Here is a 263,991-nt window from a genome sequence, read left to right as displayed (position 1 = left end):
AAATTAACACAGAGGAAATCATACATATATGCCAGAGTAGCACAGTCAAGGGTCAGTAGATCTCATTTCAGTTTCAGCAGTACAGCTGATGGAGCTAGTAGCAGCCTCACACATATACACACACAGAGACACAGGTCAGTGAGTAATCAATAAACCTTTCCCGCCTCGAGATGAGATGGGGATGGATGCATCCAAGTTCCAACAATGGATCGGACTGAGTATGTAGCATGAATCAGGCTATATATAGTATGGAGAAATGTAGCTGTGCAGGAGCTAGGATCAATCTGTGTCTGACGACTCTGATCGATCGATCGAGCAAAAGTCCGATGCACATATACATTACCAATTAGGCAATCACCTATATATGTGCTACATATTCATAGCTAGCTATGCGTAGGTTAGGTCCTTGCGTGGTTCAATAAACGGCGTACGTCGCGTATCTTGGATTCATGTATGTGCAGTAGATCGTTCTATATGACATTTTTGTCTAATGAAAAATGTTTCTTATTAAAATTTTAAGATTAATACACCGAGTTGATCGATTTTCAGAGGACAGGAAGCAACCAGTCAAGGGTGCAAGCACAAGAATGTCTTCGTCTTAGTTATGCTTGGCGTGAAGAGAAGAAATACTTCCCTAGAATTGCTTGAGCTCTGTGCTCTGAGCTCTGGACATCTTGTTTTCGTTCTGTTCTTTTGTTTAATAAATTTTCAATAGGGGCGCAAGCCCCTCCTATTTCTTAAGAGTGTGTTTGGTTCATTTCCTGAACAAGTGTGGCTAGCAAAACTAAGCCAGGCTAGTCTTAGCCTGCTCCAAACTGAGCCAATTCATAGTTGTTTGGTTGTCTGCATTGTGTTAGCCTGGCTAAACATATGTTTGTTTGGTTGGTTGGTTTGCTTTGTATAGAGTCGTCTCTTTCTTTAGGATGGTGAGTTCACCCCTCTGTGACATTGTGTCGAACGCTACTGGGCGGGAGGGGAAGGGGGAACCGGAGGAGGCAGAGCCGGGGCGGGCACAGGCGGGGGCGTCAGGGATGGCATAGCAGCATGTGGACTTGGCCGGCTCGCCGCCGTCGGCCTTGGCGCACTTATTGTCTGTGACGAGGCAGCGGCATCGGACCCACGCTAATTCGTGGTTGCAAGTATGCGATGACGACACGTGCCCAGGCACCGCGGCCATACGCGCCTAGTGGACGGCGCGCTCCTTGGCGGGGGCATTTCTCGACCTCACGCTCGCCTAGGCCTGCCTCATCCTCGCTGCGCTCACCGCCGCCGCCGCCTGCTTCCTCGTGTTGCTTGGCCTCCCGCTCCCCTGCATCTGCGCGCGCCCGCACCTGCTTGTATCCTCACTTTTCTGGCATGCTACCCGTCCCACGCCGTTGGGTCCCTCCACGCCCGCTTCCTCTTCGCCGGCCCCATCATGACGAGAACCGCCGTCAGGAGGGTTCGACGTGCGTGAGGAAGAAGCGGATCTTCATCGCCGCGAGAAGGCGCGTGCCGAGCTGCAAGAGTGCGAGGTCCGGGAGCTCCGGGACATCGTGCCCGCGCGGGAGCACCTCCTTGATGACGGCGCGGGGGTCGGCGAGGACGGTGAGGATGAAGGCAGCGGGGAGGACAGAGTGAAACCGGGGGTGGCGAGAAGGGGGAATCGGAGCTAGCTCTGGTCTGGCTCTAGAAGAAACACCAACCCTGTGTTTCTTTCTGGGCCTGGCTCTGGACGTACGGATGGCTATATTGGAGCCTGGCTCAGGAGCTGGCCTGGGACCAAACAGTACAAATCTAGCCCAATCAAGCCAAAAGCTAGTTTGAGAGCCCAACCAAACACACCCTAAAAAATATACATCGGGTTGATACAAAGTCTGAAATTATATATAGAAGTCGACATACTACTAGTTAGATCTGGTCATGGGTCATCCAACCCAACATGACCTGCCAATGCTCGGGTCAAACTCGGGTCAGGCATGGTTTTCGATCCATGATCTGATTCAATCTAAAAAAACCTAACCCAAAGTACAAGAATCTGAACCTAAGAAATAGCTTGACTCGGTAGTGTGTAATGTTGATCTTCGATCAAAGATTTTAATCTAACATTTTTTTATCTAACCCTTTTTTTCCTTGCAGACGTTTGATTAGGGTCTTGTTTAGTTCACCCAAAAACAAAATTTTTTTTGAGATTTCCCGTCATATTGAATCTTTCGACACATGCATGGAGCATTAAATATAGATGAAAAATAAAAATTAATTTCACAGTTTGTCTGTAAATCACGAGATGAATCTTTTAAACCTAATTACTCCATAATTAGATAATGTTTGTCAAATAAAAACGAAAGTGTTATGGTGTCAAAATTCAAAAACTTTTTGGATCTAAACAAGGCGGGTCTACTACTAGTACTACCACTGCAGTATTGAAGATCAGATCTAATGTACCTCTGCATGCATGGCTGGCATGGCTTGGCTAGTTTACGCGAAAGGCCTTTAACCCCACGAGTTAAAGGCATGCGCGTGCAGGCGTGCGCTAGCGGTACGTGCTAGCTAGCGTATTGTGCATGCTGGGTGAGAGAAGAAAAATAAACGTTTGTACCATGTGTGTGCTGCTACGCTTTGTATGCCCTTCCGTCCAATCCAAAAGAGGATATAATTCCAGCTTTGAATCAAATCAACTTGTTTAGCTTTTCTCTAATAAATTTATAGCAAATAGTATTGAACATTTGTCTCTATAGGTAGGTTTATTATGAAAATATTTACTCCCTTTGTTCCAAATTATAAGTCATTTCAGTTTTTTTTTAAAAAAATCAAAGCATCTCAAGAATGGCCATTATATAATAAAATAATAACATTTATGACATCAAATCAAAAAACTATCATCGATTTGTCATTAATTATATTTACATAGTATATGTATTTGTTATCATAAATCTTTATAATTCTCTATAATTTTGATCAAATTTTAGATGCTTTGATTCTATAATAAATTTGAAATAACTTATAATTTAAGATAGAGAGAGTACCTCTCCATCCGAAAAAAGATGCCATTTTAGGTTTGGATCGAGTCCTCAAACTTCCTTAAGTTTTAAGTTTATAGAAAAATATTATTAACATTTATGAATCTAAGTATTTATACTAAAAAATATATCCCATGATTAATTATAATGATCCATAGTCAATATCATAAATGCTAATGATTTTTTGTATAGACTTAAAACTTACAACTGTTCGACTTTTTGAAAAAAAAAGAATTGCATTCTTTTTTTTTTGCATGGATAGAGCAATTTAACGATTAATCTAATCTAATGATAGTTATTTGGCGCCATAAATGCTAACATTGTATTGATTTGGTCAAACTTAATATTATTTGACTTATCAAAAAATAAAAATTGGGCTTTTTTAGGATGGGGAAGTACATACACAACACCACAATGAGGTGATAACTGATAAGTAAACTTTCCATCCAGACTATCTTAGGTTTGTCTTATCAACATATATAAAACAAAATACTCCATCCGTCTATTTATCGGAGTCATCTTACTAGAAAAAAATTCTCCAAGAATCGAAGTCATCTAAGCTAGTGAAAGGTCCAAATGGCTAGAGAGGGGGTGAATAGCCTCATTAAAAAATCTACAAACTTCACTAAGCAAGTGAGTTAGTAAAACAAATGGCGAAGCAAATCTAGCACTAGCTCAACTAAGCTATGCAAGCCACCTATACAAACTAGTACAAGGCTAAACACTAAAGCACAAAAACAAGAGAAGGCTAGTTACACTCCTAAACAAGAAGACTAAACTAAACAAGCTAAACAACTAGCAAGGTATACAAGTAAGTAAAGGAGTGGAGAGTGATTGTTATACCAACGTTGTAGAGTAGAGATATAACCAACCAATCACTCACAATCACAAGAGAATCCTCGGCAAGAGATGACACAAGATTTTTTACCGAGGTTCACTTGCTTCCCGGCAAGCTACTCCTCGTTGTGGCGATACACCCACTTGATGGATCACGAGCTAATTAGCAATCCAAAGCCAAACCCTCAGCGGGTGCCGCACATCCACTCACAAGATGGGGATCCTCCAAGCCACGAGCAATCCACTAGAGTAGCCAATTGCGATCTCCCGCAGGGAAGGCTCAAGAACCCCTCACAAATCACTTTGCGAGGCTCGAAACAATCTCCAATCACGAGCTCACACCACCGCTGCTCCAAGCCGTCTAGGGCGTCGGAAAACACCCAAGAGTAACAAGAAATCCGCAGCAAACTCAAGAATCAAGTGCCACTAAATGCAACTCTCAAAGCAATGCACTTAAATCTCACTCAATCTCACTAGGATTAGCAATCAAGCAAGGAGATGAGAGGGGGGAGTGTTCTCTAGCTCAAAGTATGCCTCAAGTATTCAAAAGTGCAAGAGAGAACGCTCCAAAGCCGACCACCAACTATTTATAAGCACCCACAAAAAAACTAGCCGTTAGCTGTTTTTAGTGTGCTGCAGTCGACCACACCGGACGCGTCCTAGTTCACACCGGACGCGTTCGGTATTGACCAGACCAGCGTCCGGTGCTTTTGACAGTTAGAAGACTAGTCGTTGCCCTTAACGCTGACAAGGCACCGGACTCTCACTTTTGAACATACCGGACGCGTCTGGTGTCACACCGGACGCGAACTTAGGGAGCGTCGCAAAAACGTCACACCACCGGACGCACACACCGGACGTGTCTGGTGTGCACCGGACCCAAACTCAGAGAGCTCTAAAAACTGAGTTTGCACCGGACGCTCAACTCGGACGCGTCCGGTGTGCACCGGACGAAAACTCACAGAGTTTCACCGAGAAAGCGACCTCACCGGTCGAAGCACACCGGACTCTACGCGAAAACTGTTTCCGCGTCCGGTGCCTCAACTCGGACGCGTCCGACCTCGTACCGGACGCGTCCGGCTTGTACGCGCTGCACGAAACGAACTCCAACTTCTTCCCTTGCTTCCATGTGCCAACACTTAAGTGTCACAACACTTGTGCAAGTGTGTTAGCATTTTCACAAATATTTTTATCAAGGATTCAAGTTAGCACTTTACTAGATCCTAATGCATATGGACCTAGTAGCACTTGATTCGAGAGATGACCGTGATTTCCCCCCTTGATAGTCGGCTATTTATCCTAAACCCGGTCAATCACTTCTCTACTCATCTTAGACTGGCAAAAGTAAAGCCATATGTTTATACCTTTGCCTTGTTCACTTTCTCCCTTGTCTGTCATCATGATCTCCACATCATGCTTCATCTCTTTGTAATCATGTGGCCACCTTTCCATGCCACCATGCACCTTCATCACATGTATTGCTATGCCTAACTCAAATCACTTAAACACAAGGCATTAGCAACTTGGTGTCATTAATTACCAAAACCAAACTTGGGCTTTCAGCTAGGGACCACTATTTTCACCTTTTCTTAAGCACATACAGTTCCTCTCATTGGTCTATTAATTCAATCGTCCGCATGCAGTTCCTTTCACTGGTCAAATTAATTTCTCCTTAGTCACTACGCATGACCCTAAAATGACTTCGATAAATGGACGGAGAGAGTATAAATATAAACATATTTTATGATGAATTTAATGACACAATACTTATTCGGTTTTTATAAATATTCATATCTAGTAAACTTTATCAAACTTAAGAAGATTTGACTTAGGATAAAGTTATAGAATGGTATTCTTTTTTGGAACAGAGTTATAAATAATTGGATAACTCTTCATACCTATTCTTCGGGAGCTCTAATCAATTCTAGGTTAGGTCTAAACTAAGGTTCTGTTTGGCATGGCTCACCGTTTTTTCTAGCTTCACCTGAAAGAACAACTCTTTCAATGGACCTAGAACTATTTTTAGTGAACCGTTTGGCAAAATAGCTCCTAATATTAGATGAAAATCCTAAAATGTTTATAGTACCCTTACTCCTCTCTTCATTCTTTCTCCCAACACCTCCCATCCTCACCCCTCCCCACGCCTCTCCGTGGGCAACCACGCTCCTCCCTAACTAGCCTCACGCTCTCATGACTAGGGGCAAATCTGACATCCTCACAAGTTGGGCCCATGGCATGGGTTGGAGCCGGGTAAAGCTACTATTTTTGGCTCCATCCACCCCAAACCTCTATGTGAGAATGACTTGAGAGGCTCCTTGAGTGGAGTATTTTGGTTTACCCTGCTTGACACAATTAGAACAGGTACAAACAACTTTAGGAGCCATTGGTAGAGCTATGCCAAGCGGGGCCCAAACTAATTTAAATTGGACTAAGATTATAGAATATGACTCTAGATTGGTCACTACCCCTAAATAGGTAATCACTGACCCCTCATCACTGCTAGGATTTGAACTCAAAAGTCAAAATCCTCGATGTTCATGTTCCCTTGACCACACAACCAAATGAGTTATGCAACATATGTGACTATATAGCTGATGCTATTCTTTCAACTACGCAATTTCAAATTTATATTCTATATTTGATACTCCAAATGATCTCAAATGAAAAAGGTTATTAACTACAAAAAGTTGTAGGTCTCATCAAATACAACTTTGATGCTGACTTTGTCTCCATTAGTTATTGTTAATTATCTCAAATCTGATCTGAGAATTAATTGAATATTAGATTTGTAAACCTTTTTAAGTTAGAAAGCTATCAACTATATATAAAGTTTTATATATCTTAAAACTCTATAATTTTTATACAAAGCTTACCTTGATTCGATCTTATATGAAAAAGTTATGAATCTTTTCATGCAAAGTCTCACTGGCGGTTCAAGCCACAACCGATTGAAGCTACGAACTACCGTGATAGGGGTAACCTATGACTGCCTCTTGTCCTATTATTGTCAGTTGAAACCATAAAGCGACAGTGATGCTCCTCTATCATTGTTAGTTTCAAAATAGCCGCAGTGAAGTGATAGTCCGACAGTATATGTCTTTTTTTTGGCGTAGTGGGTATTAACATAAAAATGTTTTATGGTTAATCTAATAAAGTACTATAAATATCAGTGTTTAGCAAATTTGGTCAAACATGACTTGCGACAAAAGCTTCAAAGAAGCCTAAAATTGTAGCTTTTGGGATGGATCGAAGGAAGGTAGTGGGTATTAGTTTTCGCCGCCCTTTAACCCTTATATGGCTGTGGTGGCCGTTTTCTTGGTCTAAGCTTCGGCGTCGACACAAGCTAGCCGGCAGGTGTTGGCCGGCGACGTACGCTGTTTAAGTGATATGAAAATGCATGCTTGCGTGGACGCCATCAGTGTGAGGTCGTGTCGTCGTACGTGTGTTTGGCTGCTATATATCGACGTACTACGTACGACGCAGCAATGGCAGGCCTTTTCCGGCGTCTTTCTAGCTGCCTGCGGGCTGCAGCGCTAGCTAGCTTCTGCTTCCCGCCAAGATCGAGCTACATGCATGCACACCATGCACGCCCACACACAGTGACACAGAGGTAGCTGTTCATCAGCTGCTACTCATATATAGCTACCTATACAGTGTCCAGGCCAGTCAACAGACACCACCGTGTGTATACTTCGGCTATGCATCCTCTGCACTCGGACTTGTTTACTTTCCGAAATATTTTGCAAAAATATTTAAAATTCTCAGTCACATCAAATCTTACAGCATATGCATGGAGCATTAAATATAGATAAAAAATAACTAACTATATAATTAGCATGTAATTTATGAGACAAATTTGTTTTGAGCCTAGTTAGTCTATAGTTACACAATAATTATCAAATACAAACGAAAATACTAGTAGCATTTTGCAAAATCTTTCAGGAGTGTTCGCTCTTTCTCTCTCCTCTCTTCTGTTGCAGAGCCAGTAGAGCAAGGGGAGAAAAAAACACTGATTCCAACGGCTCCATGAGAGGAGATATATCAGAGAGGAAAAAAAAACTCCTGTAAACATGCATGTAAACAGTGTGTGCGTTCTCTAGCAAAGGGGGCCTAAATATACTACTACACAGCATGTATCCATGTAAAGGTGGTGGCCAAGCAAGCTGCAAATTAAAAATAAACACTACTTACGTACACTATATATATGCATGACTGCTGCATGCATGGTAGCTTGCTCTCGTAGCACATGCATGCAGCGTACGTGTGTAAACTGTAAAGTATGGTGCCATAGAAGAGTTTAGCAGATCGATCGATCTACGTACCTATCCATGCAGGATATGTCTCAGCCAGAGGGAGGCAAGCATGCAGGCATGTGCATGGCCGGCCGAGCTAGAAGGATGTATGCATGCATGGATCGGTCGATGTCGATGTGTGCTGTGTGCAGTGCAGCTAGGGTTTGTTCAAAGCAAAGGACGAACTACGCTCCCCGCTATGCTATATGCAAGTAGACACTAGACAGGTAGGTGTGCAGTGCAGCTAGGCTTAACTAGCATGCATGATGTTTTTTTATTTATAAGGACCAGTTATTGGAATGGTAACACGCAGTGCAAGTTTGCATGTGACCTGCTACTATGGGCGAAACCACTGTATTATTATGTGGCACACAACGTCATGACGGACGGCTCTCTCTAAAACTGTCTCTAATATGTTTGCATGGATATATCTTATCATGGACGATAAATGATCCTGGCTGGGAGCTTAATTAATTACTCCTAACCTTAATTATGACCCTGCTTGATGCTGAAATATTAAGAAATCGTGGTTAAAGATATACTCACTGTATTGTTATCTATTACATTCTGAGAAAACATATAAATTAAATACTCTCACAATGATTTTTTTTAGAAAAAATGATAACAAAGCCTTTTTAATAGTATGGTGCAACTAAGGATTAATCTTGCTCACATATATAGGAAATTATATCAACTCAACCTAAATATGTGACTATTCTGTGCACCAGTCGTGGGGTTAAGAAATGTGCGTGGAACACCAGCCACATGCTTGCAAGTGCGCGGAAGTGGAGCGCTGCACCATGAGTCGTGACACGCACGAGTATAGGTTAATAGGTATGTCATGCATCATTTTCTTTGGCCTTGATTATAAAAGTGTAATATATGCTCATAGCTTGACTAGTTATGCAGAAATGCGCTGTAAAAAAAGGCGGTGCACATATTTAGTATTGCCTCCGTCCCAAATTATAAGTCATTCTGACTTTGTTGGAGAGTCAAGCATTTCAACTTTGACCAAGTTTATATACATATAATAAATAATAAAATTTATGATACCAAATAAGTATCATTAGATTGTTTACTAATTAAATTTTTATAGCATATATATTTGATATCATAAATATTTGTAATTATCTCTATAGTTTTGGTCAAACTTGTGATACTTTAACTCTTAAATAAAGTTAAAATGACTTATAATTTAGTACGGAATGATTAATAAATTGCCGTAGTTATTTTTCTTACAGTGACAGAGTACTGACGGGGTACTATACCTACACAGCTAGACTCATTTTGATCTAGTATGCATGTATACGTACGACGTACAATCAAATATGACATTGGAGGCTTAGCTAGCTAGCTAGGCTTTTGTGCAGCATGCATATGCAATTATGCATGGATGTCCCTGTGATCGGGCATAGAGAGAGCGAGCGAGCGAGCGAGATACGTGTACAGAAGCAGCTCTGCATGCATGCACGCGTTGCAGCTACAAGTATAGTATAGGTAGTGTACGTAGAAAAAAGGTTCAATAATCGACAGATCAGGGTCGTCGAGCTTCTTGTTGCTTTCTCCATGATGTGTGCCGCTGTGGCGAGCACCATTATTTGTGTTTATGGCGTCGCAGAGACAAAGATTGTACGTACAAGGACAAGTACACTGGTCGATCAGACGATCACTGTTGTAAGTCACCCGCGATAGATCTCGATCGAGGCAGGAGCTGCAGGATGCATGCATGCAGAGAAAAAGTAGCGGCCGGCGCGGCACGATCGATGCAACCAATACAAAAGGCCAACTGGCCAAGCACTAAATGTAACAAGTATGGTCTTGTTTAGTTCACCCCAAAAACCAAAAAGTTTTCAAGATTCCCTATCACATCAAATTTTGCGGCACATATATGAAACATTAAATTTAGATGAAATTAAAACTAATTACACAGTTTATCTGTAAATTACGAGACGAATCTTTTGATACTAGTTAGTCCATAATTGGATAATATTTAACACAAACAAACGAAAGTGCTACAGTAGCGAAATCCAAAAAGATTTCGCATCTAAACAAGGCCATAGTAGTATAGTAGCATACAAGTGTCAATGGAGCTTTGCCTTGTCATTTGCTCATGTAGCTAGGAGTACACTTATTTAGGCCTTGTTTAGTCCCAAAAATTTTGCAAAGTTTTTCAAGATTTCCCGTCACATCGAATCTTTAGACGCATGCATGGAGTATTAAATATAGATAAAAACAAAAACTAATTGCACAGTTTGGTCGAAATTTACTAGACGAATCTTTTGAGTCTAGTTAGTCTATGATTGGACAATATTTGTCAAATAACAACAAAACACTTACTGTAGCAATTTTGCAAAATATTTGGTAACTAAACACGGCCTTAATACTCGGATCCTACATGTATGCAGGCAGATAGAGTGTCACGTAGAGAGAGAGATAGCGCGAGGCCTTCTACGTGTGTCGATCCAATACTGGAGGAGTTCGCTGTCCTGTGCTCTCGTCATATCCCGGTTTGCTAGGGCACAGGGGCGGTTCTAGAGTAGTAGCATGGGGGACAGCTGTCCCCCCAATTTTTTTTTGAAAAACATCTAATATGTATATTTTTTTAATAATATATATATGTATAATACATTGTTATACATAATTGCTAGTCTACTTAGCTTATATAACAACCTTAACACTCTATATTCATAACTATTTTATTACCGTTTAGTGATCTAATTATGTTATGTTCATATCGATGAACTATATCGTTTTTGTTCATACTCCCATGATTAAAATCCTAGATCCGCCACTGCTACGGCGGCCGTCTCTCAGGAAGATGAAGTATATTGTTGGTGGACAAACCATTCGCCGACGAATGGGGAGATGTGCTAGTAATGAAAAAGCGCGAATGGGGATGCTCACGAACAGATGACCGTGATCGACAGCCAAAAATGGTTATGATAGTATCTTCGTCGACCAGCTGAATTTGTCGCATGCTGAGACAATGTGATAGCTCTTTCCTAACTCGCAAGGAGAGCGGGTGAGACGTCGTGCAAGCAAGCGTGTGTGACCGCCGATGCTAGCTAGGTAGCATGATTAGCGAGTGATAGCACATGATTTCCTTCTGCTAAGGAGTGCAAAACTAATTGTATAACACTATCCCACTGGTATTGCCATGTCTGTGGTGTGTTTTGTAACTTTTACTATTTGTCAATCTTAATGCAAAAGATTGTAAACCTTTTGTGTATCGTAGGAGAGAGAAGGGGGGAGCAAGCGAGCTCTCACAGCTCAAATAATAGGTGCGTATCAGCGTGATGCACGTGTTTAGCGGTGGAGGTCTCAATATGGTAAATTATGCCAGCTCACCGTATCTTAATTTTTCAGCTATTCTCACCGCTAAATCACTCTCTGCCATGAACATATAAGACCGGTCTTAATAGAGGATTTCATGTCCCAGTTTTCAACATATTTAATTTTTGAAACAGTGTAGAAGAATTTCATCCTCATGAAACTCTTTCTGTTCTTATGAAAAATCTTATTATCTATCTTTTCATTAATATGGTGCCACATCAACATATTTATTGGCAATGAAGCTCTAATAAAATTCCATTAAGACTGTTCTAAGAGAAGATAAAGTTTCATTGCAACAAAAAAAAAACTCCCTCCATCCTAAATTATAAGACGTTTGATTTTTTATTTTAAGTTTAACCATTCATCTTATTTAAAAAATTTGTGCAAATATAGTTAGATTTAAATCATTCTTAAAGAAAATTTGTTATTAATAAACTAATCCAGATAAAAAAATATTTTATATAAATTTTTAAATAAAACAAATGGTAAAACTTGATATAAAAAAGTTAAACGTCTTGTAGTTTTGAATGGATGAGTAGTTATCATCAACCCAGGGCCAGAGGAAGAGAAAAAGCAGGCAGCCGTTACCTGGACCTTGCCCCTGAGCTGCTATATATGCTACGTGCTTTTGGGCTGCTACAGTGCTACTGTATATAGTGTTTTCGGCCGCCATTGCCTAGGCCTGCCATCCGCCACGCACAAGAGCTCGGCACCATGCGGCGCACCGCCAGAAGGCCGCTCCGCTCGTGGGCTGAGATCGATGTTGGACCGCGTGAGCGTTGTTACCTGATCACTGGGGCGTACTACGTAATTTCAGGACCAAAAATAACCCTGCTGACATCATCATTTGCACTAAGTATTTTGAAACTAAAAAAAGGTCGTGGTTGACAAATTAAACCTAGCATCCAAAATAAATTCCGAATCGTCGTTGCATTTATTAGAATTATTAATCTTTCAGAACAAGATCTCACTTTTGCTATATTCAAATAAATATTCATTGAATAACATTTTTCACTTGAAGATAAACAATTTTTTTTGTCTTGCAAGACAATGTATTATGACCAGGAATAATGTTCCTCCCTAGGCCACGTTCTCGATTGATTCGGAATCAATCCGTGTCGGAGGATTCCTTCGATAATTTGTATTCCCCTTTCTTCATGAAAGAATCAATTTCTAAAATCCGTGTCAGTCAAATTTTTTTAAGTTTGATTAATTTTATAGAAAAAAGTAATAACATCTATAACATAAAATGCACATTATATAAAAACATATTCTATGATGAATCTAATGATACTAATTTGATATCATAAATCTTAGCATTTTTTTGTAGAAATTTGGTTAAAGATTAAAAATTTTGACTTAGGACAACTCTAGAAGTTAGACTCTTTCGTGGACGCAGAGAGTATAACGATGGAACCATGCCTAGCCTGGTATGGCTTAGAACATGCTAACCGAATGAGGCCTTAAGAAGAAACATGTTCTAGATTCAAGAGTGCGACGACAAGGTTGATATGTGTCCTTGTGATTTGTTTTTATGATAAGTGATTGTCAATGTGATCCACGACCTAGGTTGAGTTTATGACTAATCATGGCGTGAGTTTGGTCGGGCAACATGTCTCTTGACTTGTGGTGTGTAGGTGTGGAACTCGGAGGCGGTGGTCGACGGTGAGGTGAAGGCCAAGTAAAGATGTGTCGTGCCGATGGACCCAGAGCGGTGAAAGACGAACTTGAGGCTTGGACTGACGGACTAGGAGGTCAGATGACCAGCCGCGGTGACTAACATCTGGGACATCGATACACGCTTAGACTAATTTCAATAATTCCCAATGCACGCTGAAAGAGAACAGAGGTGTTATCAGGAGATCGTGGATGAAGGATTTCTGAATAATCACAAATAGAGAGTGTTATCAGGTGATCGTGCATCATGGATTCATGAACCGCAAACAGATTAAAGACGACGACTAATCTTGTGCAGGTCTCAACAATCTTACCAAACCATCGTTTCAAATGGAGACGGTAGTTACAAATTATGAAATTCTTGATGTAAAATGCAAGAACCACGTACATATAAGATGATGCTAAAAACTTAAGACACTGCAATCTTTTTGCTTAACTGTGCCGTATTTTTGCTTGTCCATGACTAAATCAAAACGTCACGTAAAGCCAAATTTCTTGTAGCGCGTACAAGCTCTCTTACGACATACGCGTATCCTGCTCCGGCCGCCCACCTCTGCCCTGCGTATTCGCCGGCCGTGTACTACCACTACCAGACTAGCGATCATTCCTGTCGGCCGAAAACCGTCAGGAATATACACAAAACCGTTAGGAATTTAGTTCCTGACGGGCAGCCGTCAGGAACACACCGTCAGGAACGACACGACAGGAAAAAAGCGAACTCCTGACGGTCGCCCGTCAGGAAATAATTCCTGACGGCGGTTCTTGACGGCTCCCGGTTCTCCGCCGAATCCAATTTACTGTCAGCCTGACCAACAGGAATTCCCGTCAGGAATCGCAAACCGACAGGAATCTTTGCAAATCCCTGTCGTAGCAGCCATCAGGAGACACATGGTAACAGTATAAAAAAATCTTATTTCCTATCACCCTGCCGTCAGGAAAATAATGACAGGAATCAAGATCATGCTCACAACCATCCATTTTGATTCCAAAAAAATAAAAAATATTACCACTTGCATTTGGCATCACAGGCACAAATTTACACACACATTCTAAATTCAAATTACCATTACATTTGAAACTGGTTCATAAGTCCAAATTCACCATATTGCTCGAGAGTCTAGACTTAAGTAGTATTACATGCCAGCTAAGTTCAAGAGGCAAGACTTCAGCAAGTCTAGCTGCTAACATGCCAACTAAATAACAGAGAGGCCTTTTCACTCTCTGAAATCTACATACTAGATATATGACTGCACAAAAGAGGTCAGCTTACTTCAACATAAGCAATTCAACATGGAGCTTCACCATATATACTCCAACTGCATAAAAGAAGTCGACTTTACTACAAAAGAAGCAAGTCAACTTGGAGCAGAACCAGCGTTGTCTTCATTCTCTTCAATGCCATTGCTCTCTTGATCACCAGAACCAGCACCTCCAGCATGTGATGACTCTGTGCCCTACAAAGTGATGGAACAGTAAAGACACCACATGTCAACTCAAGTCCAGGTGATATAATTTGAATAAGCTAAACAATTTTAGCATCAGCGAGACCTTAAGCTAAACATTTTTGAATAAGTGAATGAAATGAGATATTTTCTCCAATTCCTCTTGTAGAACAAAGAAAAACTACAACAAGACAGACATGATTATAGATCTGTTCAATTGGTGGCATAGAAACATTTGCATTTGCATTTGCATTGACTGATTGCAGGATGTCTGTAATTTCTGCTAGTAATTCCATGTTCAGCTTGTCAAAAATTTCCTAAAACACACAAGATGATTAGAGAACATTTTGAAGCAACTGATAATGTACATATAATATGTCAATTAGCTCAAATACCTTCATATGTTTGGTTAGTACAAGTCCAATATTGTTGTTCCGAGCGTTCTGCTCCAACTGTGCATTCCTTCTCAGAAGATATTGATAAGACATTGAATTTGCTTGGCTTGCTGTGTTTGTCCTTCTAGTAGATCCTTTCATCTCAGCTTTCCTTATAGCACCATTTGCTATTGGCACACGACCATGAGCTAAGCCACGGCCACTATTTTTGTATAGCACAATAGGATCAAGCTGTGCATCACTTCTGCGCTGCTCAGAATCATCTGGATGTTCAACCTCAAGAGCAGCAAAGTAATCATCCTATAAAACAAACAAGTTCATGTTACCCTTCATATCATGCTACAGAACCTTAGATATTTAAAAATGAAGTGGAACATACAACACGCTGCTCTTGAGGTTTTGTGTTTCGTTTTTATATGTATCTCAGTTTGCTAGTGGGCCCCGGAAAATGAGCGCGGGATATCTCCGCGCCAACTTCGTTTTCTCCCGCGTCTGCTCCAATTTGCACCTGGGAATAATTCCTGTGGGCATGGAAGCCGACGGGAATTTAAGTTCCTGTCGGTTTAGACAGCCCGACAGAAATCTATATGAGCCCCTGACGGTTATATTTATTTCCTGACGGCTCTTCGAAACCGATAGGAAATATCTGTATGATTTCCGTCGGTTTTTAGGTGCCGACAGGATTTATTCCTTATTTCCGTCGGTTTTTACGAAACCGTTAGTATTTAATTCGACCAACAGCAATTATTGCTGGTCTGGTAGCGTACGTACCACTACTTCCACGGACGTCGCCTTGATATTTCGACGGCCAGCATGCATCACACTCGATCGTGATAGGCAATTAAGGTAGTCACTAGTTCTCCAGAAGGCAACTTGCTGGCATGAGTCGTCCTCCTCAGTCTCCACTCTACTAGTACTGTTACACAAATTATAAATTGCTTTGACTTTTTTTTAATATATCCATTTTCGTACATATCTAGCTAGATATTATATGTTTAGATACAGCAAGATGGATGAATCGAAAAGATTAAAGTGACTTATAATTTCAAACATATGAAGTACCTAGCGAGCAGATTCAGACTTTATGCATGCATACGTCTCGTCGATGTCGCGTGCGTGTTTTTCGCGAATAGGGCTAACAACCTGTATTTCATTAAGGCTCTATTTAGATTGAAGATGAAAAATTTTTTAAGTGTCACATCGGATGTGTCGGAAGGATGTCAGGAGGGGTTTTTAGAAACTAATAAAAAAAATAAATTATATAGCTCGTCAGGAAACTACAAGACAAATCTATTAAGCATAATTAATCTGTCATTAGCATGTTTGGGTTACTATAGCACTTAAGGCTAATCAAAGAGTAACTAGGCTTAAAAGATTCGTCTCGCGATTTTCAACCAAACTGTGTAATTAGTTTATTTTTTTATGTACATTTAATGTTCTATACATGTGTCCAAAGATTCGATATGATGGTTGAAAAAAATTTTGGGCGAGAAACTAAACAGGGCCTAAGAGGAGGAAAAATTTTACAAAGCAACAACAAGGCAAACCTCTGACGGTGTCGAGAGGCCATCCCCAGCAGCTTGGCAAACGTCTACGAAGAATAGGAACACAACCCTGCAGTGGCGGATCCAGAATGAACTAAGAGGAAGGCTAAATAATATAAGTTAATTTTTTTTCTCGCTCAATCCAGTACACTAAGGTTTTGTTTAGTTCTAAATATTTTTACAAAATAGATATATTAGTATTTTCATTTGTATTTGACAAATATTGTCCGATCATGGACTAACTAGAGTTAAAAGATTCGTCTCGCAAATTACAGGTAAACTGTGTAATTAGTTATTTCTTTTATTTATATTTAGTGCTTCATGCATGTGCTGCAAGATTTGATGTGATGAGAAATCTGAGAAATTTTGCAAAAGATTTTGGGAACTAAACAAGGCCTAATAGATATAGCTAAGATTGATAATGTAATATTGATTCAAAGTGTTCAAAGACAAAGATTCATAAAATAAACATAGAAAAATACCAAAGACATAGAGTTTTTTTACTAAAAAAGAAAACATGTTAAAAAAATTTGAGTCCAAGAGGGGTGCTACAGCCACCCCATCCTCCCCTCGTGCGTCCGCCAATGCAACCCTACACTGAAGTATTACATATCAGTATATAGGAACTTGAACAAGCGACAAGGATCGACGCCCACAACAGACTGACCGAGCCCAGGCTGGAGAAGCAATTTATAATAAATAATACTCCTCCTAAATAAAGCCATGCAATACGATGGATTTGTACTTTTGGGCGTGGCCTCATGCTCGCGTCACGGCCTGCCAGGGATGACGTGACGACGAGCAGGAGCAGGGCAGTGCTCGGTGGGCACGAAGCCACGACCACGAACGCCAGGACTGGGAGACGCCGACGCCGACGCCGACGCCGGGTGTTTGTTTATTTTTCTTTCTTTCTTATCTTTATTTATCTAGCTACTATGTCTACATATATGAATAGAGATATAAAAAAATGTGATAGGTGGATAAAGAGAGAGAATACAGGTAATTGGATAAAAATCTATTTCGAAGAAACAGTCTATTGGAAATATATATTATTTCCTTGTTTAGTATATCCTGGCAAGTGTGGAAATTAACTATCTCATAGTTTGGGTTAAAAGTGCCCTACTGTTCCTATATGGCTTGTATTCAAACCGTTCTCTTTCCAGGTAAGAGAAACACATTTTTTTTGCGTGTTTGAGAAAAAAATAATGGTAATGTTGTTCTCAAGATGAAAACATAAATAGTTGGGTTCCACAAACATACAAGCAGGGGCTTTGTTATGACCTATCAGTAGCTAATACTAGAAAAAAAAATAGGTAGAAATACTTTATTTGATCAAACTTTACTTACAAATTTGAGTAAATTTATTTGGCCAGGAAAAATATTTCAAATTTTATCAACATTTCTTTGAAACACTTATCATTATCAAATATAAATTCAGTTACACTTACAGGTCACTAATAAAACTGACAGTTGTTAGTAATAACCGATACCAACAGATGTAATCATATGCTAGTATACATATTGGAAATTAGATTGTCTTGGCCTTGTTTACTTCCCAAAAAATTTTGCAAAATTTTTCAGATTCCCCGTCACATCAAATCTTTAGACCCATGCATGAAGTATTAAATATATACGAAAATAAAAACTAATTGCACGGTTTGGTCGGAATTGACGAGACGAATCTTTTGAGTCTACTACATGATTGGATAATATTTGTCAAATACAAACGAAAGTGTTACTATTCCTATTTTGTAAAAAATTTTGGAACTAAACAAGGCTCGTCCACCAAATTTACACATATGAAAACTGGATGGTATATACAGTGGCTCGTCCACCAAATTTACACATATGACATATATATGGATGTATATATACAATTATATATAATTTTCTGATGGGAAAAACATTTATTTTGTAATCACACTTGTTCGTTTGAGCTTTTCAATCGAATCTAACAGCCATTCAGTAATATTTTTTTTTTACAAAAAATCAGCTAACAGTACTTTCTGCCATGACTTATCATGCAAACCAAGTATCACGTTCGGTATTTGGGAGTAGGTTCCATGTCGCGGGTGTACGGCTGAGCTGGGATGCCCGGGCATCCCATTCCAGACAAGAACCCACAGAAGAGCGCCCCGGCCAAATGCCCAACACAGTGCACGGCTGCAGGGTCGACGTCGCAGCACGGCAAGCAGCAGCAGCACCTCACGGTGTCATCGCCGTTGCCGAGCACGCACGCGAGACAGTACTCCACGCCGGCGCACTTGGTGCACTGGTACGACCACGGTGCGGCCTTCCGCCCCGCGGTCGTGGCCGTCTTCCCGCACTTGAGACATGTTCGCCGCGGCCGCGCCTCGCTGCTGTTGCCGCCATTCTTCCCTCCCGGCGCCGACGACGGACGGCGCAGGACAAGCTTGGTGTGCTCGTGCAGGTCCGGCGGCGTGGTGATGCTCCTCGGGAGGTTGTTGCAGCAGCGCGGGTGAGCGCTGAAACCGGCGCACTTGCTGTCAGCGCAGCTGTAGGCGACGGTTGGCGTGCCGAGCGGCTGCGCGCAGAGGCTGCACGAGAGGCCGGCGCGGGTGTCGGCGCCCAGGGTGAGGCGGTGCTGCGGGTGCCCGAAGTGACGCTTGAGCGTCCATGGGCGTCGGTAGCAGGCTTCGTGGAGGACGACGGCGCATCCGTCGGGATCCGAGCAGCGATAGGCCGCCGCGCCGGTCTCCACGTTCAGCTTGCACATCCTGCACGGCGACGGCGGGGATTTGTTGCGGTCGACGCGATTAAAGCGTGCGCAGTGCTCGGGGTGGGAGGGGTGGCCATGGCCGTATACTGACAGAAAAGCCCCCATGCGAACAACCGGCTGATGAGCAACGACGCTGGTTAATTGTGTGTGGTACTATGCAGCGATCGAACTAGAGCTGGGCACGAGCACGACTGCACAAACAATCCACGATATATATATATATATATATATACATACGTGTATGTGAAGTGTTGCCATGCAGGACGTATATGATGACTTGGCACTGCACCGATCGAGATGCCTCTCTGCGAATCGACGCGTATATCGTACATATGTTTACCAAGACCTGCTCCACATATACGAAGCTGGGACAGTAAGGCTGAGGCAGGCGCAGAGCAAGCAGTACGTGTGCCCACGAGACAGAAGTTTCTTCCTCGATCTCCTTCACCCAACTTGATGCAGAGTCTAAGACGCGTCGCCTGACCAAAGCGTATAGCTCTCTTACCCCATGAGTGTATAGGTTATGTATCTGTCGGTCATAAATTTAGATCTTTGGACATCAATCATTCTCTCTAATACATTGGCAATATAGAAAGCTAGGATTTTTTGAGGGTTGTGAATTGAATCTCAACTGGCATGGTTAGGTCTTTGGTGGTAGAAACTACTCCTATATATACCAGTGTTGAAGTCCCAACATAGCTCATCAGATCATGCAGGCCCAGATTTCAAGAGCCACTACTACTGTGCAGGTTAGGCGTTGTTTAGATGCACCTAAAAACCCAAAACTTTACAAGATTCTCCATCACATCAAATCTTGCAGCAATTGCATGAAATATTAAATATAGATAAAAAAGATAATTAATTGCACAGTTTACCTGTAAATCACGATACGAATCTTTTAAACCTAGTTACTCTATGATTGGACAATGTTTGTCAAATAAAAACGAAAATGCTACAATATCAAAATTCAAAAAAAAATTAGATGTAAACAAGGGAGAGCGGTCAAATTGGGTTTATATATGGAGGCGGACAGGATGTCTCCATCTCCAATTTAGTGCATGCAATGGCACTTTACGGATTGGACCCAAAAATAGCGAAATTTATTTTAAGTTCGGGGATGCCTGTGAAATCCTTCCAACAGGTAAAGAAAAATTCCTTGCTACTTGGTTTCTTTGAGTTTTTACCGACTAATGCACTTGCTGTGTTAAAATAAGTCCCTCATTCCTTCCAAAAAAAAGGCCCTCAATTCAATCTTTTGTTCAAATTTAAATTCATTTGTTGTAAAGTTTGCTTCTTTTTTTTTTGCTAAAAAGACCCCTTTTTTTGCAAATTTGGTTGTTGAAAGATCGAAAACCCTGCGAAAAAGAACCGGTAAAACCTCCAGTCTGCACTGAAGTCTGAAGCCCTGACCATGTAACACCGTGTTGACCACTGAGCCATCGATCCGTCGATGTCTCGGATGATTGGGAAAAAGCAGTCTTAAAATATACGCGGTCACTTGGCAGCATCTCTTATTTCGGGGTAGCTTCGATGATCCGCTGATCCAGTCCTCTGCCTAGCGATATATGTAGCGGTAGGACAAAGTATATACTCCCTCCCTCCGTGCTCGGAAAACTAGACGTTCTGCAGTCCATCGCTGATTTCGCAAAAGCAGACGTTGTGAGCTTGCAGCGTCCCGCACGGACGAATTTATGCATGACTGATGCAAGAAGAAGATAGTACATACGTAACATACATACACAACGAGAATCTAATATTCTTGTTAGCTTGTTTCTCATCCAAAAACTTTCTATCTATCTCATCAAATCTTTCACATATATATGGAGCATTAAATGTAAATAAAAAAATTAAATACACATCTCAGTTGTGAATCGCGAGACGAATCTTTTAAGCCTAATTAGTCTATGAGTAGTCATAATTCATATAGTAACTCATATATGCTAATAACGGATTAATTAGGTTTAATAATTCCTATTATAAAGGAAGCTTACAAGGAGCTATTCTCGTGATTGCACAGCACGAGCGTCACTAGGGTCGTGCCATCCCACCACCGTGCAAGAGGCGTGCAGGTCTCGGACGTGCCTTCTTCACATGAACTAATGGCAAGCGTCAGGCTCATAAGAACACGACTGAACAAACTGAAACTCTGAAACTGAAAGGTTAAGACTGACAGACTCTGAAACGAAAACGAAAATCAGAGTGATGGTGAACAGCTGGAGTAGATCAACAAGCAATTCCTGCTCAATGTCCAACATTTTTTACACACGGAGTAATAGTCACTAACAAATTTATCTAAAAAAATGCAAGTATACTGCAATATGCACCTCGCTCCAGAAAATCAAAACAAAACAAATCTGTTTAATACGATTTTCCTTCTTTGGTGATAAATACAATCGTCAGCTACTCGAGGCCGAGGTTCACCGTCATGGACAGATAATATGCTAAAAAAAAAGAGGACAGATAAGAGCTAGGAAGCTACACCTGCTGTTTTGCATGCACCGCGGAGGTGTGCCTGTATGGGTATTTTGGCGCATACAGCACCCGGTGCCATCAGAGATTCAGAGTCGGCGTGCTTGCTGTGAACAACGGCCAAGGACAGCCTGTTATCTGCAGGTCTGAGCTTAGAATGCCGGGTGCAAATCAATGCAGTAGTTGAGTCGACCGCACTGGAAGTGGTAGGGAGACTTTGTTTTACTGAAGGTGCGATTGCAGTGATATCTTTGCCGCTTGTTCTGTCATCGAAATCCTGGTTGCATGCAAATCAGTACACCTGCACTGGAAACAAGAAACAAAACAACAGTGGACTCTGCCTTAGAAACTATATGTAGGAATATAACAAGATAGTTGGAGAGAGGTGATAGATGGAGGAGCACACGCACCTCAATTACTCTGAGAACCACCACCGCACAAGGGAAGGAACCGCTTCACGTAATTCTTCATTTGGGGTTCTGTTGCTGCGGGTATCCTTTTCTCTGGAATTGGAGAGACAAAGTCGAAGTACTCCCCACCTTCCCCGCAACATCTCTGCAGGTCGGGGCAGCCCCTTATGTCCAGGGATCTGAGGGCCGGGAGCCGCTGGAGGAGAACCTGCGGAAATTTATCTATCCCAGGACAAAAACTGATCTTCAATCGCTCAAGAGAAGTGAGGCCATCCATCCCGCCAGGCAGCGCTTTCAGTTCATTGCAGCACCCCAGGCTGAGATGGCTCAACTTTGGCAGACCTCCAAGGTTTGAAGGCAGCGCCACCAAACTTCCGCACAAATCAATCCTTAGTTTCCCAAGTGAAGTGGGCAGTTTCGGAATCTCCAGCAAACTAGCACATTCATTTATTACTAACCTTTCCAACTGGGGCAGAGGAAGGATTTCCTCGGATGATGAGCCCTTCCCCTCCAGTTTGTTGCAGAATGCAATATCCAGAGATCGAAGGCTAACCAAGCATCTGAACTCCTCTACTGGCCAGTGCAAAATATTGTTGCATGACCAGATTTTCAAATCTTCCACGAAGGCCAGGCAATCCCCAAGCCCAAGTTGCAATTTGGATGAGTTGAACACTGATATGAAGCCATTGTCATTCCATACACACAAACTTCTCAGGGAGTCTAGCAGAGGTCTTTGGCTTTGGTTTTCATGATCCTTTGCAGGTAGCACCATGTCTACCTGCATCCCAATGTACAAGCGGACAAGAGATGGAGAAGATCCCAAAGGGATGCTCATAGGAACAAGACCTTCTACAGGCTTACTGACACAATGTAGAGAAGTGAGAGCAGGGCTTTCTGGAAGAGTTGCAATTTTGTTACAGTCATAGATGTTCAGCTCTTCCAGCTGGGGAAACACCACCAAGCTATTTGGCTCTCCTGCACTATTTTCTGCCCATCTCTCCAACTCCGGCAATCCCACCAACCACATCGTCTTTAACTTTGGAAAAATTGCTAGAGAGGAATTATGCCGTGTAGCTTCCATGTCAATGTTCTTACATAATGCAGACAGGCTGTCCATGCGGCGTAAACACAATTTCTCAAGAGAGGACGACAACCACACTAATGGCAGATCCTTACATCTTGGGCAGTTAGAAATATATAGTTCTCTTAAACACTGGAACATTTGTGGATTTCTCATCCATTGCGAGATGGATAGGCCAGGATACTCTTGTAGACCCAATGTTTTGAGCTCAGCATGAGGAACAAGAGATTCAAGTACTTCTTCCTCATTATTATTGATGACCTCATCATGCAATGGATTGGGAATGTATATTCTGTTAGGGCCCCAATTCAAAACCAGTTCAGTTAGGTTCTTTTTCTCATGGAGATTGACCTTTGACCCACTCTTTACTTTCCTTAAGTTGAACAGTTCCAACCTATATCCAAGCTGTCTCAGGTCTTTGAGCTCCTCAATACCAAAGCCATCTCTATAGTCCACAATAAATTTCGTAAGTGTGCAGAGGTTGTGTAGCAGACTAAGTTTTGGAGGCATCCGCTTCAATCTATCACATCCCATTAGACAAATGTGGGTGAGCTTGCTCATAGTTTGCATGCCTTCCGGTAAAATCTCTAGCTCCCGACAATGATTGAGAATCAATGATTGCAAATTATACAACATACAAACTGAAGTCGGCAATCTAACAACTCCTGACCTAGAAAGATCAAGATATCTTAAATGTGCTGTATCTATGAGTTTTATATGGATAACAGATCGGTTTCCCCAACATAGTGCTCTTAATGATGTTAGTTTTAACTTCTTAAGTGCCTTCAAATCTGATTTACTCAGGGGTTCTGACTGAGTTAATAAAGTGCGGATAGGAGATGAGTTTTCCATCAATCTGGTGATATTTTGTTTCGGATTAGACCATGGCAACTGGATGTGACGTACATTGTTTATAAAAGTTTTCTGCGGAATCAACTCTGCTTCAACAGCACACTCATCTGTTGTCTCTTGTGCTAAGTCATGCATTAAATCATGCATTTTACATATAATTTTCTTGGGTGGAGCGAAATTATATTCATCAAATATCTCCACATTCACATCTTGAATAAATGACCTCCACACCAACTCGTTGAATATAAATTCACCTTTCTGCACCAAATGTGTTGTTCCCTCTGCATGAATAAAATTGTTTGCCATCCATAGTTGGATTAACTTATCCTTATCCATCCCATAGTCCTTAGGGAATACTGCACAAAAGGCAAAGCATTGCTTCATTTCGGATGACAAGTGCATGTAGCTCAATTTTAGAATGGACAGTACTTCATCTTTGCCAACCCTTTCATCCTTTGCGATGGCCTCCCATTCCTTGGTTTGATGTTTGGAACTCATCAAGCCACCCATTGTCTTCAAAGCAAGAGGTAGTCCCTTGCATCTGTTAACAATAAATTTACCGATCTGAATAAACTCTGCTTGCTTTTGCACACCTTTACTAAATGCTCTCTTTGAGAACAACTCCCATGAATCATCATCATTAAGGCACGATAATTCATGGGGCGAGAGGGTGCCCATTATAGAGGCAACCTTTTGGCTCCGACTTGTGACAACTATCATGCTTCCCAATCCAGCATTAGAAGAACATAACAGTGGCTTCAGGTGGTCCTCCCACTTCTGTTGCTCTTCATTCCACACATCGTCAAGAACAAGTAGGAACCTTTTCCGGCCAACAACTTCCTGCAGCTTCCCTCTCAACAGTTCTATGGTGTCAGGCAGGTCACATCTTGCATTTGTAGCCAGTTCTATGATGGATCTCACAACAGCAGTAGTTTCAATGTTGTCTGAGACACAGTGCCACATCTTCAACTCAAAGTGCTTCTGAACTTTGTGGTCATTGAACACCATCTTAGCCAGTGTGGTCTTGCCCAAACTTCCCATTCCAATGATGGGCAGAACCTGCACATTCCTCTGATCTTGCTGGTCCAGTAACAGCTTCACCACGACTTCCTTGTCGTTGTCTCTTCCAAATATATCTGCAGACTCATCAAGTGCAGAGTGTGTCTGCCGATACAGAGCTTGCTGTGTCGCCACTGGCTCCCTCTGCAGCAGACCAAATTTCTTCATATCCTCCACCAGCTTGTGGATCTTGTCCAGGACGTTCTTGAGGTCCCTGCTCGCTTTATGACGGAACACCAGTGGATTCCTGGAGGTGAAGTAGTCAAGTACCTTGCTCGTTGCCGACCGAAGGCTCAGGGCCTCGCGGCGCAGCGCCTCGTACTGGAAGTCGTCGAGGACGTCGTCAGCCTGGTACGCGGCGGCCCTGAGCTCCTTCATCCACACCTTGACGGCGCGGCCGGCCTCGGTCTCCGCCTCGGCCTTCACCTCGGCGTCGGCCAGCAGGGACTGCACGTACAGCAGCTTGAGCTCCAGGTCTCGGCGGTCGCCGTCGACGCCCCACATGCGGGTGACCTTCTGAACGAGCGCGTCGGCGGCCTTGCCGACAACGCCGCGCACCACAGGGAGGAGCAGCGACTCAGCCATGGGCGTTGCCCTTGCCGGGATGGCTCTCAGCCTCTCACTTGTCTGCAAGCTGTGCGCGCGATGTGGACTGCGAGATTGCGAGAGACAGTGACACAGTGGGGAGTGCTGGTGGCGCAAGCTGGAAGGAAGACGAAGGGGAGTGGGTTTGTGAGAGAAGAAGGAATCAGTCCCTTTGTCGTCAACGTCAACGAGCGCGTACTCCTAGCTTACGCCCTAAAAATTTTTTTGTTGTCATATCAAATGTGACGAAAGAATGCCGGAATGGATTTTTAAAAACTAATAAAAAACAAATTACATAGCTCGTCTGAAAACTACAAGACAAATCTATTAAGCATTATTAATTTGCATTAGCACATATGGGTTAGTGTAGCACTTAAGGCTAATCATAGACTAACTAGGCTTAAAAGATTCGTCTCGTGATTTTTAACCAAACTGTATAATTAGTTTATTTTTTATCTACATTTAATGTTCTATACATGTGTTCAAAGGTTCGATGGGATAGATAAAAATTTTTTAGGTGAGAAACTAAACAGAGCCTTAGCTAGTGTGCCTTTTAAATAAAATAATACAAAAACTAAAATAAAATCGCTAGTGCGCATGCCACCTGCAACTTTGTACAGGCCTTGTTCTAGAAGTAGCCAAAAATTTTTAAGATTCTCGATCACATCAAATCATACAACATATATATATATATAATATTAAATAAAGAAAAAATAAAAATTAATTACACAGTTTATCTATAAATTGCGAGATGAGTCTTTTAAGCCTAGTTAGTCTATAATTGGATAATATTTGTCAAATAAAAACGAAAATGCTACAGTGTCCCAACACAAAAAATTTTGGGAACTAAACAAGGCCTTAAAATGTTTGCAGCCAAAAGGTTATCAACTACAACATTGCTCCATATCTAATTTTCAGATCTAGTTTAGTTCTCATATCTTATTTTCATATCTGCTCTCAACTTTTTTGGCCACCAGAATAACTTTAAATTGAAAGGATTTTCATATATAAGTTGTCCCTAAAATTTCTTCATTTCTTGGGTTATTTGCGTATTTCCTGTATTAATTCATATATAGAAAAGGAAAAGCAAAGAAAGCCCTGTCGGTGACTATTTAGGCAGGCCAGCTGCAGCTAAGTCAAGGTAGAACAGAGCACGCGAACAATAGAGTAGACCCTAAGAGCTGGCAGTATCATGTGTAAAGAACGTTACAAAAAATAAAACGTCTACCTTCTACTGGGATGATGCAGTTTTTTTCTGCCAATCTTGCGCTATCTGCAACTTATTCTGGTTGAGCATCAAAATACCTTATGAAAAGACCCCTGCAATAATGCAATCTATTTTGAGTAAGCAAGGCACAACTTTCGTATAAACCATCCACACCATGCTCATATTTCATATACCACAACAGCACATCTCGATATGTACAATCATCTTTCATCAGAATGGCACATCTACTTCAATGATGAAAGATGACTAGAAAATAAAGAGAAGCAACTCCATTTACAAGCTTACTATGCATCACCTGCAGCAAACAAAACCAAACCGTTTGCCAGATGACTAAATAAGGACCACTGATGCTAAACAAGCAAAAGGTGGGGAAAGAAACAACAGGCGCATCATGATACTGAAGCCCTACAACGACATGTACATAGGTTGCTTTCCTGCCATAAATTTGGATTGTCTGCACGACAAGCTGGGACCGGGCGGGGCAGGGCGGGGCTGGAGCCCTGTTAGTTGAGTCGACCACACCAAGAGGACCTCAATTTACCGCAGGTGTGGTTGCAAGATTATCTACTATGGTCCTCTAACAACGCAAGAATGTCTTCATCGCTTGTTCCACTGTCGATTGCATACTGTAATGCTGTCCTACCATCTCGATCCATGGCTTGTGAATCAGCCCCTCTGCATACAAACGAAAAAAGAAAATGAGACTTAGTGTTTGCATTTGTGCCGCTATGCTGGATCATTTCAGTCTTCCTGCCCATAAAGAAAAGTAGAAAGCACATTTCGCTAAACAAAACAGAGTTCCGATAATGATTATATAGTATTATACTAGTAGTGATTCGAATAAACCTTGTAGACAAATCAAACATGTAGTCCAAGATCAAATTCCAGAGTAATCAGGTTCTTTGCATACCTGGAGAGGAGAAGCTTTGCATGCTGATGTCTTCCTTTCAAAATGCAGTGATGAAGGGGTGTCCGACCCCTAGAATCATTCATATTTACACTAGCACCATACTGCAAAAGTAATTCAACCATCCCAACATCTGCAACACGGCATGCAAGATGGAACAAGGAGAGACCTTCACAAGTGTCCTCCATGTCATCTGTGCGTGAACTCGTGCTTGCAGGGGAAAGGGGCTCTCGAGGAGAAATCTTGTCATGTGAATTGCAATCGAAAAATCTGGGACTTCCATCATGTGGTGAAGCCGGTTGCTCTTGCTGAAGTGCTTTTCCAAGAGTCAAAAATGGGCTAGAAGGCATCTCTCCATAAACTAAATTTACATTGGGACGCGATCTCACAATGAGACTGTATGCTGCTTTCTTGTCATTTGCAGCTACACTATTCCACATCTGCTGAGCTAGCTGATTCTCATCCATGCTATGGTTCCGTATGAATTCTTTGTTTACATACTGCAATATTTACACCAAAAAGATTAAAGAAAAATCAGCAACCAAATTAGGATATATGACACTAAATATATGTTCAAACTGAAGATCTTCAAATAGGCCAATAAATACACGCATTGAACCATGTTTAACGTTATACATATTCTAGTTCATGAAGTGTTGTTTTCAGATGGATTCATGGGCATGTGATCATGGATGAGCATTGGGTAGTGCCTAAAGTAATTTCTTATGAAACTTCAAGAATCTTGCCAAGAATGCTCCTCCAGTCACTGCTAAATGTCAGAATGCATCATGTCCAGACACATATTTTGCCACCAATTTCTACTGTAATATATTTTTTAAAACCAAAAGAAACATTATAAAAAGCTAGTTTTGAGACAAGCTTATTTGTACTATTTCTGCATGGTCTATTTAATATAATTAAATATATGAGTAAAATTCACAGTGACCTTTAAACTTGTCATGTGCCATCGACGTCCAGCAACTTATAAATTGCCTTTTTTTGGAGCCCTAATCTTGAAGGTACTTAAAAAGGTTATGTGCCTAAAACTGCAATTTGTAAGTTGGTGGAGCTGACAAGGGTCGACCGTATATTTCACTCTAAATATATATTTGGACAAAGTTCGAATGGTTTGAGTGAACACATTCTTGGATGGAATTTTTTTTCTTGATTGGCGAGAGTATTGATCAAAATACCAAGAAAAATACTACCATGAGTACATCATCAGTGTTAGTAGTTTGCAGGACGAACTATTATTTTTTCTTTTCCTTTTGATAATTACTCCCTCCGTTCTAAACTATAAGTCATTTTGGTTTTTTTAGGTACGTAGCTTTTGTTACATATCTATATGGATGTGATGTCTAGATACATAGTAAAAACTATGTATCTAGAAAAGCTGTAACAAATTACAATTTGAAACGGAGGGAGTAGTTTCAACTCAATAACATCATGAAGAGTAAATTATCTAGTTCACATATACCATATATAAGTGCAGATCTGGTGCCCAGGGGGGTTGGCGCCCTCATTAGCTAAATACTATGTTGCAGTGTTTTAAAAATCATCACAAAAATCATGTAGTACACATGAAGTTAAGTATAGCTGCAAAAAAAAATCAGTTTGAAATTCATCCTAGATGCCAAGAAACAAAATAGACAAGCAATCAACCTGGCACCGTTCATCATGTGCTGGCAGTGACACTTCTGTGTTTTTAATCTCAGCATCAAAGATGCCGGGGTGGCAAAGCTAGGTTGTCTTTTGCGCGAGAGTCGCCTTGTACTAAGTCCGCTAGGCGGGGATAAGCTAATTGTAAGATCATTTGCCCCCCTAGGGCGCCACCTCGTGGCGTGTCGTTGAAAATAATCTATTTCTGGATCTTAATACAATGATGCGCAAACCTTTTGCGTATTCGAGAAAAAAACTCAGCATCAAAGACGAATTTCAATATGAATTGTTGCAGCTACACTTAAACTTTAGGTGTACTGCATATATGATTGTTGTGATGATTTTTGAAACATTGTAACATGATATTTTAGCTAACAAGGGTGCCATATGATTTTCCACATATATAATGTAAAAGGAATCCATACAGTGGGTCTCAATTTATGAGGAAAAAAGGTGGTGAGCATATTGGCTGATAAAACAAAATAAAACCATTCAATCAACTCTCAGCTACAAGAGCATGTTGTCTCTACAAAAGTCTATGCAGGGCTTGACATTAACATTCTTGATTCATTTGAGGTCTGGGTTCTATGATCATGGAGTAGGGTTCATGTGTGAAACACTACATAGCATTGGGTGAGATTTTCTTAGCAAGGTATGCAGAGAGTTTCCTTGCTTGATAATCTTTACGCAATGAGATAGGCATGCTAATTGTGTGATCTGGGAGCAACAGAGCCTTTAAAAAACCGTTTACTAACTAGAGAACTCCAGTCCAAACATGGGTAGTGCCAATTAGGATGTGCTGCCAGCTCTGGACATTCCTTCTGTTGATCCAATTCTTTACTCTTGCATATAATAAGAGGAGTCATATTTGTGCAACCATTCTTCGCCATGGAGACTCTTCGAGACAATTTGGTTTAGCACCCCATCCATTGCTAAAGAACAAAGGAATACAAGCAGTTGTGAATGTAGTGAATACCTTGGCATGAATAAACTTCTCCTTGGCAGAGAATACATCTTTGTGTTTAGGCTTGCTAACAGAGAGGTATTGTGATGTGTCTGATCCATCAGCACTGCAAAAGAAACAATGTTGCGAGTTTGTTACCTGGAGAGCAATAGAGAAGACATTGAATTACTGCATAAAGACAATCAAAACAGATATAATATATATACATTACCTTGAATTATCATCTGGCAACATCTCTTCCCAAATATTGTTGACAAACATGTTGCCTAATGACTGAAAGAGATTGATTACAGATGGCTCCCAAACTCTGACATCAAGTGTCAGAGATCTTACCTGAAATAAGATGCGTGTGTTTAGGCTACTATTCTATCAAAACAGACATACAATTATCCTAAGTTAGCAATACAAAAATGATATCAGCTATAAGAAACCCTATTTACAGAATTTGAAAAAATAATTGTTTTGGCGACGGGTTTATATTTTAGATTCTTTAGCAAATTAAGTTTTGACACTCTTTTTTTGGGCAAAAGTAATCATGTTTCATTTCCTTCTCTATGCAAAACATGTTTTGTAGCTTTAGGTGTAGCTGTCATTGTGATAGCACCACTGCACCAAAGCCTAATTTATTTGATATCATGCACACACTGAAACAACCTCTAGACTTTAAAGAATAAACGAATGCAGAAATCAATCTATGTGCATGAACATCAAGAGAAACAAGCGTCTATCAAAAAGAATTAACAGTTAAAAGTTTTGTGGTTACCTTTGATATATGAACTCCGAGATTTCTGTGCACCCCAGAACACTCTATGCATAGAAGTGCACCAAGGTTTAATGATGCCCAATCAGGTTCTGAAGCACCACAGTCAGCACACATATTATTGCCATCAACTTTCCTAAGCAAGTCAATTGGTTTTTCAGGTTTCACGCTGGTTCTGTGATGATGTGTGCCTCTGACATCATGCTGCCCATTTCCAGAGTACTTCTCCAGTACTAAATCATCGATTGTGGAAGGTTCAAATTCCACTGAACTTGTAAAGGAGCTTCCATCACTGGTACTCCTATCATGTCCACTGCCCTTAGGGCTTGACAGAAAACACTGAAACAGAATAGCCAAGTATTGTAAACTGAATATTCCAGAATACATGCAATTCAAACAGAGGCCATCCATTACTAACCTGTTCTGGGGATTGTGAGCTCAGTAAAGAGGCAATAACACCAGTTATCTTTTCAATCCAATCCATCTGATCTACTGCACTCTCTGCCTGCATAAATAACAGATGTGTTCGTGAAGTATGAAAGTCTTAGCCATATTCAATAAGACAGACTGCTCCATAAACTTGTGCTATACCTGCAATGTGTAGATCTTTGTGGGTGAAATAATTCTGAAACAGAACCTCAGATCTGATTGCTCAGCATCAACTTTAATGGTTGATGTCAACAAATTTACAGTATGCCGTGCAACAGACTTTTCATCATGTATAATACCATGGTAATGAGAAGAGAACAATCTGCTCAACAACCCAGAACCATGTTCAGGGGGGTTAACGCTTCTCTGCATGGAGCAACCAGCCTATATGATCAAAGGCAAATAGTTGAGAAAGTATCTGAACTAAAATATATCATGCATCATGGAACAAAATATTATGCCAACTCAATGAGCATTTCAACACTGAATGTTACAATGGAGACCTACAGGTGGCCTAGTAATTTGTTTTCGATAGTAGTACAACATTCCTCGACTATCAAGTACGAAGAACCTTCTTTTCCAGTCGGCTCTCAAGTTTGAAGATCTTTTCGAAAGATAACCTTGACGAATGGTCTGAACCTGGAAGTAGTACAACACCAATTTAACTCTTTTTCAAACTGTAAACCTGCTTTGTATCTCCAGTGTATTAGTATCATACCTTGCCTTTTGAAGTTGACTGCATAACTGCCTCGATCTGTTTATGTGAACTTCTGCCAATTGTCTGTATTCCATCACCATTATAAGAATCATTCAAACCATTTATAGAAGACCGACTTTCCCGGTCTATCTGCCTTTTGTACTCATGCATCCTCTCTACAAGAGAAGCTTGTTCCTTGTTTGCTCTTTCTCTTGATTGCTGTGCATAAGCAAGAACCTGAAGAAGAATTTAAAAACAGGTCGAAGGAAAACTTTATTGTCAATATTTATGAGTAGTTTAAGTAGAAGAAAAGAAACATTGAAGAAACAAGCAAAACTGTGCTGCATCTTAATGAAGCAAATGCAGAAACAAACAAATCTCAGTAAGCATGGCTGGTTGACATAACAAAATTTTTGGCTATAATGCCAGTAACAAAACAAGAAAATGCAAAATAGAGCAACAGAGTTGATTAATGAGGTAAATACTAGCCGATAAGCCATCTAGATAATATTATCGCAAGCCAAAATGAACAGAGCCTTTTGTTATAGAACTGATCCATATAATAGAATTCCATTCTAATTCAAAAAAAAGTGGCAATTCATAGTTAATTGGAGATAACTCAGTCCAATTATTTTCTCGTAATAATCAAGATCATCATCAGTATATATAAAAGTTACTGCAAAGTTGCACTGAGAACTGGACTCATGCGAAGATCACCTGTCCCAACTAGTGAATTGAAAGCAGAAATGCAGGGTGCTACTAGTTACATGTTAAGATATGTAACTACTAGAGCAAAGCATTAACACCATAATACACAGGGAAATGGTTTAAGAGTTACCTGATTAATATATGGCTCCATTTGATGCAATAGTTCATATCCCTGACAAACAGCAATTGATAGGATTAATCTCACTCATGCATAACATAGCTACACCACAAGGTAAAATATGTAAGGAGGTACTTGTTTAAAATATCGAAGATGTGAGTCCATTGTCGCACTAACAGCCTCCAAAAATTCAAATCTCTTCTTTGCCTCAACATGAGAAAGTGAAGTGACCTGAAAAATTAACATGGATATGACAAACAATGCCATGCTAAGCATATAAGCTTAGAAACCAAGGAGCAAAGAAAGGACAATGCAAACTGTACCAGGTTGAAACGAGCTTGCTCAAATGAAGATCTAGCACTGTGAAGCTCCTGGTTATTACCAAATGCTATTTAGTTAAGGGGGAGGGAGAGATGTCTTAATTTGTATTAACACTGTAAAATGTTGAATAAGAATGGTTTTTACATCTTCAATTGCCGTTGTTATGTCTGGTCGGGTACCTTTCTTCAATGATAGGTACTTCTCACGAATCTATAATAAAACCAATCAGTTCACAAGTTAAGAGCATACTCTCTCTTAGAAATTTAGCAAGCAATAATATTACAATTATGCAGCAAAGCAAGTATGGCAGAAAAATATGAAAGAATACAAACTATCAGAAAAATAACAGAAACATAGCGAAAACATCGAGTAATGAACAGTTCTAAATTTTGATCAGGTGTCTCGTTATCAATCACTAAACAGACGGCATAGAAATCACATGTACATGTTATGCCCAGGCAGAAACTTGTCGAATTCCACAAATTTGATGGGTGAGGAAAGAGGAAGCTTTTGCTGTTATCTATGAAACGACACAAACAGAAAATAAATCACACACAAGGAACAACATATAATAAGATAGCTTACCTGGTCATATAAGAGGCTAGCCTTGTCAAAGCGCTTATGAGCATCCTGAAAATGTGTTGAACAGAGCACTATATCATTCAATTATTCTCAATGTGGATTTTCACGATTTTGTATTAATGGGAAATAATACTAGTACCTTCACATCATGCAAATCAATGTCAACAAAATTTAGTAATCTGTCATTTAACATGTGCTCGACCTGTCAGGAAACCAAATCAGAAATTAGAGCAGGTAAATTACTAAAAATTAGATGTGTCATGGCATGATAAAAATTAGACTTTCAATAAGGGAACATCAAATATCACATTCCACCCTAATCTTATGACTTTGTAGTTTCAACATGAAATGATTCTTGGGAGACCAAATTCTTACATAAGGTGCATGTTCAGAAGAAAAGAGAAAAAGGTATAAGAAACGTAAAGTATAATGATATTCCTCGCCATAAAATACCATCTGGTAACTCACATTGACATGTTGATATTTCAGTAACAGACTACAAAGGGATGTTTCAAGGTGCAATCACTTTCAGGCCTTCCTTGTATAAGTGTCTCATAATGAGGAAAAACAAGAATTTGGCCTAAGTAATGCATATAATCACATTCTAAATAAGAAATGCACTACCTGGGAGCGAAGGACTTCCTTGTATGTTCCAATTTCTCTTAAGGCAATTGTAAATTTGGTCATTACAGGCCCTGGATAGGAGATGAAAATTCAATATGCTCAATAGAGGAACTAACCACAATGAGCTCAGCTCTACTCTTATGTGTGGAAAGAGTAATAAAGAAATGAGAAACAAGTAATATAAGTACGTTGAAATATGAAAGCAATTAAAAGAAACAGTAAAATACTAAAGAATTGAACATTTTTTTTTCATGGACGAAGATATGGTGGCAAGAACGATTAAGCAAAACAAAAAAAAAGTCTTGCCGCATACTTGCATGATAAGTTTATAAGTGCTGCTAGGAAAAGAAGACAAAGAAAATAACATGACTAACCACCAAAAGCAACACTAATTGGATCATTGTGGCCTCCTCCAAATGTTTCAAGTGAGCTGGCAAATGCAATATCTCCATCGTATGCTTCCCCTAGCCCTTCACTGAAACAAGAGGGCACATGGCGCAGGGGAGTGAATTGCAGCTCAACCATACTCTGTGTAAGAAAATAAATGCATGGGCAATGAATGGTCACTTACGTATACTTACGGCAACCTTTATGGAACTTCAAACATCTCTCTCTCAGCAATTCAGCACTCTCCTCAAGTGATTGTATCTGTTTTCAGGAGAACAGAAAGGTGCATACAATTAGTCATCAATCAAAGGAAGCAAAGCTTCATTCATGAAAGCAACCAGTAAGAAAATATGTTTCTTCCATATTAATAAGTTACGCTTGAATGTAAGACATATAAGTTATCCAAATGCCTTCTAGATTGGACAGCTCATAAAATATCTCCTTGAAGAAGCACTTTTTACACTATGTTCAGAATTGAAAAGTTTAAACGTGCTGTGCAAGTTCATTAACACACTCAAGAAAAATGGGCGATCTCTGATTTCATTTTAAAGGCATCAAAACGAACAATCAGGAATATACAAAGCAGGGCTTACCTACTTAGCGAATTTTATGAAATGAAGAGAGAAGAGAGCAAATTATTTACGGAAAATAATGCATGAACAGAAAACAGAAGATTCACCAACAAAACCATTGTGTTAGTTCCATGAATATTGAAAAGCTAAATAGTTGTGCAGTAAGCATGAACTTGGACTGATATGGACAAGTCAGGTGATGTACATTATAACTTATACCAAGAAGCACATTTGTTTTAGTAGCAAATTGAAAACCAACTCCAGAAAACAAAACTAAACTGGTTCAAAGCTGATAGTGTTAACCGGTAACGAGAATCCACATTGTACACCAAACTAGTGCCAGACTGCCAGTGTAAGACAAAAGATACGCAGCAGACAGAGATGTGCCTACAGCCACAGCACTATGCAGCATTAGTTCGTGATGCCCCTTCATCATTAAAAAAGAAGCTAATTTTGAAAAGAAATCGAGCTAATTCCGGACCACTCGTTGTGGTGCCATGGAAGAATCTCAAAATAACGTCAAGGAAGAAAAAACAACCGACTAATTGACAATTCAACAACACGCTGCAATGCAGATGCAGCGCATAAACATACGCGCGCACGGGCACACGTAGTAAAACAAGTAGATGCGACAATACAGAGCGGTCATAAAATAAAATGGAACCACATGCTGCAATGCAGACCTGGCGATCCGCGGAAGGGCAAAATCAGGGGGGACGGAATTACGCTTTCCACGTGCATTCGCAAAACAAATAAACAAACAGATGAGGAGATTCCCGAGCACGCGCGGCGCATCAGCCGTCCAGAGAAGAGAAGCAGCGGCGAGCTAGCTAGCATTAGCAACGCTTTTGCCTTCCCGCAGTCCGCCACGGACCATGTGCAACAGCGCCGCCAAGGATGTAATGAAGAGACAATAAAATTTTGGGAAAGGCGGAGACACGCACGCACGCACTCTCCACGGCACCACGCACGGATCAAACCTGCACCTGCCCAGTGCCCACCGGCCACCGCGGCAGAATCCAGGAGCCGGTACGAATCCAGACAAAGGTGGGCACACGAGACACGCACGCACGGGAAGGCTAGGGGACGGAGATCCGCCGGGATCAGGACGAAGTGCGGCTTCTCACCTGCGTCCGGAACATGGGCGAGTCATCGAGCTTGGAGAAATACATGGCTGCCGCCCGCTGGCACAGTCACCGTCCCCGCAGTCTCGCCACCTCCTCCTACCAGCCCATCCGCCGGCACGCTGCGGGCGCTCCGCCTCGCGCCTGTTCGCCGCCGGCCGCCGGGACCCGCGCCCCCACCCACCGCCGCGCGAAGGTAGGCAGCTTGGGGATCGGTGGAGAAGGTGGTGCGGTGCCCGCGGCCTCCTCGTCGCGGCAGGGCGGGGAAGGGAATGGCGGCGATCTGGGCGCGTGAGGGGGCGGGGGAATTGGTCGGGTGGCTCGGCGAGAAGCGAGGCGAGGAGGCAGGGAGGGAGGGAAAGGGGGGCAGGGCGGGGTGGTGGAATGCGCAAGAGGGGAGGGGAGCCCCAGGAGGGAATAACGGTGCGCTCTCTTTCTCTCTCCTCGTTCCGGGAGGGAAGAAGAAGGGGGGAGGGTGGCAACCGGTAACTTTTTTTTTTTTTTTTGAGTAAGGGTGGCAACCGGTAACTGGTGAGGAAGTTAATTAATCTCGGTCCAAATTGTAACGATTAATTAGTCAAGTTAATAAGACTAGTAATTTGGGTCAGGATTGGTGGTGAGGCCGTGACGCAGACACTGTTCAGGAAAATTGTTTTCTGAAAGGAGCAGGCAGGCAGGAAATGCGGAATTTTTTAAAAGAAAATTGAAATGCGCATTTTAAATTCCGTCGTCATCAGAAATGCCATTCTGTTTAATGATGCCGTTCTGTCACCGTTAATTAAAGCGTGGCGGGTCAGGGTCAGTGGCAGCCTGAGAAATGGACCGGTTGGTGATCTGCCAATTCGTCGCTGCTGCGTTAGGAGTTGACGATTGCTGTTTCCCTGCGGGCCTTGTTTGGATTTTTATATTATAATATTTTTATTTTTATTAATAAATATTATTTAATTATGAAGTAATTAGATTTAAAAGATTCGTATCGTGATTTACAGGTAAACTATGTAATTATTTTTTGTTTTTATCTATATTTAATATTCCATACATGTGTTAAAAGATTTGATGTGACGAGAAATCTTAAAAAGTTTAGTTTTTAGGTGAAGTAAACAAGGTCTTACCGTGTGTTTGGTTGGAGAGCGGGGCGAGCTGGGTCGGAGTGAACCCGTTCCCGTGGCTGTTTGGTTGGAGGATGAGAGGGTTGGGTTGGCTCCAGAGTGGAATATTTTTCTTAGATGCGGGTTGGACTCGTCCGTCAAAATCTGGCGGACGGAGCCGCTCCAGCCGGGTTGATGTTGACCAAACACTGAATTCCTTTAACCAAACACTGAACGGAGCCGCTCCGTCCCCAATCCTTCAACCAAACACTAAAACGGGTTGGGTCTGTCTCCAAAATCGAACTGCAACCAAACACTCTTTTAGATTGGCTCCGTCCCCAAAAACTGAGTTGGATCCAATCCAAACGACCCGACCCCCAACCAAACACACGGTTAGTTTATCCCAAAATCTAAAAAGTTTTTAAAATTCTCTATCACACCAAATCTTACGTCATATATATATAACACTAAATATAAATAAAAAATAATTTATTACATAGTTTTTTATAATTTGTAAAATAAATCTTTTAAATTTAATTAATCTAAGATAATTATTACTAAATAAAAATAAAAAGTGATACAATACCAACAAAATTTTTAACTCCTCGAGACCTCGGGATAGAAAGATAGTGCGTCACTGTCGCGTCAACTGGTCGCTGGGCCCGACCATGACGGACCGGAAACACACGACTGTTGCAGTGCTCCTAACGATGGTGAATATACATGAAACATTAAATATGACAGAGAATTTTAAAAAGTTTTGGTCTTTGGCGTGAACTAAACAAGATCTTAGTTCCAAACATTTTTGCACAATAGACATTGTACCACTTTTGTTTGCATTTGACAAATATTGTCCGATTATGAACTAACTAGACTAAAAAAACCGTCTCGTAAATTACAGACAAACTGTATAATTAGTTATTATTTTTATTTATATATAATGCTCCATGCATACGCCGCAAGACTCGACTTGTTATGAAATCTGAACATTTTTGGAAATTTTTTTGGGAACTAAACTAGGCCTAAAACACCGTAGGCCTTGTTTAGGTCCTATTTAAATCTGAAAAGTTTTTAAATTTTGACACTGTAGCACTTTCGTTTGTATTTTTAATACTATGGACTAACTAAGCTCAAAAGATTTGTATTGCAAATTACAGGTGAACTATGCAATTAGTTAATTTTTTGTACATATTTAATGTTCCACACATGTGTCGCAAGATTTGATATGATGGAGAGTCTTGAAAAGTTTTTGGATTTTGGGATGAGTTTGTTACCGTAGCACTTTCGTTTGTATTGACAATTATTGTCCAATCATGAACTAATAGGCTTAAAAGATTTATGAAACTATACAATTAGTTATTTTTTTTATATATTTAATGCTCCATGCATGAGGCCTTGTTTAGTTGGCAAAATTTTGGGTTTTTGGCTACTGTAGCACTTTTGTTTTTATTTGACAAACATTGTTCAATCATAGAGTAACTAGACTCAAAAGATTCATCTCACAAATTACAGGTAAACTGTGCAATTAGTTTTTATTTTCGTCTATATTTAAAGCTCCATGCATGCGACCAAAGATTCGATGTGACGGGGAATCTTGAAATTTTTTGCGAACTAAACAAGGCCTGAGTCCAAAGATTTGATGTCATGGAGAATCTTGAAAAATTTTAGAAATTTTTTAAAACTAAAAGGCCATAGTATATACTCCCGTTGTCCTAAAAAAGAGTATCATTTTTTTTACTTTTAAACATTTTATTTAACCATTTTATTTAACCATTCATCTTATTTAAATTTTTTGTCTAAATATCATCTATTTAGGCCTTGTTTAGTTCCAATTTTTTTTGGAAAATGACCACTATAGCACTTTCATTTGTATATGATAAATATTGTTTAATTATAGACTAATTAGATTTAAAAGTTTTGTCTCGCAAATTACAAGCAAACTGTGTAATTAGTTTTGTTTTCGTTTATATTTAATGTTCTATGCATATGTCTAAAGATTTAATGTGATAGGGAATCTTGACAAACTTTAGGTTTTTGGGAGGAACTAAACAAGGCCTTAGTTATGACTTATATTATTGTTAAATATACTTTAGTAATTTTTATTTATTTTATTATTTATAGAAAATTTTTAAATAAGACGAATGCTCTGATGCCTGAAAAGTAAAAAAAGTTATTTTTTTGGAACGAAAGGAGTACAGTGTTAAACTGTTAATCATATTTCCTGTTCACTTAAATTTATCAGTATAACTTTTCAGCTATGAAATATAGTGTTTTTTTTTCTTATTAGTATAACTTTTCAGCTATGAAATATAGTGTTTTTTCTCGTAATAAATGAGTTTTTTTAGCCAACCCCCAATTATCTGCAGATGATGGGTCACAGCACAGCCGCAGTACGCACGAGATTACCACCTGCTACGGAAAAAAAAGCTACTCATCCCTCTGGGTTGCCGCTGGGGCAGGATTGGGTTGCCGCTGGCTGCCATCACATCATGCGTTGGTTGCCGCCACTCGTCTCGTCTGGTTAGGCCTGTTTAGTTCATAAAATTTTTAAAAATTTTCTGTTATATCAAATATTTGATCGTATGTATAGAGTATTAAATATAGACGAAAATAAAAATTAATTGTATAATTTATCTGTAATTTGTGAGATGAATTTTTTGAGGCTAGTTACTCCATAATTAGACAATGTTTGTCAAATAAAAACAAAAATGCTATAGTAGCTAAAAACCAAAATTTTTACGAACAAAACAAGGCCTTATTACAAGATTACGAGTGGTTGCGCCCACTAATGCGACAGTGATTATGACACAGCCACTCAGTCAGTCTACTCTAATCCCCATGCTGCTACGGCTACTGCTACTCTAGCTAATCCTGAGAGTCCTGACGTTAACACTAGAGAAGACTAGAGGCGCACTCAGCGAGTGTGTGTTTTTAAATACGCAGCATTTTCGTGTACCTCCAACCTGCCCTTGAATTGTGTTGATCTTCCAAGGAAGGACAGACAAATGGGCTACTAGATGGAGATCGGTTAAAAAAAATAATCCAAATTTGTTTTTTAGTTGTGTCTTTTAAATTTGGCGCGTGGGTGGGCCCCGGAAATGCTGGCCTTTTTTCTCGGGCTGCCGCCACGCGGGGCCCCCGCGGACCCGTTCGGAGATTCCGCGGCCCGCTGTGCGCATGATGGCCCGGAACTCCCTCTCGTTCGGTCGTTCCCGCCACCGTCTGCCCAAAAAAATCATCCATCCACACTGCCACTCCTCACATCAAAGATTTTGTCTGGACTCGTCAAATGATGTCCATGATTGCTTGGCCTGGCCTCCCCTAAAACTAAACTAAAAGAATTGCTACTAATCAGCAACACGATTTCGCCAGTTGCCCGTCACTCACTGCTTCATCATCCTCTAATAACCTCTAACAAAAAATGCGCGCGTAAGACTCCTTTTTCCCCGGAGAAGGATTACTTCATGTATAATTATAATTTAATTATCTTGATTTTTTTTGTTGCTTGTGAGAACTGCGTTATCTAGCTGATCCAAGATTGGATTGGATGCCCTCTTTTCTCCTTGCTAAGGCCTTGTTTAGATGCATCCAAAAACCCAAAACTTTACAAGATTCCCCATCACATCGAATCTTGCGGCACATGCATGGAGTATTAAATATAGATAAAAATTAAAACTAATTACACAGTTTGTCTGTAAATCGTGAGACGAATCTTTTAAGCCTAGTTACTCCATGATTGGACAATGTTTGTCAAATAAAAACGAAAATACTACAGTGTCAAAAACCAAAAAGTTTTTGCATCTAAACAAGCCCTAATATATCGCGTCTTCCTAAGACACGAAACATGATCGCTGTCTCCTTGCAAGTTAGATCACGTTTGACGAGACACGGGAAGCTGGCAGCTAAAGAAACAAGAGCAGCAGTACTGCAGTAGCACGCCAGCAGCCAACGAACCAACCACCAGGACCGGAGTGTGGGAACAGAAACATAGACCACCAAACGGAGGAAAATGTCCCTTCTTTTTTCAGCTGTGAGTAAGCCAGTTTCCAGTGTAGTACTCCTACCTTCTTTTTTCAGCCGTCGGTAAGCCAGTTTCAGTGTAGTACTCCTACTTGGCACTCGGCAGTTGAGACCCATCCTTGTCAGGGATTGCGACGCTCAGATCACGGCGTAACGTCGTCCCTGTCACTTGCCCTGTTCGGCTGACCGTAAAAGCAGTTATGTTAATTTGTTGTAAGAGAAAAACACTAATAGCTACTCCGTAGAATTCTGGCCCATAAGTTAAGCAAGAGGAGAGCCGCAGTGCAGAATCCAAGTACAGGTGCTCATAAACCCAAGACCACCTTCGATTCTCATTATCCACTGTTTTTATACGCAGATGAATTTAAGCTGTGCTCTGAACAAAACGAAACAAGAAAGAAAAAAGTTTGCTTTCGTACGCGGAGTAGGCATGTTCATACAGAATTGCTAGCAGTGCCTTTGGCAATGCATAGGGTCAGCTCTCCAGGCTTTGTCGACCTCCCTTTCTTCCTCTCCAATCGCAAGGACATGTCTTCGTCAACTGATTGGTTGCCATGTCTCCGCCGAGACGCAAATCACCCCCCACATTTGCTCCGTCTCTTTTTCTATCACAAAAGGTCTTCAGTTTTTGACATAGATAGGCCTTTGCCTGTGACTTTGTGTCACTTCATGCCCAACCTCAGTAACTCTTGCCCAACCTCAGCAACTCAGCACTTCCAGTGTACAGCATAATCGCCAACTTCTCAACAAATATTTGCCAAATGCTGCGCGTCCTTCCGTTCCCTTCTTCGCAACTTCATAACAATCACAACTGCCTATCTGTCAACCATAGTTCCTGGCACAAGTAGTCCCTACCTGGACTGCACCCACCCAGGATAAGTATAATACAATAGACGAACAGGCTGCACACCTGATGCAATAAAATAGAAATGATGAATCTGCAGTGCCATTTGGAAAGTGAATGGCTGCTAGCCAGCTACTACTACAAGACAAACACCCACTAAGAACACTGATGTTCTATACTCCATCTATTTCAATAGTTTTATACTCCAAAACATTATGAGCTTGATTTCCTACGATGAGTGAAGGTAAAAAACAAAAAAAAAAACTTGAACGAAAAATTGTTTAGTAGCAATATCAACAGAACTTCTCCGCAGTCAACACAATGTCAAGTCGTTGTACCAGAGCAAGACTTACAGCAGGTAGAAAACAACTAATTTGAACGAGGGCATCAGCACACAAAAGCAAGTTTGCCACCTTTGGCAGCACACAGGCGAAAAATGACTACAGATTTCTAGAGTGTGTGCTTCCTCAACCAAGTCATGAAACTAGCCATGAGCAAAATTCACTTTGGGTAGAGAATATCATAGTGACCAGGACGGTAGAGCAAAGTGATGTAAGGTTTCTCAGCGTCAGGAGTAGATGTCATCGCAGCATCACCCTCAGAAGCATTGGACGAAGGGATGAAATCATGGTGATTCACACTCAGATTGCCAGTATCACACGAGCTTCGGTCTAGGTACATAACACGGATAGGTACACCTAGTGCATCCGATAGGGCAATTATGTGAACATGGTCACTTTCCTCACCCATAGGTTCCACAGAAGCCTTGCAGAACTGCAAACCAAAATTATAAATCAGGGTCATTCTTGCATCTGTATATTTATCAAAATGTTTACTGAAATAGGGTACAGATTCAGTGCTGGAAATAACAGTGTGACTTCAACAATTATTTAAGACCAAGAAGTAGCTTATTTGCCCACGTGGGCAGCAGCATAAAATCTTTCCCTATCATAACATTTGTTACCGAGTACAGACGTATGATAAACTACCATTGGGGAAAAAACAATTGCTCAAAGAGTTGCTACATCATGATATCTAATTGTCTATATCTGATCTTTAGGTAAGGGAAACCCCCTCTGGAAATAATGGCTACATGTGCTCCAGAACAGTTTAAGGCAACACTGAAAGAACATACTGTGATTGCCAATCACCACAGATACTATTCACCAGGGAGCAACAAATAGGATTACAGGTTAATGTTATTTGATGCACATAAATGACCATGAATATAATTTATGTAGTCCATATACAACATGTGACAACGACATATGGGACTGACCTGAACCACAGTTGAATTTGTCAAGCCAGATATGAATGGTTCAAAGAAGTCAGACCTCCTTTGAATTTCACCAGAAGTGACAAACCTAAAGAACATGACAACTGAAGACACCAGTCTTAGATAGCAATACCAAGATAGTGTAGAACTACAATGTTTGAACACTTAGATGTATACAAACCACAATCAGAAACTTGTGGATCCCTGGTTCTCTCTAGAAGCTCTTCAGGCCTAAAGAAGTCAGAAAACAAAGAGATTTACTAAAGATACAGAAACATGATGATAGGTATTGTCATATTTTGTGGAGGGTTCAATGAAAAATGTGTCTTTGATACCAACAACTCAACACTTCTTCATTATGTATTCAGGGTACAAAATACAACTCTATGATATTTACCCTATAGGAGTTTCATGTCCCTGCAGAACACTTTCCAGCATATCAATGAATATCTGAGCAAAATCAGAGAGCATAATTCAGTATGGGGAGAGATTACAAAATCTATGAGGTGTAGTGCAAAAGAGGACTCCCTCCAATCACAAATATAAACAGTTTAGGACATCGACATAGTCTACTAGGTGAACTGAAAATCTGACTATCAATTTCTGTAAAAATACATATTTCAAATAGTAAAGTTAGATATAATGAAATTATTTTTCATGATGAATCTAGTACCATGAATTTTATGTTAAAATACTCTTTAAGGTTTTCAGCTTTTAACTATTGATTGATGGTCAAAGCTAAAAGATTTCACATAGGACAAACCTAAAACAACATATAATGTGATTAGAGGGAATAAATTGATACTCCCTCCATTCCAAATTATAGACGTTTTGGCTTTTTCTATATACGTAGCTTTTGCTACGCACTTAGATATACACTATGTCTAGATACATAGTAAAAATAATGTATTTAGAAATTATAATTTGGAATGGAGTACTTTGTTTTCAAGGAAGATATATTTCTTACAATTCCAGGCATATATTAATCAGCTAGGTTCTACTCTGCAATTTTCAACTATCTTTATTTTAACTAAACTACACCAGCATATTTCCAGACAACTAACCACTAAAACATGAGTCACAGTGATCCAGCTGCATTCTATACTAGTACAGTAGAAAACTTTGTGTGACATACTTTGTCTCTACTGATAGCTTATGTCATTTGGAAGACAGGCCAGTTAGTATTCGTGACTAAACTAAAACAAGTTGCGTCTTAGTTAATTATCCACGTTAAAATCAGCATACACAAGAAGCATGCACTACAATAACCCAAACCAGCCCTGTTCTACAGATACAGACATCAGACAGCTTATAAGCCAATTCGCCTATAAATCATCTGGAAACAATCGTGGCACATAAGTAGACAAACCCACAAACAGTAGATGATGTAGAGCAAATAAACTGGGAAACCACCCTAACAGAAAACGCATGACTGAGGGAAATATGTGAAAATAACCGTTGAATAAACTTACCGCAAAGAAATCCTCAAAAGTGAACTCAATATATCCAAGAGACAGGAGCGTCTTCTTGCAATCCTCAATTTTTACCATGATGCGATCAGCCTCAGCTTTGTCTTGTGTCTCTAGGATGTGTTCCTGGCAGAAAATATAAGATAGAATCATTGCCACGATTATGAATGATAATACATGTAAAAAAAGTACACTGCAGATACTACCAAGTAGGAGAACATAAAGCTTCGATAAAAGCAGTTTCCATCTCCACGTGTCCGTCTTAAAGCACCATATTGTTCGCCAAGCAACTACAGACAAAGTAGGACACTAATCGAACAAACTAGACAATGGCATGTTACATATCCACATAAAATGCAGTAATTTTCTGACACACAAGAACCTTAATTTTCTCTTGTAAAATGGGGCTGCCAGACTGAAACTCGGCTGCTAAAGAGGAGAGAGGTTCCTGCAACAATTACAAGATGCATAATGATTAGCATAGAAACTAACATGATAATCAGAACATGTTGGCCTTCATAACAGCTCAGAAATGTTTCTAAGATGCATAATGATTAGCATGGACCACCATAATAACCAGAGCATGTTAGCCTTCATAACATAACAGCTCAGAAATGTTTCTCATCATTCAGGAAAGGTGATTAAACATCATCACAATATGCTCTTTTTAGAACCAGAAACAAGGCACTGTTCCATTTTATTGAAATGGGACATGAGGACAGCAGTTTTCGCCAAGTTCAAACAGACAACCTACCGTGGTGCAGCCTACACATAACACCAACCAATAGGTGACCATAAACAGTGTAAGCAAAACACAACCCAACAGTTCCTGGTATGGACTATGAACTTTTGCAGAAGCCCTGAAACTTCAGGACATCAGCAAGACAAGCTAAAATCAGAGATCATAACCAACTGGTTGACTTAAATAACTTAACGATCTCAATATACTATTTCATATGCTAAAAGAAACGTGTGGCAGTTTTTTTTCCTAGACAATGAATCCGTGTACAGTAGCTTGAGTATCGAGAATAAGCAGAGCAACTAAAATGATGTGGAAATAAACAAAACAGTAGGCATACAAAGGGGTAGGCAAAAGACTCCAAAATTATCCACCTCCTCTATTTGACACATTCTGAACTTAAAAAAGGATAGCATAACCCTGTTGTGATCGGACAATTTAAGAGACAAAATTTTCACTTCACTTGATCATACAAGTAAATGGTGTACCAGTTTCTCTGTTGAGCAGTCACCTATCAACAAATATGTGAGTCTAAAGGAGAAGTAAACGCAATACTCCTTTCCAAATCACACCTTTTGAGCCATAACCTTCTTTTTGTCCTAGACTAACAAAAGACCCCCATCATCTCCAAATCCCCATCACTCATGCTTACCAGCAAAACTCTAACACCAAGTAACCAACATTCAACTGCACTAGAGCAATCTGATCCCACCAACACCGTAGAGATGGCCACGACTAGCATTTCCACTAGATCACCGCAACTCTGTATATACAACACTAATAAAGCGTGATGGAGACCCATCCCACTACACGGGCGGGCCAACCAATGACCGATCGCGGAGAAGCGAGGATGGTGGGGGACAGAGGGGCTCTCTCTCCCCCCCTCTCTCACCTTTTCCCCAACGCACGGCAGCTTGGGCCCCTCGGGGATGTCGGGGTCGGGGTCGCCGCAGCAGGCGCGGTAGTAGTCCCCGCCCATGGAGAGCTCCAGCGACACGGGGTCCGAGCAGCCGCCGAGGCTCAGGCTCGGGCTAGGGTTAGGGTCGGGCACCGCCCCCTCCTCCAGTCCTCCTCCTCCTCCTTCCGCGGCGTGCGGCGCCTGGGGCACGTCGCCCATGGCCGCGTCCTCCCCGGGGGCCGGCGCCGCCGCAACCTCTGCAGCGGTGGTGCCGTCGGGGACCTCGCCGCCGTCCGCCGCCTTGCGCTTCCGGGCGCTCGCGTCGGCCGCCTCGCGCGCCAGCTTCGCGAGTTGGGGTTCGGGTGGGCGTGGGCGTGGGGGGTCGGGGTGGGGGCGTGGCGGCTTGGATTCGGGTGGGGAAGCAGCAGCGGAACCGAACGGAAGCCTGCTTCTTCTGATCCTGCGGTGCGTCGTCTCTTCCGAGATCTCGGCGCAGGTGGAAACGGGAAGCGGGGCAAATACGTCCGTGTCGTTTTGCGGATAAGCCCTTGTTGTTCACCGTTTACTAACGTCTAACCCCTCTCCAACTGGATACACTCCCGTGAGACTGACATGTGGGGGTAGCTCAAGCATGGTCCCACCTGTTTCCTATCCTATTGGCTATAGGCTACCAGCTCTACGCCCCCAACAGGCCAACACCATTTCGACGTGTCACTGTTTGTGGATGACGTGTGGGACCCGCATGTGGCCTGGGACCCATTTTTCATCTGCTGAGAGGAAACGCCCGGGCCTTGTTTACTTAAAAAAAATTTGTAAAATTTTTCAGATTCTCCGTCACATCAAATCTTTAGACGCATACATGAAGTATTAAATATAAACGAAAATAAAAACTAATTATACAGTTTAGTCGGAATTAACGAGACGAATCTTTTAAGCCTAGTTAGTTCATGATTGAACAATATTTGTCAAATACAAACGAATGTGCTACTAATTCTATTTTGAAAAAAAAAATTGGAACTAAACAAGGCCCTGGTGCGGCTCCGGTGTGCGCAGTGTGCTAGTGGGATTCGATTTCTTTCTCCTCCTCATCACACGCCGCCACCGGCCGATCAGATCCAGGCGCCTCACCCGGCGGCTCCGGCGACGGTGAGTCGCCGCCGGCCATGTCACCGGCGGCGGCGTGGTGCGCGCAGCACCGCCTCCGGTTCCTCCTACCGTCCCTCTTCCTCGCGCCCGTCCTCTTCTTCCTCCTGTCGCCGCCGTCGCCGCCGCCCTTCGTCAGCCTCCCCGCCCCCGGGTACGCGCCTCGCCCCCTCGTGTACTCCCAGACCCTCTCAGAATGTTCTAGCGCAATTCCTTAACCCCGCATTCGGTTTGTAGCAGAGAGCTGCCTCCTTCGGGCTCGCGGCTCATATGGGCGCAGCGGCGGTTGGTGGAGTGGCGCCCGTGCGGGTGGTGGCGGACGGCACCAGTGCAAGGTAAGGCCTCGCTGTTTGGGGGTGGAATTTGGATACTGGACTTGGACGTACTGATGATTGACGCCTGCGCTGTGTGTGCAGCTCCGTCCAGGAGGAACGGGTACATCCGAATAGACTGCTACGGTGGTCTCAACCAGCTGCGACGTGATGTACGTTAAGAGACCTCGGTTAGAGTTTCCTCCTTCCTGTAGAGATCAAATGATTGATTTTAGCCGAAACATGCTCTGGTTGTCAGTATCGTAGCAGCACTGCATGGAGTAGTGACTCTCTGAGCCTGAGACTGAGAGTGCTGAACTTTCAGTCAGAAGATCTTGATGTTCCATAAAGCAATTGTGCTTTCTTTTGTTCATAACTTCATATCTTGTGCTTATGAGTTCTGGAGGGGCCACTAAATGATACTATTGTGATGGTTCTGCAGCTATGTGACGGAATTGGGGTTGCACGTCTTCTGAACGCAACGATGATTCTGCCCAAGTTTGAGGTTGCCGCCTATTGGAATGAGTCTAGGTATGATGATTGAAGTTCTATAGTTCAGTTCTGTTTGAAATATGCTTACAGTAGTTCTTATTGGATTGTTCTGTCAGTGGCTTTGCAGATGTTTTCGATGTTGATTACTTCATTGAGCAGACTAGAGGATATGTGGAAGTTATGAAGGACTTGCCTGTGGAGATAGCATCCAAAGAGCCGTTTAAGGTTGACTGCAGTAAACGGAAAGGACATTTTGATTATGTTGAAAGTGTACTTCCAGCTCTCTTGGAGCATCAATACATCTCACTGACACCTGCCATGAATCAAAGAAGAGATAGGTACTGCTTGTATATCTCATAGATCCTTTGCATTTTCCATCCATTTCCATAATATACTAATGCTCTTACTCATGCTTACAAGTGATTCGTTTCACAAGTTACAGTGGGTTTTGCATGACATCTAATAGAATATGTTATTCTATATTCATTGACTCATTGTATTAGTATGTTGGAAGGGGTGATAATAAATCAGTTAGCAATAAAATATTGTACGACTACAAGATTGGCATCTTGGTTGTACTATATTATAGTTTATAAGAAGTTCATATTTCCTATTCCTACCGAAGGGAAAATAGTTTATGAAGTATAATAGTTTTATCATTACTGTTCCTGACTAAGTGACTAGTATATGTGAAAGTACTACAACTAAGCCGTGATGAAGTATAAATCAGTATTTATTTAGTCATTTATGCTTTAGATGTTAGCATCTGATGTGACCAAGCAGTTGGTAATTGCTACTTTACATGGATAAGGTGTTTTTGTTGATTTCATTGTTTGAAATATAACCTTCCTACTTCTAACAACTATTAGTGTAGCATATTTTTGTAAACCTTTAAAATTTTAGTTTGCTGGATTTCCTTTATTTACAACTTAGAACTTACTGTGAAAAGCTGTAGTGATCTGCATTTATCAATTCTTTTTGTCCCTTTGCAGTAAACGAACCTGACCTTAATTGGTTAGAGCGTACACACTATGAATTTTGATGGTGAAGATGCCTGTCTATATATTATGAGAATTTGGGTATCCTTTATTTGTTGGTTATATGACTTTTTTGCGAACCAGCAACCACTTTAATTTACCTAATCTTTTAGTTTCCTACTATCTTCTAAAGATGTAGGTTGAGTGAAATAAGATAATAAGGTAACGAGTAGTTTAGTCCTTCCAGCTTATGTATGTACCTACAGATTTGCGTGGTTAGCTATTCTATGATTCACGATTGTGGCAATGACAATGTATATCCTAGAAATTATTTTATTAACCCTTCTGTTCTTCAATTTCTATCAGCAGTCCTATTAGGCTCTTTGGTATGATAATTTTTTTAATGTAATGTTAGTTGTTCATCTTGAGGTTGATTCTGCGCCAAATTGATATATGTTTGTGTGTTTTCAGAAACCCCTCATATGCAAAAGCTTCATACTGTCAAGGCTGCTACAGTGCTCTCAGGTTGAATAAGAAAGTGCATTCTAAAGCTGTTGAGCTTCTCCAAGCCATACCAAAACCCTTCTTATCCCTTCACCTGAGATTTGAACCAGATATGGTTGCCTACAGTCGGTGTGCATACACTGGTCTTTCTTCCAAATCAATGGACTCCATTGAAGCTGCACGTGGGGAGGGTAGGAAGGTATTGACAGGTGATGCTGCCCGCTTGTGGAGGAACCGTGGCAAGTGCCCTCTAACACCAAGTGAAACAGCATTTATCCTCCAAGCGTTGGACATTCCTACAAATACAAACATTTATTTAGCCGCTGGTGATGGGCTAATGGAACTTGAGGGTTTCACATCTGTTTACAAAAATATATACACTAAATCATCTCTCCTGGCCCATGAAGATTTTGAGAATATGCATGGCAACACAAAAGCTGCTCTTGACTACTATGTTTCAGTCAACAGTGATGCCTACATTGCCACATTCTTTGGAAATATGGATAAGATGGTAACTGCAATGCGAACAATGCAAGGTCTCCAGAAGACACTGGTCTTGAGCAGGAGGGATTTTGCAAACTACACTGCCGCTGGACTAGCAGGAGAGCAACTGGCTAAGGCTATGTGGGATGTTCATCGAGAGGAATATATCAGGGGCAGGGGATCGGCTCTGCCTGAGTACTGCTTTTGTGAGTTCAAATTGTAGCACTTGTGGGCTAGTGGCATGAGGTTTACCTAGACTGACACCTGTTAGCTTATAATGCAACTCGTCGATCACTGTGATTGTGTAAATATGAATATGCTGTTACTGCAATAGTGCAATGAGATTTTGATCAGATGACCTTCAACTGGGTACTGCCGAGATAGATGTTTTATGACCTGGCCTTCTGCATGAGTCAGCTGCGTTGTAGTTTCCAGACCAAGATAAATGCTCTGGTTGGGCTTCACTGGGTGCCACATGCCAGGACGCCCGTCCTTCGTTCATGTACTACCTGCTTCCAGTGCTCGTTATCATCACTGCCTTTGGGACATGTTCCGCTGGACGAGCTGCCCCTAACAGGGCTAACACTGTTTCTGACTGCTTACTGGATTTTAGGAAGGTTTCATGAAATTTCAGCACATGATTAACTCATATGCACCATAGCTGCAACTAATATAGTAATACGTCAGGATGGATGGTTTCTTTACGTTCCTAACCACTTTCTTTGTGATATGTAACCGGCACTACACTATGGGATCTCAGATAGTTGTATTGTGTACACCGTTCATTCGGCGCTCTATGTTCTTGATGAAATACGTGTGAAGTTGTTTTTTCTAAAAAAAAATGTATATACGTTATTTTACACATGATACTTGCAGCTCTCAGGGCTATTGTTTGCGTGCTTTGTTCTACCTAGTAACTTAGGTCTTGTTTAGTTTCAAAAAAGTTTTAAGATTCTTTATCACATCGAATTTTATGGGGCATGCATAGAGCATTAAATATAGATTAAAAAATAACTAATTGCACAGTTTGTCTGTAATTTGCGAGATGAATTTTTTGAGTCTAGTTAGTCTATAGTTGAACAATAATTACTAAATACAAACGAAAGTGTTACCCTAAATAGTCACCGACTGTGCTTTCTTTGCTTTTCTTTTTCTATATCCAGATTAATAAAGGAATTACTAGAATAACACAAGAAATGAAGAAATTATAGGAACAACTTTATAGAAGATCTTAGTGCTCAGTGTGATTTGCAATGTTCTAGTTGATAATTTTTCAATTTAATGTTGTTTTGGTGGCCAAAAAAGTTGAGAGATGTGTGGTGGCGCCGACTGACACTGGTTCTATGCATGTGTCCAAGGTGTGCTCCATGAGTAGAAAGCGGCTAGACCCCCACGAGATCCATCTGGGTGCGCCTCCACTTCCACCTCCGGCATTGGGGTGCTCTGCGGTGCCTCCACTTTCTCCATTGGCACTGAGGGGCTCACGCGGTGCTCGTGTGGTGGGCGGGGTTCCACCGGAGGAGAAGCTCTTTAGCGCCAGAGAAGTGAGGGGAACGAGCAGAGGAGGTGAGGAGGACGAGGAGCGAACAGAGGAGGAGCGATGACGTGAGCGAGGAGCGGCGGTGCGTGACGCGAGTCACTGAGATGGAGTGGTTGCACAAGGAGGGGAGGTGAACAGCCGCAAGGGAGGTGTCGCGAACAGATCGGGGGCTGGCCATGGCCTGGCCAGGAATAAACGGCCGAATGGGGCGTTCAACCTAAGCCAGACTCTGGTTGTACGGATGGCCAGCACTAGTCTAGCCCCAGCCCCTTTACAGGGAACCAAAAAACAGACTCCAGGAAGCCATGATCAGGGTTGGCCACCTAATCAAACACGTCCGTAGCAGCCAGCCATCTCCACATGCCCGCGCGCATAACTCCATTAGCTTGGAACTACCGGGCCAAGGATCCGGCGTCGCTCCTCCTCTTCTTGGTGTCGACCTTCTCCCTCTCCCTCTTCCCTCACTGGATTCACGCGCCATGGGGAAAGGTTGACGACGGCGGGAACTCTCCGCAAAAAGAAGACTGGACTAGAGATAGGGGAGATCAATAGAGAAAGCAAAAGGAGAAGAGGAACTTGAGGCTGTTTGCGCTGCTCCGCTCGCGGCTCTTCCTCCCGTGAGCCTAGGTAGATTCTCTCGTGACCTGCACCAACTGGATGGGACCGAGAGACAGGAAGAGGGAAAACGCGAATGAGAGGGATGATAGCGGTGGATGCCGCCACCGTTAGCCTGGGCGACTTGTAAAGGATGGAGTGAGGGGGCAAAAACGACATTTTGCATGCACTCATGGACACATGACGCTTAATAAGGTCTTGTTTAGTTCGCAAAAAATTTTGGTTCGACGTACTGTAACACTTTCGTTTTTATTTGACAAATATTGTTCAATCATAGAGTAACTAGGCTACTGTATAATTAGTTTTTATTTTCGTCTATATTTAGTGCTCCATGTGCCACAAGATTCGATGTGACGGAGAATCTTAAAAAGTTTTTGGTTTTTGGATGAACTAAACAAGGCCTAATAAATAGAGATGAAGGAGATTGATCCGCAAATGGATTGTTTAGGGAACAGTTTAGGGATAATTTAAAGACGAAAATGGCTATTTCGCCTTTATTATTTTATATCTATACAACTAAAAAGACCCGGATGTTATCGTCGTACCATCCATCGGCCTGCCTCGCTCCCGCAACGCCCTTCCTCTCCCGTCACCACGAAGATCTCCACTTGCTAACCGCCGCGCAGCTCCCCCACGCAGCTCCCCTACCCTTCTCCTCTCCGCGCTTGCTGCCGTCGAGGCCGGCGGACGCACGCCACCCTAAACCCCAGCACACCGCCGGACGCACGCCAGGCCAACCGCCGCCGCGCAGCTCCCCCACGCAGATCCCCTAAACCTTCTCCTCTCCGCGCTTGCTGCCGTCGCGGCCGGCGGACGCAGGCCAGGCTGCCCCAGCACTCCGCCGGACGCACGCCAGGCTGCCGCCGTCCAGCTCCGCCACGCAGATCCCCCACCGAGGAGGCCGCACCCACCACCCGCAGGTGAGGCAGGGCGGCTTCGATTGGGCTGCGGTGATTCGGGGGGCCGGATCTGGCTGGGGCTTCGTCGGATCTCGGGCTATTTCGGCGTGGTTGCATTCCAAATCTCACGATCCCTAATCTTGGCTGCCACCACAATCTCGCCGCGAGCCCCTGGAACATCTACACCCGCTTCTCCGCCGTTGGCGTCGAGATCGCACGCCGCGGGGAAGGCGCTCGGCGCTCGCGTCGGCGGTTCGAGGCCACCCGCCGTAGCCGCTCCCATCGCTGCCGTAGGCGGTGGCTTTGCCTAGGAAGAGAGCCTTCCCTGCCAGTTCAACGGCGCATCTCCATCTGGGCAGGCACCTTTCCAAGGTCACACGACGCGTCTCCGTCTTCCCCGACGGGCGAGCTCAGCCTCTGCAACGAGTGAGCTCCCCGGCGGCGGCCGTATCAGGCTCCTCTCCAAGGTCACGCGTGGGCTCCGTCTTCCCCAGCGAACCACACCCAGGCGAGGCTGCGATGGCCCTGGCGGGTGCTCGTCCAAGGATCCGCGCGGTGGTGAGTCAGGATGGATGAGGGGCCCTCGCACCACCAGGTACGTTTGCCCCTTGGTCTACCTTCCTCCTATGCCAAACCACGCACCCAAACCTGAACTTAGTATTTGTGCTCAAATCTGATCTGGTAACAAGTGTATATGCATGTATTATGCCTACTAACTTCAGTTTTGTACAAATATGTACAAGTACCATGAGAAGTCCATTGTCTGCACATCAGTGCATTGCAATGTTCTTTTTGTCTATACCAATGTTGCTCTTTTTATTTTTCTAATGATGAGCCACTGATGGCATTGTTTTCTCGATCCCTTTTGTTCTTGCTGACAATGGACAATTTTACACAGTTATTGTGCAGAAAGGATTTGATCCACAATGGTTGGCAAATGCACTGCGGACGACGAACTTATCCGGCGTCCTCATCAGCAAACTTGTCTGTATAAAAGGATCAGATGCCCTTTCAAAACACTTGAATAATTATAGATTATTAATGGCTAAGCAAAATCGTTTCTGCTAGAGTGCACACTTTATGCTGCAAATGCCAGGATGCGAGACATTGTCACATCTTGTACTGCTGGCTAACTATCTGTGTTCTCTCATAAGAATCAAAATCGGTCATAAAACCAGATGGTGAGTTTTGTTATTTTTATGTGTATGTTTGATCATTTTATATGAGAAGAGCCATTTCACCTAGGTGTCTGGTTCTAAATAGCATATGTATGACTTTCTTATGGTCATTGTTTGTTATCTAAAAATAATCATCTCTGCCCCTACATAAACCAATGTTTCTAGAATAATATATAGACTGACTGTGGACTGTGCTATATGTTTGCTTTTGTTACAATGATGATATTCTTGACTAACATGTCTGCCCCTGCATAACCCAAGTTTGTTGATGAGGACAATCTCTTGTTCCTCGCTGAGAACTGAAATTTCTTCTCCCTATCCCTTTGATCTTGTCTGGCTATTTCCTTCTTATTTTCCAAACAATTTTTTGACCCATTATTAAACAACAATGTTAATTGTATGAACTTTGTCTATTTGATTAAATGTCACTTTACCGTTCATATTTAATTTTGTAATATTATTATCTTATCGTGTGATCTGTGTGTTTTTAGTACATATAAAAGTTTTGTTGTCCCGTAGCAACGCACGGGCACGAACCTAGTTTATTTAAAAGGCGCAGATGTTGACAGCTCGTCCCCTTCGTCTTCCTTCCAGATCGCGCTCTCGCAATCCACATCGGCACATCGCGCGCACAGCTTGCAGACCAGTGAGGGCCTGAGAGGCTGAGAGCCATCCCAGCAAGGGCGCCGCCCATGGCTGAGTCGCTCCTCCTCCCCGTGGTGCGCGGCGTGCTTGGCAAGGCCACCGATGCGCTCGTCAAGAATGTCAGCCGCATGTGGGGCATCGACGGCAACCGCCGCGACCTGGAGCTCAAGTTTCTGTACGTGCAGTCCCTACTGGCCGACGCCGAGGCGAAGGCCGAGGCGGACACCGAGGCCGGCCGCGCCGTCAAGGCGTGGATGAAGGAGCTCAGGGCCGCCGCGTACCAGGCCGACGACGTTCTCGACGACTTCCAGTACGAGGCGCTGCGCCGCGAGGCCCACAGCCTTCGTTCTACCTCCAGCAAGGTACTTGACTACATCACCTTCAGAAATCCACTGGTGTTCCGTCTTAAAGCGAGCAGGGACCTCAAGAATGTGCTGGACAAGATCCACAAGCTGGTGGAGGATATGAAGAAATTTGATCTGCTGCAGCGCGAGCCAGTGGCGCCACAAGCTCTGTATAGGCACACGCATCGGCACTGGACGAGTCTGCAGACTTCATTGGAAGAGACAACGACAAGGATTTCGTGGTGAAGCTTTTGCTGGACCAGCAAGATCAGCGGAATGTGCAGGTTCTGCCCATCATAGGAATGGGAGGTCTGGGCAAGACCACACTAGCCAAGATGGTGTACAATGACAGCAATATTCAGAAGCACTTTGAGTTGAAGATGTGGCACTGTGTCTCAGACAACTTCGAAGCCATTTCTGTTGTGAGATCCATCATAGAGTTGGCTACAAATGCAAGATGTGACCTGCCTGACACCATAGAGCTGTTGCAAGGGAAGCTGCATGAAGTTGTTGACCGGAAAAGGTTCCTACTAGTTCTTGATGATGTGTGGAATGAAGATCAGCAGAAGTGGGAGGATGATCTTAAGCCGCTGCTATGTTTTTCTAATATTGGATTGGGAAGCATGATTGTTGTCACAAGTCGAAGCCAAAAAGTTGCCTCTATAATGGGCACTCTTCCACACCATGAACTAGCATGCTTGAGTGATGGTGATTCATGGGAATTGTTCTCAAAGAAAGCATTTAGTAAAGGGGTGCAAAAGCAAGAAGAGTTGATAACGATCGGTAAACTGATTGTTAGCAAGTGCAAGGGACTACCTCTTGCTTTAAAGACAATGGGTGGCTTGATGAGTTCCAAACATCAAATTAAGGAATGGGAGGCCATTGCAGAGGATGATAGGGTTGGCAAAGATGAAGTATTGTCCATTTTAAAATTGAGCTACATGCACTTGTCATCCGAAATGAAGCAATGCTTTGCCTTCTGTGCGGTATTCCCTAAGGATTATGAGATGGATAAGGATAAGTTAATCCAACTATGGATGGCAAACAATTTTATTCATGCAGATGGAACTACAGATTTTGTGCAGAAAGGTGAATTTATTTTCAGCGAGTTGGTGTGGAGGTCATTTATTCAAGATGTGGATGTCAAGATATTTGATGAATATCATTTCGCTGCACCTGCACACAAGAAAATTGGGTGTAAAATGCATGATTTAATGCATGACTTAGCACAAGAAACTACAGATGAGTGTGTTGTTGAAGCAGAGCTAATTCAGCGGAAAACATTGATAAACAATGTACGTCACATCCAGTTGTCATGGTCTAAACCAAAAGAACAAATCACTAGATTGATGGAAAACTCATCTCCTATCCGCACTTTATTAACTCAGTCAGCACACGTGTCTTTTAGTAAATCAGATCTCAAGGCACTCAAGAAGTTAAAACTAACATCATTAAGAGCACTACGTTGGGGAAACCGATCTGTTATCCGTACAAAGCTCATAAATACAACACATTTAAGATATCTTGATCTTTCGGGGTCAAGAATTGTTAGATTGCCGTCTTCAGTTTGTATGTTGTATAATTTGCAATCATTGATTCTGGATCATTGTTGGAAACTAGAGTTTTTACCGGAATGCATGCAAACTATGAGAAACCTCACCCACATTTATTTAACAGGATGTGATAAGTTGAAGCGGATGCCTCCAAAACTTAGTCTGCTACACAACCTCTGCACACTCACAAAATTTATTGTTGACTATGGAGATGGCTTTGGTATTGAGGAGCTCAAAGACCTAAGACAACTTGGAAATAGGTTGGAACTGTTAAATTTAAGGAAAGTAAAGAGTGGTTCGAAGATCAATCTCCATGAGAAAAAGAATCTAACTGAACTATTTTTGCATTGGGGTCGTAGCAGAAAATACAATCCATTGCATAATGAGGTCATCAGTAACAATGAGGAAGAAGTGCTAGAATCTCTTGCACCTCATGTTGAGCTGAAAACAATGGGGCTACATGGGTATGCTGGCTTATCCATCTCACAATGGATGAGAGACCCACAAAAGTTTCAGTGTTTAAGAGAACTATATATTTCCAACTGCCCAAGATGTAAGGATATGCCATTTGTGTGGTTATCATCCTCTCTTGAGAAATTGTATTTACGCTGCATGGATAGCCTGTCTGTATTATGTAAGAACATTGACATGGAAGGTTCAAGGTGCAATACCTCTCTAGCAATTTTTCCAAAGTTAAAGACAATGTGGTTGGAGACATTGCCAGAGTTGGAGAGATGGGCAGAAAACAGTGCAGGAGAACCTAATAGTTTGTTGGTGTTTCCCCAGCTGGAAGAGCTGCACATCATCAACTGCATGAAAATTGCAACTCTTCCGGAAAGCCCAGCTCTCACTTCTCTAAATTGTTACAGTAAGCCTGTAGAAGGCCTCGTTCCTATGGGCATCCCTTTGGGATCTTGTCCATCTATTGTCCAGTTGAACATTGGGATGCTGGTAGACATGGTGATGCCTGTAAAGAATCATCAAAACCAAAGCCAAAGACCTCCGCTAGACTGCCTGAGAAGTTTGCGTGTACAAAATGACAGTGGCTTCATATCAGTGTTCAACTCATCCAAATTGCAACTTGGTCTTGGGGATTGCCTGGCCTTCGTGGAACAATTGGAAATCTCATCATGCGACAATATTTTGCACTGGCCAGTAGAGGAGTTCAGATGCTTGGTTGGGCTTCGATCTCTGGATATTAAATGGTGCGACAGACTAGAGGGGAAGGGCTCATCATCCAAGGAAATCCTTCCTCTACCCCAGTTGGAAAGGTTGGAAATATATAGCTGTGATAGCTTGCTGGAGATACCGAAGCTGCCCGCTTCACTTGGGGAATTGGAGATTAATTCGTGCAGAAGTTTGGTGGCGCTGCCTTCGAACCTTGGAGATCTGCCAAAATTGAGGCATCTCAATCTGTGGGTCTGCGATGAGCTGAAAGTGCTGCCTGATGGGATGGATGGCCTCCCTTCTCTTGAGCAACTGTGGATCGGTTCTTGCCCTGGGATTGATAAATTTCCACAGGGCCTCCTCCAGCGGCTCCCGGCCCTCAGATCCCTGGACATACGGGGCTGCCCTGACCTGCAGAGACGTTGCAGGGAAGGTGGGGACTACTTCGACTTTGTCTCTCCAATTCCAGATAAAGACATACCCGCAGCAACAACAAAACCCTAAATGAAGAAGTCCCCAGGGAGGTTCCTCCCCTTGTGTGGTGGTGACTCTCAGAGTAATTGAGGTGTGTAATCTATCACCTCCAACTATCTCTCATATTCCTACTCCTTCCTTCCTAAAGGCTGAGATCACTACAGTTTTGGTTGTTCTTGTTAAGTATATGAAGGCCCATCTAATATAGGCCCATATGGCCCATGAGGCTCTCTATATATAGTTATCTCCACTAATGGAGTTATCATCTTCTCAAATTACTAAGGTTAGTAACATGCTAACAAAGCAAGGTTTAGGGTCGAATTAGGGCTAATCTGATCCCTAATCACCCAAGATCCATTTTTTTTTCTCTGGTGGCCGCACGCCCTTCGCGTTGGGGTTCCTCTGTTTTCCAGCGGGCGGCTCGTCGCCGTCGCGCTGCGTCATCTGCATCTTCTTCATACGCGGGGCCGCGTCTGGGTCTTCACGCGCGGGGCCGCGTCATCTCATGCGCGGACGGACGCGAGGGGCAGCGGGTCTTCACGCTCGGACTTCGTCGACTCGCGTCTGGGACTTCACGCGCGGGGCTGCGTCATCTCACGCGCGGCGCGCGGACGGACGCGAGGGGCAGCGGGTCTTCACGCGCGGACTTCGTCGACGCGCGGATCTCGTCCGACCTGCACGTGCGTGGCACGCGCGCCTGTCTTCACGCGCGCACAAGCGGCCATCTGCCGCCCGACTTCCTGCTGTCCGCTTGGAAACGTGCCTCTTGCCCGTGGACTCAGTACTGCAACCGGCTTCATCCTCTGCTTCCATAGTGATCATCTCAGGCAGCATCCAGTCACAGTGGTAACAAATTTTCTCTTCTCCTTATTGGTCTGCTAGAAGTTCCCAGTCATGTCACAGCTCAACACCATTGTTATCAACATTACTCTTGATGGTCAGAATTACCCAGAATGGGCATTTTGTGTGGAAACTGCTTTGAGGGGTCATGGCCTCCTTTTTCATCTCACTGATGATCCTCCTGTGCTTCAGCAAGATCAGAGTAATGCTGCTGATGTCAAAACTTGGCAGATCAATGATGGCAAGGTGATGGCTGCCATGGTCAACAACACTAAGCAATCCATGATTATGAGTCTGTCCAAGTGCCAAACAGCCAAGGCTATCTGGTCATGCTTGAAGGGTCGCTATGTTCAGGACAGTGGTGCTCTTTTGCACACCCTCATGCAGCAAACCCATGTTATCGAGCAGCAAGACATGTCTATTGATGAGTACTACTCAGCTTTTGGTCGTCTGATGGGATCCTTGACCTCTATGGTGCCTGCGTGTACAGCTGCTGATTGTCCAGCCCACAAATTTATTGACAAGTTCCTTATCGTTTTGTCATGGGTGTTAAAGCAGAATTGGATTCCATACGTACTCGGTTGCTTCATGATTCTTCTACTCTAACCATGACAAAGGCACTATCAGATTTGCTTGCTGAAGAGACGCGTCTCCGGTCTCTGAACTCTTCCATGCAAGTGTCTCACAGTGTGTTGGCTGCTAAGAAGTTCAGTACACCAAAGAGTGTCTCTCTGGAGCCTTGTCCGCATTGTGGTAAAACTGGTCACACTCCAGAAAATTGTTTCCTGCATCATCCAGAGAAATTGGCTGAATTTCGTGCTCGTCGCGCTGCTCGCACCACTAGGGGTCGTGGTACAGTTTCCACTCCTAGAGGCTCTGTGTCAGTTGCTGCTGCTGCTGGGTCTTCCTCTTCGTCTTGGGTACTTGATTCCGGGGCTTCTTTCCATGTCACATCTGATCAGTCTCAGCTTGTTGCTTGCAAGCCTGTTGCCGATGGTGCTTCTATTCAGACAGCCGATGGTACATCCTGTCATATTACACATCAGGGCTCTCTTTCCAATTCTTATTTCTCTGTTCCTGATGTGTCTTTTGTACCTCAATTGTCTATGAACCTCCTTTCTGTTGGTCAACTTGCTGACCATAACTGTTTTGTTGGATTTGATGACTCATCTTGCTTTATTCAGGATCGTCGAACCGGGACTGTACTTGGGACTGGCCATCGCCGTAGTGGCTCACCTAGCCTCTATGTCCTCGACACCTTGCGTCTTCCTCATATCTCCGCTCATGTGTCATCAGCCGTTTCTTCATCATCGCCATCTACTTCGTCCTTCGCCGAGTGGCATCACCGTCTTGGTCATTTATGTGGGTCTCGTTTGTCTAATTTAATAAATAAAGGTTGTTTAGGTCCCACATCCATCGAGTCTAGTTTCCATTTTAAAGGTTGTAAGCTTGGGAAACAGATACAACTCTCATATTCTATTAGTGATTCCCATGCTGCTAAACCTTTTGATCTTATTCATTCTGATGTATAGGGTCCTGCACCTTTTGCTACAAAGGGTGGTCATAAATATTATGTTATTTTTATTGTTGATCATTCTCGATATACTTGGATTTACTTTATGAAGCATCGGTCTCAGTTGTGCTCTGTTTACCAAACATTTGCTCGCATGGTACACACTCAGTTTTCTATCCCGATTCGATTTTTTCGTTTTGATTCTGGTGGAGAGTATTTATCCATTGCCTTTCGCCAGTTTTTGGACTCTGAGGGTACTCTTGCTCAGCTTTCTTGTCCTGGTGCCCATGCTCAAAACGGGGTTGCTGAACGCAAACACCGTCATCTGATAGAAACAGCTCGCACACTTTTGATTGCTTCTTTTGTTCCTTCACACTTTTGGGGAGAGGCTGTTTCAACGTCTGTGTATCTTATTAATAGACAACCATCGTCCAAATTGTCTGTTAAGTGTCCTGGTGAGGTTCTTTTCGGGACTCCTCCTCGCTATGACCATCTTCGAGTTTTTGGATGTCTATACTATGTTTTGCTTGCCCCTCGTGAGCGAACAAAGTTGACTGCTCAGTCAGTTGAGTGTGTTTTCCTAGGATACAGTCCTGAGCATAAGGGTTATCGTTGCTATGATCCCTCTTCTCGTCGTATACGTATCTCCCGTGATGTCACCTTTGTTGAGGATCATCCTTTCTTTTATAGCTCTTCTACCAAGTCATCATATGTTCCTACAGAGTCCACCTCTTTTATGTCCCTTCCTCCTACTTCAGTCTGTGATGATGCCAGTCCACAATGTGTGTCCCCTCCCAGTCCACTCATTCATATTCCTTTATCTCTAGACATTCTTGATTGACCTCCACCACCATGATCACCTCCTCCACCACCTCTTGTTGATAATCAGCCATCCATCCTTCCTGCGTCACCACCACGTCATCCACCCATCATCAAGACCTATTCTCGCCGTCCTAAAAATCCTATTCCCACCTCATCGGCCAGTCCTGATGCTCCTAGTGTTGCTGATTTTACTAATTCTGATGAGCCGTGTGCTATTTCTGATGAGACACAGGTTGATCCACGATATAATCTACGAAATCGTGCTACTATTGTGCCTCCTGACAAGTTGGGATTTCCTCGTGCGAGTGCTATTGTTGATGAGCCATCCACTTATCAGGAAGCATCTTGTATTCCGGAATGGCAGCTTGCTATGTCTGAGGAGCTTGCTGCTCTTGATCTTCAAGGCACTTGGGAACTTGTTCCACTACCTTCACATGCCGTACCGATCACTAGTAAGTGGGTTTTTAAGATTAAAACCAAGTCCGATGGTTCTATGAGAGATATAAAGCCCGTCTTGTTGCACGCGGGTTTCAGCAAACTCCAGGACTTGATTATGACGAGACATTTGCCCCTGTTGCTCACATGACCACTGTCCGTACTTTACTCGCAGTGGCTGCTTCATCTTCTTGGGCCATATCTCAGATGGATGTTAAGAACGCTTTTCTTCATGGTGATTTGAATGAAGAAGTTTATATGCAACCACCTCCAGGTGTTGATGCTCCTCCAGGTTTTGTTTGTCGACTTCGCCGTGCTTTATATGGTCTTAAACAGGCACCTCGTGCTTGGTTTGAACGTTCTGTATCAGTGATAAAGACAGCTGGTTTCACACCTAGTGATCATGACCCTGCTCTATTTATTCATATCTCACCTCGTGGTCATACATTGCTTCTTCTATATGTTGATGATATATTGATTACGGGTGATGATGTGGAAAACATTTCTCTTGTGAAACAACAGCTTGGTGAGCACTTTCAAATGTTCGATTTAGGTCCTCTCAGCTATTTCTTAGGCATTGAGGTTAAGCAGTGTGCCAATGGATACTATGTTTCTCAGACCAAGTACATACAAGATCTTATTGCTCGTTCTGGTATCACTGACAATCGGACAACTGCTACACCGATGGATCTTCACTTGCAACTTCGTCCTACTGATGGTACACCTCTTCCGGACCCCTCTAGATATAGACATCTTGTGGGTAGCCTTGTTTATCTGACTGTTACCAGACCGGATATTGCTCATGCAGTCCATATTCTAAGTCAGTTTGTGAGTGCTCCCATTTCTGTTCATTTTGGGCATTTACTTCGTGTGCTACGGTACTTAAGGGGGACATCATCTCGGTGTTTATTCTATGCCCGTAATAGTCCGCTTCAACTCCATGCTTACTCGGACTCCACTTACCACAACTTTGAAAGCAAATTGTAATTTAGTAGCCAAAATATTTCTTGTCTGCTGGTTTTTGTTGTTTGGTACACCATATTCTGCATAAATGATTATACATTGATTTAGCTAAATCAACCGCTTTTCCCCCAACACCATTTTGGCTTATTATCCTCAACCGATAGCAAAGGACCACCTAGTTTCCAAGCCTTGTAAACTGATATTGTTATCTTCTGAAAGTAGGATTCCATCTTCTACTGGCCATTCAGCCACAGAGTTATTTTTGCTAATAGCTAATCTCGTATAATGCAGGGAATTGCTCTTTAAGTTAAGTGGAACCAATCCACAGCATGTGCCAGATCAGAAGTCTGTTACCTTACCATTGCCAACAAGCATGATCCACCCTTTCAAATGCCTGACCTTAACTTTGGGGCCATCATTCCACACGGGCGAATTGGAGATTTGTGTCTCAACTGAACTACACAAGAATTTCTAACATATTTTTGCCAGAGGATCTTGTGGTAGAGTCAGGTTTGGTTTTTGCTGGGGTGGGGTCGTTCAACATCAACAGTATCAGGTCTCTACTCTCTATAAAGCTTATGGATTTAAAATCTGTTGCAATTTGTGGTTGGTTGCTTATTTTCTCTCTCTTTCTTTGTTTCTTGAACCAGCCTGTACTTGTTATCTTTAGTGGCTGAGCCCCCTCCAGATTCTTCAAAAAAAAAATCTCGGTAAGTATTCGGGTGTCTCCCAATGGCAATTGCATTGGGAAATAACCAGTCTGTACTAAGTAAGGCATCATCTTTACCAACAAATCTCTTGGCAAAACAAACATGCAGTTTGTTGGGAAGGGTTTGATTCGCTTGTCCTTCTCTTCTGACCACCTGCATGTCTCATCCGGAAATGTAGCTCCTGGTGAGCTTTCAACTACTGACTAGCTGGAGACACACGGATGGCATCATCTGTACAGAACTAAAGATAGATGCCTACTCCTTCCGTCCCAAAATAAGTATCATTTGTGCTTCCTGAGAGATAATTTTGACAAAATATATATTAAAAAATATTAATATTTATGGTACATAATTAGTATCATTGTACTACTGCAGAAAGAATAACCGTGGCGGCCATTTTCCCTTTTCCGTAGCGGGCAAACGCGTCCGCCACGGCCATAAGGCCACGGTAAATCGTGGCCACTTCCGTGGCGGGCGCCGCTGACCGCTGCGGTTAATCGATTAACCGTAGCGGGCAACGTAAAGCGCCCGCTACGGTTAATAGATTAACCGCAGCGGGCTCTTTATGTTGCCCGCTACGGATACTTCCATTAACCGTAGCGGTCGATTTATGTTGCCCGCCACGGTTAAGTGTTTTTAAATAAAAAAAACACATTGCAGAACCATTGCTGCATATGAATTTAAACAATTTACAAATTCCAGAAAGTAGATTTCATTTCAGAAACAGAAGATATATATATACAGACACACATATGCCTGAAAATTCAATACATAAGACACAACATATCCCTGGAGATAAGTGTAGCAGGTCCCGTCGATGCACACTACGCAGCCGGTCTTCCCTTTGATCTGCCCTGATAGTGAGAAGAGACCGGGGTAATCGGTGATGGTGACAATGATGATGGCTTTTAGGGTGAACTTCTCTTTGCGGGATGCATCAATCATCTCTACCCCAACATCAAATAACTCCTGCATTTCCTCCATCAACGGCTCTAGGAAGACATCGATATCGTTACCAGGCTGCTTCGGTCCTGAGATAAGCATGGTCAGCATAAGATACCTTCGCCTTTGACACAGATGGGAAGGTAGGTTGTAGACGGTGAGTACAACCGGCCAGGTGGTGTGCGAGCTGCTAAGCTCACCAAAAGGGTTCATCGCGTCAGTACTCAGCGCGAGCCGAACGTTCCTAGGATCCTTACCAAATTCCGGGTATGCCTTGTCAAAATCTTTCCACTGTTGGCCATCGGATGGGTGCCGCAGCATGCCATCATCCTTCTTGCGGTCAGCATGCCAGGACATGAGCTTGGCATCCTCTGGGTTCCCGAATAGTGCATGCAAGCGGTTGGTCACAGGCAGGTACCACAACGATAGTGATGGACTTTTCCTCCGCGTGTAACCCTCTTCTTCCTCATCCTGCTGAGATGAGATGCGATTAGCTGCGGCACTGCTATTCTTGGCTCCCTTCTTCCTCTTCGGACGACCCCGTAAGGCCACATCGTCGTCTTCGTCCACACGACATCCAACATTCCTCTTGTAGCGACTGGCGCCGCAGTGCGGACAACTCGTCATATTCTCATACTCCTTGCCTCGATACAGGATGCAGTGGTTGGGGCAGGCATCAAACTTTCTAAGTTTCATCGATAGGTATTTGCGGAGACCTTGTTACCCGTCGGGTACGTGGTAGCAAGGTAACTTAACAGCTCATTGAAGCTAGTATCAGACCAGTCATGCCGGGCCTTCATCATCAACATGTGGAGGTTGAACCGGAGCACCGTACACTCCTTTGGACAATTACCGCCGTCCTTATACAGTGGATCAAGTGCAGCCTGCTTCATCTCCCTGAAATTTTCCAACCACTTCGGGGAGCCATACACAACGTCGTCTTCATCGATGTGGCTGACTAAACCCTCGATCACCTCGATATCCTCCGGTTCCTGCACAGTAGCCGCCTCGCCATATGCAACACCATCTGCCATCTCCCCGAGTATATCCTCCACTCTGTCTGAATCAACGTTGTCATTGTTGCCACAGGTTGGCCCTGCAGTCGTTGGAGATGAGATGGGCGCTCTAGGTTCTTGGTTCATGGTCGTCGATGTCGAGCTCAAACCGGATGCATCACCACTGGGGTCCACTCTTTCACCGTGATGAGTCCAGACCGTGTAATCCTCCATGAAACCAAACCGAATCAAGTGAGACTGCACCGTACCTTCTTTCGTGAAGGCTGTGAGGTTCTTGCAGTGAGAACATGGACATATAGTTGTCGTCCGCTTCGATCTCTCACGGTGAGCTTTCGCCGTGGCAATAAACTTCCTCACTTCGACAAGGTACCGCGGGTCAAGCACCCGATTCATCCCATACATCCATTCCGACCTATCCATCTCGTGCCTGCGAACTGTTACACATCGAACAAAGAAGGTTTCATATGGATCCATTAAGAATCTAGAAAAAAAATATAGTTTTCTCTCTCCTCTATGAAACTAGATCTAGATCTAGATCTACCTATATATAGAGAAAGAGGAGGGAAAGAGGGGAGGGAGTTCCTATGTACCTCTTATGATGTCCTACTCCACCAAATCAAATCAAAGTTCTAAACCACAATTCAATTGTTTGGTCAAATTTTAGGGCAAAACCACTCCCCCCATGATTTGGAAGAGAGCAGCCGTGAGGAAGAAGAAGGGGTCGGCTGGCTGCTATTTATACAGCCAACGAACTACTGAAGCGGGCTTCTATAAGGAGCCCGCTACGGTAAATGTCAATTAACCGAAGCGGGCGACGTAACGTGCCCGCTACGGTAAAAGCATTAACCGTAGCGGGCAAGTTACGTCGCCCGCTTCGGTTAATACGATTAACCGTAGCGGGCTTCTTATGATGCTCGCTGCGGTTAAACATTTACCGCAGCGGGCTTTCCTGTGGCCGGGCCTATACGCGTGCGGTTGAATAACCGTGGCGGGCAAAAACTGTGCCCGCCACGGAGGTGGAAATGGTCTCGTTGCGGTTAATCAATCCTGTAGTAGTGTTGGAAAGATCTTTAAGTCTAATTTTTTAACAAATTTATTTGGAGATACAAATATTCCACGTCTTTTTTATAAATCGGATCAAACTCGTGGCATGAAAACCTAGAACGACTCTTAATTTGGGATGGCGGAAGTATGCTCTTAGTCTGTATGTGCGCTTGTTTGTTTAATCTGATTCTACTGCTAGATGGAATGGATAGGATGGAAGCTAGCTTTACGCTCTTTGTTATGTATATCTTGATCTTGACAAGGGAGTTGCTTTGGAACCCAAGTCGTTTTGGTCTTCTAGAAGGAGAATCAGGTCCCAGCAAGCAACTACTTCAAATTGATCCCAAGTCAATGAGATTAATACCCAACAACAGGTCAAGAAACATCCACACTAGTAAAGTGAGTGTTCAACAATCACCCATGTGCTGAGACTGTGAAAACATTAATCAAGACTGCCAGTTGCATGACTCATAGTCATCGCGCTACTCCATGCTTATGTAAGTTAAGTAATCTAAGGGGTTAGTGGCTGTCTCCTACTTTTTATAATATAAAATTAGCAGCCTTTTCTCCCTTCCTAGTTGCGTCCGTGCGTGATTCAGTATACGTTTCGCAATTTTTTACCAATGATCAGTCAAACTTCAGCATTAGTTTATAGGGACACAATAATGTGGTACTATTAGGACAATATTTGAATAAATACATCGAGCCCAGATGCAGATGCAGCTACCCTAGTCATCCTGTGACGTCACTCTGATTTCTGCTGTTAAGTCAACAAATAAGAGCTGAGATTGAGCCACGTCACCTCAGAGCCTAACTCCATGTGCTCATAAAAGATTGTTCAGTGATCAAATTTCAACACACGACAAACAAAAATTGTCGATCTCGTGTTGGTGTGCTCACTAAATATTATTCAGTGGTCAAAATTCAACCACACGACAAATAAAAATGGGAGTCGAATAAATTAGAGTGATGGAAGGTTAATTGAGAGCTGAGCATGTGAGCTTTGTATTAATCACACCAATGTCAGGTTTGGATGACCACTGACTTCTTTTAACCAGAAAAAGGTTATTCAGTGAGACACGGAAGTAATAGGTAGCTAGCCCACATCACTCATTCATTCCTTTTTTAGGGGAACAGCACTGAAACCATTTGAGGCACCTGTATTTGTTAGGGCTATCAAGAAAGCTTTGTCATTAAATATTTTCTTTTGTAACAAAAAGATAGTCTTTTGATATTTTCCTAGTACAAAAAAGTTTGTATTTAAATATTTTTTGACTACAGGTGTGAACAGAAAGGACTGCAAATCTATGACTTGACCTCAAATGCCGTGCTGAAGCTTCCTTGTACTTCTGCTAGCTTATCTTTGCTGCATGGTGGCCTAGTATCAAACCTTATCTTTGCTTCAAACCGTAGGAGATTAACATTAACAAGGAAATTAGTAGGTGGCTATATATAAAGCGAAAATTAGATAAGTACATCATGCATTCTGAAGGAAATCAAGAGGTCAGCTTGGGCAATATGGCCCTTGGTTGCTAGTGTGTGTAGGTATATATGTATATATAATAAATATGATATGATAAATAATTCGCAGTATACATATTGAGTATAATCGTTGGCTTTATTACAGGATTGCAATCAAAATGGGGCAGGGTACACATCACTAATTAGATGAACCCATGAAGATCATGTAGGATCAGGCGTTCCAGATGAATGGCGCCAAACCTGTCACCGTGGGACGTCCAGATACATTGCATTATCAGCACAAATCGACTACGCGTATTTATAGACGTCGGTACACAGTATGGGTATGCTCCTCCATAACAATTCAATGTGATTCATCATCCATATGCACGTTTTTTCAGAGTGCGACAGGGTTTACCTCTTCTCTCCAAGAGAAACATATGCTACCGTGCAACTAGCATCAGTAACACTATAACAGTGGGTGGTCCGAATTGCCAGGAGGTAAGAACTGTTCGTTGGATAAAAATGGATTTAAAAAATCGTACATTTCTTTTTTTTTAATTCTTTCTTTCAGGTAGAAGAAAGATCGGTAGCATGCGCACTTCGTCATTTATCCATGTTTGATTTGTCCAGCAACCTGTTCCATGCATGGGCTATAGTAGTTTTAACTTTTAAGATAGACAAGTACTAGTGATTTTTTTTATCGGGATAAGTACTAGTAATTGTGTGCCCTCTCTTATCTGTCACTCATATTGTAGCATAATACTTTTCATATTGGATATTGTTGTCATCTTTGTCTAGCTTAGTTAGAGATTATTTTAGTTACTTTTCATAACTGTAAAGCTAAGTAAGTTAGATATAGATTTAAGGGGGTGTTAAATGTTTGTTGATAGTGAGGGGCGAATGGATGTGCTTGTAAGGTTGGTTCCAAAGACTAAGTGGGATAGAATAGGATGTGGTAATCCTTTTTATATAGGCATATGGTTTGGAGGCTACTAGGATGGAGTCATCCTTATATTCTACAAATATCCAGGGCAGCCTCATCCCTCCAAATCAAAAGGGATAGAGTTGATCTGTCATGCATTTTTGCCTTGTGCCCTATTGGCTAATCAAGTTCGACGCCATTTGCCCCTACCCATAGGTCAACCACGATGTCAGGGACATATCCGATTGGAGGTGTGAGCGATGGGCATAGTCATGTGCCCGGGCTGGGGCAGTGACTGAGCAATAGGCGTTGTTGTGTGACTGGACGAGTGTGGCCATGGCAAACGAGGTGCGTGACCACCACACAATGGGAGCGCCTGAACGGGGGTATGGGACCAGCGACCGGGTGGGGTGGCTTCTAGGGCGAAACCAAGGGAGTTGACATCCATGGCATGCAAAGATCGCGGGAGGGGGGGGCTAGTTCTCCATGGCAAAGAACGAAGGAAGATGAAGTAGGAAAGCTAACATCGGAGCCCACCTCAACTTCCATTAGAGCATATTCTAAAGACCATCTATATGGCAGTTCATCACAAAACTTAGAAAACAAGCTTAAAAAAAGATAGGGCCCCAGTAGACTCTCGAAACCATTCGTCATCTTTTAGGATCTCCAAATTAAAACCACCCTAGCTTTTTTGCTATCCACTAATGGAGAGGCTAGTTTACCATAATTTTTTCACATAAGAAAATTATTATAAGCCATCGAAGTTTAGAGAACGAAAGTTAGAAAGTCTATTGAAGACAACTACAGATATGTAAAGAGAATATTCATGTGATGGCTCTCCAAGAAAGAGTAATAGAAATCGAAGTTCAAAGAAACTCTTGAAGTCGCTTTTAACCGATTCAAACCAAGCATACCTCCTACCACAAAAAAAAAACACAAAGATAACTCTACCATCTCAACCAAACGAACACGTAGGGTTACTTCATCCATTAAAAATAAGACAAAACCATCCTGTCCTCAAAGCAAACACAACCGTACTTTATTTTAAGAAAATAACGACAATAACTTAGCAGTACTAACTCGGAGACTTAGACTAATAGCAACTAGGCGTATTACTTTACGTATAGATAGTTCACGTACTTTGAATTTGTGACTAACAACATGTATCCAAAAAAGTTATAAAGTGTCAACTTTTCTTAAATAATACTACTGGTATAAAATGCCTTGTGATAATTCTCAGGAGGGTAAAGATACAACCACTTTAACCGGTCGGTCACGGTAACAAAGCGCGAGCGCGTGCGCGTGTTGTCGGAAGCCGGTTGGTTATAAAGGAGGGGGACTAGCTAGGGACGGAGGCTTCTTGAAGTGCCCCCACGTACGCACTCGATCGACTAGCTTACCTCCCCCATCCATCCATCATCATCATCAGTCGAGTGATGGAGTGAGTCCCATCCTTATCGCCTCTCTGGCTGCTCTGCGCGACGTCAACCTCCTTCTCCGTCCTTGGACGCTAAGCTAAAGAGAGTTTCTAGCCCCCCAACCCCACCGCGCGCGCGCGACTAACAGCCGGACACGTACGTGAAAAACCAACGTACGATCGAGGAGTACTCCTATGGGCGTTGCCTCGCGCGCGCCGCCGCCGCACACGCAAGCGTGGATCGACCCAGAGAGATCAGCGCCGCCGCCGCCGCCGCTCACCAGCAGGGCGCCCGCCGCGACGAGGCACAGGCGGCGGCGGGAGGCAGCGGTGGTGTGTGGTGGCGGCCCCCGTTGCGCGCCGAGGACGAGCACGCCGTCATCGTCGCGGCGCTCGCGCACGTCGTCGGCGAAGGGAGGCAGGCGCAGCAGCAGCAGCCGCCGCCCGTGCTCGGCCACGGCCAGCAAGGTACGCACGTGTTAGCGCACGGGCCCACGTGCAGTGCTCTCCGTTTTTGTTTTCTTTTGTTTTTAATCTTTGAGATTTTGGCGTCTCTGCTAGTTGTTCTTTCTGTAGATGAACTGATTTTTTTTCTCAATGAATAGGAGTATGTCATTCAGCTAGCTTTGCACTCTGCCCATGTTTGCAAATGAATAATAAAAAAAAGAGAGAGTCCAATTTACAGCCTTTTTTTTCTAATTGGTCGTCGGTGAGTACTACAGTAGTTTGCAAAGTTTATTCACAATCGATCAACAGTACTATGAATGAATTACTCTACTGTTGTACCACTGTACGTAAGTCACAATTCACAAACGTATATATATAGTAGTAATAAATAACAGTAAAAACGAGGATCTTCTTCCCGGAGGGTTCTGAAAAAAAAAAATCACAGCGCGTGCGCCTGCGCCTAGCCGACGTGGCAATCCGATCGGCATGCTTCTGACTCTGCCCGGGTGGGCCCACGCTAAACGGTGGCACTCCCTGTTGCATTTCTGACACGCTCCCTCTGTCTGCTGTGTGTGGATTGATTCCAGTGATGCACCGGACTGCGCCGGCGGTGGAGCCGCCGCAGCAGCAGCGCCTGCGGTACCGCGGCGTGCGGCAGCGGCCGTGGGGCAAGTGGGCGGCGGAGATCCGGGACCCGGTGAAGGCGGCGCGCGTGTGGCTCGGCACCTTCGACACCGCCGAGGACGCCGCGCGCGCCTACGACGCCGCCGCGCTCCGCTTCAAGGGCGCCAAGGCCAAGCTCAACTTCCCCTTCCAGCAGCCGGCCACCACGGCCACGGCTTCGACGTCGGCGACGCTGGCACCGACTCCGCGGCAGGGGACGCGCCACGCCGCAGCTGCGCCTGCTGGTGCCCATCAGCAGGAGTTCCCGGACCTCAGCCGGTACGCGCACATCCTCCAGAGCGGCGGCGACCTCGACCTGCAGGCCTTCTCCGGCGCTGGCGGGCTGACGCCAGGGCGGTCCTCGACTACCACGGCATCGGCGTCGTCATCGTCGCCGCCGGCGCCGTCGGTGGATTGGTTTCCATGGCGAGGTCCTGCCTAACTAGATGCATACAGCAGTACTGATGAACTGATGATCAGCAGCAAACATGAGACATGTAGTTAAGTTAGCGTCTCTTTAGTCCTTCAATTCGAATCCATGAAATCCTGTAGCTATAACAATTAGTTATTACTCCCCTCCATTCTAAATTATAGATGTTTGGTTTTTTTTCTAAAAAGGTGAAAATGTTTTTATAATTTGAAATAGAGAGAGTATGTTCAAAGGTTGACAGATTTAGGGGTCTAAAATATTAGGTGATGTACATTCCATCCGAAAAAATACTTCTTCCATTTAAATTCGTAATTCATTCTATTTTTTTGGTACATAGTTGATATACACCATGTTCGATATAGTTTTAAAATTTATTATATATCTAGAAAAGTAAAAATAACATAATTGATATATACTAGGAGTATGTTCAAATATATTATGTTCTTAAAAAAAGTCAAAATAACTTACGATTTGAAAGAGACAGAGTACAATTTTAGATCTGTCAAAGTTAAACTATATCAAATTTGACTATAATAATATCAACATATATGATTCCAGGTAGCTATACTATTAAAAACATGTAGCATGGTGAATTTAATAATATATACATTTAGCATGATACTATCTTCATTCAAGAAATGATATAATTCTCGTTTTCCCAAAAAGTCAAATAGCTTGAATTTTGACTAAATTTATATCGAAAAAGTACAAACAATCATGATATAAAATATTATATATATATATATATATATAATATACTGTAATAAATTTGATCAAAGTTAAACTCATTTGACTGATATTGATCAAAAGAAAAATATTGTTGATTGACCATAAAATTTTGACCGATAAGTTCAGAGGGCCTTAGGCCATGTTTGGTTTAGAAAGTTAAATTTTAATTTCTATCACATCGAATGTTTGACACATGCGTGAAGTACTAAATATAGACTATTTATAAATTTAAAACACAACCAGAGAGTAATTTGTGAGACAAATTTTTTAAGTCTAATTAGCCCATAATTAAATAAAAATTGTTAAATAAAATAAAAAATTTTTTACAGTATCTATTAAATTTTAATACCATGGCAGAGGAGTAGTACACCTCAATATCACTGGCTTGTGACACGTCGGGTAGGCGCAGTGCAGGTCGTACTCGTACGGGGTACCATATGAACTGAAGCGAGAGCTAGTGACAGTTAAGTTGACAATACATTTTAGTGACACAGTCTAGGCAGGACTTATCAGTATCCCCAAAGTGTGTGGTCAAATGCTGCAATTTGCTCAATGTGGGGATCGAAACTGAGGACTCGGGACCATGCACGTCATTCTTATCTGATTTTCGTTCAAGCCCCTTGGACAGTAGTATAGTGGACAGGATAAGAAGGCGATCGAAGACCGAACTGATAGGCATTCCAAGCCGCAGCCAGCTAACTGTTTCCGGCCCGTTGATTTTGTACGCGTGGATGAGACTTGGTCGCTGCTTTTTACACTACCAAAGGGCGCTATGTGTCCAAAGTCGCCGTCCCAAAGAAACAACGGCGATTTTGTGCTACTATACCAGTGCGCACAGATCAAGATCGCCTAAAGGCATCCTCGAGGAACTCGATGCCAAACAACGTTGTTTCATGTGGACGACGGGCGGCACACGCAGGATAGCTCCAATGGATATCCAGCGCTCCAATAGTGTTCATATAATATTTTATACAAATAACAAAGAGAGAGTAACAAATTAGCTCTTCGTGAAGAGAGCTAGGCCCATACCGTTTTCTAAGATTCATAGATTGCACACTTTTGTGTACTAACATGTTAGATTAATCTATATTTTTTGTGAGATCCAGTTATAAACGCAGACATTCATATACACAAGAACACACTAACTTTTAAAAGTTCATACGGGCTAGCAAGTTGACTCTATTTTTCTATGCTTGCATCTTTTTTTTTCTAATAAGTTCAATGTGGCAACCTTCACTCTATTGATCACTGGTGGTGAGCATTGGGCAAAACACCGAGGTTGGTGACAAAGATAGTGTGTTTACTAATCATTCTGGTAGTATGAGATATTTGAAAAGAGATAAATGCAACAACTTTTATCATCGCCATAGCACCGCGAAAGCACTCATTGGCAACATAAAGGAAGAGCCGAAGAGGCAAGAATTGTGTGGGGCAAGAGAAAAAAACTGGTGTGATCATCCCTACCTCTTTTGAGGGCTTTAGTTTTTAAGCTTTCTGTGTTGTTTTGTTGAATTCAATTGTCTCTTGTTTGATGGACTTTTGCTCCTATCTGTTTTTTTTTTAAAAAAAACTTACTACCAACGTTTGTTCTACTCGTGGATTCATTGAGTGGATTCTTCTTCTAACCTTCAACCGTCGTCAGTCCAACCACCTCAACTTGCTCCACCATGCTATGGCATTGCATCTCGTCACTATCACTCTGCCTTAGCACCGTCCTCCTTCGTATATAGCCAGCTGCTCTATTATCCTTGACGACTTGAATGTCAAATTGCTAAGCTCAAGTAGTGACTCAATTGTCTTCGACTTAAGCTCAAGTTGCTAAGAAAGTAGTGACTCAATTGTCTTTGACTTAAAGCTCAACTTTCTAAGCAAGTAGCGGCCATGACCATCAACTTGTAATTCTATAACCTCGACATTCTTAATAATGGACAAATATTGTGAAATATATCTTCTCAAGAGCATGGACAAACAAAACGGACGAACAGAGAAAGCGAAGGGAACAATCATCACAGCTGAGAGAGAGAGAGAGAGAGAACAATCATCAACTCAAATCCTATTGCAATCAGTTGCTCTTGTCCTAAGATCCTCACGCTCCCAAAATATTTCATTTTCGTTGCACAAAATTTTGCATGAAGTCCAGAAATTACAGATAGACACGAACACGACGCTGAGTTGCATCCAGTCATCCACGGATCCACCGATGTGAAGAAAGAGAATAGCGAGAGAAACAGGCCATCGAATCAGATTGGATGGGAACGGGATGAGATCCTCGTAACCATTGGCCGGCCATTTTATTTCCGACAGCGACCCGCATATGTGTGCTCCCATCCTCCGGGACCAAATCCACGCCGTCCAAATGAGACCCCAGCATACTGGTAATGTTTCAGATACACCCTCAAAAGAAATAATATTCGGTCTTGAGCTCCAGTCATTTGCAAAGGGAAATTAGGGAAAATAACAACGAAGAACTACAAAACCCGACTGGAGTCAAATGAGCACCTGAGTGTTCTTAAGAATTTCTAGCTAGTCTTGTAATCACCAAGTCAAATTGACTGATCATCTTTCGGTCGAATCGTAGTATAAATAAATGTAGATATAGACGTACAATCACTCCTAAACACAAACAAGCCCAGTTTATCTATTTTATACAGTTTATGCAATTTTCTAAATTATTATCTTTAATTATTTTCTTCTCTGGCCCTAAAATTTGTAGAGTTTTGCACTGATGGTCCACATTTTTGCTATGGCCTGAAGAGATCCAATACAAATATAACCTACCAATTGTAATATTCCTAAATACCCTCTTCGTCCTAAAATAACTATCGCTCTCACTTTCCGTGAAATAACTTTGACTAAATATATATTTAAAAATTTTAATACTTATAATACATAATTAGTATCATTAAAAAGATATCTTAATCTAATTTTAACAAATTTATTTAGAGATATAAATGTTACACATATTTTATAGAAATCTAGTCAAACTTGTGATGCTGAAACCCAAAATTATAGTTATTTTGGAACGGATGGAATACTATAAATACTAGACCATCCATCCTAAAAAGAAAGTAACTCTCACGATTAGTTATTAGATATATTTTTATAGTAAAAATGTTTGTATACATGAATGTTGATACAATTTTCAATGGACTTGGTTAAACTTAAAGATGTTTGACTTATTTTAAAATTGGAATTACACTTTTTTATTTTTTTAGGATGGAATGAGTAAAGCACGATACACCATCAAAAACTAGTTTAAGATTTTAGGATACTATAATCATTATGGTTAGAGAGAGGTAATTTTGAAAGTTTTCTTTTTGTGATGAACAATTTTGAAAGTTGAGAACTATGAAATATAAGGTTATTTTAGTTATACTTAAACTATTATTAACATGGTCTTTAGTATAACACATTTCTTATTTAGAGAAATATATATTATCCAAAATATTAATAAAGGGTACACATTGCGAACATGTTTCAAAAGAAATCTACCTTTGCTAATTTGACGTTGCCAATTTATAAAAGTTTTTTTTAGTTTAATAGTTAATGTTTTTTTAGGGAAGTTTATAGTTAAAGTTAAACTAAAAATTTCGAACAAGAAAGTTTGTGAAACCTTCGTATTCGTATAGGTCCATGAACTTTTTTCATATTTAATTAAATCAAAATGCGAGGGTTCAAATGAACACTCTTCAACGATCTTTGTGCGTCTTGCTTTCGTTGCCGCGGCCGCATCCATCAATGGTCTTTATGCGATTCCGCCCCCAGCTCATCTTCTCCTCACTCCTCCGCTCCACCCCTAAACCCAGAACCCAGCCCGCCGCAACCCTAGCCGCCACAGCGCGCCGCCGGCACCACACCACCGTCGCCGTCACCTCCATGGCCGCGCCGTCGGAGGACGCGCTGCGGCGCGCGCTCGCGGAGCGCCAGGCCGCCGCGGACGCGCAGGCCGAGGCCGTGCGCGCGCTCAAGGCCGGCGGCGGCGCGTCCAAGGCCGACGTGGACGCCGCGGTCGAGGCGCTCAAGGCGCTCAAGGTCGAGGCCGGAGCCGCCGCGCGCCGGCTGCAGCAGGCGCTCGGGGCCGGCGCGGGTGGCGCCGCGAGGGAGGAGCTGCGGCAGGCGGTGGTGAACACGCTCGAGCGGAAGCTGTTCTACATACCCTCCTTCAAGATCTACCGCGGTGTCGCGGGGCTCTATGATTATGGCCCGCCCGGGTGCCGCGTCAAGGCCAACGTGCTTTCCTTCTGGCGCCAGGTGACGCCCGCGATCTGTCTCTGAATGCTTTGAATTTTTTACCCTGTAGTTTCGTCTTAGCTGATGTGCGTGGTTTGCTGTGCGTCAACGATTGTGACATTTGTGACCTTCAGATGCGGAAAAGTGGTTTGTGACCTTCAGATGCGGAAAAGACATTTGTGACCTTCAGAATTTTGTTTTCCCGTGGGATTTGTATCTATAATCTGGACGATGATAACGATTTTTCTATTAGGACAGGAGTGTTACATTATTGTCCCTTTTCAAGTTTGTATATGCATTGTTCTGTCAGCTGATAGCAAGAATATTTTCGGTGCTTTAGTTATACAATGTTGACATTAATCTTGACGAAACTTTTCTCATGTCAATTAGTAAGTATTGGAAAATGTGCTGTGGAAAAGTAATTTTTAGCCTTCCTTGGTGCAGTTTGTGTTGTGATTTGCTAGTTTTTACTGGAATTGATTACATTTTAGTTACTTCTTGTGGCTGATGATTCATCCTGTTCTACTTCTTCTTTGCTAAGATTACTGAGATTCTTAATTTCTCTCCCAGCACTTCGTTTTGGAAGAGAACATGTTGGAGGTTGACTGCCCCTGTGTGACGCCTGAGGTTGTCTTGAAGGCATCAGGCCATGTTGAGAAGTTTACTGACCTCATGGTTAAAGATGAGAAGACAGGCACATGCTACCGTGCTGACCACTTGTTGAAAGATTTTTGCAAGGAGAAACTTGAGAAAGACCTTGCCTTGCCCCAAGAGAAGGCTGATGAATTGAAGCGTATTCTTGCCATTTTGGATGACCTCTCGGCAGAGGAACTTGGTGCAAAGATTAAGGAATACGGCATTGTTGCCCCTGATACAAAGAATCCGCTTTCTGATCCCTACCCATTCAATCTTATGTTCCAGACATCTATTGGTCCCACTGGTCTTAGCGTGGGGTAAGAATATTTCCATTCTCTTTGTAATGATGTTTCCTTCTATGGTGATTGGCTAAAAAGGTCCAATTTTGTGTGGTGGAAATAGGTATATGCGACCAGAGACTGCACAGGGTATTTTTGTAAACTTCAAGGACCTGTACTATTACAATGGCCAAAAGCTCCCCTTTGCAGCTGCTCAAATCGGCCAAGCTTTTAGAAATGAGGTTTGTGTTTTGTTTGTACTAATTACTGTGTTATATGCCATTTCACTTGTTACTTCCGCAATTATGGCATGCTTCAGTCACTGTTCGTTCAATGCTCCATGCTTTGTTCTTGAAATTAATTAAGGTTCTACACTAAGTTTTTGTTAATATGCTTGGAATAATTTATACTTTATGATAGTACATTTGTATAGTTAGCATGCTTCTAAAAAGCAGTTATTGGCTATGTGATAGTTGCTTAGATATTCCCTTTTTTAATGTACTCACTATGTCTATTACTTGACAATCAGATCTCACCACGACAAGGTCTTCTCCGAGTGCGTGAATTTACATTGGCAGAGATTGAGCATTTTGTGGACCCAGAGGACAAATCACATCCAAAATTTGTTGATGTTGCTGATCTGGAGTTCCTGATGTTTCCAAGAGAGTTGCAACTCTCAGGGGAGTCAGCCAAGCTAATGAAGCTTGGGGAAGCAGTTTCAAAGGTTAACAAATGCTGGCAGTTTTTCTCTTTCCAATTTAATCTATTTCTTTTGTTTATATAACGTTGTTCCTACCCAGGAAGGAATTTTAAACTTTTACACTATTGTTATTTACAGGGAACTGTTAACAATGAGACACTTGGTTACTTCATCGGAAGAGTCTATCTTTTCCTGACATGTTTGGGAATCGATAAGGGTAGGTTGCGCTTCAGGCAGCATCTACCTAATGAGATGGCTCATTATGCTGCTGACTGTTGGGATGCTGAGATAGAGTGCTCTTATGGGTGGATAGAGTGTGTGGGTATTGCTGATAGATCTGCATATGATTTGAAAGCTCACACTGTAAGATTACTATCCTTTTCACACTGGAAAATTTATGAGACATTTTTGTCCTTTGGATATGTTGCCACATCAATTGATTTGCTCATCTCATGTTGTAACTGCACTTTGCTAAATGAAATTTATATCATTGTACTATGTTTGGTGTGCAAATGTGCTACTAATATTACCATGATTGTCTGTTTATTATCTCACAGGAGAAAAGTGGTGTCCCACTTGTTGCTCATGAAAAATTCTCCAAACCTAGAGAGGTTGAGGTGAGATATCATATCCAGTTTCTGCAGTAGCTATAACTTTTCATGTTAAATACATGACACTGACAGCTTTACTTTCCCATTAAAGTGCATGGTTCAAGATCAACTAAATATTACAAAAATTTACATGGTTCAAGTTCACTACCGTTCTGAGTGCTCTATTATATAAATTTTTCCTCATACATTAAAATGAAGTCGTTATTTCATTAACATGTGCTTATATGTTTGCTTATATTCATTATTGCAGAAACTTGTCATAGTTCCCTCGAAAAAAGACCTGGGGCTGGCTTTTAAGGGCAACCAAAAGATGGTCCTTGAAGCATTGGAGGTAACAAGTCTTGTCATTATCCTTGTTATATGTGGCTGCTAGCTTTTCTGATGTCTCCGTTCCCTGAGTAAACTACTTTATTCTGCTGGTATCACCATATACCAGGCTATGAGTGAGAAGGAAGCATTTGAGATGAAAGCTGAACTAGAAACCAAGGGGGAGACAAATTTTAGAGTCTGCACACTTGGAAAAGATGTGGTGATTACAAAGAAGATGGTATCAATCAGCATGGAGAAGAAGCTGGAACATCAGCGAGTCTTCACCCCTTCGGTCATCGAGCCGTCATTTGGCATAGGCCGGATCATCTACTGCTTGTTTGAGCATTCATTTTACACAAGGCCTAGCAAATCAGAAGAGGAACAACTGAATGTCTTCCGGTTCCCTCCTCTTGTGGCTCCTATCAAGTGCACCGTGTTCCCCCTCGTTAAAAATCAAGAGTTTGATGCTGCTGCCAAAGTAATCGCTAAGGCATTAACAACTGCCGGTATCTCCCACATTATTGACACTACTGGTATGTGCGATATGATCTCAAATACTCCACTCCCATTAACGCAGGCCGAAAGGACTTTATATGTAAGCTTAAGCTTGTGTTTGTTGCAGCAATTTCTATTGGGAGGAGATATGCGAGGACAGACGAGATTGGTGTTCCATTTGCTGTAACAGTGGATTCAGCAACAAACGTGACGATCCGAGAGAGGGACAGCAAGGAGCAGATCCGTGTGGACATCAACGAGGTGGCATCCGTGGTGAAGCAGCTGACAGAAGGCCAAAGCACCTGGGCAGATGTTTCTGCAAAGTATCCTGCCCATGTTGGTCCCCAAGGTGACCAGGAGTGATAAATCCTGCCACCCTTATGTCTAGCCATCGATTGAGAGGGCATCAGGATTGATTGTCTTCATTCTCCAATTGGCGAGAAGATAGACTAGCCTAAACATAACCGCTTTTGGTATTGACACGATCCAGCAAGGCAGTTTTTTCCCCATACATACATGATACGTGCTATAGCAGTTGGATGTTATGAAGTCTGCAGATGTCACCAATGTTTTTGTTTCTTTTAAATGTCTCTTTCTTGATATATTCTGACCCATACAAAACTTACCATTTGAGTTACTTTTGAACTGGCTCTCCTTATGTAAGGTCAGACTGAGAATTGTTCAGCTATCTACAGTGGAATTGGAATTTCAGTTACTTATCTCAACAGTTGCCCTGTCTGTTGGTCTGTTGGTGCTCACCGCTCAGCTGGAGTCTTACCAAACAAGATGATTCTGTTGGAATTTTCCAGCCGCTCATGACTCATTTCCTTAGCGATTAAGGCAAAGTGATGTCTACAAAGCTGGTGGACAATTGAATGCCCGTGTCACCTTGTGCACAGGCTTTCTCAAGCCTCGCGCCTGCTCCATTGAAGTGCTTTGGTCATAGTCATACGTAGATGCTATCGTTGCTAATCTTCGTCACAGATTTTCGATGGCGTTTGCCCAGAAACGCTGTAGTTTCTGCCGGTGTTTCCAACGGTTTGTTTTTGCAACGCAGTGGCAGCGCTTGACTGAACAAACACCGGCTCTAAACACTCATAAACAATACCAAAATTATCGTTTATTCAATCGAGATTGACCTCTAAACACTCATAAACAATACCAAAATTACTGTTTATTCAATAGAGATTAAGGGTGCTTTTGGCAGAGAGATCTTTTTGACTCGCAGTAGAATCACCGCCAAACGCCACGAAAAGAGAAATGATTGACGAAGTATCACTAGTTCAGAGAAACACCCAAATATGGTTTCTCTTAATTCTAATTATACTTTCAAGAATTAAGAGAGCTAGTCAAACAGTTTCACAAAGTGATTTAGATTCAACAGAAATATGTTTTAAAGAGAATATGGATCTAAAATATTTCTAGGAAAACCTAGATAAATATTTCTAGGAAAACCTAGATCAGATGCAACGTAAGTGAGACTAGGATGACCATGGCCCACCACAACATTTAGTTCATTTCATCTCGTGTGTAGGAGAGACCTAGGTGGAATCCACACTAAAAATAACCCCATAAAACCATGTTGATGAAATTATGCACTGAGAAATGAGGCTTAAAAGATTCGTCTCGTAAATTACTCTCTAGCTATGGTTTTAGTTTCGTAAATAGCCTATATTTAGTACCTTATGCATGTGTCCAAACATTCAATGTGACAGAAGTTAAACTTTACTAGCACCAACTAAATAGGGCCTTCATAAAACCAACCAGAAAAGACAGATAAGAGAAGAGTGAATGGAGAAAGTTTAGAGGAATATTTGAGTGAATGGAGAAAGTTTAGAGGAATATTTTTCTCATTTAAATATTATACGCACAGGGAAAATATTGGATCGTCAATCCCCATTGAACGGTTGTGGGCGACGAAAGAGAAAAAAATATTAGCCTCTTTAATATTTGCCATTACATATAGATATTGTAGATATATCTAGAAATCTTAGCCTCTTTAATATTATATTAGAGATAGAGATATATTTAGAAATCTTAGCCTCTTTAATATTATGTTAGAGATAGAAATATATTTAGAAATCTTAGCTCTTTAATATTAGAGGTAGAGATAGAGATATATTTAGAAATCTTAGCCTCTTTAATATTAGAGATAGAGATATATCAAGAAATCTTAGCCTCTTTAATACTAGAGATAGATAAATTAAAAAAATCTTAGCCTCTTTAATACTAGAGATTAAAGATAGAGATAGAGATATAAATAGAGATAGCGATAAATATAGATAAAGATATATAATATATACCATTTGTTATTGGCCTGTTAACCTGTGCCGACTCATTTCACAACCATCTTTGGTTACCGAAAAAATGTATGCAAGATTAAATTAGTTAGAACTTTTATCTCTAATTCATCACGTATTACTACTTTTATTAAAAACCGACCAAAACAAAAGAATCGGAGAGAGAGAATCAGCGAGAGAGCGTTGGACCGAAATTTAGAGGTTTTGTTTTTTCTTATTTTCATATTATATATGTATATAGTTACAGTTCTAGATATAGAATGGATTAGATATAGATATAAATATGAGAGTTGCTATATTTTAGGTGCTTAATTTTTCATACAATAATCCTACATAAACAGCTAATATAATTGAAGGGATAACTCAAAAGAGAATTTTAAATTGTTTCCATAATCAAACTGTAACAACACACTGAATAAGAATAAAAAAAATAGGCACCATAAATATTTCTATAGTCAAACAATGATGACAACAATGCATGTTGACTGTATAGTAACAAAAAAACGAGGTGCCATAAATACTATAGCCAAGGAATGACAACATTGCATATTGATTGAATATAATAATAAAAAATCAGGACCCCTACATAAAGGACACAGATGTGACGGTCATCTTGGGTCACTGTCACTCATGGATTCTCCTCTGATGGAGCCCCTGCTAGTGCCCAAGGACCACGCTCCGGCCGTCGCCGCCACACCGGGCGATCACGGCGGTGCTGCGGCCGACGAGAACAGCACCGTCGTGGACACTACCAGTGGCCCGGGCAGGGCACTCGGCGACGCCGAGGAGAAGACAAACGACGACGGAGAGGTAGAAGGGGACGAGCTGTCGGCGTCCGTGCAGCGCCGGCTGGACGAGAGCAGCGGCGGCGTGGAGAAGGAGGATGAAGAGGAGGAGGAAGAGATCGGTGACGACGCGGGGGCCGACGACATGGCAGCGCGCATGGCACGCCGCCTGGCGGCGCTGCCCGGGAAGGCGCACGAGAGTGAGCCGTTCACCATCTTCCGCGTGGCGGGGTCGATGCGCGAGCGCAACCGGCACCTCTTCGACCCGCAGATGATCTCCATCGGGCCCTTCCACCGCGGCGCCGGCCGGCACCTCGCCGCCATGGAGGCGCACAAGTGGCGGTACCTCCGCGACATCCTGTCCCGCCCCGGCGGCGCGACGCTGGCCACGTACGCCCGCGCCGCGCGCGCGATGGAGGCCCGCGCCCGCCGCCGTTACGCCGAGCCCGTGGCGCTTCCCCCGGCCGAGTTCGCCGAGATGCTCCTCCTCGACGGCTGCTTCGTCGTGGAGTTCTTCCTCAAGGGCCACGACAGCGAGGAGGACGCGCTCATCGACGCGACGTGGGCGATCCAGAACGTGTACAACGACATGCTGCTGCTCGAGAACCAGCTCCCCTTCTTCGTCCTGGAGCGCTTCTACGACCTCGCCACCGGCGGGCTCGGCCGGGACTACTTCGTCACCAACGTCCTCGTCAACTACCTCACCGTCGACATGACCTCCGGCCCGCGGGACCCGGAGAGCACGCGGCCCCCCGACGGCGAGATCCACCACCTGCTCCACCTCTACTACTACTGGTTCCTGCCGCCGGAGCAACGGTTCGGGAGCGGCGCCGCCAGCAAGAGCGAGGACGAGGCGCTGGAGGAGATGACGTCCAGGTCCATGGACGACGAGCGGTCGCCGAGTCTGCTGCCGCCGGCGTCGGAGCTGCAGGACTCCGGGGTGACGTTCCGCGTCAAGAAGTCGCCGCGGAGCATGGTGGACGTGACGTTCGACCGGCGCAGCGGGACGCTGGAGATCCCGGCGGTGGAGAGCTACACGAACCACGCCGTGTTCGCGAACCTGCTGGCGTACGAGCAGAGCCGGGGCCGGTGGGAGCTGCAGCGGCTGGTGAGCTACGTGCTGCTGATGGCGTCGGTGGTGGACGCGCGGCGCGACGTGGAGGCACTGCAGCGCGCCGGCGTGCTGGCGCGCGGGGACGAGGAGACGGCGGCGTTCTACGCGAACCTCGGGGAGCTGTGCCCGCCGCCCGAGTTCGTCGACAACTGCTACGCCGCGCTGCTGCGCGACGTCAGGGAGTACTGCGGACGCAGCTGGAACCGGCACCGCGCCGTGCTGGTGCACGACTACTTCAGCAACCCGTGGACCAGCATGTCCGCCGCCGCCGCCGTCTTCCTGCTCGTCCTCACCGTCGTGCAGACGGTCTACACCGTGCTGCCTTACTACAGCCCGAATTAGCCCCCCGCCGGCGAGATTGGCCGCCGTCACACTACAGCAGATTGGGTGATGTCCTGTGTTTTTCCTGCTAGCGATTCTGCGGATCAAAGTACGATTCCCATGTTTTCTTCTTCTTCAATTTCTCAACAAATCTAAAAGGGGATCCATATGAATGATAATCCTATATGCTTATTTTCTTTATTTCTTACAATCCGTTTACAAATATATCGAACGCGATTTTGAAACTGTGTAGTCTTAATTGGTTGTTAGAGTACGACGTTGGTCACGTCGTGAATAGCGATTAACGTAGTACGTGTCAAGTTGGGGTGGATCTGATGCTCAAAAAAAAAAAAAAAAAAAAAAGCGGGGGTGGATATGGTGGTCGTGTGAACGCATCAAGTTCCTGGGTCAAATTACGGAAAACTAAAGCCCCTCGCCGCCGGCCGAGCCTGTTGGCAGATCGAGGCATGGATTCCGCGGCGGAGGACTCGGGCAACGCGGATCGGGCCGGCGACGGCGATGACCTGATCAGCGGCCTGCACGACGACGTGTGCTCCTCCACATCCTCGAGCTGGTGGCCGACGCGGCGCGCTCTCGCGGAGGTGGCTCGGGCTCTGGGCGCGCGTTCCCGCGCTCCGCTTCGCCTACTCTCGCCCGCCGGCAGTGTCGTCCTCCAGTACCACGGCGGCCGAGCTGTGCGCCGCCTTGGAGGGGTACGTCTCCTTCGTCAACGGCGTCCTTGCCCGGCGTAGTAGTAGTACCTAATCATCCGGCTGCGCCGCCATGGAGAGCCTAGCGATCTCGTGTGCCACGGGCTCCGTGCACCTGGAACAACTGAGAATGCCGGCGTTGATCGATGCCGCGCAAGGGTGGATCCGGTACGTTTCTCAGCAGGATCTGAAGAGCTTCATCCTGGATCTACAATAGCGATTAGGATCTCCCTACCGAGGCTTGAACAACTTGCAATGTTCTTTTTCGCCTAGGTGCAATTTCGGTGGCTGATTTGTTATGAGAGAAAAACACTGCTTAATGGCGGAAAGATTCGGCAGAAAAGCTCAAACTAGGCTGGACGCCTGGATGTCTTGAGATTGACGACGGGGACTTGCCGCCGTGCATGCGGAGACTCAAGCTCAGTCTGTGGTCACATTGCTGTCATGACAACCGCTACGGCGAGGCCGAGAGAACCATAGTAACACACTACTCCTCAATCACTAATTCACTATAGCTCCATCACATGCTTTGATGTGACTCTTTATGGCCGAAAGGTACATCTCATCTCTCAGGATCATATCTATATAGTATCTCACAAACATGGTTACTGCTAATCGCCAAATCCATGAAAACACATGCTTGATTGCATAAATTTGTTATATATCCTCCTCTAACAATATTCAATTTATCTATTGTCTTGTTGACACACTTTAGTTTCTTTTAACTTTGATCAAGCTAGATATTCGAGGAGGACGTGGACTTGATTGAAAGTAGGATACCGCATCATCACCATTAATGTTGCTCTTCAGTTTGAGCGACATGACTTTGGAGAGGGCGTGGCAAACCTACTCACGCGATTCAGCAATCTTGGGCACCTGAATCTACATTTGCCATTCTTCCTCTGCCTGCAGGTGAGCACCTACTCATCCTAAACTCATTGGTACTATTCAGTTCTCTTTTTGTAGACAGTTCCTCTCTCCAACCGCATCGCATTAAACCAACATGTATCTGAGCTGCAGCACCACGACTTGAAAGCTGGATTAGGTTTCGAATGCCATCACCAAGACTATTGGACAGCATATGAAATCTCCATGGATCACCTACAGGAAGTCAGGAAGTAGAGCTTAGCGGATTGACAGGAACAGACTGTGAACTCTTCATGAAAGCTGTGTGCTTACAAGTGCCAAAGGACTCCGTAAAGTGGCTATAAGTTTCAACCCAAAGTGTCGGCAACATCAGGGCAGGATGGATGCGTTTCAGCGTATGCTACATTGCTACTTGACGAAGGAATGCAGACTTTCCACCCTGACGCGTTTATGCTTCATGCTTGCACGAATTTGTAAATACGTACGTGGTGGAATAAAAAACTTCATAAGACTTTTGCTGAAATAAAAAAGTCATGCAATTTCGTTTTTGCATTATATATATTCAAATGTGTTGATATCCTCGATGATGGTAAAGATGTTTGCTGTATTATTGGACTATTATACGTAGGGCCACTCACAAACGTGGTCTCACTTAGTTTGTCTCAATTTATTTTCATTTGGTTTGTTATGTCTCACTTAATTTACTTTGCTTTGTTTTGTGACAGATTTATGATTTTTCCCCAAAAGAACAGCACAAGATTGCCAAATATAATAGCTTACAAGGAAGGAAATAAAACTAATAATTAAAACAAAAAACAGAGGGTTCGAACGCTGATTTCAGCTGATGTAAAATCAACAAACTTTTCAGAACTAAGACCTTACTAGTACTGGTACCAAAATAGAGGGGCTAATTGAGTTTTCTGAACCTATTAGAACAAAAGAAGTACAGCTAGTTCTCATCTCGTATCCTAAACAGTGATACTTTTGATTTGAACAGATAAACTGTGATCTTGTTGCCTAAAGTCTTGCTCTTGTGTACACTAATGCCTCAGCAACTGAACTCATAGAGGAACAGGAACTAGTAAAATGGCGAAGCAGCAGTTCAGAAGAAGTCATTATTAAATTTAAAAAACTAAAATTTCTAGACAGTGAACAAAGTAGTCTATGAATTGGCAACGTACAACCAAATCCATCTATTTCTATGTTCTATTATTTTTAGCGTATGTAAAAATACTGATATGCATACAGCAAAATCATGTAATTCTTTGGAATAAATTGTGGAATATTGACTGTGCACCAAAATAAAGCATTTTCTGTGGAGGCTAAGTCATAATACTATCGTGCTTAGAAGAATCCTTCAGCGCAGAGGGATGAATATAGATACCCGATGCTGCATGTGCCGAAGATTGGACGAGGATGGGGATCATCTGTTGCTGAACTGTAAAGAGGTGAAGAAGGCATGAAGAGAACTGAATATGGAGGGAACCTGGAAGAGGCTTGCAGTGTACATGGGCTAAAGGTATGATGGAGTTGATCCTCAAAATGAAAGAAAAGGACCACACCATGATCAATTGATCATGCTGCTCTATGTTGTGGGAAGAACGAAATCGTTGGAGGGAAGAAGGTCGAAGAAGGACTGCAGCTGAGGTTGCCTACATCACAGCAGCCCAAGCTGACAGATTTCAGAAGAATGAACGACGGGGTGTGTTGTCGGATTTGTGTCAGTCCTCTCGGTGGCGCAAGCATGAGCCCGGCGTGCTCAAAATGAATTCTGACGGGGCTTTTGACTCCTCAAACAAAGATTGTGGCTGGGGATTTTCCATTCGCGACGATCAGGACCAGGCAGTGGTGTCGGATGCCGGCCGAGAAGAACACCCAGCTGGATGCTTTCCATGCGATGGTGCTTGGGTGCTTGGCAGGGTTACAAGCTGCAATCAGGCTAGGGATTATGCATATCATAATTGAAGTGCTTGGCAGGGTTGCAGATCGCTTCCCGGCTCTCTTTTCGCACTGTACTCAAAAAGAGGTTTCAGTCAGTTACGCAGTGAACTCCAATCTTCAGAATGCATTCGTCAACAGGTTCACAACGCAAGCGGTTGCTGAACTTGGCCAACTACAGCTGATCCTTCAACAAATAGTGCTGGATGAAGCCACCGAGGTAAGCTCGACACTTCCACAATCTATGAGCTTCTGAATATGAGAAGACAGCAATCAGACCCGGCTTCAGATTTCATCTGGAACAATGCTTCGCCTCCAAGGGTTCAATTGTTCATGTGGCTTGTCAGAAAACAACGAATTCAGTGCCGTGCAAACCTTTTCAAGAAGCACAGCGTGGACAACTCATCATGCATAATCTGTGGCTCAATGTAGGAGACAACGGAGCACCTCTTGTTCCACTGCACAAAGGCTGCTGAATTTTGCGCATTCCTAGGCGTACCTATCCCTCCAACTTCTGTTTCTGCATACGACATCCTTTGTACAATCAAAGTTGGTACAGTGCCGCAGCAGCAGCATAGCAAGCTTGTCGCTTTATGCTGGTGGCAGCTCTGGAAGAGAAGAAATGGTGCTGTTTTCAGAAACGAATTGTCCTCTCTAAGGCAGTTACTGATTGACTGCCCATCTGAAGCCAGGCAGTGGAAGGCGAGGCTGCCCAGGAGGCAGAAACCGATCGCTGATCTTTGGTGTAATTCGTTTCACGAAGCTATACAAACAGCTCTGTAAACCTGGATGTACATTCTCACCACTACTAAAACTACACAAATCTAGGCTGCCAAGTCAAACTGCAATGAAATACAAATAAAATCAGGTGGGGATCCCCCCCCCCCCTGGTTGAACCTTAAAAGAAAAAGGTGGATGTCTCCTTGATCAAAACGGCTCCCGAAACAAACAAGTTCAGGCTGCCACCAACTGGAGGAATCATCATCGAACTAAAACGTATTACTACCACAGAGTTTATGCACTGTAATGAGTCGATTTGAGTTTATGCACTGTTCAAGCATTATTTCCACATAACACTCACACATTGTAAGTTCTGAATCTTGATACACAATTCAAACCTCCTGAAGTCAGCACAACACATCAAACCAAAAAAACAAGTTTGTTCCTGAGAAGTGCGGCCTATTCTCATCCCAATGCTATTGTCAGCAGTCTGCTTGCTCCCACATTCTGCTACGCTGCATCAATATCTGGGTGCTGCAATTCCATTGCCGCTGAATTTGAAGGGAACAAGTAAAATCAGTGATACATTTACACATAAGGCAACATATTGCAGTTTTGCAAGTGTTGAAACAGTTGAATATTTATAACAAGATCAGCCAAGGCATTCAAACAAAGTTTCACAACTAAATGTTCTGAATGCACAGTTCAGAGCCAAAACGTTAGGTAACAAGAACAGAACATTGAGGCAATTTTCCCATCATGCTGTTATGAACTGTTTGTGGTAATATGTTTGTCTGAAATGGAGCAGTGATCTGTTTGTTTCTCTTAAACAGTGCTCAGGTGATTAAAGAATTTGTTTATGACCCTTAAGCCAGTTTAATAGCGCTATTATGAATTGTTGTAGTCACTTGCAGTTCTGGTTTGATCAATGGTTTTCAGGCCATGTAGTGAGCATGTTTTTAATGTTCTAACAAACTAACAATCACTTAGGTGACACCGTTTGGTCATTAGACAAACACTATGTACAGATCTAGTATCAAACATGGCACACTGAAACTATGCCAACTCAGAATTCGTTTGGCTGATGATGAAAGGCATTCAACAGATACAGTAGAATATTACTCTAGTAGTCTAGCAACATCAATTAAAGCATGACTCCACTTCTGCAAAGCTCTCCTCACCTGCTGACCCGGTGGTCAAGACAACAATGTCCATGGTTTCCTCGCTGAGAGGAAGATCGACAACTAGAGGTGTGACTCGCCCAAGGAAGCCGGCCCTCGCGCACAGCGTGATATTGTTGAAGTTATCATCGAGTTCGTTCGCCAGTTCGCCTATCAGGAAATGCAAGGACCTTCCATCGAACTGGAGCGTTCCCCGTCTGGCCAAGATAAAGATGCCGGAGTTGTCTGCCCGGATGTAGCGTATCATCCGTCTCAGCAGCACTGGCGCGACACCGTTCTGCATGTCGCAATAGAACACACTAACGATTAGCAAAACAAAGCTGGGAAATATGAATACATGACTGTCGGACTGTCGCAATGTTCAGACTTGAGAATTAGTTAGCTCCAGACCAACGGTGATAACAAGAACAGGAACAGCATTCAACAACTCAATCAGCAGACATTGTTTGTTAGCACATAGCAATAGCTGAGAATCAGAATTAATTTCTGGAACATATGACTCGTTTTTTTAGTTACTGGCAGGAAACTAGGAACTAGGAATTAGGAATGCAAGATACTAGTAACACACAAGGAGTTGGAACTTCCAAGCAGCGGAACCGCAAACTCACCGGAGTTTGATCCGGAAGCTGTGGCGGCGCAGGTCTGGGGGGGATCACCTCAACAGTGTAATGCAACGCGAGTTGCTCGTTTGGTTCTTGATTGACTGGTTGGCGCAGCAACACGCCCCCACCCCCGTCCGCCGCGCCGAGCACCTCCCACATGATGCCGGGCTGCAGCGGCGTGTTGTACACGCACTGGACCACGCGGACGACGCCGACGGGGTGGCCTTCCTGCGGCGCGTCGTCGTAGTCCATCCTGACTCCGAGGTACCGGCCGTAGGCGGCGCTGTGGAGGAGGACGTAGTTGGCGCCCGTGTCCGGGTCCCGTAGGAGGTGCACCGCCCACGCCGTGTTCAGCGACGCGCGGTGAGGGCTCAGCGACACTCGCCACCCGTCCTCGTCGGCGTGGAGGTACAAGCTGGCGTCCGCGCGGCTCCGCAGGCGGACGTGTGTCCGGTCGTGGAAGAACTCCATCGCCTCTGACTCTCTGGTGACGGGAGGCGGACGGTGGCGAGGGTGGGTTTTCTCGGAGGACGGTGGTGCTGCTCCGATGGCGGCGAGCGGAGACCGGCCGGAGAGAGAGAGAGAGAGAGAGAGGAGACGAGAGCAGGTTGTTATTGGTTGCGACGGTTAGTTTTGCTTTGGGCGCCGAGCCGAGCGAGGCCGGGCGGGCGGGGTATTTGTATTTCATTTCCAACAAACAAGAAGGCAAAGTCGGTTGCTGAATATGCCAGCTGTTCATTGACAGGCATCGATCGGGTGATGGAGGTACTGGCCCATGGGACCCACCGAACCGAACAGAAGAAGCTGACGTTGGCACCTAGGAGGAACTGAGGAAGAAGGCCCAGGAGAGCTGAAGCATGCTTGAGCTTGTTATATGAGAGAGAGATAAACCCACCCGTACTGCACTTTGGTTATTCGTTTGAGAGATGAACACTCTCCTCCTGGACACGAATCTTAGTGCAAATTCTGCGGTCCATATTGCGAAAGTATGTGCCCTTGAGGGCAAAGAAACTGCGTTCGTCTATTAATGGCTAATAACAGTTAACAGCCTTTGAAGTGTGGAATTCTGGATGAAGTGGTAATTAGTGAAACTATACTGTACTCTGTGCGCAATTTAGTTTGTTTCTTCCTTCTGCCCTTTTTTGTTTGTATACTTGGCTGCTTACTGATTAGTGATTATATAGCATTGGTGATTGCACACTTAGCTGCTTACTAATTAGTGTGTCTTCTGGTTGTGAAAGAAACTGGTGGAGCAGTGGAAATGATGTAAAATTCAGTTTTATAGCTCAAACTCGATAGTTAATATCAGTGGCATGTTATCCTTGAGTGTTTATATATGGATAAACAATAGTATAGATGTGCTAAAATCTGACAGCAGTGCCTATATGCTACAGTACCATTTAGAATTTTAGACTAGTACAATAAGATCTGTAAAATAACTGCAAAACAGACTTACTAGTATTAATACTAGTATTGGCTATCATACATCTGAATTTTATACTTACTAGATCATTTATGAGGACTGCAGCTGCTTGCTTGCTTGCCTGGAGACTGAGAACAGAAGATTTTGCTGGGAGCTGCAGCTGCTTGCTTGCTTGAGGAGAGGAACATAGAGAGGTGTTATGCAGAAGGAGACTTCAGTGGTATCATCAAAGTCAGAATGTAAGTGTTCATGTTAGTTTCTATTCTTTCATATTGTTTCCACCACATTATAATACATGGTACATTATTGAAACAAATGAGAATTCTGTTCACTGAAGGTAAAATGATGCCATCCATGTGCTATGACCATGGGCACATATAGGTACAGTAATCTGTATTACCCAAATTCAACAGGCCACCTCATGTCCTGTCTGAATCTAACAGAAAGATATTTTCATGGGCGTTGGGGCGACGTATTGTTCCTTGATGACAGTGGATGATCCTTGGATCGTTTTTCATCTTGTTTAAGAAATTTTTGAATTGATTGACACTCAAGCTGTATTGTTAAGAACCCTTCATGTTCAAGCTGGAGATTCCTCCCCTCGTTCTTCTGATTTCTGTGACTCAAGGTGAAAGCCCAATTATTATTTTCAACCTGCTGCCGCTTTTGCTTTACCTCTGAATGCCCCATACAGTAGGCTCATCCACCTGATGTAGTGCAGCTTCAGAAGCAACTAAAGGATTGGCAGTTTTAAAGAGCTTCTGATAGATAGCTGTCATTCCTTTAAGTCTTAATTCTCCATTCGTACGTTTGTTGATTTATTTTTGCAAGAGAAATAAAATGGTCAGAATGTAAACCTGAAATGATTTGCCTCAGGTAAGGCTCGCGCAGAACAGAGAAGCTGCTCGGAAGAGTCGACTGCGGAAAAAAAGTGGCCATAAGAACTAGATTTGTCTCCCAGATTTGTCTCGTAAATGTTTTCTTTTTTACGAGAAAAATTGTATGTCTACAAAATAAAATATTCAAATACTTACGAGAGGTCTTGTTTTAAAGATTGTATTGTAAGCTACTCCATTAGAATTTAGAAGTTACTATTTAGGATAGCTAGCGACACAGGCCTTGTTTAGATATAACCAAAAAACCAAAACTTTAAAGATTCTTCGTCACATCGAATCTTACGGCACATGCATGAAGTATTAAATATAGATAAAAAAATTAACTAATTGCACAGTTTACCTATAAATCACAAGACGAATCTTTTAAGCCTAGTTACTCCATAATTGGACAATGTTTGTCAAATAAAAACGAAAATGCTACAGTGTCAAAATTCAAAAACTTTTTGCATCTAAACAAGACCACAATCTCTAAACTTGTTTTTATAAAAATATTTAGAAAAATAATATATGTATAATTTGTGAAAATATTTTTTAAGACAAATCTATTCATATAATTTTATATTTGTAAACTCAACAATTTAAAAATTATTGATAATTTATATTTTCAATGTTTGACCTAATCCTTATCCAAAACGATCTTCTAAATCCTATATGGAGGGAGTATTCCCTCTATCTCATAAAAGAATCGCTAGCTAGTTTTTTAAAATATTAACACCATTTGTATCACTAAATAAACTTATTTTGAAAATATATTCAACGTCTAATATATATTATCAGAGTTTAAATATTTATAAGAATGTTACCTTTTCAGGAGAGAGAGGGAGTACACTCAGATTTGTTTTCATTTATTTATTTAATAAACTTCTCAAACATGCTGACGTCACCCGCTACCCGCTAATCTGCTGCTGCTTTGGGTTCTCGTTCCTCTTGGCCCAAAAATGTCAAGCGACTGACTGAATACAGCCACCAGGTGCTCTCCCGTCCTCACCCCCAGAGCGCGCCAACTGCGCGACCGCCGCCGCCTACGGCAGGTGCCGTGGTCTTTGTCGGGTCCAGCGTCGGCGACGAGCGCCCACAGGTATTCGCGCCCTTCATCTTCCTCTCCTCCTGTGCGAAACCGAGCACCCGAACCCTAACTTTAACTTAAGCTATTTGGCTATCTGTACTCGGAAGTCGGATCTGATCTAATCACAAGTCTATACTTGCCTGCTGACTTGATTTTTCTGAAAAAAAAAATTAGCTTCTACTGGGTCCGCCTTCCGTCCCTGAATCATGGCTGTCTAGAATCCAAATAGGCCCGTTTTGTGTTCTTCCAGGAGCAGCCTGGTCAATGCCATCTAGTTCGTGGATGAATCCAGTGTCATTTAACACCGTCTGATTGATCCCTGGTTGCTTGATGCCGCCTCATCCGTGGATGAACCTAGTCTAGTGTCAGCTGACAATTGATTACTGGGATCCGGCTTCTGATTTTTCCATGTGAGTTTTCAGGTCAAAGGGGCCTGATTCATGGCGAAGCAGGCGTACGCCACGAGCAGCCTCGTGGTCGGGTACGCGCTGTGCTCAAGCTTGCTGGCAATCATCAACAAGTACGCCATCACCAAGTTCAGTTACCCTGGGCTCCTGACCGCCCTGCAGTACCTGACCTCGGTGGTTGGGGTGTGGGTGCTCGGGAAGCTCGGTTTCCTCTGCCACGACGCCTTCAACCTCAAGACCGCCAAGAAGTTTGCGCCGGCCGCGGCAGTCTTCTACCTTGCCATCTTCACCAACACCCACCTTCTCAAGCACGCCAACGTCGACACCTTCATCGTGTTCAGGTCCCTGACTCCTCTCCTGGTGGCTATCGCCGACACCACGTTCAGGAAGCAGCCGTGCCCTTCCAAGCTCACGTTCCTGTCCCTTGTGATCATTTTGGGAGGCGCGGTTGGCTATGTGATGACAGATTCGGCATTTACCCTCACTGCGTACTCGTGGGCGCTCGCTTACCTGATCACCATAACTACTGAGATGGTGTACATCAAGCACATGGTCACCAACTTGGGGCTCACCACCTGGGGCTTTGTGCTCTACAACAATCTTCTTTCGCTGCTAATGGCACCAGTGTTTGGGTTTCTGACAGGGGAGCACTTGTCGGTATTCAGAGCCATTGAGTCAAGGGGACAGAGTTGGTTTGAGCTTGATTCCTTTGTGGCCGTTGCACTGTCCTGTGTCTTTGGTCTGCTCATCAGCTTCTTTGGTTTTGCTGCAAGGAAAGCAATCTCTGCCACAGCATTCACAGTGACAGGTGTGGTCAACAAGTTCCTCACGGTTGCAATAAATGTGATGATCTGGGACAAGCACGCAAGCACGTTCGGTTTGGTTTGCTTACTCTTCACTCTTGCTGGTGGAGTGCTCTATCAGCAATCAGTTGCAACAAAAGGCAATTCTTCAGCACAGCGAGAGGCAGCAGCTAAGCAAGGAAGAGGTGATGATGATGCTGTCGAGTTGGATGAGGAGAGCCAAAGGCTGGTTTCATCTCCAAAGGTTGTCTGAGGTGCATGATCACCAAAGATCCAGTTTTGTTCTTTTTTCTGGAATAGGCACGCCCACATATTGAAGATTCTTCGTAGTCATATACTGAAGGAAATCCAAGAGGCAGCATTGTTGTTCTAGGAAAGGCTGCAGTAACTTTACATGATACATATTTGGTCTATAATTGTTTGTCACCATGCCGTGTTTACTGGTAGGCTATGCAATGTTTAATTACTTTAGAAATGGCCAACCAATGCAGTGACCATCCTATATGGTTATTGGGACCTATCTGACATTGTATTTTTGTATACCTGATGAGATGACTATCAGATTACATACAACCTTTCTGACATTCTATGTTTTAGCAGTGCATTAGCTTCACGGTTCTGGTATGATCAGATTTTCAGTGGCCCATTTGTTATCAGAGAGGGCTAAATAAACTACGCATTTGTTTGTGTTATGCACTAAAGTTTGGATATCCTCAGTATAAATTTTACCACCTTTTTTTATTGATATGCGTTAAAGTGTGGATATCTTCAGGATGCTTTGCTGTAAGAGATAACAGCAGCAGTTGATGAGAGACTGTCAAGATCGGTTGCATTATGGTCATCCGGTGTATTATTCTACAAGGCAATGTCAAAAAATTGTGTTGATTGCCCTCAAAAAGAAAAAAAAAGTATTGTTGATGGTTCATATGATAATTGGGTTAATGCTGTTGTTGCTACAGCAGCTAAACTAAACGGTCGCTGGTGCTTGGTTTTATGTTATCAGGTTATGTTATGTTCCACTGTTCTCCAGATTATAATTCTGTTGAGCATGAATTAATATGATTTGGCATGGCTTCAGAAGGATTGCCGCCCGAGATTTGCATCTTGAATTGTGGTTAGGATTTTGCTCACTTGTCATATTAATTGGTTGCATTTCCAGATTTTTCTTTTTAAGAAATAAACTGGGGACCTGATTCACTCTCTTGTTCCTGAATCCTCAGTCCTTAAAAAGGCTCCGAATGTGCCTGAGATGGTTTCTTGTTTGCCTTCAGACATGTTATTAACGGTGAACATGTTAACATACTCCATAGGTTTTAAATTGTAAGTCGTGCTATTCTAGCTACAAAGTTCTTACAAACATTACATGGTGCTTCGAGCTGGTTGGTATTCTGTATTCTGTTAAAAGAAATTGGCAAAATAATAATAATAATAAAGAATACCTCTAACTCTACGGTGGGCCGGGCCTAGTACGATGCGCCAGAAGAACCTCTCGGTGAGTCCAGCCCGTTGCAGAAGCATGGCGGTTTCGTGAGCGAGGAGTGGGAGCCTGGGAGGGCCGGTGAGCGGCGGCGCGGGAGGAATCCGGCGGCGAGTAGCTCCGCGATGGCGCCGCAGCTCGGCGCGTCGGCCGCGAAGAAGCGGCGGGTCACTGAGGAAGCAGCGGCGGTGGCGGCCGATGAGGGGGACCCCATCCTGGCGCTGCCGGAGGACCTGCAGCTGCGCATTCTGTCCCTGCTCCCGCTCAAGTCCGCCATCCGCACGGGCGCGCTCTCCACGCGGTGGCGCGGGCTCTGGGCGCGCCGCTGGCCCGCGCCGTCCTCGCTCGACCTCCACCTCCGCTCCGGGGTCGACGACCCGGACCGGCTCCTCGGCTCGCTCCACTGCCGCGGGCACCGCCACCTCGACCGCTTCTCCCTCACCTTCCACTTCGGCGAGTACCGCCGCCGCCGCCTCCCCCACCGCTACTTCCGCGACGAGGACATCAGCCGCTGCCTCGAATACGCCGCTGCCTGCGACGCCGAGGACCTCAACCTCGACATCGCCGACCACTTCATGAGCACGGGCTCCATGCTCCGCTTCCCGCCGGCCTGCCCCCGCCTCGCGCGCCTCTCCCTCCTCCACGTCGGCTACGTCACGTTCGATTACTCCCTCCGCTCCGACGCGTACGCCGCCCTCGAGGTCGTCCAGATCCACTCCGCCCGCTCGGTGGACATCAACCAGCTTCTCCCGGCGTGCCCTCGCCTCCGCACCCTCGACCTGCGCGCCTGCAAGTTCCTCGATGAAATCTACGCCACGTCGCCGCAGGGGCGCCTCAGGAGCCTCACCGTCGCCGAGTGCAACCGCGTCACCCACCTCTACGCCGGCTTGGCCTCCGGCCTCCGCTCCTTCCGCCTCAGCAGTGCCCTTCTCCCCATCTACGAGATCGCGGCCACCGCGCAGCTTGACGACCTTTACATCTGCCTACGGGGGCCATGCGTAAGATATCCTCTCAAGCACTGGATCCAAGCGCTTCCCAACCTCGCCAACCTCACGGTCCTCACCATCTGCAGCATTGCCCTCCGGGTCGGTCCACTGTGATGCCTGTAGTTTGTTTTGTTCTTATGCTGTTCATCTAGATTGTTTTTCATTTCATCTAGTTTATTCTAGTCTGCTAAATAACTTTGTAAACTATTCCTGCAGAGAATTTATGCGTTGGCTCGTTTCGGATCAGCTACTTGTTTGACTAGGCTGAGGAAATTGCCGAGCTTGAAAGAGCTGCAGCTGCTGATGTTTGAAATGAAAAGCTCCAATCTCGCTCATATCTATATGTTCCTCCAGACCTGCCGGTGTCCAAAGCTGGAGAGGCTCTTTGTGCAGGTCAGTTTCTAGTGCATTTCACTGGTGTTCCTGAATGCTAACACTACATTCTTATTTCTCTGGTGTTCCTGAATGCTAACACTACATCTACCTGCAGCTCCCATCAAGCAGTAGTGATACTTTTGTAGGGAATTCCTTGGAGGTGGCAGAGGAGGATGATTCAGAGGGAAGGCATTCCGAGGAAGATGTTACAGAGGATGATGAACCGGACAAAGAGCTTTCGGAGGAAGAAGATACAGAGAGTGATGAACCAGAGGAAGAGCTTTCGGAGGAAGATGTGACAGAGGATGAGTTATTGCAGGAAGAACTGGTACAAGAATATATGCTGAAGGAAAGACCCTACTATGAGGATGTGTATGAGGAAGATATTCTGGGAGAAGATGTGCCAGAGGAAGATTATTTTGAGGAAGATGAACCAGAGTATGACTTTGGTAACCTTATGTTTGTAAGGATGATGAAATTCAAGGGCCACTACTTTGAGTTGCGTCTAGTAAGTTTTTTGTTGAGGAAGGCCACTGGTCTAAAGAAACTGCTATTGGTTGCTCCTAAGGGGAATCTCATGGACAGGGTTGGAAATGATCATGTGGATCTATCCCCTTTTGTGGAGACAAAACAACTGCCTTTCAGAAGAGCTTCACCCAATGTTCAGATAATTCTGAGCAAATGTGATTCTGCTGGAATCCAGCCAGTGCATGCTGAGATTTTTTCCTATTTCTAGTTTTCTCAGTTGAAGAATACGTTAATCTAGATAAATAGTAAGAACTTGCCAAGTGGATATACTGAAGGTGTTTTCGGCTCTTTATCTATATGTTCCGTTTCCACCATTATTGTATGAAATGTGGAACAGTAAAGCCACTAATATATGTATTGTACACAGTGGGCATGATGTTTTGTGGTATAGATCACCTGGTTGTATGATTTAGGCATTTTGTGCTGCTCCCTGAGTTCTCTCTCTACTCTTTTTTTTGTCTTTTGTTTAATCATGTTACCTTTGCCCTGTCTTGTAAAACATGATGTTTCCGAAGAAAAGTTGGCTATCTTGATTTCTTTTCTGTTCTGTGTGTATTATCCTTCTCGCTTTTTGCTAAGATCAAACTGATCAGTACAACTGCTGGACAAGAGAAGTCTGACAGAAGGTCCAAGGAAACCTCATTTGGAATGCATGAATATTTGCTGAAACCTGCAGGAACTGAATGTTTACTGTAAAACCCATGCATTCGGTTTGGAGAAAGGCAAGTCTGGTAAGTTACCTCAATCTCCATTTACTAGACTGCGGCAACTGTTGTAAACTTGTAATGTTAATAGGGTTTTACGCTGTCATTATTTGCTACTCTCTTTGCTTGGTGATTATAGGACCCTTATATTTACCTGGACTTGCCTTTCTTCTAGTGGCAGGCCTTAATCTCTTCTGTACTTCTAAAAAAAGTCACTAGGACCCGTCTACCACTAGGATGGTGAAGCCAACCACCTTATGCCTCCCTGTAATTTTTTGACGCTTAGCTAAAGTGAATTGCAAGTTAGGCTTACAAGATGTTTGACCATTTTCTTTTAGTTGCCTATGCCTCGAATGAATACCATAATGCACACAAGACATTTTTTTTTTCATATGATAACTGCAAAATACTCGATCAATCTCAAATTATAAGATGTTTGACTTTTTTGACACTAAATTTAGCCACTTGTCTTATTTAAAACTTTCAAAATATCACTTCTTTTATCGTGGCTTGGTGTATTAATAAAAGTTCTTCAGAAATGACTTAAATTTGACTATGTTTATATAATTTTTAATACGAGGAGTGGTCAAAGATCAAAAAGTGAATAATTTTGCATGGAGAGAGTATGAAGGATGATTTGCATTTTAACACATGTAGCAACGCACGGGCATGGTCCTAGTATGCTTACCAGACTTGCCTTTCCTCAATCTCCATTTAGGCCTTGTTTAGTTCTCAAAATTTTGCAAATTTTTTCAGATTCTTCGCCACATCGAATCTTGCGGCACATGCATAAAAAATAAGTAATTACTCCCTCCGTCTCCGAAAGAATCAATTCCTAGGATCCGTGCCAGTCAAACTTTTTAAAGTTTGACTAACTTTATAGAAAAGAGTAACAACATCTATAATATAAAATACACATTATATGAAAATATATTCTATGATGAATCTAATAATACTAATTTGATACTATAAATCTTAGCATTTTTTTCTAGAAATTTGGTCAAAGTTTAAAAAGTTTGACTTAGGACAACTTTAGAAATTGACTCTTTCGTGGACGGAGGGAGTACATAGTTTGTCTGTAATTTACGAGACAAATCTTTTGAGCCTAGTTAGTCCATGATTAGACAATATTTGTTAAATACAAAGGAGAGTGTTATGGTGTATATTTTGCAAAAAAAAATGGAACTAAACAAGGCCTTACTGCATCAATGGTATACAACAGAATTCGGTGGCAGGCCTGAGCTGTGCTGCTTCTTGAAAATTCGCACTGAAGCTGATTGCAATCACAGAGACTGTGGCTTCAGGCGGAATCAAGCAAGTAGTGAAAAGCCCCAACCTCTGCCACCATATTTGACCAGAAGAATCCAACGAGATAAGAGTCCAGAACTCCAGATCCATAAAAACTTTTTTGCTAGAGTACATGATAACCAAGCTTAGTGAGTAGTGACCAAAACTGAGTAGACAACCTGTGGCCCCATTTAGATGCTTCACTCATTTATTTGTCTTATTAATAAGATTGTACAAAATACTATTTCTATCTTTAGAATAAACCAATTTCTAGAATCACCTTAAATCAAAATTATATTAAGTTTGAACAACTTTAGAGAAAAGGATAAAAACATCTCTAATATCATATAAGTATATTATATGAAAATATTTTACATGATATTGCATTTTTTTTCTATAAAATTCATCAAACTTAAAAATAATTTAATTTAGAACAATTTTAGAAATTGACTTAATTTAGGACCGACGGAGTAATCAAGCAAGCAGCATCTACGGTACGGACAAGCGTGACGACAGAAGCAGTCCTGCACATAAACAAATATCGCTTCCCGGAGAAACCTGACGCAGTGACGGTAGTGCCCGGTGCACTTTATCACTGATGTAGTACTACGGATTTAAAACGTATGATTATCCTTGGTAATGACAAGATGACAAAAACGGGATTAGCGCCCAGGGACAAAAGCGAAACATCCCCGAATGGGACAGCATCCCGTGGCCCGTTGCCGACCTGGCCCAGCAGCGCTTCCCAATTCCCACCTCCCTCTGACGGTTTGACCGCCGCCGTTGCTGGCCCCGTCGTCGCTGGCGACTTCCGCCACCGCGCCTCCCCGGAACGACTCCTCCTATATGTGGTGGGCCCGCCCCCCGCGTTCGATTCACATGTCTCTCTGTCTGTCCGTTGCCCGCCCATCGAGCCCCCACCTGCCAGTGTCACCGCGAACACGGGGGTGGGGCCCACCGGGAGCCCCCCGCACCCTGTGCGGTGCGCGCCCGGGGTCAAACTCCCGCCGCGTTGTCGCGCCCGTCGTCGCCGCGTGCCTAGCTGTGCTCTGCTGCTGCTTCTCCCCCTCCCCCAACTCCCCGCACCGCACCTCCCCCAGCTCCTCCTCCTCCTCTAATGGCTACACGCTTCCGCTGCTAGGGTTCCCTCCTCCTCGTCCTGCTCCTCCTCGCCGTCCGTCCACATGGCGCCGCCACGCGTCCTCATGCGGCTCCTCCTCCTCGCAGCGGCGGCGTCGGCCGCGGCGGCGGCGGGGGGCGGCTGCGACCTCGCGCTCGGCTCCTACCTCATCTCCCGGAACGAGAACCTCACCTACATCGCGAGCCTCTTCGGCATCAGCGACTACAAGACGCTGGCGCCCTACAACCCCGGCAACACCAACCTGGACTTCATCGCCGCCGGCAAAAGCGTCAACGTCTACTTCCGCTGCGACAGCCTCGCGCTCCCGAGGGCGCCCTTCTCCACCTACCTCGCCGCTTCCCTCCCCTACAAGGTCGCCAGCGGCGACACCTACACCAGCGTCGCCGGCCATTTCAACAACCTCACCACGTCCGACTGGCTCGCCGAGACCAACACGTACCCCTCCACCAACATCCCCGACACCGGCACCGTCAACGTCACCGTCAACTGCTCCTGCGGGGACCCGAATATCTCGCCGGACTACGGGCTGTTCCTCACCTACCCGCTCGATGGCCAGACCCTCACCGCCGTCGCCGCCAACTACAGCTTCAACTCGCAGTCGCAGCTGGACCTGCTCCGCAAGTATAACCCCGGCATGGACACCGCTACAAGTGGGCTCGTTTTCATCCCCGTCAAAGGTGATCATTTCTAGCTCCTGCTGTTGTGTCATGTCAATTGCGGGGGATTCAGTTCAATTTTAGCTTAGCTTAGCGAGAAATGTAGGAGGGAGTTCTGGGGGTTATTAGTATTATGCAGGGAATTGTGGGTGTTCTGTAACCAACCACTGCTGAACTGAATGGTAATCTAGGATGCTAGCTTCGATTTGAGGTGTTTTCTTCATAGTTTGTCGTCAGTGTGCATGGATTGATTGATCCGGGCTTGCTTTATAATGACATAGCTAATTATTCCTATATACAGTCACATTGATTGTGTTTGTCTGTTTGCAATTAGATGAAGAACCGACTGAATTCTTTATGGCACTGTGGTTGACATATTCCTAAATTGTTTGGTGTTTGATGCTTGCTACCGTTTCCATTTGTTGGTTCATGGCCTCTCTTCAGGCATAGTTATGTAAAAGTCAAAGTTTCCAGGTCTTAGTAAAAAAATTCCCTTGGAATCCTCAATGCATCTGCACATGTGACATTTCTGATAGTATGCAGTTGCAGGGCTGGCTTCATTCTGTGAACTGCGCAGTTATTTTGTTGCAATTTAACCTCTAAAATGCTGTTAGCATTAGTGCGAACTCTGTTGGATTGATCTTTTCTTGCTAAAATGGGTTTCTCTGCCTTTTTTCTTCTTTTTGCTCCTCCAGATCCCAATGGAAGTTACCGTCCTTTAAAATCACCAGGGTAAGTTTTGCTGCCAGCTTATTGCATCGTACAATATTCACTTGAATATTATCAACTCCTGTGCACTCATGCTGATAAGCATTCTCATCTTGTGCAGTACAGGCAGCTTCTGTCCTTTTGCAGGATAATTATGCTTCCGTGTTAAGGTTTTTGCAAGAAAAACTGGATGCCAGCTATTCTTGTGAGAAAAAAAGTGTGAATCTTGTACACATTGTCAATCTCATCATCGATTCGGGGCAGGAAATGGAGTTTCTGTAGGAGCTATAGTAGGAGGAGTTCTTGGTGGTGTTGCTGTTCTGGTCCTGGTTGTCTTGTTATATACCATGTTCTATAGGCGAAGAAAGGCAAACAAGGCTGCCTTACTACCATCTTCTGAATACTCTACCCAACTTGGTAATGACATCATTTGCTTCTCTTTCTATGTATATTATCCTGCAACAGGAAATTATTTTTTTTAACATCTTCCGTAAAAAAAAATCATAATCATGATTCCACTGTTGCATGTTCATTTTTTCCTTTGCTCATGTAAGCAATGTACAAGCATAATATTGGTTTCAGTGTTTTGAGGTTCTGATGCTTCCGATTTGTAGAGGATTACCCTGTGAAGCTATTATTTATCTGTCTGGAAACCAGAAATCTTGTTTAGTAAATAGAGTCCGTGTCCTATGTGTTTTTTTATGTGCTAAAAGGTCTATGTTACGATTCAAGTACCCATAAGTGTACTTCTTAGCACACAGAAGAGTTAACACCCTTGGATGCCATGCCCTCTTTCCATTATTTCCATAAGCGTACAATGTGAGTGGAGCTTCCACAAGTTTCTGAACTACTACTATTTATTTTTCTCCAGCTACTACATCCATGGATAAATCTGCACTGTCAACCAATCAAGCTGATAGTGCCTCTGGAGTTCCAGGAATTACTGTTGACAAATCAGTAGAGTTCTCGTATGAAGAACTTTTCAATGCCACAGAGGGATTTAGCATGAGTAACAAAATCGGGCAAGGTGGTTTTGGCGCTGTCTATTATGCTGAGCTCAGGGGCGAGGTTAGTTCAATGTTCAAACTTATTTTTCAGCTGCATATAATCATATCTATTCTTCATTTGAAATGTTTTGCTTTGGGTGTCTCCAGAAAGCTGCTATAAAGAAAATGGATATGCAGGCTTCTCATGAGTTCCTTGCTGAGTTAAAGGTTTTGACGCATGTTCATCATCTGAATCTGGTTAGTGGCTTCTTTTTATTTACTGCAACAGCATATTTGATATGTGGTTTTCCCCTTAGATTTGTTTACTTTCTCACATATAAAGCCAATAGGCACACATTTATGTTTGGAGTACATGTTACTCTGATGTACACAGCAATTCTGACTGTATATTTTGTCATTACTTGTATAGTTGTTTATTTTTGCTCCATATTCTCCTTTGAATTCTAATTGATATGGAGCAGAAAAGTTCTGAAACAATTTAAACTTACTTCATAGGCAAGATTAGTAGGAAATTCAACATCCTATGGATAGCAACTTTTAGATGAGTGTCAGGTTGTTGTGGGAAGTAGGAACTCTCGAGCACAATAGTATGGGATGCATGCCTTGATGAAGTGCTTTTCATTATTGTTAACTCTTACAAGTCACATTTAACTGGGAAAGGGTGTCACGAGTGTCAATATCAGTTCAGGGTGAGATTGTGGGTTATCTTGCTCATTGATAATGGATAGCATCACCCTTATACATGAAGATTGTGCACATCAATATCTTTCACATAATTTAAATCAAGTTGAGGAAATATATGTGTTTCATCCTTGTATCTTTACCTTGTGTTCCTGTCTTTCCTTCCTTCCAGCATAGTATTAGTTTTGTGTGGGTAGGAACAATCATGTAATTTCCTTGTTATCTCCATTCAAGTTAATCCTTGTATTGTTCCTTTGGCTGTGATTACCAATCTTTATTTCACACAGGTGCGATTGATTGGTTTTTGCACCGAAAGTTCCTTGTTTCTTGTATATGAGTTTATCGAGAATGGAAACTTAAGCCAGCATTTACGTGGAACTGGTAATGTGTCACCTCTTAGCTTGTCTGGCATGCCTATCTGATGCTTCCTGCAAATTAATCACCACACATGTTCATATAGGTTATGAGCCTCTGTCTTGGGCTGCCAGGGTTCAGATTGCACTAGATTCAGCAAGAGGTCTTGAGTACATTCATGAACATACTGTTCCAGTGTACATACATCGGGATATCAAATCAGCAAATATCTTGATAGACAAGAACTACCGTGCAAAGGTTTGACTAGTTCATGGGTCTTTCTAAATATGTTTCTTGAATCCTTGATGAAATAATTATGTCTACCTTCCAGGTCGCAGATTTTGGTTTAACAAAACTTACACAAGTTGGTAATACATCACTACCCACACGTGGAATTGTAGGCACATTTGGTTACATGCCTCCTGAGTACGTGTCTTAAATGTTTATATGTCATGGCATGGTTGTGTGATTCCAGAGTACCACCATCTATGATGAATGTTGACATCTATGGGGTATGTCATTTGCAGATATGCTCGGTATGGTGATGTTTCTCCAAAGGTCGATGTTTATGCCTTTGGCGTTGTTCTCTATGAACTTATTTCGGCCAAAGATGCTATTGTCAGATCAACCGAGTCTTCTAGTGATTCAAAGGGATTGGTTTATCTGGTAATTATTATGCTAAATCAACTCTTTTACATTCTATTTCTATGGAATAGACCAGTGGTCTAGTTAAACACGGGCGCTAGCTCTAGTATGGTTTAGCTGCCATTGTCATTGTGTAAATGCCAGAGTTCGTGGCCAATTTCTCGAGGAAAGAAAAAGAAAACTGCTCTGCGCTTCATTACCATAAGGACATTTGTTACTTCCTAGTGTAAAATCTACATCAGTAGTTCAATACTTCCAGTTTTGAATAAATGTTTTGACCTGATCATCTGTTATTCCTTTGAGTTGTATGTTTATAGACGAGGCATACCTGCTCTGGTTTGTTGTCATGTGTTCGTGGATGATTAGACAGTAGACAATGGACCAAACTCTGTTTTTTTCCTTGCAAGCACATTTATAACACTATGATGACTAACCAATCACCTTATTACAAAGTGCAGTTTGAGGAGGCTCTAAACACACCGGATCCTAAGGAAGGTCTTCAAAGACTGATTGATCCAGCGTTAGGCGAGGATTACCCCATGGACTCAATCCTCAAAGTTAGAACCATGCACAGACGATCAATATAACGCTTCTGTAGAATTATCTTTACCCTTCTTGCTATGTTCCAAAATTGTCAGTGTAACACATCATTTGCTGTTTTGGCAGATGACAGTTCTCGCAAGGGCGTGCACGCAGGAAGACCCCAAGGCGAGGCCCACAATGAGATCCATAGTCGTGGCGCTGATGACACTCTCATCGACGAGCGAATTCTGGGATATGAACGCGATCCAGGAGAACCAAGGTCTGGTGAACCTAATGTCTGGGAGATGACTCTCTTGTGATATTCTACCTGCCTGCCTGCTCCTGGGTAATTGTACATTAGGGCTCATTTGTGCCGCCTGTTGATGACCAGAGAGGGAGGGTAGCATTGCTCAGCACCACTGTAGGTATTTACAATGTAATTTCTGCTGTCAGTCTAGGGTTTTGTCTCTGTGTTGGTTTCTTTCATTTTATAACCTGGAGAGCTGTGTGAGTTTACTCGAGTGAACAGCTCTGAGTTCATTACCTGCACTGCAAGATGTCTAATTTTACATGGGAATGCAAATAAATGATCTCCTGTAGATATATAATCCTTGGTAGTACATCCGTCTAAAGTGAACCCATTACCCATGTGAAGCATATCGGCGAGAACGCTAAAGATGAACGGCTAGCTGCTGCTGCCGCTTCTGAATTGCTGATATCCAGCCGCGCTATGACCATGCTTGCCAAGCGGAACACAAAAATTACTATATGTCACACAAGCTACTAGAAAGACATCTTTGCGTGCATGATGGATCGTTAGATCAAATATACTCTAGTTGGAAGGAAAGATTGTTCCACGTCCAAGGGGAAAAAAAGTTCCATAGTAAAATGACTTAGCCCGACAGAAAAATTACTCCACAAAGAAAAATTTGTTTCGAAGAGACTAGAAGGATACACATTCCCTGCATTTCAGCCAGCAGGAGGCAGAAAACACATTCCCTGCATTTCAGCCAGCAGGAGGCAGAAATGCATGGTTTAGTTCCATTCAAAATACCAAAATTTCCAGGGTCCAAAATATATGAAGCTGCTATTTTGGGGTTTTTTTTTTGCTCTTGAGGCTAAAATCCCAAATGCAAAATGACGACTATTTTGCTAAAATTTTTGGATAGTGTTTAGTTTCATTCTGCATAATGGTGGGCCAAAACCATTTTTTGGGCCCAAATAGAGAACTAAACATGTCCTAAATATTAGATTATTGTCCGATAAGATAACAATATTGTAAAACTAAATATCAATGTTAAACTCATTTGATTTAAAAAGCAAAGTTCGTTAAAATTATACGTGCATGCAAAAACAATTTAAAGTAATTTCAGGTGAGACTAAATTTGTGAACATTTCGGACATAAGCAAATTATGATATTCAATCAAACATTTCGAACAGTACTTTTTAGCCTGAGAAACGACCAGATGGACGGACGCGTGGGCTGAAAATCTTGCCCGATATCGGGACAGATTAGGATTGGACCAGCCGAAAATCAAGTTTTCTTTGCCCCGATCAAAACCTCATTCTAACCTAACTTAGCGCTTGAACAGGCCAATTCATTTGGAGTAGTCGGGGAGATTGTTAAGCTTAAATATTAACATTCTTTTGAGTTTAGCACTATATATTGGCCTCTCCTAAGTCTTACTTGAAGCAGCTCCGTAGCTGATTTTGAGTGGCTTGGTCGATGCGGCCTTAAACGAACATTTATGCATAGATCACAACAATATTAATATCGTAGTCTAGGACATAAAATCGTTTTTGATAAAATATAAATTGAACTAAAAAAAGGTATAGTAATCATAAGAGTTTTAAAGTAATAAGTGAATACAAGATTTCAAGCAACTAATACGGTCGAATGTGAAAGTATGATGTTAGGGTTTGAATTGAACTAATAAATACATACAGAGGAAGAAAAAACTGTGTATATGGATGAAAAGTGTACATAAGTAATTATTTAACCAGGAATTGCTATTTATGTGTCACCAAAATTTTCCAAGAAATATGTCAAATTTCTTATCCCATGATTTGATATATAGATTCACGCTAAACTTCTTCTCCTTCACCTAAATGGAGCCTACCTTTTCTTCAAATTCGCCCCTGTTTGTAGCCTACCTTGTTTTGCTAACCACATGAAGACTTTTATTTTCATTGGAGCTCTGCTTTTCTACGACCATTTGGATTTCCCAATTTGAGATTATCGAGGGTGTTTTGTTTGTTTCTCAGCACCTTTTCAAGTTAATTTTGGATTATCGAGAATTCTACCGGTACTCATTGTTGGATGGGAGGGTGGGCCTCTGTCTTGGGGTAGAATTTAGTTCAATTTCCACTCCAGTCCACCTCAACACATGTGGATTGATGTGAATCCGACTACATCCAAACAAGGCCTTATTTGGATGTTGTCGGATTCACCTCGATCCACATGTGTTGGAGTGGATTGGGGTGGAATTTAGTTCAAGTTCCACTCCAACCCACCCCAACACATGTGGATTGATGCGAAACCGACTACATCCAAACAAGACCTTAAGGGGATATTTTTCCACTGTCACTGAAGCTCAAGTTAGGTCTTCACCTTGACACAGGTACTCATATTTAATGATGTCATTATTTTTAGTGATAATCAACATGCCCCGTGATATGCGGCTTCGTATTATTGTCTTCTCACTATAAATCAAAAATTCCTACATAAGAACCTACTCTTGGATTATTGTCACCAAATATTTGGGTTGTCAACGAGAATTGTACTATTACTCATTGTAAAATGAGAGAGTGAACTAGAGGCACCCACAATAACACAAATCCTGAATTAGCTTGAGTTCTATAATTTTTCTTAAGTGCCACAATAAAATTGTAAAGAAAAGTGTAGTTTCATTGACTATGCTTCTAAACCTCTAAAATAATATATATATTTTTAGAATTGAAGTAGGAATATGGAATTTTTCTTGGTGGGTTCGAAGCACCTACAAAAGAAAAAAAATACTCATTCTCTTACGTGTACATATAAACAATCAAGGAAAATGACTATCTATAACTCTTATAATGCTAAACCCCACTAGATGAATTCTCTCTCCATGCAAAGTGTCCACATCATTCACTACTAAGTGACCCACTAAATATTCTATCTCTTCATGTAAGGTGTCTACATCATTCCCTACTAAGTCCATGTCATTCCATATTAAATACAATAAAATACATGCAAATCAAATTTATATACATACATACATAATAGACTGAATACCATATAGTAATGCTATGTATATAATAATTTACTTTTAAAAAATTTCCGTAGCAACGCGCGGAGAATTCACCTAGTTTTATTCAAGTGAACCACCAAAGGACGTGGCCAACCAATGCGCTTTCTTTCTATGTGGATACAAGCTTCCAACATGGAGACATCCATGTGCTTTCTTTCTATGTGGAATACAAGCTTCCAACATAGAAACATCCGTCTCTCTCACGGAAACACTCCCTATATATACATTTTTCTAAACTTAAGACTCCCTATATTTGTCACACATTTGTATGGGTTATTATGTGTGTACCTAATTCCCAACATGAACTTTCCGTACATTTTTCTACATTGTGTGATTGCGGATCGGGCCATATTGGCTAATGGCAAAGCCAGCGCGGGTCCATGTCCATCCCCCGGCCTTGTCCGCACGGCCCACGGCCCACGACCTTCCCAACTAACCAGCCCAACTCCGCGGCCCACCGTCTCTCCCCAAAATCCCCACCGCCGCCCCCAGCGAAACCAAACCAGCGCGAAATCATTTGCTCCTCTGCCGCCCTCCCTCTCAAACCAAACCCCCTCTCCCTCTCGGCCTCGCCGCGGACCGGTCGACCCCGAGCTCCGTTGCCGTCGTCTTCCGGTAAGCTTCCGCCCCACGGCCTTCCTTACTTCCTTCTCCGGTTATGTTGTTCGTCGCTCGGTCGATTGGTGTTTTGCTGGTTCGGATCCCCGAATCCGTGGTCGCTGTTGTTGATTCCCGCCCAGAATGGTTTCTGTTTGGCGCGTCTTCTCGACCGATTTCATAGTTTCCCCCCTTCTGGTTCTCCGCCTTTGAAATCTCTCGGTTCGATTCCATGGCGTGTTGGCTATTGATCCTCGCCATTCGAACGAATGCGGCTTCGGGTTGTTCTGGGTCGAATTCTTCTTCTCTGGTTCATCACCCTTTTGCTCTATTGGTTTGGTTGGTTGGTTTATCCCTGGCCCGTACGGTTCCTGGCAGCGGTTATTGATCCTCGCCGAAGTGCTCGATTTTCCGTCGTCTTCCCTGGGTCTTCTCGACGGATTCTCGTATTTGCCCGCTCCTCATTTTGGCTTTGTCGATTGTCGGGTCATCCGCAGGTTTTCTCGTTTCCTGGGCGGTTTGGGGTTTAACGGATTCACGCGATTCTAATTTGTTGTGGCTCTTGTGTGTTCCAGGCAAGCTCGATGGGGAAGACGCCTCCGAAGGAGGAGGCCGAGGGAAGCCCCCGGAATAAAGCTCCGCGGGTGGACGACGCGGCTCCGACTACGGGTTCTGTGGCGTCGGCACCGAGTCCGACGGGGAAGACGCCGCCGAAGGGGGAGGAGGCGGAGGGAAGTCCGCGGAAGAAAGCTCCGCGGCTGGACGACGCGGCTCTGGCTCTGGCTCGTGGGGCGTCGAAGCCGAACCCGACGGGGAAGTCGCCAACGAAGGAGGAGGCGGAGGGGAGCCCGCCGAAGAGATCTCGAAGCCCGCGGAGTAAATCTCCGCGGCGGCAGGACAAACGGCCATTGGCGGCTCTGCCTGTGCCTACGGTTCCTGAGTCATCAGAGCTGATCGTGGAAGGGGCGGGGCGGTGCAAGTGCAATCATGTCATGACTGACAGTGCTATTGAGGAATTGAGTGCTATCGAGGAATTGTTTCCAGTCTTCAAGTCCAATGACGCATGGACTTGCTATGGTTGTTGGGACGAAGACAAGAAGGGGATCGTGAAAGTCAGGCCCGAGAAGCGAGATCTCTTGATCTGCGTGACATGCTACGACCATCTCTGCTGCGGGGTTGGGTCAATTGCTTACCCGTTTGGGCACTCTCGAGCACACGCCCTGAAGAAGAAGCACTGGTTTGCTGTTCTGTACTGTGATCCAGAAAGAGGATACTGCTTCAAGTGTAACGCTGAGGTGCCAAAGCCGGTCAAATTCGGGGCAGGTGACAACAAGGTTGGTCATCAAGAGATCCGCGATATTGTCAGTCCAGAGTTACTAGCTCCCCCGGCATCTGTTGGTAAGCTTTCCCCGACATTGCTCTTTGTGGTCCCGTAGCTTTGCTTCTTGAATCCCTGGCGCCGTTCTTGACTTGGCCAGGGTTTCATGTTTTCTGAATTTTTTCCCTTCTATGGTTGTTTGCCCCTGATTTTCCTTGGCCCAATCACTGGTCTGCACTGTTCTTGGTAGTGGTTCTGGAATGTTAATACTTGCTGAAGTTTTTGATGTTTCGTCTTCTTGGTTATTACCATCCCCACAAGAAATCCCCTACTTATTTGGCTTTCTTGGATGTATGCAATCTTAGGTCAAACTAAGGCGGAGGTCAATCCAAAGAAGGTGAAAATGACAGGCAAAGTTCAGGCTGAAAGCTGTCCATCTGTGGTTGGTGTGGATCATGCAAACAAATTGCCTAGGTATGAGTCCAGATCATCTGATGCGCAAGGCTATGCTATCAGAGGGATACCAAATCGCGGAAACACATGCTACATGAGTGCAGTATTGCAGTGCCTATTTGTGCTTGGTAAGCTGCGAGAAAGGATGTTAGCATTGGATCGTCCAAAAAGTCGCCTTGCCAAGGTACTCAAGAAGCTTTTTCTGGAGGCAAGTGCTGCAGGAGACTTGCTGAACCCAAATGAAGTTTTGGAATGTGTACGCAAGGACTGTGCGCCGCAATTCGGAGTTGGGGCTATGGAAGACAGCCACGATTTGCTTACGGCCTTGCGCGAGCTTTGGAATCAAGGTGAGGAGAATGATAGCTGGCAAAATGATGCTCCTACAGTGATGGATTCCATTTTTGGGTTTGTGATGGCTCGGACGCTATCCTGCAAAAAATGTGGTCATTTGTCTCCTCCGGTTCCCTATCCTTTCCAGGACCTGTCATTGGGTTTCCCATCAAACGGGCATCCAACCAAAAGTGCTGCATTATCACAAACAAATGAGAGTCCCAGATCTCGAAACAGGGAGATTGTTGTTCAATTATTTCCAGCAGATGTGCAGAGAAACTTGGAAAAGATACAAACAGTTCCTGCAAGTGGTTATTCTGATGTTATTGGTTCAGAGGTGGCTGTGGAGGAAACACAGAAGCCTTTGGAAGTTGGTGAGTTTATGATTGCTCCTGCACTTATTAAAATGCCTTGACTGCAGATGTTGGAGGTACTCTAGAGTCCTAGCTTCCTAGGTCATTCCACTTTTGAGGATTGAAAATGCTGGAACTACGGAACACTTTGAAACTGGAATTCTTATTGGTTATCTTGCTCAACATAAGAATAACGTTTCATTTTTTGGAATATGTATCCCACACTTGCTAAGTGGAGAAAATGGTTTGAGGGCTCTTTGCACACATGGACAGAAAAGAAGTCAGGAAAACCTTTGGGATTTGTATACAAAAGTGAGCAGGATCTTTCAGAAGTGGTAACACGGCAATGCTGTTTGTAGCGTAGGTAAAACTACCACTGGAATAAATAGCTTGAGACTTGAGTCCTTGTCGTCGTATAATAAATTGTTGCTCCGCTTAATCATGTGCAGGGATTCTCAGAAAGAAAGCTACTTTGAATTTGGAGGATAGAGATCCTAAAAAATATGTAGAGGATGAGGATGCCAGTTGCTGGTTGCATGATGTTGATACTGCAGATAAAATTAAATATTATATATGCTTGATTCTGCAGATTCTACTAAAGTGCAACGTATCAGTCAAAGGAAGGATGTTCAGAGTCCTTTGCTGATTCAGGAGGGCAAGTCTGTTGATTCACTGACAGCAGATTCTGTATCGATTCAAGACTTGTTGTTGCTTTTTTCTGAAGATCATCAGGTAGCTTGGCGCTGTCCAAATTGTACCATAGATCATGAGGAGTCAAGTGCCAGTCAAAGTAAAAATGGTGAGCAGACGGTGGGAAGCGGCAATGAAGACAAAACAGTTGTTCGGGACCAGATTGAACAATCAGACAGGACAGCATGCCACGGTAAAGAATCTGAATGTCATGGAGGTATTCTTCCAGCTGAAAAACAGACTGACCTGTTGGGAACGGTGAAGCAATCAGAGCAGGCTCGTACAGCATACCTATTGAAAGACAGCAAAAATGTGGAGACAGATGATGTTGGAGATAGTAGTATGATTTATCGTTTTACCATGCTTCCACCTGTATTAACTCTTCACCTTAAGAGATCCCGCCATGACACTGTTGGGAGCAAAATAAGTGGCCATGTGAGATTTATGGAGTACCTTGATGTAGAGCAGTTCATGGACCCCAGGTACCGATAGTTCCTCACAGTAATACCTTGTACATCTGTGCAGTTCTAACTTGTAGCAAGTTTAATTGTGTAAGCTTTTCTGTTTATTTCATTCCTACTAGCTTTAACAATACACGACCTTCTCTAGACTAAGAACACATGGCATTGTTTGTCAATGATTCTTTTTACCCATACGTCAGTGTTCTCATTTGTGATCATGTGGGCCTTTGTGGCCATATACTCATTAGATTTGTCTCTCTCTTTTTTTTCAAATGAACGTACAATTTTGAAATAAGTATGCTATATTATTATAGTGTGTGAAAATTTATGCCATATAAATATAGAGTATGTTAATTTCCTGGAAAATCGAATAATTTCCATCATTTGCATAGAGGTTTGAAAGGGACAAGTTTTATATGCAGAAAAAAACTGCAGCAGTAATGAAAGGTTTGAGAAGGAAAAAAAGCTATAAAATAACATTGCATATGAAAGTTACCAGCATCATGTCAGATTCAAAATGCATTGCCATTTCATAAACGATGGGAATGGGACACTGGGTCATATGGTACTTCCCTATTTGGAATTTGGAACTATGTGAAAGAATTATACAAATGCCATCAATAACATGTCTAAACAGGTGTAATTGTTGGAGCCAGTGCAGCTCTAGAAACTTACAAAATCTGTATTATTTTTCATTAGGAAGAAAGGAAATGAGATGTCAATGCAAATAATCCAACTAGGTTTATAAATTAGTTGTGATTCCAGTTTGGGAAGCAACTGCCCTTTTTCTCTTTTTTGAGTCAATCACCGAGGGGGTTGAGGGACCCCACCTGATTGGTTTTCCATTGATTCCGGCTAGCCGGTGATGGACCGTGCCAAAGCACTGAAGGTTTCAGTACATGGCCCATGGCCGAATTACAATTACAGAAGATAGCTAGATCATTGAAAAAGAGTACACACAGGTGGGGGTCCTTCAACCCAGGATATGCATAGGAGCTGTGGATCTTTGTAGTTATTTTCTACAGTCTGATGTTGATCGGAACCTTGTTCAATCTATCAAATAATCTTGTTTGGTTGGAAAATGCTTCAGTGAATCAGTTGCAATTGAGTTTGTTTGTGACAGAATTATCACATTTGAATATGAATGGAACACACAGATCGTCTGCTACAATCCCAGTTCACTGATGCACTGTATTGTTTACTTCACTGTAAAATAGAATTATCATATCTGGGAGCTCAGTATCTATTTGCATCTAGCTACAGTTCTGGCTTCTGGTATTGGTCTTTCAAATATATAAATAAATTTTTTTTTTGGGGGGGGGGGAGAAAGGTAAATGTGTAAGGCCTTCTTAATTCTATAGCCTTTATTTGTTGAGAACTTCATTGATAGATGATTGATCACTCGAGAAGGGATCGTGGGTGTTTATCTGACAGAGGAGTCTTGTTGACAATGTTCAGTTATGAGGATACATGACCAAGAAAGGCATGGCATTATTTGTAAAAGATTGCATTAATTTATGACCATATGGTCCTAATTCTGTTTCATTTTCTCCAATATTCAGCTTTGTTGACGAAGGTAGCACCTGCTATCGTCTAGCTGGTGTTGTAGAGCACATTGGCAAGGATACCTTGAGGTCAGGACACTACATTGCCTACGTTAGAGCAAGAAGGCTTGGAAATCAGCAAGAGGGTAGCAGCTGCTCTTCCTCATGGTTTCGTGCAAACGACCATTGCATTGGACAAGTCACTCTTGAACAAGTTCTCAACAGTGAGGCCTATATTCTTTTCTATGAGAGGGTGGAAGACCAAGACATTTCTGGCATGCCAGAGGTGGCTGAGGATATTGAGAATTGTTGGGAAATGATACAATCTGATGAGATTGTGAACTGCAACACAAATTTAAAAGGTGTGTAATCTATATCTCTTATAAAGATAAACCCCACTCGCAATTTCTCTATTGGCCCCTACAAACCAAGCTCAGGTGAGCTGCTAAGCTACCCTCACTCACCCCACCAGCTAGAGGTAGAAGAAGACCTCCTGGAGCTCAACACACACAGTCACACACGCTGTTTCAGCGTTGGCTGAAACTGAACCTCTAAATGTGGCAACCTGAACTGCCTTTTCCAATTTCATTGAAGTAGTATATATACACCTACATGTACCTCTACCAGGTACACTGAAGGTATGGTGTGTACACCAACTACCTACTCCTAGTACTTCTAGTACAAGTCTTAGATCAGCCCACTACCATGGCTGATGTACCTCTACCAACTATAGTACTTAGGTGGCCTATTGCCTTACTTGCTACAACACAAGAGATGGACAGCGCATGCTGACCCAAAAGTCTTTGCTGCAGCAGAGTGCATTCTCTTGCCATGTAAAATGTCCATATCAGCATCCACTAGAACATCCTACTAGCACATTTAACTATCTCGTCATGCAAAGTGTCTACATCAGCATCCATTAACACATCCAACTAACACATGTCATTATGTCTTCATTCAAGCTATTAACATTAGCAAACCACATCATTTATTAACATATATTGCTGCATTACCAACACCATACATATATATCTCCTGATTCTTACTGATTAACATTCTAACCTATTTATATTCCTTCTTCATACCTACGACAACGCGTGGGGAATCCTCCTAGTAACTATAATATCTTATGTACCTTTTGTGTTTTGCTAATAACTAATAAATTTTTGTGCCTTTCTGTTGTGCTAATAACTAATAAAATCCTGTTGTCTCTTGTGCAGACAGATGCTATGAACTAAAGTTAGAGGACAATTCATGGAGTGCTAGACTCATACACAACAAGTACAACAAGTATGTTGTGAATATATTTGAAAACAATAGGAGCAATGTTGAGAGGTTACAAAAAGGATGTAAATGGCTTGGGCAATTTGGTCCGTTGCTTGATTATATATTACCTATACCGGTGTGCACTCTCGCTGCCAATGCATCATTGCGTATTAGTAAGGCTAGAAAGGCAGCTGAACTTATGGGCCAAGTATTTGAGAAACTGCAATCTGTTGTACCTCCCACAGAACATGTGACAGCTCTTGTTGTGTCCAACGAAATGGAAGTAAGAGATGCAGTTGAAAGATGGAATAACTCCGGACGATCTAAGTTGTACTTCATGGTGTTAGATTATGGGCTGGACAATGATCAAGCCCGCGCAGTGAAGGAGCTATTGCAGGAACTAGATGCTATGGAGTTACTCTTTGACCTCAAGTTTTGTGATTCTGACTAGATGCCTGCGTGGCAATGATGGGCCGGCGGGCCATGTAATGGTAGTATTGAATTGTTGTAGGATGCATGTTACTTTGCTGCCTGCAGTCACCATGTTTTTTATTGTTTTGTGGGACATGCTAAATTGGTGGAATCCCCAAACGAGTTCTTGGCACACAACTATTAGAATTACATAGCTTCTCCAATTTTTCTAATTTCGACTGCAGACATTCCATATCAATAAGACCTTTGAAATACATCAGGTCATTTGCAACAGAATATTGGCTCATCAATTTAGCTAATTCAAGTATGGAGGGCAACCAGAACTGAGTTTGCATACACAAACATGTGAGGAAGGTTCTATATTGCCTTGTGAGACTTGTGCAGTGGTGCACAGGGTTGTTCTGTATTTCGTCATTTCACTGTCTTATCTTAGCAAATGCATTGAGGAGCTCAGTAACTAACGGGCCTCAGGTTCACTCGTGTGAAATCATTGTCAAGATAGCACTTACATTTCCTAAAAAAAATGGATACACATTCATCACAGATATGAAGGTGTTGCCACTTAGAGTATATGACATGGTATTTAGGCATGGATTGGCTTGAAGCTTTCAGCCCTATGGAGGTGGACTGGAAAAACAAATGGATATCGTTCCACTCTAATGGTAAACAGGCGAAGCTGCAAGGTATCCTGCCAAATATATCATGCTGTAATTTTATAAGTATTGAATAATTGGAAGGGCTGCTGAAGGACGAGGTAGTGGAACATCTGTTGGAGCTATCTACACTTAATATTCCAGAGGGGCAGAGTATATCTCAGCGAGAGATCCAGGCCTTTGTCCAGCTGTTTGCTATCTTATTTGCTGAGCCGACAGGTCTTCCTTCGAACCGTAGTCATGACATGCTATTCCATTGGTTGTCATAGTTCAACCATTTAGACTTGGCCATACTGGTACACGCCACAACAGAAGGATGAGATCAAGAGGTAAGTACAAGAGATGCTATCAAGTGGAATCATCCAACATAATTACAGTCCCTTTTCCTCAATCCTCACTGGTTCTACTGATCAAGAAGAAGATAAAGAGTGGGACTGTGCGTGGATTACTGCTAGCTGAGCGCTTATACTGTGAAAAGTATGTTACCGATCCCAATTATCTGGTGCTGCATCTAAATTGGATCACTGTTTTGGCTACCATCAAATTCACATCAAGGAAGGTGATGAGTACAAAACAGCCTTCCAAACTCACAGTGGGCATTACGAGTACAAGGTGATGTCTTTTGGCTTAACCGGTGTACCCGCTACATTTCAAAGCTTCATGAACACAGTGTTAGCTCCTCTGCTCCAAAAATGTGTTGTAGTCTTTATCGATGACATTTTGGTTTATAGTAAGGACTATCAACAACATTTGGTGGAATGAGTTTTTCTCTCCTCCGTAAGCATCAGTTATATCTGAAGCTCAAGAAGTGTAACTTTGCCACTAACACACTCGAGTTTTGGGGGCATATTATCAGCGCATCAGGGATTGATACCGATCCTGTCAAGGTGCAGATTGTACACTGTTGGCCGACACCCATATGTGTGAAGGATGGGAGGAGTTTTCTAGGGATGGCTAGGTACTATAGACATTATGTGCAGCACTTAGGAGTCATCAGCAAGCCCCTCGCAACATTGCTCAAGAAGGGTCAAACCTTTTTGTGGGCTGATCAGACCCAAACAACATTTTCTATTTTTAAGGAGGCCTTGCTATCAGCACCGGTCCTAGCCATTCCAAAGTTTTCTAAACAAAGTGGTGGAAACTGATGGAAGTGAGAAGGGTATTGGGGCAGTTTTGCAGTAAGACGGACATCCAATTGCATTCATCAGCAAGGCTTTAGGACTGAAAAAATGGCCTCTCTGCATTCATCTTTGCCTAGCTATCCTATATGCAGTAGATCACTGGCACCCTATCTACAACATTGGTATGTTTCTCATCAAGACGGATCAGAAGAGTCTTATTCATTTAACTGAACAACGGGTTTCAACGCCACTCAACAAAAGGCACTAACCAAGCTGATGCATCTCCAGCTTTAGATTCAGTATAAGAAAGGGTTGGAGTTGGAGGTGGACAACCGTTGTGCTGATGTTTTATCTCGCCATCCAGACATGCAGCTCTACCAAGCACATTTACAGTTGAATCTGTGTTTTATTTCAGTGTCTAAACTAGTATGGCTGGCGCTGTACAGCAGGGATACCTCACTGATCCACAAGCACAAGCCTTGCTAGCAACCTTAGCTAGTGGTGAGCTGAAGAACAAGTACCATCTCACAGATGGTGTTATCCGATACAAGGGGCAGGTGTGGCTCGGCAACAATACTAAGATACAAGAGCAAGTCATGTTGGCACTGCATTCCAGTCCTTTAGGGGATCATTCAGGCTTCCTAGTTACCTACAAGCGACTGAAAGCCTTGCTTGCATGGCCGCGGATGAAACAAGATGTGCACCTGTTTGTTACTTCCTACACCATTTTCAAGCAAACAAAACCTGAAAGAGTCAAGTATCCAGGTCTTTTCATGCCCTTACAAATCCCTCCTCATGTCTGGCACACTGTTTCTCTAGATTTCATAGAAGGATTACCTTGTTCTACTCATCATAATTGCATACAAGTGGTGGTCGATAAATAAATTTTCCAAATATGTGTGTTAGAATAGGCGCCCTATGGGCTGGCCATGGGCCTGGCACCCAAGCCTATTTGGCTTGGCTGCTCAATGTTATAGTAAATAGGAATAGTACCACATTGTCTATCTATATGGGGTGTTAGTCCTATATACCCTATATAATCACTCTATAAGGCCCAATGCAATACATCAATCAATTCCTGAGATCTATTTGCTCTTATGGTATCAGCAGCCTAGGTTTAGTTTATTCTATTTTATTTTATTTTTTTTCTTCCGTTGCCCACACCCCTGCGCGCCGGTCCTCTTTGTTGTGTTGCGCCCTATGGCACCGAACCCTCTGCCTACCCCCAAGGCTAGGAATGACACTCCTCTGCCACTGTCCAGCACCTCGCCGAGGAGAAGGCAAACGAAGCTGTCGCCGCCGCTCAACGTCTCGAGCGCAAACACTAGGATGTGCGTGATGCTACCCTGGCACATGCCCTGCACGCTGAGGAGGAGGAGGCAACTACTACTAAGGATCGTGACACCGCCGCCCAGCGTGCCAGCGAGGCCCTGGCGTGTGCCGCCAAGGAGCGTGTGACCGCTGCTGCCGCAATTGCACGTGAATCCTCCGGTGCGGCACCTAGAGGTGCACCATCGCCGATTGACGATCTCCGCGCCGCCATGCTTCATCATGAAGCTGTTGCTCTTCTGCAACTTCATGCCCACGTCGTCGCTGTCAACAACATTCGGAACCACGTCACCACCATCCTTGACGTCGACTCCGGTAACTTTAACCGCTGGCGTGATCAATTCTTGCTCGTCCTCGGCAAGTTCTCTGTTCATGATCACGTTCGCGCGGAACCCCTGGCTCCAACGTCTCCTGACTGGGATCGAATGGACTGCGTCAAGTCTTGGATCATCGCCACGCTCAACGATGACCTTGCCGAGATCATCTCCGCTCAGGGCTCCGCTGCTTGGCATGCCTGGCTCGCCGTCGAGTCACATTTCCTTGGCAACCGAGAGGCTCGCGCCATTCACCTTGAGACGCGGTTTTGCAACTTCATCTAGGACAACCTCTCCATCACCGACTACTATCGCCGGCTCAAGAAGATGGCTGAGAACCTCACAGCTCTTGGTGAGCCTGTTACTGACCGCACTCTCATCCTCAATGTCATTCGCGGTCCCAACGAGCGCTTCAGCCATGTCGGGACCCTCCTTCGTCGCGCCCGGCCCTTCCCCTCCTTCCCGGAGGCCCGTGACGACCTCATCCTCGAAAAGCTCACCCTGGAGAACCAGAAGGATGCCCCTGCCACTGTGCTTGTCATCTCCACCACATTGCACTCTCCTAGTCCTGCTCCTGTGTCCTCTAACACGGGCGCCAGCAGCACTGGAGGAGGCCCCAAGTCTTCGAACAACCGCCGCAGCAAGCTCGGCAGCAGCGACAAAGGCAGCAGTGACAGTGGCGCCTCTGCAGGACAGGGGCCACGCCCCAGCAGTAGTAGCAGCCTACTGGCATGTAGCAACAGCAACAGCCTACCACTGGTGGTCGCTCGTGGCCCAGCTTCTACAACCCGTGGATGAGGTCCATTCAGCTGTGGCCACGTCAGCTGTGGCCACGGGGGCCCTCGTCCTCCTCTAGCACCCATCTCGATGCCCACTCACCTGCGGACATAGCAACAAGCACAGCAGCAGGCTCTCCTCGCCCAACAGCAATTGTAGGCACTCTTCGCCCACCAGGAGCCTGTTGTCGTCGCTACTCCTGATGGCTCTAGACAGTGGGTCGCTCCGGGGTACTACAACCCTATGGACGACCTCCCTTCTTGGGACCCGACGGCCCTCGCCTCCGCCTTCAGCACAACGTCGCTGACCCCTCTTTCGTCCAAGGAGTGGTTCTTCAACTCAAGTGTTACTTCATATATGACATCTTAGTCCTCCTCTCTTTCACATGCTCTATTCCCGCGGTATCCTACTCCTCCATCCATTGTTGTCAGTAATAGCTCTATTCTACCTGCCACTGCCACTGGCTCTATAGAGTTGTCTCCTTCTTTACGTCTTAATAATGTCCATCTATATTCGCCAATTTACTATCGACAATAATTGTTCCGTTAAGTTTGATCCCGTCTCGGACCGAGACCGTCAGATGCTGAAAGCCCAAGTTTGGTTTTGGTAATTAATGACACCAAGTTGCTAATGCCTTGTGTTTAAGTGATTTGAGTTAGGCATAGCAACACATGTGATGAAGGTGCATGGTGGCATGGAAAGGTGGCCACATGACTACAAAGAGATGAAGCTTGATGTGGAGATCATGATGATAGACAAGGAGCAAAGTTATCAAGGCAAAGGTATAAACATAGGGTTTTACTTTTGCCGGTCTAAGATGAGTAGAGAAGTGATTGACCGGGTTTAGGATAGATAGCCGACTATTAAGAGGGGAAATCACGGTCATCTCTCGAATCAAGTGCTACTAGGTCTACATCTTGAGCATATGCATTAGGATCTAGTAAAGTGCTAACTTAACTCCTTTGGTGAAAATGTTTGTGAAAAGCTAACACACGTGCACTTTGGTGGTGGACACTTGTTGGTGTTAGCACATTTACAAAGGAGGTGGTTTTTGTAACACCCTAGGTGTTAAGCATGCACTTAGTCTCACCAAAGCCATGCATAAGCATTCCATCAAGCATAAGCATCATGAGCATGACACTCTTGAGCAAATTATGATTTTATGTGCTTCATTTCATGTGTTTTAAATATGTTAAGAATATGATACTTGCTTCTAAAATTGTGAAAAATTCAAATTAGGTTGATTTATGTGTGAGAAGAATTTAGAATATTTTTGTGCAATTTTTGGAGCTATGGGATTTGAGAAATGGAATTTATACAAAAATATCCAAAAAGAATTTAATTAAAACCTAGAACTGAGTTTTAACTTGTAATTCAAATTCTGTTTGGAATTTGGTTTTGCTTGTTAAAGCAAAGTGGTAGAGTTTTTGTTTTGGAACAACTTTGCTTTTGGGTGAAAATGGTGAAAATGATTTGAAAATAGTCAAAATGCTTTTGGAAGAGGATTTGAGAAAAGAAATTTAAAAAAAAAATGGAAAAGGGAAAAGGGGGCGCTAGCAGGCCGCGGCCTCGCTTCTGGCCCACTGGCCGAAGCCGGCTCGGCCCGCCCGCGCTCTCCCCTCCCCCCTTCCCCGCGCTCGCGCCCGCGTCCGCGCGCGGACGGCCTCGCCGCGACGCCGTGGCGCGCCGGCAGGACTCGGCCGCCGCGTGGCGGGCATGCGGCAGCGAGGACGCGCCCCGGTCGGCCACCAAAGCGCCCCGGTCGCGCTCGCTTCCGCCCCCGCTCCCATTTGCGCCCCTCAGCTCTCTCTCTCTCGCTCTCTCGCCCTCGCCCCGCGCGCGCGGAGCGCCGCCGTCGCCATTGGAGCCCGAGCTCCGCCTCGGCTGTTCCTCCTCCGTGCGTGCGCCATTCTTCAATTAGTTCTTCCCCGAGCTTCGCTTTCGCTCCGCCGTTGCGAAACGCTCATCGGAGCGCTCGGTAAGGCACGGTGAGCCCCGCTCGCCCTCGCTTTCTTCTCCGGCAAGAGCTCCGCCGCCGCACGCGTGATCCGCGCGTCTCCATGCCTTCCGGTGCTGCGTAGTTGGCGCATCGTGTTCGCCTTGGCACCGCGATGCTCGCAAGCCCCTCCAGCCACGCTCTACCGAGCCGGCGTCCCGTACCGACGACGAGCAGCGCCGCCGCTCCGCCATGGCCGGTGGCGAGCCTGCTCCGGTCCGTTTTAGGCCGCGCAAATGAGTGCCCTAGGTCCGCCGTGATCCGTAGAACGTGTAGAGCCGCTTGATTCGCCGAAAGGGGTCGCCGACGGTGAGCTCCGGCTCGCCGGAGCTCCTCCCCCCTCTGCGCTCTGACCAGCGGGCCCTGCTGGCAGGCGGGTCCGCTCGTCAGCGGCCGCGGGTGCACTGCACCGGGTGCACCTAGCGGGGTCACGGGGTGGGTGACAGGTGGGGTCCTCTGACTCGCGTGTCCCGCCTGTCAGTGACTCCGAGGGGATGGATCCGGGTGCGTTTAGTGTTTTAGGTGGTTTTTCGTTTTAAAAGTTTTTCCAGAAAATAATTTAAATGTTCAAAAATCCATATCTTGATGAATATAGCTCCAAAAATGGTGAAATAAATTTTGGTGTGTTCCTTATTTCCAGATCTATATCCTAGTATGATTGCATGTCATGTTTGAATAACTTTTCTGTGTAAGAATAATTAATCCATGTTTTTGTTAAACTTGGAAAATGCATGGTAAATGAAATATGGCTCAGAAAAATGTGAAACTTGTTTTGCTGGATCTGCATGTGTGTTTACTCACTGAGAAAATATTGTTACATATTATTTGGTGAATAAATGAATTTATGGTAATTTAAATGCTTGCATGGCAGTACTTTATGATTTTTAATAATTAATTGAGTCATGCAATAAATCTGGAAAATTTTGTGGATGTTTCTTATGATATTAGAAAAATTATAAAAATATGAAATCTGTTGTTTGACACTTATATCACAGTAGGGTGATTATACTTGCCTTATCCATTAATCTTGTGATTTTTGTGGCTCAAAATAAGTAACCAAAAATTATGAAAAATTTACAGTAGACTTTATGATTAGCTAGTAGTCTCCTGTAATTTTTCTGGAATTTATTGAGGAACAGAATTGCATGTGATTTTTAATGGGCTTAGAAATGAATAAAGAAAACTTTGAATGGTTGTGTATATGGGTTGAATGGACTAAGTTGGGTTTGGTGTATCTTTGAAGCATCATGTAGGCTGCTGATGTCATTTGAAAAATAATTATAGAAGAGAATGTAATAGATGTTTGGTTCAATTGTTTATTCTTGGATGATGCTGACTACCTTGTAATAAGCATGCCCAAGTGCATTATCTATGCATCATGACATGACTCCTTTGGTACTCTCTCATATAAGCATCCACTCGGGCATCCCGCACTCCACTCATGAGCATATATGCATCATACAGGCTCGCAGGAGAACGAGGTGGGAACCGAGGAACCCGAGGAGCTTCAGGAGCAGGAACCTCCGGAAGCACAAGAGCCCGGAGAGGAACTGCAAGAGTGCCCGGATCACCGACCCAGCACGTTTGAGAAAGGCAAGCCCCGGAGCATTCTAAGTCTCCCTATTCTCGCTAACTTATATAAAGTGCTATACTTATTCTACTATTTTGCATATTACGTGATAGGAGTTGCCTGATACCGTTGCTGCATATGTACTCCTTGTTATCCCTACTCGTTATCTACCTTGTCCTATGTAGATAGGCGCGGAGTCTATGCTTAGCTTGCTTAGTCCGGTAGAAGTCGGGTGATGTCCTGTCACCTGCGAGATATAGGTGGATACCTGCTTGATTAAGCAGTGGTTGCTGGGGAAAGAAATAACCAAGTGTGGAAAGTAATTGGAGACCGGGCAGGGTCTTATGGTGGGTTGCCCATAGTGCCCCTGCCTGTGTCGATTAAGGACCGATCGTTGACGGCCCTCTTGTCATGTTGAACGCATGCCCCACACTTAGCTGGAAGGATAAGTCGTTCCGACCGCGAAGCCTGAACACTATCCGGGCCGGGAATCGAGCCGCCATGCGCTGTATTGGTGGTGGTTGAGGAGAACGACGAGGGCGCGGCGCGCAACCTTGGTATACCTTGGATACCTCGGTCGCCGGAACGGTCCTCGGGTACTGGCGGTGCCTGCCGAACCCGCGAATTGGTCCTGGATAGTGTAATACGGTGATCTGTAGCTCACTTGATCAGTGAGTGTGGTTTGTGTGGGGAATACCTCGTCAGCTGGTTAGAAATCGATTCGAATCGCCATCGCTCCTGGATAGTGAGCACTTGACATGAGCCATGTCCTCGTAGTATGGACTATGGAACACTTGGGTTTAATGAAACGGGTTTATGACTGCTGTGAGGAGGTACTATCATAGTCTCATACTTGCTTGTAATAGCACAGGAGCAAACCTAGATAATAGATAATGATACTTTCAACTTGAGCAGATTTAAAGAAGAAAAGATTTATGTAGGTTCGGGTAATAAAACCTTGCGGTCTTTGCAAAGTGGTTGTCAGCTACCCCACTAAATAGCCTTCATGATCCTTGATGAGTCTTTATTTTAAGTTTATGACGGGTAAGTCTAGCTGAGTACCTTCTTGTACTCAGGGTTCTATTCCCATGTTGTTTTGCAGATGGTCAAATGTATTATGGTTATTGCATCCTCTGCCTGTACCCAGCTATGGGGGATGACTAGACCAAGGGCAATGGTCACTCCGTCTCTTCTTTTGCTTTTGTGGGAATGACCGAACTATGGCACTGTATCAGACTTATCGTGTGTGTTGTAATTTCAAACTATGAAACTTCCGCTACTTAAAGAACTTGGTTTGTAATAACTTTAAGCACTCCGATGTATTTTATGAATGTTGTAATCTGGATGTGCTTGTGGATGGCGACCGCTAAACTTATTACGATCTTGGCTGTTATGCGATGTGTGGTTTGAAATCCTTCGAGATTTCACGGACTACCGGGATTATATGGGCTTAAGCGTGATGGTTCGACTATGCAAATGGTCACTATTAGGCTTAATCTCTTATAATTTGGTCGGTTCTGTTACAGTTTTCCTAGGGTTGAGAGGGGTGTGGGTTCCTCTCTCCCTCCCGCCGAGCTTGCGAGGCGGGATTCGGCGCTTTTGAGAAAAATAAGAGTATATTTTCTATTGCGCCGGTGGTTTTTTTTTGGAGAAGTCGCGGGAGTGTTTTCTCTCTGAGAAACACTCACCGGACGCTGAGTGCGGAGGCACCGGACGCTGGCCTCAGAGTCCGGTGTGCTTGACCCTGCTAGGGTTAAGCACCGGACGCTCTCTGAGTGCGTCCGGTGGTTAGCGTCCGGTGTGAGGGGTTTTTGCAACCCTCTCTGCGCACGAGTCCGGTGAGCACCGGACCGTCCGGTGTGGACCTACAGAGCGTCCGGTGGTGCGCAGGTGACCGTTAGAATCTGACACGCGGAATTCAAAGAGGACACGTGGCCAACACCAGTGCACCGGACGCAGGGAGTCGAGCGTCCGGTGCTCACTTAGTAGCGTCCGGTGCCCCCGTTTTTAGCCCAGTGAAAACAGCCAACGGCTAGTTTCTTTGAGGGGGTTATAAATAGAAGGTGGCCGGCTTTGGGAGGTTCTCTCTTGCACATTTGATTACTTGAGACATACTTTGAGCTAGAGAACACTCCCTCCACTAATCTCCTTGCTTGATTGCTAATCCTAGTGAGATTGAGTGAGATTCAAGTGCATTGCTTTGAGAGTTGCATTTAGTGGCACTTGATTCTTGAGTTTGCTGCGGATTTCTTGTTACTCTTGGGTGTTTCCCGACGCCCTAGACGGCTTGGAGCAGCAGTGGTGTTGAGCTCGTGATTGGAGATTGTTTCGAGCCTCACCAAGTGATTTGTGAGGGGTTCTTGAGCCTTCCCCGCGGGAGATCGCAATTGGCTACTCTAGTGGATTGCTCGTGGCTTGGAGGATCCCCATCTTGTGAGTGGATGTGCGGCACCCGCTGAGGGTTTGGCTTTGGATTGCCAATTAGCTCGTGATCCATCAAGTGGGTGTATCGCCACAACGAGGAGTAGCTTGCCGGAAAGCAAGTGAACCTCGGTAAAAAATCTTGTGTCATCTCTTACCGAGGATTCTCTTGTGTTTGTGAGTGATTGATTGAATATATTTCTACTCTACAACGTCGGTATAACAATCACTCCCCTCTCCTTTACCTTTGTATATACCTTGCTAGTTGTGTAGCTTGTTTAGCTTAGCTTTCTTGTTTAGGAGTGTAGCAAGCTTCTAGTTGTGCTTTCTTGTTGTAACTAGTGTTTAGCTTTCTTGCTAGACTTGTGTAGGTGGCTTGCATAGCTTAGTTGTGCTAGTGCTAGAATAGCTTCGCCTTTTGTTTTACTAATCAACTTGACTAGTTGAAGTTTGTAGAATTTTTAAATAGGCTATTCACCCCCCCTCTAGCCATTTGGACCTTACAGATGCTGGGCCGCTATATCTCCTGCGCCAGCACACTCCCTTGTCGCCTAGGCTGGGGAGATGATGCATCGAAGTGCCTGTTGGGCCCGTCGGCTAGTAGTCTGACATGTGGACACGTGCCCACCGACATCAGAGAAGGGATGATCCTAGGCTGGTGCGATGATGCGTACGTCAAACACATGTGATCCAAGTGTTTAGCAATCTTGAAGCTCCGGTTTGAGGTCGTCGACGAGGGCTTCGACCTCCTAGGTTTGGTGGCAAAATCGGTGGCGGCGACGCTTGTCGATGATGGAATCGCAGATTGTGGTCACGGTCATTGAGGACGAGCTTGAGGTTGGGCCCCATGGCACCGCGGGATTGTCAGAGCCGGGTGAAGTGGTCGTGCGGCGGTAGCTCGAATTATAGGATGTACCAATTGTTTACCACAAGCTGGAAGGTGAAAAACTTCGAAAAGGGGAAAAAGCGTGTGTCGAACAGGACTTTCAGAATTCCAGAGTTTGGTTTACAATATTCATTATCCCTTACAACTAATTACTAAAAGGACTTTGAAAGTCCACCTTTTCTCTTTCAACTCTAAAATCAAGTAAAACACACCCCTCAACTTTTAAAACCGTTCATTTTACCTTCCTACCCATGTTATAAGCGGTTTTGAAGGCGGTTTTATCTTTATCTTTCTTATTTATTTGAGCTAAATCTTTAAAAAAATCATAGTACAAAGTTTTTGTTGTACTCCCTTTGTCCTTGAAAGCTTCAACTTTTAGAATTGTCCTAAACTTTGGCCGAATTTCTAGTAAAAAACGCTAAGATTTGTACTACCAAATTAATATCATTAGGTTTATCATAGAATATATTTTCATAATATACTCATTTTATGTCATAGATATTGATACTCTTTTCTATAAAGTTGGTCAAATTTAAAAAAGTTTGACTGACACTGATTCTAGGAGTTGAAGCTTTCAGAGACAGAGGGCGTAACTTTAGATCTATGCTTTTCTGTAATTAAATGAAATAATTCATAGCTAAGTTTCTATGGTCTAATTATTGCTAATTATTGTTTCCTAAACTGCAGTAAAAATTTTATACTAATTGGATCATGTATAACTTAGTTATAAAATTTATTTAGGTTTATGCTTGTTAAATATAAATACTTATGGGATCATGTATAACTTAGTTATTGATTTTTTTTATTTTTATAATTAAATATTTTTTGAAGCATCTCAATATATTTTCATGAGTTGGAAATAGTATTTGGATTTGGTGTATCTCAGCATATCTCTCGACTTTTTCTCAGACTAACTTGATTTGTAGAAAATACGTGCAACATTTATATTTTTAAATAAATTTATTAAAAAATTAGATTCAAAAATCTTTCTAATGATACTTATTATTCTAAGTATTATTTAATTCTAAATCTTAAAAAAAGATAAATAGTTTTTTTTTCCTTTTCCCCACGCAGACACGCAGCCCCGAACTAAAGATGGCAACGGGAACCCGATCTCCGATTCCCCGTGAGGAATTCCCCTATTAGAGAACGGAGATGGGACTAAATTTACCCCCACGGGGATCTAAACGGGGAAAAAATACCCCCCATCGGGTCTAGCGGGGGCAGGGACGGTGATGCATCCCCCATCCCCGTATCCCCGATCTGCTAAGCTGCCGGTGTATGATTCCAGCTACCTGGCCCATGAAAGCCCATGATGAGGCGCAATACATAAGTAAGCTAACCAAATTATCTTGTTCCACCCCACCGCGCCGCCACCAAATGTGAAAGCAGCGAGGCGGACGGAGTTCCCGACGCTTGCACTGGCCAACGCCAAGCGCTCCCCTTGCATCCACATGCCCGTACTTGTGAGCTCCTCTCCTCATCTCCTTCCTCGTCAAGTAGAGCAGGGCCAACACGAGCTCCTCCATCCCCTGCTGTTCATCTCCTATAGCAGAGCAAAGCTGACACGAGTAGGATGACAAGTTGTTGGCTTGCTACGGATCTCCCTCGTCTCTGGCTCTCTCTGCTCGATCTGCAGGATCTCCACTCCCTGCGCTCAATCTGCAGGATCTCTGATCTCCGTGCTCGATCTGCAAGAATGTAACATCTAGGTGCTTATCCTCTTTATTGATTTGTGGGATCTATTTTATTCTTTTGCCGCATAGGTAGTTTTGACCTGTAAACGGCGTTGTGATCCATAACTTGTTGCTCTTGCAAGATGTATTTATGTGTTTTTTTTTTGTATTTTCATGCTTTTGGATTATCGATTGGAGAAGCTGTTCTTCACTCCTGTAGCGGACTCCGTTGTCGCCTAAGTTTGGGCCGAGACCACAAACCGCCAAAGCCCAAAGCCTCTGCTGGAGACGCGAGTCAGCTGCAGAGGCGAGCTCGAGCCGGACTGCCGGAGTGCCTGTCGCCGGCGCCGCCTCCGCCTCGGATTGCGAACGCCAACGCCCGTCCGTCCAGGATTCTGTCGAATCAGGCTCCATATAATATATACGGAGTAGGAAAATAGCAATAGCGGTGTCGCATCGTCCTTTTCTGGCAAGTCAACTCGGGTCCGTCCGCCGCCGCCTGCGTTCTGCCCGAGCACGCCTCGCCGCCCGCCGTCGATCCGCCCCCTGCCGTGCGTGGATGTGAGCCGTGAGGTGAGCCTCACTCCCAAACTCGTCTCTCTCTCTCTCTCTCCCGCGCTCTCATTCGGTCGCGCAAAAGCAACATCTCCGGGCTTCTGCCACCCAATTTGAGATCGAACCTTTTTTTTTTTCTTTTGTGCGTACTGTTAGCTTGATTCTGGGCTCTGGCCAAGCCTCACCAGTCTTTTAGTGCTACTTGAGGTGATGATTGGTATACTGTTTTCTTGTTCTTTGCAAAATATAAACTTTTTCCATGTGCACAATATACAAGGAACGATTCCATAGAAAGATGCATTTGTCCCGTTTGATATTGTTCATTGTTTTTTCTGTCCATCCCCATGTTGTTAATTCTGATGCTATATGGATATATAGGCTTATCCTTTTTCGAATCAACAACGTATTCTTAGAAGAAGGATGAACAATCTAATGTGCCAAAAAACAAGATCATGCGATGATGCTCGTGGTGAAGATGCAATCCATGAGTTTGGAGTGCCAAGAGTTCGGTTTGAAGACCTTCCGATGGTATGTCCAACTTCATCCCCTTTCTTCTTTTCTCTTCGACTGGGGGCTTTGTTCTTGGTGTATATACATATAGATGATACTTCTAAACTTCAGGCTAATCCATGGATGTGGTATATGTCATTGCTGTAGGATGTCGTGTACAGAATTATGTCCAAACTCCCGCCAAAAGAGTTCGCAAGGGCTAATGTTTTGTCAAGTAAGTTGAGATGCACGTGGTCTGTGTGCCCCAGATTGACTTTCGATGGTGTTCAAGTGTGCAAATGCCATAGGTGGGATTTAGTCCAGCACACGGGAAGATTTATCCACGAGGTTAATTCTGTTCTGCAGAAACACCATGACAAGGTGGTTGAAACACTTGAAGTCAGGATGGATCTTGTTGATAGCCTTCTAGTTCACCATCTCAATAATTGGGTTAGTTTTGCTGCCTCGTCAGGGACAAAGAACCTTACTTTGGATCTAAAGCCCATAGATTTTTTCTTGAAACCTCAGCTCGAGCGCTTTGTGTTTCCTTTCCAACTTTTAGACAGTGGACGTATATCTCGCCTACAACATATGCAGCTTAGCTTTGTATCTTTGAAACCACATTCCCACTATAGAGGTTTCCCAAATCTAAGAAAACTTCATCTACAGTTAGTGCATGCCAACAAAAAGGACCTTGGACATGTGTTGTCCCATTGTTGTAATCTTGAGTGGCTATGCATAGACAGATGTCACCTCAATGATGAACTGGTGGTGAATGGTCCGTTGTCCCATCTACTGTACTTGAGCATTGACTGTTGCGAAATAACCAAGGTAGAATTCCATGCTATGAATCTTACTACCTTTGAATACTATGGACGGTTTATACCAATTGGACTCAGCCACTCATTGAAGATACAAAGTGCAAATATTATGTTCTACGCTGGAGTTTTTCAGGATGTCCTCGTATCAATTCTCAACGGTCTTCCTAACGTGGAAAATCTAACTTTCCGTATTGCATGCCTAGACCTAATAAAGGTAAGCCCCTTATATGAATCTTTAGGTTTTATGTTTTAACTTATCTGAAAAATTTAGTTCAATGATATTTTATGTTTTATGTTTCAGAAGCAATGGTTGTGGGACAACCCATTGAAGTTTTCCCGTCTTAAGCACTTGCAGTTGTACCTGAATATACCTGGCAGAAATGAAGATAGCATTCTTTATTCAGTATCAATTCTGAGGGCCACACCTTTTATTGAGGATTTGGAGGTTCATGTAAGTGATAATTGTATTTTTCAGTTTGTTTTTTATTCTCATCCTATTCCATTTATCTATATTCCTCGGTGAGTTATCAGTTCTGCATTCTCCTCTTCTTTAAGTTCTGTGGTGATGTGTCTAAAAAGTTAGGCGGAATTATTTTTTCAATAGTTATGCAAGTGTTTATTAACGCGTTGATTCATTCGTTTGCTGTATTTTGGTAGCTTCTAAGAAGAGGGTATATTTGAAACAATTATCCAGACACTATTCGCTAAAAGATTTAGCACACTCCTGTTTATCCAACTGGGACCCTGCTGCACAGATTGCTTTCTTCATTTCAGTTGGGTAAAATTATGAGTTGCCTTAGATCGATTGCATTGCTTGGTGTCATGCTATTTATAGTTAGCTAAACTAATTTTGATTGCTTGGTACTCAGGTTCATTTCTACTTGATTCATTTGGTAGTATATGGTCATACAATAGCAAAGCCCTACTACGGGTTGTCGCATTACCTGCCCTCTGCACTTCAATTCCATATGATCTAGGGGCTAGGGCACCCAAATTTAAATGCATACACATATTGCAAATAAAATGGTTGAACCATGGATAACATTGTTCTGTTTATCTTTGCAGTTTGGTGGCACTACATCATTATGGTTGGCAGACGTGGGTCCTCGTAGGCAGGACATTGGGCAATGCAATCCCTACAATCGTTTGAAGAAGATGTGGATTACTGGATTCAAAGGGGTAAGAGGACAAGTCGAATTTATGTTACACGTCGTCGAAAATGCTCCTGCACTGGAGGTTTTAACTGTAGATACACATAAACGTAGTACTTCTGGTGGTGATAGTTGGACGAAAAAGAGTGGACCGCCGCCCTTTGAGGAAGCTAAGAGAATTGCTTTGACATGCCTAAGTAGAGCAATCTCACTAAGTACCAAGCTTGATGTTATTTAGTTTAATGTGTGATGCCAGGAAAAGATCGCAGTGTAACTCTTTAAATCTTGGGCATAGTAGTAGTATGTAGTTCTTGGTACATCAAGTGTATTTTAAATTTGTAATAAATAACTGCCGTTTTGGCACCGTTTTCATTTGAAATGATGATTTATTTGGTTCTAGTATTGGTTTGGCTGCCATTGTCATTGTGTAAACTAGATAATTCTTCGCTCGTTGCTGCGGAGTCTGGAATTTGTTGAACTTTATAGAAGATTTTTTTAAGTGGGAAACAGTAAAAACATAAAAATAAAAGTGCGTATGCAGTCGATAAAATATACGGAGTATGAATCTAGCTTCTTTGGACCATAAGAATAAGATATTGTGCCAGCTAGCCATAAGCTATCTGGAGGACTTGTGTTTGGCTCTCAATCCTTTTGGGAACGATGTTAAAGAGATATAGGCAGCACAACGAACTCGATCGGCAGCTGCGGCGAAACCTGCCGATGTCCAGTCGTCGATGGACTGCGACACCATCTCGAGGACCTGCGTGACTGAAGAAGGTGGAGCCTGTTAGCACCGCACCACATGGACCGCGCCAAGGAGGAGCAGATGGGCCACGACGGAGTGTCCGTGAGCGAAGGCCCAACAAGAGAGTTATAGGTGGTAGCTGGGCCTGAAGTGCCTGCGTGCACGGAAATGGGCGTAGTATATCTAGAGAAGGTTTCTGCTAAGAACTCCTCATCACGCCATCCCGTTCCCTTTCGTGTGCTGTTCTTCTCGACTCGTCCCAGTTCGTCCCTCCAATCCCCAATTCTCGAGGACCTGCGACACCGTCTCGAGGACCTGCGTGACTGAGACGCGAGTCAGCTTCTTAGTTAAGGATCTTTGTAAATAAATATAGGCAGGAAAGTAGTACATTCAAGGCTGAATTAGTAGGAAAACACTAAGAAGCTGAAAATTGGTGTTGCTACAAGTAATTTAGCATGGTTTGATGAACATATATTTATTAGGGCTTTTGCTTCAATAGTCCTCTTTCTAAAAAAATTACACGGATCTCAAAGCCATCTATTAGCCAATTATCCTTTTCTTAATTATTTTCTCTCCTAGGTTTGACCCGTTCAAACCTAGCGGGTATTTAGCCCTAACCCAAATCTAAAGTAATTGCTCCCATATCCTCCACCCGTTTCATTTCCTCGTTGAAGGAGACGACGGGCGATGACCATTCCCACCCCGTGGATCGAGCATGATAGCACCCCCATTCAGTCGCCGCGGCTGTTGCACGCGCACATGAGGAGTCGTGCCGTCTCACGCTTGTACAATAACTTTATTGGAGATGATCGCTTTTGGTTAATGAAGATGGACAAAGCTAACCGCTTCCAATAAAAAGACACAGTTAATCAACGAATAACTGAGGCGGTTAAACTACCCGTCTCTATTAATCCTATTAATGGAGGCGGGCACCATATACCGACCGCCTCCGTTAATTAGATTAATAGAGGCGAGCACCATATATTGACCACCTCCATTAATTAGATTAATGGAGGCGAGCACCATATATCGATCGTCTCTATTAAAGTTTTAATGAAGGCGGCCACTTTACAACACTCGTCTTCAATTTAATTTTAGTATTAAAAAAGTTCTGCAATTTGATTTGAATTTGAATTTGAATTTAAATTTAAATTATATTTTCACAAATCAAAGGCATATATGAAAGCACATGTACAAGCACATATTACGCAATATAGCAACCAAGCAACATCATTCGAATTTAGATTACACAAACCATATGTCAAATGTTTACACTTGTGAAACTAAAATCTACTATGCTCTAAATACACGGGATCCTGAGGAAGGCCTTCAAAGATTAATTGATTCGGCACTAAGCGAGGATTATCCCTTTGATTCCATCCTCAAGGTTATTTTTACCATCTTTGCTATGTTCGTAAAATTCTTAGCCTAACAGTAACACATTTTATGCCCTTTTGGCAGATGACAGTTCTGGCAAATGCGCGCACGCTGGCGTAGCCAGGCAACAACAACAGATTCGGTTCAATCACTCCATATAGTAGTGGATGATTAGGCAATAGAGAATAGATCAAACTCTTTTTTTCCTAACAAGTATATTTGTAACACTATGACACTCACTAATCACCTTTCTGCGAAGTGCAGTTTGAGGAGGCACACCGGATCCTGAGGAACACAAAATTCTCAGCCTAACAGTAACATATTATATGCCCTTTTGGTAGATGATAGTTCTGCCAAGGGCGCGCACACTGCCAGACCCAGGGGGGCCATGCCCCCCCAATCCATTTTTTTTTATAATATATATTGTCCTGGCCTAACAATGGACATTGTGGCAAACTGTGGCCATTTGCAGTTTGGCCCTTTTCTCACGCGCGCAGTACGCCTGTGTGTTGCAGATTTTGCTCGCAAACCTTTGTAGCTTCAATGAATGGCCGAGTCTAATTTATATAAAAGGTCCATAGTTTATGTTTCTTCTCAGTTATTATGCCTCCTGCTGCCCTGTTTAGTGGTTAGTGCATAACATCAGCATCTTCATTTTAATTCAAATTTGAGCCGTTCTTGCACAAAGCAATGTGTACGGTATCTAGTTTAGTACGCTTGATAGGTGGTATACTGTTTTCTTGTTCTTCGTAAACTATAAACATTTTCCATGTACGATGGATGATTGCATACAAAGATGCATTTGTCTCGTTTGATATTATTCATTTTTTATTTCTGTCAATCCACATGTTGTAAATTCTGATACTATATATGATATATGGGATATATAAGCTTATCCTTTTTCGAATCAACAACATAGATAAACAGTCTAATGTGCCAAAAAACAAGAACATGCAATGAAGCTCGTGGTGATGATCGCAATACATTAACATAGTACTTCGCTTGGTGATCAGACGATAAAGAGTGGACCGCCTTTGTAGGAAGCTATAAGAGGATAGCTATGACATGCCTAAGTAGAACAATCCCACCAAGTGTCAAGCTCGATGTTATTTAGTTTAGTTAATGTGTGAAAAAATTAGGAAAAGATCGCAGTGTCTTAAATCTTGAGCATAGTAGTAGTATGTAGCTCTTGGTACATCAAGAGTATTTTTTTTAATTTGTAATAACGACAATTGGCACCGTTTCCATTAGAAATGACCGTTTATTTGGTACTCCCTCTATTCCAAATTGTAAGTCATTTCAAGAATCTTGAAGAGTCAAAGCATCTCAAATTTGACCAAAATTATAGAAAAAAATACAAAGTTTTGTGGCATCAAATAGATATACTATGAAAATATAATTAATGAAGAATCTAATGATACTTAGTTGATATCATAAATGTTATGATCCTACCATATAAATTTGGTCAAACTTGAAATGCTTTGACTCTCCAAAATTCTTAAAATGATTTATAATTTGTAATAGAGAGATACTACTGTAAATATGTGCTCAAAACAGATACAGCCATTAAAGATCTGAGATGTGGCACAAGATCATGGCATGTTCACCCCAAAAACCAAAAACTTTTCAAGATTTCCTGACACATCGAATCTTGCGGCACATGCAAAAACTAATTACACAGTTTGCCTATAAATCACGAAATGAATCTTTTGAACATAGTTAGTCTATGATTGGATAATATTTATCAAATAAAAACGAAAATACTACGGTACCGAAATTCAAAACTTTTTCGGAACTAAACAAGGCCTCGGGTTGTCTGTGTGTATATGTGTTCAATACATTCTTACATGCTTTCTGGTCCTTTTTGTGGTAGGTCTTCCTTCATATGAAAGCATCAATGGTCAGTACAAGAACGGATTGCAGAATGAAAGCATCAATGGTTGCTAACACTATTCAATTAACTGAATGGATTGCAGTTTGCTGTAGTGAGCACTGACTGCATGTCTCCACTGCCTGTTATATTGTGAGCTGTTGCCTGCTTCATCACATTCTGCATACTAGGAAGTTATGCGTGACAGGTCATCACAGTTTGCATGTCTTCACTTGTGATTTTGTATAAATAAGAAGGAACTTCTGGTTATTATTATTTTTTTTGTGTGTGTTATTGCGGTGTTGTTTTTCCTTCTGAAAATAGCGAGCCCGGTCCAGGCAAAGCCCACCGCGCGTGGACCTGCCGCCACATGAACCACACGGTCCACCAGGCCCAAGCGGGTGCAGGCCCGTCTGTTGCTGCGTGCTTGTCAGCCCAGGCCCAAAACGAGGTGTGCGTGTGCCCCGTCCCGTGGGCCGTGGCTCTCTTCTCCCGTATGTGCATGCTCTCATTCATTAGCAAAGCAACTCAAACAGGCTAAGCAGCCGTACCCGTACATGATGCTTTCAGACTCGTATACCGGTCGTGGCTAACATTAGAGAATGTAGTTGGACCCAAATTTCAGTTAAAAAGAAAATTAAAAAATTAGTTTTATGGTGTTTAGTTTTTTTGTTAAAGAAAAAAAAAAAGAATGACATCAAAGAACCCGGGCAACTGCTAGTAGAATATGTTGGTGGAAGGTTTCCACTAGCTAGACTAATGCTAACCCATGCATCTAATCAATTGATACACAACAGAGTATTTAACTCTTGATTAAGTGTTTTTTTGCGTTAAAAACAGCATTTCTGATCATCACTAAAAATTCGTGAAACAACAACGGGGATGAGCTCGTAGTGGCCACACTACGACGAGCTCAGAAATGCTGTTTTTAACGCAAACCTATTTACGTAGTCTTGAGTTAGAGTTTCATAGTTCACGTAGCCACGACGAGTTTGATAGTTCATACTGCTGACTTTGAACTATGAAACAATGTAACAAAATTATAACTTAAGACTATTTTCAACAAAAAGTTGAGATGGCCGAGTTGGTCTAAGGCGCCAGATTAAGGTTCTGGTCCGAAAGGGCGTGGGTTCAAATCCCACTCTCAACAGAGTTTTTGATTTTTTTTGTCTTTTTTAGTGTTTTTTTTCTGTAGGCTATTTTGAATTTTTTTTGTCCTTTTTTAAAGCTTTTTTTCCTGTAGGCTGCAGTGAACGATAAAAAAACATCTCAGAAGAATTTTTTATTTTCTTTGTCATTTTTAAAGCTTTTTTCTTCTGTAGGCTGCAGTGAGCGAGAAAAAAAAACATACATTTTTATTTTTTTTTTCTGTAAGCTATTTTTAATTTTTTTTGTCTTTTTTTAAAGCTTTTTTTCCTGTAGGCTGCAGTGAACGATAAAAAATATCTGAAAAGAATTTTTATTTTCTTTGTCATTTTTAAAGCTTTTTTCTTCTGTAGGCTGCAGTGAGCGAGAAAAAAAAACACACGTTAATTTCTGAGAGTAAAAGCAAGTATAGTAACGGGTTCTAAGCTGGCTAAATACTGAAATAAAAAGATAAGAGAGGAGAGAAAAGAGAAGCAGACTGCAAACTTACAGTCAGCTTAAGCACAGAAACCAAAAAAACTTTATAAAAAAGATATGGGTCATATGTTAATAGTGAATAGCTAAATATTATATAGATACAGTCAGCTTAAACAAAAAAACCAAAAAACTTTATAAAAAAGATACATGAGTCATATATTAATAATAAATAGCTAACTACTATATAGATAAGCTAAAAATCCTTAAGTGAAATGTATTATTATCCTTATTCTAATAGCCTAAGAGAGAGCCACGATAACGTACGTGTCGACGACATCATGCATCATAAATAATCCACGTCGTCTCGATTCTAGAAGAAAGCAATGCCGGCTGGCCGTAGTAGGTGTAAACTCAACAATTCGTTATCTCTTATAATACTAAACTACACTTACTATTTCTCTTGCCATATAAAATGTCTATATTAACATCTACTTGAACATACTACCAGCATATAACACATTTAACTATCTCGCCGTATAAAGTGTCCACATCAACATCCACTAATAAATCTAACTAACACATATCATTATGTTTTCATTCAAACTACTCACGTTAGCTAACTATATTATTTATTAACATATATTGCTAAATTACCAATACATACATATACATCTTCCGATTCTTAATGATTAACACTCTAACATATTCATATTTCTTCTTTGTACAACGACAACATATGGAAATCCTTCTCATTATTATTATAATAGAACTCCTGTCTGCCTTGCTTCCCAAGGTACTCTCTCCCCTTGCACGCATCCGATTGGTTAGGTTCATCATAAATTAAAAAAGTTTGGTTTTGAGGATCAATTACTAAGAACGTGTTTGGTTGGAAATGTTAATGTTTAACATGTATTGTAGTATTTTGGTTTTATTTGGTAATTAGTATCCAATCATGGACTAATTAGGCTCAAAAGATTCGTAAAACAAATTTCATCAAACTATGCAGTTAGTTATTTTTATATATATTTAATAATTCATACATGTGTCCAAATTTAATATGATAGAAGTTAAAGTTTATCGATACAAACCAAACGGAGCCTAAGGTCAGCCTTAATAGTGTTTCATCATTGTTTCAAGAACATTAAATATACTAATGTATCACTATATTAATAAAAAGAGAGGTGATAAAAGTTTTATAGAAATAGAGAGAGATTTATGGGGATAAAACTCTTTTATACTATTTACAAAATATAGGTATGTAGAAAACTGTGTTATGAAACTACCATCAGGCCTAAGTATTATTCATCCCCTCCTCGATCTTGTCTGCCGGCCCATTTTTATGATTTGACATCGTTATTTTGACCAGCCAGCACGCACTGAGCAGGATCAGGAAGCAAGCACGCGCACGTTAATTTAGTTAATTGGATCCGTCCCATTATAAATTTACCCTTTTTTAAGTACACCATGTCATTATTGCTATTTAAAAAAACTATGCCGTTGCTATTATAATTATTTAATACATTATTATGGACGCATAAAGTCATATTAGATCCCTTTTCAGAACCCCTAAAGCCAATGTACTTTTTATATAGACACTTTTGCCCCTGCTAGTCTCCCTCTGTCCCACTCTAAGACACACCGAACCCACTTGTCATCCCTCTTCTATCTACTTTTTGGCTCGCTACACTGCAACACCGCGAGCCACAGTGTCCCCACCGACTAGCGTGCCTCCAGCCTCCGCCACTCCCTTGCCGTAGCTGAGCAGTTGCCGTCCCCTACAGCAACGCCGCACGCCCTTGGATGGCACCACCCTGCCTCAATCCCTACCTCCACATCCACCACATCCCGCTTGCAAGTTGGCGCAATACCGCTATAAGCCGGGCACTGCTAGCGCCCGGTCGTCCGGACGGATACGCGTGTCCGGACGCTCGGGCCTACACTCCGTCTCCCCCCCGCGCGCGTCTGCAACCTGTGCCCACCCATGTGGTTCCCGCACCGTTTGGACCCACCTTGTGCTGCCCCGACCCGCTCGCACCCCTCCGCTGCTCATGCGCATACACGCAATTTTGAAAGATCCTTGTTTGGTTTTGGTAATTGAGTGACAACTTAGGTGGACTAATTGTGTTTATGTGAGCTACACAGGAGATTAGTCCACATGTGATTATGTGATGATGAAGGAGCTCATTGCATATGAGACATGACATGGAGTCATGTGACCAAGGTGGCGAAGATCAAGATGAGGCTTGGTTTGATAGACCGGTTGCAAGAGTGAAGGGCAAGTGAGAGGCTTTGAAGCGAGGGACCACGTGTTACGGTGAAGCTTGAGCAAGACTTGGCGCCGATGGACCGAGGCAATGGTGAAGAGCAAGTGAGGTCAAGATCGATGAATCAATACGATCACGTGATGATATGAAGTGGATCACATCATTTGATGATTGGTTGATGCATGTGTTGCATCAATCTCGGAGGAGATGAAATAGAATGCGCAAGGCAAAGGTATAACCTAGGGCATTTCTATTTCACCGGTCATAGGTGTGTAGAGAAGATTATGACTAGATTTAGGATAGATGGCCATACTATCAAGAGGGGCAAACTTGTTTGCATATCGGTCATCTAGTGCCACTTGAGCAATCCAACTTTGCATACGTGTTAGGATCAAGTGGCGTGACAAGTTTGAGAGGCTAACTCCTTTGGGAAATTGTTTGAAAAAATACTAATACACTTGCTCATGGTGGTGTACACTTGGTGGTGCTAGCACATTTACAAAGGAGGTGGAATTCCTAGGGTAGAGAGGGGTTTGGGTTCCTCTCTCCCTCCTGCCGAGCTAGCTCGGTGGGATTCGGCGCTTTTGAGAAAATTAAGTGCATATTTTCTATTGCGCCGGTGGGAAATTTGGAGAAGTCGCGGGCACACACCGGACGCTGACCTTAGCGTCCGGTGTGCTGTCTATGTCTGGCGCTATTAGGGTTAAGCACCGGACGCGGGCTAGTCCCTATGTGTGCGTCCGGTGTGACGTAACTTCAGTGGGTGCTTTTGACTGAGAGCACCAGACGCTCAGGATGCGTCCGGTGCTGCGAGTTCGGTGACCCTACATTTTGCAAACCTCTCTGAGTAAGGGACCAGACGCTCAGGAGTGAGTCCGGTGGTGTGAGTCTGGTGTGCGAGCGACTTTGCAACCCTCTCTGCGCACGGGGCCGGTGTGCACCGGATACGTCCGGTGTGGACCAGCGTCTGGTGTGGCTGCTTCAGGTGCGCGCGCGTGCTAGTCGTTGGCGGTAACAGTCGAGTTCAAACGGCTAGTGACGTGGCTGTTTTTGGAGCACTGGACGCACTGTTCCAGCGTCCAGTGGCTCCCTGGAGTGAGTTCGGTGCTCACGACTTTTGCCTAGTAAAGAGGCAACGGCTAGTTTAGCCCTTGGGGCTATAAATAGAAGTGGTGGCCGGCCTTGGCTAGTGTTGAGCACCCTTGGGACTTAGTGTCTATGCTTAGGGAGTGCTAGTGAAGCCTCTAACTCACATAAACTTGATAGTGATCATCCAATTGTGTGAGTGAGAGATTCTAGTGCGTTGCATTGAGAGATTGCATCAAGTGGCACTAGGTGTTCGTGTTGCAAGCCGGTGGTGCTTGTTACTCTTGGAGGTTGCCACCTCCTAGACGACTTGGTGGCTTGTGACTTCGTCGAAGCATGCAAGGAGATTGTGCGGTGCTCTAGAGAAGAGATTATGAGGGGTACGGTGCTCACCTCGCGGGGATCGCGAAGAGCAACTCTATTGGATCATGCGTGTCATTGAGCTACCTCACTTGTGGGTAGGTTCTTGCGGTGTCCTAGTGGGGATGAGGTTCGTGTAACACCTCTTAGCCGTCGAACCACCAAGTGTTGGTCGACACAATGGGGATGTAGCTTGGTGGCAACCAAGTGAACCTCGGGAGAAAATCTTCATGTCAACATTGTTCTTCCCGTTGGTTTGCAAGTCCCTAACACAAGCTTGTTCTTACATTCATATATTTGTGCTTGTGTAGTTGCTCTTGTAATTAGTTAGCTTGTGTAGCTTGCTAGTTACCTTCTTGCTTGTGTAGCTAGAAGTAGTTCCCCTTGTGTGACTAATTTGGTTTGTGTAACCTTGTTAGTCACATTGCTTAGTTTGTGTAGCTAAGTAATTTGCACTCTCTAGTTTGGCATTGGTTGCCTTGTTATTGAGCATTGCTAGTGAGCTTAGGAGCTTTGTGCTTTTGCTTACTAGTTGTGTAGGAGCTCCCCGGTCTTGCAAAGTACTAGTGGCATAGGTTTGTGTGACCTTGCTCCTAGAATTGGTTAGGTGAGCTCTTGCTAAGGTAGCACCTTGCTTGCTTGTTTAGGATCTTTTCAAGGTGCTAGAGAACTTAGATAGAGGGGTGTAATCTTGGCTAGACCGATAGTTTTAATTCCGCATTTGTTTCGGTTAGCCGGCACAATAAATTTTAGAAAGGACTATCCACCCCCCTCTAGTCCGCCATCTTGACCCTTCAAGCCTACGGCTGCGGCGGGTGACTACAACAGGTGGTTAGACCAACATCCAGAAGAGAGGGGGTGGGTGACTACAACAGGTGGCTAGACCAATATCCAGAAGAGAGGGAGAGGCGATATATGCTTAGTCGGTGCTAAAAGGAGGAGGGAAAGACAACGAGGCGAACATGAGGGAGCAGAAAAGCGAAGACAAGGATGCAACACTCGATCTACTTTTGAAACATCCAAATGCAACATTTTCAACATACGTCTGAAGGCAGATGAAACATATAAAACTTGCATCTGAAACACACTATTTGCAACACCAGATATACTTCTGAAACATCTATAGATGAAACACTTACAACATTAAGTACGAAACAACTGAAACACTCGAAACATGCTAATGAAACACTTGCAAAAAAACAAAATAGAACTGAATGAAACATACTACTGCAACAACATAGAAGAACTACTATAACATGAGATTGAAGCAACTGAAACCATACTACATCTCAAAAGCACTGCTACTGCAACATTGCGATGAAGAAGTTGAAACATCAAAAAACATATTATTGCAAACAAGAAAAGAACAACAGCTGAAACATTATGCTGAAGTAACTGAAACAATGAAACATCATGAACATATTATTGCAAACAACACCGAACAGACTGTTGCAACAACATGGAACAACCACCGCGACATAAAATTGAAACAATTGAAAACCATACTGCAACATCTCAAGCAGTACTACTGCAATATCAACTGAAACGTACTGCAACATCCGAGAAACTCACTACATCACAGATAGATCTGACCACGAGAGCTCGTCGAAACCCTAGCCACCGCCGCAACCTTAGATCCAGAGCGAGGAGGAGGAAGAGGAAGAGAAGGAGGGTTCAGATCGAGATAAAGACCCACCTACCTCACTGAAATCTACTGCCAGAGCCCTCATCTCCGATGGCGTGGAGGTCACATGGGGGAGGAGGGAGGCAGGGATGGTGCGGCTCGCTAGAAGCCGCTGCCGTCGCCCTCCTCTTCGTGTGACATGGAGGTCGGAGGGAGGGAAGAAGGGAGGAAGGGAGAGGGAACAAGCGAGCTGGATCTTACTGTGCCTCCGTCTTGATGAGCAGCAGCGAAGGCAGCGCAAGCAGTAGCAGAGTGGAGCGAGCAAAGATGGAGCCATGACGCGCAGAGAAGAAAGTGACGAGTAGGCGTCGAGCGAATGGATAGGAAGTCAGGAGGCGTGTCGGGTCTCTTCGTTGTTGGTTCACGCTCGGTGGAGTGGGTCGTCTGATGCGGATGGACGCTCTAGAAGTAGCATTACCGCTATAGGCCTAGCATATCTCAAACATCTACAGAGTTACAATGACGATGGTACGATTTCTTAAATAGTAATGGTATGCTTTAGAAACAATAAAATTATATAATAGTACAGATCTAATTAACCCTTGATTTATTTGCACGAGTGAGGCGAGGAGTGTGATAGCCTCTCGCAAGAGGAGACCCAACGTGTCGACATCGACCAGGGACCCCACACCGTCGGCCGTGTCCTCTCCCTTTCTAGAAGCACCAAATGTACATGCAAATCTGCAATGCACGTGTGGACTCGACGTGCCACTCCGATGCGATGCCGCCGCGTTCATTATCTCAAAAAAAAATCCTTTTGTGACCACCAACGACGCCTCTCTATCTCTCTGTCCAAAGCAAACGTCTTACGTCAGCACTGTCGTAAGCACACCATCCTCCTCCTCCTCCTCCCTTTATATAAAACACACAAACTCACAGACAGCAAGAGAGGGCTGCCTGCCTATCCATCCAATTCCATTCCATCCCGGCGGTGCCGTCCCCTCCCTCTTCCTCTTCAGCGCAGCGCAGGAACTAGCTCAGCTCGCAGCTCCATCGGCCGGTATGTGCGTTGTCTCCGATCGTCTTCTTCCTCCTCCATGCATGCTGCCGCCTCCATAGCCTGCTCTGCTCCTGCTCCTGCTTCTCCTTCTGTTACAGGCTATAGCCTCTCTCTCGGTTCCATTCCATTCCATGCCATCCCCCGTCTCCCCCGGCCCCTTCCCATGCATATGCATGTTCCTTCATATGAATCCGTTTCGTTTCTTTGGATTCCCCACTGCCTTGCTTAATTTGCTTCCCAAGATGTATTATTGTGTATAGAGATAGATACTATTATATAATTACTGATTCCTCTGATATGCTAGTACATGTATAAACCGTTGCGCCCGCGACTACTGATTCACAAATTAAAAGTGAGAATTGTATATTTTTTTCCCCCTCCTAAGATGGAGTGACGAGTGAGTATGTATGTATCATCATGTCATGCATGACCTCAGGTTTTCGATTCCTGCGACCTATTCTTCTCACACTACAGTATATATTTTAGTTCAAAAGTATATACTCTACATCCTAGCTAGCCGGCTGCTTTAATTTATCATTGGCAAACCACAAGTGGCATAATATATAAGTATATAGCTATATAAGGTTATAATAAGGTTTGAGTGGCCGACATTTTTATTATATATATAAGCATGTACGTCTAGGCGATGAGAATGTACAAAGAAATTTTGCCATACACAGCTGTTCCACGATGTGACTGTCATATATAGTATTTGTTGTGCTTGCTTATGGTTTACTACCTGTTTGTTTTCTTCCTCCCTCGTGCTTATTAATATATACCACCATTGCTTAATTAATATATATATATTAATATATATCAAATAGCACAGCTTTGCGCTTTCCCAAGACTTTTTTTTAAAAAAAATATGGTCAAGCTGCAAACCTGTTTGTTTGGTTTTTCAAAAAGAAAAAATAGCACAACAGATGGAGGGAATCGTCAGGCAGGCATTGTTCCTAGTTTTTTTTAAATGGTTGGATTGGATCGGATCGTCTAGTCACATGCATGTTTTGTGCCTGTGTGTTTGTTTGTTACTGTATACTAAAAGTTACAGCTATATATGCCTTGTTGTCCTCTACTCCGTACTGTTTTACTGTATTTGTTCAGTTCAAGTGTCAGGAAATCTCTCATTCTTGATTCGGAGCACAATATAATAATCAGAGTTGAGTGTCCATGACCTCGTTATAAGGTCTTGTTTGGATCCCGCAGATACATTACTAGTAGTTATCTACCAATAATTATCTTTTTTCGATTCAAATAAATATAAATAATAGACTAGCTAATTGTTAGCTGGACGCTATGACCAAATCATTTAATAATAGTTAATATGTAGAGAAATAACGGAAACCTGCTAATAATTGTTAGCTGGCTGCATCCAAATACCCTCCAGATACAGTAACAGGTAATTAACGAATCCAAACACAGGAGTTTCTCAATCCCTTCCTGTTTCAGACCTATCTATTAGCTACTACTCCTAGTAGTCTTCTAAGAGAGAGCGTGCAGCTTACAGTTAAACTTTAGACAGAGGGGCTGCAGTAGACAATAAAATTTTCAAACTGTATGTACTCAGAAATTAATTTTCAAGGTCTAGCATTTTTTTTTTTGACAAGAAGGTCTAGCAGTTGATTTCAGCTACAACAAGAAGTAAAATTCTCTGCTGATCCAACATAACAAAGCAAATAGTTCTTGAGCCATCTGCTTGTTCTTATTCATTTTTAATTCGCCTACTAATCCGATAATTAATATTATATATACGGTGTCATTAATCTCCAGATGGTACAGTACAGTGTTGACAAGATGAAGACCTCCCTCTTCCTTCTGCCGCTGTTCGTCGCACTCCTCTCTGCAACCAGCCCTCTCCCATCAGCTGATGCGCTGAACGTGAAAGGCCGCCTGGTGAAGTCCAAGACGTTCCTGTCCCCGCCCATCTTCCTGCGCCCGGGCGACGTCGCCGACAAGATCTACTACGACATCGCCTTCCCGAGAGGCCACCTGGCGTTCAAGAGCTTCAACGGCGAGGTGGTCGACGAGCACGGCGTGCCGGTGCCTCTCCACGAGACGTACCTCCACCACTGGGTCGTGGAGCCCTACTACGCGGCCAAGGACGCCTCCACCGCGGCGGCGGAGGGCCGCCCGCGGATGATCCCGGCGAGGAACTCCGGCGTGTGCAACCACACGCTGGGGCAGTACTACGGGCTCGGGTCCGAGACCCGGCGCACCGCCACGTGGGTGCCCGACCCTTACGGCATCGAGATCGGCGACCCCGACGCGGCGCCGGAAGGGTACGAGGAGCGGTGGATGCTCAACGTGCACGCCATCGACACGCGGCGCGTGGTCGACAAGCTCGCGTGCACCGAGTGCCGCTGCGACCTGTACAACGTCACCGTGGACCAGTACGGCCGCGGCATCGAGGACGGCTACGCCGGCGGCCTGCGCTGCTGCTACGACGAGACGCGGTGCGCGCTGGAGGAGCGAGCAGGGCTCCTCGTGAACGCCGACGAGGAGGCGCCGCCCAGGAAGGTGTTCCTGCGCTACACCGTGATGTGGCAGGACTGGAGCGACGCGGCGGTGCTGCCCGTGAAGATCTACATCTTCGACGTCACCGCGTGCAAGGTGGAGTACGACGTGGACGAGTGCGCCGCCGGGAACGACAACGGCGGCGGCGGCGAGTGCGTCCACGTGCAGACGGCCACGCAGGTGCTGCCGCGGGGAGGCGACGTCGTGTTCGGCGTCGCGCACCAGCACTCGGGCGGCATCGCCGCGTCCCTCCACGGCGAGGACGGGCGCCTGCTGTGCGAGTCGACGGCCACCTACGGCGACGGGGAGGAGGCCGGGAACGAGGCGGGGTACATCGTCGGCATGTCCACGTGCTACCCGAAGCCGGGCGACGTGAAGGTGCGCGACGGCGAGGCTCTCACCGTGGTGTCCAGGTACAGCAGCGAGCGCCGGCACACGGGCGTCATGGGCCTCTTCTACATCCTCGTCGCCGAGCAGCAGGTGCCGGCTGACGGCAAGCCGCCGGGCCTGTGCTTCAGCTTCCCGGTCTCATGTGAGCAAAAACTCTTGCGATCTGAAACTCCGCAATTTTCACGACATTAATTTGGACATTTGATTTCTTATGTTCTTGTCTCTTCCACACCAAATATTTGCAGGGTGTCTACCGTCATGGCTGTCGAGCAACATGTGAGAGCTCTTTGTTGTTGAATGGTTATGACTAGTAGAAATAAACAATGTTCTAGTAGCAAGCAGCCAAGCATGCAGGCCATTGATGAGTCGTCGTGCTATATATCTTGAAAGAACCATCAGCAAGAGTCTCCTTTGATAGATGCATGACTTGTATGCGTTTGTATAACACACTATAGTAAGCTGGGTTTTGCAGATGTACAATCTCTTGTACAAAAAACAGAAATAAATATAATGAGATTATATACATATATCCTAGCATATGCTCCGTATATACTTTGTGTACCCATGCATATGATGATGTAGTACTGGACGATATCTCTTGCTAGCGACACCTCGTCAGTAATGGAAAAATGGCCTTTGCCGAGGCAAAAGCGCTCGGCAAAGCCCTCTGTGTACTCGACAAAGGCTTTGTCCATAGCGTGCAAGCAAAGCAACGGTCAGTCTACACTATATGTCTACTCATACTATTACTGTATATAATCACCTCGCTCCTGTTGGGTATTGGAATGATCAAACAGATGACGTGCACAACCGGAGAAAACGAAGCCGGCCTTCAGTTGTTGGGTTTTCCATGCCGTATTGTTGCCTATAGTAGATCGTTGTCGCGGGAGAAATTTTACAGTGCTGACGACGAAAGTGCCTTTGTTGTCAGAGACTCGGCCATCAGTCCATCGATCACCATCCGATCGAGTTATCTGCAAATTCTTTAGTTGCATTGAACGCGACTAGTAGCCAAATAAAGCGGCATCCGGGTTTTGACATCTTTATTCGTTAGGCCATGTTTCGTTCCCAATGTTAAATTTTAGTCCCTAACATATTAAATATTTAGACACATATATGAAATAATAAATATATACTATTAATTTACGAAACTAAAAACAACTAGAGAATAATTTGTGTGATGATTTTTTTAAACATAGTTAGTTTATAATTGAACACTAATTACTATAATTACAAATATATTATAATATCTATTAAACTTTAATACCACAAACCCAAACATCCCTTACCATTAGTTTGTCAAACTGACTATCGCCCCCATGCATGTCACCGTTCGTGTGCACACGTACGTACCTTGTCCGAACCCTGAAAATTGTTCCCAATGCGAAGGCGTCGTCTGCAAAGGTTGGTAGACAGAGACAGAGACCGGCAACTAGGCAACGTACGTGGTGGTGTAAAATTGGCTTCCTCGCCTGAAATGAAACGATTATTGGGCACGAGTCCTACGACGACTTGGCCTTGTTTAATTCCTAAAAGTTTTACAAAAAATTTTAAGATTTTTTGTCACAACAAATCTTGCGACACATGCATATATAGAGTATTAAATATAGATAGAAAAATAACTAATTGCATAATTTATCTATAATTTACGAGATAAATTAAATCTTTTGAATCTAGTTAGTACATAATTAGTCAATATTTATTAAATACAAACGAAAATACAATAGTGTCAATTTAAAAAAAATTACAACTAAACGAGGCCTTACGAAAGAGGGGAAAACGTAGAGAGGAGGCGGGTTTGATTCGTCCAGTGGCTTATCGTAATACATGTCTTGTGACATCATGAGTATAGATTTTTACTTTCAAAAAATCGATCGTATTTGTCGCTTGTTGAAATCTTATATATCCACTAGTTAATTTGATACTCTTATGGTTACTATATCTTTTTTAGTCCAATTTGTATTTTATTAAAAAACGATTTTTTTTGCCCTAGTCTACACTCTTAATTGCTATTTATCTAGGCAACGGAATTAGTGCAAACTAATCTCCCCTGCAAACTGTGCAAACTTTAATCTGGACCACAGGATGTTGATCCAAGGGGGCACATGAGAGAGCTGGAAGGAGAGATTTTGTAAAAGTGTGATTAAGAGCGGACGGTTAAGTGCAAAATTACTCAATCTCTTTGCGCCCCTTGGATCAACATCCTGTGGTCCAGATTAGAGTTTGCACAGTTTACACGTGAGATGAGTTTACACTAGATCCGTTGCCATCTATCTATGCATAAAAGTTCATTTAAACCCTCATCAATCCACTCAAAATTAGCTACGGAGCTTGAAGTAAGAGACTCTCATTTTTTCGACTTGAAGTAAGAGACTTAGGAGAGGCCAATAGTGTTAAACTCAAAAGAATGCTAATACTTAAGCTTAACAATCTCCGACTACTCCAAATGAATTTAGGCCTGTTCAAGCGCGCCAAGTTAGGTTAGATCGATAAGGTTTTGATCGGGCCAAAGAAAACCTGATTATTGGCTGGTCCAATCCTAGTCTGTCCCAACATTGGGCAAGATTTTTAGCGCACGCCCATTCGTCCATCAGGTCAAGCAATAGTGTCCAATTTTCCTATATCAGTTCTGGCGGTTTTCGTAAGATCGGATCTGCTCCGAATCCCCGTGATAAAGTTCATTGCATACTCCTTGCTAGTTCAAAAAAAACTTTTCCCCCGGCCCAAAGAAATTAAGATGACAAGTGAAAGACGTACGACCTAAAGCAACCCTCAATTCAGCAGCGTGTGAATTAACGTCAGCACTGAGCTCATAGCACGTAACAATGCCTCCTCTCGATCAGTCAGAGGAGACAAATTAACTATATATTGCATGATCTAGTATTCTAGACCAGTAGTGCTACAAAATTGAAGGACACTTTTCAAAACACACACTTGAAATAAGAAAACGTCTCCAGCATAGTTCAGAACACTTTCCGTTCGTCTTTTGACTTTGGCATTACTGTTGGAGATCTAAATAGGTCAGCATGCACTCTGATTAATTCTTGCACCACAAGGCGATCTATCGATGATATCTACAGGAAGAACAGTAGTGTCAATTGTGTAAGGTTTCACTTTGATTTTTAAAACAGTATATACTAGCAGATCATGCATGTGCGTTTGCCCGCCATACTTTGATCCACCATGAGTAGATGTATAGATGTATCTTTATTTTTTCATCCACTTAGGGCCTCGTTTGAATGCGCGTGTATCTATCTCAATCCACATGTATTGGAGTGGATTAGAGTGGAACTTAGTTTAAATCTACTTTAATCCACTTCAACATATGTGGATCGAGATAAATACATGCGCATCCAAACAAAGCCCTAGAGAGTTTCTTTGCATATATATGTACTCCTTCAGGCCTTGCAGTACAAGCCGGCCTGTTGGCATGCATCTCCCCCGACGAGCGCCATGATCGCGATCGCGCTGGGCAGTGAGATGTCCGCCGGCACGGCGCCATCCGTGCCGAGGACAGCGTCACCATGCATGAGGGCGGAGCTACGTTGCTTAGTGTGGTTGCGGCCGCACCCATGCAAAATTAAAAAAAATACTAAAAAAACTTAAATTTTTATTATATTTGTATCTATATTTTATAGATCTGTACACCCAAAAGATAAGGTGTATTCTCTCGAATTTAATCTAGCTCCGCCACTATGACACCATCAACAATTCAACACAGAGTCGGCCGTCAGGGTGACCTGCATCGCCGGACGTCAAGCGGGTCACCGTACCTCCGACGACCATGTCTTGCCCAAGCGGTGCCCGGAGCCCCGTCAAGCCAATTCAGGCCTCGTTCGGCACCACCGTATTGGTGTCAGACCAGTATCTCATCCAGGCCAGGATCGAGTGGATCCTGGTCAGTCACTAGAACCCGATGCTTCCTCCGTTTTCTCTCTAGGAATTAAACCGGCTGTTTCAAATGCACTGTTCGGTTCAACCGGCCAGGATTGAAAACTGGGATACAGTGAAACAGCCAGCCAAGATTCATAACATGTTCAATAGATAAGCACAATATGACTTTAATATTCAAAACTAACATCTGACTCTTAATAACAATTTCTGCCCTAACAAAGTTATGATCATAAAAAACAATAATTGATAATTTTTTTTTAGAATTGACTTCCATTCAAGGACAATTGATGAAAACCTTGTCAAAATCTCAGCTGACTTTAGCCTTACATTTGCAAACTGTCAAGATGGTAAAAGCAAATTTTTTCCTGGCTACTTGCACGGCGTGATCACCGGCTCAAAGGCGCACACATGTGCATGACCACTCATCTTTTTCCAAAAAATGTCTACGGTCACTCAGACTCAAAGTGCTAATATTATGTTTAAACTTGAAATGCTTCCTAGATCCAAAATATAAATTACAAAAATACCCAAAGGCAACATCAACCAGATCAAAACTCCATTAAATGCAAAAATCAAAAAAGAACGTAATCTAGCCTTCCAATACTCCACTTAATCGTATGAAGCAAAACAACAAGCTCCCAGCAATATCTTTTAAGAACTGTCAAAGCCATGTGCCTGCAGAAACCAAATGTATTAACTTAATTGACCAAATGACTTATAGGACAGATGATTTGCAAATAGAGTAGTAATTTAGTAAAACTCATCCATTTACTTGTGCTGCTGACCGACTATTTTTAGCTAAATATAAGAACAAGTATTGGTCTTAGCACAAGTGAAGTCTTTATTTATGACAGGAGCATATCTCAGCTTTCGATCTTACTATGGAAGGACAGCATAATTGGCTAACAACAAACATATCCCTGACTAGAAATACATCTCTATAGTCCAAATCCTCTTACTAGCAACTCAACTATCAAAATATTCTCATCTCTAAAGGTTGAACAGGGCTAGAAAGTAGTACTGTCCTTAATTTGTGACAACATGTATAGAAGAAACCCAATTTCTCCTCCATAGTGATCCTAGTATCAACAACAAGCCTTTTCCTTCTAAGGTAAGTTGCCAAATCTCTAAAGATGTATGGTTCCATCCTAAATGCAACTTGACAGTTCTTGACATGTCCCTCGAGGAGTCTACGAACTTTAACCTCGCCTGTTTCTTCCGAAGTATGGCGTTTCCTCCTTTCTCCCCCTCTAACAGAACTCATAAGATATAAGGCAGGGAAAATAAATAGCATCATGTCATCATCTTCCTCCTCCCTCCTCTTTCTAATGCGATCTCGCAGTGATAGACTCATTGTAGAACTGAAGCATATAATTTTATAAAAAAGCTAAATATTATTAACCATGTTATATAAAAGCTAAATATTTTGACAATGTCGTATAGAAGATAAATATTAAGGAGTACCTTCTGGAGTTGGTACTGGATCCCAAGAAGGCGGAGGTTCACCTTCCCCAACTCTAAATGGTGGAGGAGAGATCTACAAATGACAAGAAACAATTTTTGAGTCAAATAAGAGTTTATTCTGAGCCAAATAACAAGAAACCAACGCTGAAATAGCTGATAATTGAAGCGACGTGCTAAGCCAAGTTGAAATAGCTGATAATTGAAGCGACGCTGCAGGGAGCTACGCCACACTTCTCTACAAGAAACCAACGCTGAAATTGCTGATAATATTACAATCACATAGGAGTATAGAACAGTAAAACATTCTTAAGCCAAGTTGTTGTAACATGTTGTGCTGATGCATGCAAACTGCAAGTAGGTACTGTACACTCCTAACAAAAACACGCCAATGGTAAATAAACATGCTGCTACGTAGTAGTGCAGTCAGAGGTAACCACACACTATTATATGCTGTACGTAAGCAGGCTGATAAGCTCATTGGCCAGGGAAATTGGGAAAAGGCATCTCACTTTTCACGGACCACACGGATTAGGAAGATGCTGTCAAGCTGAAACACTGCTACGACTGGTAACAGTTTTGAGAGTTAAACTACTACTAGCGGTGTGATTGGTGAATGCCTGAATGGTGATGCCCCAACTAATGCTCTCGATCTCAAGAATTTGACACAGCAAGGCCACATCCGCTCCTCTCTTAGTTATTAGAACAGAAATTGGATCTCTCTGAATAAAGAAACAGAGGGAAAGATAAACAAATCCGATCCGGAGGACCAGTATATATGTTGTTGTTCGGAGGCCATGGCTGCTTCCCCTGTCCTGCTCGTCACCGCTGGGCTCTGCCTCTGCGCGTTGTTGCTCAGAGCAGGGGAGGCGGCGACGAGGGGAGGAGCAGCGGTGGTGGAAGCAGCAGCGTCGTCGGCATTCCGCAGCAGGGCGACGGACCCAAACATGGAGGTGAAGTTCGACTTCTCGCCGTTCCTAATCCAGTACAAGAGCGGCCGCGTGCAGCGGTTAATGGGCACGACGTTCGTCCCGGCGTCCATGGACTCGCGCACCGGGGTGGCCTCCAGGGACGTCGTCGTGGACCACAGGACGGGCCTCGCGGTGCGGCTGTACCGGCCGAGCCGTCGCCCCGTGGCCGCCAGTGGCGGAGGCGGAGGCGGGAGGAGGCTCCCCGTGCTCGTCTACTTCCACGACGGCGCGTTCGTGGTGGAGTCGGCATTCGACCCCGTGTACCACAACTACCGGAACGCACTTCGCGGTGCCGCGCCGAAGGAGCTGGCCCGCCTGTGGAGCCTGCGGGTGCTCGACCTCAGCGCGAACGCACCAAGAGTCGCCGACGCGCGCGTCGTCGCCCAGCGATCAATCGCAACCACCATGCCCAAGATCCAAGAACCCTAGAGGAGGGAGAGAAGACGAGGACGAAGGGGAGAGCGAGGGATCACCGGCGAGAAGGACGAAGAAGGGGAAGGACGTAGGGTTGGAGTCGGTCGCGTCGCCGTCGTCTCGCACCGCCCCGCCGTCGCCGCCGTCGCCTCCACTACGGCCTGCAGCTGCGGGGTCTCGACTGCTCGTGGTGCTCGACTGCGCCGTCTCAGGCCTGACTCCGTTCCGGAGGGTAGGAGGTCGGGCTTTGTTCCAGGCGTGGAAAGGGGTGGAATGGCCAAACCAGGCCAGATTTCTTTCCTGGGCCAGCCCAAACCGAACGACAAGTTGAGGCGGATCTCGTTTCAAAACAGGCCGGTGGCAATCCACACGGATTGAGCAGCGAAACGGGCCATTCCGGCCGAAACGAACGAGGCCTCAGTCAGTGGTTCGGCGTTGGGCCTTCGTTCCAGCCGCGTGCTCTGGATTTGGGCCCATTGATGAACAGCCAGTGAAGGCCGAGGACCATCAAGCCCAGACCAAAGATAGTACATACACGATCTTAATGAGACTGTTTGCATGCGAAGCCTAATAAACATCATCATAATAGCGGCCTCAAATCGTGATTAACACCAGCTGGTTCTATTCAGACGAGGAATAGTACCACCTTGCACGGTTGGCAGGCATAGAGCTGGTGAGGTGTGTATCAAAGAAGGGACATGACTAAGGAATAGTACTCATAGATATCGTTCGTAGCGCAGCTATGAGAGTGTTTGGTTGCCTGGCTTAGCCCTTAGCCAGGCTTACATAATGCAATTTGGGTCTGTTTGGTTCCCTGTAAGGCCTGCTAGCCAGGCTTGTGGAAGCCCAGTCCGAGCCAGGCTTGGCCTAGCGCCCCGGCCGCTCGTCTCACCTTCCGTGTCGTCTCACCTCCCGCACCGCCGCCTCCTCCCGCCGCGTCCTCCCGCATCACCGCCACCTCCCGTCCGCGCCTCCTCCCGTCCGCGCCTCCTCCCGCCGCGTCCTCTCGCACCGTCTCACCTCCCGCGCCGCCGCCACCTCCCGTCCGCGGCTTCATGGTGATGGCCCGCCGCTGCTCCTCGTCGAGGTAGTCCATGAAGCGGAGCCGAGCGGCGAGCTTCGGGTGGAGGAGCTTCGGCCGACGCGCGCCTCCTCTTCTCCCCTTCGTCCGCGGTGGAGGAGCTTCGGGTGGAGGAGCTTCGGCCGCGCGCGAGACCTCGTTACTCAACCCGGATCTCGCCGACGCACGCCTCCTCTTCTCAACCCTGGATCCACTCGGCGTCGGTGTTGTCGCACCACGGCTCTTCCAGGAGGAGCCACCCGAGCGGCACCCGCACGGTGGCCATCGGCGTCCTCCTCTTCCGGGCATCTGGGAAGGCGTCCTCCACCGGGCATCTGGGAAGGCACCATCGACATCCCGCACGCGCGGGATGGAGTCATCGACGGCGACGAAGGTGAATCTGTCCTCCTCGTCCATGTCACGGGCGGTGGCAGTGGCACAGCATCGATAGCCATGGCCAGGGAGTTCGTATGCCACAGCGCGGTGGAGATTCTAGCGGCCGCTCACCAACTGTTCGATGTAGTGTCTCAAAGAGGTAAAGCTACCAGAACAAGGAAGAGGTAACTGTATTTAAGCTGAGCAGACAACCAAACATGATCAAAGCAATCCAGGCTTAGCTAAGACAAGTGAACCAAACAACTGCCTCTTGCATTGGGAGAGCCAGGCTTGGGATACCCTGGCTTAGTTGGCTAGCCAGGCCAAGTTGAAAACGTGAACCAAACACTCCCATAGCTTTCTCGGCCTTTTGGCTAAGAGTCTATAAGTGTAGTATATGTTTTTATCAGTTGATCTAATGATGAATTGATGATGATACGTGGGATAGTGCCCACGATGATAATTAAGTTTATTTTTTTGAGAGAATCTAATATGGTAGCTTGCTATCAAAGTTCTCATGTATCGTTCTAGTGTTGTACTCCCTCCGTATAGGATTTAGAAGTTGTTTAGGATAACGACAATGTCTTAAAAATATAACTTTGACCTTTTAATTTTATAAAATATATTTAGAGAAAATTGATATATGTATACTTTTATGAAAGTATTTTTCAAGACAAATATATACATATAATTTTCACAGTTACAAACTGAACAATTTAAAAGTTACTGATGATGATTTATATTCCCAATGTTTAACACAAATCTTGTCCAAAACGACTTCTAAATCCTATATGGAAGGAGTACTATAGTTTGGGCCTGGCACACCCCAAACAAATTAAATTGAAATGTTAAAAGATGGGCTTCGCCCGGAAGAAAAATTTATTCAATTACAAAATATACACAATTTATTTTAAAATTGAGTTATTAATTTAACAAAATATACACGTTCATATTCAAAAATTTGAATTTAGGTAAATTAAATTTATCTAATATTTGGGACATAATACCGTATTTATTTGTGTATTTAAAATTAAGTTATTGAATTATTCAATTACAAAATATCCACAATTTCATATTTAAATTTTGAAGTTATTAAATTCAATTTATCTGATATATGTGGGACATAATATTAAATTTATTTTTGTATAGGGATGGGCTCACTACAATTTTGGATACCCTTGTGTTTGAGTGAGTGTTTTTCAGCGGTTACAAGCACTCCTATACCAAATCAGAATCTCCAGCAATACTACTTTTGGCGCAAGTGCAAAACCAGCACAAGGCGCCGGAACGAGATCCTCTGAAGTCGGCCTCAACGACTGCTCTCTACAGTCGGTCGATCCTTACCGTCCACTGCCATCTAAACGTCCAGCTTGCACCAGACTTCACCTGCTCCACACAACCCAACAGCAGCACGGCCCACCAGCTCTAGAAAGCTGCGACCCTCATCCTCAACGCTGCAAGGAGCAAACGCCGCCGTCTAGTACGCCGGTTGCCGGTTGCCGGTCTCAGGATCCATGCAAAGCAGGGAGATACAGCACGGCAAGGTCACCAAGAGGTGATGGCAAGAGAGACGGCGACCTATACGGCGAGTGCTGCATCTAGAACAGATTGACTATTTTTGTTGTTAATCTTCCCATCGATTGTGCCAAACATCGGACGCAATGATTAAAAAAAATAGAATATAAGCATTGGACTAATAGTTTTCGTGCATTTCTTTTGGAGTTCGAGGCATGATATTTAGAATATCATTTTCCATCACAATTGCTAGTTCTTATAAATTGATTACAACATTCAATCACGCATTTAGCAGAATGTTCAGTCTATACAATATTCTCAATCATATGGCAGATCCTAGCACTGCTCTGGCATGGTTTCTACTGCTCAAAGCCTTCACAGCATAGCCATGTCTGAAGCTAGATGAGCTCAAGCTTTGCAAAGGAGGAAAGCATGAAGGAGGTGGGCGAGGTAGAAACGATGCATACCGGCACTTCTGGGACAGCGACAACTTGGCTCTCGGCATGAACCTAAGCACGAGAATGGAGACGACGCGATATTCAGAGCAAAGATGGCGACGGTGTGGCTCTCGATGAGGGGATGGCGACGGCGCGTTGCTCACAACGTCGGTCCGCAGAGTGGAAGATGGCAGCGGTTATTTCACCGTAAGGACTAAGGACCTCTCGGCAGGACTTGGGCTACAATGGGCCTTGAGTTTATATAGCCTGTTTGTCATTTTGGCATAGATATCGTTGGATCAGCCACGGACGGTGCAGATGATCTGACTGCAGAGTACAGTCAAGGAGAGCGACTGCAGAGGATCTGATTCAAGGCGCCAAACGTTGTTTTGCAGTCCTCCATGTTGTTTTGCAGTTAAAATGCGTGCAACAGTTCGCCAAAAGTGCGGCGGACCACTAGTCCACCGCACTTGCGGTACGCCGCTGTTGAGCGCGGTTAGCGCCCAAGTCCTGAATCTAGCCACACCAGCGCTGCGGCCTTGTTTAGTTCACACAAAAAAAAAAACCAAAAACTTTTCAAGATTCTCTGTCACATCGAATCTTGGAGCACATACATGAAACATTATATATAGACGAAAACAAAAACTAATTACACAGTTTGTCTGTAAATCACGAGATGAATCTTTTGAGCCTGGTTAGTCCGTGATTGGATAATATTTGTCAAATATAAACGAAAATGCTACAGTACCGAATTCCGAAATCTTTTCGGAACTAAACAAGGCCTGCGTATCCAAGGCCTTTGCAAGAATCCAATTTTATTACCAAAGCCGGAGCCTTCATCTTGCTGCAAAATTGAGCTGATTCAACTGCATACACGAAGGTCTCAGAATTGAGCGTCACGGCACGGCAGGAGTGCAATTAGAAAGAATCAACAGATCTTTCATGGTGATGATGCCGAAGAAGATCGGTGCTATTACCGTTGATGCATTCAGATTGATTTGCCTTCATGCTGCTGTACCAAGGTTACTGCCAAAGTGTTAACCCAACGTCTACAGAGGGAGATTTGTAGACTCATCGACATCAATCAAACAGGATTAGGGATTAGTACAAGGCATGCATCAAATCCATGACCTGATGTTTAACCGTGGACCAGGTAGCCATATAGAAACTTGGCCCGAATCCCTGATTCATGGTCCTTTAGGGCAGCAAAGGCTTCAGCTTCCCTGAACGGCGCAGATAAGTTGCAGGTTGGTCGCTCTCAGAGACGGAAGAGCTGTTGGACTTGACGTCAGAACTCAAAAGCCCAGGATGACATCCCCGGAGATCCAAGTAGGTTATTGTAGAATTCAGTAAGTGCTCGAGACTTAAGCATCATGATTAGCAACAAGTACTCCATCGATGGATCTCCAGGAATCTGATGCAGTTTGCACCCACCCTGGCAGTTGCCTGAGCATGGTGAAAAGTCGTGCTTGCATCAGCTTCATGAATTGCTTAGTGTTTAGATTTTTTTACTTCAATATCTTCACGAATTCGCAGCTGTAAGGAGTTGACAAATGATCATTTTGTATTTACAGAACCTTTCAAAACTTATGAAGTTACATGGCTATGGTACTTATATTCTCTCTTACAAAGCGAGTTGGGTTAAGGGAGCTCTCAGGGCAGCTTTCTTATATTTTACAGAAGGTAGAGCTGCTCACAGAGATGTTTCCCATGTAAAAAACACAAACAAAAATAAGGGCCATCTAATATCTAGATCAGAGCATCTGAAACCTAACAATTTATAATAGGTTGTACTGGATTGGCGATGCAGCGTGACAGTCAATCACGAGTCAGATGGCTCGCATTTCACCGGTGTCTTGATGGGAACCACTTCCGTGGCTGCCGGCTTGGCATTTTGATCGCTGCTGAGGCTACTGGCGACAACCAGATCACTGACAACATCAAAGTTCAGTCGTCCGTTAACTTTCTTCCCACTGGACACACTGCAAGTAAATCTGGGCATCAGTTATCTGTTGTTGGAAACTGAATGAGCAAACCTTTAGTGAACTATTCTTTTTCTAAATTTACCTATTTAGGCGGTTATTGATAGCCTTCAGGTCCTTGGAGGGGCTTTGAAACGCATAGGTACTCTCGCCGACACATGCGTAGTAGCTCTTTGAGCTTGGGGAGAGCAAAGTATCCATCTGGAGAGTACAGTTATAAAGTTGTCAAAACATTGATGGAGGATTACCAAACTAGTTCAGTCAGGTGAAACTGGAAAGATACACCACAAATTGACAGGTATTTACCTTTGACGATCGAAGTGGTGAGACATACACATTATGAGTAGCAGAAACCTTCTTTGGAGACATGTCAGGAAGGTTTGGAAACCGAGCTAGCCGAGGAGATTCTGGGTATGGACCTACTGATACAATTAAAACATTTCAGCAAAGCCTTTATATAGTCAACACTAGAACGATGTTGCATAATTTCTGCGCTGGGCGCATACCATCAGCAGAACCTTTTTCCTCTTCTTTCTTCTTTGGACTAGCACCAGGTCCTACCTCCACTAACAAAGGCTTGACAGCAGGAATAAATACTTCATTGTAGAAAGTGATAATATCCACATGATCTTCTCCTGTTTTCTGGCACGATATAATTCAGTCAGATAAAACTTTCAACTCATTGCAAAATTCTTAAAAGCTAAAAACAAGATGGCTTACCCCATTACGGCTTCTTGGGGGCCAATGAACATAAACACTTCGGAAAACTTGTGGCTTGCATTGAGGTTGTTTCCTGTAGCCGAAAATAATCTCCTTGAATGAAAGTTCCAGTTGAGAGATCTGCAAATTGTTGTCAGTAAGAAATACAGTAGGAAATACTTTTATCTGTTAATAATGGAACTTCGACAGATTTATATGTAAGGATGTACCTTGGCAACTCCATATATGCTGCATAGTATGATCTGATCAATGTGCCTGTTGAAGAAAAGACCAGTCTGTTGGCTAAGGATTTGCTGGACAAGGGAATATACTCGCTCCAGAACTTGCTGAGAAAGTTGCAGTCTTTCACAGAGACTTCTGATTCTAATGGCTGCGAGTTTTGCTATCTGCAGGGATAGAAGGATATGCATGAACAGCAAGCATTTTATCTCTTCACATTACGATGCTTCTGAAGGGACACTCACCTTGCTAAAGAACACACCTATTCCTGTCTCTGCGCATGTTTCACCTCCCGCTGCAGGATTCGGTCTTGTTGGACTGCAATAAGAATAACAAAAGGGAAATTTCCACTTAAGCATCCAGCTGAGGCAAGAGTTCACAAAGAAGTCAGAAAGGAATATTAACCTTGCAAAAGCTGATTGAAGAGGAGGTGGTAACTTTGATTTAATAATGTCCTTCACTGGTGATCGAAATGAATTGCTGTCCACCAGCACATTTCTCCTCTCAGTGCATGCCCTTTTGGGAGACCTGACTTCATCTTTATCTACAGGAAAGACAATTAACAAAGAGGATGTTCAGTCACTTATTCACAAGATTGAAAAGTGGAAAACCCAAAGAAATACTGCTTTTAACACTTCAGGAATGTGCAATAGGCATTATGCTGATGGTGACTGATAAAATGATACCTTGCAAACGGTCCTGTTTCTGGAAGGGAAGAGGTGGCAGGCCACCCAATGAGATATTATGATGTGCTGCAATTGCATCAAGTGATGGCATTGGTTCAGCCAGTAAACCTAACCGGTTTATTTCTACAGACAGTGCCGGCCTAGCAACAATTAAGGAATTGTACATTGATGACCCTTTCTCCCATGCCATGCTTTCCAGCAGCCGTTCCTCAAGAGAATTCAGATGGCGCTTCAACTCTCTTGGGAGTGTATCTTCATGCCGAACAAAACCCTCTATGACTTTACTCAAGTCAAAGGCTGTAATGCCCGTCTTCTCCAACACAGCTGGGAACATCATAGTGACAGTCTTGTGAGTTGCAAGAACTAACTCTGCAGAACATGCAATCATACACCGATGGAAACGCTCATTAGACAAAAGTGATGTAAGATTGTTCCCACTCAAGATCTGTGACTCCGCCCTACACATAGATTCCAAAACCCTATAATATAGCTTAAGGGCTTCCATTTTTCTTTGCTCTGTCCAGATAGCATCCATCCTATTTGCGCTTCGCATATTAGTGCAGATCCGTTCACCAAAAGAACTGCTCGTGAATATGGCTCCAAGTATAATCCCAGCTCTGTGTGCAATGTCATCAGTTAGATCCTTATCACATGCTGAGAAGAAGCGCAATAGTTCCCCAGAAGGTTTTGATGGAAGGGGAGATACAGTACTCCGAAGCCACTTGGCAGTTGTCATGGCTGTGCTCACTGGAGTGATAGGAGCCATCTTTGAGTTGCAAAAGTTGCTTCCTTTAGGAGATAGACAAAAACGTGGAGGAGACATTGGATTTGGGCTTGATATTGATTTTGCAGGTGAGGCCATAACATCATACTTTCTCTGAAATACCACGACATACATACAATTTTAAATAATTTCAAAGCTTTCAAGTTATGAAGCAATGGATGAATAAGCTCGCTAGTTAGTAATACCTTTGTGCCTGGTAAATTAATGGCTCCACCTGAAAGGCTTCCACTGCCAAGTAAACTGTCCTCATCATTAGCAAACATGCGCTCATCTAGCTCGCCTTTTGTGTTAATTGCATTTTCATATTCTTTTTCCAGGATTAGCAGACTTGATTTTAATGAGTCTCCCTGAAGAAAATCCTTAAAAACTGTCAAGCCTTCTGCATCGAAGAAGAATCCTTAGTGAGACTGGGCAACAGACAAGCTTGTGAAACAAAAACATTGAATACGAAACATTAAAATCGTTCTTGCGCAGCAGGTCTTTACCTGGATCAATGAAAGACAAATTATCCTGTTGGCATGCTGAAGTAGCTGGGCATGGCTTCTTTTTCAGAACATCCATTATGAGAGTATTTGTCTTCTCCAGTGCTTTGCTCAACTCATCTTCTGAGGTATGATATTTTTCACACAGAGAAGCAATAAGACTGACTCCCCTATCTGACTTCTTAGCTGATTCAAACCAGTAAATGAACCCATGAGTTTTATGCCACAACTGCTATAACTAGCAGACCATGATTAGCAAACAGAATCTGTCAAATAAGAATTGGTTGCCATTACCAAAGTAGGATGAATCCTTTATATCAAAGTTCCTTAGCCGCACAGGAACATGAATGATAAGTACAGCCTGCAGGTGTGCAAAATAAGCAGTATCCATTACTTTCAAGTTAATTAACAGTATAGATCAATTGTCCTGCTGCAAGTGAAGACAAAATCCTTGTGAAGATCATAGCAGATGTCCTTACCAACACAGAAACCAGTTCATTCGTGGATGTCACAAGATCCTTGAATCTGCTGAATGTTTGGATTCTTAGGGCTAAAAAGAGCAACCATCCAAAGCGATAATAATCAGAAGCCTCTTGGTTGATTAATTCTGAAGAATTGCCTGAACACTTGCCATCATTTGACAAGAATAGCTCCTGGTATGCACGCTTGTAATGCCTGAACCAAAGACGTGATCACTTAGTCATCAATAGTTAATAATTTATCCTTTTATAAAGGAAACTATCGATGAGAAGGAAACAACAAAGCAAACAGCTGCATAGAAGTTAAGTTACAGTAGATATTATTGCTAATGGTCTTCAAAACAGATTATACATGAAGCTTGAAACCAATTAAGCACCTGCACTGTAGCACAATTTGCTCATATATCGTTGGCCTATTTGAATGGTGTCACAATCCTTAATAATTGTCTATTGGGGATGATTTTAAAAACATCTAAGCTGAATAATGGAACTTTAGCCTACCATTTTGAACTTTCTAGGATGCATAAGGTTTAGACAGGTTGTACAAAAGAGTAGTTTTGGGATCAAAAAAAAAAGAACAATCCAAGCTTGGGTATCCCAATATTTATGGTATCAGCCTTATAGGGTACATAAGTATTCTAGAGTAGTACAAGCAGTACAGGATATGCCTGCTCAAGTTATTGTACCAAATATACCTCCAATCCACTGAAACTCAGCATTGCATTTACAAAATACTCCAATGTGATTTCATTTCAGTCCAGCAAAACTAGTAGTGAATCAACATTGCACAGCAATTTACAAAAACAAAAGCTAAATATTTTATGCTGAGTAGCTACATGACTACATCACACAAGCAAAAGCAATAGAAAGTATAGTTTTTTAAACGCAAAATAGAAAGTATTATTTACCTGCTTAGCAAGCTTAAATGGACAACATTTGCTTGCAGTTCCTTCAACTGAGCACAAAACAAGGAAATGCATTAGTAAGAGAGCAAGCTAAAACATGTTCAATTCTAAAATGGATTCTAAAACAGGGGGAGCATACTAATTGCATAATATACCTCAAGCCTCTTTTCCCAATCTGAACCATATAGGCCAGTCAAAACGTGTGCAACCTTTAAGCAGAACTGTGGCATCTCCTTGAAAAAATCCACGATACTACATGGAATCAACAGAACGAATACAGGGATTAGCCTAAGTGAGAAGTGATTGTTCCTCAGCCAAACAAACCTAGCACGAGTCTTACTTCAGCTTAGACGCCCTCAAGATCTGGCAAAGTGAGACACTGCCATCTTCCTTCGACCTCCCCGCTTTGCTGAGCCTTGACACACAGTAAAGAACACAGGCAGACCAGAACCTCTCGATCTCCTCGGGCTACACATAAATCCAATAGGTAGCAGACATAAGCCATCATGGTCCTGAAACTGGATGGAAGAAGCACTAACTAGTAACTACACCAGAAACAGAAAACGCAATCTTACCGATCCGCCGCCCAAGGAAGACACGCTGGACTTGAGGATGTTCTTGGTCTCCTTGAAAAGCTGCATTGCCTGCCTCGTCGTGCTCTCGTCCAGTCCCAGCTTGCTCTGCTCGCCAGCAAACAACAGAGAAAATAAAATATTAGAGTATACGAGAATCTGTTACAGGAGAACAGTAGCGATAAAGTGGAACATCACAAGATTAGGGATATATATTTCTCCTAAAAATAGAACAAGCAGGACTCAGGAGTCAGGACTGCAGGTTGTAGTAAATAAACTCACAGGTACAGAATCACTAATGATATGACAAAGACATACGAAAGACAGTACTATCTACTATGACCCACGCCACTCCAGACTCCTCAATAAAAAAGTGTATAAAACAAAAATGAACCTTCAAAAGACACTTCATTTATTCGATTTTGAAGGATCAGCCACAGATATTTTTTTTAAAAAAAAAATACCCCAGTAGAACGCAAAATGTTGGCAGCGAAAGGTTGAAAACATAAATTTCCACACATCACAAGGAAACCGAAAATATTGGCTTGGAATGGTTTCCTTTATCTTCAAAATGAAATTCGAAAGATTAAAAGGGCGAGAAATTGGTTGGGATAATCTAAAAGTCAGTGGGACGAGAGCACTGAACCCCAAAGACCGTACCACAGCTAGAAAAGATGACACATTTCCCCCTTCAAAATAGACGAAGCAAAACCAAAGGAGAGCGCCAGATCCAGCCCAAATTAAACTCCAAACAAGAAAATCCGCCCAAATCTTCAATCTTCTATGATTTGTTTCACGAAGCAAACAGACACGAAGCGGCTCGAAGGCATCACCACTGGAAAAAAAAATCACGCCTTGCGCAGTGGAAAAAAAAACAATTCCAGCACCCAACGAAAGGTCAAAAAACCCCTTCCCGACGAAGCCGCGCAAGCGTACACGCACCTTGCACAGATCGGCGAACCTCTCCTCGGTGGAGGCCGCGGCGGAGGAGGGCCCATCCGTGACCCCCGACCCCGAGCTCGTCGTGGACGGCTTGGCGACTCCCTCCATGTCCCTCCTTCGTCCTCCGAGCACACCGCCAATCAAGCGTCCCGAAACCGCTGCCGCGGCCAGACCAGGCAGTCCGGCGACCGGAGGGAAGGCGGAGGGGGAGCTCTGTTAGGGTTGGGCGGTGGCGGTGGCCGAGCGGCAGCGGCGGTGGCGGCGGCTGTTGGGATGCGCGCCAAAAAGGAGTTTCGGACCCAAGCGACGCGCGCCGACTTGTTATATCTGCGGGGTGGCTTGCGCGGCAAAACCCACGCCGCGTGTCTCGCTGAGCGGTGGGCCCGGCCCTGGCGGGCGGGAGTCTGCTAGTTTTGGCGGGAGAGGTGTGGAGATGGCGGGAGATTTTGGTGGGAAGGGATGGGGTTGGGAAGAGGGTCCGGGTGGGCCCACGTGGCAGATTGGGCTGTCGGGATGCGGGACGCGACCACGTGCGCCGCGCGGCTGCAGCGGGCTGGGGCCTACAGGGCCAGGGGTAGAATCGTCCGAGGAAAAAGGTTCTGCGTGACGCTAAACAGTGAAACGTGCACAGTACGAGTCACTGCAAGATGCCAATTGCGAATGTGCGATGGACCTGCTACGCTGCTAGCCTAGTATTGGCCTTGTTTAGGTCTGTTTTAGATCAAAAAGGTTTAGATTTTAAATTTTTTATACTGTAATATTTTTTGTTTGTATTGGAAATTATTGTCTAACTAAAAATTAATTAGGCTCGACAGATTTGCCTCATAAATTATAAATAAACTATGTAATTGGTTATTTTTTATCTATATTTAATGTTTTATGTATGTGCGGCAAGATTTAATGTGACGGAGAATCTTGAAAGGCTTTTGGATTTTAGGGTGAACTAAACAAGGCCTTAGTTCTCACTCAAACTTTTCACCCATCACATCGAATCTTTGAACACATACATGGAGCATTAAATATAGATGAAAATGAAAACTACTTGTGCAGTTTGTCTGTAAATCACGAGACAAATCTTTTAAGCCTAATTAGTCTATAATTGAACGTTAATTATCAAATAAAACAAAAATACTATAGTAACTAAATCTAAAAAATGGAATTAAACAAGGCCATTATAGCAGTGTTTGCTCTTGGCTGCTACTGTTCACTCCATTAAAAATAGCATGCCTTATTTTGCTAAAGAGCCAAACAATTTAAATTTGATTGTATTTAGGCCTTATTTGGTTTCCTATAGCAAGAAAAAAAGATAGAAAAAATGAGAATGAGATCCAAACACTTGGATTTTAGAATGAGAGACCATAATCCAATTATCTATCTCAATTCTCAAATCTATTATTTTGATATCTTAACTACACAAAAACAATAATCACTACGAGGATAAGGTCTATAAAACTCTTGCTTTTTAATCTACATAATCTAGTATATATTTGTTGTCGAGAATCTAGATTCTCTCTATGAGAATGGGATCTAATTTTCAAATAGTCCCGTACAGAAAAATAGTATCAACATTTCACAAGGAGAATGAGATCTAAAACAGTTACTTATAGAAAAGTAATATCAACATCTGTATCTCTAAACGAATTAAGCAAAATCCAGTTAGTTGGGTTCTTTGTGGTACAATTGTTCATCCAAGGTCGTGTCATTCACTTGGTATGGATGTTTGCTATTTTTTTTATGTGTAGCCCCCGGCAACGAGACACCCTGGTAATTTCACCAATTTTGAGAATTACCATAATTTTTTTTCCAATGTTAGTGTGACCCGTCTAATCCCTCTCACCTTCGTATGTCTTATAAAACGGCAAGTCATTTGCCACCCTCCTTAAATACTCCATAGGCCTTTGAGCGGTGACTGAACTCAAACTAAAAACTAACTAAGAGGGGAAGGGGGGACAAAGTGTCCACTTTGCTAAACGTAGCAGGGTCAACGAAGCTAACTAGGTCACTAAAGGGGCAAAAGATAGGGAATTTTGCATGGTGTGGTGTATTGTAGTGGAATATTGTTGGGGCAAGGGAAGGGGCAGGTCAGGTCGACCTCACAAATTTCCAAAACTGCCTTGAAGTGTTGAACAAGATCTCAATGCAAAATGTAGAGTTCATAAGGAATGTTGAGCCGTTGCGTAAAGTCCTAGGGCGAGAGTTCAACTCTCCGCCTCGCATGCATGCGTGGAGGTGGACATTGCTTAAAAAATGCTTATACCGGTGCTCCTTGTTCGGGCGCCTACCATAACGCTAACTAAAAAGACACACAATGTCGCACATAGTCTCCATGGTATTTTTCTCGACCAAAGAAGTCGAGGCTTCCACCTCTCAGATAATCATGGGAGCCGTCTTTCATCATGGTAGAGTTCTTTTATATATAAAACAACATATATATTTGGTATAAAATTTTCATTTGTAGTTAAGTTACTCTCCCATTCTATTAAAAGTGTTATTTTTTACTTTTAGATTTTTTGTTTGACCATCCATATTATACAAAATTTTATGTAAATTGTAAAATAAATAAATTATTGTTAAAGTATTTTTTTGACAAAACAAGTCAAATATAATTGATAAAATAAATAAATTTAAAATAAAACAAACAGTAAAAAAAGAAATCTGAAAGTTAAAAAAGACAATTTCAATGAGATATCTCTAAAACTAAAAATTATGGAAATGACTCATCTACCACACCTATGGTGAAGCCACAACTCTCATCCCTTTTAGCCATGATAGGCTATCTCATCAACCTAGGCCCACTCAACCATACATGCAAAATTATTTTTAGCGAATTTAAAAAGTCATAACTTTTAAACCGAAGATATAAATTAAATTTCGATTGCACCATTAAATTTCTCATAACAAATCCTTCAAAACAAGATCACACATGGATATATTTAGATAAAATTTTATTAATAAATATTTATCTTTACAACTAAAAATTATAGAAGAAACATAGAGTATATGGATTTTAAAATCCGTAACAACGTACAGTCATTAACCTAGTAAAGTTAAAAATGATAATTTCCATGAGACACGGGATAAGAAAAAGAAAAGCAGTCGTACTAGACCTTGCGTGTGCTAGTGCCGACTGCAGTCCCTGGATCCTCGCACGGGTGCACCTGTCACGACCTGCATCGTCGCAGGCGAGGCAGGACTGCAGGAGCACGCACGAAATTCCCCTGCTATCCAACGGACGCAACGGACTCCTCGGATTCCGCTTCGGGTGCTCGCTTTGCTGAGGGCCTGTTTAGATTGGGGATGAAAATTCTTTGGGTGTCACATCGGATGTGTCGGAAGGATGTCGGGAGGGGTTTTTAGAAACTAATAAAAAAACAAATTACATAGCTCGTCAGGAAACTGCAAGACAAATTTATTAAGCATAATTAATCTGTCATTAGCATATGTGGGTTACTGTAGCAATTAAGGCTAATCATGGAGTAACTAGGCTTAAAAGATTCGTCTCGCGATTCTCAACTAAACTGTGTAATTAGTTTATTTTTTATCTATATTTAATGTTTTATGTATGTGTCTAAACAGGGCCTGAGAGCATGAGACTGCCAGAGCCTGACTACTTTCTCAGGAGTACATCGCTTGTCAAAGAAAAATCTCATGCCATCACTTTACCAACCACATTGTCCAACATGCATTTTTCTAGTGACTATAAGATCAGCTTCCACGCTTTTTTATACTAAATAAATAAACCATCCATGGAACTAGCTTATTTTTCTACCACATAACTTGAGTTTTAGCCTAGTGATAAAAATATAGACACACAACTTAGAGCAATTCCAATGAGATCCTAGTTGGGTCTATATCATGTTTTTAGGCACAAAGAGACAAAACACACACATGCACACAAAACTTTATCTATACACTGAAGTATGACAATAAGATTTCTCCTAGGGGCTTTCATTCATGGGGGTGTCCGAGCTCCATCCTCCCCATGGGCATGCCCTGCCCTATAGTCCTCGTGTGCACAACCTCCCTAGCATTTGTCCTTGCGCGCGAACACAATTTGCCCCCCCCCCCCCCCCATCCGCTCGAGAGCTCGCCCTTTTTGGTCGGCCCTCCATGTGAGCTTGCTCTTCCTGGCTGCTCAACCTTCGATGTGAGGTCACCTCCCCCGCCGATAGAGCTTTGGACCTCCCCACGAGTTCACCCCCCTAGGCGGACATTACTGTGAGTTTGCCTTCCCCAATAGCTCGAGCTCTAATGCTGATGGTTGTGGTGTCAATGGTTGTGGTGGGTGTGGTCATGCCGGTTGCTATGGGTGGAGGAAATGAAACAAGGGAGAAAAAAAGTTATGTGACTAACAAATGGGTCCCACATAAAGTAAGTACCTTGCTTTGGGGACCTGTTAGAGTTGAGCCTAAAAACACTAAAAAAAAGTAGGAGCCCCAAATAAAAGTAAAGATACTGATTTCATAGCTATGCTAGAGTTGCTCTTAGACTTAGGCTATCTCCAGGAGACTCATTTGAGAACTCAAACCTAAAATGGGTCTCCAACACAATACCTATAACCTCCAACCGAGTACCCATACAGAAGACCCATTTTGGATATCACGAGAGGCATAACCCAAATTTGGGTATCCTCTCTCCTCGAGACCCATTTGCAGAGAGTGTTGTCTTTTAGGTCTTGTTGTTGGAGAAGACCAAAAATAGGTATAAAATGGGTCTTGTATTTTGGGTGACGATTGTTGGAGATAGTCTTAGAAGCTGTTTGGATACAAGGGCTATATAATTGTTAGTTAGCTAAAAAATAGGCAAAATTAGCTCTAGTGCATCCAAAAGGGCTATTTTTTTGTTTTCAACTACTTGTTAGGGTCTCTCCAATTCCAAAAACAATAGTTGGTAAATTAACCACTTTTGTATTTTTTTCTCTCTTGTGCATCTGCGTTAGAACCATATTCCACGTCCTTTTACCTCCGGATTGGTAGATCAATAGGGGCACAGATATTTGCATACGATTGGATTGTTTTCCTCAACTGCAGAAAGATTGGAGTTGAGACAGGGAGCTATAGGAGAGCATTTTTTTTTTCAATTTTGCCAAAAAAAAAAAACTAGATTGCAAGTAGGTTTTAGAAACTCTTGGAGATGCTCTTAACTAGCTAGCTAGCCAATCCCAATTAATTTGGACTAATATTTAGCCAATCCCAATCAAACATACCCTTAGATTTGAGATTGCATTTTCTATAAACCGATATAATATATCTCGGGAGTCGAGACTGAACCTAATGCAAGGAAGTGAGGTTTACGCCGGAAACATTTTTAGAGTCAGATAATCAGGAGTCCATCCACTCTGCTGGACCTAGGAAATGTGCATCCACTTCGCGTCTTCGCAGCAAAACTCAACGGCAAAGAACCAGCCTAAAGTAGCATGAAGCTGATGTAAACACCATCTCAGAAAGAGAAATCAGGACGCAGGTATACATGACTTCGAGAACATCAGGGCGCAGGATGACAGCCAAGGTCAGTCCTCGACATGGAAAAAGGATGCTCATTCGCTCTTCATGCTTGGGTTAGCCTAGGGCAATCAGGTAGTCACATACCCATCTCCAAATCAACGGACACAATCTTTGTCCATTTCTCTAACCCAATGGTGACTTCAACTCACAGAGAATGCACATAGCAGTGTAGCACAGGCACTGATTCCTGTTATGCTGCCGGATCCTTCGGTTCTGTGATGCTAGGGTGCTCCAAGTAAAGCTGCATCTTCAGAGGGTCACAGCTAACTGACTTGATAGGGGTAATTTGCGGAGGCTGCATCCACAGCTTGGTGTCTGTAGGAATCCACAGCTGAGCTTCTCGGTCGTCATCGCCAGGGAGGGACCGGAAGTAGGCAGTGATCTCCCAGTTACCATCTATCAAAATTCAAAATACAAGCATGTTACTCCTTGAGAGATCTTCTACAGATATATATTCTTGCCTCTTACAGAAAACGTTAAGATGGTAAAAAATAATAACTTAAAATGATGAGATGAAATTGAGAACCTGATGGAAGGGGTTTGGTAACAGGCTCAGCAACAGTCAGCTTGATCAAGAATGCTCGCAGAGCAAACTCCAGGTTTGCCTCCTCTAACTTGGAACAATATGATTGGTTGACTGCAAGCTTGAAGACAAACTTCTCAATTGGTACATGCTCTTTGTCATAGAAGATGACCACAACCCTCTCTACCAATCCCTGGATTGTAAATATAAAAATCAAGGTTACTGTTATCTATGAATGTTGAATTAGAGCCCACCTGGAATATTTCTACAATTATAGTACTTATCAAGGGATTATCAACAGCTGAAAGCAACATATAAGAGAAGCATGGAAAAAATCAGTAAAAAAAAGGAGACAAAACAAGTAATCCTAAGATAAGTCATTTTGCTTCAAAACAGATTGTAAGCTATCAACTATCTACTTTGAAAACACCAAGCAAATAAATTCCCACTGTCAGCTACCCACTATCAGCTTTTTAAAACATTGGTGCACATAACTGCAGCAGGACCAGTTAAAACAGGGGTTTAAAGCAAACCTTCTGAATGAAAGGAAGAAGGCCGACAGTCACAGAGTGAATATAGCTAGCAAGTTCAGGATGCCGTGCTTTCTGGACCACTACATTCATATACCTTCTCCTCTCAAAGGCACCTACATATACATTTGTTTAATCTAACGAAACCTTTGCAAGCTGCCAAGCTCAGAGTTACTGAACTGACTTAAACGAAGAGGAACTCTTTACTCTTACGAGGAGGATAGAAGCCTTTGAGGAAGATGATGCAGCTGACTGCTACCTCAAGAAATTCCACAACCACCCGTGCTATTTGACCTATTTAGCAGAGAGACTAGTAACTATTAAAACAGCAAACCCCAGCTTTCCAAGAAACAGACAATAAAACTAATCATAACCACCTTGAGGAGTTTGATTCTTCCGATCCATAACTCCCTTCAGGTGAATCCTCCAATTTGGGAACAATTAAAAAACTTCTGTTAATCAGACCTCCTGCTTGTTTATATTCCAATGATTAGCATAGCCCAACAAGCCAGTGGCCACACACCACCAGATGGTTGTAAAGCTGAGAAACAAAACTTCAGTTCTAAATCAAATATGACCAATTACACAAGAACGAGAAAAGGATCAGGAAAGCAATGCAATAGACAACTAGATGACAGAAGCATAGCAGTCAATACTCAAGGTCATCATGCATAAGAACCACATTTCATATCAATAACGCTAGTGGCCAACCCAACATGTTGCAGCAAAAGCATATACAGGAAATGATTCTGAAAGGCAAGGTGCGAAGAACTGGAGAACAACACACTAGTGACTTTTGTTTCTCTCATCAATGCTAACAAATGTTATGGTTATCAATTAGCTGAAAGGATGGATTTTGGAATTTAATTTTAGTGAGTTGTGATTCCACAGTAATTCTTGAAATATCTAGTTTCCTAAGCGACATTACCTGCATATAATTTCAAAATCGAGCCAGCTCATACAATTATGGGTGAAACAATTCACCATGCTCCGAGGATTCATAAATGACATATGACTACAAATGAGGAGTTTCTACTTGAAGAGATCACAATGAAACACATGGCACCTTCATGGGAGTATTAACCTCTAGCACTTCTCAATGAAACATATAAGGCAATTTCAGTTGGTCATAGTAAACTTCAAACAGAAAAGAGAAGGTGTGAATGTGACATTGGTGATAAAATAGTTGACACTTTCAGGTGTTGTGGAGTTTGGTCATAGACTCTACACATTCATTTTCATGGTAGTTTTTTTAGGCCTGGGCTAACATTTATTTATTTTTTTCCTTTTCCAATATGCTTGGAGAATTAATCCTAATGCTGGGAACACATCCTAATTTCTCCGATATTGTCAGGGACTCAATTGCTCCCACCTTCTGGAGAAACAAAAAAGATGTAAACATTCTTTCTACTCCACATAAAATGACAGCATAGTACATTTGGAATCTGTCTATTTAATTGACACAAAAATATACTAACTTCCAATCTTTCATATGAGTAAGGACTCTGCTACTAATAGCTCACTGATCCCCAAAAGAATGTTATATATAGCTTCTGTCTCAAGGTGTGATTCATCTCCTGCAAAGAACTCATGCACACATCCATCCACTTCAATGAAAGAGCAACCAGGTTGCTTACTCATCCTACTATTGTCCATAGATGTCCGCAACTCATTCACATCAACCCACCTTGATGTGGTAGCATAGACATTAGAAAGTAAAACATGTCCTGCACACTTTTTTGGCTCCAATTCTAGGATCCTTTCTGCTACAAATTCTGCAAGTCCCACCTCTCCACAAGCTCTGCAGGCAAACAACAAAGACCGCCATACTACTACATCTGGGGCAATAGGCATATTTTTAATAAATTGTTCTGCCTCTGTCAATAGCTTTGCACGGCCCAAGAGATCAACCATGCATCCATAGTGTTCAATCCTCGGTGCAAGCTTGTAGACCATGGACATACGCTGAAAGTAATGGAACCCTTGTTCCACTAACCCTCCATGGCTACAAGAAGTAAGGACACCCAAAAAAGTGACCTCATTTGGCATAACCTTACCCTCTCCTTCCATCTGAGCAAACAAATCTAGTGCTTCACTACAGAGGCCATTAACAGTAAAGCCCATTATCATTGCCGTCCAAGAAAACACATCTCGCTTGGTCAATCCACAGAATATCTCATGAGCCTTGTTTATATCCCCACACTTTGAGTACATATCAATCAGTGAATTCTTCACAGAAAGCTCCTTCCCTAAACCATGAACATCACAGTAGGCATGAACATATCGTCCCAAGTCAAGTGCTCCCATTTGGGCACATGAAGACACAACAGTAGCAATTGTCCCATCATCAACCTTCATTCCAGTAATTTGCATGTCCCTAAAAAGGTTGACAGCCTCTTTAAACTTACCCAACTGTGTGTACCCAGAAATCATTGATGTCCAGCAAACCACGTTTCTCTCATGCATTCCATGAAATACCTTGCGGGCATCCTCAACCAATCCACACTTGGCATACATACTAATCAGAGAGGAACCCATATAACAATTAATTCCAGCCCCGTTCACCACAACTAAACTGTGACACAGCCTCCCTACCTTCACTTTGCCTGCCTTGGCAGAAGCAACAAGTGCATTCAGCAATGTGACATCATCCAGAGTAACTTGCTCCTTGACCATCTGGCCAAAAGCCTGCAAAGCTTTATTAGGCATCCCACCTCGTAGGTATCCAGAAATTATGGTGTTCCAAGAAACTGTGTCACAAGCTCCTTGAGGAGCAGAATCGAGAACTTGTCTTGCAGTAGCTGGATAGCTACAAGATGAGTACATGTTGATAAGAGAATTAAGGACAAATGTATCTGAAACCAAGCCAAGTTTGACAGAAAGGGAATGAAGCTGGGCACCAACAGAAACAGATGGGAGGCGGGAAGTGGCAGAGAAAGCAATGTTGAGGGAATAGTTATCGAGGGTCACATATCCAGAGTGGCGGAGCAGGGAGAGGAAGGAGAGGGATAGAGATGGGAAAGGCCCCAAGGAGAGAGATCGGAGGACAGAGTGGACAAGGGGGAGCTTGAGGAGAAGACCTGAAACAATTGATTGAGAGAGGAGGAGGGGAATATGGCAATGGGAGAGTCGTGGGATTGGAATTGAAAGGATATATTTGTGTTCAGGGCACAAGGTTTTGGCAGTGGAGAAGGGTTTTGACTTCCCAACAAATATTTGTGATGGTGCACCCATTAAATCCAATGGAGTTGACAAGTGATCTGTCACTGCAGGCAAGTGCTTGGAGGATATGGGAAACTGTCACCTACATTGCAAAGGAACACAACATGAGAGAAATAGATCATATTGTGCTGACAGTTAGCCATTTAAATATGTATCACAGTCATGGCCAAGCACTTCAGGTCCAATGCACAAGAATTCTGCAATTTTATAGCTTAGCAGTTAACGGCAGTAGTTTGTGACTTTGTGGTGGACTGGTGGACCGGTACCCAATGAACTGACACAGTCAGGAATTTGGGAGGCTCAGGGAAAATTCAAATATTAAAACGGGGACAATGGAATACTATTGACATATGACAACAGTCTCCACCACAGCAGCCATGTTGATCTGGCCATCCAGAAATGGCACAACATGCTTGAGGAACTCAGAGTGATCTTGCAACAGCTCCTTGGCGTGGAAGAAGGGGGCATATCTGGATGGCTGATTTTCGATAAGAAACAGAGCAGCGTGGAATCAAGCTATCAACAAAAACGTCCCAATCATAAAGTATGCATGCCGATGGCTAATGGCACAGAACATTCTTATTTACTTCAGCTTTGAGGCAAGCAAGGCGGTCACATCATTAGTTGGCATAGTCATCTTCAGCACACAGTTTGTTAGGTTCACCGTCCACAACCTCAGATCTCTTTGTACTCTCGTCTCACATGGGTAAACACTCACAAGTCACAACACGCTTCTTCTCAGAAACCAATTGGCGATCCTAGCATCAAAGATCCAGGGGCCAGGAATTTTTTTTAGCTGGGGCAAACTCTATGCGCAAGCTACATGCTAATCAAAAGCACCAAACAAAACCATGCTTAGGGAGGAGGATACCACACAACCATCAATAAGCTCCACGAAAAGCAGCGCTTTGGCTAGTAGACGAATACAAATATTCAGACTTCCAATTCAGGCATCATTTGACTTTTATTAGCACATTGGTTTATCGAGTGCTAGCTACTAGTGGCACATTAGGTGAGACTTTTAGAATCGCTATTAAAAAACATTCGTTTATATAAAAAGATGTTTGTCATTTCCTAACTCGATCAAACGGAAGTCGATTATTATTGCCACGGAAAAACACACCTTTGGCTCTGCTTCACTGCTTGCACCTTGGCCTTGACCAAATCCAGTTGCTGAGGAGCTGCTACCCCTCTCTACCGTTGACCTATCCGTGGCAGCAGTTAGCCCTAGCTCTGGGTTGCTGTACCTTGCGCTGCTCCTCCTCTTCACTCCATCGCCGGCTCGCTGCTCGCCCGCACTCCCACAGGCCACAGGCCGCTCCCAACTCCGCTCCACCTGGCCGTCGTTCGGGCCGCTCCTGCTCGCTCGGGCGGTTGAGGGCTGGCGCGCCGGCTCGGGCGCTTTCTGGCGGCGGGCGGCGGCTTGCGTGCGCAGCGGCCGGCCGGCCCTATGCCTCCATGCGGATTGGGGTCGGCCGGTCGGGAGATGGGTGGTTGGGTCTGCCAGGAAAATAGGCCAGCCCATATGTCTACGAGCTAGCTGGGCCTTGTCCCTTAGGCAAATAGGCCAGCCCAAAACTCTGGAAAAATGAGCATTCCAATGGATAAATTTCGTGAACACAATTGCACAAATCAGGTAATCTTTTTCTTCTAAAAAAAGGTAATCTCTCTTTTTTGCGAGGTAAAAGTTTATGGTATTTTTCATTTAAAATGGATGAGGAGAAATTGCATAAGATCTTGACCAAAAAAAATGTATTTGTTTTTTTTATTTCATTTCATTTCAAAACAATCATTTTTGAGCTGCGCTATTGACGCCGATTATATGTTGTCTGGTTTTCAATTCGGCGATCAAATGGCTACAACTACAAAATGGTTGATGTGATATTACAAAGAAGTGTATGCTCTTCTTCTGCCTCAAAGTCCTCCGCTTGGAGGCCTTTGAGGGAGAAAACGAGAAAACCCCTTGAAGATCACTTTTCTTCCTCTAGCTTCTTTCTTCTTATCTGAGAGGAAACCATGGCAATGCGTGGGTTTATATAGGCAACAAAGGATGCTAAAAGAGCCCGCCAAATGAAGTGAGTCATGTGAAATTGTAGAGGTGTTCAGATTCTTCTTCCACATCTTTTTTCCTAGTTGCGCCACCTGGAGTCGTACTTTGGGAGGTTGGACTTTGGACAACGCCAAGGAACACCGGCATAACTTGCCAAGCATAATTATTGAAAAAAAAAATACCTGAAATGTGATTCCGAATTCCCCACCATTTATTCACAAGTGCCTGTAAAACATGAAACCTTATGTGTTAGTAACATGTAGCAAACACTATGGAAGCTGCAAGATGACAAATTGTCTATAATAATGCTTTTCGTGCGTGAATAAATTTGCGTCCAGAAATAACTAGCTCAGTTTTTCTTAAACATATGAGTATAAATGGTTAGCACTAAAACCAGAGAAGAAGAAGAACAAAAAAGCCCTAGAAATCAGTTAGACAGTTAGACACTATCTAGAAAGTAACTAATCACAAAAAAAAAAGTTTCTAGAAAGTAACAACAGAAGATTTGGATAAGATAGCTTTCAGGATGAGGCATCCAAAATAATTCGAACTTGATAATGCTTTAGGCCTTGTTTAGTTCCCCAAAAATTTTGCAATTTTTTTTTTCAGATTCCCCGTCACATCGAATCTTTAGACATATGCATGGAGTATTAAATATAGATAAAAATAAAAACTAATTGCACAGTTTGGTCGAAATTGACGAGATGAATCTTTTGAGCCTAGTTAGTCCATAATTAGACAATATTTGTCAAATACAAACGAAAATGCTATTATTCATATTTTGCAAAAGTTTTTGGAAGTAAACAAGGCCTGAGAAGATTCCGCCAAATCTTTAGGCCGCGGTCGCTATCACAAGCAGACTACACAGTTGACCTAACCCTGGCAGAAAGCAAGAGCCAACAGAATACAAGATGAAGCAAAGCCTCATGGCACGCAGAAAAGTTCATGAACCGGCCCTTGTTTGACATTCTTCCGCACACTTGCATACTTCACGTGTGCAATAATAGCCAATACTTGTAATAAGGCCTTGTTTAGTTCCCAAAAATTTTACAAAATTTTTTAGATTTCCCGTCACATCGAATCTTTAGACGTATGCATGAAGTATTAAATATAGATGAAAATAAAAACTAATTGCACAGTTTGGTCGAAATTGACGAGACGAATCTTTTAAGCCTAGTTAATCCATAATTGGACAATATTTGTCAAATACAAACGAAAGTGCTACTATTCATATTTTGCAAAATGTTTTGGAAGTAAACAAGGCCTAATAAGAATATAAGATATCTTCCTTATGTTTATGGGTCATCAAATACACAGAGCCTATTTGGGTAAAGTAAATAAGGTTGCTTTAATCCTGATGACTGACAAGATTTTCAGATTACTCATGTAGGCTAAAATAGTTATGTTATATGACACCATGAGCTGAGAAATAAGTTAATATTAAATTGGACATTCATATGCTTGCTTCCATGTAGAGTTTGGGTGGTATCTTAGTTCTATCTTCTATGTCATGCAGAACAGCAGCAGGTCTAGGTCGGAGGCCGTAGCGACTCCGACGGCGGCGACAACAACCTCAACGCCTACTGGCCGGGTCTCGCCGGTGCTGGTGGCGGCGGCACGCGGCCGCGCACGACGCGCTTCGGCGGGCCGGGCGATCCGACACTCGGCCGCGGATCGGGTCCCGGACCGGATTCCTGCCATGTCAGCATGGGTGCGACATCTTGGTGGGCCAACTCCTCTGCCCTGTCGCATCGCCGCGCCCCATCACCAACTGCCCCCCTGGCTGTGGCAGGAATTCAGGACAGGCGGAGTCGCGGAGCTCCTCCATCGACAGCGTTGACATCTGTCGCTCACCCTCTCCTGTCAGATCGACATCGGCAGACCCGATGTGGTCAGAGGCGTGTCTGGTCGTGCCTAAAGCTGCACCGCCACCCGTCGCAGTGGCCCAATCTGTCGACCGCGACCCGTGGCACTTCTGCTGCTCGGGCACCGCGCCCAGTGGGACCGCTGCGTGGTCCCCGGAGGAAGAATTCACGTCCTCATTGGGCCGAAGGCTCAGCTTCGACTCTGCGCTTGATGGGCCTGCGTTCTTATATGAGCCCAGCATAGTAACTGTGGCAGCCCAAGAAAACACGCTGCTGTTGACAGAACTCAACATAGGGGGGCAATTGGAGGCCCCCAGCAAGGGACAAACGTCGCCAACAAGCTCACGGCCCACGTTCAACCTCACTGAAGACAACTCTTGTCGTGCGCCGGAGACCACATCGACCTGCCCCCTACCTGCACCTGTGGGGAATTTCGTCGACTCCTTACGGGTGCCTCTGCAGGCTCCCGTGCTGTCATCCACTCCGCCACGGCGTATCACCAAAGCGGCGGATAATACGGACGACGACGGCTGGATACCCAAGCGAAGCGCACGACTGGCGGCCAAAAGCAAGTTTCGTGCCGCCAAGCCGGAAGCTCAAGCTAGGCACGTCATGATGAAGAAGCTTGGCCTCGAGGTACAAACCGAGGTCCCAGACGAAGCCTCCTTCAATGAATTTCATGCTGCTCTGAAGTTCCCGCTAGACTCATCGACAAAGGAAGCAATGCAGGTTCTGTTCCATGGCAGGAAGCAGCTGGCACTTGATGCCGTTAGCGCCGCCTAGTGTACTTCTCGGCCTTGCGTCGGTCGCGATCATTGTAATCCATGTTAAGTTCAAATATTATGATCTAGAACCCCAGGGGGCTCAACATGCGAGCACGAAGGTCGGTCGTCCGCGAGTTCCTCTTACAGGAACGCGCTACCGTGCTCTGCCTGGTTGAGACCAAACTGGATGTACTCACCGCTTCTATGGCCTCTGAATTAATGGGATTGACCTTTGAAGTACTCTGGTCGCAAAATCAGGGTCATATGTAATTAGTTTCCTGCATTCCAGTAGCAGTAGGTCTTCCTGGTGGGTGTTAGGCTGCTCGCCTGCGCCTTGTTCGTGTCAGGCTTGTGTACCTTGTTGCTCTTCCTCTTAATGAAAAATGGGCACAAACCCGATCGCGAAAAAAAAGCAGCAGGTCTAGGTAGTTCAATATGGACATGCCTCATTTATGATATGTGAAAGCTTGGCTCTTCAGCCTTGATTTCCAAGATTTTTGTTGTGTAGAAATGGCTAATGTTGATACTAGATGATCCAATTTAATAACAACAGAGTTGAGCACGCATGTTTATAGTACCAGAGCTCCAGATTTAGTAGCTCTAAGACAAATTCCAACACAATGTCATGAAGCTCACTGGTGATAAACTCTTTAATATGTTCTTCAACATCAATCTGCTTCACCCAGGTGGTTTCCTCATCCCTGTGTGTCCTCATGATGGCCCATACCTTGTTGACTCCACCTCATGTCCTTGCATTTGCACATATGTTTGGTATCCAGCTCCAATTTGAGAAGGTGCTTTGCTGGGACCTCCGCAATATCCACATTCAGAGTAAGTCCGACATGCACTTAACAAAGCACCCCAATTGCCAGCATGCATTTGCGTTTCTATTGGCATCCTGTGCTTGGTCGTTTGGTAAGTCGTACTCATGTATGCATCCGGCATGGCCAAGCAAGTCCACCATGCAAAGGTAGTGTTCAGCAGTCGGAATAATATGGTACTCATCATTCATCATCTGAAAGCATTGACACCCTTCATCCAACAAACCTGCATGACTGCAAGCAGAGCAGTAAATGAGTGGCACAAACCAGATGTTATCTGGTCCAAGTCCTTGTCCTGCAACTCATTGAAAACCGCAAAAGCATCCTTTCCACAGCCATGCATGCCAAATGCAGAAATCATAGAGTTGTAACAGATCAGTTTTTTCCCCACCTGCAGAACAAGGCTTGGGTACTTTCCATATCCCCACATTTTGAGTGCATAATAGTGAGGGAAGGCAAGGTATGGTTGCTCAAAAATTTGAATGGTGACGATCCACATAACCTTGCATCCATCTAGCTTGAATAGGTACTCCACCCAGATTGCACACAAGCAGAGCCAAGTGGAGACTCTCGTGTTGTTTGGCTCCGCCTTAGGTCTTCCAGTCTTGCTCTACTCTCCAGCTTAGCCCTCAAGACAAGAGATCCACTGCTTTTGCAGCCATACCAGCGCACCAGGGCCTAAATACACGCCAGTCATCATGTTCAGTGTTGCAGGCTTGCAGCAACCAGCTCTCGCATCTCATCAAACACAGCCCTGCCACCATCCAAATTGCTAATCCTTGCATATGTGATATGTACACACCTACCCAGAGATCATGGCGGTGCACACACAACACTCAGCCACCTCTGCAACCTCATCCGCCTCGCCAACTGCCATGTACACACTGGGATCATCGTGTTCCACTTCCACTGCTAAGCACCCATCACAACCATTCTGTCAAACACCTTCCGTGCATCCTCCAGTCTTCCACAGTTCGCACACTGCGCTCGTCGGTTTGGAATCAGTTCTTGAACACGTCCGGTGGGGACGGTGAAGGTTGAACGGCGGCCGGCGGTGCACTCCTGGGCGCAGAGCATCGCGTGCGGCGGCGGTGGGCGGAGCCTGACTGTTTGTTGCGGGCTTTGCGGCATTGCATTGGGTGGCCCGTTGCGAAACCTTTACCTTTCCGACTGTGGCCTCGCAGCGTGACAAAGGTTTTTGAACATGATGATAGACTCTACAGTTTTTTTTAAATTTTTTTTTTGGATCTCGATAAACTCTACGGTTTGCACAAAATGGAAAAGGAATTGCAATAGTAAGAGCATCTCCAAGAGCTCGGCTAAAATGAGTAGTTAAATTCTAATGTTTAGCCATTTTGTAAAATAAATAACTTCTTAAAAAAGAAGAGATTTACAGCAGCCTTGCTATCAGATAGCTAGTGTCAGTGGTTGGCTATATATGGCCAACGAAAATTAAGAGATAACAAACTTTCTATTTTACAAAACCAAATAGCACATCTGTTGGAGCATATTTTTCTACTATCAAAGTTCTAAAAGACCTCTATAATAAGAATAGCAAAGCTGTTGGAGTTGCTCTAATGTATGCAAAAAAAAAAAAAACTGGTACTAACCACTGACGCCCCAACTCGCTAACCGTGCCTTCATTTCTGATGCACAAAGAATTTCCTTCTCTAGCAGCATCAGGATTTTTAGCATTTCCCAATATATATGCAATGAATTATCAAAACATCATGGAACAAGACCCCCTTTTTTCCATGTAAGGGGTTAGCAAACAAAAGTGCAGGAAATTAGATCGATGAAATAATGCACTAGCCAAATTAATGTTACAAATTACAGCTTCAACAAAATCAGAAGCAACACAGCCACACCACACATACAATACATGACATAGACTAAGAAGTCCAAACCAGATGTGGATTCATCATTTCTATATTGTTAAGGAACATGTATTACTTCTAACTTCAAGCCTTGGCTAGAGATTACCACCAAAACAAACTAACCAATACCTGTCGTCTGTCGGATTCACTCTACCATTTTGTCCTACTTCCCTTTCTTCTTTGCAAGCTTTTACTAAGTTTGGGGACTGGCGGAAGACTACAGAGGTGGCTTGTGAAGCAGAAACTTCCTATGAATCATCATTTGTACGTCTCTCAATCTTTTCCCTCTCACTCAACCCACGTTCCATGCCAAACTCTTCTGCAAATGCCTCTATGTCGGATGACATCTCAGAGCAGCCCTTTCGACCAACAAAATGCGGCGGTTCAGTGCCACATCTCTCCAGCCCCATAGCACTGCCGATCTGGCTGTGCAAGTCTTCCAAGTCCTCTGCAGCCACTGCTTGCCTTTTCATGCCCTTCTCAAGGTCCACGCTCATCTTGGGCGGACTTAGAACCCGTCCCATACTGAGGGATGACGTGAAGGTTGAAGAATCATCCTTAACTTTTGCTCTGAAATTGTGTTTTGAGCTGGGTACCCTTGAAAACAAGACGTCAATGAAATTCTGGCCCACTCCAAGGTTGTAAGGATTTGTTCTCCGGTCGTAGCGGTATCTGAAGTTCTCATAAGTAGTCTGAAAAACGATTTTTCATGAGATTTCAATCTGCTGGCTTGCTAATAAACTGCAAAGCAAATTAAATATGAATCCAGTTACGTGAGAATAGTCTTACCTGATTTGTAGAAATCAAATAGAGGTGGAATGAGGTCAATCCTCCTACAAACCACACAGCAATAAATGTGTATAGGATGAGAAGACCGGAGATAGGAGACTTCAAAAGCGCTCTACCAATTTTGCATTGATGTGAGTCCATAATTCTCCTGAGATTGACCCAGCAGAATGCAAACACGTATATGCATAGTAGAGTAGTCGAAGACACAAACATGAAGAAGAATCGGTAGTTCCTCTGCAAGAAAAGAGAATATGAGGCATGATGAGTAACATCCACAGCTATTAGAATTAATTAATCACAGATCCATATTGAGAGCACCATTAGGAGAAAACATATGACTACATATATCCCCATTCCCTCCTCCGTCTCCTTCCCACTACATCAATCAGATTTTAGCATGACTGGAAAGTGACTGCTGCCTCAGCAATCTAAAAATATACTCTTATACTTATTATAAGGTGCATTTATTATATGACTGTAAGAATGATTACTTGTCACTTCATTTCTTTACCTTGCCAATGCACTGGCCTACCCAAGGACAGTGGTGATCAAAACGTTCTACACAGTTGTTGCAGATTGAGCAATGGGAGCACCTTGGCGGACGATAAAGCATGCATGTATGGCAATATTTGACCTTGACTGAAACACCATTGACAAGAACATCCCTAGTAAGTGGTAAACCTGTCAAACCTTGTTGACCACCAGGCCAATCTGGTAAGTTGGAGGATTCATCAATGTCTTCAGGCTCTGGGGGGTGAGTGTTTCGAGGAACAATTCCAGGATCACGGCCAGATGTGAGAAGTAGAACAACAAGAATCTGAAGAACAAGAACAACAGTTGATCAGTCATCTTGTCAACTAGTTACCAAGTTGCAGACACTATAGTCATTCTACTTCAGTATTTATATGCATAATGGCTATGAGCCTAGACCATTCTCCCCAATGCAACCATGGTATAACTTAACATGGTAAAAGCAAATGCAGAAGCTTGCTGTTCCCAAAAGTGACTAAAAATTTCAAATGCATAACTTCACATTTGAAAATCCAACAAATAGAGGAGAAAAGGGCATAGATCAGTTTGTAGCAGACTGAGTGTACATGGCTCATAAACTTACATATGCTGTAAAGATGATAGCCACAGATGCCACCCAACCTCCAATTTGGCTGTGGAACTCATGACCAAGCAGTGGACAAACGGCAGCAGCAAAGAAGATCACTGGGATTACGATCAAACATACTGTGAGCACGAGTGACCTCACATCTGGGCCAAAGATAAGTCTCCCTCCAAGGAAAAATAACTGCAAGAACAGAGAAGGAAAATGGACGAACAACATGAGCTTTATCCCAAGACACGTTAAGGAGAAGGTAGCGCTTTGAAATGTGAAAAGTATAAGCCCTTAAAGTTTGGGTATCTTTTCAACTATTATGTTAGTAGGCAGCACATTTCAACCATGGTGAAGATGTACATGATGCTTACATAATAAACAAACTCCATGGTGATGAAATCTAGATTATCTTTCTGCAAAGAAACAACTTGCAATATAGCACAAAACCATGAATATAAGAGTGTGGTTCCCCCCAAAGGAGAACATATGAAACATGAAACATAATAACAGAAAGTAGCAGTATTCTAGATTGCAAATTATGCCTCAACTGAAATTTAGCATTACATTATTCCAAAATCCCTCTCAACTTTTAAAATTCTCTTACTCCTGTATTTGAGTCGTGTAGAAATCAATGTCACATAGTCATCATCTTTGGCATGTTACTAAACTAGCTGCTTCAGTGAGGATATCAGCCCATTATCATACAAATCTCTAAATGAACAAGAACCACTACTTCTATGCCAAATGGGCAAATGACCAATATAACTCGCACAGCAAACACTAAACACCACTAGACTAGAATGTCTTCTAAAGCTTTTGGATTCTTATGCTGCAATTACAATTAATTCTAAAATAATACCAAGATTTCAACATCCTATGCTTCACGTACTGACTCAAGTCAACAGAAACCCAGCAAGGGCAAGTAGCCATGACCCATCTTAAGAAAAACTGCAGAATCATAAACCAGACGAGATAGAGAGAGAGAAACCCTCACATTGCTGCCTTTCCACGCCTGGTACACCCGCCGCGGCGGCGCGTCAAGCTCCATGATCCGCCGGTTGGAATCCGAGAGCTGTGCCTTCCCCTGCATCCTCCCTTCCAGAGCTCCGTCTTCGCCCACGCTCACAGACTCCACAGAAGCAAGCTCTAGTTCACCCAAGCAGCCCCATTGCGCTCATCACCCCCCGGTATAAAAATTCCAAAGCCACCTAGTCCCACCGCCCGCAAGAACACGGAGGGCAGGTTCTCGCGGATCCCGGCACGGCAGGGGCGCTGACTCGGATCAAACCGGTCTGCGAGGGACGGCGGCTCCGAAAACCGAGAAAGTAGGCTCCGCAGCGGCGGGTGGGGAGCAAGGAGAGGATTGCTAGGTGGAAATCGGCGGTGATGCCATCTTGGGATCGCAAGGAATCAAGCGGTGTCGCTGAGAAGAAAGGAATAATCTGAGAACTTGGGAGCACTGGAGTACTGGACTGAAGACTGGAGAGTTTAGTGTCACTTTCGTCATTAAACCCTATGAACAAGGTTATTTCGAATAAAACCTTTTGCGCAGGCTCTATACTATTTTTTCTAAAAAAAATACTTTTTTTTAAAAAAAAATACTCTGGTGTACTATTTGTATTCTCATGCATCAAATTCATTTATTTACCGTCAATCAAACCTGGACATCTCGTGTTGTAATAAAAAAAACACTAAACGACCGCCTAATTATTCCGGAATGGATGCAGGAACCAATCCAGCCAATGAATTGTTATACAAATTATGCAATTAATGAAAAATAATTTCAGGCCATGAATCCAAAACAACTGAACAAACCCAACACATTTCTTACTAGAGCAACTCCAACAATATGCTAACCATGTTATCTAGGGTATTTTTACATTTTTAAAGCAAAAATTAAAGTCTAACACGTGGGTTATCTGGTTACTAAAATAGCAAGTTTGCTATCCCCTAAACTTTCGCTTGTCATATATAGCATATCGTCCCCACTATCCTATACAAAAGCTGTTGTGGAACTCTATGCTTTGAGTTAGTCTTTTATTTTACACAATGACTAATCTTGTAGTTTAGAATATAATTTTACTTAGTTTCTTGGAAATGCTCTTATATTGGGTTATATTAGGGGAGGAGGGCTGGATGTCACTTCCATTCTCTTTATTATATTTTTATTTATTTTTCTCATCTAATAAAACCTACGACAAAACTTTTATTGTCTTTTTCGGGAAAAAAACTAGAAGTGTAGTTTGTTCGCTTGTCTAAAAAGTTATGGCTGAAAGTACTGTTCGCTGATTTATTGCGAAAGAAACACTGTTGTCTGATATAAAAGAGATGATTTATAGGATAAGCGAACGGAGCCTTATCATGCTTGTTTCTTAGAGCTGATCCATCCTTGCAGGCATGCAACAAAAGATAAAGGTAACTTGCTTGCCATCATGAAGACGTGAGCTCAGAGCAGCATAAACCAAAAGATTTGAGATTAAAAGGCCAAGCGCACAAGATTTGGCGCCGGTGAAGCTTGTGCTGTTGTGCCTTGTGCAGTTCAGTTTAAAAAAAATGCTAGGATTGGAAAGGAGAGACCCCAGGTTGGCTCCCAACTGAAGCCCTGGACGTGGGGCAGCCGATTCAGAATTATTTGAACTTTTTTAATAGCTATCTCACTAGCTGGACCAAATCAAATAATAACTAACTACTATCAAAACAGGGCCTCAGAGTAAACGAGTAATAATCGTACTCTGCAGTAGGAGACATATAAACCTTTTTGTGGCATTCACTCAAGTTTGTTTCCAATGAACTCCTACACGCTTTAATTCAAACTCCTGAAGTATGAAAGGAAGAAAAAAGAAAGAAAGATCAAAAGTGTCATCAGTCCAAAGTACTCTTCTTTGCAGCACAGGTGCCGTGTTTATCGGCTAGTGGACCTTTGTGGTTCAATAAAGTAATGCTCCATGGAGGCCTGTTCATCCATGATGCATTTCCAAGCCTTTAAACTTCCTGCTCTTCTTGGGTGGGCTAGTTGAGGTTTTGCAAAATGCAACTAGCTTTGCAATGTTGCTAGCTGAAGCAATCAATCAAGCAGAAAGGCCCCAGCCTAGTGCCTAATTAACCTTTAATCTCTTTTTGTCCCAACAAAAATAAACAGGCCTGAGTAAGATAAAAATTTTATAACTATAGTTTTTTCTTGGAAAAAAAAGGAATGAGTATAATTCTACTATACTTACTTGCAAGAGTAAGATAAAAAAGATAGATTCTTCTTTTCTCGAAAACAAAATTCATACATGCTTATACTAGGAGTTAGTAATTAGTAAGGGTATTTTCTTTCTTTGGTGATAAATGGGGTAGGTTACTATTGCAATCCTTCCTTTTTCACCTTTGTGAACAAAGTATTCGATCTCAAGCGACAAACCAACGCATTGCAGTGCACTTTCCTGATCGCAAAGCACAGATCGACAAGCAACGAACTCCCATTCCCTTTCTACACATATGCGTCAATCTATCCTTAGCCAACTGGAGGATGAGACACCACCAAGTTAATACAACTATCCAACCCCAAAGGCCTTTTGTGCAGTAATAATGGAATTGACGATAAACGTACATTGATTGTCTAATAATGGAGATACATACATTACGTAGGAGTACCACAAAAGTAGTCAATACAAACGTGTAAAACAGGTGTATAACCGACTGTTTTATATCTACCTGCTGAAGAGGGTGAATGATATATGGCTGCTTTTGTTTCTAGTGAATCACAAACTGTCCAAAAAAAACGTCTGAAATTTGTTTAGACCGTGCCACCTATAAACAAAAGGCCTGTTTGTGATCTATCGAAAGATAAGATTGGTATTGTTGAAAATCATTTGCAAAGAGAACTCCAATTCAAGTGCCGGGACTGATCAAGGAAGAGTTGGGGCTAGCTAATAATGACGCAGGCTTGCGGCGGTAGTTCCCTAATGGAGTTTTCAAACTTACCTTCCAGTGTTTTCATTCTTCTTATATGACATTTGGTTCAATCTATTATAATTAATCTAATGATATTTATTGATATTATAAATAGGAAAAAATATATATTACTCCCTTCAATTGGCCTATGTCCAAACAACCTCCTAAACTAACATTTGGTTCAATTTACTCCCTCCAACTATTTAAGTTGGTCCAACTAACACCTAAAAAGATTTTTCTTTTTTGTTTCTCTAAGCACAAATTATATTTTAATTCAAACTTTGTGAGGTGATAGAGGACATTGTCTTTTGTGTTAGAAAAATGCACTATATTTTTTTCATCATTATGTTTTATATGATATTGTATCTCTACTGTTAATTTATTTTTAAATTTTCTAAGCTATCAAAATTTTGGTAAAAAGTTAAGATGTATTTTTTTTCTAACATAACTTATGATGTTCTCCATCATATCATAAAAGTTGATATTAAAACTCAACTAATACGTGAAAAAACAGAAATAACAAATCATGTTAAGGGGTAAACTAGACCAACTGAAATAATTGGATGGAGTAAATTGAACCAAATATAAGTTTAGGGGGGTAATCTTGACATATGCCAAACTTGAAGAGAGTAATTTGAACTTTTTCCTTATAAATATTTATACTTTTTTATCTATAACTTGATATACTAAAATAGTATGACATTGTTCTAGAATTTAATTCTTTTAGTGATGAAGGGAGTAGTTAATACCCTTTTTTACACCCCTATCGATTAAAAAAACAGTATACAGAGTAATAATCTATACTCCCTCCACATCTAAAATTTTTGACGTTTAGAACATGATTATGGTAACCAAGAAGTGATTAATTAGGAGTTATCTTTCTATATTTGCCCCTATTAAATAGCGGTGCGAGTGTTAGCTAGATTGGAAATGAAAATTTTTTTGGGTGTCACATTAGATATATCGGAAGATGTCGGGAGGAATTTTTAGAAACTAATAAAAAAATAAATTATATAGTTCGTTTGGAAACTGAAAGACAAATCTATTAAGCATAATTAATCTGTCATTAACACATATAAGTTACTGTAGCACTTAAGGCTAATCATGGACTAATTAGGCTTAAAAGATTCGTCTCGCGATTTTTAACCAAACTGTAAAATTAGTTTATTTTTTTTATCTATATTTAATGTTTTATGTATGTGTCTAAAGATTGGATGGGATGGATGAAAAATTTTAGGGGCCTGAATTGTTGGCGCTCGCGTTTGGCCACTGATGGATCGCGCGTTTGGCCGCTTTGCTGCACGCCTGTGCTGTGGAGAGGAAGGGACGCGCATGGAGGGGCCAGCGCGAGAGCCGAGAACGTGCGGCCATCGGGAGTAACTCGAACGGATGTGAGCGCTGGGGATATTTCTGTCCAGGCGAGCACCCAGAGTGCAAAACGTCAAGTAATCACGAAATCTCGACTTTTTTTTGATACAGAAGGAGTATATTATTGCAATTAACAACTTCGTTTTCGCCTTGTGCAGCAGAAGTATTTGATGTCAAGCGACAAACCAGCACACAATGCAGAGAGCTTCCCGATCGTAAATAATAAAGCCGCAGTGATGGATCAACAAGCAACTCCTCTTATCTATGCATGTATCCCTTTCTACATGTGCGCCAATAATCTCCTCTCCGTTGCGACCGACCAATCGATCAATCGACAACGTGGCCAAGCTAGTGAAGATTCAAATCTCTACAACTAAAAAACGCCAAAAAAATTTTCTTTTACTTCCTGCCCAAAAAGGTCTTCTTGCTATATATATAAATATATATATATATATATATGGAAATTCCTTTGTACACGTACGTGTAGTTACTCTCATCTTCATAAACTACATTGTGTATGTATTCATACTTGTTTATCAGTTTGAGTATGTTTATATACTCATATTAAGATACTCAGGATCTTACCACGCGAAAATTTTTCAAAAAAAATTATATTTTAAATATATTACTAAAATGCCACTACTATATTATATACAATAAGTATAACCATATACTCTATGTATGTATGCATACTTAACATACATATCACTCTAGATGGTCTAGTATGATCATATACTTTGTCTATATATATTTCGTCCGGTCATATACACCTTAAATCTAGAGATACATAGATGAGAGTAACTACACGCGCGTGTAAAAGAAACGCGTCCTATATATATATATATATATATATATATATATATATATATATATATATATATATATATATATATAGTACGGAGTACATACCAACAGTATAGTAATAAAATCGTCTAAAAAAGCAGTTATAGTAATAAAATAATTAATGACATAATAATTGATTAATCGATGGTGCATATACATACTCCTTGTTTTTCTAAAAATAATTACCAAAAAATGTATATATATATATATATTTGTGAAAGTATTTTCAAGATAGATCTATTCATATAATTTTTGCATTTCTAAACTCAACAAACTACAAGTTATTTATGGTTTATATTCTCAATATTTGACTCAAACATTGTCTTAAACAATTTTTTAGAGGTACGGACAAAGTATATATATATATATATATATATATATATATATATATATATATCGTGCAAAAGAAAAAATGTATTTAATTGTCCATCCGTTTTTTTTATTTGGGCCAGTTTGGTACATCTCACAAAAGCTCTATAAGCTATTTTTTTATCAAATAATTATTTCTAAAACAGCTTCATAGGTGAAGTTGCTTTTCTTCTCCTCTCACAATAGCTCATTACAGTTTTCTCCCGTATTTCTCTCTTTCATCTATGCATGAAATAGTTGAAGCTATTTTACCAAATATTTTTTTTTTCAAAACAAGTTAACTTCACTTAGAAAATTACTTATAAAGCTATTTTCTAAAAAATAGTTTTTACTAATAAAATTGAGCTATATACCAAACATGGCCTTAATTATCCAACCGTTATGATGGCGTGCGCCACACAGCCACGGCCACACCTACGCGTACGCGGCGACGCAACAAAATAAAGCGGAGTGGCCACGCGCGCGCGGAGACGGAAACTAAAGGAAAAGCACGGCTAGCAGATAACGAGATAATAAGCTAGGAAAAACAAACAAAAGCAGCTGCGCAGGTCGTCGTTAGATATGTGTGGTGCCGTGGTGGGTCGACACGTATATATATAGGTATAGCGAATTGAAGGTGATCGTCGTCGTCGTCAGCAACTCAGCATATGAGCCGCGAACTGTGTGCCATGCACACACGACGCTGCGTACGTAAGCTGCAGCAAAGGTGTATCCAATGCAAGCTAGCGTGTGTGCGGCAGGCAAGGCAAAGCAAAGCAAAAGCTAAGCTCTGTACATTGCGTCGTATCGTATGGAGCGCATTACACGACACGATCGTCGACGACGTATTGATCCGCTCCTCGCGTTCACTTATTTTACAAACTGTATTTTTTTTGTCAGTGTTTTTCTCTTATAATAAATTAATTAATAGTATTTTTAACTATAACTTCCTAAATCAGTGAACAGACAATGCAAATGAGCATAGACGTTCTGGGTTTAGTGCGGTTTGAAACGCAAGGAAACACAAACACGCCACTCGCTTGGCTTGCCTAACCTGTATCTCTCTGTACTTTTGCATGCATGTGAGCACGAAATCAAGTCCATCGATACAAATCTCCAAGGTTTTCCTTAGTACCTAATAATCCAATGCTTTTCTCTTGTCCTTTACGTACCTTTCAGCTTTGGGAGATCAGCTAGCTGTGCATGCATACACACATATCAATCTCGATATCTTTTTTCATCTATATATAAAGGACAAGGCACCCATTATTCCTTCATTCCGACCAGTCCAGTCCTCCATATATATGCATGCATATGCATGTCTCTGCACCAGTACGTGCACTTACATACTGCTAGTTTTGAGTGCAGCTGTCTCGTAGTCGTAGTACTCTCCTAGTTTCGTAGACTAGTACTACGTACAGCCCAGCCATACGGTAAAGCTACTAAGTGGATTTCACCTTTATCCTGGCCGACCGAGCACAGCAATCAACCGCCATGAAGAGCATTGGCAAGGCGGCCGAGCTCGTGAGCAAGGCGGTGGGCGCGCTGCGGCGGAAGGCCGGCGTCCTCAGGGCACGCCTCCTCTTTCTGATGGCCTCGCCGCGCCGCAGGGCCGCGGTGCTCGCCGGGATATCCCGCCACATCCGCGCGCTTACTACGACGACGCCGCGCCAGCCGTGCCACGAGAAGGCGGCGCCGGCGGCGCAGCACTACTGCCGTGACGCCGCCTGCAGGCCCCTCGCGCCGGCGGACGACGACGACGACGACGACGACGAGGGCGTAGTAGTCGCCGCTGGCGGCCTCCCCGTCGTCGCCCCCGCCAGCAGCTTGCTGCTTCTTCTAGTCGTCCAAGCGGAAGGCGACGGCGACGACGGTGACGGGGGCTGCACCGCCGACTGGACACTCGCGCTGCGCTCGCTGTTCGACGACGAAGTTGATGGCCACGGCCGTGGCGGCGGTGATGATTGTTTGGCGGCCGCAATGGATGGGCTCGTCGTCGTCGATGACGATGAGACGTCGTCGGTGCTCGACGTCATCCGGAGGCGCCGGGAGGGAGACGGGCAGGAGTTCAGGATCGAGGACGAGATCGACCGGGCCGCCGGCATGTACATCACCAGGGTTCGCCGCCGGATGAGCGCGCAGTTGCTCAAGATGACGAGCTACTAATTGTGGCTACCAGTGGTGGCTCTGCCTCCCATTAGTTTTGTGTGTTTTTTTTTCTTTTTTTTGGTGTTCCTCATTGGTCCCTGACCGTACTTGTTGACCAAGTCCTTGTGTTGTGTTTCTTGTTTGGTTTGACCTTTGCTGCTTTGCACTGCTGTAAACTATTTGCCCGGCCAGTTTGGAGTTTAATTAATTTGGACGCAGAGATTCATTTCTAATGAAGTCTAGGTATTGGATCCCAATTAATTTGCACCGAGTGCTCCTTCTATCCCTAAAAAAAATCATTTCCTACAATTTATGCCAGTTGAACTTTTTTAAAATTTGATTAACTTTATATAAAAATAATAATAATATATATATATATATCACAAAATGAGCACTTTATGAAAATATATTTTATGATAAATCTAATGATACTAATATGATATTATAAGTATTAATTTTTCTAAAAAATCAGTCAAAGTTTTTAAAAAAATTGACCTAAGACAACTCTATAAATCAATTTATTCAAGGACAGAGGAAGTACAACTTAAATCCCCAATATTGTTTCGAAACAAGCCTTTTAACAGTTATTCACTTCGTTTTTGATATTCAATGTGCCAAAGTTTACTACATAACCCAATAAAAAAACAAAATAAGACACTATGCACAAGAGTTAGACCGTTATGCAAGAGTTTGACTCGCGCCTGGAAAGAGTTGATTGCAATGAGCTTATGCTGATAACTATGACATTGACCAAGATACAACATGGACATGATGCAAATTAAGCAACGCAAATCCTCTAATAAGAAGTTTATAAATACCAAGTGGCCTTGTACTGACCATGTATTGTACACATAAAAGATGTTCCTAGGAATCATATATACTTTGGCAAGTGGCAAAGTGACATGATGACAAAGACTTTTATGCCAAAACAAGTACCACTTAATGGCCTCAACAGAAACCTAAAAAACAAAGCAGCTATGCTAACCATAAGTACTATAAACTCATATACTACCTTGGTTCTCAGTTTATCTATCAAGAAGTAATGTAGAGAACAAGAGCATGGAAAATATTGGACAAACTTAAGTGATGCAATTTGCATCCTAGCAAGTTTACCAAGTGTGTGTGTGTGTGTGAAACTTGTTGTTTTTAAGTCAATTAATTAATACAAGCATTACACAATGAACATATTTACTATAATCCAAAATCTAAGAAGGGAGTTAAATGATGTATTTTGGCGAAACCTATGGAAACAGGTGGCCTCACCGCTTATAGATAGATCTATCATTGCTTATGCACAGACGCATGATGCCTCCAATATAATCCTTAAAATGAAGCTTTAATTCACAAAAAGAAGAGGATCATTGTGAAACTTATGGTGATTTACGCTTATCATGTACGTTTGTGGTTGCTTTCTATAAAGCAGAGTTTACCTATGTTAAGAAGCATGCTTATCATGGTATACGAGGATACAAACAAGCTCAATTTAAGCAATACAACTTAGATCCTAAGAAGTTTATGGTTTACTAGATAAAAATATGAAATCTGGCAACTATTGTGACAAAATTTTGTTTTATCAACCTAGTTCTTGAAAAATGCCACATAATGCCTTTTGGCTATCAAGAAACAATGGTACAAACACAAGGGGATGCATAATACGTGGGATGAACTTCTACGGTTTTACATCCTTATTACAAGTTCATTGAATAAACAATATCTATATTACCACATGTAAAAAGAAGTCTCTAAATAATAAGCATTCGACATGTGACATAGTAAATACTCCCTTTGTCCTAAAAAGAATACAATTCTAGTACAGTGCCATGTTTTAATATCTTGAGTTTAACCAAATATAGATGAAAAATTATCAATACTTTATGATGCTAAATAAATACCTTTAGATTAGTTACGAAATATATTTTCATAATATAAATTAATTTAGACTCATAAATATGAATACCATTTGCTAAAAACTTGATTAAACATGAATCGCTTTAAGTGGCACGCAACTTGCATTTTTTTTTTGACGGAGATAGTACTTTTTTTTACATAGTAAATACTTTATCACATGCCTGTTTGATAACACACCCTGTCACGCATGATCGATCCCCTCAAGGCATCAACAGAAACCTAAAAATGAACCTGTTCCTATAACCAACCATGACAAGTGTCATCCAGCAAACATACAACGCAGACATGCCACGTCACAAAAAGGAAAAAAAAAACCATTTGCGAGGTAAAACCACCAGCATAGAAAATGCCAATAATCATCGTCCATTTTTTTCTCGATCACTACAACCATTTCCCGTCTTCCACCCTCCTTCCATCCATTCCGTTCGGACACACCGTCCTCGTTTCTCTCTCCCCTCCCCTGTCCTTCCCCTACGTGCTCACGGTCCCCCCCCATCCCCACGAGGGCCTCCGCGGCGAGGAAGAGAGAGACAGAGAGGCAGCAGCAGGCGGAGCGGGGGGACGCGCGCAGATGGATCTGGAGAGGTCGCCGCCGGCGTCGCCGGCGGAGGCGGCCGGGGGCGGGGCCGCGGCTTGCTCCATCTGCCTGGATCCGGTGCTCGCCCGCGGCGCCGGCCGGTCCGTCGCCAAGCTGCAATGCGGACACGAGTTCCACCTAGGTCAGATTCCCTCGCGCCGCTGCTAGGCTACGGGGTTTCATCATCCGGATCTGCTTCTGACGGTCGCTTTGGTCGGGTACCGTGCGCCACGGGCGCAATTTGCCGTGGAACAGGCGTAATTTGCCGTAAGACAGGAATTCTGGTGGTTTTTTTTTTTCAGGATTTCATAGTGTCTTGAACAACGGAGATGTTTAGGCACATATATGTTCGGATGATGATGATGATGGGGATGAGAACTGCACGTGTAAGAGTAACGAGTAAGTAGCGGCGTTCCTGTGTAATTGGAGCCCAAGTGTCGTTCCCGCGTAATTGGAGCCCCAGGTCTGACGGGCAAATCCTTAAGCTTGAATTTAGCGGTAATTTAGGTTGGGGATGAGAACTGCAGGTGTAAGAATAACCGAGTAAGTAGAGGCGTTCCCGCGTAATTGGAGCCCCAGGTCTGACGGGCAAATCCGTAAGCTTGAATTTAGCGGTAATTTAGGCTGGGGATGAGAACTGCACGTGTAAGAGCAAGTAGAGCCGTTACCGCTTAATTGGAGCTCGTGGTCTGATGAGCGAATCCGTAAGCTTGAATTTAGTGGTAATTTAGGTTGTTTCACTAGCGGTTGGCCAGTTGCTTGTGGCGATTTAGCTTAATTATTAGGCCTATATGGCTTTTGCATAGTGACAATATGAAAGGTTTGGACCTTTGGGGCTTGCTTTTCCATTTTACTCATACCTTCTTGTGTAAAGTACTGACTGCATCCGGAAATTTTGTCGAGCACCAAAGTTTAATTCAATTTGAAGTCTTGAACACCATCAGCACAATTTTGTTGTCGCATCTGCTTTTTTCTCTTATCTGTTATCTCCAAGAATCCCTCTGTCGCCTCACCCATCTGCGTTTATGTGAACGTGTGCATGAAAAATACGTTATGATATCTTAGGCAGATTGCTGAACTAAACACGTTTTTCTTGCCAGATTGTATTGGGTCCGCATTCAATGCAAAAGGAGCGATGCAATGTCCTAACTGTCGGAAGATTGAGAAAGGCCGATGGCTTTATGCAAGCGGACACCGCCCCTCTGCTGATATTGATATGGGTGGCTGGGTGACTGGTGACAACTATGATATCACCTCCGAGCTTGTAAGTGCACATATTTGAGTAAATACACACTGATGTCATACAAGTACTAATTTACATCTGTATAGATTCTTTTGCTTAGTCTTGCCACCCTCCTCGAGCTAATATCTGTCTGGCTCGGTTCCAGACTCTTCTTCTATAGTTGACTCCTTTTTATATATTTCTTAATACAAAATTTTCTACAGTGAGGGCGTCCCCTGCTGTATTTGACATTAAAAAAGTGCTGACTTACATTTCTGTTGATTCTGCTTCATGATCAGTCGCCTTTTTAGTTTTTAGTTTGTGTATTATAGGCATTACTACAACGTGTGTTATAGTGCTGCTGCCTTTGTTTTAACTGTGCAAATCAATCTTTGACCGTAAATTTCCCCTATAATATTTTATGGATACTAGTTACAATATCATAAATTCGTAATCATCAACAAGTGATTTTGAATACGAACTTAACACTATCTTTGTGGCACATGACTCATGTTATTGGACTAATTTTTGGTCAAAGCATGAACTTGAATGCTCAAACTACACGTTATAAAAAATGAAAGGAGGGAATAATGAACATGCCGCTAGAAGACATATTTTGCAGTCTTAGTACACAATCACCACCTGTCATAATTTGAACTTTCCTATTTCTCATTATATGTTGTCTTTATTGACAGCCTTTTGGATTTCAATGGTGCCCCTTTAGTGGATTCACCCAGCTAGCATCTGTGTTTGAGTAAGTACTTCTCCTTACTTTCAAATATTGTGAAGCAAGAATGATTGTGAAGCAAGAATGAGGATGCCCTCTTCCTTACTTTCAGAAGAGGGTACCTATTGCTATAGGTAAATCTGATGTGGGACACTGAGCTTAGTTGGTACTCCATCCAGTCCATTTTATTAGGTGACACAGCAAAAATTGTGAGTCCATTTTATTAGGCATGTTGCTTTGATCTCTGTGTGCATTAACTCAGCTGGAGAAGCTGAAGCGTCCGGGCACTGCTGCATGCGTGTGTTTCCTTGAGCGGGATGCAGGGTGGGCCAGGCTCGTGGCATGCATGCATACATGCAGAAGTCATAGAGCGGCACCCGACATTAGCCATTGAATACGTCTTGGTATTGCTTTTTTTTGCCATTGCCTAATATACTGGACCGGATGGAGTATATGCTGTTTTACATTGTTTTGTCTATATTTTGGCCGAGTACCATTATAAAATCGTGATTCTTAACTGTAGCACACTGCAATGATTGTTGCACTTATGTATCTGATTTGAGGAGAGAGAGTGGGGAGAATTGACATTTTCCCTCTTGTCTTTATCCTCTTATGCTAGATAAGATAGTGGCCGCCTTCCAGCCCCTCCTCTCTTCCCTTGTTCATCTGCTGCAGTGCTGTCTCCTCCTGGAAGCTAAGGTCGAGCCGTATAGTTGCTGCTAAGATTGATCCACACAGGGCCGCAGTCCCAGAAGTGCTCATTCATTAGTGGTGGGGTGAGTGGTGGCTGCCATGTTGGGCATCTCTGCAGGCATGAGCTTGTCTGATGGCGTTGACACGCGGCGCTTGATCTTCGCGACTAGCCTGCCTGTGCTGCTCTGGTTGTACTCAGCGCTGCTTGTGTCTGCATTTGGGCGAGTGAATGCTCCACGGTGCCGGTGGCTTCACCGATCAAAGCGCTAAATGCCCCCTCCACCTCTTCTCCCTTCCTAATTCTGCCTTGGCAAGCTGCATGTGCGTAGGGAGGTTGTGGCTGTTGTGTGAGGTGCCTCCAACTGGCGCTGAATGGAGGTGAGCAGCTCCATCTGGATCCAGCCCACCTCTTGAAGGGGATCGATGAGCTGCCCGCACCCAGCTTGGATCCGCTGCTGGGGGGCGAATAGGATGTGGCATAGCACAGACCGAGCTGTGATCCATATTGTGAGAAGAGGCGGTGGTGGCCCACAGCTGCCAATCACCAACACAGGAGGTGGGGAGAGGAGGAAAAACTGAAGTGGACCTGGGGGCAAAACAACATTTCATACCCTGTCATATATTGGAAAAATGATTGTTTAAATGGCTGCAGTGTGAATGAGCAAAGATCCATACTTTTCTAATGGTACCTAGCCAATTTGGTTGTTTGCGGATCGAAATGGAATATTCCACGTAAACTGGATGTTCCACAACAAAATTTGCCTTTGTCATATGGCATGTCAATGAATATGTTGGTTTATTGAACTAATTAGCTGCTATCTGCAAAAATTGCAAGACGAATTCAACCTGTCTACCTATGGCTGAAAGATAACCTAGAAACTGTAGTTGCTTTCACCAATGGTTCATGATGATGATTAATCCATTAGTTAACCATACGACATGCCCCTTGAAATAAAACTAAACCAACCTAGGAGGACTAGGCGTTTTATATTAAGAAGAAATAGACAGACACCCATTTTCCTCAACACGAACTCAAGCTTCGGAGTTGGGTGGTTTGGGCATACTTGCGGTCTTTATTCATAACAAATGTATATAGGGCCATGCTACAGTACTCTAGTTACCCCCTTGGAGCTAAGAGCTCTAGTCAATCTGGACCATTGAATTTCCAAAGAGATAAAATGATTAATAAAAAACAGAAAATGAGAAATATCTGGATAACGATAATCCGGCTTGCATCTCCTGTGTCCACACCATTGTCGGCGGCCCTGTCGTTCGTGTTCCTAGGAGGTAATAATTCATGATATCTTATCCAGATAGATGGTCTGAGTCTGATGTTGACATGTCGTGATACCATCATCAGGCAAAAACAAGTTGCCTAACACAAGTTGCCTGCTTTCTGAATTGCCTCTCCGTTGGTTCATGTGTGACAATTAACTGCTAATGCTGGATTACCATGTTTTTGCTAAAAACAGCTCTTGTTTGTTTTATGGTAATACCATTAGCGTATATGGAACCTCAGGTTCTTAAAAGAATGTTTCATTTATTCAAGTTCTTAATTTAACCTATATTTTCTTTTGCAGGGAGCGTGAAGCTGAGCCAACTTGTAAGTATTTTGACCTAAACTTCAACCTCTTAAAGTTCTTTCTTTTTTACTGCATTGATATTTCCCTTTTATGAAGATCACACAACTGGAGACCACTCAAGTGCTGCAAGCAGTTCACTTGTTTGCCCATATCTTGCCCTGCGTGGTTTTCTCCATCCTGTTCACGTGCCTTCTACTTCCAATTCTGGTGCTGAAAGCACTTCATTTCATCGACATTCAACTGGCTTGGAAGGCCATGCCACTCCTGATTTGAATAATGCTCCAGTTTTCCATGCTACCGAGTCAAGAAATCATGACAGTGAGCACAGACATTTGAGTAATCTTCCTGTATCAGGAATTCCTGAATATTCTATGACTCCATTTGGTATAGGAGTACCAAGATATGACAGTGGCAGTCAACAGAGATTGAGATCATATGCACATCATCACCCCCTAATCCATAGGTATGCCAATTCATGAACCTCATTTTAAGTAGGTTTGTATCATTTAAATATATGGTCTTGTATTTAAGTATGTCTGTATCATTTGAATATATAGTCTCGTATTTATACTTTCTAATGGCCCCATTTTACCCTCAAAATTACATATACTCCACCTCAATTCATGGGCGAAGCAAGAACAAAACCAAGGGAGCATGCCATTTTAGCACAATCTATATAGAAAATATGTTGTCTAAATAATAATAAAAACAACAATTTTGATCAGTTAAACATTAATGATAGCAATCTACAACGAGAATGAAATAACAATAAAATGTTTCCAAATTGAAAAAACACAATAACAATATTGTTTAGTGTACCTAGTGAAGGTGAGAACATTAAAATCATGGACAAAAGATATTTGGCACAGGTAAAACAAGGTCCTCAACAGCCTAAAGAAAAGAGAACATATCATTCAGTCTTCAAACTCCCAACGGAAATAGATATTTTGACCTTTTATTTTCATATATATTCTGTCTTGTATCCATGAAATATACATATTAACCATGACTTATTTATACCTTTCTTCATTTCTTTTTCTAACAAAAAGAAAAGATTAGATTACTCATCACCAATGTGACTGGCTGATTGCATAACAGTGTTTTCATATACTTCGGACTCACTGTATTTAAGGCAAATTTCAAACCTATCAAACGAATTTCAGACATAAATATCAAGAAATCCCACTTTTAAACCCTAACCCTACGATCTGGTTAAAACATGATTGAAACCCAATCTAGAGTCTCTACTTGATGGGAATCAAAACAATTGACAGAATTGGAGCACTAGAAGAAAGATTGGTGAGGTTTTCTGCCTTGTTTTAACGAGTAACAAGGATGACAGAAAGAGACAGCCTTGGGTGCAGCTAGGCGTTCTTCTCCACTGCTCAGGCCACCAGCAACGGGAATTGAGGGGTACAGAGCCACGTGGATGGCTGAGGGGCCATCTTTGTCAGAGGATCCTGTATGGGCAAAGCTAGGTCTATTAGGATAGCATTCATGTTGGTGTTTCCATTTTGGGAAAGGCTTCTGCCAGGCAGACAATGTTGGTGTGGCTGTTGGGCTTCCATTTTGGGCTGTACTCTTGCTGTTTGCTTCATAGCCTTTTTGGTGTCACACCCCATTGACACAGGTGGTGAGGACTGGGTTTGAGGAAGATGAAGATGCTCTCACCGATAGATTTCTGGTGACGTCTGACGACACTTCCACCCCCACAAACATCGCTTGTCCCAACGACGTGGACTGGAGCCCAGAAATTCCAGGATCCCATTGTCTCACCATGTATGGCTGCAACTCACATTTGCTTGGGCTGACACCACTCTCTCCATGATAGAATCGCTTCAAACATTAGATCAGTGTCACACCATGGTCTACCTAGCTTCTTGTTTGCGTGACCCACTCTACTCTGGAAGCAGCAATGTTTCATCCACTGGGTCGAATGTTGTATACGTCCTCAGCACTAAAACCCTGGGCCTTAGAGCAGAAGACTTGACCAAGTATTTTGATTTCCACAAACATTGTTTTGTTACATCTATGCCAGGTTCTAGGAAGAGGGAAGAGCTGTCCCCGTTGGTGCACAACTTGTTCGTTGTGTAGACCAAGCTGCAGGAATAGAGAACAAGCACTGATAGTTTGCAAGTCTCTGTAGCAGGCATTTGCCGTTTCATGACTTGGGTCCTCTCTGCCACATCACATGCCGTTTGTTGTATGTGTCTCATTGTCAAATGGCATGCCCTCATCCCACACATCCGCATGAGGTGCCTCATGCAACAGTTCCCATGCAGCAATCTTTGTTTCTGTATGAGCCCTGAACATGTCCAGTTCAGCCTGAACTGCTGCATTGGCCTCGATTTCGTTCATCAAACAAATTATCCTCAACATCTATGACAGCATCCAACAGGAATGAGTTTCTGCTATCATGAGTGAGCACAGCCATGATGATAGGCTTGGCACTTGATTTGTTCTCCTCACCACTCAAGTTCTCTCCATAGTGAATTAATACCTGCAATAATCTGTTGTTTGGGTCCATTTTAGATGACCTCTGGCATCCAATATTATGACTCTGATGATGCATTTTAGCAACTTCGTAAGAGGAAGCAACACTAGGAATTCCCAGTGACATTAGGCCAGTCTCAATGCGATTTCGTTAGAGTTTCATTGGCATTAAATATGCTGATATGACACCGTATTAATGAAGTGAGAGATGATAAGAGTTTCATGGGAGCAGAGAGAGTTTCATCCCCATGAAACTCTTCTGCACTGTTTCCAAATCACATAGGTTGGAAACTGAGACATGAAACTCTCCATTGAGACTGGCCTTAGCATAACATGTTCTATATGTGATGCTTCCACTTCCTTGAGAGTCATTTCCTTGAATATTGGCCTGCATCAATGACCCCAAGCTCTAAATGTGGTGATGAGTAATCAATATCATTGAATTTGGTTTTAGTGACCTGTGCAGTGTCCTAATTGATTTCTTCACACCCTACTTGCTTCTGATGTGGTATGTGTAACTGACAACTCTTGATTAAGCCATGCCACATTGTCGTTCCAAAGAGGCATATCACAGAGACAATTCACAGGCAATCACGAAAGGCCTCACCGGAGCAACATTTAAGTCACTAGCATGAGCAATCTTGTCTGTCGCCTTGGATGCTAGACCGAGCAACTGCACGGCTTCCCACTGCATGTCAGGAGCACTAACCTTGGTCACTGGATCAAGCTGCAGAGTCATCTGTTGATAACATGTGGCACCAATTGATCCCAAGCGGACTTGCAGGTTGCAGCCGACCTATGTGCTCTAGGGTCTGATCCAACTTGTCTGTTTTTTTGCTGTGCTACCACTATAGCCTCCAACATGAGATTGGTCTTCCACCACCACACATAGCTCTTGAACTCTTGTTGTGATCCACTGCCACTATGTATTCCGTCTGGATTCCAGTTGAGATCCACAGCTGAGATCCTAATGAAACCTACCACCACTGCTTACAACTAGAAGCCCAAGATGTGGTTTAACAACACTAGGCATGCTGCCGAGCCGCCACCACACCCAGACCCATGCCGAGATAAGCTAGCTCTGAATACCGATTGTCTCACCCTATGGCCATCGGCAGTGATGACCAGGATGTGAGGAAGATGAAGATGCTCTGATCATTTGGTTTCCGATGGACGCCAATGAGGATTGCCGGGATGTGAGATGATTCGCTGCCGATGAGGAGGAAAGGGCGACACCCTGATTCAATTTCTGATTTGATCCTTCTCTGATCTGGCATGTCGCACCTATGTATAGACCATCCCTACAGGTGTTACATCAGGGGTTCATGGCTTTGGCCATGGGGGTGCATGCATGGTAAAATGAGATGGCAGTAACAGAATTTTTGTTTGGGAGTAGGTGACTAGGCGCATCTGCACCCACACGGGATAATTGACGTCTTCCCTGTCTTAAATAGGTGGTGCCTAATAGCTGCTGCTGCCTAAGTTATGCTGAAGTTCAGCTGTAAAGCCCTGAAACTGAAATTTTGATCTGTTTGATGGTTCCATTGGCTAGTTCAAAAGCTTACAAAATATTGATTGCTACAAATCTTTGCCTGATTTTCTTTCGCTTTGTTAAATCACAAATTTCCCTATTTCTTATACAATGTTTAAATACTGCAGGCCAACACCTCGCAGTGGAAGCAACTTGGTGGCACCATTAGGGTCAGTTCCAGCTGTCGTGGCAGAGACTAGAGGCCATGGTCATGGTGCAAGAGGCCATATGTACCAACAGTCAATGCACTCATCTGTGCAGGGCAGCCCGTTCCCTCCTACCACTAGAAGGGTTAGGCCGAGAGCTTTGACAATTACATCTTTCATTGCGGCGACTTCCTCAGGTGAGATTGGAGGGCCTCATGCCCATGGATTTTCCGCTCCTGGAGCTGTGAACAGGAGCGTTTCTGATGCTGAGGGCATCTCTAGACCCATCGACCGACCATATACATGGGGTCGGGAGGGCTTTGCTCCGTTCCCCTGGATCCCTGCTGAAGGCGAGTCTCACTGGTGGGGCACCTTCAATCCTATGCAGAACCATGCACATGGAAGTTTTACCAGAAGGCCTGCTGGGGAGCGGATGCCACAGAGTCACCCAGAGAACGGCTATCAGCCTGTGCCCCCTTCACAGAGGATGCCTCCGTTCTTGTGATTGTGATTGTGATTGGATGAGGCTGTTCCTCCAATTGTTGTGTATAAACATTATTTGATTCGAGACTTGAGAGAGAACAATGAGCGAAGGTCGACTGCACTGCAGCATTGAAACTGGTCAGTTATGAGACCTGTATGATGTTTATGCCGCTGGTATTTTAGAGTTCTCGGTCCACCAGCACTCAGGTTTCATTGAGCGCTGTAGTTTGTCCTAACTGATATGGTGTTGCATTGAGAAGGACTATTTGGAAACATGAGTTAAACTGCATCTCTGGTCCCTGGGATTCAAAAGTACCGAGTCCAGCTATGAAATTTGTTCGTCACAATCGTGTATTTCTGAATGATCTTTGGCCTACATTTGTTTCATGATCACTCATTTCCTCTGCCAGCACAGTAGTGGCGCTGTTGTTCCTGAATTATGGTAATATCCAAAAGGGTTAAATGCATTTATAAAGGGTACCACTTTGGTACCCATCTTTGAAAACACAGTTATAGATTCCTAAATTTGTTAAACAATGCACCACAGTGGTTTGTATGGTAAAAAATAAACCTGGGGTGCACCATTTATTTCTAGTTCTAGGTCTCGGTGTATCATATAGTGGTTGGTATTGTCTGTGCTGCACCATTTAGTAAGTTTAGAGGTAGTGGTCAATCCAATCTATGAGTTTGTTGTTGATAAGGTATTTTTTGATTTGAAGTTGTTTATAGTCTCAAATGTGTTTTAATTTTATGTATTTTGAGATTCAATTTTTTGAATTCCAGAAAATCTTGGATGGAGACACCTATACAAAAGTTGTAGTGCTTGATAATGTTTTAAAACTTTGTAGTTGAGTCTTTTTTCATTTGAATTCATTTAGTAGTCAAAGTATTCAATACAAGATTATGAAATATTGATAAATTGAGTTAGCGTATACATAAATTGAGTCTTTAGAAGCACATTTTTCTTTCTTTTTTGATTTTTAGGTTTCCATTAACAGAGGTTGACATACATATTTTTTTCTAGAAACCATTAACAAAGGTGGGCATACTGTTAATCAATTTACATAGATGGGCAAGCCTGCTGTCTCTGCAAATGACCATTAACAGAGACCATTTGTTAGAGGCAGACGATTTGGCCGCTTCTGAAAATAAAAAAAAAAAACTGTCTTTGTAAAACGTTTTTTTGTAGTAGTGAAAATGACATACATTGAGCTCCCTTATGCTTGATCATAGATGCATAAATACGTTAAACAATTTGTAGACAATCAAATAGACGATCCAAACTGTCGGTTTAGCTATCTGCATGTGACATGGTATGTACTTGCAAACAACAGCATGTCTATAGGGTTGGTTGACATCATTTCTAAATATAACAACCGAGAACAGAGCGAGAGCAATGTCTTCATTCCCATGGAAGTTGGGGGTACATAGGCTATTTTATTATCCATAACGAAATATGGGCATTCAATCAAGTAGTGATATAGTACATGTAGACTGATGGAAGTATATACATATGTTGCCCGAGAACTAGTTGTTTCATGCAAAGGGTAAGCTTAAATAGGGAAATCTTTCAGGAGCAGGGAGGCAATAGTCTCCTTGAGGGTGTCACCGAAGGTGTATGCATCCCGGCCATATATGCCATGTTCATCCCTGCCATGACGGTAGAACATCTGGACCGTCCTTGCCATGTTCACCACTACCTGAGCTGCTGGTAATATTCCGTGGTCCAACTCCATATATGCCTTGTTGATCCTCCTCCATGCGTGCTCCACCATAGTTTCAAATGCCACCGTTGCATCATTAGGTGTCATGTCATGTTCCTTCATGTAGCACTCCAAAGAGCTGACTACATCTTTCAGGCTATTCCTTGGCTGTGAACAAATATATACATGCATGACAATGTGACCATATACGCATCGATGCTCCATCCTTTTCGACTATAAGCCACTTTGGCATTTGTTTAAATCATTTGTCATTCTTTAATTTTGACTAATTTTATAGAAATATATATTGGCATCTACTACGCTACTAAACTACACTCTTAGGACATATTGCACGGTGGATTGAATGAAACTAATCTGATATTATAAATGTTGGTATACACTTTTTTTTATAGAATTAGTCAAAATAGTTAGAGAAGTTTGACTTAGCACCAAAGCCAGGGTGAGTTACAATTTGGAATAGATCGAGGTAGTGATAAAGTAAATCAAAATTCTAAAATCTTGCTATTTTTACAAAAGTGACATTAATTTTTAAAGTACTTTTATGAGTGTTTAAGTATTGATGAAATTATGGGTGAGGTCTTTCTAATCTTCTTCAGCTGACTGAATTGTACCCCTTTTTAGTAGAGGAGAGCAAAAAAAAAGTTCTAAAAATCACTTAACTGATATTATTTTGGTTTTAAAAATTTTGAAAAAAAACTAGTATTCAATATCAACCCCTGTTGTGGCACCAAACTCAAAAGCCCTACCTAGTAAGTTCTTTTTCCCTAAATCCTTGTTCCCCAAGTGTTGTATAAGGACTTGATCCTCTCGAGCTGCTACTTTTTGCTTAATTATCATGTTCCTACAATGAAATATTTTTTCATATCTAGTTGTAAGTTAGGTTAAATGTTCATTGTCTAGCTAATAAAGTCCTGAATAGAAGTAATGAATTTGTTTTCGATGTGCCAAACTTATTATTGATGTCATTCAGTTTTGCCACGGTAGTGGCTAGCTCAAGAAATAGCATAGAAAATTACCCCCCACCCCTCCAATAAAAAAGAACACAATAAATTTTCATAATCTTTTTTAAACAAGAGAACTGCTGGGAGAGGACCGGTCACTTCTCTTTATACATACAATAATCCAATGTATCATTAATAATTGAATCTGAGCGCAGCATAATTTTATATGCTGAGGCGACATTTCGAACCATTGAAATAGCAAGTAGAATTGTAGATACTCATTTTTGAACGAAATGATCGGATATGTAGTACCTTGTAATAAGAAGAAATGTCATTGAAGAAGCGACCGGTCTCTGCCATTCCTTTCACTAAGTCAGGCATGTCGAGTGCCCAGTCGAATGCTTCCTTGGTTGCCAGCTGGCCTGCTCCCATGAGCGCCACGTGGGACAGCATCGGCAAACCCGTCGATGTAATGGAGAAATCTATATGCTCTTTGAAGCTTGGAGTGTAGTTTTGGCTAAACCATTCAGCTTCCTTTAGGTAACTTTTGGACACCAATTTGAACTGCACAGTTAAAGGAATACGTGATAACATGATCATCATAATAAAAAAGACATATAATAGGCAATACTTCTGTTCGAAAAAAAGATGTACTTCTAGTAAAGAATAAGCGTAACTGTAAACAAAACTTCCAATGCCAAGAAGTAGGCATGTCGACCTAAGTACATCACTTTCACAGTGACCAGCTCACAAGTACTTCTTCTGTTTTAAATTATAAGTCATTCTAATTGGTTTGAAGAGTCAAAATATGTTAAGTTTGACTAAATTTATATAATAAAGTAATAACATTTATGATATCAAATAAGCATCATTGAATTCTTTGTTAATTATATTTCATAATATATATACCTAGCTATTTCATATCATAATTTTTTGCAATTCTCTCTATAACTCTTGATCAAACTTAAAATGCTTTGACTATTCAAAAAAGTTGAAGTGACTTATATTTAGGACAGAGGAGCAGTATGCAAGAGGGGAGAGAAGTACACGTGCTCGTATTTCTTGATTTATTTCACTACTTAATTTAATGATATTAAGGTGCACATATAGTGACTTTGGTCACTCTCAAGGTCTGTCAGCCCAATCATCATTTAGAAGTAGTGCTCATAAAAGTAGGAGTATAATATATATGTGTGCATGCGTTTATAGTCACGTCTATGTTTTTAGGTCTTTTGAAAAAAATGAATTATCCTATATATATATATATATATATATATATATATATATATATATATGGAAATTTCTTTCTACACGTACGTGTAGTTACTCTCATCTTCAATAAACTACATTGTGTATGTATTCATACTTGTTTATCGGTTTGAGTATGCTTATATACTCATATTAAGATACTCTAGATCTTACCGTGCGAAATTTTTTTAAAAAAAATATATTTTAAATATATTACTAAAATATCACTACTATATTATATACAATAAGTATAACCATATACTCTATGTATGTATGCATACTTAACATATATATATCACTCTAGATGGTCTAGTATGATCATATACTTTGTCTATATACATTTCGTCCGGTCATATACACCTTAAAGCTAGAGATATATAGATGAGAGTAACTACACGCGCGTGTAAAAAAATGCGTATATATATATATATATATATATATACACACACACACACATGCGGCTCACGTGTATCATATATACATTTAATATTAAAAGGCATAGACCAAACACTTTGGGTACTCTATTTTAGTTTTTCTCATAATGTATTAGCTAGTCATTGTGATGAACATTAGAGATAACAAGTTGTACCGATTTTTTGAAATCAGCCATGCGGTTCTTCTCCCATGGTTCCAAAATATCCTCCTCAATTTCCTTGTAATTTCTCAACAATTTGATGTAGAACATGCGCAGGTATTCTGGTAGAATAGGGACCATGCTCTCATCCCATCTGCAGGCATAAAATTTCGTTAGTTTCGATGACCATTCTAATTAAGTCTGGTCGTTAAGTAGGATATCTTAATATTACTACAGGGAGGTCTCTAACTGAGTCTCATGTCAATCTGCAGGACATGCACTAGAAAGAAAACAAATCCAAAAAAATATCGCAATAATAAAAAAATCAGCCATTTAATTTGATGTAGACTCTAACCATCATCACCATAATAATATCTGTTGGCTACATTCTGTTTTCTAATTAAAAACTATGTACCCTACCTTTCCCACAATACTGTCTCACTAACTGTGTGTGTCATGGTGATAATTTTTTTTCACTAATAAATTTCATATCAGCAAGGTAATTTTTTTTGCCGTATACTCCCTCCGTATCGGATTTAGAAGTCATTTATGACAACGACACGGTCTCCAAAATACAACTTTTACCTTTTATTTTTATAAAAATATTTAGAAAAAATGATATATGTATATTTTTATGAAAGTATTTTTTATGACAAATTTATTCATATAATTTTTACTTTGTAAACTCAACAATTTAAAAATTATTGATGATTTATATTTCGAATGTTTGACCCAAACTTTGTCCAAAATGACTTCTAAATTCAATACGGAGGGAGTATCTTGTTAAATAGTGGAAAAACAATGTTTCGCCACTCGATGCTTTCTGTGTTGATTTAATATTTTGCCACAAGTAACTGACATAACGGTGATGAAAATTAGTTTTTCACAAACAACATGGCAAGTAGTTGCGAATTTAAATTTTGCCACAATATTTTCTCACTAATTGTTTGTCTTGTGATGATAATTTATGAAACTAATTAAATGTCATATTATTGAGAAATATTTTTTTGTCATAGAAATCTTGTTAAATAGTGGTAAAATAATGTTTCGCCACTCGATTTGACACTAAAGATGCTTGTGGCGAATTAATATTCTCTCATTAATATCCAATATAATGATGATGACAATTAGTTTTGTCAGTATGGACATTAGTGGCAAAGATAAATTTAGCCACATTATGTTATCACTTAATGATCCATCTTCCTGTAGTGAAGTGACAATTTATAGTAGTAGATATTAACTAGAAAATAAGCAAAATACCATGCCTTTGTATAGCTTCAGTGAGTTTCTGGCACTCCTCCAAGGTTGCGTGAGTATCGTAGGTGTCATCCATTAGGCTCAAGAATGCAAACGTCTTGGTGAATATGATTCGTGCACGGGAGTGCTCCTTCTCAGGGAACACTCCACTGGAAAACAAGTGTGTTTCCACGATGCGATTCCGAGCATAGGGAAGCTTCACATCGTTGTAGAGATCTCTCCACCATCTTTAATTTAATCATCAGATGAAATTATTAGTATTAACACACTGTCAGCTAAGAACATAAAGGAGAGAAGCAGATGACTTAAGGGCGCTGCTGCAAGAATTAATAATCATCTTGCATATATAGGGATGTGTCATGTGTGTAGTGTGTAGGAGTACTCACAAGGAGAGGTTCTTGATCTCCTCGATGTAGACAGACCTGACTATACTGAAGTCCAGCCTCGCCAACTCGAGAATTATGGCGTTGTGCTCGTCTTCTTGCTCGTACTCAGTGATGTAGTGCATGGCCTCCAGCCGCCGTGGCCAGCGAGGGCGTGGGGTATTGAGAGCGCGGGACACCTGCTCCACCATTGGTGACCTGATGAGCTTACCTTTTGCGGCCTCAAGGTGGCGCCTCGCGAAGGCGACGGCGTCATCTAGGACAGCCTCTCCAGGGACTGCCATGTGAGCTGCGTTGTACAGGCTAAGTAGTCCCTTGCTATCGGTTGCCAAATCCATACTGAAACTACCCATGGCATCTCTGAATTTGTCAAACACATCTGTAAATGATGCACGTAATAAATTCATTCATTAGAAGATCCATATATATTCCCTTATTCAGATCTAGCTAGTGAAATCATCTGAATACGCTAGAATCCCTAGTTTTAGTTATACTTACATATGCTACAAAGCAAACTAAAACATGATACATGAATATGCATGTCAACCGGTACGGTGAGTTACCTGCTGATACCCAGAGGCCATGTTGTCTAAGCAGACCAAACCTGAGCGCAACAACATGCAGATCGTTGGAGCCGTGAAAATTATCCTGGTCTTCAGTGTGGATATGGCTTAAAGCCAAGTCAATCTCCTCATGGAAATGGTTGTCTATGCCAAGGCGTTTAAGGGTGTCCACCAGACTCAGCATGTCAGCTATGCTCATGTCTTTGCCGCCGGTCACAAACATCCGGCGCACTTGCCCCTTGAGCTCATCTGCCCTCTCTCTCATCCACTCTTCGGACCTCTGCTTTCGTAGTCACACACATATATTATATATACAGTAAAATCAAAGCTCTAAGTATAATATTTTGATATGCTATCAAATGAACTAAATATTTATACGATCGACTTTAAGTACTGAAGACTTATACTAGCTAGATATATACCTCTACAAAAAACGATTTAAAGAGACAATGGGTTTTATTTATAGACATGTACAGGCTCAATTATTTTCACTCATATCGCCGCCACTGAAAATTGATTTTCAGACGAGATCATCTATATATCTCATCTTGAGGAGGCCACCACTAAAAAGTGGGTCATTTCAGAGGCAGCCTCCTTTATCCGGGTTGCCTGTGAAAGTTTAAGCACACTAGCTAGCCTCCTCCACCACCCCTCTAGCTATTCTCCTTTATCACACACACATTTGTCTCCCTTGTCGAGAGCCATCAAGAGGGGACTGCACACACACACACCTCTCGATCTCCCCTTTTGTCACCTTGGTCGGCAATGCGTTTTCGTTGATGAGCTTGTTGGAGGCTTGGAGCTCCGATGCAAATGCATGACGATGGCTCCAACCCCTTGTCACCGGATCTTACCTCCTCCAACAAGCAACAACAGTGACGGTGGCAATAGGCATATGGACTGTGAAATCCAAGCGTCTGGATCGCCATGATGGCAGCAGGGTCCAGGGAGAGGGAGAGGGTTCCAACGCCCTAGCGACCGTGTCATCATCATCCTCAACATACTACTAAAGTTGTGCATCTATGACTTAATGTTGCGCAGGTGCCTCATTGACCGCCTCGGTCGCATACCCTAGGTGAGCAATCCAGTTCATTGATCACAATTACCACCTAGCTTGAGCATTGTCATGTCTCGTTCCACCCCTATGCTAAATATTCACTTTATATATCTCTTATGTCTCCAATGGGCTCTCTAATTATGTTTTGTTCTCTATATATACTCCAATAGCGCATCATAATTTCCATGTGTGAAAAATCGTCATTAGAAATTATCATACATTGAATTTAAAGAGTGATGTAACCTCTCCATTAGTGGAGAGCGAGAAGGGTGGTTTTGGAGAGCGAAAAAGATGGAGAGTAATTTAGACAATCTTTTGGAGCCTGATTTGTTGTTTTTTTTTCTTCTAAATATTGTGGTAAAGAATCCTACAGTGTAGATGATGCTCTGAGGCAGCTGTGCCTCTTGGTTCTTTCCAAGTGTGTAGAATAACATTTTGGAATATAAATATTTTTATTAATTTCTTGACTTTGGGATCAATATTAGACAATAAATCTTGAATTGTTTGAATTTGCTTTATGTCTAACAAAATGGGCGCGTGTAATTTAAAAATCTCAGCAAAATGTATACACAGAGGTGTGCATCCGCTGCGCGCAAGGATGGCCTTGTGTTAGGGAGCAAGCCACAGACTTTAGGATCACGAATGAAATCAAACGCCTGGATCTAATGCCTGGACCAGACAGCTTTGTCTCTATTAGGTTTCCAAGCAAACATGTCTTTAATGCGTTCTTCTTGAGTTGAGAATAGACTACTCCCTCCATCTCAAATTATAAGACGTTTGACTTTTTAACCCTAAATTTGACTACTCGTCTTATTCAAAAAAATCTATACAAACATAGTCAGATTTAAGTCATTTTTAAGAACTTTTATTAATAAATGAAGCAACAACAAAAGAAGTGATATTTTGCACAAATTTTTAAATAAGACGAGTGGTCAAACTTGACATCGGGATGAATTGATATAAAATGGTTATCTACCCTTATCACTGCAGTTTATTCCAGAACCGGCAGTGAAACTATTTCACTGCTATTTCTAGGGCCAGAGCGAGGGGGGCGAGGGTGAAACTATTTCACATCGTGGAGTTCGATCATGCGCATGAACATGAGAAACCACACTATGAAAGAAGAGGGATCGAACAACTGGCCAGAGAGACGTTGTACATCTACCACCATCAAAACAAAATCGATCTGTTCATGTCATAGTATCACTACTGGAAACTGAAATTTCCTTGTCGGTGCCAAACCGACAGCGAAATACAAAATGCTGACAGAAAAATAGGATTTTTATTTTCCTGTCGGTTCAGAAATTACCGGCAAGAAAATTTTAGTTTCTAGTAGTGTATATTACCTGTGACAGAGAAGGGGTGTAAGTCACAAAGAAGTCACCCCACACACAGGCGGGTAAGTAAGCGCCAGCCGCGGTGGCGGCAACCATTGTATTTTTGGTCTCCTTGTTAACAACAACCTCTTTTGCAGCCATATATACAACCTTACTATTACTAGTTACTGGTTGTGACTGGCTCGACTGCTCCGTATCCATATTGGCACCTCTATTTATAGTGGCTAATAGACAACATCCAAATCATCTTCCACTAGTAGCCATGTCATGCCACTAACTTCCAAACTCTTAATGCAAGCCATCTCAAGCTATATCTTAACATGCAAGACATCCATATCATCTTCCACTAATAGCCATGTCATGCCACTAACTTCCAACCTCTTAATGTAAGCTAGTCTGGTCATCTCAAGTTCTATCTCAACATGCAAGACATCCACATCATCTTCCACTAATAGCCAACATGTCATGCCACTAACTTCCAACTCTTAATGCAAGACATTCACACCATCTCAAGTTGTACTCAAAATACATGACATCCACATCATCTTCCACTAATAGCCATGTCATGCCATTAACATCCAACCTCTTAATGCAATTTCACATCCACATCATCTTTCACTAATAGCCATGTCATACCACTAGCTTTTAACTTCTCAATGTAAGTTATCCATGTCATCTCAAGTTCTATCTCAACTTAAGACATTCACATCATCTTCCACTAATAGCCATGTCACGCCACTAACTTCTAACCTCTTAATGCAAGCTATATCCACATTAACTCAAGTTTCACCTCAACATGCAAGACATCGACATCATATTCCACTAACTATCCTAATCATATTTCACTAATAGACATGTGATGCCAGTGACTTTCAACATCTTAATGCAAGCTATCCATGTCATCTCTACTTAATTTTATTTTTAATTTTTTTGGAACCTCCGTAGCTAGCTAGAACTTTAGATGATCTAAATAGACCCAGATCTAGCTAGAACATGTTAACTGTAACACCCTAAAATTTGCATCTTTACAAATTAGCTTAAATTGATTTATTTATGCCTTTATGTGAGCATTCAAATATAGGAAAAATAATAATTTTATCAAATTAAAATCAAATGTAAGGTTAGACACATGTTTATTATTTTTATTTTTGTATTGGGTGGCTCTGATCAAAACTAGAAAGGATTTCAAAATCCATTTGAAAAACTACTTTGGAAAACTCTAAAAATAAAAAAGATGAAATTCTCTCCCCTTTCTCACTTTGGCCTAAAGGCCCAACTCTCTCCCTCCCCCTTCTCCTTTTCGGCCTGCTGGCCTAGCTGGCTGTGTTACCCTTTGGCTCATTTCCTCCCCTTCAACTCCTTCTTGTTGGGTCGTCCTAGCCGATCGAAGCCCGCATGGATGCCCCCATCTCACCTCTCTCCCTCCGTGTTTGTCAGCAAGCCTAGCCCCACGCTCTCCATCGCTAACAAGCAGGTCCCACCGGATAGGTCCATCTCACACCTCTGGCTCTCTCTCCCCAATCCACTCCGCTACGACCATGTCCCCGTGTGACCTAGCATCACTAGCACAGACCAAGCCACTGTGCAGGCTGTGCACCCGCCTCCTCTGCGCCACCCATGCCAACTCATAGCCTCTCCCTTCCCCCGGTCTCTTGTGTGCCAAATCAGGCCTACCATGGCTGGCATGCCAAGCTCGATACCTACTAGACTAAAGAAAGAGTGAAAGGATAGATCCAAATTGAACAGGAAGGATGAGATATAGACCTTGAGACCTCTCTAACTCGCGCAGACCTGCTGGCCATGCCATCATGCGCTTTTCCCCCTGCATGGCCCGTGCACTCTCCCCTCTCCCCAATAGGGCCCCATGCACCATCGCTGCGCCAAGTGGTAGGGATAGAGAAGGAGAGGGCAAGGAGAGAAGGGAAGTGGGAGGGTGAGAGGATATATAGCGGTAGGGAAAGAGAGGTGTTGAGGGAAGAAGACACTAGACTTAACTTTTACTTACACCAAGAAAAATATGTACAACTATAAGTTAATTGCCTGTGAGGGAGGATGGAGGTTACCGAGAAGATGAATGGTCTTGGAGCCCTTTGTATCCATAATTGAGGTTGTTTTAGAGAGTGGGAGCGTCTACGCATATTGAAGTTGTTTTTAGCACTTTTAACACCATTTTGGATGCAAATGGCCCTGGGGCTCTTTGTTTCCTACCACATCATTCACTACGAGCAATAAATCCGTGCCTCTTCATTTGTCGTTCACTCTATGATGCAATAGAAAACAATCGTGTGCCTACCAACCGAAAATCATGCACCGGCAACCAACCGATCAATCCACATCAACACAAGTGCCATGCAAAATTCACCCCAATGCTAATGCCGCGTGCGTCCCATGGATTCAAATCTAGTGAAAAAAATTTCATAACATTCTTTTTTGGAAAGCTTTACTTTTTCGGCTGAACTCATGCGCTCATGCCCCTCTCGCCGGTTTGGTTACATGCACCCACTGACATCACGATCGATGCAAGCTAAAAAAGTCAAAACAAATAAAATTGTTATAAATTTTGAACAATGTATCTATTTTTAATTTTATTTGCACTTGTGTATTTTACATGATGAGATGAATAAAATTAGACCCTACTTGCATATGTTTTGAAGAATTTTATTGCAGTAGCAAATTATGGGTATTAACGTATAACATATAACTCATTCCAAAACTTTGAAGCACAACCTTTTTTTTCCTTTTTTCCTCAGTTTTCCTTTTATGCATGCTATCAACATATTTATTAATATGTTATTATGCTATTAATTTATACATCTAAGTTGTATAAAATAACTTATGTACATCAGTTGTATAAAATAGCTTATATATGTACACAAGTTGTGTGTCTGATAATCTTTTTTTAGATAAGTTATGTTTCATATTCTATAAGTTAATTCGTTCCTTTGTGTTTAATAAATTTGTGTACATAAGTTATGTTTCATAACTCCTGTATTTCCAAGTTTTGACATAAGTTATAGGGATTTCTACTTGCCACCGATATCGTGGACACCTCTTTGTTTGACAATTTTATGATGATAACTACAAATTTGTCTCGGATATAGTAACTTGCCCATAAATTTATCATTTTCGCTGAGGTGGCACACCACTTCAGCGTGCCAGCGTGGACTTGAGCCTCCATCTCCCAAGCTCCAATGGCACTAATAGCTGCCTGTTAGCTCCCCTATCTGCTATTGGGGCCTAACTGTTGGTACCTTCTTCAAGCCATATCCTAGGTACTATTCATCTTCTTCGTTGGGACATGGCCATGGCATGGTGAGTTTGTGCATCTTTGTGAGCAATTACACTTCATTGATCTTCGTATTCACGTACATACAAGGTGGAAATATGAAAATCAATTCAAACAACCTATTTTAGTCGTTCAAAGTTTTTTAAAGTTTGGAATATCCATACAAATATATACACGTGTAGAAATTAGGATGCGACCCTGAGTTATGCCAATGTCATAAGTACAAGTCCATGTCAGTTGGGGACACGCAAAAAACAACCTAGCCCCACGTTGCTCTCCAAAACAACTTGAGCGATGCTTGTAGGATCGCCCAGCCCACGCGTTGCTCTCTAGACTGGTGCGACCTTTGGCTTTGGGGATGGCGGCTAGCTCCAGCATCAACGATGGCAGCTGCCAACAGGAACGAGGTTGACTTCTTTAGTGGTGTGGTGGCTAGCACAACAAGTACGGGACTTGGCCATTGCCGCTCACGGGGTTGAGGTGCCATGGTGAATGCTACATCTATTGAACTAATGATGGTGATGCCTTTGAACACCGTATTCTTTCTTGGAAGTGTCCATCTATTGCCCCCCCCCTTTGTGTGGCGTGCTCTTCCTAGCTGTAAAACCTTGACCTTCTGGTCAAATGATGGTGGCACCATTGGCATCACGCCCCTCCTTGGATGCATCATTATGGAAGCTTATGCCTATCCTTTTGTGATGGTCGCCACCATCGTGGCAGGAAAGGTGAAGGTTTAACTGAGGATTCAAGTTTCTAGTGTCCATTGCTAGGGATGGTGGTCGGGAGGAGGGTGCTAGTGTGGTCATTAGAGGATTTTGCATCTGATTGGTAGTTTGGTGAGTTGTGACCACGAAGTTGACGAGGATGTTATTGTGGGAGGCGCCCACGGAGTTGGCGATCGAGGAGACCGACGTGGGAGATGTTGGCGAGCAGACTTGTGTTGTTGAGGTGACCTGCGAGGTGTGGTGGTGGGCGGTCCTGCTCAGCAATTGTTGTTTCAGCATAAGGAGGCTTCTAGCTGATGGCCTATGGCACCCATATCTTCGATGAGACCGCTAGGCTACTAGAAGCTACGATATGCATGCGTGGATCTCAATGTGCCTGAGGCAGCTCCTCTTGCATCAGTTTGGCAGCTTGCAGCGGCCTATGACGGTAGTCCTACTTTACATTGGCTACTCCAATGTGGGACAACGTCTTCAAAGATGGCGCAAGCGGATCTGATCGTAGAAGGGCTACATGGCTTGCAGTGGAATACAGCAGCTAGCCCTGCTTTATCAGCGGGCCACTCGGTGTGGGACATTGTCGGCAACGACAATGCAAGCGGTGACATGGGTATTTTTGTCTTGATAGCTTGGTCGTTTGGGGGATGGCGGTGCAGTGTAGTCACTAGTTCGTGGTGGTTTGGTGGTGGTGAAGCGTGTGTTTTATTTTTGAGTTGTTGCTCATGTTGATGTCCTATTCTGATATGCCAAAGTTATTTTTTTCTACTTCTTTGAGTTGGAGTTTCAATTCAGTACGTGTTGATCTCTCAATCCAACCCACCGGAGTTGTATGTGTTTATTTTTGTCTAGTCTAGACTTCATCTGACTTTTAATATAATCAGCAGCTCCTGCATGATTCGTTTTTAAAAAAATAGGGTGCAAACTCAAACTAGGAAAAAAATGGCAAATTACATGTGCATGCGGACTAGATTTTGTCTTGTAATGCACATGTATCTAGAATTTGTCATTTTTGGTACAAGTTTTTTTAAAGCAAGTTTATATCTCAACGTTGTATGTGTGGGTACATATTTGTATGCACTATATATGGATGTGTCAAATTTCATATTCTTTTGAACAGCCAAAAGTCGAAAATATGTTTTTGAATTGGTTTCCATGTTTGCAATTAGCATGTGGTTTCACACCAAACATTGCTTTATTTCTAGGGGCGGAACTAGCACACATTTTGAGTGGTACTCTACTACTGATGAATATCTACAGCTACAAGAAAGAAGACATGTTTTCTTTGGAAACCTAGAATTTAAAGCGGCGGCCCGTGCGCTCTCGCTTTGTGGGCATATATATGGGCATCATCATCTTGGTGTGGTTCTTCTCTCCTCCTCCCACTTTGTCTACGCCAGATTGATATCAAAGTAGGAGTAGTGGTAATCTACTCCTATCTGCGACGATTTCTTTTTAAACGATTTTATGTTCGGTTTCTCTGATCGAACTTCTCTGAACAGAATATTTAATAAAACCTGCTCAGATTAGGTTCGGAGCAACACTAACCTGCTCAGAGGTTTCTTAAGCGCTTAGATCCAGCTGGAGATTATATTATATGGCTATTGGTAGCAATCAACTGCATCCTAAATTTTGGAATATCTGAACTTCCACCTTTAGATTATTGTAGTTAAAGCCATCAGTTGAACTGTGAGTGTCATAGCATTTCTTATTCTTATCTTTGATATTTTCTACTTATACCGAAGAATGAACACATAATATCAAATTTTTAATCCATTTACATGGCGGCTATCAGGATGCAGCACACGCAGGTGGTTGATTAAGTCTGCAAGGAGTCAGAGTCCTAGGTGCTTTATTTTGTTTAGGAGATAAGTTAGTCGGTTTGGTAGCTGATGATATTAGCAGTTCCGAATTAGAATTTAGCTGAGTCGTAGGAGGAGAAGGATTATATATCAACTTGGCCTTTATGTAGTATTTTGACTCATCATCTCACATCCTATCATATGTGAGCTCTCCATAGTACGTGTGGTATATTTTGGGAGAAATGACTACAACACCAATCAGCTTATTCAGTGCAGTTGTGTTTTAATATTAGGCTTTTTCCAAAGATTTGTCCTGGTTCCTTGTGTCGTCTATCCCCTTTTGCTAGGAAGGCTACTAGCTACCTTATCTCTATACTTACATGATATAAGTTTATAATAATGTTGCATTATTGGTATTAACGATTCCTAGAGATAATACTTCCTCAAAATTTTACAAATGTATAATTGCCTACATTTTCGTCTGACGGCGATCTGCTTGTTATCCAATTAATATATCATCCGGTGAAAGAATTTTGCGAAGGCTAGTATCTAAATACTCCCTCCATCCATAGAAGAATGTAATTATAGCATGCGTGCACTAGTTAAACTATCTCAAGTTTGACCATATTTATAGCAACTAGCAAACATGCCTGTGCGTTGCATCATACAAGTCTTTGTATTGTTGCTACATGTGAATTGTTCTAACTCGTATAAGCACTATTTGTATGTCCGAGTCACGTACGAGATACAGTTGATGTGATCTAATACGTACTGAAGTGGACTCCGTATTTATCACCGTTAAACGTGAGTTGTTCTAATTCATATCATTACAAGTCTTGAGTGGGCGTGAATTCGATTTAGAAAGTAAAACAAGCGAGACTAGCATTTTACTAATTTCTTCGCTGAACTTTCATATATGCAATTCCATTACATCCTTTGATGGCAGCTTCTTTTAGCTCTCCTTTGCTACACTACACTTACTCCATGTTGTCACTCACTCATAAGACAGCCAGATGAATCACCTTATTTTTTTTACATAACTGAATAAGCTAATGGAAAAGTAGTTGTATTGGATTTGGATTGTGCTAGCATAGAAATAGAACCCACGAATACCCCCTCTGTCCCGGAAAGCTGCAACTTCTAGAGTTGTCCTAAGTCAAACTTTTAAAATTTTGACCAAATTTATAGAAAAAAATGCTAAAATTTATAGTACCAAATTAATACCATTAGATTTATCATAGAATATATTTTCATAAGGTATTTATTTATATCATAGATATTGATGCTCTTTTCTATAAAGTTGGTCAAAATTTAAAAAGTTTGACTGACACAAATTCTAGAAGTTAAAGCTCTCAGGAACATCTGGGAGTACAATTGGAAAAGAAAACTTGGTGGTAAAAAAAAAAATAAATAGACAATCACAGAAAGATATGTTCATTGGGGAAAATCACGGAAAAAGAAGGCACCGTAAAGTCAAGGAAACGGTTCCATTGGAAAAATTAGAAAAAGAAAAAAAAATAAAACTTCCTGGTGGAAAAATCAGAATAAAACAACAAATAGAAAATCGCCTCTTTAATGAGATTTAAAAAAACTGATTTTGGTAGTTCTTTGGAATTTGTGGGTGCGGCAAACTTAGGAAGGCTTATGAGTAATCACCTACCGACCCAATACATTTTGGAATCAGACATATATATATATATATATATATATATATATATATATATATATATATATATATATATATATATATATATATATATATATATATATATATATATATATATATATATATATATATATATATATATATATATATATATATATATATATATATATATATATATATATATATATATATATATATATATATATATATATATAGTCTATCTAACTCGTATGGCAATGGGTTATATATAAAGTCTGGGTGGAAGAAACTCTCCATTATCCAGTAAGTTAGGGGAAGGTGGATGAAAAAATAGAAATTTTGCCTCTTTATAAATAGGTATAGATTTATATCTTAAATAAATTTATTATAAAATATACTCTATAACTGATCTAGTGATACTAATTATGTAAGATGAATGTTAGTATTTTCTTATATGAATTTAATCTAAGTTTGAACTGTTTGACTTCTCAAAAAATCGAGAATTGCATTCTTTTGTGGATGAAGGGAGTATAATCTATTCTTTATTCTTTTAGTACTTTCCTCATCCTGACCTTTTTATATAAAAAAATTGCATTATGTTCCATCAAATATTCAAATAAGCACATATATATTTCCTGTCATGATTTCACTCTCCCTCCATGAGTTCCGCCTTGCACACTGCATGCTAGAGCTATAAAGTTCCCACACACGGTAATGTGCAGTATCGTCATTTAGATTAAAAAAAAAAAACCCGCCGGCGGTTTGGCGGTGTGGTCTTCTGACTCTTCTCCATCATATTAGAATGTACTTAAAATGGATGTTTTAATCTCCTCAACCGATGAATCGCTGGGCTGTTTGACATTCTTACATTCTCTTAGTCGTAGTTTATGGCAGAGGGCTGTTGAGTCAGTCCTGCAGGCTGCGAAGGTTTGATCAAGGTCAATCTAAATACTTGACCGCGCATCGATCGATGCAACATATATAAGCAGGTGTGAGGTCATCTCATATAGTGTCATGTATATGGCTGCACTAGGCTTTGAAGTAACTTGCTGCAGCTAGCTCAGAGTTCTTAGCATAATTTAATTAGGACGCATAACTTCTTAAGCAAGCCTAGCTTCGTTCCTAAGGGTCTGGTTGGATCCAGGTGCTGGAGCATTTCCCTGACGTGTATATGTTGCTTGAATGAATCAAGCACATTGCGACCATTGAAAACCCAGACAGGTGAGAGAGAAATCAATCCTTAGTGCTTATTTGGCTGTACTCACTCCAGTTGACATGGGTTGAGAGGGATTAGGGTGAAAAATTACATAGGTTCGGGTGCATTCAACCAAACAAACCTTTATTTGATTTTGAACCATGGGATAAAAATTTTAACTTCCAAAACTTGGGAAATAATTGTCCAAAGTTGTTTAGCTGTACGCGGTCAAAAAAATACATAATATAGTCTAATATTGGTAATAGTATGCCAATGTCTATTAAGTCGTAACGAATTAATATATTACATCTATCGCAAACTGTAAGTTGTTCACGATTTTCTCCATATATTTTTTCTATGCATACATAATATATATATATATATATATATATATATATATATATATATATATATATATATTGTAGAATACTATTCTACACCAAACTGTTATACTGAACAAAATTCAGTATTGTTCAGTACTCGTATTTCAGTATTATTCAATATTTTGTGGTCCTAGGTGTACGGCTGGATGATACTGAACGTTGTTCAGTACTGCTCAGTATTTTTTCTACTTAGTTTTGACTTGTGGTGTAGAATAATATTCTACACCTAGAGCGCTATTCTACACCCTATAACATATTTTGTAGGTGGCTACAGAGTATACTCTCCCTATATATATATATATATATATATATATATATATATATATATATATATATATATATATATATCCTGATTAATTTCTTCTTCCGTTTTAAGGCACAGAAATATTTACTCATATTATGTCATAACTTTAGTTTTTATAATATCCATGTATTGGTAGAGATAAATTCTGAGCTTCGTGACTTCCTTTGATGACTTATAATAAGAAACGTAATTCAAATTTTTTATTAGAGTTAGCAAGGGTTAGTTGTCGTCATATCAAGAAGTAGTCTATTTACTAATTTAATGATGTTTACAATAGAGACCTTTTTTATTTTCCATATATACTTATAACTTGGAGTTACAGTTTGGTCATCGGCTTATATAGATTTTAATAATAATAGGTTTTATTCCTAGCAACTTAGTGGTACGAGAGTATTTGTTTATTAAGCAGTCGACATAACAGAATGATCAGAGTGAAGAAAACGGAAGCAATGAACCTAATAACAAGTCTAAAGTCGGATCTAACTTGCCCGGAAAAAAGGAATGTTGAAAACGACGGACTCCTATGCGGACTCACAGTCAAAGAACCTTAGATCGCCCCTCCAGTTCCTTTAAAAAAAAAAGAACGTTAGATTTATTACTCGCAAAAAAAAAACTTTAGATTTGACTTGCAGAAAAAAAGAAACATGAAAAATGTAGCTACGAACGCCGATATGATCCTATGCGGACTCACAATCATCAATCAAAAACGAAAGCAGCGGATGTCAAAGTTGATTAGTCTCACAGGGGAAAAAATAAAAAGAAAAAAAATAGCTTTATCGACCACTCCAATATGGGCTCATAGATATCCAGCTAGCGAGCGACCGCCACTGTGCTCCTAGCCTTATATATACCCCTACTCCCCATCTCTCCCTCCCTCCAAGCTTGATGGCTGCCACTGCGAAGCTCGCCGTGGCGCGGGGCGGCACACCGACGACGACGACGCGTCGTCATCGAGTGTCCACAGCCCTAGCGGTGTCTTCCGCCACGCCGATCACCGTCAGCCTCAGCGGCCTACAACAACACAAGCAGCAAGAGCAGGCCGCAGCGCCGTCGTCCACGGAAGCACCACCACCCGCCGCAGGTAGCAGTGTCCGCGCCAATAAAGCCATGGCTACGCCGCCGCCGCCGCCGCCGCCGCTGGCGTGCATGTGGCAGGAGCTGCAAGGCGCTGGCGATGACTGGCGAGCCCTGGTGGAGCCTCTCCATCCGCTGCTCCGTGCAGAGATCGTCCGCTACGCGGAGCTGGTGGCGGCGTGCTACAGGACGTTCGACCTAGACCCACGTTCCAAGCGGTATCTCAACTGCAAGCACGGCAAGCAGCAGATGCTGCAGGCCGCGGCGGCGGCGGGGATGCACGGCGCCGCCGGGTACGCCGTCACCAAGTACATCTACGCGGCACCCGCCGCCGTCGCCTTCGGCCGACGACGGCGATCCTGCAGCAGCAAGGGCCGGTGGATCGGCTACGTCGCCGTCGCGTCGGACGGGGAAGCGGCTCGTCTCGGCCGCCGCGACATCGTCGTCTCCTTCCGCGGGACGGTGACAGGATCGGAGTGGCTTGCCAACTTCATGAGCACGCTGGCGCCTGCGCGCTTCGACCCTGCCGACCCGCGCCCGGACGTGAGAGTCGAGTCCGGGTTCCTCTCCCTCTACAGCTCCGACGACGCGTTCGGGAAGTTCACCGCCGGCAGCTGCCGGAACCAGGTCCTTTCCGAGATATCCAGCCTTGTTGCCAAGCACAAGGGCGAGGAGATGAGTATCACACTCGCCGGACACAGCATGGGAAGCTCCCTCGCCCTCCTCCTCGGCTACGACCTCGCCGAGCTCGGCCTGAATTCTTACCCTAATCGATCCTCCTCGACGACGACGACGATCCCCATCACAGTCTACTCCTTTGCCGGTCCGCGGGTGGGAAACCTAGAGTTCAAGAACCGATGCGACGAGCTGGGAGTGAAGGTGATACGGGTGGTGAACGTGAACGACCCAGTGACCAAGATGCCCGGGGTCCTCTTCAACGAGGGCGCTAGGGTTCTAGCAGGACGGTACGAGTTGCCATGGAGCAAGGCCTGTTATGTGCACGTCGGCGTAGAGGTAGCCCTCGACTTCTTCGAGGCTGGTGACATAGCTTACGCGCACGACCTGCAGGCCTACATTGATCAGCTTATTCTGATCAAGTGCACCGACGACGACGATGTCACTGTTGCTGTTGTTGGATCCGACGACGACTCGATAATGGATGAAGAAGAAGGAGGAGGAGGTGTGAGCGGCGGCAGGGTTGTCGCATCCGTGTTCGAATCGTGGAGGTGGCAAATGGCTGCGATACGCGCTGGTGAGTTCATGCAAGCGCTTGGGATCTGAATCTGAATATATGTATGTATAGCTCCGGCCCTGATGGATAGGGACAACATGCAGGTGATAAACTCGATTATATACGTATGTATCCTTTTGCTTGTACTTGCATGAATACTGGGTAGATCGACTCAGATGTTGAAGAGCAAATAAGGCACTCTTCTTAGCAATTTGCGAAAATCATTCCAACTGTTAAAGGCGCTTTCCTGATGAGTTGCAATTACCCTTCTTATTATTTATAACCTGTACATGAGCATATATATATGGGTTGTCTTAAAAGTATTCTTAAAAACGAGTACTCCTTCGTTCCAAATTATAAGACATCTTGGCATTTCTAAATATATAGATTTTGCTACATATCAAGATATACACACTTACTATACTCTAGATGCATAATAAAATCAATACATCTAGAAAAGTCAAAACGTCGTAAAATTTAGAATGGAAGGAGTATTAATTTAGCACAACGGGACTGGCAAAGGTATAGCAGAACTTATTGCTTTTTGTCACATAGATGAGACATACAATTCAATACTTGTTCTCTGATTGTCGATTGGCTCGCACAGTTTGGTCCGTAGCTCGTACGTATGCGTGGGCCTTGCTAGCGGTGTTACAGTTACAGTGAGCGAGCGGTTCCTCCTGGCGAGCGGGACGGCAGCGCAACTAGTGACTCCTCCTGATGAGCTCGGGTGACTCCTATAGGCGAGCAGGTCGACGGCGCGGGCGACTCCTCCTTGTGGGCGGCCCGACGATGCAGCAGCATCGGCCGGTGGGTGCAGGAGTTTGTGGTGACGACTGCTGCTCCACCCCAATAATACCTGACGGCGAGCCACACCCTTCCCCACCACAAAATCTCCTAGTGGCGGCACATCCTCCAATGCGTCAGCGCTCGCAGATCCGACGGATGAAGCGTCGGGGCTCATGGATCAGGCATCGGGGCGGGCTCGCATGCAAATCCAGTGGTAGGGCTCGTACGTGGATCCATCATCGAGGCTCACGGATCCGGTATCGGGGCTCGTAGATTCGGCGGCAGGGCTCCATCCTGGTGACGCGGGTTCGCTGGCAGGCTCAAAAACGGGCTCACCATTGGGCTTCTCTTTTTTTTTATTCATTTTCGCAGGCGGGCGCAGCATAGCAACCGACTCCTTTAATGGAGGCAGACCATTCAACCGTCTTCGTTATGTCACGATTAACCGTGATCTATCATTGGAGGCGTTTGTAATACCCGCCTCAATTGCTTTTTGTCACATAGATAAGACATACAATTCATTACTTGTTCTCTTATTGTTGATTCGCTCGCACAATTTGGTCCACAACTCATATGGTTTCTGACCTATAAGGGCCTATTTTGGAACAAAGGAATGTAAAATAGAGGAAAGGAAGGAGATGTACAGGAAATAGGGTAGGAGTGAAATGGGAAAACAGACAAATAGAAAAACGCAGGAAACAATTGAAAGAGGTGTTTGGAATCCAGGAGTAGAAAATAAATGAATCAAAATAATACATAAATAAAAACATATAGATGGATTATTTAGTAATAAGAAGCACAAAGCACATATGATCATATCTCCTAATATACGTAGGGAACTGCCAACCAACGGGACTGATGCTTATAGATGGATTATTAGCTTGATGTCATTTTGTTTTTATCGTAATTAAGTTGTGTCTGATAAAAGAAAACTCTAAATACATGGACTTGTTTATTAATTTCCTCAAACCTGATCCATTCGTTCAATTCGGGGGGCTCGTATCGTTGTTGCGCTTCCACTCGTCGTTCCTTCCGGTCCCTTCCTTCGACGGCGATCTGACGCCGCACGCCGTGTCCATCCGCCTACGCCAGCTCCACCACCTCCACCTGCTGTTTGTTGCATGCAGTGTAGTACTGCCACCCACCGTCAGCACAAGCAGACATGCGTCCTGTTCATTCCGCCGCGCCGGGCCGCTCGCAGCATGCGCCGCCGCCGCTCATGCTTGAGCAAAAGTTTTGGCTGCAAGACCGTAGGAAATTTTCCCTTTGTTCTGAGCTCATTGTTCCATTCCTCAAAAATACAACCTTTCCTGCCGTTCCTTCAAAAAAAAAAATTTGTCCGAGTTCCTTCTTTCCAAAAGCGCATATAGGATTCCTTATAAATCCTGAACTCAATCCTCCATCTTTCCTTTGTTTTGCCTCCGTTAAGTTCCAAACGAGGCCTAAGGGCGTGTTTGTTTACCCGGGTGAAGAGTGGGTCTGGCTGTGAACATGCAGGTAGAGATGTTTATTTACCTGGACTTGTTTTGGGTCTGGCCAACACGATGATTAAAGCATCTGCCAACCAGGTCCGGCAGCGAAGGCCACTCCCACCGTTTCTGGCGATCGAGCCAGGTCGAGCGTGTGCAGGCACGGACTTCATTTGGCGCTGGTCAGAAGATAGTGCTGCACTGCCACCCAATGCAGGCAAACAAACACTAGTCCAGTTCAGGCAGGTCCAACAACTGAGAAGTGCAACCAAACAAAGTGCACTGCACCACCTGGGCCAGGCCATTTGGGACTTGGCTGGGAGGAGCCAGCCGATTGGGAAGACCCAGGCAAACAAACATGCCCACACATGTGTATGTGTGGCAATTGGGTGGAGGAAATCAAAATTTGAAGCCACTTCTACTTGAGGAAGCCGCCTTTTTGCTGGTCAATTTGGCTTCGCACAAACGATATTGTTTTTTTAAAAAGAAAACCATTATTCTCCTTAATTTGAAGGTATCTATATGGTTATACATTGGTTCCACATGCATAGACTCTACAAAAGTCGCATAGGCATGACTTGGTTGCGGTGGCTTTGCAAGTAATAATGGTTGACACAGCAGTTGAGGTTATTTTTTCCTTAGCAAATAGGCGGCGATCTAATCTTTCTATTGATGGTCACTAGAGTGTGCATGGTGTTTTGTTTTTTATGGATGTGTAATTTACTCATGCAGAGGCCCGAAAGCATTTTTGAAGACTTTGTATCACCTCAATGTAATGTTATTGAAAATTAATAGCTTCTTATAGAAAAAAATATAGTTGTTGTTTTGTGTGCCACTTGGAAAAGAAATCTCCATAATGAGAATCATATCATATAAGATCCTTAATTTCTCATCCGCAAGTAGTGTATGACTATTCATTGCAACAGTAACCTGAAATCTAAGTCGTCTGATTCGACATAGCTTCTCTAGTAGCTTCAAGAGCCGTTCGGAGTTTTTTTTAGCAAAATGGATTAAAATGGAATGACTCATCAAGTGAAGCTCCTTCAAGTCTGGTCTCACATGAGGTGAATATCGAATCACTACTAGAATCCACATATCCCCTAGAGTTGAAACCCTAGGGAAATATCCATAAAACAATAGGGAAACAAGTTCCCTAGGATTTTTGGTAGAGAAAATTTCCTAGGGATGAATTCGATGGGAAAGAGAGAGAGTGTCCTACGGTTTCTAATAAAACACTATCGAAACAAGTTTTTCCTAGGAAAAGTCTGAACCATAGGGAAACTGACTCAGCTGATGAATGTATATACGGGGAAAGGTTGTTTCCGTATGTTTCTTCATCCCAGGGAAAGATATACAATAAGTTTTATTTATTATACTTATTTTATTTCTGTTTTTCAATTATTCCATTCTCACAACAAAATCATTCATGATGAACAAAATTTATTCCTTTGGACTGAAATTATACATCATTCTTTGTCACAAGCACTAGTACAATCAATTTGGTTTTTACAAAGCTATACACAGAACAAAAGATGGAGCAAGCCGGTGGCATTCTAGGCATTTACACAGAAAATTAAGAACAACAATCAAAAAAGCACACATCATATATCAGAACATAAATTAAAAAAATCATGTGGTGGGAGGACAGTAAGCTAGCAGCAAGCGACTCAATTCTCCACCTCAGACTGCCGCTCCCCGTTTCTGGAATCGAATCCTCATCTCAAGTTATGTTGACGAAGAGGAACTGCTTGGGGAGGAGAGTGGCAAGGTCACTTCAGGAAGTAGCAGGCTCACCACGGCGAGAGAGGAGGCCATCACGGCCATGCTTAGTGCCGTGGATGCCGCTATCTCCGCCACCGAGAGGAACACCGTGTCACCGCCTTAAGGTAGCATAGCCTCTGCAAGTGCGGTGCCTCCACGTCCACCGCGGAATGCAGCTGCGGTGTGACGAGCCTACACCCCAGAACCTCACGCCAGGACACCTGACTTGAACTTGTTTGTGGTGATTTTTGGATGCATAGGAAAAGAAGAGAACAGAGGAAGAGGAGGATGAGATGCAACTGTGAGGACGGAGAAGAAGATAAAGAGGTCTGGCTGGTACGAAGAGGAGAGAAATTTGGGGGAGGCGGTAGATTTTTTTGATCGATGAAATTTTGGAAGTCCCACACATGATCGAGTCCTACCGAACATTACATTTCTCTTGGGGTTTTAGAATCATATCTTAGGAAAAGTATATTTTCCAAGAATGCTCTAAATTTTCCTAGGGAAAGATAAAAAACTCTAGGGAAACCGATTGATTTTAGTAGTGAATGGAGTTGAAATAACAACTTCATCCACAGTTCCCTCTCCCAAATTTACTATGGAAAACTACTATACTAGTAGAGCATACCTATACCAAATGAGCCTAAATACTACTCCCTCCGATCCACTTTATAAGGTATTTTGAGAACGCCAAGTTAAACTTTATAATATTTAACCAATAAGTTTCAAGTATTATAAAACAAACTTGGCATATTATATTTCTAATTACATGCACTATATCCATAATCATAATAAATAAATAAATAGTTAAAGTGTAATTTAGGTGGTACCATGTCATCCGCTTTCTCACCCGTGAGGCTGCTGTTGGGCCCTCGCGGCCCAAGCGCGTAATTAGAAATCATGTGGATGCAAGACACTAAGACGGCCAGCGCAGCATCAAGAGAATAAAAATCGTACTATGATCTTGGTTGCTCTTGTTGGTATTATCCTCAATCTTACGGAATGTAGCAGCACATCACAATGAAGGGAGCTAAATTTCTATTAAAAAACAAAAAACAAAGGGAGCTAAATTTCTATTAAAAAACAAAAACAAAGGGAGCTAAATGATGTGATTGTAGTGTTTGCCAGCATGGATTGCATGCCCTGCCACAATCCATTTTGGCTGCACTACACCTACTGAGCTACAAACTGGGTTTGTTTTCTTTCTCATCAGATTCAATAGGTTAGATTTTGCTTGATGAATAAAAAAACTAAAAAAAGCAAAGTACTTTTTGAACCACCTTACACAAGTGGACCCCTCATCACTCATGTTTAGCTGAGCTGCTTGCTGTTTCATACGGAACATGTACATTATCTCTTGTGCGACTGATTTGTTTTAACAGCTAGTATAGTGCTGCAGGAACGACTTGAAGAAGTTCAGGCAATGGGCAAGCAGCACACCAGGCCACCCCGCAAACTTTTGAGTCTTAGGAGTTGACTAGGTAGCGTGTCCATGCATTGCTACGGGATAACTAACATTTTATCTTTAAAACACATGCATCGCACGATAAAATAACAGTACTGTAAAAATTAAATACCAATATTAAAACAACATTATCTCAAAATATAAAGTTTATGAAATCAACACAGTCACGGAAAATGTGGCATCACAAACTCACAAACTCTACTTTATAGACATTTCTATAATACGGCTAAGATAATATTTAATAACGGCAGAAAGAAATCTCCAATATCCATTTCATTCATGCGCCGGAATCAACATTGTTTCCTTTGAAGTTTACATCCTAAATTTCATATCTACCACTCTCAACCAGTATATTGCTTAATCTGCAATTACATAATATGCTTATTAGATTGAATAGATGGATCTAGATGAAAATGGTTAATTAATGATCGAAATGGTTAATCAAAGGCTAAGCCATGTATAGGAAATATTGGAAACCAGACTAACATTTGTCATGGTTGAGTGCTTACCAGTAACCATTGAAATAGTTTTCCATGCAAATATGTATAAGTCCTTGCTGAACTGGTCAACACAAAAAGGATATTGACTCCTGAACTGGTTTCTAGAGTTGCATCTCTGAGAGGTAGTACCACTGCTAGGTGGTCATACCAAACCTGAAAAACATATATACAAATCTACTAATGGCTTTGATATGTATATCAATGCACCATTCATGAAACTATTTCACTGAATGAACTTGGCAATGAGCTTGACTTGAATGGAGGAAAGGCAACATATTTTCGAGACATGATAGCCTGAGATCCCAAATTTTCTTTAGAAAAAAATAGTTTACTGAAATAATTGACCTAAGATGCTACTGAGAAGAAATTGCCAAATCACTATCATTGGCATTACCTTTGCCTTCCTTTCCTTTACAGCTAGAAGCATTTCTTCTTCCTTCTTTAGCATGTCGAGAAGATCAAACGCCTGTATATGGAAATAAAAAGAATAATATAATAGTAAATCAAATGTTACTATGAATGCAAGTACTACAATTCTTTAAACAGAAAAAAGAACTCAACAATAAGTGTTATGGAAAGCGAACTAACCTTGCAGAGAGCCAATGAGATGGTAGCTAACCAAGCCTGCAGCATACTAAGAGGAATTCAGAACCAGAGCATATGTTCTCATTGATATAGAAGCAAATGCAAGGTAAGAAAAGTTGGAAGCAAACATTGACACGATATGAAAAGGCACTAACAACAAGATTCCAAAATAATTATTCAGTCATGAGAAATAAAATAGCATAGAAAGAACACTGTGGGCTATAAATTGAAGACCTTGCAGTGAGGATTTTACTGCTATGGGATAAATTTGATGGTAACACTGTTTCTGTGTCACTGACTGACTGAAGAGAACAAAACATCCTCATGGGCTTGGTATGCACAGAGCATTACAGGGAATGTGTTTGACAGACTGCAGGTATCTAAGAACCTAGCTACATGCAGCAAATTATAAAGCTCCCTACAGCCAGTAGACTAAATAAATTAAAATGCCACCATCAAATGGAAAAGCTTTATCTCTTAGAATATCACAAGCTTATTTTAATTTGAAAAATAAATAAAATCTCTCCTTTCAAGAAAAGCAAGACCATACTTATGACATACTCATGCCACAGATCATTCTGATTTGAAATATGTAAAAACCTAAAACATATCATGAAAACAGCTTCCAGATGTGGGCTGCTGACCTCTCTTTCTTCCTCTCCATCATCCTCCAGGTCATCTTCCTCTCCAGCTTCAATTGGGGCAGATAAAGCAGCTGCTCTCAATGAGCGTCCACGCCTTTCTTTTCTCTCTCTGATCTCTTGGAGCTTCGTTTCTGCAGCCTTTTGACGTTTGAACCTGGCAACCTAGGAAAGAAACAATAAACATAAATAGTGAATTACAGGAAACTGACCCACTTTAGACATCTTATGAATAAAATCAGCCTGTGCATAATAGATTCAGCACAAGGGAACCATGTCCCATATTACTGTCCTCCAATTACAGAGTAGAAACTACTGGCTGATGCCTTAAGATTTTATATAGAGAAAGTAATTCGGTCTCACCTTCTGTGCTCTCCTGTTTGCCATAGTATCAGGCTGCTTCTGCCTAGACAATTCTAGCTCATCCTCTGGAATAAGCTCTAGTACTTCACATAGAGCAATGAACTCCTGTGGAGTGCAAAGGGAGGACACGTGATGACAGTAATGTGTGACCAAGAATAAATTTCATTACAAAATGTCATTGTAGTGGGCACGGCCGGGTTGAACCCATCGTCGTAGCCGTCGGAGTTTTCAGTATGCATCATTTGAAACTGAAAAATCAAGGTTTTATAAATTTGGAACAAATAGCACAGTTGTAGAGGGAGTATGACAAAAAGAAGGGAACAAAAATACCTTGATGTTGTCGCAGTTGATGATAGTCCTCAAAATTAGCTTATAAAATGAAGTTTTTTGTCGAAACAAAATCCCTACACAAGAGTAAAAATCAATTTGAGAGAAATCTGGACTATGTATCGTCCTTTGCGGCACCCAGACCATGGCGCACAGCCCCGCCGCCACTCCGGTGCACCCACAAACAATAAGAAGCTTACCAATCCAGCACACAGCTTTATGAAAAAGGGAATCTACAACAAGGAAACATTGGAATATAGATTGAAATTTTCATTCTATCAGTGTTACGATAGCCATATGCAGTTATAAAAAATAGATTATTTTCACTTAGATAAATAGTTTCTATATGTTAGGAAATCATGGAGGCATTTTTCTTAGCACACAGCCATGGAATCACATGAATAAAGGACCAAATCGTTCCAAAAGTCTAAATGATTCGAAACAAAAGCAGCCATATTGGATTGCATATATATGTATCCTTCTAACTTTATTTGTGAAGCAGTAGCATATATATTGACCATATTTGCTATGTGTCTCCATATTGTCTGTACAGACCGAAAACATATATACCATCTGGCGGCTAGCATGGAGGCGTGAAAGCCCCTATCGATCACTCCCTATGTCGCTAAAGTAATTGAAGTCAGAATTATAAGTAATTAAAGTCAGAACTACAAAGTTTATCAGACCTATGATCAATTGATCATTAACAGGCTCCATTAGTCTGATGCTCTGACCAAAGCCCTTCTCTAATTCGATGCTCTGCCTCAGATTGAGAGTCTATGCCCCCATTTCAAGTGAAGAAGAAATCTATTTTTAATTCATGTTGTTAGTTTTGAGTATGCACGCAATTACACGGGTATCTCAGCCAGTTAGAAATTGCTCACTGCATTGACCTTGGTAACTTTTCTAGTGGTGGGCTTACCTAACACACTTCTATTATTGGAGATAACAAGATGTGATGACCCCCGCCAGGACCTATATGACGTCTTCTCACTTAAAACACTCCTCATTGGTTTAGTGGTGGGCTAAACCAACACACATGTTCATGAATTAAAGCAGCCAACGTTTCTGAAGGACAAATAAACAGAACATAGATTCCATCACGAATTCATGATTCTAACAATTCAGCATGTACCAAAATCAAGTAAAGGAGTGATGAAGATAGTACATTCGTTAAGAGAAAACCACCTCAGATCGAATCAATGTCACTGCTCCAATCCCTCTCCGCCATGGATCCAGACATGCAGGCTAGTGAGGAAAAGATGATCACAGACCTCCATCAGAAGGTGGCCGAGGCCTTGGATTCAGTAGGGCCATGGCGCGGGCGATGTGAACCATAAACACAACCCCAATCTCATTTTTGTCTCTTACCAATCCCAAATCAGCAAATTTCTCATCAGTCAAAAATAGAGGCAACAGAGGGAGGAGCTCACCGGGGCAGGGCACCTGAGCAACGCTTGTTCGCAGGGGCGGCGCCAGGGGTATTCCCCTGTATGCCATGGAATACCCAAGATTTTACAAATAAATACAAATACATATATATGTATACACTGGTATATTTGCTACATGTTGCAAATTTGATCGACTGGCCCACCAAACAAAAAAGGATCGCATCTTTTCCTGGCTGCTGCTCCCAACTCGCATCGTATTGTATCTCTCCGCAATTCCGCATCGGCGCATCGCAACAACTCCCAACCGGCCAACCCTAGCTTCCTGGCTCCAGCGACTGGCGGCCGCCGGCCGGCGACGCTGCGACGGCCACCGCGAGTCCGCGACGGCCACGGTTCGGCTTCGACCTCCAACTTGCTGCTTGGGGCAAGCCGGCAAGGTGAGCACACTACTACACTAGCACAGCAGTGTCAGATTCATTCTTCTGAGTTTGGCATTTAAGATTCGTTTTTTTTTGCATTGGATTCTTGCAACGTAGATGAAGAAAAAGGGTGCTAGTATATACTGAGGACTTGAATATTTGGTTATACTGAGGACTTGAATAGAGCTTTGCAAAAGAAAGATCAGGATATTGTCAATGCTATGGAGCTTGTTGATATTACAAAGTTTCATTTGCAGTGCTTGCGGGAAGATGTTGGCTGGACTGATTTTCTTAGAAGAGTGACTTCTTTTTGTATAAAGAACAAGATCAAAACTGTTGACATGGAGGGTCCTTATTATCCTGTTGGGAGACCTAAAAGAGGGTTCTATAATGGTGCAATGAATTATCATCGCTACCATGCTGATATGTTTGTGAGTATCATTGATAGGCAACTTCGAGAGCTGAACGACAGATTTGATGAGGTAAACACAGAACTACTTTCTTGTATGGCAGCTTTCAGTCCAATTGATTTATTTGTTGCTTATGATCAAGAGAAGTTGGTTAGGCTTGCTACAAAGTTTTATCCTAAGGATTTCACAACTGATGAATTGTCAAAACTTCCATATCAGCTTACTGTGTACATTTCTCATGTGCGTAGAGATGAAAGGTTTAAAAATTTGAAGAATCTATGTGAGCTTTCAGTCATGCTTGTTAGCACAAAAAGACATGAGCAATATTATGTTGTCTACAAGCTTCTTAAGTTGGTGCTAATTCTTCCCGTAGCCACTGCTAGTGTTGAGAGAGTGTTTTCCACGATGAATTATGTGAAGAACAAGCAAAGGAATAAAATGGGTGATGAGTATTTGAACAATTGCTTGGTCACATTTATTGAGAGAGAATTCTTCAGTCAAGTGAAAGATGATGATATCATTAATGAATTTCAAAAAGGAGATCGTAGAGTTCAATTTTAGTAGCATTGAGATTTCGATGTTTTGTAATTTTTTTAATTGTTATAGACAATGGCATTATGCCGCTATGTTCAGACCTTGCATTTTGATTATTACTATTGCACATTTGCATTAAAAAAATTGTACATGGAATACCCAGACGTAAAATCCTAGCTCCGCCACTGCTTGTTCGTGACGCAGGCGCTGATGCCATTGTTGCCGCTTCGGCTCCGTACCTGGGAAGCCGCTCTGCCTCCGCCGCCTCCTCCGCTCGGACGCTGCTCCACCTTGAGACGCAGCTCTCCTACGCCGCTCTGCCTCCATTGTCTCCTCCACTCGAACGCCGCTGCCTCTTTCCTAGAGCACGGGACGCAAGGTGGGAGAGGCATAGCGGAGAAGGCGGATTCACGCGTGCTGTCGCTCGCCGCTGCCTCTGGATCCACGAGCTGCGGCTCCTCCTCCCTCTTACGAGCGTAGCCGGCGTCGGATAGGCGGATTCGCGGGCGCCGACGCTCGGCGGCTCGACGGAAGGTGCGGGCGGTGGGACGAACGCCGCTGTCCCTGGATCCACGAGCTGTGCGTCCTCTGCTGTCCGCGGCAAGGCTGGGCATGGGATTTGGAGATGGGGAGATCCACGGCAAGGCAGGGGATGGTGTTGTGGCAGGGACACGAGATCCGGAGACGGGGAACAACGGCGTGTGCGGCCGCAAGGTGCAGGGATGGGTAGCGGCGTGCGAGGCGACGACCTTGAGTGATTGGAGTGGGATCCTGGGAGGGGATAGATCGTGATCGGAGATGGGTTGCAGAAGAGGGTCTCACGAACGAATCACGGGGGAGCGGATGCGGATGGCGGTTTCCTTTTTTGCGTCGCACGGGGAAGCGGAGGTGAAAGAGGCCGGGGATCGCAGGAGGCAGGACGAAAACCGGACGGACGAATGTGGTCTGTTTTCTTCCACAGAAATAACACTTGCAAGTTTTCCTGTTGCACTGTAACATTGAAAGTTTTGGTTTTCATATGGTTGTTCCGCACGACCTCTTGGTCAGGGTATCGCCAATACAGTTGGGTTGGAACTTGATGAGACAACTTTAACACCCTGGATTTTTATCAAGTATTTCACCCTAGACGCTAACATAAGTCTAAACGGGTAGAAACCACCGTAGAATGGACCTTTAATTATTTTGTTATGAAATTTAATGTATACTTTCTTTGGTGGTTTTTTTTTGTCAAGTTCTGTCTACAATATAATGTCCTGAGTGATACTTATATTGATAATTTTACTGTACCTTCATCCCAAATTATAAGACGTTTAACTTTTTTAACTCTAAGTTTGACCACTTGTCCTATTCAAAAAAAATTATATAAACATACTTAAATTTAAGTTATTATTGAAGAATTTTTATTAATAAAGCAAGCCACGACAAAAAAAAAATATTTTATATAATTTTTTGAATAAAGCGAGTGATTAAACTTATTGTTAAAAAGTTAAACTTTAATTTGAGATAGATTGAGTAGTAAATTGTTAAAGTGTAATTTAGGTGGCATCATGTTTTTTTTTAAAAAAAAATCGGTACAATGTCATCTGCTTTGTGACCAGTGAGGCTGCCGATGGGCCCTCGCGGCCCAAGCGCGTAGTACACCGCATTGGCCCGTTGACCGCACAGGCTGGCGATTCCTTCGAGCTATATAGGGCGGTCCCGCTCGGCGTGCGCCCCCGTCCACACCACCCATCGTCTCCGCTCCAGCGCCACTCGCATCGAGATCGAGACGACCCGCGTCCGCCGCTCCCGTGCACCGCCGCGACTCGCACCCCCGGAAGGTTAGGGTTAGAGCTTCCCCCCTCAATTCCTTTTGTGCTCCTGTTCCTCCACGTTTGACTTGCCGTACCGTTGAGCGAGAGATGCGAGCGGCGACGATTTCCCCCGGTTTTTATTTGAAATTTTGGGGCCGCTGTTATGTGCGGCGGCTAGATCTGCTTGTCGCTGGGGTAGTAGGGGGTTCTCGTCCGGTTCAGATCCGCGAGATCTGAGGACCCGACAGTGTGGGGCGCGTAGATCCGCACGATTTGGCTGGCATTGTCGCGTGTAAACTCGAGATTTTTTTGGTTACCCGATTTTCTTCATGTGTTCTCTAGCGTTTGGAGAGGAGGTTATTAGGGATAATGTGTTGATTACTTATGGGGAGGCGAGATGGTTGCCCATGTCGATTTGGCTGTGCAAGTGCCGCAAATTTGATATAGTTGTACGCCTGACCTATGATTTCTGAATCTAGGTCGCGCTCGTGTGCTGCACGGTTGTAAGTGTGATTTCTCGCTTGCTTTTTGAAACATTACGCCCGTGGGATTCGTTCCGAGCTGATGGCTTCACGATGTTGTTGTTGAAATTGTTAATCTGATACTAGAACGTGTAGTAATACGCTTATGTTGATAGTAATCTAATTTGGTTGTGTCCTCGAGGTATAATTGTTGTCATGGTTATATCTGGTTTGCCTGTTAACCGTTTTGTTATGCTGTATTGTAAGTAGCCAGATCATAATATTCAATGGGTTCCCTGCTTCACATGGATGGACATCGCAACAAACTGATAAATGATATTAGACCATATTTTGGGGGCTTATGTAATTATATGTGAAATTTATGTCTCACCAAATAAAAATGTTTATGACAATTCTTGATATTTCTCAACAGATTTTGTAGGCATGTTTGTGTGGTATAGATTTTATTGTTAGGTACCGTGAATGAGCTAGAATCCTGTGACTGTCTCAGTCAGATACTCATTGCCCTTCCTTTGTTTAGATGATACAATTTCTACTGGTTCTTGACATTGCCTCATCAATGTTTTTTTTGGGGTTATTACAGTAACTCTATTCCTTGATCAACATGTCGCGGGAGGAGAATGTCTACATGGCCAAGCTGGCTGAGCAAGCAGAACGGTATGAGGAAATGGTTGAGTACATGGAGAAGGTGGCTAAGACCGTTGATGTGGAAGAGCTCACCGTTGAGGAGCGTAACCTCCTATCTGTTGCCTACAAGAATGTGATTGGGGCCCGCCGTGCCTCATGGCGGATTGTCTCCTCCATCGAGCAGAAGGAGGAGTCCCGCAAGAATGAGGAACATGTTGCTCAGATTAAGGAGTACCGTGGCAAGATTGAGGCTGAATTGAGCAACATTTGTGATGGTATCCTGAAGCTGCTTGACTCGCACCTTGTGCCTTCCTCCACTGCTGCAGAGTCGAAGGTGTTTTACCTCAAGATGAAGGGTGATTATCACAGGTTAGGAAGTGGAACACTATGTTGTTGCGCAGTTGAATCCATATATTTTCTGTAATAATAGTTCTAATTTGGTCCACTTTTTTATTTTTTGATTGAAAGGTACCTTGCTGAGTTTAAGACTGGTGCTGAGAGGAAGGAATCTGCAGAGAGCACAATGGTAGCTTATAAGGCAGCCCAGGTTGGTTCATGTTATCCCTGGCCATAACAGCCTTCTTGTATTTTATTATTGTTTAGTTACTTTTATGGCTTTGGGTATATTCTTCCATAAGTACTGGAATTTATTATCTTCTGAAAAATGTCTGTCACTATACCTGTGTAGGATATTGCATTGGCTGAACTGGCACCTACTCATCCCATAAGGCTTGGACTTGCACTTAACTTCTCGGTGTTCTATTATGAGATTCTGAACTCTCCGGACAAAGCTTGCAACCTTGCAAAGCAGGTAGGTATCACATTTGTCTTTCTATTTGTTGTACCAGGTTTCTGAGTTCTAACTAGCTTCTGTTGTGCTTGTTTGAATCTGGGCTGAAAGAAGAGGTGCAAAATTGTATATGAATTGGTTTTCGAAAATTCAAGCGCTGCAATTTTACCTTCACTGTAGAATATTGTTAGATCCTTCTGTGGCTTGTTCATTTCAGAACAACTGGGTGACTCTGCTAGTCCTATGTGATTACTCATGTGGGCTTTAGATTCAGGTGGATTTCAAATTTCTTTTGTTTCAGTTTTACTGTTATACATCTCGTCTCGTTTGGCATAGTTGTATTGTTGGGTACAATGTGCTGCTCTTCATACTTTGATGTGATGAGTATTTGGCTCTTTTTGCCACAAACCAATTATGTAGCAGCAGAAAACCTTGCTAGCAGCAACAGTAGTTATTCATCGTCATACCTTGTTAGTATTATTGTTGTGAACAGTGTTGGCCTACAAGAATTGCTTGGTATTTGTTGCTGATTGAAGACTGACATATTCTAGACAACACGAGTGCATGATATGTACAATCTGTGTAGCTGTTTTGTTGGGCGCATGTGGGTTTTGTTCCTGATCAACTATTCTTTGCAGGCATTTGATGAGGCTATTTCTGAGTTGGACACGCTTGGTGAGGAATCTTACAAAGATAGCACCTTGATTATGCAGCTCCTAAGGGACAACTTGACCCTCTGGACCTCTGACATCACGGTACCTCCTCGCTGCTGAACTTTGCCTGTCTGTATGACATTATCCATACTCACGAATCTGATGCAATATTATGAAATTTTCTCGGTGGCAGGAGGAGGGCACTGAGGAGGGCAAAGAAGCCTCGAAGGGTGATGCTGAGTAGCCTGGTAAACCTTGATGGATGGTTCGGCATGTTTTTCTAGCCCATCTTGTTGGACGCCCTGTGCTGATTGAAGGTGTTTGCTGCTCCATGCATTCCAAGATTCTGTCTTCTCGTTCCCTCCCTGCTGTAGCTGGTGGTAGTAGTCAAATTAGCCCCATTGCTTTAGTTGGCTCTGGGTCCATTTGGACTGATGTATTGTTACTGCTGTTGAAGTCATTCGTTCTCGTTTTGCTCTTGCAGTAGATTGCTGTTGGGTTGTGCTTTTGCCTTGTGTTCTCCATCTTTATTAGTTTCTCATCATGCTAGTTTTAGTTTTTGCGCGGTTGCCAGCCTAATTGCAGGCATCTTGTCTGGCTAGCCGAATAGCAGCGTCCATCATCCGAAGACAAACCCCACATAAAGCATAGGGCTTTGTTTGGATAAAGGCCTAGGCTAAATTACCTGTCCTTTAACCTTGCCTGAATTCTGTTTTGGTTGCAACCCCAGCATATTTGCTTGGGAAGGTCTCACCTGTTTGCTGGTACCAGGCCGAGCAATTTGGTCGGTTGCTAGTTGCTACTCTGGCAGGCGAATGTTTGCCAGGTAACAAATCTTAACCATGACACAAAATCAATAGCTTAGATTGTTTCTGGCTAGGCAAATCTTAGTCGATGTGATAGTAATCCTCAGCCATCGATGACTCCGCCACATTACCAGTCATCCCGATACTTGTCATCTGGGTCATGACATAGGACGAAAAGAGGTGTCGCTACAGATGGAAGTCGAATCAACTCCCTACAAGGCGGTGGCAGCAGCAGGGAGATGAAAACGCATCGGATATGGAGGGATATTATTGAGATCATACTTGTTTTATATTTCTGGTCAGATTTGGATTCAAATATGGATAATGTTAGCTATGCCGGATAGAATATGATTGAGGCCTTGTTTAGATGTGAAATTTTTTGGATTTTGCTACTGTAGCACTTTCGTTTGTTTGTGGTAAATATTGTTCAATTATAAACTAACTAGGGTCAAAAGATTCGTCTCGCGATTTACGGTCAAAGTGTGATTAGTTTTTTTCGTCTATATTTAATGCTTCATGCATGTGTCGCAAGATTCGATGTGACAAGGAATCTTGAAAACTTTTTGGTTTCCGGGGTGAACAAGGCCTGAATGTTGACAATTTTTAGATACTGATCCAGTATTGGATGTTATCCGGACTCGGATATGGACACATTTGAACTCCTCTATACGGATTCAGTCTCAAATATGATCGAAAAATATTCATATCCTTTTCATCTCTAGCTAAAGGGTGGTGCCAGCAGATTATTGTATTATTATGTGTGAGAAGCGACAAATGGTGCCGGTGTGACGGCGGCGGCGGCGGACGATGTGATCGCCATTAGCTCTGCTTATAAGGTCCAATCGTGGCAGCGCGGAGGAGGCACCTGATAATTGTCCTATTGTTTTTCAGACCTCCTCAGATGATTATTTTTTCGACGGTATTAGGCCAAATCGGTTGTAACATTTGTGTGCTAACCATTCCCCCAAACAAAAATTCAGACGCTGGCTTGGAAAATAATTAGGGCCTATAATTTAGAGGAGTTTTGGTCTAAAGACATGTCTTCCAAACAGGGCTCCAAATCGAAGTTAATTAGGTTTGTACATCTGGGGTTTAGGGCCTTATCTATCTATGCTTGTGGCTGCTACAAATCTAGTTCAACCCCCTATGTTCAATGTAAGGCCTTATTTGGATGTATGTGTATCTACTTTAATCCATGTGGGTTGGAGTTGATTGGAATGAAATTTTAGTTTCGTTCCACTCCAATCCACTTCAACACATGTTGATTGATGTATCCAAATAAGATCTAAGGTGGTTTGTCTTTCTTCACCCTAAACACTTCTGTTCCAAATCCAAAGATGAACTCCATCTGGCGGTGCCCTTCAAATCACACGCTGGGCAGTTGCCACCGCTGCAATGCAATGGGGTTCAGCACTTCAACTGCAAAGGACGGCAAGCAGAGCAAGCGCCTCCTCAGATCTTGTTTGGATGCACAACAATTGACCATAATCCACATGTGTTGGGAGACATTTAGGTGAATAATTAGTTAACTTTCAACCACAATAACTCTTGAATTGAGGTGGATTGTTGTGCACCCAAACAAGCCCTAACAATAAACTAATGATGTTTGCAACAAAAGTACCATCATGCCCATGTGGATTGGGGTGGATTATTGTGCAGCCAGACAAACCCTCAACAGTGAACTAATCATGTTTGCAACAAAGTACCAGGTGCCGCTGAGGCCAACAGGGGAAAAAAATGACAGACAAAAGAGAGAAGACATTCAATTCAATCCAGTGTGGGTATCCCTATATGCCACCATGATGCTCACATAGAACAGGTTTAGTAAAAAGTACTAATACAATTCATAATACACCACACAATCATTGTATAATACAACACTGAACTGAATGGAACACGCCAGTTATTCAGTTTGGCACATACACGCATCTGCATATAAGAAAAATAGACGATACAGACATGGCGCATTCTGCACACAGGGTAGAGAACTACAGACACTGGCACGGCCATTACCTGTAGCCTGCAGGGATTAAAATGAAACACAGGAGCATTAGTATGAATGTAGATTAAAACGCACATAAATCAAAACACAAGGAAGCAGCAAAGCATTGACCTTGTTCGACAGACCCTGCGCAGTGGCTCGATCAGTACCTCCTCAAAACGGGTCCATTTGGATTCTGGGCAAGCAAGGCCTGAAGGTGTTCGATGAAGTCATCCTTGTAAGATTTGCTGTCCAGATTAAACACCTTAAGGCTTGTGACAAATTGTAGCCCAGAAAACAACCTGGTGCAGCTTTCCTCACTACCACAAAAACCCAGCAGCTCAAGCTTAAGCATTGCGCCTTCTCCGAACTCCACCAATTTGAGGCCGTCGATGCTGTTCAGCTCCAGCACGGTCAGACTTGGGAACGTGTCCTGACGAAAACTGAAACAGATATCTTCGCCCTGGAATGACTTTGCCCACAGACGCAGGCTAGCAAGGTTTGCTAGCTTGCCAAGGTCTTCAATGGTGGCATCAAGCTCCGATATCTTAGAGCTCCGTAGTGTCAGCTTCACAAGGTTGTGGAAGCCCTTGACCCATTCTGGCAGTTTGACCAGATTACCGTACAACTTGAGGCTTTGCAGCTTCTTCGGAGGTGAGGACAAGCCATCCAAACAACCTTGTAAACCTGGTTCTCCATTTGACTGCACCAACAATGATTCCAGATTGCTGAGTTCAGCAACAGCTGAGCAGAACTCTTGACCGTTTTCCATGCTGATGCCAGTAACTGCTAATTTGCGTAATCGGCTGAGCTTTTTTATATCCTCTATGATCTCCTTGCCCAATGCGAAGTTCACAAGACCCATTGTCTGCAGGGCTTTCAGTTTCCCGATTCCTCTTGAAAGTGTGCTCTTGAGAAAAATTGGCAAACAAACACAACAAAGCAGAGTGCATACATCACGCCTGTTAACGCTGGCATACATATCAATTTCTCTTAAATATTGGGGTCTGAGCATCTGGTGCCTCCTCCTTAGCGTCCGGTGGCCCCGATTGTTGCCCAGTGAAAGAGCCAACGACTTTATTTATTTGAGAGACTTATAAATAGTTGTTGGCCGGCTTAGGCCTCACCCTATTGGCATTCTAGCATACTTGATATCCTTGTGAGCCTAAGCAAACACCTCCCACTCATCTCCTTCATAGATTATTCATCTTTGTGAGATTGGGAGTGATTCCAAGTGCATTTGCTTGAGTGATTGCATCTAGTGGCACTTGAGGATCGTTCTAGCTGCGGTTTTTTTGTTACTCTTGGTAGTTGCCGCCACCTAGATGGCTTGGAGCAGCAGAGGAGGATTGGCACGAGTTGGTGATTGTTCGTGGCCATTTCCCGGCGATTGTGAGGGGTTTGTGCCTGCCTCGACGGAGAGCCAAAGGCAACATTAGTGGATTGCTCGTGTCATTGAGCCACCTCACTTGTGGGTAGGTTCTTGTGGTGTCCTAGTGAGGACGAGGTTCGTGCTACTCCTCTTAGCCACCGAACAACCAAGTGTTGGTCGACACAACGGGGACGTAGCGTGCCGGCAAGCACGTGAACCTCGGGAGAAAATTGTATGTCTCCATTGTGATTGTTCTTTGGATTTCTCCCGGTGATTGGACTTCATATTATTGTGATTGGTTAATCCTCTACACGGCGGTATAAATATCTCTTCCTCTATATTTACTTACCACAAAGTAGTGTAACTAGTTTATTTGACAGTCTTGCCTTGTGTAGCCTAGTTCACTAGTTTAGCTTGTAGTGACATAGCTCTTGTGTACCTAGCGATCATATCAACTAGAATTGTTGGATAGGTGGCTTGCAAACACCCCTTTAGAGCGAGAGCAAAAGGCTTTGCTTTGTTATTTACTAACCTCTTGCTCTAGTGAGTATGTAGAATTTTTTAAATAGGCTATTCACTCCCCCCTTCTAGCCATATTAGGACCTTTCAAGTGGTATCGGAGCCATGGTCACTGTATTGTGAAGGCTTAACAACCTCGATGCTCAAATTATGGCTCAAATAGTGCTCAACCATGTTGGGGCAAACCACAATTCTTTGATGGCACAAGTTCTTTTGACTATTGGAAAAGAAAAATGAAAATGTACGTTGGATCAATCAATGATAGAGTGTGGAAAGTCACGGAGAATGATTTTGTGATCCTTGACCCCGTCAACCCCACCGATAATGAGAGAGAAGCAAGCAATACAATACTATGGCTCTCAACACAATCTATAATGGCATTGATTCAAAGGTATTTAACAAGTCAAAGATCTTGAGAAGGCAAGTGAAGTATGGACAAGACTAGAAGAAACATATGAGGGCACTACAATGGTAAAAAGTGCCAAGTTATACATGCTCAAGGACAAGTTATCCAACTTCAAGATGAAGGATGATGAGTCAATCCCGGAGATGTTCTATAGGCTCCAAGTCATCATCAATGATCTCAAGGGCCTTGGTGAGAAAGTGAAGGATGAGGACTTCATTCACAAGTTCTTGATGTGCTTGCCCAAGAGGTTGAAGACATTGAGAACAATCATTTTGAGAGGTGGATTGACTGGTGTATCTCCCAATGAGGTACTTGGAGATGTGCTTATTAAGTTATTATGTTCATTTGATTATCGTTTATGCTTTGAATTAATTATGGTTACATTGGATCATGTGAGTATGGAATTATTATGCTACATTGACCTTTTGTTACCTAAATATGAACATGCTTTATACACATAAAGCTAATTGCAGTTATACCAGTGTCAGCTAATTGAGCCTCATGAACCCCTGGTTATACTTGTTGAGTACGATATGTGCTCACTCTTGCAATTTAAACACCTCAGGTTATGCAAATGATGATGATTGGAATGATGATTATCGATATGGGTACTATGTTTGGAGTCAAGCAGTCAACAGTGTCCTTATGTGGTGCTTCCGTCGAGAGAGTTTATTAAGTTATCTTTATTGTATAAGACTTTGAGATTATTATTGTTCTGCTATGTAACAAACATTGTGATGATACTCTTGAGATTTCTCTACTTATGTGTGCGACTATTTCTGGAGCGCACATGAGTCTTTTAAGCATTCTATTTTGTTCTTAAAATATGGGTGTGACAGTGTGTGATGTGAGATTCTTAGGGGAGTGCCTGAACGGAGAAAATTTTGTTCCAATCTGTTGTTACTAAAATACGATCCAACGATGGTATATACTTTCTCTGTGCATGAAAGAATAAATTTCTAGTAACTTTAGAATAGATTAGCAAAGAAGATAAAAGACCATGCTGCTCATTAAAAATGCTAACCTTAATAGCTCTCCAGTTAACAATAAACCTAATTAAAGTGTGTGGTTTAGGCCAGTCTCAATGTATTCATGACACAGTTACCAAGACTATAAACTAGCTAACCGAGCCACATAAATTTTATGAGGATAAAACTCCTCTCTTATCTGATGAAACTCTTTCATTTAATGACTCTGCCAAGTCAGCAATTTTGCTTAATATGGATCTATAGACCTTCACTTCTAAAATTTGAATTTTTTTTTGTGATAAATTTTTCGTCTAGAAATGGATTCATTCAGGATAAAGGGGGTATATACGCAGGGCAGTTTCATCATATGGGGTGGAGACTCGGTTCGATGCCGTGCAGCATAAGCCAACGCGCCTCACTCCTTCACCCAGTCCCAGTCGTATGTCGTGAGGAGTGAACCTACCAGTAAATAATGATATTCTTACATACACACATGGATTTATATTAAAAAATAAAAACAATTCCATGCAAAAGTTGTGTACTCCATCAAACGGGAGGGGAACTCAGATAAAGGAATTGCAAGATAAAGAGTTTATTCGTCCTAGTTCTTTACCTTGGGGTGCTCTAGTTATTTTTGTGGATAAGAAAGATGGTAGTAAGAGGATGTGTGTGGATTATCGGTCACTTAATGAGGTTACCATCAAGAATAAGTATCCCTTGCCTAGAATTGATGACTTATTTGACCAGTTAAGAGGTGCTTGTGTGTTCTCTAAGATTGATTTGCATTCTGGTTACCACCAATTGAAGATTCGGAATTTAGATATACCAAAGACAACTTTCATAAATGGTATGGGTTGTATGAGTATACAGTTATGTCTTTTGGTTTGACCAATGCACCAGTTTACTTCATGCACATGATGAATAAAGTATTTATAGAGTATCTTGATAAGTTTGTAGTAGTGTTTATTGATGATATACTGGTGTTCTCTAAAACTAAAGAACATGCTGAACATCTAAGATTGGTCTTACAGAAACTTAGAGAGCATAAGCTGTATGCTAAGTAAAGTAAGTGTGAGTTCTGGTTGGAAGAAATTCTTTTCTTGGCCATGTTGGCATGGATTATTATGGGGTCTATTTGGTTTCTTGCTAAATTTTAGCTACCTAAATTTTAATCACTTTAGTAGCTAATTAAACTTCTAAGCAGACTGTCTAAAGATAAACTAAAATAGTTTAGTCATACTAGTTAGTTAAAAGTAGGTAAAATAATTTTAGCTGACTAAAATTTAGTAAGAAGAACCAAACAATCGCTAAGTACGTGCCGCCTTGTTCGATTGGGCTTTCAGAGCCGAATCTGTCAGTCATTCAGCAATGTTTTCTTACAATAAATCAGCCAATGGTACTTTGGCTTATCAGCTAATAAACGAACAAGTCGATCTTCAAAACGGGATTATTTTGATTCCTGGAGAGCTGATCCCGCACGCTTCCCATCACTTCCTCATCCTCGGGAACAGAACCCTCGATCACAACTTCCTTGAGTCTCGGGAGAGATGACAGCCCTGAGATAGACCTTAATCTGTATGCTGCATATTCAAGCACCAGCAGCTCAAGCTTGGGCGTCGTTGGCCCTGCTTCTTCAAATTCCACCGACTGAAGGCCATCTATGCGTTTCAAGTGCAGCACCATCAGACTCGGAAATGCCTCCCGGTGGAAAGTCACACGGATGTTTCCAGTCATAATGAATGGATGCCACATCAGGCTTAGGATGGCCAAGCTTGGTAGCTTCCCAAGGACTTGCATGGTGGCATCAACCGAAGTTAGACAGGCCAGCCTCCCTATCTCCAATTTCACGAGACTCTGGAGGCCCCCGATCCAATCTTGCAATCTGACCAGGATGCCATACAGCTTGAGGCTCTGCAGGTTTTTTGGAAGTAGTGAGGTCGCATCATCCAAGCAGCTCTGTAAACTCATCGACTCCTCAATAAATTCCATTGACAACGATTCTAGACGGCTGAGACCAGTAACAGTGGAACACAGCTCTTGATAGTTCTTCTTATTAATGCCTGTCACAGCTAACTTGCGCAATTGCGTGAGCTTTCTTATGTCCCGTAGGGCAGATTTTGAACTGTCTGCGATGTTCACGAGACCCAGTGTGTGCAGGGCTTTTAGCTTCCTAACACTTCTTGGCACTACAATACCATATGGATCTAGTTTCATCCACGCTAAAGAAGGAAACACAACGTGGCACCAGAAAGTGCACACATCATGCCAATTTGGATCACCATCCATCCACTCGGCATCCTTCAAAAGCTTAGGCACACAACATGCCCCACAAAGCTTTGCCAGATCATTTGGTAGCCTTCCATCCAGGCTAAAACAAGCAGGAGTGGAACCCCTAGCAAAAAGATATTGTAGCTTGGTAAGGTGGGTGATGCTTTTCGGCAGGTTGCATATTCTTGTGCCTTTCATATTTAGTGTCTGCAGTTGCCTAAGGTTACCCCATGAATCTGGCAGATGATAGATGTCATCACATCTCCTTAGAGAAATATATTTCAGGTGAATAAGCCTCGCAATGTGCTCAAGATGATGATCAACTAAACCTGACGTACCTTCCAAGTCCAGCACACGTAGAAACTTCATCTTCTCAGAAATGAAAAATGACCTCCACCTTCCAAATACAGTTAATGACCTTATGTGAGACAAATCTACTGCACTCTCAAACTCACACTTATCACCCTCCCAGTTGCTACTTATGGCAACATGGCGAATCTTGGCTTGTGTTTTTGAGCTACTGCTACCTTCCTCCAGTCTAAAAACAAGATTTTCATCCATTGCCCTTGAGATGCTTATTTCACGCATGAGATCATGGAGTTGACAAGAGTCGATTCCTTTTAGACTAGGAACATGTTTCCTAACCGGTAGGATCACGCTCCTGTCAATGAGTTCCATGAAGTATCTGTCAGCTGTTTCTTCCATGGATTTGCCACGTACCTCACTTGAGTAACCCTCTGCAATCCAACGTTGCACCAAGCGTCTCCGGCTAATACTGTAATCTTCAGGAAAGATGGACATATACAAGAAACAAGACTTGAGGTGATATGGCAAGCCTTCATAGCTTTTAACGAGGACATTTGGTATCCTCTGAAGCTCTGTATTCATCTCCAGCTCAGCACTAATGTGCTCATTGAATTTTCTCCACTCCATGAGAGTTTTTGGTTGCCTTGCCAAGAAACCACCCATTGTGACTATTGCAAGAGGAAGTCCATTGCACTTCTTCAAAATCTGTTTTGTTTCATCAGCTAACTCAGGGTACTCCTCATCCAAATGTGAAACCGTCCCAAACACCTGAATTTGTTCAAATTTAAGATTTCATCACATAAACAATATGTATAATAATGGTCTTACTAATTTATATATTTTATAAAAAATTATCTCTGGTAGAATATATAATTTTGCTCCCATGAAGATAACCATGACATTCTACTTATAAAAAATGAAAATCCAGCTTTTCCATCTCGTTTTTAGAATATAAACATGGTCTGTTCTTATAACTACGACTATATATATAATAGTACACCCGTTCTGATTTCGGAAACACAAGGTATGGAAGCAATCAATTTTTTTTTCCAAATTATAAGGTTTTCTAGATGAATTAACTTCCATAGAGCCTATATATGCGCACATGCACCTACCATGCATTATTGTCTATTGCCAATCCAACCACCGGAATAATGAAAATTAAATATGGTAAGCAAAAGTCACCACGGTACAGGAATGTTACACGCGTCATTTGGTTTATATCCCATAATGTGTCCTACAATTCGAATGATACTCTATACATTTGGAAACAGTAGTTAGGAAGTACTACCATACTACCATAGGAAGGCTTATAAAAAATCACATGAGCAATGCAGACAAAGAAATAATTCATATACCATAGAATGACCAGGCACATATGCATCATCATGCATCAAAATGCATAAATAACTTAATACGTTGAAGTATAATAACTCACATAGTTTATTATATATAATAGTGTCGATGTTTCACCACGGACACACGGGTACCCGAGACAATTGTTTGAGTTTCGGTGTATGCTAAACTCGATGGTTAACGCAAGAGATAGTCGATTTATACTGATTCCGACTATTTCCAAGCAATGTAAATTTTCACAGTTATTTATTTCACAGTCGATTTTTGGTTAACGCAAGAATTTGCGACCGATCACAGTTTAGCAATAGTCACTCTGCATGCTAAACTCGATTTATGTAGTTCTTTCTATTTTTAAACATCTAATGAAACAGAGGGCTCCCACTATTTCCAAGCAATGTAAATTTTCACCAAAAATAAATAATTATATTAATCTATGGTTAAATTGGCTACATAACATATATACTTAGTTTTAATTTAACAGTGGTGATAGAAGTATGCAACTTAGAGAAACAACATATTATTGAATTATTTTCCTTCATAGCTTATGTTGGTATTTAGATAACAGATTTCAGAGATATTTATTTTATTTTTATAGCAAAAGACGTGCGTAGTTAAAATGAAAATTAAAGTTGTTAGTTCACATATCTTTTATGATGATAAATGGGGAAATTTGAATGCAAATTTTGGAGTTATTTTGCATTATCTTTCATAATGAGTGTAATTTAGAATCAAATTAGTTGGTTATTTTAAAATATCTCCCATAATGATAAAGGTGGATATTAGGTGCAAATTTGTGGGTTATTACTATATACAAATTAATTTTTTATAATGGTTGAGGTGGGTAATTTTTTTAGAAAATATAATAGATGTTATTATTGACATTGATTTATTATAGTCTACCAAATTAAAGGTGTAGACATGTTTTGATTTTTATGATAATTTATTATAGGCTGTGTTTTTTCCTGGCATCTCTCATGAAGATTCATGCGGAGGCTGGTTGGAGCCTCCAATTAGTAATATGAAGATTCTATTTTTACTATTTTCTCTTTGAGAATTATCTAATTATTCAATAATGGCCAACACAGTCGTGTATTTTAAGGGTATTGTTTTCTTTGTGATTAACAAGATTTTATTTTGTGTCCTCCTTATTTAAAAGTCACATACTACAAGTCTAAAACCATGTAGAACCTAAAATTACGGGGGGAGTAGGCCGTAATAGAATCATAGGTGTTGTTTGGTTCAAGTCAAAATAGTAGTAGTAACGGTGACGGGATCATTTATTAGTTCTATCTATTACAATTTAAACGGAAATCGATACTTGATTGGTTGTTGATGAGTACGGATGGGCTAGCTGATACCGTCGGGACATGTGGGGTAGCGACTTTGCAAGCGGGATGTATCGAGGGCTATGGATTATGTCAAAGCCGAAACCAGACATGATGCAAATAAAGTGATCTGCTCTTGCTATCAACTGTTACGGTACCCAAAAAAAGCCCAACCAAACAGCATCGTAGTCTGATGAAGACACCATATAGTCACATCTATGTTGACGATAAGAATAATTAGCTATATGAGAGTCTGTATTGAGTTTTTTTTTTTTATCAGGAGTCTGTATTGAGTTAGGTAAGTAGCCGAGCCTAGTTCGTCGCTATGGTATATTCTTGATTGCTTACAGATTTAAGTCTCTTCCGCTACTATGGGCTCCTTGATATATGAACATATTCGACTTTGGATTATCTTTCCCTAATACTTAATTTTGAAAATTTCAGTCTACCTATTATGTTCTGTCCATCAGACATCTCTGCGAGAGTCGTCTGTGTTCCATCGTGTCCGGAGGCACCACCGCACCAGGCTCTGTCCGTCAGACATCTCTGCGAGAGTCGTCCTTGATCTTCTGATCCGCTCCACCCACACAAGCGCGACTAGCATGATCGCCCACCTCTTTTCCCGCAGCGCTGCGCCGCTCCACCGCCGTCCCGACGCGCTGCCCGCGCTGGGAGAGTCGTCTGGCCGAGCAGCAACCCTCTCCAATTCTTCTCTACATGGTGCTGAGCCGCTTCGCTCAGTCTTCCTCTTCGTGGATCGGATGTTGGCCCTCCTGTCCTAGCCTCCTCTCCTCTGTCATTGACAAGCAAGCTTTCGCGTCCCACTCCGTCTGCTGTGTGCTCGATAGGGGAGATCAGGGCATCAGGCTCTTCGTCTTGCGTGATTTATTTGTTGGCAACCTGTGTAAGCCTAATCTGGGGGTGTTTGTTTCCCTTCTATTCTAAAAAAATTAGATTTTAGTTCACTATTTTGTAAAACCGAACTAAACACCATGCAAAATTCTTATTAAAAGATAGTTATTTTTCATTTTGGATTTTGGCTTCAACAGGCAAAAAAACCCAAAAGAGCCTCATAAGGGCAATAAAATTTGTATTTTGGATGGAACTAAACATAACCTTAAAAGTTTTGCTATTTTGTATTCCATCATTCCAAAGTAGTTTACATTTTGTATTTTTGTTTCAATCTATTTCTTTCCGTGCTTTCCGCTCTGCATTGCTCTGTATAGTGTCAATATAAATCTGAAATCAAACTCTTGAATTAGAATTCCTATTTAGGTTCCTCAGAAGATTGAAGTAATCAATTTATATTAGGATTATGACTCTTTCTAGCTATTAAGGTTACCATATATAAGACCTATATAAGACAGAAATCAAACTCCATATACCATGTTAAACAAGAGCTATTTTAACTCGTATAAGCATGAGTTATATATAAGTTCGGACGAAAGAAACTCTGTATTGTTCGGTAGTTAGAGGGAGATAGACAAAAATAGATTTCTGGTGAACTAAAATTTTCACAATCATATATTTGAGAAAGATTAGATAATAGAGATATAGATATATATTTGATATCTTTTTTCTCCCGTTGCAACGCATGGGCATTTTTGCTAGTTAATACTTAACTGTCATTGGTAGGTCGTCTCTACTAGTTAGGTATCTAAATATTTTGTGTATTGCATGTTACTCCCTCCATCTGTGAAAGAGTCAATTTCTAGAGTTGTCTTAAGTCAAATTTTTTAAACTTTAACCAAATTTCTAGAAAAAATACTAAGATCTTTGGTATCAAATTAGTATCATTAGATTCATCATATAATATATTTTCATATGATGCACATTTTATATCATAGATGTTGTTATTCTTTTCTATAAAGTTAGTCAAACTTAAAAAGTTTGACTGGCGTAGATTTTAGGAATTGATTCTTTTATGGACGGAAGGAGTAACTAATTGTTAGTATAGAAACAATTTTTAGATATGGTCAAACCAGTTCTAGAGGTGGTTTTCGCACCCTTATTTTTACCTAAAAGCCTCTACAAATGAGGTATTTATAGGTAAAGATGCGTAACTGTCTAGAAATCAATTTCTTGGGATGATGGTTCCTACAGCCCCTTAAAATATGTTCCAAATAACCATACAAATTAGAAAGCAATACGAAAAATAATAGAAATTTTGTTATGCATCCAAGTGGCGCATTGGACAATAGCAAGTCATAAGTCACCAGATTTTGCATACGCATGAGTTCTTAATCATTGCTCGCTCCGTCTTAAAATAAGTGTCGTTCTCTTTTCAAGAGAAATTAAGCCTTTTAATATATATATATATATATATATATATATATATATATATATATATATATATATATATTTAAATCTGTTTTGATAAGAATTTTTTTGGAAATACAAATATTGCTACTATTTTCTATAATAAGTCTAGTTAATTTTGAGAAAGTTCGACTAGCTCGAGTACTGTAGCGACATTTATTTTGGGACAAAAGCCTTATGCGATCGTTTCCATTACATGCGTATTGCTGATTGCAAAAAACTTTTCCTCCAATGGTGTTTTCGTCGGGAATGATTTGTAGAGACAAAACTCATTGATGTCTCTAGAATTTTTCTTTAAAGCCGAGCCCTTGAATGACCTACCTCTAGAAATAAAAGAATATATCAAACACTCAGTTTTTTTAGCTTACTTGGGCCTTTAAATTTTTAGGCCCCTAATAGGCCTTTGAATTGTCTTGTTTTAAACGAACGATGCAGAAGAGCTACTATAACATTTGGCCCAGTTCAATTTAGCATATAGTAGACTATGCGCATGTTAATGAGATATTATAGAGAGATTAGTCTCACTTTAGTTGCTTAGAGTGGGTTAGACCAACATATAAGACTTTTAGAGTTCATCCTGACCATATCATCCCTAGGTTAACCCTTCTATGTTACGTAGGTGTGGTTCACTTAACGTTCTACATGTTCTTGGTTATATTTCAATATAGCTCAAAGTCTAAGGCCTTATTTAGTTCCTCCCTAAAAAGTTTACATCAATATCCCATAAAATGTTTGGACACATGCATGGAGTATTAACGAATTAATTAGGCTTAATAAATTCATCTCAAGATTAATTTATTTTTTATTAGTATCCAAACACTCCATGTGATACCCAATGTGACACCTAAAACTTTACACCTAGAACTAAACAAGTCCTAAATCAAAGGCCTAGTATTCTTATAGTAGTAAGGAAAACTTTTAGGCTTATTATTCTCTTTATTTGTCTAGTTCTCCTAAAGAAACCACCAAAAATATATAATTTTAATATTAATTATATTACCGTGTTCAGTGTTATTCTTAGTTAGTGTATGAGTAGTGACTCTATTAGTCTTATTGATAAGTTTCTATGTGTGCGCACATGCTAGAGGATGCACAAATTAGGAAATCTTCCCTAATTAAATCATTTTGTATTCCTACAATGTAATTATACGTCAAATATAAACAGGGCATGCATGTAAATGTTATATATCATACCTTTTCCATGAAGAGTTTTTGCGCATCTTCGTCTCCCAAAAGCTGGAGCTTGTGTATGTTCTCTTTCTTTGAACAATGCTTGCAAATGTTCTCTTCCCTTGTGGTTACAATAATCTTGCTCGTTGTAATAGTAGTAGGGAAGTATTTTACTATAGCATCCCATTCTGTAGTGGATGACATATCATCAAGAATGATCAAATAGCTCCTTTCATCTAAAAGACTAGCCAATTTGTCACCGTCCCGTTCATTACCACCCAGTTGTGTTGCTAAGCTATTGAGGAGCTCACTAAGATTGAAAGGACGCTTGATCGTGACACAGGCATGCTTCTCAAACATTCTACTGAGCTCTTGGCTTTGGTAGACATGTTTGACTAAAGTTGTTTTTCCAAGACCACCCATTCCGCAGATAGAGATCACCTCAAATTCTTGACTTTGTCTATCTGAAATCCTTTTGATAATTTCTGATTTGTCCTTCTCTCGGCCGATGAGTTGAGATTCCTTCAAAGCAGCTAGTGTTGTCTCCATACGACTCAGTCCCTTTACCTCTAAAGAGCTTTTATTATTATTATTAATAGTATCTGTAGTATTTGAGCTAGAACCTTCCCCCACTGAATCTGTTCCACCTTGTGAACCCTAAAAACAAGTCATGCATCCAGGTTAGGTGTTGCTTTTGTATTCATATGGAAACACTTAATCGTGTTTTGAATCATCAGAATGTTTTCATAAACTTTCATGAAAAATAAAGATAAGTGTCATTCTTCGATGGTACGTGATACATCTAAGATATTTATTAGTATAAGAGAGGATGACATTAGCTAAAAAGGTAGGCATGACAAAAAAAAACATGACCGGAGAGGGAGAGGTCCCCCACCGTATTTCATTAAGAAGAAAGCGATTCTTCGCTATCGTGAAAAACCCCCGAACCCTAGCTACGCTAGCGAGGGGATTTTTTTTACCCTCAGCCTGAAATTCACTCCTATGGAGAATCGAACTCAGGGAAAGCTCTAGCCGCTTGAGCTAGAGTCCTTTGGCAAAGGTAGGCATGACAAAGGAAATATGAATTTTTCATGTCGTAGGGGTTCAAAAGAATTTAGGTGCAACTAAAGAAAATAAACTAGAAACCTGTATAGTGTATTAAGTTAGATGATTGGATGTTAATTACCTTCTCATAGAAAGCATAAAGGACTTGTTGGTTAGAACACAATTTTTTGTGCTCTGGTAGTGTCGTCGTCTTTGGCTCAACACATAAGCTGGCAACTTCAACTTGCTCTGCACACACTATGAGCCGGCTTCCTTTGTTGTTGCTTGGAAATAATGCCTTAATCTGGTCCCACTCCTCAATGTTGGAGAGGTCAGTAAGCACTATTAGGTACCTCTTCTCATTCAAATATTTGTTGAATGCATCAACCAAGTCACTTTCTGTCACCATCCCCATCCTCCGCAGATCTTGGGCCCCAAGAGTAGATTTCTCCGCTTCTTCAAGGGAATCAACGAAGAATTGCCTGATAATGTTTTGCAAAAACCTTGTTGAACTGAAAGGGTGTATGATCTTTACAAAGGCATGGCAATCAAACTGTTTCCTTCTTTTCAGGTTATCATAGACTATTTTGATGATGGATGCCTCCTGGAGAACATAGCTTGGTCGTCCCCATATAGCAATCACTTGAAGATTTTCATCCATCTTGTTCATTAGACTAATAAGATCCACTTTTGCTTTGTCCTTCTCCTTCCTTGCTTCCTCCATGCCTGACATTGTTTCACCAGTCATCATGATGGACTGACCAGTGCCAATGGCAGGCTTGGTGTCGTCTGATCCTTTGATGAGGCGGTACCGCACGTTCCTCTGGCTGACATCCTCAACCTTGGCTCGGAGCTCCTTCATCTGCTTGGCCACACGGTGGCGGTCAAGCAGCCTGCGAAAGACGCGCCAGCACCAAGATGGGTTGCCCAAACGAACGGAGAAGTCCTCAAGGGAGTCCTCGACGTCGTAGGCGACATCGCGAACCTGTTTCACCCAGGTCTTGACAACCATGTGCTCATCGCGCTCTTCGTGCGCAGCCATCAGGAAGGCCAGCATCATCTCAAGCTCGTCCCTGATGAAAGCGTGGTCGCGCTGGATGCCGAGCTGCAAGGCCACCTCCTCTGCTAATGCAGACTTGGCGTAGCCAAGTGCTCCATTCAGGACGGACTTGCCCACACTCAGCGCTGTCGCCTCCATATGTCCCTAGCTAGCTACTACTGCTTGATCGAGCTAGTCTATTGTGTTGATGGAGCTGAGGATGCTAAATTGCTAGCTAGTGCTCAAATGCTTTAGCGTGCTGATCCGGGTCAGGAAGCCAACCATGTTTATAATTGATGAGCAACCGAGCAGCAAGATCAAGGCCAGGCCTGGTGGGTCAGCAAACCAACCATGTTTATTATTTCTCATAGAGACTTGAGATTTAGGGACTGTTTGGTTGCTAACCACCGTTTGCCACACTTTACCTTAAGCAAGTTTGACTAAGTTGGCAAGTGTTTGGTTGACAACTAAGTTTAGACATGATTCTTTTGGGCTCCATATGTCATAGAGTTAAAAAGTGTGGCAAGATTCCTTTAGACATGACAAAGTGTGGTAACTAATTTGTTAGCCACACACTTTTTCTGGCTTGCCACACACTTGCGTAAAGTTAGTTGTGGTGAATTATGGCTAGCAACCAAACATTCTGATGATGCTTGGGTGGGGTCAAGGCGTAACCAACTAAGGCCTTGTTTAGTTCCCAGAAAATTTTGCAAAATTTTTCAGATTTCCCGTCACATCGAATCTTTAGACGCTTGCATGGAGTATTAAATATAGACGAAAATAAAAATTAATTGCACAGTTTGGTCGAAATTGACGACACAAATCTTTTGACCCTAGTTAGTCCATGATTGGACAATATTTGTCAAATACAAACGAAAGCATCACTATTCATATTTTGCAAAAAAAATTAGAAGTAAACAAGGCCTAATCTATTATTACTACTAGCTGGTAGACTTCACTATTCTAAAGTTTTTCATGGATGCAAGTGTTGTGCTCCACATGTTCTCATGGAGGCTGTTTGGACGTCCAACCATGTGACTTGATTCCTTGACAGGCTTTCTCACAGTTCATTCAGACTCTTTTCTTTTTGAACGCAATGCAGGAGCTCTGTCTTTCAATATATTGTGAGGGGGGAGAGGGAAGAGAGAGTTTATGTGTACAATCAAATAATAAGGGGGAGGCACTCCAAAGAGGAAAAAAAAAACACAGCTGGTAGAAAAGCACACACACTCGATCGATCTCCTCTTGGAGGGGCAGCATGTGGTAGATACATGCCGTACCGTCTGGGGTCATTTATAACTCTTATAATGTGTGTGGTGCATGTTTCTAAGCTCATGCATGCATGATCGATCACGTGAGTGCACGTCCGCGGCGTGGATGCATGCGGGGAAATTAAAGATGCATCGATGCATGCAGACGAGGAGGAGGAGACAATGCAAGGCAACAATATATAATAGCCATGGCGTGTTGGCCAACGCAACAACAAATAAAGTCTTGTTCGTTTGTCTACCTCGGGGTCGGGCCTCGGCGGCTTTCCGCGATTCCTTCGTTTTGGGTGTCCCGCGTGTGTATATATATATATATATATATATATATATATATATGTGCACATGCAGCGCAGCTTCGATTTGCTTTCCGGTGCGCGTGCAACGTGCACTTGAAGGCCACATCAATCCACATGTGTTGAGGTGGATTGGATTGAACGCCACACGAACACGTCGCGACGAGTGCGATCAGTGCGGACTCAGGAATTGAAATCAAAATAGTCTTAAATTTTTTTTCCATGCACAACACGATAAATTTAAAAAAAATGATAAAATGGCTATATAATAAGCAAATTGTGACAATACAGTTAAATGTGAAAAGCCTGGAGAAAAATTCGGTAAAAATTCTTGGATCACAGTCTCACAGATCTGGTAGAAAATTAAATCCCTAAACTATAAAATGGCTATAAAAATTCGGTAAAAATTCTTGGATTACAGTCTCACAGAGTCACAGATCTAGGAGAAAATCAAATCCCTAAACCATAAAGTCATAGCCATCTGAGAGAAAAAAACAAACTCACTAAGCACCGGGACTGCAGAACACAGCAGGAACAAACAACGGCCGGAGACTGGTGCCACCATGCCGGTCTGACAGATGCGGGATGCCTACACTGGCTGTGGGCCGTGGCCGCTGCCCGCTGGCGCCTGGCAGACTACTGACGAGGCCCGAGTCCTCGTCCTCGAGTGCCGGCCGTCCGCAGTCAGGGCACTGCGTGTGGGGGCGGCGAGCCGCGCGTGGATTGTGGCCTGCGGGAGGCCGGGAGCAGGCGAGGCCAGGATTGCGCCTGTGCAGGAGTGGAGCAGTGGCTTGAATGATTGGCTGGCGCTGGCGCTTGGCGGACCGCGGCGGCTCCTCCTAGTCGCGACTCACGAGTCACGGTCACGGGATGAACGGAGCCACGGAGGAACCAAGGAAGGGAGAAAGAGGATTATTGGGCCAAGTTCCTGTGGACGAGAGAAGTACTAAAAAAATTTTAGGCTAAAATTCAGAGTAGTCTTGTGTCTACTTGGACTACCCATTGGGGGCCGCCATTGAGTGCGATGTGCAAGACACGTTACAAGGAGAGTCTCCTCAGAAGGGCGATATGTAAGACACGTCGGCGAGAGCTGTTGAAACCCGCGATCCATGCTCCTGGAAAGAACCCCGTCAAAAAACAACGGCAGCGATGGGCTATCCTGGGTCGCGGATTCTTCAGGTCGGAACATTCGGACCCGAGCCTACCGCCGATGTTTCCCGCATGAGGTCCCATGTGAGTTTCCCGCACGATCAATTCAGCGAAGAGCGTGCCAATGCTGCGAAGGGAGCCGCGGTCTCTGAATGCGAGGACGGGCCATGACATGGACTGCCCACAACCATGCATTTTTGCAACTTAGACTCGCAGTTGGTGTCACTGTTTTCAACATTTTTTATTTTCCTTTCATGTTTCCTTTCTTCTTCTTTTTTTTTATTTTATTTGTTTTTCTATTTTCTTTTATTTTCTTTCCTATTTCTTTTTTTTCTTTATTTCTTCGCGTGCTTATTTTTTATTTCTTTTTCATTATTTTTTGTTTTTGTGATTTCTTATGATTTTCATATTTTTATGTTTCTTTTATTTTTTTTCAATTTTTTACGCTTCTTTCGTTTTCTTATTATTTTTTATTTCTCTTCTCTAATTTTATTTTTATGTGATTTTTCATTATTATTTGCATTTTTTTTGTTCTTATTTAAGTTTTTTTATTTATTTTATGTGTTCTACGTATTTATCATTTGTTAATTATGTTTTTATGTATATGTTTCTTCTTTTATCGTTTTACTCTAATAAAATGTTTCTTTTTTGTTATTTTACTCTAATAAATTACTTTAATAATTTACTTTTTACTTTTTACTTTTTTATTTTTCTTATATATGTATGTTCGTGTGGTGTACATTTGATGTTTTATAATGTGTTATGTCATGCTTATGTAGTATTCATATAATGTTTTTATGATATTCTTTATTGTTCATGTAGTATACATGTGATGTTGATGTAGTATACACGTGATGTTCTATGATGTTTTTTGCAATGTTAACTTAGTATATGCGATTTCTATAATGTTTTTAGTGATATTCTATGGTGTATTTAGTAATGTTCACATAATATATATGTGACGTTCTATAATGTATTTAGTCATGTTCTATTGTGTATTTAATAATGTTCACTTACTACACATGTGCATGTGGAGATAAATCTTTGCGATGATTTATACTCAGTGCATTTGGCACACTTTAACCCTAGTCAACTCCCCTCTAACTTCGGCTTCATGTAACAGGCAAGAAAACGCCTCAGCACAAATCAGAAAAAGGTAGGGAAAAAGGGGGTCACCTTGTCTGAGTCCATGTGGAGATAAATCTCCTCCGTTAGTTCACCATTTACCTTGATGCAATAAGTGACAGTTGAAATACAGTTCATAATAACTTGGATCCATCCAGCATGAAAGCCCAACTTAAATAACATCTTCTCTAGGAGGAAGGACCATTCAACGCGATCATATGCTTTACTCCTATCTAATTTGACAGCTGCATAACCATCTAATCTCCTCTTTTTTGTCTTCATAAAATATGTCATTTCATAAGCTAGGACATTATCTGTAGTAAGGCGCCCATGCACAGAAGCACTTTGATTCAAAGAAATAATCTCACGTAAGATGACCTTCAGCCAATTTGACAAAACTTTGTATGCAATTTTATACACACAACAGTACAGAGACTGATCCGTGTCTAAGGTCTTCTAACCTTTCTAGGTTTTGCACTTTCGGTATCAACACTATAATGCCAGGGCGACGCAGCGCCAGTGTAGGTGCGAGCATGCGGCGCGGGCTGGCGGTGATATTGTGTGGCTGGCGCGGGCGGCGCGGCTCTGGGGTTATGTCCCTTCTTTGCCGAGCGCCCGAGACACGACACTCGACAAAGATTTTTTTTTTAACAAACCTTTGTCGAGTGCGGGATCTGGGGCACTCAGCAAAGATTTTATTTTTTTAAAAAAAAGGAACTATGCCAATTGCCGGATTAGGGAGCACTCGACAAAGATCTTATTTTTTCGAAAAAAAAATCTTCACAAACTAGCACCATTATTTCTTTGCCAAGTGCCAAGCTTGGACACTCAGAAAAGATAGGGTTTGCTGAGCGTCAAGCCATGAGACTCAGCAAAGAAGTAAGTTTACCGAGTGTATTTCCTTGACACTCAGCAAATAATTTTTTATTTTTTGTTTTCCCTCCAAATTTTTTCTGCTGTCCACACACAATACCTCGAACTACATGTTGAAATCTGGCACATTTCTCAATGTGTTTGCTATATTTTGTTAATTTATTTCTTTTAATTAAATCTTTTGGGATAAGCCAAATTTGAACCGCAAGTCATTCAAATAATGGAAAAATGATATTCATGTTGTTGAGGTTAGAATAATGGTAAAATCTGGGCCATGAAACATGACCACAAACTTATTGACAAATTATTTTTAAATTTTATAAATAGCAAATGAAGTCGCAAAATCATAAAATTTGTTAAGATGTCATGATATCATACATGGACGGTGTGGTAAAAAATTGAGAAGGTTTTGGTCAAGTTGTCACTACAACTGCTCCCTTTGCCGAGTGTTTTATTTTTGCCGAATGTCTCACTTTGCCGAGTGTTTTATTTTTGCCAAGTGTGACATTTTGCAAACCAGCTCTTTACCGAATGCTCGATAGGATACACTTGACAAAGACCCAGGCACTCAGCATAGAAGCCGTCTCCGATAGTGATACGGGTGCTTTCTTGTGTTAACCTACACCGCGCGCGTCGAGAGCATCGTCTATATATATCGTCATGGCTGAGTAGCATATTTTGGTTTGTTTTTCATCTTCTTTTGTTTGCTGAGCATTTTGGTTTGCTTTTGAACGGAGACAGGACCAACATCCGAAGTAGCACAGTATAATATCCAAATGGGCCCTAAAATAAAGGTAACGATATGACCCACAGTCCGGTTCCGTGCTTAATTTCCAGGTCATTTCGTGACGAGCCTTCCAATTCCATCCCCACGATGACCTACGGCGGATGCCCCCACAAATGCGTCCCGTCGTCGTCGCCACCCACCTATTCGCCGCCGGCGGCGTGCCTTTGTAGCCGGCCTAGAATACATCAGCTCACACTCATGGGCGGCCGCGGGCGCGCTCTACTCTACTCGGCGCCCTGCTGCCAAAGGAAGCACCCAACGCAAAAAGCGCGCGGCGACGCGGCAGCGCAGCGCGCCCTTAGTTTCCTATGGGCCGG

At 42.6% G+C, this 263,991-nt stretch overlaps 25 protein-coding genes, 1 long non-coding RNA gene and 1 other non-coding gene across 46 annotated transcripts; 15 read left to right on the top strand and 12 right to left on the bottom strand.

Annotated features, from left to right (window-relative positions):
* LOC8060930 lies at positions 18,385–19,426 on the bottom strand. Its single transcript, XM_002444633.2, has one exon. The coding sequence runs from the start codon at positions 19,362–19,364 to the stop codon at positions 18,555–18,557; it is 810 nt and encodes a 269-aa protein (XP_002444678.1). The 5' UTR covers positions 19,365–19,426; the 3' UTR covers positions 18,385–18,554.
* Positions 21,460–25,893, bottom strand: LOC8060929 (disease resistance protein RGA2). 2 transcript variants are annotated; one of them, XM_002444632.2, is made up of 2 exons: positions 22,139–25,893; positions 21,460–22,034 (listed from the first exon to the last, which is right to left on the bottom strand). In XM_002444632.2, exon 1 carries the CDS (start codon positions 25,713–25,715, stop codon positions 22,140–22,142), a length of 3,576 nt encoding a protein of 1,191 aa, XP_002444677.1. In that variant the 5' UTR covers positions 25,716–25,893; the 3' UTR covers positions 21,460–22,034; position 22,139. The 2 variants fall into 2 exon arrangements, with proteins under 2 accessions (XP_002444677.1, XP_021319981.1); XM_021464306.1 differs by having other exon boundaries at positions 21,460–22,029.
* Positions 27,076–37,185, bottom strand: LOC8060928 (ADP-ribosylation factor GTPase-activating protein AGD3). The gene is made up of 19 exons (XM_002444631.2): positions 36,799–37,185; positions 35,284–35,360; positions 35,087–35,187; positions 34,713–34,783; positions 34,228–34,290; positions 34,092–34,136; positions 33,651–33,716; positions 33,509–33,556; positions 33,321–33,416; positions 33,198–33,239; positions 32,381–32,596; positions 32,170–32,301; positions 31,825–32,046; positions 31,652–31,738; positions 31,237–31,572; positions 30,685–30,806; positions 30,486–30,579; positions 27,854–28,350; positions 27,076–27,618 (listed from the first exon to the last, which is right to left on the bottom strand). Exons 1-19 carry the CDS (start codon positions 36,841–36,843, stop codon positions 27,504–27,506), a joined length of 2,475 nt encoding a protein of 824 aa, XP_002444676.1. The 5' UTR covers positions 36,844–37,185; the 3' UTR covers positions 27,076–27,503.
* On the bottom strand, positions 43,008–47,633 carry LOC8060594 (ubiquitin thioesterase otubain-like). The gene is made up of 8 exons (XM_021465094.1): positions 47,124–47,633; positions 45,875–45,940; positions 45,699–45,782; positions 45,496–45,618; positions 44,421–44,473; positions 44,205–44,254; positions 44,027–44,127; positions 43,008–43,521 (listed from the first exon to the last, which is right to left on the bottom strand). The coding sequence occupies exons 1-8, from the start codon at positions 47,346–47,348 to the stop codon at positions 43,249–43,251; spliced, it is 975 nt and encodes a 324-aa protein (XP_021320769.1). The 5' UTR covers positions 47,349–47,633; the 3' UTR covers positions 43,008–43,248.
* On the top strand, positions 48,140–51,875 carry LOC8060593 (uncharacterized protein At1g04910). 2 transcript variants are annotated; one of them, XM_021465091.1, is made up of 7 exons: positions 48,140–48,261; positions 48,288–48,426; positions 48,510–48,607; positions 48,689–48,756; positions 49,026–49,114; positions 49,192–49,413; positions 50,524–51,875. In XM_021465091.1, the coding sequence occupies exons 2-7, from the start codon at positions 48,293–48,295 to the stop codon at positions 51,260–51,262; spliced, it is 1,350 nt and encodes a 449-aa protein (XP_021320766.1). In that variant the 5' UTR covers positions 48,140–48,261; positions 48,288–48,292; the 3' UTR covers positions 51,263–51,875. The 2 variants fall into 2 exon arrangements, with proteins under 2 accessions (XP_021320766.1, XP_021320768.1); XM_021465093.1 differs by having other exon boundaries at positions 48,189–48,426; positions 48,513–48,607.
* LOC8060927 (putative disease resistance protein RGA3) lies at positions 53,735–61,796 on the top strand. The gene is given in 4 exon segments (XM_021465090.1): positions 53,735–54,688; positions 54,992–55,274; positions 55,866–56,444; positions 56,447–61,796. Coding segments are annotated over 2 exon segments (3,519 nt in total). The 5' UTR covers positions 53,735–54,688; positions 54,992–55,274; positions 55,866–55,963; the 3' UTR covers positions 59,485–61,796.
* Positions 71,474–73,403, top strand: LOC8060591 (ethylene-responsive transcription factor ERF113). The gene is made up of 2 exons (XM_002445749.2): positions 71,474–72,010; positions 72,577–73,403. The coding sequence occupies exon 2, from the start codon at positions 72,579–72,581 to the stop codon at positions 73,092–73,094; it is 516 nt and encodes a 171-aa protein (XP_002445794.2). The 5' UTR covers positions 71,474–72,010; positions 72,577–72,578; the 3' UTR covers positions 73,095–73,403.
* LOC8060590 (glycine--tRNA ligase, mitochondrial 1) lies at positions 77,524–81,795 on the top strand. Its single transcript, XM_002445748.2, has 9 exons — positions 77,524–78,062; positions 78,612–78,994; positions 79,080–79,197; positions 79,485–79,679; positions 79,794–80,018; positions 80,213–80,272; positions 80,517–80,597; positions 80,703–81,108; positions 81,198–81,795. The coding sequence occupies exons 1-9, from the start codon at positions 77,550–77,552 to the stop codon at positions 81,431–81,433; spliced, it is 2,217 nt and encodes a 738-aa protein (XP_002445793.2). The 5' UTR covers positions 77,524–77,549; the 3' UTR covers positions 81,434–81,795.
* LOC8060589 (UPF0481 protein At3g47200) lies at positions 83,794–85,791 on the top strand. Its single transcript, XM_002445747.2, has one exon. The coding sequence runs from the start codon at positions 84,001–84,003 to the stop codon at positions 85,609–85,611; it is 1,611 nt and encodes a 536-aa protein (XP_002445792.2). The 5' UTR covers positions 83,794–84,000; the 3' UTR covers positions 85,612–85,791.
* On the bottom strand, positions 90,137–91,896 carry LOC8060588. The gene is made up of 3 exons (XM_002444628.2): positions 91,615–91,896; positions 91,007–91,283; positions 90,137–90,376 (listed from the first exon to the last, which is right to left on the bottom strand). Exons 1-3 carry the CDS (start codon positions 91,858–91,860, stop codon positions 90,336–90,338), a joined length of 564 nt encoding a protein of 187 aa, XP_002444673.2. The 5' UTR covers positions 91,861–91,896; the 3' UTR covers positions 90,137–90,335.
* On the top strand, positions 94,862–96,895 carry LOC8060587 (GDP-fucose transporter 1). Its single transcript, XM_002445745.2, has 2 exons — positions 94,862–95,005; positions 95,416–96,895. Exon 2 carries the CDS (start codon positions 95,434–95,436, stop codon positions 96,454–96,456), a length of 1,023 nt encoding a protein of 340 aa, XP_002445790.1. The 5' UTR covers positions 94,862–95,005; positions 95,416–95,433; the 3' UTR covers positions 96,457–96,895.
* Positions 97,523–100,111, top strand: LOC8060586. The gene is made up of 3 exons (XM_002445744.2): positions 97,523–98,765; positions 98,883–99,059; positions 99,157–100,111. Exons 1-3 carry the CDS (start codon positions 97,806–97,808, stop codon positions 99,775–99,777), a joined length of 1,758 nt encoding a protein of 585 aa, XP_002445789.1. The 5' UTR covers positions 97,523–97,805; the 3' UTR covers positions 99,778–100,111.
* On the top strand, positions 102,585–107,894 carry LOC8060585 (chitin elicitor receptor kinase 1). Its single transcript, XM_021465374.1, has 11 exons — positions 102,585–103,378; positions 104,053–104,089; positions 104,331–104,482; positions 104,937–105,133; positions 105,220–105,309; positions 106,041–106,134; positions 106,214–106,365; positions 106,439–106,533; positions 106,635–106,773; positions 107,211–107,309; positions 107,419–107,894. The coding sequence occupies exons 1-11, from the start codon at positions 102,745–102,747 to the stop codon at positions 107,581–107,583; spliced, it is 1,854 nt and encodes a 617-aa protein (XP_021321049.1). The 5' UTR covers positions 102,585–102,744; the 3' UTR covers positions 107,584–107,894.
* LOC8060584 (ubiquitin carboxyl-terminal hydrolase 2) lies at positions 111,082–118,266 on the top strand. Its single transcript, XM_021465729.1, has 6 exons — positions 111,082–111,183; positions 111,741–112,563; positions 112,849–113,674; positions 114,192–114,791; positions 116,333–116,676; positions 117,535–118,266. Exons 2-6 carry the CDS (start codon positions 111,750–111,752, stop codon positions 118,029–118,031), a joined length of 3,081 nt encoding a protein of 1,026 aa, XP_021321404.1. The 5' UTR covers positions 111,082–111,183; positions 111,741–111,749; the 3' UTR covers positions 118,032–118,266.
* LOC8060583 lies at positions 130,429–134,173 on the top strand. 3 transcript variants are annotated; one of them, XM_002445741.2, is made up of 6 exons: positions 130,429–130,791; positions 130,957–131,328; positions 131,689–131,838; positions 131,968–132,834; positions 132,922–133,071; positions 133,686–134,173. In XM_002445741.2, the coding sequence occupies exons 3-6, from the start codon at positions 131,731–131,733 to the stop codon at positions 134,007–134,009; spliced, it is 1,449 nt and encodes a 482-aa protein (XP_002445786.1). In that variant the 5' UTR covers positions 130,429–130,791; positions 130,957–131,328; positions 131,689–131,730; the 3' UTR covers positions 134,010–134,173. The 3 variants fall into 3 exon arrangements, with proteins under 3 accessions (XP_002445786.1, XP_021321038.1, XP_021321039.1); XM_021465363.1 differs by having other exon boundaries at positions 130,954–131,328; positions 133,686–134,160; XM_021465364.1 differs by lacking the exon at positions 130,957–131,328 and having other exon boundaries at positions 133,686–134,160.
* Positions 138,833–138,913, top strand: TRNAL-AAG. The gene has a single exon. It is a non-coding gene; the product is annotated as a tRNA-Leu (tRNA).
* Positions 145,568–149,161, top strand: LOC8060925. Its single transcript, XM_002445740.2, has 3 exons — positions 145,568–145,720; positions 147,491–148,766; positions 148,870–149,161. Exons 2-3 carry the CDS (start codon positions 147,491–147,493, stop codon positions 148,902–148,904), a joined length of 1,311 nt encoding a protein of 436 aa, XP_002445785.1. The 5' UTR covers positions 145,568–145,720; the 3' UTR covers positions 148,905–149,161.
* Positions 152,975–155,581, bottom strand: LOC8060582. Of its 2 annotated transcripts, XR_002455450.1 has the most exons (4): positions 155,424–155,581; positions 153,983–154,055; positions 153,723–153,879; positions 152,975–153,193 (listed from the first exon to the last, which is right to left on the bottom strand). It is a non-coding gene; the product is annotated as an uncharacterized LOC8060582 (long non-coding RNA). The 2 variants fall into 2 exon arrangements; XR_002455451.1 differs by lacking the exon at positions 153,723–153,879.
* Positions 160,291–166,807, bottom strand: LOC8060923 (retinoblastoma-related protein 3). 3 transcript variants are annotated; one of them, XM_002444626.2, is made up of 18 exons: positions 166,523–166,807; positions 165,584–165,688; positions 165,349–165,476; positions 165,164–165,260; positions 165,012–165,058; positions 164,104–164,299; positions 163,919–163,985; positions 163,628–163,810; positions 163,328–163,521; positions 162,359–163,235; positions 162,078–162,216; positions 161,918–161,990; positions 161,663–161,839; positions 161,454–161,573; positions 161,240–161,375; positions 161,040–161,155; positions 160,819–160,934; positions 160,291–160,733 (listed from the first exon to the last, which is right to left on the bottom strand). In XM_002444626.2, exons 1-18 carry the CDS (start codon positions 166,628–166,630, stop codon positions 160,574–160,576), a joined length of 3,039 nt encoding a protein of 1,012 aa, XP_002444671.1. In that variant the 5' UTR covers positions 166,631–166,807; the 3' UTR covers positions 160,291–160,573. The 3 variants fall into 3 exon arrangements, with proteins under 3 accessions (XP_002444671.1, XP_021319937.1, XP_021319936.1); XM_021464262.1 differs by having other exon boundaries at positions 161,040–161,152; XM_021464261.1 differs by having other exon boundaries at positions 163,328–163,518.
* On the bottom strand, positions 171,731–177,841 carry LOC8060922 (DNA polymerase zeta processivity subunit). 5 transcript variants are annotated; one of them, XM_021465247.1, is made up of 6 exons: positions 177,425–177,790; positions 173,457–173,620; positions 173,293–173,373; positions 173,083–173,195; positions 172,553–172,742; positions 171,731–172,422 (listed from the first exon to the last, which is right to left on the bottom strand). In XM_021465247.1, the coding sequence occupies exons 2-6, from the start codon at positions 173,482–173,484 to the stop codon at positions 172,217–172,219; spliced, it is 618 nt and encodes a 205-aa protein (XP_021320922.1). In that variant the 5' UTR covers positions 173,485–173,620; positions 177,425–177,790; the 3' UTR covers positions 171,731–172,216. The 5 variants fall into 5 exon arrangements, 4 of the variants coding, with proteins under 4 accessions (XP_021320922.1, XP_002444670.1, XP_021320921.1 ...); XM_002444625.2 differs by having other exon boundaries at positions 173,457–173,547; XR_002455194.1 differs by lacking the exons at positions 171,731–172,422; positions 173,083–173,195; positions 173,293–173,373 and adding an exon at positions 174,558–176,383 and having other exon boundaries at positions 172,609–172,742; positions 177,425–177,815.
* On the bottom strand, positions 183,584–186,974 carry LOC8060581 (probable protein S-acyltransferase 7). The gene is made up of 6 exons (XM_002444622.2): positions 186,757–186,974; positions 186,567–186,718; positions 185,582–185,764; positions 184,979–185,284; positions 184,468–184,701; positions 183,584–184,370 (listed from the first exon to the last, which is right to left on the bottom strand). The coding sequence occupies exons 2-6, from the start codon at positions 186,660–186,662 to the stop codon at positions 183,927–183,929; spliced, it is 1,263 nt and encodes a 420-aa protein (XP_002444667.1). The 5' UTR covers positions 186,663–186,718; positions 186,757–186,974; the 3' UTR covers positions 183,584–183,926.
* Positions 196,504–205,963, top strand: LOC8060919. 2 transcript variants are annotated; one of them, XM_002445737.2, is made up of 6 exons: positions 196,504–196,842; positions 197,801–197,964; positions 198,618–198,676; positions 200,923–200,945; positions 201,022–201,388; positions 205,078–205,963. In XM_002445737.2, the coding sequence occupies exons 1-6, from the start codon at positions 196,695–196,697 to the stop codon at positions 205,598–205,600; spliced, it is 1,284 nt and encodes a 427-aa protein (XP_002445782.1). In that variant the 5' UTR covers positions 196,504–196,694; the 3' UTR covers positions 205,601–205,963. The 2 variants fall into 2 exon arrangements, with proteins under 2 accessions (XP_002445782.1, XP_021320377.1); XM_021464702.1 differs by lacking the exon at positions 196,504–196,842 and adding an exon at positions 196,873–197,099.
* On the bottom strand, positions 207,095–215,613 carry LOC8060579 (alpha-humulene synthase). Of its 2 annotated transcripts, none has more exons than XM_021464701.1 (7): positions 214,672–215,613; positions 212,269–212,548; positions 211,745–212,084; positions 211,331–211,549; positions 210,081–210,219; positions 208,556–208,807; positions 207,095–207,449 (listed from the first exon to the last, which is right to left on the bottom strand). In XM_021464701.1, exons 1-7 carry the CDS (start codon positions 214,861–214,863, stop codon positions 207,132–207,134), a joined length of 1,740 nt encoding a protein of 579 aa, XP_021320376.1. In that variant the 5' UTR covers positions 214,864–215,613; the 3' UTR covers positions 207,095–207,131. The 2 variants fall into 2 exon arrangements, with proteins under 2 accessions (XP_021320376.1, XP_021320375.1); XM_021464700.1 differs by having other exon boundaries at positions 211,709–212,084; positions 214,672–215,606.
* LOC8060918 (phospholipase A1 EG1, chloroplastic/mitochondrial) lies at positions 224,882–226,351 on the top strand. Its single transcript, XM_002445736.2, has one exon. It carries the CDS (start codon positions 224,882–224,884, stop codon positions 226,349–226,351), a length of 1,470 nt encoding a protein of 489 aa, XP_002445781.2.
* On the bottom strand, positions 231,873–237,897 carry LOC8060578 (PP2A regulatory subunit TAP46). 6 transcript variants are annotated; one of them, XM_021464869.1, is made up of 9 exons: positions 235,370–237,897; positions 235,124–235,269; positions 234,205–234,278; positions 233,875–233,979; positions 233,515–233,676; positions 232,874–232,909; positions 232,680–232,751; positions 232,295–232,438; positions 231,873–232,147 (listed from the first exon to the last, which is right to left on the bottom strand). In XM_021464869.1, exons 2-9 carry the CDS (start codon positions 235,209–235,211, stop codon positions 232,127–232,129), a joined length of 702 nt encoding a protein of 233 aa, XP_021320544.1. In that variant the 5' UTR covers positions 235,212–235,269; positions 235,370–237,897; the 3' UTR covers positions 231,873–232,126. The 6 variants fall into 6 exon arrangements, with proteins under 6 accessions (XP_021320544.1, XP_021320541.1, XP_021320542.1 ...); XM_021464866.1 differs by having other exon boundaries at positions 235,390–237,897; XM_021464867.1 differs by having other exon boundaries at positions 235,124–235,690; positions 235,796–237,897.
* LOC8060917 (14-3-3-like protein GF14-C) lies at positions 238,555–241,808 on the top strand. Of its 2 annotated transcripts, none has more exons than XM_002445734.2 (6): positions 238,555–238,775; positions 239,814–240,226; positions 240,326–240,404; positions 240,546–240,668; positions 241,286–241,402; positions 241,494–241,808. In XM_002445734.2, exons 2-6 carry the CDS (start codon positions 239,835–239,837, stop codon positions 241,542–241,544), a joined length of 762 nt encoding a protein of 253 aa, XP_002445779.1. In that variant the 5' UTR covers positions 238,555–238,775; positions 239,814–239,834; the 3' UTR covers positions 241,545–241,808. The 2 variants fall into 2 exon arrangements, with proteins under 2 accessions (XP_002445779.1, XP_021320157.1); XM_021464482.1 differs by having other exon boundaries at positions 238,670–238,781.
* Positions 243,869–258,425, bottom strand: LOC8060576 (putative disease resistance RPP13-like protein 3). Its single transcript, XM_021465728.1, has 8 exons — positions 257,283–258,425; positions 256,121–256,753; positions 249,346–250,694; positions 247,409–247,418; positions 244,258–244,790; positions 244,120–244,126; positions 244,030–244,035; positions 243,869–243,940 (listed from the first exon to the last, which is right to left on the bottom strand). Exons 1-8 carry the CDS (start codon positions 258,336–258,338, stop codon positions 243,869–243,871), a joined length of 3,666 nt encoding a protein of 1,221 aa, XP_021321403.1. The 5' UTR covers positions 258,339–258,425.

Source organism: Sorghum bicolor, chromosome 7 (genome assembly GCF_000003195.3).
Source record: "Sorghum bicolor cultivar BTx623 chromosome 7, Sorghum_bicolor_NCBIv3, whole genome shotgun sequence".
Lineage (NCBI taxonomy): Eukaryota > Viridiplantae > Streptophyta > Magnoliopsida > Poales > Poaceae > Sorghum > Sorghum bicolor.
This window is presented reverse-complemented; position numbering and strand designations above follow the sequence as displayed.

Coding starts and splice junctions, on each gene's coding strand:
- LOC8060925 (XM_002445740.2), top strand. CDS start 147,491: ATGGTACAGTACAGTGTTGACAAGATGAAGACCTCCCTCTTCCTTCTG. Junction 148,767..148,869: donor CTTCAGCTTCCCGGTCTCAT/GTGAGCAAAAAC, acceptor AAATATTTGCAG/GGTGTCTACCGTCATGGCTG.
- LOC8060923 (XM_002444626.2), bottom strand. CDS start 166,630: ATGGAGGGAGTCGCCAAGCCGTCCACGACGAGCTCGGGGTCGGGGGTC. Junction 164,300..165,011: donor CATTTAAGCTTGCTAAGCAG/GTAAATAATACT, acceptor TCTTTGGTTCAG/GCATTACAAGCGTGCATACC. Junction 163,522..163,627: donor TTTGTCTTTCATTGATCCAG/GTAAAGACCTGC, acceptor TCTTCGATGCAG/AAGGCTTGACAGTTTTTAAG.
- LOC8060918 (XM_002445736.2), top strand. CDS start 224,882: ATGGCTGCCACTGCGAAGCTCGCCGTGGCGCGGGGCGGCACACCGACG.
- LOC8060583 (XM_002445741.2), top strand. CDS start 131,731: ATGAACAATCTAATGTGCCAAAAAACAAGATCATGCGATGATGCTCGT. Junction 131,839..131,967: donor GGTTTGAAGACCTTCCGATG/GTATGTCCAACT, acceptor TCATTGCTGTAG/GATGTCGTGTACAGAATTAT. Junction 132,835..132,921: donor CATGCCTAGACCTAATAAAG/GTAAGCCCCTTA, acceptor TTTATGTTTCAG/AAGCAATGGTTGTGGGACAA.
- LOC8060578 (XM_021464869.1), bottom strand. CDS start 235,211: ATGAGGAGTGTTTTAAGTGAGAAGACGTCATATAGGTCCTGGCGGGGG. Junction 233,677..233,874: donor CAAACAGGAGAGCACAGAAG/GTGAGACCGAAT, acceptor TTTCTTTCCTAG/GTTGCCAGGTTCAAACGTCA. Junction 232,148..232,294: donor AACTATTTCAATGGTTACTG/GTAAGCACTCAA, acceptor ATGTAATTGCAG/ATTAAGCAATATACTGGTTG.
- LOC8060576 (XM_021465728.1), bottom strand. CDS start 258,338: ATGGAGGCGACAGCGCTGAGTGTGGGCAAGTCCGTCCTGAATGGAGCA. Junction 256,754..257,282: donor TTTATGCTTTCTATGAGAAG/GTAATTAACATC, acceptor ACTTGTTTTTAG/GGTTCACAAGGTGGAACAGA. Junction 250,695..256,120: donor AAAAACTCTTCATGGAAAAG/GTATGATATATA, acceptor GAACAAATTCAG/GTGTTTGGGACGGTTTCACA.
- LOC8060919 (XM_002445737.2), top strand. CDS start 196,695: ATGGATCTGGAGAGGTCGCCGCCGGCGTCGCCGGCGGAGGCGGCCGGG. Junction 196,843..197,800: donor CGGACACGAGTTCCACCTAG/GTCAGATTCCCT, acceptor TTTTCTTGCCAG/ATTGTATTGGGTCCGCATTC. Junction 197,965..198,617: donor ATGATATCACCTCCGAGCTT/GTAAGTGCACAT, acceptor CTTTATTGACAG/CCTTTTGGATTTCAATGGTG.
- LOC8060930 (XM_002444633.2), bottom strand. CDS start 19,364: ATGGGGGCTTTTCTGTCAGTATACGGCCATGGCCACCCCTCCCACCCC.
- LOC8060917 (XM_002445734.2), top strand. CDS start 239,835: ATGTCGCGGGAGGAGAATGTCTACATGGCCAAGCTGGCTGAGCAAGCA. Junction 240,227..240,325: donor ATGAAGGGTGATTATCACAG/GTTAGGAAGTGG, acceptor TTTGATTGAAAG/GTACCTTGCTGAGTTTAAGA. Junction 241,403..241,493: donor TCTGGACCTCTGACATCACG/GTACCTCCTCGC, acceptor TCTCGGTGGCAG/GAGGAGGGCACTGAGGAGGG.
- LOC8060588 (XM_002444628.2), bottom strand. CDS start 91,860: ATGGACTACGACGACGCGCCGCAGGAAGGCCACCCCGTCGGCGTCGTC. Junction 91,284..91,614: donor AGCTTCCGGATCAAACTCCG/GTGAGTTTGCGG, acceptor TGCGACATGCAG/AACGGTGTCGCGCCAGTGCT. Junction 90,377..91,006: donor CTTGACCACCGGGTCAGCAG/GTGAGGAGAGCT, acceptor CTTCAAATTCAG/CGGCAATGGAATTGCAGCAC.
- LOC8060589 (XM_002445747.2), top strand. CDS start 84,001: ATGGATTCTCCTCTGATGGAGCCCCTGCTAGTGCCCAAGGACCACGCT.
- LOC8060587 (XM_002445745.2), top strand. CDS start 95,434: ATGGCGAAGCAGGCGTACGCCACGAGCAGCCTCGTGGTCGGGTACGCG.
- LOC8060928 (XM_002444631.2), bottom strand. CDS start 36,843: ATGTATTTCTCCAAGCTCGATGACTCGCCCATGTTCCGGACGCAG. Junction 33,717..34,091: donor CTAGCCTCTTATATGACCAG/GTAAGCTATCTT, acceptor GTTTTATTATAG/ATTCGTGAGAAGTACCTATC. Junction 33,240..33,320: donor ATCTTCGATATTTTAAACAA/GTACCTCCTTAC, acceptor GCTGTTTGTCAG/GGATATGAACTATTGCATCA.
- LOC8060591 (XM_002445749.2), top strand. CDS start 72,579: ATGCACCGGACTGCGCCGGCGGTGGAGCCGCCGCAGCAGCAGCGCCTG.
- LOC8060929 (XM_002444632.2), bottom strand. CDS start 25,715: ATGGCTGAGTCGCTGCTCCTCCCTGTGGTGCGCGGCGTTGTCGGCAAG.
- LOC8060922 (XM_002444624.2), bottom strand. CDS start 176,313: ATGGGTGCACCATCACAAATATTTGTTGGGAAGTCAAAACCCTTCTCC.
- LOC8060594 (XM_021465094.1), bottom strand. CDS start 47,348: ATGGGCGACGTGCCCCAGGCGCCGCACGCCGCGGAAGGAGGAGGAGGA. Junction 45,941..47,123: donor TGCCGTGCGTTGGGGAAAAG/GTGAGAGAGGGG, acceptor TAATTGTTGCAG/GAACCTCTCTCCTCTTTAGC. Junction 44,255..44,420: donor GGACATGAAACTCCTATAGG/GTAAATATCATA, acceptor TGACTTCTTTAG/GCCTGAAGAGCTTCTAGAGA.
- LOC8060586 (XM_002445744.2), top strand. CDS start 97,806: ATGGCGCCGCAGCTCGGCGCGTCGGCCGCGAAGAAGCGGCGGGTCACT. Junction 98,766..98,882: donor TCTGCAGCATTGCCCTCCGG/GTCGGTCCACTG, acceptor CTATTCCTGCAG/AGAATTTATGCGTTGGCTCG. Junction 99,060..99,156: donor TGGAGAGGCTCTTTGTGCAG/GTCAGTTTCTAG, acceptor ATCTACCTGCAG/CTCCCATCAAGCAGTAGTGA.
- LOC8060585 (XM_021465374.1), top strand. CDS start 102,745: ATGGCGCCGCCACGCGTCCTCATGCGGCTCCTCCTCCTCGCAGCGGCG. Junction 105,310..106,040: donor ATGTTCATCATCTGAATCTG/GTTAGTGGCTTC, acceptor TATTTCACACAG/GTGCGATTGATTGGTTTTTG. Junction 106,534..106,634: donor TTTGGTTACATGCCTCCTGA/GTACGTGTCTTA, acceptor TGTCATTTGCAG/ATATGCTCGGTATGGTGATG.
- LOC8060590 (XM_002445748.2), top strand. CDS start 77,550: ATGGTCTTTATGCGATTCCGCCCCCAGCTCATCTTCTCCTCACTCCTC. Junction 78,063..78,611: donor TGCTTTCCTTCTGGCGCCAG/GTGACGCCCGCG, acceptor TTTCTCTCCCAG/CACTTCGTTTTGGAAGAGAA. Junction 81,109..81,197: donor CCACATTATTGACACTACTG/GTATGTGCGATA, acceptor TGTTTGTTGCAG/CAATTTCTATTGGGAGGAGA.
- LOC8060581 (XM_002444622.2), bottom strand. CDS start 186,662: ATGCAGGGGAAGGCACAGCTCTCGGATTCCAACCGGCGGATCATGGAG. Junction 185,765..186,566: donor AGGCGTGGAAAGGCAGCAAT/GTGAGGGTTTCT, acceptor CTGTTCTTGCAG/TTATTTTTCCTTGGAGGGAG. Junction 184,371..184,467: donor ATTTGATTTCTACAAATCAG/GTAAGACTATTC, acceptor ATCGTTTTTCAG/ACTACTTATGAGAACTTCAG.
- LOC8060584 (XM_021465729.1), top strand. CDS start 111,750: ATGGGGAAGACGCCTCCGAAGGAGGAGGCCGAGGGAAGCCCCCGGAAT. Junction 112,564..112,848: donor AGCTCCCCCGGCATCTGTTG/GTAAGCTTTCCC, acceptor ATGCAATCTTAG/GTCAAACTAAGGCGGAGGTC. Junction 116,677..117,534: donor CTGCAACACAAATTTAAAAG/GTGTGTAATCTA, acceptor TCTCTTGTGCAG/ACAGATGCTATGAACTAAAG.
- LOC8060579 (XM_021464700.1), bottom strand. CDS start 214,863: ATGGATACGGAGCAGTCGAGCCAGTCACAACCAGTAACTAGTAATAGT. Junction 212,085..212,268: donor TGGCCTCTGGGTATCAGCAG/GTAACTCACCGT, acceptor CATCATTTACAG/ATGTGTTTGACAAATTCAGA. Junction 208,808..210,080: donor TGGCTGATTTCAAAAAATCG/GTACAACTTGTT, acceptor TTAACTGTGCAG/TTCAAATTGGTGTCCAAAAG.
- LOC8060593 (XM_021465091.1), top strand. CDS start 48,293: ATGTCACCGGCGGCGGCGTGGTGCGCGCAGCACCGCCTCCGGTTCCTC. Junction 48,608..48,688: donor GCGGACGGCACCAGTGCAAG/GTAAGGCCTCGC, acceptor CTGTGTGTGCAG/CTCCGTCCAGGAGGAACGGG. Junction 49,115..49,191: donor GCCTATTGGAATGAGTCTAG/GTATGATGATTG, acceptor TTGTTCTGTCAG/TGGCTTTGCAGATGTTTTCG.